We start from the raw sequence: 283263 nt of genomic DNA, 5'->3' as shown, positions 1-283263 counted from the left end.
GTGGGTGTGTGCACAGCCTGAACAAGCACAGGGGGACGGCAGCAGTGTGTCATGAACAAAGGGACCATGGGCAGACCGGGCTTACTGGAGTGCTGATTTCAGCAGGAGAATCCTGACCTAGGGTCAGATCCGATCCCAAAAGGTACTGACTACAAAACCGAGGAGCTCTGCCCCATGCTGCAGGTGCAGGATGTCCCTGAGAGCTCTTTCACCAACATTCAAGCATTTGCAAGGCTGCCGAGTGCTGCAGTGGGCACTTTCATATGCAGGATGCAGTGAACTCCTTACAGCAACCCTACAAACCCTGCATTATTGTTCCCATTTTCTGTCTGGGGAAACCAAAACACAGAAAGGTTGAATAACTTGCCCCAGGCAACCTGTTACGGCAAACGATTTGAACCCAGGCTCTGGTGCCCTGAAATCTACGTGTCTTTTTCATCCTCCAGAAGCCTAGTGCTCATCAAATGTTTGTTGATTGAATGCAAGTTTGCCACAAAGCAACCCTCAACCCCAGGGAGTCTTGTTCACCCCAAATAGTAGCTCCTTCCTCCTTCCCAGAACAGCCTCCAAAACTTCAAGCTGCCAACAGGGCCTTCACACAGGCTTTTGTGGACTTGGACATCAAGGAGAGAGTGCACAGCACTTTGGAAAACACATTTTCTTCTAAAGAAGAATTTTTTGTTTTCATTTCAAACAGCCCTGGCTGGTGACGAGTGGTGAGGAGAGGTGCCCTGTTTTCCATCCTAACACCTATTTCCAGGTGGGGGCAGGGAAGGCTTCAGCTCCAACTGTTATTTCAAAACCTTTCCGGGCCTTGCAGCTCCATTTCCAGGCCACATGCCGCGAAGAAAAGCATCATTTCCCACTACGTCGTGTTGCCCTTTCGGGTCGGAGCGCCTGTCAAAGTGGGAAGACCCAGCCTGCTCCAACATGCCTCCTCCTGCCCCTTAAATGAAGCCTCCCCACCCGATGCGGGCACCCAAAGGCCACGCTTCTGGCAGACGCGTGTGTGCCAAGGGCGGGAACCTCAGGCCGCTCCTCCGAGGCCCTCAGAGATGGAGGACGAGGCTGGTGTGGCACGAATGCTCCCTGCCCTCTCTCTGCCGTCTGAGGCACGTTCCCCAAAGAAGCCAGGCCAGTGAAGTCTTGTCATCGGATGGGGCCGTGAACAGAGACAGATGACGCGCCCCCGGGCAGAGAAGGCCGCGTTCAGACACTCCCCAATAGCCAGCTGCCACTTTATTAACAGCAAATATCCCCACATCTGAACCAGGCTGGGAAAGAAAATATTTATGCTTGCCTGTCAGGAGGACCTTCATTTTTCTTCTGGGGAAGCTGGCCAGGGTGCTGGGCCGGGGCCGAAGGAATGCGACATGTCTGCGGGGCCCCTCTAGGCCCTTCTGCAGCCCAGGGCTGCTGACAGTTCCAGAATGGCCTCAGGACCGCTCAAGACAAGTGCATGGGATTCAGCAGGACTGGACGCGGGAGCCCAGGAGAGGCAGGGCTCCAGCAGTGAGGACAAGCTTGGACCCCATTCAACTGGATCTGAGATGCCCGGGTGAGGGTGGGTGGGCTGCAGTCCGAGATCCAGTCCAAACGCACCATTAAATGACCCACTGTTGATTAGAAACATGGGGCTGCGTTAACCTGAGAAGTGGCTTGGTAAGGAGAGTGACAGAATCTCGGATGGCTGGAAACTGTTACCGCCGAAGCTGAGTCTCTCCTTTCAGCTGGGCACATATTAGAGCCAGTTTGCATCATTGCTCTGATCAGGGTCGTCATTTGGAAGGTCGCAGACAATTCTTTAATGGTTTCAGGGATGTGTCTGTGGATCCGCAGCCTGGGAAGCCCTGTGACGCTCAGGGAGACAGCTGCACCCCGCTGCGTTGACTGAGTTACAGGCGCTGGGCTGAATGAGCCGGTGGCCCTGGGGAGTGGAGGCTTTGACCCTGTGAGCATAGCAGGAGGGTGAGGCTGTCCTCCCCCAGCTCTGGGGGCGACAACACTTATTTCCTACTTATTCCCTACAGAGCATGCATGTTAGAGTCAAGAGACCTGGGTTCAAATCCCAACTTGGCCACTTGGCGGGTATGCACCCAACCGTGCGCCTAATTCAAGATTCCATCTCTCTGATAAAACGGAGCTAATAAATGCCTCCCTTGGGGCTGTCTTGAGACTAAAGTGAGGTTGCTACACTTGTGAAACACTCAGCACAGTGAGAGTTCAGTAAGTAAGTGATGCCAGCTGTAATGTAGGAGGGGCACACACAGGACTCTTTAGAAGTGTGTCAATAATTGTGGCTGACCCATGAATCAGTATTCGCAAGTGTGTGCAGGTGTAATTCCCAGCCCATCCCTGTATCAGTCCGCTTGGGCTTGCATTGCAAAATGCCACTGGCTGGGGGGCTTAACCAACAGGCATGTGTTTTCTCATCATTCTGGAGTCTGAGACATCCAAGATCAAGGCACTGGCAGCTTTGGCTCCTGGGGAAGGCTCTCCTCCCGGCTTGTACTCGGCCACCTTCTGGCTGCATCCTCACAGGGCAAGAGGGCAGCTCTGGTCTTGCTCCCTCTTCTTCCAGGAGCACGAATCCCATCATGGGACCCTGCTCGCATGACTTTATCTAACATAATTACCTCCCCAAAGCTCCACCTCCTGATACCGTCACACTGGGGATTAGGGCTTCAACATAGGAATGGGGGGGGACAGAAATATTCAGTCCATAACGATATTGGTATGTGATACCTGTAAAGTTCATATCTATGTCTGCTTATGAAGCTGCGTGTCATCTTAATGGCTACTTACGTATCTACGTTAGAACACAGCACAGCGATGGGAGGGGCTTGTGGACGTCTGCATATCCCTCCGTGTCCGGATCTGAGTGCACAGGAGAGCCCGTGTGTACGGGTTGTGCCGTCATGGACTCAGGCTGCTGGCGTGAGCGACCCCTGTGCAGCACGTGTACACGTGTGGGTGCAGCCTGGGAAGGGCAGGCCTTGGATTGCTCTTGGCAGCTGCCCTCGGCCCAGCCTGGTAGGGCTCCTGCTCCCACGAGCCCTTAGCTGCTGCTGAAGGAAAGCAGGCAGAGGGGCTCGGAGGCTCTCTGGGACCAGGCATCTGCTGAGCCTGGGCTCCGCGGCTGCCGGTCCTTGAAGATTTGCTCTATGCCGAGGAGGAAGCCCGGCCCCTGAGAGCACAGTGTGCCTGAGGAGGGGACATGGATCCTGTCCCTGATGTCGTGGGGAACTGTCAGCTCATCTTCACCCAGCACGAGACGCAGCTTCATCTATTCAAGTGAATCATGTATCTCATTTAGAGCCTTCCGAGCTTCAGCCCAAATGACATTTGCTTAGCAATTGGCCTGTTTGAAAAGCCGATATATTAGAGCCAAATGCAGCAGCATCTTTCCGAGCTGGGGGCGAAGGGAGACGGGCCCACGGGAGAGGACAGAAGGGAGGTGGGGGGTATTCAGTTGGTCAAGGATCCCACAGATACAGGCAAACACATTATCCACTCCAACACAGGCAATTTTTTTCCCCCAGGGTGGCTAATTAGCTGGCGGCTGCCCGGGCTCTCTACTTGACTCACAGAATTAAAATGCTCAGCACAGAGGTCTGTGTTTATGCACAAAATCATTGTCCCTCTTTCCCGACCAGGGGAGGAGCTCTGACTGCCCGTTCGTTCTGGAGCCTGGAGACCGTGCAGCTGCATTTCAGGGGCCTGGCTGGAGCGTCTTTGCCGTAGAAACTCCTGCCATATTGGAGGCCTCAGCAAACGGCAGGCTCAGCATTGCAGGCACACAGGACACGTCCACACACAGCTACAAAAACCTCCTCACTTACACAGACATGATGCAAAGGCACAGCCCACAAATTCGCCCAGAGGCATCGGCATTCACACTCGGACACATACACACATGTACACACAGGCAGAGGTACAGGCCCTCCAGCAGCGCATTTGCTCAGCTGCCCAGAGACACCCTGAGACCTACGTGCAGACACACACAAAGAAACACATACCTGCCGTGTGCACCCATGCACACCCCTTGCCCTGTGTGTATATAGTACATACACCTTCACAGGCTCCTTGGAACGGATGTGTACAAGAACAGACATGGAGACAGACAATGCTTAAATCTGTAGAAACAAAAATTCTCAGAACCCAGCCCCAGCGATCCGCAATCAATTTCAAATCAGAATCAGACGTGAGATGTGAGATCGTGTGTGAATGACATGCCAGATGAGATATCTGAGAGCAAATTCAGAAATCATAAGCCAATCAGAATTCCACCCTCAGAATCACCAGGGAATTTTGTATAAATACTCATATTGGGCTCCCCCAGTATCCGATAAGCCATTGGGTGAGGCTCGTAATACAGTGGTAGTGTGGTGAATTTTGAAAAGCTCCCTTGCATAATGAACACAGGACAGATTTGTCATTAAAAACCAGATTAAATGGTGCATCGCTGACTCTTAGGAGAAAGAACGATGTGATTGGGTGAGAGCTGTTAGGACTTTTCATTTTGTTGTTTTGAGAACACAGAATAATTTGGAACCGACTTTTTTCCTGCCTGGCTTCCTTATGTCTTTACGAAATAGCCAGGGACCCTGACAACAAAAACAACTTGTCTCGATTTTGATCCAACCACAGATATTTCAGACTCACTGTCTAACCTGGAAGGTCCACCCCTTCTTGCTATAGATAGGGGAACTGAGGCCCAGGTAGGGCAAGCTGTAGCTCAAACTCGTAGAGTTACTGGGGATTTCTGTGAACTAATGCATGGAGCACACACAGTAGGAGCTCAGTAAGTGTTAGCTGCCATAGTATTATGATTATCTGATTACCTCATTGTTAATATCACTGTCATTCTAATTATAAGCCATTAGCATCAGCAGAACAAGGCTCAGAACCCAGATCTTCCTCGCGCCTGGTTTATGATCTCAGGATGTCCTTCCCAGTTGAGAAGACAAGAGGCAGCAAATCTGGGCACCTGGCCCAGTCACCTCTTCTCTACTCATGCCCTGGTTGAGCTACTGCAATCCCTCTGATTGCTAGGGAAAGGGGCAGAGGACCGCTGCTGGGAGTGGGAAGGGTGGCAGGATGAATTCTGGGGTCCCGGGGGCCTCAAAGGACAGCGGCTGACTTCTGCTGCATTAGGAGAGGCAGGCCTTCGGGGACACAACTTCGGATCAACATCCAGCAGGACAGAGAGGTTACAGGCAGCGGGACAGGAGCACCTTTTCAGCGTGTTCCTTTGGGCCAAGGAAAGCTTTGTGCTAAGCACTTCTTCCAGAGCCAGGGCTGCTGGGTGGTCTAGGGGCAGGAGGGCAGAATGGGGGTGGGGCAGGGCAGGCCCGGGGTGGGGAAGGAGTGGAAGGAGCCGGGGATGGAAGACTGGGCGTGGGGGTGAGGGGAGGAGAGGGAGGCATCTTTGCGTGGGGGTGGGGAGGGCTGGAATCTTCACAGGAAGATTTGGAGGCGCGGGTGCAGCAGGAGGGATCGGCAGTTGCCAGAACCAGGGGGCGGGTCCAGGGAATCAGGTGGGGGTCTGCAAGGCTGAGGTCCCAGACGACGTCCCCCTCCCCGGGCCCTGCGGTCCCAGGTGGCTAGCGGGAGGGGTCCGCTGCGAAGCCCTGAGCCCCCTACACGCTGTGTCTGGGACTCCAGAACATGTGGCCCACATGCCCCCCCCCCTCCCACCCCCGCCTAAGGGCTGCCATTTGGAACGCATTTGCAGACACATGGATTGTTTTTAAGTTAATGCTTTTTAATTCACTCTGTTTCCCAGTTGTCGTTTTTTATTGAAAAGGCGGATTCTGCCGGTGTGTGTTCCTTTGCGGGGGCGAGGTGGGGGGTGCTTCACGGACTGGGATCCGAGGAGAGGCAGAGACAAAGGCACTGCAAGACACCCGGAAACGCGCACATGGGGTCAGAGAGAACGCGGGGCTCTGGGGACGGGGCGAATGTGCGGAGGAATCTCGCTGCGGGGGACCCAGGCGGATCCCGCCACCTCCAACTAAGGCTCTTGGGGCTTTTCCTCCCGCTCTTCCACTCCCCTCGGTGTAGATGAGACTGAACTGGCCGCAGGGAGAGGGCTGGAAAAACCGCGGCGCGCAACGAACCGAGGACACAGGACCAGGGTTCCTGAGGGCTTGGGGTCTGAGATCCGACAAAGACAAGGGGACCCAGGAATCGGAAGCGTTTCTTCCCTGGTCCCCGCAGCCCTTGGGTTTCAGAGCCAAGCCGGACTCTGGAGAGGGGCCCCTGGGCCTGCTGCGCCGCCTAGGGCGAGCGCCTCCGCCTCTCTGAGCCCTGACTCTGCCACCTGTGCTCCAAGAGGCGTGCAGGCGGCCAGTCCAAACGGGCAGTGGGTGGCAGAGGGTCTAAATGGCTCGGGGTCGGGAAAGGGAGTTTGATTCAAGACACCGCGGCTGGGCGATGATGGCAGAACTCCTGGCATTTTCGGCCTGGGTCACTGCCCCAGCGAGCTCATGTTTATGCAGGACTGGCCGGGGTGGGAAAGAGCGGGGCCAGGGCCTTCCTTCCTTTGCATCTGAGAACCATTCTGTCCCCCATCACCCCACGCCGCCCCCGCCCTCTCCACAGCTGCGCCAGGTCCTCCCGAACCTTCACCAGCCCTTCACCAGCGGCGTACTCAAACGCACAGGCGGTGTAGACACAGCCGCAGGACACAAAGACACTCACATGCCAGCACGTGGCGGTGGTGGAGGCGCTCAGTGGTGGTGTAGATGCTCAGATAGGCGCCCTAAGGTCCTGAGGACTGAGATAGAGCCAGTGGCCGGGGCGAAGAGGGCGCCCTGGCCGCGTTCATCCCGGCGGCGCTCTCAGGCCCGGAGCCTGTGAACTGAAAAGCCCGGGATAATTAGAGTTAATTACATGTGTGCAAACAGCCGCAGCAGAGGGCGCAGGCGAGGGGACCAGGCGGGCCACCCCTCCCCCAGCCTGACCCTGGCAATTTGGCCCAGCAGGGGGTCTTTGGGACCCAGCTCCGGGCAAGGTGGGGGCAGGGCCGGGGGCGGAGAGGTCCCCCCTCCATCCGTGTCTGGGTGAGCTCAGCCCCCATGACACAGGCCCTCTGGCGCTGAGTCCTGGGAAACCTGGGGACCGCAGTGCGGCAGGGCTAGAAGTTAGCATCAGAATTGTGATTCCTACACTGCGGGCCTTGTGCTGAGCGGGCTGGAGCCGGAGGGCCCGAGTATTTGGATCCTTCCGCTTTGATGGTCTCTACCTCCTTCTGAGCATCCTCATCTCTGCAGAGGGCTCCTACCGGGTCCTCTGAGGTTGGTGCTCCCTGGGGCTACTGGACCGGGAAGGAAGAGTCTGATGCTGGCGTCAGGAGACCAATCGGCTTCTGTCCAAATAAGCCACAGGACCAGCGGCTCCTGCCCCCGCCCCCCAGAAGAGAACGACTTCTCTGAACCTTTGTTTGCACGTCCTTGAAATGGGAATGCGGGAATTCTGCATGCTTGTTCTGGGGGGCTTCCGATGCTGAGTCCAAGGCGAAGGAGAAAGGCGCCAATTCTTCACCTGTGAATGGGGTTTCACAGTTTGCACTGCTGTCCTGAATCTGTCATCTCATTTTGTGGTTTCAGGAGATTCTGGCGGGCCTGGCTGGAGTGGCGGGGTAGGGAAGTATATTTCTGTATTTATACAAGAAGCTCAGAGAGGGCGAAGATCTCACTGGGGATCACACAGCAGGGAAAGGCCTCTGGTTTTCCGGATTTCAGATTTCCAGTTCAGACTCTGCACAATTCTCCTCCAGCTCTCCCGGACACCCCTGGAGCCCACGTACCTCCCAGCGCTCCGCGAAGCCCCAGAGCTTCCAGAGGGAACGCAGAACGCGAAGAGCTGTCGAGGTCTACCGGTCCCTCCGGCGCCCGGGCGCGCTGTGAGCCCATGGCGCCCCCTTGCGCTCGTGGTCAGAGGTGCACTCGGCTCCTGGACCGGCCCCTGCCGTCTTGCATCTGACTCAGCTGACTTCTCCTGGGTTTGCGATTGTGCAGGAGAAGGTTGATTAGCTGCCGAAAGGGTGACATGAGATGACACAGGGATGCACTTTGTATACTGTATACCTCGCAAACTAAAGCACGGTGCGCACTCGGTCCCAGCATTTGGATACCAACTCAGTTTTTCCTCTATTGACTCCAATGAGGTCAGCGAGGCATGAATTATTCCCGTATACAGATGGGGCAGCGGAGACAGGGCACAGCCACTCACTGGTGAGGAGTGGAGCCAGCCCCCCGACCGCGTCTGCTTTCTGCGGGGCAATGCCTCTCCCTCCAGAGGTGGCCTTCTCCGTCTCTCAGAGGAAGATGCTTCGGAGATAGATCTGGGTTGGAATTTCAATCTAGTACTGGCTGATGTCAAGCAACCCACAGAACCTCTCAGGTCAGGGCCTCAGTGCTGAATCTGTAAACTGGGAGAATGGCACCCTTCAGGACTGTTGGGGGAGGGGCGGATGCATGAGCCCCGGCAGGGCTCATAGGGCTTGCAGGGCATGGAGTACAGCAGTGGGTACTTGCACAGTTGGTGCTTTCATCAGGGGAGGTGGCAGCTGCTATGGTGAGTGGCCCTGCTGGGAGGGGGAGAGGAGGAATCGTGCCTCTCCTGGGGTGGACCATGGTCCTGGCACCTCGGGGGTCTGGCAGCAGTGCTGGTTGCAATCCAGTGACCTTATCCAAGGTCTTAGACACGTTCTGGGAGGCGCCCCTCCTCTCACGTGGAGTGAGGGGACACACACACAGGCCCTGAAACAGAAGCCACTTTCCTGGAGCCACTAAGAAAAGGTTTAGGCCCTGCCCCAGAGACACAGAGGGCAAGGAGGCTTGGGCAGGCGGCAGGGGGGTGGGGGGCGGGGGCGGGGGGGGGAGGTCTTGGTGGGGAAATGAAGGCAGAAACCCAGGAGGCTCGAAGAGGGAGGAGTCCCGAGAGCGGCTGGTGGTGGCACAGTAGAAGGTGGCAGGAGGCATTAGAGGCAGGGCCATAGAACTAAGAAGGAACGGGGCTGTGCAGCTGTAGCCCTTCGCCCTCTCAGACGGGGTATCTGGGGCAGGAGCCCTCCTCCGGGTGCAGCAAAACCAATGCGGAGGAGGTGGGGCTTCCTGAGACCCAGTTGGCAGGATAGAAGTCTGCGCGTGGGTGCACGGGGACAGTGCCCTGTGAGCCAGTGCGTCTCAGTCTTCTGAAGCATCGAAGGAGGCCTTGCTAAAACACAGCTTGTTGCCCCTCCCTGTGGGGTGTTGGTACAGGTCTGGTGTTAGAGCTGGCATTGCTAACAAGTTTCTAGGTAATGCTGATGCTGCTGGTCTGAGGACCAGTTCGGAGAGTCACTGATCTGGCCCTTCAGAGAACATCCCCCGAGGCTCCCAGGCTCACCAGTTCCACCTTTGTGGGTAACTTATTCTGATCGGTTTCAGAGAGCGCACCCTGGCATCCTGGTTTCGCCCTGACATCAGAGGTGCAGTGGGGCCAGGCCTCCAAGCTCCTTACCCATTGCCACTCCAATGGCTCAAAGAAGAATAAATTCTCCTTCTGCCAGAGGGGGCAGTCAGTTAGGCTTCCTGGAAGAGGTGGCATGGACTCGAGGGACTGGGAGAGGGGGGGTAGGGCAACAGCTGGCCAGATGCTGAAAGGTGGAGCTTGTGTAGTAAGGCAGGGACTCGGGGGAGGGGCCGATCCTGTTCCATTCTTCCCCTAAACACACAGCCCAGGGCTGAGAACAGGGGCAGCAGGGCTGTAATAAGCACCCAAATGAATGACTCGTTGCCAGCTGGTCTGGCGGGCGGAGGCCTGGGTGGCTGCAGGGTCCCTCCGGAGGGGCCTCCAGCAGGGGCTGGGGAGGAGTGGCTTTGGCGGCAGCCCCCTTCCTGCCTTGGTTTCTCCATCTGAGGAAGGAGCGTCACGTGTTGGCCGTTTCCCTGACCTTCCCAAGCTGCCAGCAGGATAATATATGGAAATTGCTTTGACCTCCTGAGAAAAGAGGGTCTCCAGGAATAGAAAGTTCAGCCACTAATCCTGTCCCCCCAGACTTCCCACTAATTCCTGCTTCCGATGTCAGCCTGGCAGGTTGAGTTTAGCAAAAGAAAGAACAACTTAGAGGGCTGATGGTTTTTCTAATGGCCCCAGTTCTCCAAACACACCCACACACAATACACATGCACACACAGCCTGGTCACAGGCCCACCCGCTCCCCAGCCCTTCCCCTGCTCTCACTCTCACACATACCTCCCGCGGAGCAGTTGTAATTGTGGAGAATAATTAGAACTAACATTTGCACAGTGCCTGGCCGTTGACAGAGTCGTTCCACCCTGCGCTTCCGTTTATCCTCACAACAACCAGAGAGGCTGGGATTATCCCGATTATTAACTGAGGCTCAGAGAGGTTAAGTGACTTGCCCAAGGTCACTCAGCTAGTAAATGATAGGCATGGCTCCACCGTGGCTCTCCTGCCTCCAAATGCGCTCCTCTCCCCGCCGTGCCGTGCTCCCTCCTCCATGCATCCATGCACATTTATTTGATTACTCATGCATGCATTCATCCACTTCACAAATATGTCCTGTGAATCGGCCATGGGCCGGACTCGGCCACGCTAGCTGCTTTCCTGCCTCTTCTCCCCCAATCCCATAACAGACTAGTGAGCTGGGCACTTTCCCGTCCTGATTTTACTGTAGAGGAAATGAGCACAGAGAGACCGAGGAAGGGACAGAGTTGAGATTTGAACCCACACTAGGACTCAAGAGCTTTGGCGCCTGTGCTCTCCTGTGCCCAGGTCCCCTCAGAGCCAGAACCACACACACACACACACACACACACACACACACAAACACACACACCTGCCTGTGCACTGCCTTACAGGCTCTTCCAGCCCCTATTCCCATAGGCAGGGGCTGGGGCAGCAAGCGTCCCGGCCACGTATCAGAGCCCCCAGCCTGTTCCTGTCACCCAGACATTTCAACCGAACAGGCCCAGAAAATTAAGGATGGGATTTTCTCCAAAATGCCATTGGCATCTCTGGGGACAGAGTCACATTTTCCTGCTGATTACACAACACCGTAGCATTTACAATAGTCACTGGGTCCATCAATATCAGTCGGAGGCAGTGAGAAACGTCTCCCACCCCCCACCCTACACTGACCCAGGCTGAGTGCAAAGGCAGGAGGCAGAGAGAAGGGGACATGCCCTGCCCTTCGCAGAGCCTGGGAGGCAGGAGAGATGTACCCCCGAGGGGTGGCCTCGGGGTTACTGTCTCTAGTGCCCTTGGATCTCAGAGTGACACAGACTTTGATTCTGATGCAGGCTTTGCACTCTCTAGTCGGTGACCTTGGAAAGTTCTGCTATCTCCTCTCCCGGAGCCTCAGTTTCTTTGTGTGCAAAATGGGGACAAGAACCCATCCGTTCCAGCGTGGTCTGGGCAAACTGGAGGGGACCCAGTTCTGAGCCCCCGGTGAGCAGGAAGCCTAGCAGGCTGGTGCACCTGAGCTGAGCCCTAGTTGGAAGCCCTCTCCTGACCCCTTTTGGAAGGGCAAGGCCAACCGCCAGATGGGATTGCCTGGTGTCCGTCTGCTCCATATTCCAAAGAGAGTCTAGTGACCTCTTGTCCCTTGACCATGAGACAGTGGGTCAGGAAGTGCATGAATCATTTATTGAGTATGTGGAACACCTACTATGGGCTAGGACTCTTCTAGACGCTGGGGCTGCAACCATGAGCAAGACGGGCAAAACTGCAAACCTCGTGAAGGCTGGAGTCTAGTCAAGGAGACAGACAATGTTCATATAAACACAGAAGCATGAAGCCTAGCTCTGCTGTGTGTCCTTGGGCAGGCTGCGTGGGATCCCTGATCAGGAGGGTCTCCTTCTGGAATATTACATAACGCCTCGTGCCTCGCAGTGCAATTCTGAGAGAAGGTACTGCAAACCAGAAAGCCCCATGCTCCCATGCATGACTCCGAGTGTGTGGAAACGTGTGTGCTTGCCAGCACCTGCTTTCCTTGGTTCTGTGAACACAGCACCTGTGAGATTCTGGAAGTGGCTCCCCAATTCCATAGGACCCACAGTGCCCCCACCAGAAGGGCCAGGCAGAAACAATCTGGCTCTGACATCCTGACTCTGGGTTTGATTTTTCCCCAAGGCAACACGTCCCACAGGCTTCTCTGCTGGAAACTTATTTCTCAAGCCCCTTGCTCTAACCCGTTTCATTTGAAGGCAGGCAGGGGGAGTGGAGCTGAACACCGGCCATGCCCTGAGCCTGGGGATGGGTGGAGGCTTGGGTGAAGCTTGGTCCTGGATGGAGGAGAGGACGCCCAGTGAGGGAGCACGGACAGAGGTGTCACTCTCAGCAATACTGTCATCCTCCCCACTCCTTTCCCAGCTCCCACTGTGCGTAACGCTCCCACACCACTGGACACAAAAATCTTGACACCAGTGTCCAAGCATCAGCCCCACGGTGGCTCCCAGCCCAAATCACCCATCCCAATCCAACCTCTGTCAACACGGACCAGCCCAGTCAAGCTCAGCCGCAGACATCCCAAACCTTCCAATTCAGCCCAGTCCAACCCACCCCAGTGGGGTCAACCTTGCCCATTCCAACTTACCCCGACCACTTTCCACTTAGCTCAGTGGTGGGAGGTGGCGTAGATTATCTCATTCCGTCTCATTTCCTCTCCTTCTGCTGTGCCCTTTTATCCTGCAGAGGCTGAAAAGCAAAACACTGCATTTTCAGACTGCCCTATAGTCAGAGTTTGGGATGTGGTGTAGGTCTCAGCAGGTGCCATGCACTCATATAAGGCAGTTCATTCATAAGTGGATCAATGGACAGAAAGGTAGGGCATGAAATAGACATCCATACTTTCAGAAACATACGCAAAATTAAAGAGACCAGTACGGTGTACCTTTATATCCCCATCACCCAGTTTTAGCAATTATGAATATTACTTCCACTTCCGTGTTATCTAGCCAAAGAATTTCCTCATCACATTTCCCCCCCCTTAAGACATAACCTGTCAAGCTTCCACACTGAGGGGTGCATTGAGCTGGAAGCATACGGAAGCGCTTGTTTCTAGAGCCAGAGCTTGACTGGTGGCTCCCTGATCTGGCAGATGCCTCCCTGACAGTGGCAAAAGGAGCAGCTGCCTCGGTGGTCCAATTGTGCAGCACAAGCTTTTGGCGCTTGTTCTGAAGATGCAACCTAGGATTTGCTTCCTCAGCTCCCCAGCTATTACTATAAGTCATTAAATACCCATTCGTACATTTATTTTGGCTTAAACTATCCAGAGTGTATGCGTCTCTGCAACTGAACACTAACCAGTCCCCAACCTAACCGATCCTCAACTCAGTCCAACTTGCCGCAAACCTATCCATCCCCGAACCATTCCAACCCATCCAAGCCTGTTTCAATCCAGCCTGACCCTCACCAGGGTAGCCCAGCCAAATCCAGCCCCAACCTACCTACCCTCTGCTCACCTCTTTCTACCTCAGTCCATCTAAACTCCATGCAACAACTCCCACCCAGCCTATGCCAATTCTCTCCATCTAAACAAGCCACTTACTTCCAGCTCCACTGGTATAAGCCCATCCAACTCATCCCAATGCAGCTCTAATTCCAGTCCACTCAGTCCAAGCCATTCCACATGAGCTGGGCAGCACAGCCTAGCCCCATCTAGGGACGTGTTTACTGAGTGTCTTGGGAGCCATCACAGGGACAGACCCTACTTGAACTTCTCCATAGATGCAAAGCTATTCTTTGGCTAGCATTTCTCTCTGCCTCCCTCACTCCCCTTCCTTGTCTAGGTCCATGCCCTCTGGCCCCACCTTGGCCCCACGGTGTTCAGGGCCCTCAGGGGAAGCCTCTCTCCACCCTGGCCCGACCATCCTAGAGGGCATCCCTAGAACCTCTGCCCTATAAAGCCCACCCATTGTAGTGGGCAGAATCCCTCAAACAGCTTCCCACAGATGTCCAGTCCTAATCTTGGAACCTGTGACTATGACGAGGCCTTACTCCTGTGATTACACGCAGGTGTATGGTCCAGGCGACTTGAAGGTAGAGACGTTATCCTGGATTAGCTGGGTGGCCCCACTGTAATCACAGGAGCCTTTAAAGGCAGTGAGCTCTCTCCAGCTGGGGGTCGAAGGGGAAGCCAGGGGTATTGGAGGCACAAGCAGGACTCGCCTCACTGTTGCTGGCTTAGGACAAGGGGACCCCACGTGAAAAGGAATGTGTATGACCTTCTGGAGCTGCCAGAACAACACAGAGACCTCGGGCTAGAGTCACGAGGAACTGGATTTTGCCAATAACCTGAAGGAACTTGGAAGGCGTTCTTCCAGAGCCTCCCCCCAAGGCCCTCGTGGGCCACCACCTTGATTTCAGCCTCGTGAGACCCTGAACAGAGATCCCAGATGAGTCCACCCTGGGTTTCTAGTCTATACTAGAAACTGTGAGATAATGAAAGAGGGGTGCATTAAGTTGCCAAGTTTGTCATCATTTTCTACCGAGTGATGGAAAATTAGTGTTCTCGTCCTATGTTCACGCTCAGAATTATCTTGATTTTTTTTCCTAGCCAAGATGAGGAATTAAACATTATCAAATACTGAACACAGACACACCTGGGTTCCAATCCTTGTTCCGTCACCTATGAGCCAACTTATGTCATCCTCCTAAGCAGAACTTTATTCATTCGTTAATATGACGATAATACCTTTTCTGGTCACTTTGCTTGGAAGATGAAATACCATACACATGATTATAGTCCTGACACATAGCAGGGGCTGAACTATTTCTTTTATTTGCTTGGCATAGCATGGAGCCCAGTTTAAGTCATCCTTTCAGAGGCATTAGAGTAAATGAAGCTGTTCTTTTTTGCTACCGTCACTGATGGCGGGACCATTTTAGGAGAAGACCTCCAACTTGAGTCAGAGGAAGAGGCAGTCGTGGGATTTAGGGAGCTCTGATGTGGGGGTGGCCCGCTCTGCCTGTGCTTGAGTCCGCTGGGTGGTGAGAGCACGAGGAGACCAGGCCGTGGCGGGACTCGGGTAGGAGTGGGAACAGGTTGATGAGATCACACCAAACGAGTAAATGCTGAGCTTGTGAAGGGAATCCACCCGTCTCTCTGTCTGGATGGAGGCAGCCTCCGAGCCCGGCAACGTCTGTTAGGAAATACGAAGCCCGCAGAGCTGTGCTGGCCCTGCAGCCTCTGACTGCTCCTCCCAGAGGTTCCCTGCCCCAGTGAGTCTGAACTTCGGTCCCTGGAGAGCACCCAGAATAAGCGGCTTGGGCTCCTGAGAAGGATAGGTAGGCGGATGCCCCAGCCCTGCTGTGCTGGAAAAGACCCATGACTACTCCCTGGTGCGTGGAGAAGAAAGGCCCCATGTGACTCGGAGAGGTCTTGGGGTCTGCGGGTGGTTGTCCCCCTTCCCCTGTCCTTCCTGGGCCCCCAGTCCCCTCCCCCCACCCCTTGTTGGGCTTGGAGCAGGTAAAGGTCTCCAGGCGGGCAGCGCCTGGGCGCTAGCCGGCCACGTGCTGGAGTGGCTTGTAGGTATCTCCATCCCGCTCCCCTCTTTGGCGACCTCACTTTGGTAGCTTGGCATGGGCCATGGGAAGTCTTTACTCCATAGAAACTGACGAAGGCTACAGCCAGGCTTTATCCCCGTCTGGTGGCTCGTGTTAGACCCTGACCAAGGCTGACGCTGCTCGCTTTGGGGGCCCGATGGGAGGCATCCTACTTTTTTCTGGGCTTCCCTTCCCTCCATCGTCAAATGGGGGCTCTTTGGCTACCTCTGAAGGACTTCTTTTCCTCCTCACCTCCTCTTTTTTCCGTTCCTTAGAGACCAAGGAAAAGAGAGCAAAGTCTGATAATAAACATCACTATTTTCCTAGTAAGATCTGAAACAATAAAATTCGCGCTCATAATACTCTTTTTTTTGTTTTGTTTTTTTTTAATGGCTGCACGCATGGCATATGAAAGTTCCCGGGCCAGGGATCGAATCCAAGTCACAGCTGCAGCAACCCCAGATCCTTAACCCACGGCACCACAGCAGGGAACGGCAATACTCCCCTTTAGGAAGAATTTGCGCTGTGCCGAGCCCCGTGCTGTGGACGCCGTCTCGTCCTGTGTCTTATGCAGACCACACACCCCCCTTAGCTGATCATCCGGTGAGCTCCTGGGGGCAGAAGACATTTCCCCTCTTGGCTCTGAAATTTGAGTACCTGGATTCATATCTGGGCTCGACCTCTTTCTAAGTTGCTTTGACTAAGGCATTTAATTTCTCTGTCTCTAGTTCCTGATCTGTGAAATGGGAACAGTAATACAAGTTTCTACTTCTTAGGGTCATTATGTGAAGTGAGACAAGCATGTCAAATGCTTAGGAGGCTGCTGGTCCTGTAATAGCACTAAACAGATGCTAGTATCACCCTTGTATCTGTCCATGGTATTTGCCCAGTAGATATTTGTATAGGAAAAGAAAGCAGGACCATGGATAAAAGATGATAAAAATACTTTATATTAATAACTAAATAAACCCGTCACGTTCGCTTACCTCCATCTTCCTGTTTATTTCTACTTATTTATCTCTCTGTTTGATGTGCTTAAAGTTGGATTTTTTTTTTTTTTTGTCTTTTGTCTTTTTAGGGCCACACCCACGGCATTTGGAGGTTCCCAGGCTAGGGCTCGAATCGGAGCTGTTGCTGCCAGCCTACACAGAGCCACAGCAATGCCAGATCTGAGCCGCATCTGCAACCTACACCACAGCTCACAGCAATGCCGGATCCTTAACCCCCTGAGCAAGGCCAGGGATCGAACCCACAACCTCATGGTTCCTAGTCAGATTCGTTTCCGGTGCACCATGACTGGAACTCCCCAAGTTGGATTTTTTTAAAGAGTTGGGAATTCATTCATTTAGTCACTCAACAAACTTTAGGTGCCAGGCTCTGGTTAGAAGCACAGGAATGAGTTGTGGGTCTGGCTGGTGTGTTACAGCGCCCTCTGGACTTTGAGGAGGCTCAGTGAGCTGCAGGAGCCACCAGAGGCCGCGAGCCTTGCTGGCAGAAGAGATGATGCCAAGTTCAGAAGCGGGGACGCCCAACTCCTGGAACTGGGCTGTGTTCCTGCTGTAACTGCTGCCGTGAACCTAAAGGTCAGACGGGTCAGAGGCGCTACAGCTCATGCACTAGGTCGCTTGTTCTCGGAAAGTTTCTAAGATGTGGTTTTCTCGTAAGTAAAATGGGAGTAAAACCTGACGTGCTGTGCCCGCAGTCTCCGTGCGAGAGGGCTGGGTGGCGAGGGCATCGCGGGCCTCCGGCATGTGGTGTAGATGTTTCCTGCCCTAGGGCACCGTCCGTCCAAGGTAAGGGAAGGCAGGGGTGCTTGGGAAGCACCTTCTACGAGCTATGTCCTCTAATTACGGGAGAAGTTAATGCTCACAGTGGTTTACCTGGCAGCCCCCCGTCTGCAGGAAAAGCGAGGCCCAGAGAGTGGAGAACCTGCCCAAGCTCCCCAGACTCCCCCACTGATGTTGGGGGGGGGGGTGGATTCCAGCCCAGCTCTGGAGTCTGAGCTCTGCCCACAGGGCGGGCCCTGCCCAGGCTGGAAGAGACATCACCAGGGACCTCAGGCTGGAGGAGGCCAGCAGCTCTGCTCTGCCCAAGCAGGCACGGGGCAGGCAGGCCAGGCCTGGGTGGGGCCGGCCTGGGCTCACTGGGGACAGCTCTGTGGCAGGGCTTGGGTTTCACTTTTCGCCAGCTCAGATGGAGAGTGACAGGGCTGGGGCTGCCTGAAGGTCAAAGAGGTTATGTGACTCGAAATTCAGCTGAGACGTGGTCCCCAGCTCCCCATGGCAAGCTCACCCCCTGCCCCTGCCCTGCCATTGCATGGAGGGGGAGGAGCATGTTGGGACCCGAGAGCCTGGCTCCAGCCCTCTTCCTGCAGGAAGTCCTGTCCCCGCCAAGCATCCCTTCACTCTGATGTCAGTATGCCATGCTCTGTGCCAGACTCTATGCCAGGTCCTATGCCAGGCTCCATGCCAAGGCACAGGGAGGCCGAGATGGGTAAAACCCTGTCTGGTAAAGGAGCTCATCAGGAGCAATGGACAAAAAAAGACATCAGTACAACATGCTGAGAGCAAAGAGAGCTGCGGCTTCTATTTATTGAGTCCTATTACCAGTATAGGTTTCATATGCTTTATATCATTTGATCTTGAGGGGAAACAGAATCCCCGCAGAGTCCTGATTCCCTCTGACAGCTGAGGGGACGGAGGCTTTTGGAGGCAGCCTGTCCAGCTCTAAAGCTTTGCTGCCTCCACCACGGGCTCCTGCCCAGGAGGCTTGGGGAAGCCTGAGGACCTCGTCTCCTCAGAGCAGAAGGGTTAAGGATGCTTCCTGGAGGACCCTGGATCCGGCTGTCCTTTGAAAGAGCAGGCACGGGCTGGTTGGATGAAGAAGGATTTTAGGCGTTCCCTTCATGGCTCAGTGGTTAACGAATCTGACTAGGAACCATGAGGTTGAGGGTTCGATCCCTGGCCTTGCTCGGTGGGTTAAGGATCTGGCATTGCTGTGAGCTGTGGTGTAGGTCGAATACGCGGCTTGGATCCCGCATTGCTGTGGCTCTGGTGTAGGCCAGTGGCTACAGCTCTGATGGGAACCTCCACATGCCGTGGGAGCGGCCCAAGAGAGGAGTTTGTGCGAAGGCCTGGAGCGTTAATGTCCGAACCCTCTTTGGGGCTCTGCTCTGTTGTTCCGGCGGCTTTCTCTCGGGCCTTTGGCTCGTCCTCCTCCCCCAGGGCTTTTTCCCTTTATCCTGCTTTTCTTTCTACGCCGTCCTCTTTCCTCGCACCGCCTCACCGTGGCCTTGACGTCTGCTCTCTCTCTGCCACGACACGTCTCTCTCCTCTCAGCTCAGAACCGCACACCCTACCGCCTACTCAGTCTCTTCCCTTCCAGGCCTTAAAACACAAACAGCCTCCCAACAGAACGTGGGGGTCAGGTGTCTGTGCCGGTGACCGCAGCCAGCCAGGGGCCCATCCCCAGGACCGAGTCAGCCTGACCCCTCCTGCTCCCTCTGTCACCTCCCCAGCGGGACCAGCACAGGGGCGTGTGGGTGCTCCTTCCAGCTGCAGGGCCCACATCTCTCTGCCATGTCTGAGCTGTCATCCGCCCCCAGACTGTGCCAGCGGCCTCCTCGCTGGGCTTCTCTCTCTGCTCTCACAGGACACTGTGGCTGATGGGATCTTTTGAAAACACTGCCCGTGCTGCAGTTGCCGTCCAGGGCTGACTGATGCTTTTTGGTTCAGATTCCAATTCCTTCTCGTGCCTCGCAGGCACCTGTGTGATCTCTGGCTGCCAGCTCCTCCGGGTCTGCCTTTCACGGTAGGGCCATCATGCCTCCCACGGGGGATGCTCCTAGTGATTTGAAGGTTCCCAGCTGCCTCCCTCCCAAGAGGCTTCCCCTTCACAGATGCCACTGCTAGGAGTGCCACCCCCGATGGCGGGCCAGCCCCAGTCTGGTGAATTCCTGTTTCTGTGGATGTTAATGCCTCTGGAAGGCTTCCCCAATGCCCAGACCAGATCCCCTGGCCCGTTAGGGGAACTCGCTGTCCCTGAGCTTTCCCTTCCAAGCACTCATCACCTGCACTTAGGCGTGACATTAAAAGGACATTTCTCTACAGGGCAGGACCGTATGTGTTCTGCTTACCGCTGTCTGTCCCTGGTGTACAGCACAATCTTTAGTGGAGTCCCCTTTCCTTTTTGGTCATTTTCTCCCCTCCTCCATGGGGCAGTGAGTCCTCAGGGCCAGGCCTGTGTCTGGCTCCTCCCTGTCTGGCCTGCAGCGCTCAGCCCAGCCCAGGCCCTCAGCCCGCAGGTGCCCAGGATCTGGTACCGTCTGGGGGGTGGTGGCCGTGGGTGCAGGTTGTGGCTGATGTCAGCTGGGAGGTGCCGGAGGCCATCTGAGAACAGCACTGCCTCTGTCACCGACCCTTGGTACCTTAGGGAGTTAGATGAGCTCAGGCCTCAGTCTCGGCTGACTGTGTGACCTCAGGCAAGATCCTGTACCTCTCTGGGCTTTAAATGACCAGGCGATTGGACTCATGACTTTCTCACTCAGTCTGATTCCAAAAACTTCAGTTCCTTGGTTTGGGTGGAAAACACTGGGGGTGTTGAGGCTCATTTGCAGAAGCCTCTGGAGAGAGCAGAGTGATTCAGGGGCTCGGGGTCCAGAAGCTCCTTTTCCTGCTCCCACAACACAGGGGGAGACAACCACGGATAAGCCTCACCTTCCTCCCCCCGCTCCCCCAGGAGTGCTGGCACTCACCTTGGGGGAGCAGCCCAGACATCTCCAAGGTCACTTTAGGACGGAGAATGTCACATCTTTGTTCGTAAAAGGCTTGTGGCAGTGACGGATGGAGACACTGGCCCCCCAGAAGTGAGCACTGCCAGCCAAGTGTCTTTCCTCTTTATGGTTTAGAGTTGATAAACCGAGGCTCAGAGATGGGGCGCGGTTCTTCTCGGCGATGAATGGTGGAGCTGGGCCCAGAACCGGCCCTCTGAGGTCATGCCTGGGAAGCTGCTGGTTGGTAAGTCAGGCCTGGCTGTGTCCAGGGCAGGGAGTAAGGAAGCCTGGGTTCTGAGCCTCTGATTCAGTGTCGTGACCTGGGCGAGCTGTCCTGCTTCTCTGGACCCTGATGCAAAGAGAGCAGAGGCTCAGGTCCAGATGGCACAACACCTGAGGGGCGTTGATAGTGGCCTGTCAGCACCCAGAGCTCCGAGAGGGTGCTGTGGGCCCTCTGTGGGGCATGGCCTTATCAGGAAACCCCCACAGGGCTTGGCACCAAGTCCCTTTCCTCTGTGTCATTCATGTGTCACTCATTTACCAGGGCAGAGGCGGCAGGGGAAGGGGCCTGGGCCTCTTAAATTGAAACTATTCAGGACCATTCAAGATTGCGGCTGCTGGGGAGCTGGGAGGGAGGGGAAGGGAGAGAGGAAGCAGCTCCCCCCCACCTAAGGCCACCCACTTCCCTGGCTCCTCAGAACCTCTGCCCGGGTCCTCCTGGGCACAGCTGGCACTTGGGGCAGACGGCATCCCAGGGCTGCCCACTGTGACTACATGTCCCCCATGAGTTCTCCAGTGGCCCCAGGTCATCTGCTCAGAGCTCATGAGTCCCTCCCCTCAGTATTCTGATTGTGACCTGGGCCACGAGAGGGCCAGGCTCTTATCCTAGGGGAGAGCCTGGCACACATTCCCCAGTGGGGAGACTGAGAGGGCCTCGATCCCCCCTACCCCTCGGCCCACCCCTCACCGTGACCCTGTCACACTCACACTGATGGCTGCCATCCAGAACCAGAGCCCCTCCTGTGGCACCGCACACCACGGGCAGCGAGCAGCACACTGCTGGGCCCCAGCCCATCGGGGGTTCATCCCTGCTCGGATGCTACTTTGCTGAACAAGCTGAGGCAACCGCCTTTGCCTCTCTGAAGCTCAGTGTGCTCAGCTGAACGTGGCAGATGAAGGGGATCTCAGGAGAGCCCAGAGAACACTGCTTAACCACCTGAGTGGATGCTCACAGCACTCTCCTCACCTCCCACCTGCCCAGGATCTGGTGTTTAAAGTCTCCTGCCCCAGGCTTACCACCAGCAGCAGCAGCAGCAGCAGCGGCAGCGGCGTGCAGTGGGAGAGCGCGCTGTGAATCCCAGTTCCTCCACGTACTGACTTCAGTGGTTCCGGGCGAGTTGCTTCCCCTGTGCCTCAGTTTCCTCATTTGTAAAGTGCAGAGAAAAGAAGAGATGTGAAGGAGTTGCCTGGTGGCTCTGGGGTTGACGATCCGGGTTGCCCCTGCTGCAGCTTGGGTCGCTGCTGTGGCGTGGGTTCAATCTCTGGTGGAGAAACTGCTCCAGGCCAAAAAAAAAAAAAAAAAAAAAAAAGAAGTGGGGATTGAATGTGACATCATCGCAGCACTGGGCACTTTGGGGCACTCATTAGCTCTGAGCTATGACAACTGCTCTCTGTGTGGAGGTGGTGTGTTGATAGACCGGACAGCCAGGACGTGCTGGTCTGCCAGGGGGTGGGGCTGCCTGGTCTGCAGACTCCCAGCAAAGAACGATTCATGCGAACCTGATGCCTTAGCACCTGGACCCACATCGCAGTCCTCACGGGGCACAGCCACACCCATGTCCATGCACACAGCCCAGCTGTGTTCCCGCAACTGCGGCAACTGCCCTGTGAACACAGCCCTGCCTTCTGCAAACAGGCTCTCCCCCGTTCCACCTTTTCTGGGATGAGCCTGAAGCTCCTGCACCCTGCCTGGCCGGCTCTGGCGGGATCGGGCTGCAGCCCAAGCCCTCTGGCACCCCCGCCAGTGGGTCATGCCTTCCAGCGGATTCCGGATAAGCCCGCCGCGCCGGGGGCCCAGCAGGGGACAGACGATGGCACCCTGGGGCCCAGGTAGCCAGCCCAGGGTCCCCGGACAGCGCAGATCTGCCCCCCCCCCCCCCCGCCGCGCTCCTCCCCGGCCTGCGGGGCGGCCCCTCGGCCTAGGCGTCACCTGGGCGCGCGGGGCCGGGGGGCCCGGGCCATTATGCGGGCGCATGGCCGGCCGCGCCGGGGCGCAGAGCAAACTTAACCTTCATTTGGGAGCGCCCGGCGGCCGGAGCGCACGGCGCCGCCATCGATCGGCGCTAATGGCCTCGTCTAAATGCGGAGCCGCTGCCTCCGCCCCCCGGGTCAGCGCGCCCCCGCCCCTGGCCCTGCGCTCCGTGCAAAATGGTGTTTACCAAAGTCAATATTGGCCGCCGCCGCCCAGGACACCCGGGAGCCCCCGCTGGCCTCCCCGAGCCCGGGCCGCCTCGCCTCCGGGCTGCCAAGGCCTCATCCTTGCTGTCGCGATAGCCCCCCAGCCCCCAGGAGGAGCCCGCGGGCCAGACCCTGAGGGCCTCCCCCAAGGTCACCCAGGCGGGGAGCGCGTGGACCCACCAGGCAGACCCTGCGGTGGGAAAAGGGCACAGGCAGGTTGGCCTGGGAGGACCTCAGGTTGGCTCCTGGCTGGTATCTCTGCATCCCTTTGGGCAGGTCACTCTCCTCTCTGGGCCCTGGCATTTTTTAACACCTCCCGCCAAAGTTTACTGAAAGCATCACACTAGAGGTAGTGCAGGGCAGGTGCCCAGCACAGAATCTGACAAGTGCAGCAGGGGTGCGGGGATGGGGTCCCTTCCGAGAGTGGCTGCTCGAAGCTCTACCTGTGGTATGAAGATTTGCGCATCCACCTGTGTCCTGTGCCTGGCTCAGCGTGCGGACACAGCACAGTCTGGAAGGGTCTGTCTCTGAATCCTGGCCTCACTATGAAGGAGCCTGAAGCAAACCCCTTGAGTCCTTATATCCTCTGCTTTCTCGCCTGTAAATGCGGTGTTGGTAATTCCTGCTCTCATGGGGCACGGGGCACAGGGGTCCACTTGGCTCCCAGACTGCGGGGCAGGCAGTGAGTAACCTTTGTGAGAAACTCAGAAGGTAAGGCTCCCCAGATCCAGTTATGCCTTTCCAGGCTGCAGTCTTTAAGTGTTTATATGGCGTCATGTTAAGCTCATTCGACAATAAAACCACCTCCCAGCTCGCTCGGGTCCCTTTTCATTCTTGCATTGTTGATCTTTGGATTGATAAGAAAAACTCTGTAATTGCAGTTTCCCGTCCAGCCTCTCAGAGAAAGGAACTTTGAAATGAGAGCCACAGAGAAGACTTACTTGGGGCCTGGAGCCTGGTGAGTTAGGGAGGGACCCATAACTCGAGCCTGCCATCTGGTGGCCCAGGCTATGCTGACAGCCTTGCTACTAGAAGGAAAGGGAGGAGGAATAGTCCCTGGGATTTAGGCTCAAGCGAGTCCAGAGAAAAGCCACAGACTTTTGGAATCACAAAAAAAGGAGGCTCTTAAGATCAGAGAATATTGGATTCTGGAGACATTACTGACACAACGTTAGGGCAGTAACAGTAACTATCAGAGAGCTGTCTCTGTGCCAGGAACTGCAGTAAGTGCTTGGAGGGGCTGTTTCTTTTCATCCTCGCTATAACATCGTCAGCTTTATCTCCATTATGCAGGTGAGGAAACTGAGATCCTTGTTCAGAAATTTGTCCAAAATTGCACTCTGGTAAGCGGTGGGTTGAAATATGAACCCTGGTTCTCAAGATGTGCTGAGACCTACCATATAGTATGGTACCCCTTTAGAATCTGAAGGAAGTACGATCTAAAACTTCGAATTTTGGTATCATAGAATTGTAAGGTGTTAGTATCTTAGAATCGGATAATCTCAAGATGTTTGGAATGACGAACTACTAGGAATTCCTAGACTTGCAAGACTTGGGAACCACATACGCTTAGGGCTGGGAGAGACTTCAGGGGTCCCTGGCTTTGCTCCTGAGGTCAGACAGGGCGGTCCCCTGGCAGGATGGTGTGGGGTAAGGTGGGAAGTCTGAGCTTCCTGTCTCCTGACCCAGCGATCTTTCCACTGTGGGTTTCTCAATCAAGGCTTTTCCAGTCATGCTTTTTTTTTTTATAGCCACTGCCATAAAGCTGTGGACTTTTGCTCCAGAACAGCATATAAAATATCCCATTATTTGCCTCTTAACTTGAGTTTCTGTTTTACATCTTAAGTCTAAAGTGTAAGCCTCATAAAAGGTAATTATCTAAGGCCCTGTTCAAAGCGGAGCCGTAAATTGGCCATTTAGCCCAATCAGTCTTTATGGCGCGCCTTTGGGCACCCAACCAGGACAGGCCTGTGCCCGTGGAGAGGACGGGAGTGTACCCCTCAGTCCCGGACTATGAGCTCCTTAACGCTCCTCTGGGGAGGGGTACAGAGATGCTGAGTCAGTCTGAGACACGTAGGTGACAAGGATGTCTCTCCATTGTTGGACGCAAAGATGAGCGAGGCCAGTGTGGGCTGGGAAAGAGGGACGGCAGAGGAGGGAATTTTGTTTGTTTCGTTTTTTTGTTTGTTTTGCTACTAACTGTTAACTCATTACTATGCACTAGACATTGTGCTAAGTGAGTGATCCATATTCTTACACAGAATCCTCACCATAATTTTATGAGGCTGATATATGGGCACATAGAGGATTGGGGGGTTTGCCCAAAGTCACATAGTTGGGGAATTCTGGCACTAAAATTTGGACCTGGGTCTACCTGATTTCAAAACCTTTGCTTTGAATCACCGGGTCACACCGTGTTGGAGTTGGGCCTTGAATGATCACAGTGCTTATTTTAAGAATGGGGGTCATGGGAATTCCCATTGGAAATGAACCCAACTAGGATCCATGAGGACGCAGGTTCCATCCCTGGCCTCGCTCAGTGGGTTAAGGATCAAGTGTTGCCGCGAGGTGTAGGGTGCAGAGGCGGCTCGGATCTGGCCTGGCTGTGGCTGTGGCGTAGGCCAGTGGCTACAGCTCTGATTCGATCGCCAGCCTGGGAACCTCTGTATGCCACAGGTCTGGCCGTAAAAAGACAAAAAAAAAAAAAAAAAAAAAAAAAGGAAAAAGACAAACAAGAACAGAGGTGACAAGGGGTCTGTGGACATGCAAGGCTGGCTGGCAGGAAGGAGGCTAGCTGTGCCAGAAAACCCCTCCTCCACGCAGGCACTCCCTGCCGGGTGGTCCAGTCTCATTCTCTGCTTCCATGTCTCTGAGTTGGTCAGGAACACAGGTCTTCTCCTGGGTCCGGCAACCCTCCACCCTCAGGTTGGGCCCTCATCAGGACCCTGTCAGTCCCAAATCGCCTCTCTTGCCCCCTCCCCCCACCCAAGGCCCATAAGGAGCGGGGGAGGGCCCAGCTGCCCCTCCACCAGGGGAAAGTGCAAGGGCAAAGGTTTGTCAGCACCTCCCTGACAGCGTCTGCCACGGGCTCTGCCTGTGACTGTGGGGACTCTGGCCCCTGAGGCTGCTCCTTGCTCCACTCTCTCGCTCACACTCCAAGGTCACCAGATCCCCCCACCCCGCCTCCAATCCCCTTCCTCCTCCCCATCCCCCCCAAGTCTCAGCCTGCACGGGCTCCCAATTTCACACGCAGAACAGGGCAAAGTCCGCTGCCTGGTGCCCCGGCCGTGGCCGTCTCCCGCCTGCCCTCTGCCCGCCGGTATGGGCGCCGTGCAGCCGAGTCCTCCTGTCGCCGTCAGGACCCCATCCCGCCCCCTTAGGGCTGAAAGTCTCCTCCTCATCTACATCCGTTGACCTCTCCAGGCTTCCCTCTCTCTGGTGCACAGGGTGCAGCCCCACTCCCGGGGGCAGAATGATCTGGTTCGGTTTCCCCAACCTGTAAATCTATAAATTGGGGATAGTAATAGAACCTTCTTGGACTTCCCTTGTTATACTACTTGGCGTTGCTTCTACAGTGGCTGTAGCTCGAGCCCTGGCTCGGGAACTTCCATGTGCTGCAGGTGCAGCCACTTGAAAAAAAAAAATTATAGAGCCTTCTTCGTAGGGTTGATTTGATAACCCCCAGAATGTCAAGTGCCATTAACATTGTCTCCACATAGTGAGCCCCCAGTAAACACTCGGGGTTAACCATCATCATCGCCATCATCAACCCGCACCCCCATCCTTCTACGACAAACTACGCGTGAGCCTCTGAGAGCGCTCAGCTGCATCACGGTCTCCGGGATATTTAATGAGAGAGGCAGATTCAGCATGGCCACAAGCTCTTCAGTGCTGCTTCTTTAAAGAGATGAAGTTCAGGGAGTTCCCATCAAGGCGCAGTGGAAACAAATCCGACTAGGAACCATAAGGTTGTGGGTTCGATTCCTGGCCTCACTCAGTGGGTTAAGGATACAGCATTGCCATGAGCTGTGGTGTAGGTTGCAGACGTGGCTCGGATCTGGCGTTGCTGTGGCTCTGGCGTAGGCTGTCAGCTACAGCTATGATTAGACCCCTATTAGACCCTAGCCTGGGAACCTCCATATGCCCCGGGTGCACCCTTAAAAGGACAAAAAGACAAAATAAAATAAAATAAAATAAAATAAAAATAAAGAGATGAAGTCTATGTCCCCTTCTCCTTAAATGTGGTGTGGCCTGTGATCAGTGGAGGGTTGCAGAAGTGACACTATTCCAGCACTGGGCTTGCCTTTAAAAGGACAGACAAAAAAATAAATAAATAAAATCAAATAAATACAAGTTAAAAAGATAGGAGTTCCCTGCTGGCCTGGCAGGTAAGGATCTGGCATTGTCACAGCTGTGGCTCAGGTTTGATCCCTGGCCCAGGAACTTCCACATGCTACAGGCACAGCTAGGAAGGAAGGAAAGAAAGAAAGAAAGAAAGAAAGAAAGAAAGAAAGAAAGAAAGAAAGAAAGAAAGAAAGAGAAAGAAAGAAAGGAAGAAAAAAAAGAAAGAAAGAAAGAAAGAAAGAAAGAAAGAAAGGGAAAGAAAGAAAGAAGAAGGAAGAAAGGAAGAAAGTTCTACTTTGGTTTCTAGGTGCCTTGACCTCCACATAGTAAGTCTGACTACCCTGCAGGAAAGATTATGTAGCAAGACCCCAAGACTTCACGGACGGAGCCCAGCTCCGTCCAGCTCTCCAAACCCCCCCTAACCCCAACAAGAGGCATTTCAGTGGCTCCACCTTGGATCCCCCAGGCCAGCCCCGTTGCTAGTGGAAAACCACTGCGTGATCCCAGCTGACAGTCTGTGGAGCAGAGGAGCTGCCCTGCCTAAAATTCTGACCTCTGAAATCAAAAGCGATAATGAAAGGACGGTTGGTTTAAGCTGCTAGGTGTTGGAATAATTCGTACACAGCATTAGGCAACTGAAACAGTGACTGGGGCTGTCTGGGCTTGCAGAGAAAGTCCCACCACTACTGCTATTAAAATTAAAAATATATATTATGAAACACCTAATAGGATGTTGATGTTTTCTTAAATATTTAAACATGTTATCAACGTATACACTTTTTGCATAGTTTAGACAGCAATTAAAAATTTTGTAATAGATTTGGGAATCCTCCAAACTCATGAAACAAAGAGATAAAACATGTAGGACACGGAATTGAACTATTACAACTTATGACTCTGTTGACATTACTCCTTGACCTAAATGCCTGTTTCACGGGTTACCTTGTGTCTTCATGATTCCTGTACTTACATTTATGTCTGCCGGGTTTCTTAGATATTTATTTTGCTGCCTAGCTACGGTTGCAGTAACTTTCTAAATTGAAGCGTCATCCTGACACAGACCAGGATCTGGGTTCCCAACCGTCGTGGTTCTTGACTGGGCATGGAATGGGGTGGCAGCTCCCAAAAGCTTTGAAGAAGAGCTGCTGGTCAACGGAGGGGGCTGGGGTGGGTTTTGTTTTTGGCTTTAACTTCCTCTCCACTTGTTATAACACGAGAATTTGTACCTCCGGGCCTTTCACACAGTCTTCAGTTTTATTGCCACCCGGTGTCCCTCCCCTAAACTTTATACGTTGTAAGTCTCACTTGGTCAGCATTGTTTAACCGAATGTTCCATCACTGTGACATGTGGATCTGATCTGTGAACATTATTTAAGACTTCTAGATGCCTTTTATTATCTTATCCTTAGTGGGGGTATCTAGAGGTTTCTCAGGAGGTAAGGGATCGGGCCTGCATGTTTTCTCTCTGAAACATCAAGCTAATCCATTACCATGGGTGCCTGGCAGAAGGCTCCCTCTGCTCTGTTATCCTGTCCATATGCCCTTGGGGCTGGCTCACCTCTGGGCATCTCCTACCCAGGCGTTAGTGAGGCCAGTTGTTTGGGTTCTCAACAGAGTTCCTACCTCTTCCATGGCTTCTTGACTTCCTCAAGGCCCCCTGTGATTTTTCTTTCCTGTTTATGTAGCTAGAATAGATACAGGACAACGCTTTATAAAGACATGTATTTATTAGAAAAATAAAATATCCATATGAGGCTATTCTCCAACTTATTGAAATAACAAACATGAATAAATCTCCTTACATACACACCTGAAGTGCAGTCACCTTTTGCATACTTTATATTGACTGAAAAAGTGTCATGGATTCACAGCCTTTCATTAACTTAGTTCTAATAAACTATACGTCTTCCTCTTCTCCTCCGTGTCTCCCTTGTTTTTTATGATCAGATGATTTCCGGTTGGCCGGTGGAAAGCTCCTGAAGCTGGCCCCTTCTCTTTTTAATACTGCAGTGACAACCTTAAGGCAGTCCTGTTTTCTGGCCACAGCAGGATGCCCCATATCCATCCCCACTTTTCCTTGTTTCTCCAGGACCTCGAACCACCTGTTCTCTAAAACATAGGGGTTCTTTTTAGTGGCGAGTAGAATTAGAGGCCAGGATGGGCACTAAGTGGACCAACTGCGGTCTTGGTGCTGCTGTGACCCCAGCTCTTCTGCCCGGGTCTTGTGTGGTGCTGCCACACGGGGAGGAGGGGCGATCATGCAGCGTGATGCCCAGATTCTGGGTCATTTAGCCTACGTAGCCTGTGGAGGCCATCCACCCCGTGTTAGTTGGAGCTCTGTCTGAGCCAGGCCGGAGAACTGTCACTGCTGGTCCTGCAAGGATCGCATCTAGACATCTCTGTCTCTAGCTTAGACTTATGGTGAACTATTATTAAATAAGATTATGCACACACAGCGCAATGAAGTCTAACTCACACCAAGCTAAGAAATGGTCATTATTTTTCTCTATCTTTTCATTTTTAAAAAAAGGACCATAGAATCTACAGAAAGACAGCCCTCACCACAACCATAGGTGACAATCGACGTGGCCAAATATCTACTTCAAGCTACCTAGGCAAGTCCCCCAAAAGGAACTGGGGGTATTTGCTTTATAAGATGTGACTAAATGGCCAGTTCCTGTGTTTTCCCAGAATAATTGTATAGTCTGCCCCAGAAGGATCTATAGATTTTAAAAGTGTAATGCATTCCCCTGATGTCAACTTCAGAAGCTGTGAAAGGACCCATAGTGGAAAGCCTCCATCCCTCCCTGCCTGCAGCCACTCAGCCCCTTCACCCCGAGAACCTATTGTCACCCATTTCCTACGCCCCTTTCCAGAAACCTACACCCCTTTCCATCATGCATTTGCAGATGAATACACAGGCATGGTCTTCCTCCATTCCTTTTCAACACACAAAGCTCACCTTTGTCACTTAACTATGTGCCAGGAGGTCATCCTACAGTGTCCCCTGGGGGCATTCTTCTTCTTTTCCATGCCAGAGAATTCTATCGATGAGCATACCTCGGTGTTTTTAACCACCTCCTATCAACTAACGTTTCATCTGTTTCTAATCCTTTGCTGCTACCAAGGATGCTACAATGAAAAGTAGCTGTACACACAGGCCTGTGTATAATTGCAGCTGCAGAACAAACGCTAGAGGTGGAGTTTCTGGGACACAGGGTGCAGGCAGATGGACTTTGGTGCTGCCAAACTGCCAAATAAGGGAGCTGAACCAGTTAACATTCCCCTTCCCCCGGACCCCACCCTCGTTGTGCTGACTCCAGCAATGTGTGCTGTTGGTTTCCATATTTTTGCCACCCCAATATATCATCAAACTTTTTGATAATGACCAGTCTGATAGGTGAAAAAAAAGATCTTAGAGCCTTCTACACTGTTGGTGGGAATGTAAATTGGTGCAACAACTATAGAGGACAGTATGAAGATTCCTTAAAAAATGAAATGTAGAACTACGATATGATCCAGCAATCCCACTCCTGGGCATATATCCAGAGCAAGCTCTAATTCAAAAAGATACATGTACCTCAATGTTCACAGCAGCACTATTCATCACAGCCATGTTCATTGACGGAGGAGTGGATAAAGAAGCTGGGGTACATATATACAATGGAATATTATTCAGTCGTTAAAAGGAATGAAATAATGTTATTTGCAGCAACATGGACGGACCTAGTGATTATCATACTAAGTGAAGTAAGTCAGAGAAAACCAAATACCATGTGATATCACTTATAGGTGGAACCTAATAAAAATGATACAAAAGAACTTATTTAAAAAATGAAAACAAACTTACAGATTTCAAAGCCAATCTTGTGGTTACCATAGGTGAAACTGTTGCGGGGGAGGGAAGATTGCAGAGGGTGGGAATAAAACATGCCACTACTGTGTAAAATAGGTGAATAACAAGAACCTACTATTTAGCACCGTAAACTCTACTTAATAGTTTGTGATAACATCTGTTGGAAAAAGAGAATGGATATATTTATATGCGTGTCCTATTCGCTTCGCTGTACACCTGACAGAATTGTAAATCAACCATACTCGAATAAAATTAAATTTAAAAAAGGAAAATCACAATTTGCATTTATTTAATATAATCATGAATATATTTTCACATGTTTGAAAAAAATCCACATAGTATTTCCTTTTCTATGAACTATTTATTTTGGAGGGAGGGGTGGAGTGTTGAGCTCTAAAATTGATTTTCTGAGCTTGTATTTTAAAGAAAACTTACTTTCACCTGTGATACAAGTTGAAAGTATTTTCCCCGTTTTATTTTTTGCCCTTCCATGTTATATTGTGAGTATTTTGGAATGTTTGCTTTTCCATATGAACTTTAAAGTTTATACAGCTCAAAAAAAATCCTACTGGTATTTCTAGTGAGTGCTTTGCAATGAATAAAGTTCACATTTTCATAAAGTCAAATTTATCAATTTTCTTCATTTGTGGCTTTTCGGTTTTCATCATATTTAGAAAGGCCATCCCTGTTCTGAGACTATAAAATCATTCTCCTCTCCTTCTTAGAGTATTTTCAGGTTTGCATTCAAATCTTCGACCCATTTGGAATTTCTTCTGGGGTAACAACCTCTACGCTATTGTCTCCTGTCTACCCTGGTGCTCAGAGGAGCCAGGTTGGCTGAGGTATGATCCCGTTACTAAGATCCAGTCACATTGCTAAGCACCAGGAGATGCTGGCTGAGCCCATGGCAGTGGCGGACTGACTCATAGTGCTTGACCTTGAAGTCGGTCGACTCCAGAGAACTCGGAAGCCTGTCTGTTGAGAAGAAATAGTTCAGAGACTGCCCAGTCTCTGATGAAGATTTTATGGACAGTTCAGAGCACCATTTTTATCCAGCTTTATGCCCCCCCCCCATTTTTCTTTTCTCTAAAGATTATTCTGGTAATCTAGGTGGGTGTTATTCTAATACTTCATTATAACTAGCAAACCAAGCTCCTTATAAGGATTTTAGGAAATGGAGAAAAGGGAAAGAGGAATCTCCCAATAACCAAAGATATTTTCAGCTTCTCTCAATCTTTCCCCTTGTGTATCTTTATTTTATATTGTTGAGTAGTACTTCCTACATATATGTTGTAATTTTTTTCTACCCCCAAAATATCTTACAACAATGTCCTCACATTATGATAAAGCACCAGTTAGCATCATTTTTAGGAGCTGCATACTATTCACACAAGGGGGTGTACCATGACTTACTTAGCCAGTCGCCTATGGTTGGTGGGGGGCTTAGGGGGGAGGTTGTCTCTGTATATTTGCCATTATACACAATGGTGCACAAAGAATCTTTGTACATAAAGCTCTATACACATGGTGGGATTACTGGAATGCTTTTTTAAAGGACTTGTTCCAAACCTCCGGAAGAAAGCCTGTGTTTTTAGAGAAGGAGAAGTGGCAGCTGAGAATAAGGGAAAGACCTGCTTCCTTCCTTCCTAGCAGCCCTACAGGTTCCCTGGTAAAGGAGACTCGCATGGGTCCCTACAAGTTGTGGATGCTCATGAACCATTTGCTCTATTGTAATAACAATTAAAATTGTAGCTTTCAATTGTTAAAATGTTGAGTAGAGAGGAACAGAGCTGGAGAGGGGAAGGGAAAGACAGAGATATCAAAGGTGTCACTTTGAACCCCATCCACTGCCCTCCCATATGCTGGGATTTTCTGCCTTAAACTCTCCACCAAGCACTTAGAGGGTTGAAGAAATGAAACTGTCTCAAGGCCGGGAAAATGAGGTGTGAGAACCCAGAATGGACCCAGAACACCAGGCAGAGCTGGCTGTGGCCGAGTAGGGCTGGGCTGCCCCAGCCGTCAACGGCTCTGGGGTTGGCCCATTTCACAGGTGGACTCTAGGTGGCGCTGTGGCTGCAAAAGTTTTGGGCTGAGAAATTTTGGGGAAGCTGTGAGGACTCTGGGCAGAAGAAAGGAAGGGAGAAAAGCAAAGAAAGAGCAATAGTGGACTGGAGAGAAGGAGAGTGGGGCAAGGAGAGAGAGGTAGAAAGAGACACAGAGGAAGAGAGACAGAGAGAAGAGAACCAATAGAGAAAAAGGAGACAGAGAGACAAGGGAGAGATGCTCCAGCATGTGCTTGGTCCAGAGAGGAGATGAGCCGAGGGCACATCCATTCACTCATCCATTCACTCCACAAGCATTTGCCAAGGTCCACCCTCTGCCTGCTGCTGTGGGAGATGATGCGGATGAAATGGTGGCTGGGGGGCTTCATCCCTGGGGCCACGTTGCATGTGCAACACGTGACTGACCAACAGTCATCAAGCCGCACATAAGTGACTAGTGGCACAGACCAGAAGGTCCCTGAAGAAAAGGGGGAGGACCCAGGAAGGCCTGTAATTGAGGAGGTGACCCGGCTTTGGAGGAAAGGGGGGAACGTCAGGCGTGATTGCCCAGGGCTCAGCACTTGAGGTGAGACTTGAAAGCAACCGAGAGGGAAGCGGCAGCGGGGGAGAGGCAGAGCAGCATCTGGACGGGGCTGAGGACAGGTGCAGAGCTGGTGGTGAGAGGAGTCAGGTGCATCTGGGGACCCGAAAGGTCTTGGCTGAACCAGGGAGGCAGGTGTGGACAAGAGGCTGCAGGGGGTGGGTCCAGGCCATAGAGCAGCTACCCTGGAGGTCTTTATCCCAAGGGTGTGGAGAGGGCTGAGGGCATCATGCAGGGAAGGTGACATGCTCAGAGCTGGAGATGGAGTGAAGGGGTGACTAGATGCGAGCAGGCCTGTTGGGCGGTGGCGCAGTAACTGAGGGAGTTGCTTCGGCTAAACGGAGACTGTGGAAGAGGGGGGTGGCTGGGTTCAGCATAGCAGGTGGGGGTAGAGTTAACAAAACCTGGCCAGGAAATAGGATGGTCCCTACTGCTGACTCCAGACATGGCACCTGGAGGGGCATCTGCGCCACCGCTGAGACAGCGAATCTTGAAAGATGACTAAGTTTGGGGAAGAAGATCATGCGTTTGCTTTTGGACATACTTGTGGGGACAACCGCTCTCTCTTTTGGGGTTCCTATGTCAGCCCATGGGGTAGACCCCCCACCCTTTCAGAAAAATCAGGAAGAAAACCTTCCTCCTCTTCTGTCTCCATCCTCAGAAGGAAGGATAGGGACTTATCCGTGGGTGAGGGGATGCCAGGCACGACCCTGCCACCTTCTCTTTCTCCTTGGGCTCCACCCGAAGGCTTGCTGTTCTGCTCTGCTCCCCTTTTCAGGGGGCAGGCACATGGGGACATGGTCCCGCCGGCTTCTAGAGGTTCTCTGGAGGTCAGACCATCTTTGCTCCTGTCATTAGGGCTCACTGGGTGTAACGATGTGATTGTGCAAAATTGTGTTTGCTCAGCCGATCCAAATACCCGCGCCCCTGCCCCCCCCCATCTGGCCCTGGGTGGATTACCCCAAGGACTGGACTTGGGATAAGTTTTAGGAAGCAAGATTGTCCAGACGCAACAGTGGTAAAACTGCCTTTTTTTTTTCTTTCTTTTTTAGTCTTTTTAGGGCCGCACCTACGGCATATGGAAGGTCCCAGGCCAGGGTTCAAATAGGAGCTACAGCCACAGCAACTCCAGATCCGGGCTGCATCTGCAACCCACACCACAGTTCCCTGCGATGCCAGATCCTTAACCCACCGAGCGAGGCCAGGGATTGAACCTACATCCTCATAGTTACTCGTTAGATTCGTTTCTGCCGAGTCGTGGAGGGAATTCCCAAAACTGCCATTTGGATCTTCCCCAACGTGACTGCGTGTCTTCCTCTCAGGTTCAGAATGAAAGAGGGGGGTGTCTCTACTGCCTTCGAGACACCCAATGTGAAGATTCAAAGAGGTCTGAAGCTTGGAGAAGAGTGTGAGCCAGAGAGATAAGGGTGAGTCCACCGGCGAAGAGGTCAGGAAGGAGAGAGGACTTTGGACTGAGTCTTGAGCAGCTCCGGCATTTGCAGGTGGGGTTGAGGAAAATGGGCATGTAGACAAAACAGGAGGAGCAGAAGGAAAGTCAGGCGGCACCAATACTTGTCGAGAAGGAAGAAGTGGCCGACAAGGGCCGTGCCTGTTAGATTAAGGGACAGGGAGGCCCCTGGTGGCCTTAGTCATCTGTGTTTGGGAGGGTGATGGGTGCCACGTAAGCCGGATGGCAATGGAAGAAGAGAGTGGAGGTGGAACAGAGGGGGCTGGTGTAGACACTCTTTGGAGAAGTTTGCGTGAACTACAGGCATAGACACCTGCCATTGCTTTCGGTTGCCCAGTAATTGCCTCCACTGGCTTTTGGGAGACCCTTCTACCCATGAGTCTGGCCGAGAAGCAAAGCCTGTCTCCTGCTGGATATGAGGAAGGTGCAGGTTCTTGTTTCCCAGCGGGCCTTGAGCTGCGGTGAGCAAAGAACACGACTTGCCAACCAGAAGCATCGCTTGGAATCAGGCGGTAGTGAAGTGCAAGAGGAAGGACACAGAGGGACATTTTCTGCAAGGAGGGGTGGCCCTGGAAGCATCCCTGGGCTAGCAGACCAGCAGGGCTGGCTGATGATAGTGGTATGAGTGGGGCTTTCTGTAGCACCAAAAGAAAAAGCCGTAGTGTGGGGGGGTGGTTATAAAAGTAGACCCGGAGTTCCCGTCGTGGCGCAGTGGTTAACGAATCCAACTAGGAACCATGAGGTTGCGGGTTCGGTCCCTGCCCTTGCTCAGTGGGTTTAACGATCTGGCGTTGCCGTGAGCTGTGGTGTAGGTTGCAGACGCGGCTCGGATCCCGCGTTGCTGTGGCTCTGGCGTAGGCCAGGGGCTACAGTTCCGATTCAACCCCTAGCCTGGGAACCTCCATATGCCGTGGGAGCGGCCCAAGAAATAGCAACAACAACAACAACAACAACAACAACAACAAAAAGACAAAAGACAAAAGACAAAAAAAAAAAAAAAAAAAGTAGACCCAAGCTGATCTCTCCATCCCCCTGACAATTCTGTAAGCCAAGCAAATATCTGTCTGCCTATCTATCTATCTATCCATCCATCCATCTATGATCTGTCTATCCGAAACTTTAGAAATCAACTTTAGGTATGATGGTCTAGGTATTCAAAATGAACTTGAGGTAGAGTGCAATGCGTTGTCTAAACTCTATATGCCTGTGTAACCACTACTCAAATCTTTCATTCTCCCCCACATTTCCTTGTGCCTCTCTGTGGTCACTTGCTCCCCCAACCCCGGTCCCGGAGAAGCCCTTATTTGTTTCTGTAGCTATAGAATAGTTTTACCTAGTTTTCCGAATTGTACACAAATGCACTCAGTACTTTCTGTCTGGCTTCTTTCCTTCTGCTTGATGTGTTTCATATTCATCCACTTTGGTGTACGTTTATCAGGAGCTTATTCTTTTACGTCACTGAGTATCATTCTACCCTACTCAACATACCACACTCACCTGTTCATGCACTCACCTGTTGGTGACTATTGAAGTTGTGTCCAGCTTTTGACTACTATCAATAAGGCTGCTGTGAACTATAAAAAGTTAACTATAATAAGTTCACAGCATTTGTGTACTAGTCTTTTGGTGAACATGAGTTTCAATATCCACTGAGTCAGTCCTAGTCTTGTTTAAATTGGAAGGAGCTGGCTTCTGTTGCTGGTAGCCAAGAAATCCGATTACAACAGAAGGGGGAGAAGGGAAACAAACTGGCAGCTGGAAGATGTTGGGTCAAAGAGAGGATTTTATTTTTAAGATGCAAAAGACTTAAACCTGCTTAAATATTGATGCTCCTGATCTGGTTGAGAGGCATCTGTTGAGGGAAGGAATTGATCATGTGAATTTCCGTGAAGGGAAGAGGCTCTGAAGTCCACTGTGGGAATGGCTTGGATGGGGGTGGGGCAGAGCCTGGGGTGGAGCCAGGGGTATACCCAGAGGACCAGGGAGGTGGGCATGTAGTTGGAAGTTCAGGGAGCTTTCATCGGAGAGCTTCAACTTTTACCATGAACTAGGAGGCAAGGTTATATACCAAGAGTGAAGGAGAAGACAGGGTGGGAGAGGTCTGGGGAGAGGGAGGAAATACGAGGTGATCATCCTAAGGAGGCTAAGAGGGCAGTAACCAGAGAGATGAAGTGGACACGCTGGACAACACCGAGCGCCCCCTTGAGACCAGGGATGATGACATCAGGGTAATATCTACCAGCCCCACTGATCACTGCGCCCCGTCACCTCTGCGGAGGGGCTCAGAGGCAAGCCTGGGGGAGGCACAGAGTGCATGGAAGGCTTCTTGAGAAGCTGGGAGGCTGTGCTGAAAATCCTTGCTCTACTCCCAGGATCTTACAGCTCTTCCTGCATGAGGCAAGTTAAATATGTTAAATATGAGTAGATGAATGGCTTTCGAGAGCAGGAGAAATCGGAGCTTACCACTGGTCTGGCCCAACTGCCTCACTGTATAGAGGAAAAACCTCAAGTGCAGAGAAAGGAAGGGACTTGGCCAAGGTCATGCAGCAAGCTGGAGAAAGATAGGATTTTTTTTTTTGAGGTCTTTCTGATCTCAAGTCCAGCGGTCTTTCCATCACTTCCTCGGTCATTGTTGATTGACAAGGGTCTGCGTTCAGTTCCTATCTCTGGCAGTGGGCCAGTGTATGATCTTGGTAAGTCACGTAAATTCTGGAAAGCCCTATTTCCTTCATGTTATGGATGTGGGGCTGAGTCTGAGAGAGGTTAAACCAGACGTGTGGAAGCACACAGCCGAGAACAGGTTGAATAAGTACCTCATACATTCTCTCACGTAGTCAATATTAAACTGGGTATTGAGGTAGATTAAATTATTTAACTCAATTCTTCACTCCCTTGTAATAGGGTGCTACATCCATGCTCTTCGCCATGTACTTTTAAGTTTTATTTATTTTTTTGGTCATGGTTAAATATACATCACAGAAAATTTACCGTCTTAACCATTTGTAAGGGTCCAGTTCGGTGACGTGAAGTACATTATTGCATAGCCATTGCTACCCTCAGTTCCAGAACTCTTTGGATCTTGCAAAATGGAAACTCTATACTCATGCAATGACTCACATTCCCCTTCACCCAGCCCTGGCAGCCATCATTCTACATTCTCTCTAAGAACTTGACTGCTCTAGGTAACTTACAAAAATAGAATCGTGTGGTAGTTGTCCTTTCGTGACTGATTTATTTCACTAAACATATTGGCCTCAAGGTTTCTCCCTGATGTTTCGCATGTCAGGATTTCCACCTTTGGGGGCCTAATATTCCACTGAATGCATGTCCCGCATTTGTTTATACATTCATCTGTGGATGAACGTGATGAACCTTTGGGATGCTGCCATCTTTTAGCTATTGTGAGTGATGCGGCTATGAGCGCGGGGGTACCAAGGTCTGTTTGAGTTACTGCTTTCAATTCTTTTGGGTCCATACCTAGAGGTGGAATTGTTAGATCATATGGTAGTTGTTAGTGTTTAGAAATACAAATGGTTTTTGTATATTGATTTTGTATCCTACAACTTTCCTGAATTGATTTGTTTTAACCTTTTTTTTTTTGGTGGTCGTTGTGTCTTTAGGGTTTTCTATATGTTGAGTGTTTTACCACAAAAGGGTGTTGAATTTTATTAAATGTTTTCCTGTATCAATCAAGATGATGTGTTGTTTTTTTCCTTCCTTCTGTTAATGTGGTATCTTACCCTGATTAATTTTCATGTGCTGAGCCATTCTTGCATTCCAGGAATATATCCCACTTGGTCAAGGCATGTAATCCTTTCAATGTGCTGTTGAATTCTGTTTGCTAGTATTTTTTTTTCAGCGGTTTCTGCATCCACATTCATCAAGGATATTTGTTGATAATACTTCTTCTTGCAGTGCCTTTATCTGGCTTTGGTATCAGAATAAAGTTGGCTTCATCGAATGAGTTTGGAAGTGCTCCAAACTCAAATTTTGGGAAGAATTTGAGGGGGATTGGTGTTCATTCTTCTTTATGTCATGTCCTTTTGCAGGGAGAGGGTTATACGTCCTTCTTTCATCGACACCGGACATGGCTATGTGATTTGATTTGGCCAATGGAAAGTTGGCCAATGGGAGGCAGGCAAAAGCTTTAAAAGAGCTTGACTTCTGATGATTGCTGTGAGAAGAGCAGCTGTAGAAAGCCAGTGTACCTTCAGCCGGCCACACGTGGACCAGACCTCAACCCAACCTGCAGCCTGGGGCTCACCTGGATCATCTTCAGCTTGAGCAGATCTACCCACCTGAATCCAGACTAGAGCAGCCCAGCGGAGGCTGACCTGCCGTCTCACGAGCAGAGGCATAAATGCCCATTGTTTTAAACCCCTAAGTTCTGGACAGTTTGTTTGTAGCATTGGTGTGACAATTACTAACCAAGACAGCACCAGACCCCGTGCTAAGTGCAGACTTGGGTTCTAGAGGTGATGCACACACCGTCTCTATGCTCTGGAGCTCACAGTTCAGTGGGGTGCTGAAGGCATAACTCAAGGTAATTTTTAAACTAAATCCTAACGTCTAAAATTCACATCTGAATCAAAGAGGCAAACACAAATTTTCTCAGCACTTCTGTTACGGGAAGCCTTAGAACATACATGGAAGATAAGAATCCACAAGTCAGGAAAACTCTTGTTGAGCGTATGCAGCACGCCACTGCCACTACACTACAAATGGCAGAATCTGTTGTTGTTGTTTTTTTTTTTTTTTTTTTTTTTTTTTTTTTTTTTTTTTTTTTTTTTCATTTTTAGGGCCACACCAGAGGCTTATGGAGGTTCTCGGGCTAGGGGTCAAATCAGAGCTGCAGCTGCCAGCCTACCCCTCAGCCACAGCAATGCAGATCCAAGCCACATCTGTGACCTATACCGCAGCTTGCTGCAAAGCTGGATCCTTAGCACATGGAGCAAGGCCAAGGATTGAACCCATATCCTCACAGCTGCTGAGCCACAACGGAAACTCTGCAGAATCTACTTTGTGATCACAAAAGGCATCCGAGAGGGCAAGGTGCCTTTTTGGCACAACATGCATGTGATGACCCTAAAGCACGTTTAACGAGCCTGAAGACAAACGTCTGGTTTAATGAATCAGGTTAACCTGACTTTTTACCCTTGAGTTGTTTGAAAACATAGATGTTAATGATTTGGCCATTTTTATTTTTTATTGGTTTGGTTTTGTTTGTTTGTTTTTGTTTTGGGTTTGGTGTTGCTCAGTGTGAGATGATGATGCTTCTGAAAACATGGTTTGCACATGGCTTGCCGCAATTTTCAACTGAAAATGAGTTTTGGGTGAAGACTGAATCCCCTGGATGAACGCATGTCTGTGTGGGCAGGAGCAGGTGGGAGGGCGGGCCTGCAGCCAGGCCACTGCATGGGCTCGCTCGCTGAGGACGCCTTGCCTCCGTGGGCCTGCATCCCAGTGTTAACAGCATCTTCCAAAGGCCTATCCATCTCCCGAAACAGAGCTTTCATTAAAATATACAGGTAGTGATTTTAATATTTGTCCCTTTGATTAAATTATAATGAAATCAGAATTAATTCTGAAAGCACAGATGGTCTGGGGGTTCTGAGGAGGGGGACTGCCTTGACCTAATGTACATTTAATTTATTTTATTTTTGGCCACACCCACTGCATGTGGAAACTCCTGGGCCAGGGATCCCACTTGTGCCACAGCAGTGACAAAACTGGAGCCTTAACCCACTGAGCCACTGGAGAACTCTTTTTACTGCTGCACCCACGGCATACGGAAATTCCTGGGCCAGGGATAGAATCGGAGCTGCAGCCGTAGGCCTACACCACAGCCATGGCAACACCAGATCTGAGCCGCATCTTCAAAATACACCACAGCTTATGGCGCTGCTGGATCCTTCGCCCACTGAGCAAGGCCAGGGATAGAACCCACATCCTCGCAGAGACAATGTCGGGTCCTTAACCCGCTGAGCCACAGTGGGAACTCCTCTATTTTACATTTAAAGGGCTCTCGTGACCATGAGGAGTGTGGACCAGGGGGCACAGGGAAGCCACTTGGGAGGCTGAGGAGGTGAGGGTGGCTCAGCTCAGGGGGGTGGGGGAGGGGGGAGGGGCCCATTTCTGTATAATTCTCCTGGTGGAAGTGACAGGCTGGAAGGGTGTGGAAGATGAGGGGCGAGACATGGAGTCAACTCCACAGCGTCTGCTCGGAGGCACCAAGCGAAGGGGGGCGCCATCTACTGAGCTGGGACCCTGGGGGAGAGCAGATTTGGGGGCATGAATCCCAAGCTTGAGTATGGTGACTTGGCGATGCCTTCTGACATCCGGTGTAGAGGTCCAGACAGCAGCTAGACATCAGGGCAGAGGCTGGGCTGCTGTGTGGCTTTGGGACGCATCACAGAATGTTGTTGTTGTTTGTTTTTCAGGGCTGCACGTGCTGGATATGGAAGTTCCCAGGCTAGGGGTTGAATCTGAGCTACAGCTGCTGGTCTATACCACAGCCACAGCGACATGGGATCCGAGCCACATCTATGACCTACACGGCAGCTTGCCGCAATGCTGGATCCTCAACCCGCTGAGTGAGGCCAGGGATTGGACCCGCATCCTCATGTATCCTAGTCTGGTTTGTTGCCACTGAGCCACAATGAGAACTCCCCATCGCAGAGTATTTAAAGCTGTGGGAATGGTTGGCTGAAGTCACCAAGGGAGTGGGTGTGGACGGAGAGGAGGACCTGGTCAGTGGGACCCATTGAATAAATATCCACAGAGTTCCTGTTGTGGCTCAGTGGGTTAAGGACCCGACATGATCTTGGGAGAATGAGGGTTGGATTCCTGGCCTCACTCAGTGGGTTAAGGATCCAGCATTGCTGAAAGCTACAGTGCAGGTTGCAGACATGTCTGGGATCTGGCCTTGCTGTGGCTGTGGGTGCAGGCTGGCAGCTGCAGCTCTGATTTGCCCCCTGGCCTGGGAACTTCCATATACTACAAGAATGGCTGTAAAAAAAAAAATTATATATATATATATATCTCCAGCTACCTCTAAATGGGACTACGTAATTCCCAACTGATGTATGCCGTAGGAGGGCAGGCAGTATTTAGTGGTGGTGGGGGGGTCACAGGACAAGGAGGACCCCCAGCAGTCCTGGAGGGTTCTCTGAAAGATGGAGATTGGCCGGGGGTCAAGAGTGGGTAGAAGCGGGCAGGGCAGATCTGGGCTCCAGAAGTCAGGGGCTCTGGCTGGGCCAAGTCTCTGGCTGGGGGTAGTTTGAAAAACCAGACTAGAGTCTTAAGGGCCTTAACTCTCATTTTTGCAGCCACTTCCTAGCTGTGAAACGTCCTCATCTTCCCAAACCTCAGTGTCCACGGCCGTAGGACAGGGCCGGTGGCGCTGACTCCTCAGGACCGTGGGCGGGTGGGTGAGCGTGTGACGCCAGCCCCCTGCCTGGCAACTCCAGGAGAACGAGGCCCGGAGACAGTGGGTGTCAGCGGGTGGGTGATCGTGGCCTTTTCCGTGTGAGACGTGAGCTCGATTGCAGGTCTGTGAACCAAGACCTCACTTGAAGACAAAGAGAAGCCGTTTTCAAGGGTTTCCTGGGCAGGGTCCTTTGACTCAGGGTTTACCACGTGCTAGATGATGACCTCACTCTCTGGACTCGGACTCTGGACTCTAATGGTCTCCACCTGGTTGAGCTGTAGCCACACAGCACAACCTGCAGTTGTTTTTTTTTTTCCTTAAACTTGGACTTCATCTTGGGAGTATTTGAGCCATACCTTGGAATGAAGGTTATGTAGTGTACTCTGTCGTTCACACAACGTTAAGTGGATTTCTAGGTTCCGAATTCCATGGGTGGGTCTTCCCTGCGCTCTGATGAATGACCTGATAAGAGTAGTTACCAGGGCGGCTGAGGACAGAAGCCAGCTAATGATCTGGTTTGGATTCTTCTTCGCCTTGTCCTGCCTCAGGCTGCTTGTGTGGCCGAGTCCGGGTCTGGTTTCCTAAGGAAACTTCGGATTGATCTGGTGGGGGCCCAGCGGGGGACAAAGAGGAAACGACTTCAATTGTTCCCCCAACCACTCCCTTCCCCGGGCTCTGTGCTGGCTCCTCATCCGTGGGGAACCTCTTTCGTGGCCCCATCCAATAGCTGTCCTCTCACCCTCATGGTTAGAAGTCTCCTTTTCAGGTACTGAAGACACTCATCTGATCAAAATCCACCCACATTTCCCATCAGACTCAAAGCGCTCTTTTCCACTCGGGCACAGAGCAGGCCCTATACCCTTCCCGTTGCTGGAGGCTGTGGTGGCTCCTGCAAGGCTGGGCATGGAGGCAGGATGAAGGGAAGGGAGACGTTCGGGCCCTCTGTGTGGCCGATGTCCCAGGCTGGCTCTTTTTCCGGTTGGGGACATTCATGTGGATTTCTTCAGAGCCACTGGGCTCCTCCCTGCTGTGGGCAGAGCCTTCCCAGGCTGGCATCTTCCAACTGCCCCACGGCTCCCGTCCTGAGAGTCCTGCTCCTTATCGCCCCTCCCCCACCGCACCCCTGGAGCCTCTGGCTTCCATCTCTATCCGTGGGGTGGGGGGCTGGGAGGGTCATATATGGGAGTTGTGCCCGTTGTGCTATCCCTCAGCTAGCCCTGCAGGGGTGGTCTGGCCTTCTTCTTGGTTTTGGGGTCTCAGCTGTGAGGCAGAGATGCCAGGAAGAGTTCCCAGGAACGTTATATCATCCTTTAGTTTCTTGGTCTCGAATCTTCCAGGTGGTTAAGTGTACAGGTTCTGGAGTCTGACGCTGGCCAGGTGACCACAGCAAATCATTTGACTTCTTGGTGCCTCGGTTTCCTCATCAGTAAAGCAGGGACAATGGTCTTTACTCTCCAGGAGGTTGTGAAGACTGAACTCTTCTTTTTTTTTTTTCATTTTAGGGCTGTACTCGCAGCATGTGGAGGTTCCCAGGTTAGGGGTCAAATCAGAGCTATAGCCACTGGCCTAAACCACAGCCACAGCAACTCAGGATCCAAACCACGTCTGTGACCTACACCACAGCTCACAGCAACACAGCTCAGGGCAACGCTGGATCCTTAACCCACTGAGTGAGGCCAGGGATCGAACCCGCAACCTCATGGTTCCCAGTAGGATTGGTTCCCGCTGCACCATGATGGGAACTCCTGAATCGTTCTTTACCTGTCAGGTGGCGCATAGCAAGCCCTCAGTACAAGGAAACTAATATCTGTGCATTTTTGAGAAGTCCTTGCTTCCTCCAACACAGACTCGGTGTCAGTCTTCTTGCTAATCCAGAGGCGGCTCCTCCCACCCAACCTTGCCCGGCCCAAAGGGCTCTTTGATAAAAACACAGCATACCTTGAGCATCCTAATCTTATTTACATCTCATAACCCGCCTTCAGGATAGGTATGCCCATCATTCCCATTTACAGATGATAAAACTGAGGCTCGGAGAGATTGGGTCCCTTGCACAGGGTCAAAGAGCTTGGAAAGAGCAGAGCTGAGATTTTATTCCAAGCCCATCTGATGTCAAAGCCTGCGTGTGCTCTACTGTTTTGCCTCCCAGCCTCCTTGCTCTCTGGTCCTGTCTCGGTTCCCTCTGCCAAAAGCTCTCCTTTGCTCTGCACCTAACAGGGCGTCTGTCTGAGTGAGGAACTCGTCCTGCTTGGAGCACGCCCTGGAAAGGTCCCCTTTCTGCTCAGGGTGATGCCACTTCCCGCGCTGCATATAAGATCCCCGGGGCAGCTGCTTAGGGTAATAATGATGTCATCCATTACCTGTCTACTGCTATGCAAGCTGTGTAACGTTGCGTTTTCACGGAAAGCATCTAGTTAGCATTGATTCAGCATCAACCTCGTGTCCAACTGTGGCTTAATCACGAAGGGGAAGGTGTTTTCCGATAGGAAGCCAGAATCTAGTCTAAGAGATCAGATGTGTAAAAAAGCTGCCAGCTCTGCCAACACATATGTGGTAGACACACCTGGAAGGGCCATGGGGAGGCAGCACCCCAGGAGCCCAAAAAGCAGAGCAGGGTGGTGGCTAGGAGGGTGGGGAGGTGTAAAGTCTGGGAAAGGACGTCACAGAAGGCTGCCTGGGGCCCCTGGGGCTGGTCTGAGCCTTGAGAGCGGGTGGGACTTGGGTGGGTGAAGAGAAGGAGCCAGGCTGGGGCCAAGAGCCAGCAGGGGCCAGGGAGATGGAGCACAGCATGGGTGCCCCGACAGTTCTTCCAAAGGAGCCTCTTTGCTCCCCGCTTGGGAGATTTTATGACCCCATCCATCTCAGGTTTGCTTTGAAATTCAAAGGCTGAAAGGGAAGCCAGAGCAGCAGGCGGGGCAGCTGTCTCTGAGGAGGGGCGGCTCCTGGAGTATAAACCACAGCGGGCACAGCGCCTCTCCGGCTTGGCCTGAGTCCCTGTGCAGCCTGGGACTGGGTGTGCTTGATGGGTGCTGGATGATCTGTCCCCTGGAGGGACTTCTGCCCTGGGTCTGAGCTGCCAACCTGAGTGCCCACCAGCGGCAGCCCGCAAGGGCGCCAGAGCCAAGCATGGCCATTCCAGGGTCTTAGGTGGGGGCTTCGTGCCTGATCCGGACCCGTCGGCCTGTGTTTGTTTCTCTTTGCTGCTCTGGCAGGCGGGCCTGGGCCCGCTGTGAGAGTTGGCTCGGTCCCTGTGCCTCCTGAATTCCCTGGCCCAGCTGCACCCCTGCATTCCTTGGGAGCCCTGGTATCCCAGAGAGACAAGATTTTTTTCCATCTTCTCAAATGAAAGATGTTTAGCGACCATCACCAGATCCAGAATCCACAGCAGCGACTTCCAAGCCGTGTTCCAGACCCCCTTCCTTCCCTCAGGCCCACGTCCCCCAGGACAACCTCCTAGCTCGAATCCTCGGCCTGGGCCCCAGATGCCTCTTCTGGAACGTCTGTGTGTGCCCTCCTTCTCTGACACGTCCCTAGCGGCCAGGGATCATCCGCCGCTCCTGGGGAAAAACGCTCCTGAGGGGCTTGCTCTTACCGGTCCAGCCCACGTTCCACCTGCCCAGGGCGGCCTCCCTGCCTCCTGTTTCAACCCCCCGCCCCCCCAGGCTGTTCTCCACGCCTGCTGCCTGTGCCTTTGGACCTCTGCTGAAAGAGGAGCTCTGTTCGAATGTGGCTGGCTTTCTTCTACCGTGGAGCCAGATCTTCTCCCCAAGCCCTGGAGACGTCCAATATCCCTTTAAAAGCCAGTGAAGGTGCTGGACTGGGAGCTGCTAAAGGGAGCAGCGAGTTGGTGAGCTTTAGCATCTGATGCGAACCAGCTTTGTAGAGGGAGATGATTTCATAAGCCTGGGAGCTGAGCTGAGAGGTTGGAAGATGGAGAAGGATCCTGACATTCCAGCTGTCGAAGCTAGAAGGCGCTCTAGAGCTCGTCTGCGTGACTTCCTGCATTCTTCAAACGGGAAAACTAACCTCAGAAAGGGGATGCCATCGGCCCAGTGTCATTTATGACGTCCACGGCAAGGCAGGACCGGAACCCAGGGTGGGGCTTGAATTAACTATAATCTCCCGCGCCGCTGCCTCAGTGGATCTCCATTCCGAGCTATAAAGTAAGTTATTCCTAGCCCCATTTCCCAGATGAGGCAAGTAAGACTGAGGGTTAAGTCTCATGCCCAAGGAATGATAACCAGGAAGTAGCGGAACAGGCTTCAGCCCAGGTTTTTTGATCTTTGCAATATATCCCAGGACGTCCCTCTTCCTCTAAAGGTGCTAATCTCTTGGAAAATGATGCAGAACATGCTAGGGTAAAAATAGGATAAAAGGCCTTTAGCTCCAGATCCTAGGTTTCGGTCAACATCACCGGACTTTTGTCTTCTCAGGGTCTTTTCACAAGTAGAGCAGAAGGTCTCAACCCTTTCAGGTCAAATGTCCCCTTTTATTACAAGTATTTTATGACTCGACTCCTCTCTACACCGAAATGAAATATATGGATAGTATAACAGACCTACCAAATGATTTTAAACATTCATGTAATGCCCTAACTGTAAGGAAAAAGAGAACTAAAAGGAAACTAGTTGATAATAAAACAGTGTGTAATTTGGTGTGTTATGTCGGGCATGACAACAGCAGCAGACATGAGGCAGTAGTCAGGGGCGTGCAGCTGTCAAATGAAAAAATAAAGCACAAACTGGAAGTGGAGACTATGTTTTATTCGGCAGACCACTGAGGACTTAAGCCCAGAGACAGCCTCTCAGACGCCTCCGAGGGGCAGTTCCCAAGCGGTCGGGAAGGAGCCAGGATATATAGGAGTTTCTGCAACAAAAACCGGGTAGTCGGACCATCAAAAGATTACTGTTGAGGAGGGAAAACCAGATGTCTAAGTCCATGAATCTAGCGCTTTTCCACGGGTGGAAAGATGCAAGAGTCTGGGATCTTTGGAATCATTCCTTTGCTAAGCACCTTAACCATCAAGGGCCAGTGTCCTGTTCTTCTCCACCCTGCATCCCCCTAGGGTGCACAGTCGGGGCCGCAGTGACTGATGGCTTGTTTGATCCTCTGTTTACTGACATGGCAGGAGACATTCGCTGTCACCATGAAGGTGACGGCCAACGTGCAGAGGAGTGCAGGCGTGTTGTTCTGATCCCTCAAACGCATGAGCAGTGTTGTCTGTAAGGGGGCCTTCAGAAGCGGTGAACAGCTCTTGGTCAAGTTTGGAACAAAAAGTACCCTTTTTCCCATGGAGTACAGGCAACTGCCTTCCTGTAAGGTGCAATGTATATTAAAAACTGCAAAAAAAACAAAACAAAACAAAAAAAACAGAAAAAAAAAACAAAACCTTTGTACTTACAGGCAGGGGGTTCTGGCTCAGATAATTATGAAGGGTCTTTTTTTCCTCCCCCGGTGACTGTCTGGCAAGATGTGCAAACATTATACAGGATGAGAAAGAATACCTTTTGTGGGACTCCTCACAGGCTCCCAAACACCCCAGACCCATGATCACAACCCCCGTCCCAACCAAGGTGTGAAAGCCCAAATCCCCCTGCAGGTCTCCAAATCCCCCTGGGGGGGTGATGTCTCCCCCGTGGAAGGACACGCACCTGGAGGATCCCGCTTGGAATCCATGCGTGTAAGAGGGCGGGCTCGGACCCATGCGGCACCCAGAGGTTTGTCTTTCTTCCAGTTTTGCTTGTGATGAACAAAATGCCCTGTTAATCTCAGATGGTGTTTAGTCTCAGATAGAAAGTTAAGGAACTAGAGGTCAGCCACACTGCCTCAGTTTGAAAACGCTGTTCACCCTGAGAATGAAAGGAGGGGTAAGGGGTCTGCCTCACGGGCTTTGCCTCTTTCTTTTCAGGGTGATAAGACCTAAGAAGCCATAATCTAAGGCTGTTTATATACGAAGAAAACGTGTAAAGCCTGAGGCTGGTGGGGACCAGGCCGACTTCTAGGAGGAGGTAGAATTAAACCAGGCCTTGGAGAACATGCAGAAAAATTTTAGGCGAAAATAGAAGGAGTATGGACAATTAGCTGTGGAGGGGATGGGGGGGCTGATAGCTCGAGTCAGGAAACTACGGGTCTGTTCAGGGAACCCTGAGTAGTTCTGTGTGGCTGGAGCATGGGTTTGGGGAGGGAGGGGCTGTGTGGCTGGAGAGACTGGCTGGGTGAACTGGGAGTGGGATTAATGGGGGAAGAGGCGGGGTCGAGGGATGGAGGGAGGGGGCCAAGCTGCTTCCAGATCAACTCCTAGTCCGGGGGCCAGCCCCTGCTCCCAGGGTAGTGGTCCCTTGTCACGCTCCGTGCCTTCCTCCCCCTGGGAGGTGGGCTCTGGGGGAGCAGGGGCCAGTTGTCTGGGTGGGGCCCTGAGGCACAGCACAGTGTAAGAGGCTCCATCACTCTTCCCTGGGTGAAGGAAATGTTTGGAACGAATCTGCACATGTCCGGGTCTGAGCTTAGGGCCTGGCCCCCCGAAGATTCACGTTTTGGGGGGCAGGTTTTGGAAGCTGAGGAGGACTGGACTCTGGTCCAGTGCCCTACATCCAGGTGAGCCACAGTGCAGAGGCCAGAAGGGCAGCGGGAGTCTGGAGCTCGGAGCTCCGACTCCGCCTTGAACACGCCAACGGGACTAGAGCCCTTGGTGGGCCCTTCATCGGTTCCCAAGCCAAAGGGAGTCAGGTCCTTGTCAGCTCCCAAACTGAAGCCTTGCCCCTCCGGGTCACCTGTTCAGAGCCCAAGGTCACAGCTCCTGCAGCACTGCCCCCTGTGGCAGCTGCCGGATGGCCGGAGAGGCTGGGTCACCCAATGCCATCCGAGTCCACTTCTGCTGAGGTTGCCCCTAGGAGGCTCCCGGGTCTGTGCCGTGGGTCTGGCTCAGGTGGGGAAGCAGAGCTTGGTGGGCCGTCACTGTCAGGGCAGTTCCAGGAGAGCTGTCTGTGCCCTCCCACCGTGCCCACCATCACGGAGGGAAGTCTCTGGGACCATGAGCCTTCTGTGTCAGGGTGCCTGGACTTGGCACGGGTGTGGGGGAGGCAGGGCTCAATGAACCCCCTCCTCCTCTGTCATCTCATCATCCTCAGTCGCTCCCGCAAAGGACTCAGAGCCCTGGGTTCTATAAGCTCTGGCACAGACACTTGACTCTATGTCTTCACAGTAACTCTGCGGTGTTGGAGTTTTCTTCTGCCATTTTGCTGGTGGCAGCACTGAGGCTGCGGGGGGGGGGGCGGGGGGGGCGGGGAGGAAGCCGCTGGGCCCATCAGGCTTTTCCATTGCATTGTGACCTTTTGTTCTAACACGGCCCATGGCTCTCTGCTGTCCACAGGGCCAAGTCCCAGGGGCCCGCAGGTTGCATCCCCTCTCACCTGCCCCAAACCCCTAGCAGAGCCCAGCCTCCTGCAGCAACCTTCCCTGCCTCCTCCAGGTTCAAAGACAAGTAGATTTCCTGGGAGAGGGCCCCCCAGGCACAGACGTGACGGTGGGCACGTCTCTCCTGCCCCACATCTGAGAATTTAGGGTCAGGACCGTCTCAGGCACGGACTCCTCGGTGTGAAAATAAACTCCTGAGAACAAGTCTTGTGCCTCCTCCGACCCACCCCCACCCCTTCCAGCCGCATCCAGGGCCCCCATCCCTAAGGCTCCGCCACGGGGCAGCCAGGGGGACTTGACAATCACAGACCCATCAAACACCATGAGGCCAGAACAGAGAACAAAGAAGGGAACCACTTGGGGACAGGGCCACTCCTGTCCCCAGGCCACCTGGTGACCAGCACCTGATCGGGGCTGAGCCTGGGGAGCCTGTGTCAGAGGCGGAGGGGGAAGGCGCTGCTCTGCTGAAGTGGGGGAACCTGGCGGCAATTGTGTTCCCAAGGTTCCCTGGGAGGAGGAGGCTCTTTGCTCCCAGGATTGTCCCTAGAGGCCCACCTGTCTGAGCCCCTGTGCCAGGAGGCAGCCTGGGCAGGGAACCCCCACAGGGGCCTCCTTCCTCTCACTGAGACCCTGCAGGTTCGCAGCTCCAGGCGGCCCTGTCCGTGCTCCTGGGCCCTCTCCCACCTGTCTCCTCTCTCCAGCCCCTCTGTCCATCTGCCTCTCCTTCCTCTGTGTCTCTGTCTCTCTCTCCTCCTCTGGACCTCATTCCATCTTTCTGCAGTTTTCCTCTTTTTTTTTTTTTTTTTTTGCGTTTTAGGGCTGCACCCATGGCATATCAGAGCTACAGCTGCTGGCCTACACCACAGCCACAGCCATGCCATATCTGAGCTGTATCTGCGACCTATACCACAGCTCATGACACCACCAGATCCTTAACCCACTGAGCGCAGCCAGGGATCAAACCTGCATCCTCATGGATGCTAATGGCCATTAGTCGGATTTGTTTGCGCGGAGCCATGACGGGAACTCCCTGTAGCTTTCCTTCTTGTTCGCCTCTCTCCCGCCGCCTGCCTCTCTGCCCTCCCTGCCCTCCCTGCCACCAGCCTGCTCGGCCCCCTCTCTGTGCTCCCTGGGGCTCAGGGAAGAGGAGGCAGGTGGGAACGCGGGAGGGATCGACCTGGAAGCCTGGGAGTCTCCAATCCCTGCCTGGGAACTTGGGTCTTCAGGTTGGAAATTTTATCATTCTTTTTTTGTGACTGATCAGGGAGGAAGGAAAAAAAAATACAAAGAGAGAAAGCATGGGAACTGATTTGCAAGCCCAGAACTGACATAAAACGGGGTTTTATGAATATTTTCTGAAAATAATTTCTTTTTATGATGCCATAACAGTGGCTGGCCCGGCTTGCCTGGCTTCCTGGCTTCCTGGCTGTAGGCAGCAGCAGCTGGAGGCCCCCACTCTCTCGCCTCCCAGCCCAGCTGAGCTGGCATCCGCTGCGCCAGGGTGCTGCTTCTGCTTCGAAGCCCAGCCTCAGAAGGTAATGGCAAGACCAGTGGGGTGGGGTTGCGGCCGGAAGCTCCCCAAATCCTCCGCTCATGGGAGCCCAAGCCTGGCAGGCCTAAGCTTGCTGTCTGTTTGTAACCCAGCCAAGCCAGGGCTTCCCTGCTTCTACCTCCCTGGTTAAGATCTCGGAACACCCGGCTCTCGACGGGAGCCCAAGCGCTCCCAGGGTCGGCGGATTTCCTGGGGTTCCCACTCGCGTGGTCTCCTTGGCCTCCAGCTCCCTGTCTTGACCTTGCCACCTCGCTTCACCCCATGTCCACTTGGCAGTGACAATCAGGGGTCCTCCATCCCGAACCTTCGCAAGCAGTGGAGACCGCACGGAGTTGGGCAGGGCAGATGGAGCAAAGGTTCTCAGTGACTTTTTTTTTTTTTTTTTTTTTGTCTTTTCTGTCTTTTTTTAGAGTTGCACCTGGGGCATATGGAGGTTCCTGGGCTAGGGGTCTAATCGGAGCTACAGCTGCTGGCCTACACCAGAGCCACAGCAACGCCAGATCCGAGCCGCGTCTGCAACCTACACCACAGCTCACGGCCACACCGGATCTTTAACCCACGGAGCAAGGCCAGGGATCGACCCCGCAACCTCTTGGTTCCTCGTCGGATTCGTTTCTGCTGCTCCACGTGGGGACCACCCTCGATGAGTCTTATCTGCAGCCCCCCCCCCCATTTCTCTCTCTTCCCAGCTCCCTCCCTTCCTTCTCTTGATTCCTTCTTTCTCTCGACCTCCCTTTGCAGAAACAATGGGACAGAGCGCCCCGCCTTGGCCATGCGGACAGCCTCCCCCCACCTCTGAGGTGGGACAGGGTGGCGGTCTTCCTTCCTTCCTTAGGAGCCCGGGGAGGCCGACCTCCCGGGAGACGGAGACGAAGCGGGTGCTCTCCCACCACGTGCAGCCCACGTTCTCCTTCGCAGGAGCCAGCAAGGGCTCATCGATCCCGGCCACGGGGTCCCTCTGGGAAGGCTCTGGGGTTCCAGCACGAGAGACCTCGCTGGCTTCAGACCTTGCCGGGACCTGCCCTCCCTCCCCCACCAAGCCCAGGGGCTAACTCTCTTCCCTGGAGGACCTCGCATGGACCCCTGGGCAGACCCCAGCCCGTGAACACGTGTGATGCCGGGGCTGATCTGCAACCTCTGTCTTTTCCCCGAAGCCTCCGCCTCGTTCTTCTTCCTTCCCTTCTCCGTGGACTGTGTCTTTCTTCAATGAGCACCCACGAGATGTCAGCTCCTATGTTTTAACAGCCACGGCCCTGGCTCCAGGAGGCCAAGGGGAAGGACAGGCACAACGCGGGAGCACGGAGAACAGGCTGCTGTGGGGACGGAGGGGAGGAGGGCCTGGCTTGGCTTGAGGAGTGGAGGAAGCCTCATGGAGCCGGTACCACGCGAGCTGGGTCTTGCGGGGTGTGTAGGAGCTCAACAAGCAATGGGGGCAGGGGTGGCGGTGAGAGATCCCGAAACATAGGGGGCGCCAGGGGAACTGTGTGCAGAGGCAGAGGATGCGGAGGGGCCCCTCGTGTGATGTTGACCTTTGCCCTGGGAACAGTGGGGAGATATAGAAGAGTTTCTTTTTTATTTATTATTTTTATTTTTTTTTTTAATGGCCGCACCCACGGCATATGGAAGTTCTTCAGAGCCACAGCCGTCACAGCAGCTGCAGCCACACTGGATCATTTAACCCAGGGCGCCGGTCAGGGAGCAAACCCGTATCTCTGCAGTCGGATTCCCTATTTTTCTTTTTTTTTCTTTTTTTTAGGGCCATACCAATAGCATATGGACGTTTCCAGGCTAGGGGTCAAAGAGGAGCTGCAGCAGCCGGCCTACACCACAGCCGCGGCAACGTGGGATCTGAGCCGCATTGGCGACCCACACCACAGGTCATGGCAATGCTGGATCCTTAACCCACTGAGCAAGGCCAGGAATCGAACCCAAGTTCTCATGGATGTGAGTCAAGTTCATTACTGCTGAGCCATGACAGGAACTCATGCAGTTAGATTCTTAATCTGCATCATGGCGGGAACGCCCTAGGTGAGTTTTAAAAGCCAGGGAGGTTCGTGTCACTTGGGGTTTGCAGAGTTCGCTTTGGCGGCAGAAGGGAGAGAGGGTGGGAGGGGCAGCCGTAGGGGGCAGGCCAAGGAGAAAAGGCTGGGACGAGGGTGGTACAGGGGGCTGGAGAGAGGTGGGGGGATTAATGCATCAGTGGGTGCTGGTGAGTGAGGAGTGGGGGTGTTGGGGAAGGCGAAGCCGGGTTCTAGGCCTGTGGCTCACGTGAACAGCTCTTCCAGGTCTGCAGGGAGCCCATTCTGGCTGGAGAGGGCTCTCTGGGCCCCATGGGGTGTGAGGCCGCTCAAGCCCCTGGAGCCCTGCCCAAACCACCCTCCCCAAGCCTGCCCGCGTTTCTGCATGGGCGCCACTGCCTTTGGTCCTGGCTCTCCCGGGAAAGGCGACTTCCCAACCCGCTCCTGGCAGGGGGAGGGGAGCTGCTGGCACACGGAGACACCATCCCATTGAAATCACCATGTCTTTTATTAATATATTATGCTACAAAAATATTTTCAGCAAAATAACATTAATAGCATCTTTCTTTGTCTTCTATTATATTCTTAAAAGAACTCTTCAGGAGAATTCACAGAGGCGAGGGAAAGAGGCCATTAAAAGAACAACACGAATACCTTTCCAATACATTGGGATCTGAAGCTTGTGTCACACAGGGAGAGGCAGGTGGGATGTCCCGCGGTCTCTCTGAGGCCCAGGGACGGGGCCTGCTCTGGGCTTGAACATCTCTTGGCCAAGAGTCCGCCCTGGCCACCCCAGCCACTGGGGCCCAAGCTGTCTCATGGCCCCGCCAGAAACTTCCTAGACCCGGGCCTTGTTCAAAGGCCACTCTCCCTGCAGTGGGACTTGGGGTGGAGGGCCCGTCAAGGCGTGCCACTCCGATACCTTCCCTGCCTGCCACATGCTCCCAACTGACCCCATGGCAGCCTTGGGTCCTGGGAGGAAAGCCGAGCACTAGCCCTGGGGAGGGGCAGCACCTCATCTTCGTGGGGCCCCCAGGTGCACCCGGCGTTCCCCCCCGGCCCCAGGATAGCCCCAGCAGGGAACAAAGTCTCCATTGACAGAAGAGGAGATGGAGGCTCAGAGAGGGGTAGGGACTCGCCCAAGGTCACCCAGCAAAGTGAAGGAGTACCTAGAACATATCTGCAAAGGAAGAGGCCACACGTTTGGAGCCCGTGGGGAGAGGGGAGTGCGTGCTGCTGCTCCTGCGAAAGTGCCCGGTCTGGCTCAGTCGGTTCTCATAACCCCCTCTTCCTCCTGAAGGGTTGGGCGCAGGGAGGGAACGGCTCTGGGCTGGGACCAGGGGCCCGGGTTCAGGTCCAGCCTGCCCCCACCGCCCAGAAGCGCCCCTGCCCCAGGGCAGCAGGCAAGCCTGCCAATTCACGTCTGGCGGCTGGGCTGTTGAGGAACCGGAGGTGGGGCGGGAGGGGTGAAGCTGGCCTGATTTCTGAAAGTTACGGGTTTAGACAGCCAGCCCGGGTGATTTTTTTGGCTGCTTAGATGAATTTTTGGAAACATAACAATGTTGAAAGAACCTGAGCATTAAAGAGCCAGGAGGGACCCTACCCACACCCTTGCCAAGACTCCAACTCTCCTACCAGTGGGCCTACTGCCCTGCTCACACTGCTCCTGATGGGAGACTCACCAACTGTGGGGGCACCTGGCATCTTTCGACAGCTTTGGCTGTGCAGACTCTCCCACTAATGGAGCTAAGGTCTGCCTCTCCTTTCCTTCCCTCCTTCCTGCCTCTGTCCTCGCCACACATCTGTGTCCTATGAGGGGACAAAGATGAATTCCCATGATCTTGCTGTCAAGAAGCTCACAGTCCGACAGAGAGCAGAAACACGGACGGTCTCAACCCAGAGGGCTTCCTGGAGGAGGTGCCATCTGAGTTGAACCTCAGAGGATGAGCAGTTAGGGGTAAGAGAAGGGCGTTTCCAGGCCTAGGAAGCAGCATGCGTGAAATCTCCTGTCTATTCTGGCCAGGCACAGAATGGGAGAGATGGGAGCCAAAGCTGGCACGGTCTGAGGGGCCCAATCTTGGAGCGGGTAGAATGCCAGGCTGAGGGACACGTCCCCAGGCCTGGTTCTGTTCTCTGCCACACAGGATACCTGCAAAGCTGCAACTGCCAGGCAGAACCTCTCTCCTCCATGGCACTTTCATGGTTTCCTTTAGGAAAACCTTTCTTTGGGAGCCTTGTGACCATGGCCCTGGGCGAGAGACTGGGCAGGTGGGACAAGGGGCCTAAGTCCCTAGGTCCCAAGTCCCTAGTCTTGCCCAAATATAACCGAGGCCAAGCACTGGACGATAGAGCATGCGGCGTGAGGAAAGCCTGCTCAGTCTTTCTGGGCAAAGGTACCCTGGCCAATCAGTACGCGCTCAACCTTGTGGACTCCAAATCTTTTAATCTCAGAGCTGGAAGGGCCATCCGTGGCTCTTCTCAGCTCCCTGCCGCCTGACTCACACACCTCAACAGCCCTGCTTCACCTGGCTGCAGGTGCGACAGCATGGCCGGGAGGGAGGTTGGAAGACACGGCCAGACCTGACCCAGAAAGGGACCCGGGGCCACCACGAACACGCTGGCTCTCAGTCTACTCTGCCTGCCTCAAGGCCAAAGGTCAAAGTCCTAAGACACACACATGATGCCCTCAGAGCAGCAGGGGCATTTTAGGAGGTGAGGCACAAAGAATGTGCTGGAAAAAAAAAATATCAGCTGTGGTGGACAGGTCATTCCAAAGTGCGTGAGGGGCTGCGGATGGAAAGGTGGTACCCTGGCCCAGGAAGAGAGGGTTCAAGGGCCACAGCCATGCAGACTTTCGTATATGAGCCTCCGATCTTCTGGGACCTAGATCGGCAAGTTTAGCTCATCTCACGCCCTGGCCAGTGGGCCCCTGGGGACCCGTGAACTTGAGCTGTAGAAGCCTAGCTGACACTGGCTCTGGCTGTCCCACTGAAGTCTACCTGGGCAGTTGGTCCATCCATCTGCTGCCCAGGTGACTTTCTTTAAACACTTGAGGGCGTGGTAGAGGGAGTCTGGAATTTCCCAGCATGCCCTGAGGAGGGATCTGGGGAATCAGCCCGAGGTCAGGGGCCTGGACAAGATGACCTCTATGGGTCCTTCTAGAAAGCCAGGATGGGGGCTGCTTGTTCCATTTGATGACGAGTTGGTCTGGGCCAAGAAAGGCAGCTAGATCTGGCCCCACCATAGAGCCTGGCACTGCGTGTGCCTGATAATCACACACTGCATTCATTTACCTCTTTGGCCCTGTGCCTGGCACAGGTCTGGGCATGCGGTCAGGTGCCTGGACTGCTTACCAAATGCTTCATCTTTAATTAACCTCAAGCTCCATCTCAATACCTTTCATGCCACACTCTGCCCTGAACGGAGGGAAATCTGGCCTGTGTGTTTCTAATTCTTTCACACTTATCTCATCCAAATAGCACTCTGCATGATCTGTTTGATGTCCAATAGGCCTTCTGAGCCTGCTTTATAAGTCAGCTAAAGCCCTTCCCGCTCCGAAATAGGAAGTCACATTTCTGCCAAGGATAAAGGGACTCCAGCCCTGGCTAGGGTCAAGTTCAGTTTACAGTGTGGTACCCATGGGGCTGGCTGGACCCTCTCTGAAGTAGAGCTCAGGGCTTCTGCCAGGTCTCAAGTTCAAACACATCCATCTGGATCAGAGCTGAAAAGAATTCAGCTTCCTGCCAAGATGGCCGTGGGACTTCTCACCATCGGACCAGCTGCCCAGAATTCTCCTGTCTCAGAGGGAGACAGCTACCGAGCTGGGCATGACGGCACTGGTTCTAATCAGGCCCACCAGGCCTGCCAGGAAGCCCACAGGGCAGTGGCGCCGGGAGCATGGAGTGGGAGTCGGCAGATCGGCCCAGCTGTGCAGCCTTGGGGAGACACCTCTTCTCTCTGGGCCTTGGTTTTACTTTCACTGCTATTATCTGTCCAGTGTAGGGCCCCTTCTGCACTTGGGTCCCGAGACTCTGTAACTGATGAGCTGCCAGCCCAGTAAGGGCTGGCGGCTGGGAGGCAGCCAACCTGGGTCTTCTGCCTTCTTGGCTACCGCCCTGGGGACCGAGGAGCAAGGTCAGTTTCTCCGAGTCTGAGTGGCCTGCCGGCCCCCGTTTGTCTACTCTGGCTCTGCAGGCCTATCATGGCTGTCCCCCCACCCCCCAGCCTCTGAGTGGGCAGGAAAGCCTCTCACTGGCTCCAAGATAAGACAAGTCGGGCAGAGGACATGTGCCAGAGCGACCACGTGGTCTCAGGCTGGAGTAAGAAGCACGGGCTGCCCCTCTGGGTGACTTCTGCCCCCCCATGTGGCTTCCTTGGGCAAAGAGAACATGACAGAATATGGTCCAGGGGACAAGCATAGCTTTTGAATCACACGGATCTAGGGCCACGTCCTGGCTGGGTGACATTGAACAAGTCCCTTTAGCTTTTACGGAGGCTCAGTTTCCTCATCTGTGAAGTGGGGATGATCACATCTCACTGTGACAAAATGAGTGTGCAAAGTGCCTGCCACGCTGCAGGCTTTGGACCAATGGCAGCGTGCGTTGCAAGCAGGGTTACCACGGGACTCCTGGAGGCTCTGTCCCTAAAACTGCCCTCGTGCGCCCACGCCTGTCTCGTGGCTCAACTTACTCCATTTGGCTATGACTTCAACAGCCTCTCCTGGAAGGCAAGCTGGATTCACAATTCCAGAACAGGGAAGTCTGAACTCACACCTCGGACCGCCCACCTGCTCTGTGATCTTGGCCACCTGCCTTCCCGTCTTTGGTGCATTTAACCACCTGTCACTCGGGGCCGGGGACCACCTCCCTCGGCACCAGCATCCCTCCCCACACCGCAGGGCTTTGGTCGGAACACTTACCAAGAGCTCTGGAGGGCCGGTTCACAGACACTCAGGGGTTTCGAAATAGCAGCATTCCCTTTCCGAGAGGCTCTTCCTTCCCCAGGATGTATCCAGGGAGGGAAGGCCCGTCGGCATTCACATCTCTGGCTCCCAAATCCAGCTTCACAAAAGCTAAGCCTGTCTGCCTGCCCCTTCCTCTGAGGCCCCCGCGGTGGGAGAAGCCGAACCCAGACCCGGGAGGCTTCCACTGAGCCAAGCGTAAGCCAGTTCAAAGCCATGGTCTCCACAAGGTCGCAGATGTCCTGGCCACCTGGGTTCGCCTCCTGGGTTGGCGCTGGGGCTGGCTAAGGGGTCATTAACCTTGGCCACATAAAAATAGTTTTATCGGTAGAATAAATACATTTTTCTTTTTTAATATGGACACATATTTTACAAAAGAGCCCCATAGCACTATGGGAAATTAAGATCCTTCTACAAAAAAGAAGATGTAACTCAGGTACAATAAAGCTCTAGTGTTCTAACGGACCCCGTCTGGACTGCCTGCGAGCTGTCAGACACCCCCGCAGGTGGCGGCAGGGGCAGTGGCTGTGGCCGCAGACCCTCCTGGCATTTCTCTGGCCTCTCTGTCTGCACAGGGCGGGTGGGCGGGCAGCCGAGGTCAGGAGGGCCCCAGGGTGTGCAGCAGGAAGGGGGCAGCAATGCTGGCAGCGACGGTGGGGAGGAGGCCCAGGGCGGGCTGTGAGCTGGGCGCAGAGTTGCTGGCCCGCCCTGGCTCTTCCTGCTGCTGCAGCAGGTCGGAGAGCTGGACGGGGGGCTTGGCCGTCCCGGAGCTTTGCGTCGTCTGGAAGGGCAGTGGGGGTGGCGAGGCGGTGGTGCTGGAAGGAGAAAACAATGGAACATGAAGTGACGGCTGCGTAGCCTCGTCCTGGGCTGTGGTCTCAGGCTTCGCATCCAACTTTGTAGTGAATCTATTTTTTTTCCTTATAACATGGAGATGGAAGCAGAGGCTCCTGGAGGGAAAGTGAGCAGCCCAGAGCCACATGGTGGGCCTCAAGGGCGACCCCTCAAGGGCAACCCCTCAAGAGCACTGGGTCCCGGCAGAGGAGATCTAGCTGGGGTCACACCAAGGCAGGGAGCCCATACTTTGTACACAGGGGCCCCGGCCTCCTGCTGCCCTGAGTCCCTCCCCGGGCTGAAGTGGACAGAACACAAACGCCCAAACTGCCGCACCATCGCCCGCCTCATCACGGCTGCCTGTCGCCGAGCATCCGCCGGGAGTCTGCACTTGACAAGCAGCATCCCTGGTATGTTTGAACGGTCTCATTACCCCCTTCGCCAGAGGAGGAGACTGAGGCTCAGGGAGGGTCCCTGGGGCCAGGTCCCAGAGGGAGCAGGTGGCGCCTCTCGGAGCAGGAGCCCTGGCTGGCTCCCCCTGTGCAGAACCATAAGGTGTGTTGATGAACTTATAACAACAGAAGCCAATCTGGGGGGTCATGGGTGAGGCTCTGGAAACCTACTGAAAGAGATAGCAGGGCCGAGGCAGAGAGACAGGAGTGAGACAGAAATGGAAAGCGACGAAGTGCAGAATGAATTGGCAGGCTGAGGCCGCCACGTGGTGGTGGCGTTGGGAAGCAGGGGGAGGGTGGGGACCAAGAGCAGGTCATCAGCTCAGGTCCTGGAGAGGGAGATAAGAAAGGCTGAACAAAGAGGGGGCAGGGGGCAAGACAGAGACTAGAGGAGAGAGGGGACAATGACAGAGGCATAGCGAAGTGGCAGAAGGCTCTGGGGTGAAGGAAAAAGCCTGGGCCCCAGAAGTGATGCGCCCTGTGCAGCCTAGGCAGCGGCGGGGGTGGGGGGTGATGGAGAGGTGGGTGGAGGGTCTGAGAAGAGGCAGATGGGGTGTGGGGGGTGGAGGTGCTGTCACTGCAGGGGGGCAAACACGGGAGGGGAAGGCTAGGGGCAGGGGGCACACAACCCAGTGCACAGCTAGGAGGGCCTCCTGGAAGAGGTGACGCCGCAGCCAGCCGTCCGGCTTGCACATGGCTGAGGGCGGTGCTCCCCGCGGCAAGGAGAGGACTTAGTCAGGGTGCTGCCAGCTCTGTGCCCCGTATGTAGCACACGTTCCCCTCGAATCCTCACGATGATACCACAAGGCGGGGAAGACTCTTATCCCATTTTTCTTGTGAAGAAACTGAGGCACAAGGAGAGTGAGTAACTTGGCAGGAGCAGGGTCTGAAGAGGCACCCAGTGGATGCTCACCAGCAGTTGACGGCTGGGCAGGAAGCTTGCCCCTCTCTGGGCATCTGCAGAGAGCGCGGCAGCCTCCTCCACACGGGACACCGCCTGCTCTCCAGGGCCTGTCCTCCCACCGACAGGCTGCTCACACTCTAGGTCCAGAGTCCCCCCAGCCCTGCCCACCCCTCCACCTGCTGGGCCAAGGCCCTGACAACTGGCCATGTCACGTGGGAGCCCTATAGGCACCACGCAGCCTGGCCCCCTTGCCGTGCTGGCTGGACCCTCACTCAGTCTCTGCGGGGGTGGGGGTGGGGGTGGGCAGGGGAGCCTGGGGGTCACCAGCACACCCCTGCCTGCACGTGGGCCCAGACCTCTGCTGGGTGTCAGCGCACACTCAGAAAAGAGGGCCTCGTCACTCCCTGCCCTGTTCCTGCCTCTCTGCCCTCCTCCTGGGCACGCTGTGGCCCCAGGAATCCGCCACACCCTTGAGGGACATTCTTCTCCCCCCGGACACCGCAGGGTGGTATCTGTACTCTGGGAATTTAGCAATTCCCAGAGGAACTATCAGGAGAGGAGGGACTAAATGCTCGTTACGCATCGCAGACGGCGGGGCGGGACGGCGTCCCTGAGCAGAGGGTGTGGGTGGAACTAGAGGGGCGGCCACGGACCAGGTGGCTTCGAATGTCCCTTATGAGCCGCACCAGCCGGGAGGTGACGCCTCCCACCCTGCGCGGGCCTTCAGGGCCCCTGAGACCTCTCACAGGATCCGGCGTCAGCTGACCTCAGCTTTCTGAGCTCTGGGCTCTCCTAACTAGCACCCCCTGCCCCCCCCCAGTCGCATCTCCTGTCCTGCTGCCATTTTCTGACTCGCCTTTGACGGGCCTGTTTCCAAGCCCCTCGCCCCGAGGCCTCTTTGATCTGTGCTCCTGCCCCCAGTGCCACCTGGGAGAGTCGAGGCGCCCATAAAGCCTCGTGCACTTCTCACCCATCACACTGACAGGGGCGCCTGTCCATGCAACAAGGTTCGAACGCGTTTCGGACCTAAGGTGCTAAGAACAGCCTGGCACACAGGAAGCGCTCTATGGGGTTGGCTGCTCATCCCGCCATTATTAACGATCGGGTCTGTCTTGCTCACTAATGGGGTCCTCTATTTACGGGGCACTTCCCGGGTGCCAGCAGGCCCCGAGCCTGAGGCCACACGCGTGTCGACTTACCATTATTCCCATTTCCAAGATGAGGAAACTGAGCCTGAAGATGGGCCCCAGGCTGCCTGCCTCCCCAGCCTGAGCGGGGCCGAGCTGCCATCCCTAACCGTGCAGACAAGCAAGCGGAGAACGAAGCGCGGCCCTTCCTGCTGAGACCTTGTGCTCCCAGGGGAAGGCTGGCCAGGGCCGGGAGGAGGCCCCCTGTGGCTCGGCCCTGGAGGGGGATCCTGCCCACGCCCAGCAGGGTCACAGCTGCAGCCCCTTCCCTCCCTTCTCTTCTAATGAAAAGTTCCTCCAGCCGCTGCCCCAGCTTTGCAGCCTGAGCGAGCAGCTGGGAGGCCAGGAGGCTGGCCTCAGGAGAGGAGGCTGGGCTGCCACGTAGGGTGCTCAGAGCGGGGGGCGGTCCAGGCTGGGGTCAGGCAGCCCCTGCTGTCAGAATGAAGACCAAGCAGGAATCATGAGAACCTTGTCTCTCTCACCAGGCGCCCAGAGGCATTTGTTTTTGCACTTTGAAAACCAAAGATGCCAAGGCCCCCTTGGAGCCTGAGTGGGGGTTTTATTGCTTGGAAGGAATCCCGGGGAAATGGGGTGAGGCGGGGGGGGGGGCACAGAGAGCCCACTCTGCTCACAAAGCCCACTTCCCTGGTTGAGAACCCCCTCTCCCCCTGCCCCTGGCCCGTGCTGAGGAAAATCGTGTCACAGCAAAGTGGCCTGGAAGCCAAACCAAACACTGAGTGTCCCAGGCTCCGCGGATGGCAGGCCCCGAGAGGCCGGCTGAGTGCATGCTGGGCTGACAGGGCCCCTCCCGTGGGGAAGGGCCCTCTGCCTGCGGGGAAGGCAGATGCCTCCGTCTAGCCCGCCTGACAGTCCCGTTTGCGGTATGACTTTGGGCAAGTCTTGTCCTCTGGGGCTCAGTTTCCCCATGTGTACAATGAAGGAGCGGGGGCAGACCCTGGGACTTTGAACTCTTTTCTAGAAGCAGAAGCCAGATGTGAGATCTTAGGCAGACACCCGAGGTAGAAAGCACAGGACAGCAGGGCCAGGGCCTGAGCCACGTCAGCTGGCTGCCCCAAGGCCCCTCTGCAGGGCCTCGTGGAGAAGCCCCAGTCCTGCAAAGGGGTCTCTGAGAGCCACCAGGGCTGAGTCTGCGGACTCTTGGGCCGCGGCTTTCCCTCAATACAGCAGCAGTGTGCTGTGCCCCAGGCGACCTCCTCAGAGGGTTCCAGGTAGGCGAAGTGGAGATGGGGCTGGGGGCGTGAGGCCCTGGGTGACGGGCGGCCCTGCTGGCTGGGGTGGAGCGTGGATGTGATGGGGCTGGAACCATCGAGGCAGCTGGGTCTGGTGCAGGCAGAGACCTAACGTGGCTGGCTCGCCCCGAGCTCTACATCCTGGCCTCTAAGGCCCACGTCAGCCTCCCTGCTTTGGCCACACGGTCTCTGCCAGGAATGCCTTCGCCCTCCCCTCAGCCTCCCTGAGTCACTCAGACCCTCGGGGACACTGACCCGCTGGCCCTTGCTGGCCAGATCCCTTGCCGGGCACAAGCAGACCGGCCATGGCTCCCTGGAGCTTTCAGCAGAAGCTGTCCCTGCCTGGCCACGAGCCACGACTCCCTGCTCCAGTCCCCACCAGCGCTGGACACAGGCTGGGCGGCGAACACGTGGCCAGTGCACTGCTGTTTGTCTGGGTGGGGCTCGCCTAGGAGCTCGTTTAAGCCTAAGATGCGCTGAAGGCCCAGGAGCAGCTTCCTGCTGGGAGATGGGGTGCGCGGCATCCTGGATTCCTGGAGGGGCCCCCAACCCTGGAGACGGCGTTACTGAGTATCCTGCGATTCGAGGCTGGCTCCCCACTTTACAAGCACCATCTTTTTACTCCGAGTCTCCAAACAAGTACAAAGAGGCCTGGGGATGCTGCCTGAATCCGCTGCATTTTATCCTGAGTGGCTCTGTTCCCGTTTCTCTTGGGGCTTCATCCTCTAGTCAGATGGGGTCCTGGCCCCACGCAGAGATGCTGAGCACTCTGGATGGTCCCAGGAGAAGGCCTGGCCGCGTAGGGGGCGCTGAGCTGGAGAACCTCGGGGCAGGCTGGCAGGTCAGGGGGAGGCATGCAGAGCCTCCTAGGGGCCCGGGGGGAGAAGACACTGCTCGAGCCATCTGCTCACACCTCCAGGGAAATCAAGGCCCAGGAGGGCAATGACCCTGCACATATGTATCCTATACCCCTGTCCCCACACGGTGGCACCCACAGGGCTCCGAGAACCACATCCCAACGCCGGTGCCTGGAGCTTGGGAAACCCTCCTTTGCCTGCACCTGCCGCATCATGAGCGTCCTTCAGTCCTGATGGCCCAGTGCTTTGCTCCTGTGTTTATCCAACCCCCATTCTGCCCCACACACCCCGGCTGTGGACTGGGAGGACACCAGAGCTGGCAGGACCTACAGAGGCCAGTCAAGGCCCTCACCGAAAAAGAAGAAACAGGATTGTCACAGATCCGACCACACTGGGCAGTGCCCTGCCCACAGCCAGGGTAGGAACGGCCTTCACCCTGGCCAGACTCCTGGCCATGCCCCTGCCCTGCTGCCTCTCCTGCTCTCTGATGCAGCGGCTCCCTGAGAACTCTCTGCTGCCGCTGCACAGCCGTCTGCGGACACATGCCTGGCCCTTTCCCCAGGTCCCCATAAATCATCCTGCCACGGGCTGCTGCTTCTCTAAACTTCCTTCGGTGTGTTTACATCTGGGGTAATGAGGGGCGAGGGGAGGCCAGCTTGCTCCAGGCGGTGCCCTGGCCAGGCGCTTCGGCCCCCTCCCCATGCTCTCCCCCTTTCTCTCACTCATGCATGCAGTCAACAAACCCTCAGTGAGCCTCCAGTGACCCAGAGAATCCCAGCCTAGAAACAATCTGGAGTTGCCATCTGTGGGATGGTGCCAGGACAGGGCACCCATGGTGGGGGGCGGGGTGGGATGTGGGGGAGCACAGGGAACACGCTGTGGGGAGGAGGGAGGAACGCTTGCTAGGTGAGGGCGGCAGGGGCATCTGAGTGGTGCTGGACGAACGAGACCCCGGGCATCACACAGACCTGGCTGCAGGTTCTGATTCCATACCCGACTTGCCACAAGGTCTTGGGCATGTTCCCTGACCTTGCTGCATCTCAGCCTTCTCCTTGGTCAAACCAAGCCTGCTTCCAGGACTCGTGGCAGGATGGGGGCATGGGTGGATGTCAGTGCCTGGCACAGAGCAGGAGCTCAGCCGGGTCCACTCACATCTGCCCCCAGCAGAGAGAGAAGCCAGGACAAAGGTGGGGGTGGGGCAGCGCTGGGCTTGCCAGGTCAGGTGGGAATGGGGCATGCCGCAGTGGGAGGGAGGGAGGCCCAGGGCTGCATCCTGCTGGGTGGTGGGAGGTTTACCTGGTGGGGTGGGGGGTGGGGTGGGAGGGGGCGAGGGAAGCTCTGAAGAATCACAGGCTGAGGAGCGCCCTGTGCTGGGGCAGGACGGGGCAGGAGGCATGTCAGGACCCTGCTACAGGGGCACAGGTGGGAGAGGCGCCGCGGAGCGAGGGCAGAAGGCAGGCAACAGATGCAGGGGGATTTGGGGGAGGAAAATGAGAAAACCGAATGGAATTTAAGCTCCAGAGAAAGTGGCTTTGTCAGAAGGGCCACACCTGGGCCCGGTCCCCCTCTGCGAGCTGTCCTCTGCTGCCTCGCAGAGAAATTGGAACTCAGGACTCCAGGAGGGGGAAAGGGGCGAGATGCGAGTGATGAAGCGGCACCCCACACCTCGGCCCCCCGGCTGGCCTCCCCAGCAGGCAGAGAAACTTTCAACAAACGGGCTGCCGGTTGGTGGAAATTTCCTTCTCCAAGCCAACCAGATGGCAGAAAGCTATCCAACCACAATTTACCTACTGGGATGGAGAAGGGGCTCCCACTTGCCAAAGAAAAGCTGTTTTCTTCGCCTGAAACCCGGCTCTGTGTTTCAGAGACGTGTTGTGAAAAGGAAACCGTTTGGAGTCATTTGCTGAAATTTACCTTTCAGACATGGTTGGGGCTGGGGGCCGGTGACTGGAGCTGACAGCAGTCCTGGCCGGGTCTGGTCACCGGGTGGGTTGTTTGGGGCTCTGATGGGCGTGCTTCATGGGCTGCCAGCGCCTCCCTGGCAGCCCGCAAGCCCCCGGGGGCTGGGAAGTGGCTCTTGGTAGCTGTGCCCCTGCTCCCGATTTGAAGGGGCGGCTCATGCCAGGCACGTGAGCCAAATGTGTCAAGGCCAATATGGCCCCAGCAATGGCTCTGCCTTGGGCAGGCTGCGCCGAGGGCCTCACCGCAACACGTGTCCTGATAACCCAACTCAGGCGCCTTGAAGCCAACACAGGCCCTTAAAAAGCAAGACTTGGGACTTGCTTTTTAAGCTTTTTTTTTTGTCTTTTTTGCCATTTTCTTGGGCTGCTCCCGCGGCATATGGAGGTTCCCAGGCTAGGAGTCAATCGGAGATCCAAGCAGGATACGTGCCACATCTGCAACCTACACCACAGCTCATGGCAATGCCAGATCCTTAACCCACTGAGCAAGGCCAGGGATTGAACCCACAGTCTCATGGATCCTAGTCGGATTCATTAACCACTGAGCCTTGATGGGAACTCCTTTTTAAGCTTTTTAAGACAGCTTAAATCTTGCCCTTGAGACAGGAGATGGGACTATATCACCTTCTTCTCGATGACTCAGAGACCTGGCTGAGGGAGGGTTGGGAAGGGATCCCTGCGTCACGCTGGACAAGCCCCCGCCCCGGGCCTCTGGAGACGCAGAGTTGGGTCTGCGTTTCCCAAGGCTGCTCAGAAGACTCCCGGGGCACGTTCAGCACGCGACTTCCCAGGCCCCCTCGCTGCACGTTCTGATACACGAGGTCCAGAGTGGGGCCTGGGATGTTATTTTGCAAGTACCCAGGGTGATTCTTTCCGGGATGCTGAGGGACCTCTCAGAGGATGCTCTTTAGGGTCCAGGTGGAGACGCAGGGTCTCCAAGGGCCCAGTGCTGGGGTGCAGTGTCTGGGGCTGAGCTGCTACTGCAGGCAGGACTCTGACCTTCGCTGATGGTCAGTCACTGGGACAGCCCAGGGACTCTGGTGACATGCGTCCCCAGAAGTGGAGCTTTCCACCCGAGAGTGGGGTCTAGGGAGAGCGCTCTGTGCCGGGGCTGCAGGCAGAAGGTGGAAGGCAGCATCTTGGCCACAGGAGCTTTTGGTGACAGGCCAAGGGCAGGGAGACACACAGGCAGAGGACAGGAAGGTATCGGTGTAGCAGGATGACTTCCGCACCTGCCCGTTTCCAACAAGATTTTCCCATCACCTCCCGCGATGAGCCTGTGGTCATGATCTGCCACCTCCCTCCCGCACGGCAGGTGCCTCCTGCAGCCTCCGCCAGGGCGCTAGCTGCTCAAACCCTCAGGGCGCAGGGAGCTCGCAGGCTTCCGATGCAGCCGGCCCAGTCCACTTGCTCCTACTTTCACCTTCTGGCCCGTGGGATAAATGCAGCCGGCTCTGCACCCCGGGCGCATCCAGGAAAGCGAAGGGCAAAGCAGACTTTTGCCCACCGCACCGGAAGGAAGCATCTATTCCCTCATGTTGAAGTCGGGGAAAATGTTTTTGCTCTCGTTTTGAGAATAAAAATGAAAAGTCAAATGAGAGCGTGTTCTATAAACCCTGAAAGAGGAGTTCCCACTGTGGCTCAGCGGTAACAAACCCAACTAGTATCCGTGAGGATGCGGGTTTGATCCCTGGCCTCGGTCAGTGGGTTAAGGATCCAGCGCTGCTGTGGCTGTGGCGCAGGCCGGCAGCTACAGCTCCAATTCAACCCCTAGCCTGGGAACTCCCATATGCCATGATGCAACCCTGAAAAAAAGCAAAAAAAAAAAAAAAAAAAAAAGCAATAAACACTGAAAGATGAACCAGAGGATCTTGGTGAATGAGGACAAGCCGGTTTCTGGTCCAGGCCCACCTGCCCTGCTCCCTTAGCGCGGGGCCTGGGGGTAACAGAGGGTGCCTGGCCCTGGCTGGTCTGAGGGAGGCAGACAGGAGAGGGGCCGGCCGCCCGCAGCCCCGCCCCTCCCAGCTCACCTGTCCTCGATGCGGACCCAGAGGTCGTTGAACTGCCGAGGCCGCTGGTGTTTGTTCTGCCTCTTGTGCCACTTCTTCTGCCTCCCGAACTCCTCCAGCTGGCTGAGGCTGTCAGGAAGCAGGAGGTGTGGGGAGAGGGCCGGGTCCTCCTCTTCAGGTGCGGCGGTGGGGGTCGGGGAGGGTGCGGGGGGGACGGCGGCAGCTGGGGTCGCTGCGGTGGGGCTCGCCGAGGTCCTTGCCGGTGGAGATGCTGAGCTCTGGGCCACAGGGCTGGAAAGGGACGACAGCACGTGAGACGGGCCTGGTGCAGCGTGTTATTCACAGGTGACAAGGAAGGTGGTCGCGGCAGGAGAAGACACCTGGGTGCCCTGGCTGAGAGCCTCCCACCCCCAGGAAAACCATCGCCTGGTGTTGAGAGCTAGAGCTTTGATTCAATAGCATTCAGGCACTTTCTGGGGGGTGGGCATTAGCAGCGACTGAAGCAGACGGCACCCTGCCCTCTCCGAGCTGACACTCGGAATCGGAGGATGGAGAGGAAGACAGGCAGGATGACAGATGGCGATCAGTGCTAAGGTAAATAGAAAGCTGAGGCAGGAGGGAGGACACAGGCGTGGGGGGTGGGAGGCTGGGCAGCGAGGCGGTCTGGTCCCTACTGGTGACGTCTGAGCCCAGACTCTTAGGAGATGAGGGAGGGAGCCCTGGGCGGGTCTCTGGGGGAGTATCTGGTCTTTGTCAGGGTCCCGTTCATTCAATAAGCTCTGGCTGAGGGACTGGAGGAGAATTCCCCAACGTCACTGTGCTGGGCCTCAGTCTCCTGCTCTGGAAAATGGGGATGGTACAGCGGGCACCTCATGGCTGCATGTGAAGATCTCATGAGTTACCACAGGTAAAGGGCTCAGAACAGTGCCTGGCAAAGGCAGCACTCGAGACATTTTAGAAACCAACATTCTTAAGTGTGCAAAGTGAACGTTGTTGCCTCGTATTCTCAACCATCCACATGCGGGTTCAACACGGGGTCTCCTGAGCAGCCCCTGGGTGCAGAGGGGAGGCAGGGCGGTGCTGAGCAGCTTAGAGCTCAAGCTGGAGTTAGGCAGACACGGTTCACATCCTGGCTTGGCACCTTCCTGGCTGTATGACCAAGGGCAGTGACCCAAGCATCCGAGCAGCAGGTGGCGGTAAATGGGAGTTCATACTACTCGATTCAAAGGGTTGTGTCATGAGGATGCATGAGATGAGGTCTTCGCACAGTGCCTGGCACATACCTAGCCTCGCTTTAACGTCGCCTGGGAGCAGATGGGGCTGGCTGTAGCCGGCCCTGAAGTGAGACTGGGAGTGTGTATGTGGAATCCACATTCTATACAGTGATGCACAGACGCCCCAGCCTGGGAACACCCTCCGCTCCTCTCCCGTCCTTCTGGGGACTTCTGAGCCTGGGGAAATGCTGGCCATAGTTGCAGGAGCTGGAAAAGCGAGGAGGTGCCCGAGGGAGCCTGTCCCCTGACTCCACTCCCCTGGGCACGACGGGGTGAGGGGCCGCTCTCTCCTCAAAGGACAGAAGACCGTCCGCTCAGCCTGTCCTCCCCAGCCCCCATGGCAACCCCAGACTCTCAGTGTCCAGGAGATGCTGCAGCTGCTGGGGAGATAATTCAAAGCAGGCGGACAAAAAGACGGATCCAGGAAGCACCTGTGACCGATGATGGCTTTTATTGTTGGGGGCTCCTCTGCATCCCCCCTGCCCCCGCAGGATTTCAGCCTGCAAACGGAGACTCCGGTTGAGAGCAGAGCCTGGGGGGAGAGTGGGCATGCGGGGGGTGGGGGGGGCGATGTGTGTTCCTCTTCTAAGGTCTGGCTTCTGAGATGGATAAGAGCCCAGGCGGTCTTGCTGGCCTGCCCGTCCCCCACCCTGGCCAGACAGACACAACGAGCTTTGAGGTCCTGGGGACTGAGAGGGAAGCTTGAGGAAGCCCTTGTCCCCACGGCTACTTTGGGTCCTTCACCCCTCAAACACATGCCTACCCCTGGCCCAGGACAAACTGATGTGTGCTGGGCTCGAATGTCCAGGAAGACAGCCCGGTAGGGTGGACTCAGAAGGTCAGAAGGCAGGAGCGTGAGGCGGGCTTGTTTAGAAGTTCCTCCAGCAGGGCCGTGGTGACCGCGAGGGTATTGGCTTGGAGTTGGGAGGTCAGAGGCTCAACGCCCCGGGGGGACCCCAGGCCTGACCTCTGCAGAAGGGGGAGCAAGGCTGCTGTCCTTTCTGAGCCCTTCCACCCTTGAGTCCCGCCCCCAGCTCCCGAGGGTGTGCAAGTTGTGGGGGGACCTTAGTGAGGCCCTAGAGCCAGACGGCCATCGACTTGAGCTGTGAGTCCTTCTGCAAGTGGCTTCGCCTGTCTGGGCCTCAGGTTCCTCCTCCATTTTAAGGTGGTGATAATCATGGTTCCTGTCGCTTGGGGTTGTTGTGGGGATTTAATGAGTTAAGAGCGCTTAGAGCCGAGCACAGTGAGCAATCAACAAACATTAGAGATGACGCTTCGAGTTCCTTTTAGACTCTGAGTTTTACAACAGCAAGGACAGGGGCCGACATCACATCCTGGCAGTGCCTGGGAGGAAGGTTCCTGCACATGGAACCCCCGGCTTGAGGGTTCCGTCATTGTCTTCCAGGGTGGCCCAGCACATGCCCGCCCCACTTCGTGCTGGCAGCGTGGACCACAGGTCGGAGCCAGCTGGCCCCTGACCTTGGGCAGCTTCCAGCCTGTTTTTTTTGGGGGGGCAGGAAACTCCCCTGGAAGAGATGACTGCCACTCTATTGCTCTTTGGGGGGCGTGGGTGTGCCCTTGCAGGAAAATCAGGGGAGAGGGACACGGCCCAGGGGCAGCAGCGGAGGAGGTGTGGTCAGAGAAAGGTGAGGACAGGTGTGGGTGGGGCTGGGGCACAGGGAGGCGGCCTGGCCACTGCTCTTCCTCCCCGTGGCCCCGTCTCTATGCAGGGCCTGGACCCCATCCTGGCTCCTCCGGGAAGCAACCGGGAGTCCTTCAGAGCCCTTGCACCCCACGCTCCATCACAGCCCTGAGATCCTGAATATCTCTCGAGGCTTCCTGCCCCTCCATCCACACCTCCACTGCCCCGGGCGCCCACCCGAGGCTCCTCCCCCACTCTCCCCCGCAGGCCTGGGCAGGAAGGCAGGTGTGGCCTGCCATGGAGGATGTGGTTGGGCATGGTCCCAGACGCGCAGCCTCGGGCCAGTGAGTCCCACACCCCCAGGTGCCCCGGCTGCTCACCTGTGGATGGTCTGCCCCGCGGGTGTGTGCTCCACCTCGAGCCCTGCCTGCCGAAGAACATCAATGACTGTGTTGTTGCCCAGAAAGTGACCTGGAACACAAGACATGAAGTAGGCTCAGCCACATGCCAGCTCACCAGCTTGGAGGAGAGCCTCCGGCCAGCCACCTACACCAACGTCAAGGGCCAGATGCCCCGAAAGGCAGTACAGCTGGGGCATGTGCCAGTGCCACCCTGCCTGGGTCCAAATCCTGGCTCTGCTGCTCATTGGTTGTCCTGCCCTGGGCCTCAGTTTCCCCATCTGTAAAGTGGGAATGATTGTACTAGCAGGCTTGAGAGTTGTTGTGAGGACTCAGGGGACAGTGGCTGTCATGCCGTGCACTGTGCCCCACACCATCAAACCGACCCCAGGCCCTGACCGTCCAGGCAGGGACAGCCTCCGGCCATCACTCAAAGCTCAGCTCTGAGAACACCTCCTCCAGGAGGCCCTCAAGCCTCAACAGGTCTATGGCTCATCTTCATCAGTTCCCCCAGCAACTCTAGGCTCCCTCCCTTCGCACAGGATGCGGTTCTGTGTGTTCACGTCTGTCTCCTCACCAGGCTCCGTGGGTGGAGACTGCATGGCCACTGCCCCACGCATGCTCAGTGCGTGTTGGCTGGATCTGGGACTGAGGATTCATTTGTTCACCATCCATCCAACATTTATGGCCCATGAACGATGACCCAGGCCCTGGACAGCCCCTGAAGACTCACTGAGGTGTAAGCTTCTGGGAAAGGAGAGAGTAACAGAACCGCGCCGGTTTCAGGGGCCAGCAGGCAGTGGCCGCAGCATAGCGGAGGTACAAGCACAGAACTGAGTGCTGCCAGGGTGGCCTTGCTGTGTGTGTGCGGGGAGGGGCGGGTCTCCCACTCACCCTCTACCCATTAACCCTTCCTCCAACAAATATTCATGATGCACTTGCTAGACCTGAGAATACAGCCACGAATCATTCAGTCTACAGCCCCAGCTGAGACCGGGCATGGCCCGCTGGCGGGATGCAGGCTTGAGGCCTGAGAACACAGTGGAGGCTCTCCCCGGCCGCGGTCAGGGAGACCCCGAGGGGCAGACACTGCTGGCAGTCAGCCCCAAGTGAGTCCCTCCTCCTGGCTCGCCGTAGCTCCACTGTTTGTTCAACATGGGCAGAGCGGTGGTGGCCCCTGTGCCCTCCAGCCGCGTGTCTGCCCCACAGCCCCGCTGCCACGGACCGTTCGCTCCCCTCCCGCTCATCATTCAACCCAGAACCTGGCGGGAAATCCCTGTGCTATTATTTTAATTGCCTGTGGCGGGTGGTGACAGGTGGGAAGCCGGAAGGTCAGCATGTTGACAGCCTCAGGGAGGTCTGAGGAGCCCAGAAGGTGGATGAGCTGGTGGGGAGCAGCGAGGCGCTGGCGGCGAGGAAGAGAGGATGTGCTGGCACGGCAGCAGGAGCTGGGGGGTGAAGCCCGCAGCCCTCTGCCAGCCGGCCAGCCCTGCGCACCTCTGTGCTGGTTTTAAGACTCCCCCTGGAGTTCCCTGGCAGCTCAGCCGGTTAAGGACCTGGTGTTTTCCCTGCTGTGGCTCATGTCACCGTTGTAGCATGGGCTCCATCACGGGCCTGGGAACTTCCTTGTGCTGTGGGTGCAGCCAAAAAAAAAAAAAAAAAAAAAAAAACCAAAACCAAAGAAGACTCCCCGGCAAGTCCCCCATCCAACAACCTCTCTCTCGGCGGCCTCCCACAGCCCCTGACATCCCACCTCTGGGTCACTGTGAAAGATCAACAGGTCTGGGAATGTGGAACTTGGACTAGAACCCACCACACCCTCTCTGAGACCCTGGGCAAGCCCGTTAGGCCCAGATGCTCCCCGAATCTCTCTATACAGGGAGGGATTGGGCTGCATTTGTGGCGAAGGTGTTTGTCTGACTCCGGGAACATTTGCGGAACTGTATGCTCCTGCTCCTGCCTCCCTTCCCTCCCCCGTGCATTACATTTATCTGCTGAGTGAGTCTGGACGGAGTAGGGGTCTGTTCCAGGCGCTCGCAGTCTTGAGAATCAGGTCTTTTGATCTGGGGTCCTTATAAGGACTATGCTGAGGGAAGCTCAGGAGGCCTCTCATCCACCCTGGGGGCAGGCAGCCTTCCTGGAGGCGGCCCTGCTGGTTGAGGGATGGGATCAGAGTTCCCGAGGGGAGGATGTGCCGGCGGGGCCACTGAGGGCGTTCCGGCTGGGGAACGGCTCGTGCACAAATGGGTCGGTGACGCTCACCTGGGAAGCCAACTGCAGAAGACACGTGGACAAAGCCCCGCATCTCCGGCCCTGACCCCATGCTGGAGAGGAGGAAGACCCAGGCTTCTGCCAAGGCTGAGTGTCCCGTGTGTGATTCTGAGCAACCCGCTCCCTGCCGCCAGCCTCAGTTTTCCTGTGTCAAATGGGCTTGGGTCCCTGTGGCTGCCTCCTCGGCGGAGGCTGTAAAGTCCTAATGAGGCAGGAGGAGTGACGGTCCCTTGGCAGAGGCTGGCGTGCCCTCTGAGGGATGGGCTAAGCCAGACCCTGGCTGGGGCCACAGAGTCAACCCTTTTCTCGCCTGCCTTTGAGCTTGGTCCAGCTGGAAGGGGGACCGGGCGTGGTGGCCTGGGTGCACAGGCTGCAGGAACTCCCTGCCAGCAGCTCTTGGAATCCACTCCTGGCAGCGAAGGCAATTCCTTTCCTGCCTCCATGGAGACCCGTGTGAACATAAGGGCTTCAGACCCAGCAGTGGCCCACACAGAGGACTTTGAGAGCTGCAAGGAAAATGGGCCACCTCAGGCTGCACTGGAGCAGCACGAATATTTACTGACGGCCGGGTGGCCACTCTAAAGGGAGCATTCCTGGCGTTCCCCGGTGGCTCAGCTGGTTAAGGATCTGGTGTTGCCATGGCTGTGGCGAGGGTTTGATCCCTGGCCCAGGAAGTTTTGCATGCAGAGGGCGTGACCAAAAAAATGCCCTACAATACAATAAACAAATAAATAAAAGGAGCACCCTTGGAGCTGGTGGAGGAGGGGAATTCGGAGGGGCCCAGGCCTTGCAGGATGCCGGCTGGATCCTGAGCACTGCCTGGCAGCGTGTCAGGGTCTGCTCTGCACCCCGTCTGTTCCCTCGGCCTCAGAGGTCTCAGGCCCTCATGGTACATTTTAAGACCCTAAACAGAAGACTTGAGATACTCGGAGAGGAAGAAAGCAAACGGCCGTGATTTTTTTCAAATTCCTGTCCCCTCCTTCTCTAAGCCACAAGGGCCATCACCTCCGTGCCCCCAGAGGCCAGGACTGCACAGGGCAGCCCCTTCCTCCTGAGCCCTGGTCCCAGGGCCACCCCCTCCCCTCCCCTCCCTGCCCTCTTTGGGACTTGATTTCACAAGACCCCAGGGTACCGTCCTGTTCTGATTTCTTGGTGCTTCTCTCACTGCTCCCTGACCAACTGGCCTCCTGTTGGGTTGCTCTATCCCCCGGGAACCCTGTCCAGAACCTTCTTTTCTTTCTTTCTTTCTTTTTTCTTTTTTTTTTTTTTTTGTCTTTTGTCTTTTGTCTCCTTAGAGCCTCACCCGTGGCATATGGAGGTTCCGAGGCTAGGGCTCGAATTGGAGCTGTAACGGCCGGCCTACACCAGAGCCGCAGCAACGCAGGATCCGAGCTGTGTCTGTGACCTACACCACAGCTCATGGCAACGCTGGATCCTTAACCCCCTGAGCCAGGCCAAGGATGGAACCCGCAACCTCATTCGTTTCCACTGTGCCACGACGGGAACTCCCCAGAACCTTCTTCTCTTCTCAGTCTATTCACAGTCCGTGGACAGGTCATCCACTCTCGTGCTTTCAGCTGGCACACAGTGCTGACCGCTCGGGACCTTCTGTCCTGGCTCAGACCCATCTGTGCAGCAGCCTCCTGGGCATCTTTCCTGAACAGCCCCCGGGACCCCCCCACTCCTGGGACATGTCTCAGCCAAGCTCCTCCAGCCAAGTCAGCATGGCCTGTCTTCGCTCTTCCTTCTCTCTCCTCATCCAATCAGTCTCCTGAGTCCTCTTAGACTCAGCACACCCGAGCCTGGCCCAGGTCACTGTCGCCTTCTGCCTGAATGGCTGCCGACAGCATCCTCCTTCTGTCTCCTGTTCACCCTCCTCACTTGGTTGGAATGAGCTCCCAAACCCTAGAGCTGCCTCTTCAGAACGTGTTCCCAACAAGCCACTTGAAGGGCAACTGAGAGCTTTTTGAGGGCAGGGGCCACCCCTAGTTCATCCTTGTCCTCAGGGCTAAGTCCAAATCTGGCACACGGTGGTGGCTTCGTGAATGTTTGTCGAGTGAATGAATGACAGAATCTGCTTCTCTATAGCCTTTCCATGATCTCATCTTATCCCCAGGAGACCTGAGATCATGGACCACCCCCCCCGGCCCCCATAGCCCCGGCTCAGCCCCTTGGTGATGCTCCTACAGATTCCACCAATCCCAGGAGCTTGGCCCTCACAGCAGCCCCGGAATCAGGGCCCAGTGCACGCTGTCCCCAGGGGCTGGCAGACAGGGCTCGGGCTTGCCTCCAAGGTCACAAATCCTGAAACAGGCACCACACCCATCCTGGAACCTGCAGGGAAGGTGTGGAAAGTTTCCAAAGGGGCCCCTCGGTGCTGGGGCTTAGCCTACGTGGCTTGCCCAGGCTCCTGGGGTCTCCTGGAGACCACTCAGCAGCTCCTTCCAGCACCGACAGCTGCTCCCTGGCCAGCTCTCTGCAGGAAGGTGTGTCCCATTTCATCTGCTGAGACTGCGTGGACACAGAGAGGAGGCAAGGGGGGGCTGTGGGGGCGGGGCGCACAGAGCCACAGAGACAACGAGCGGGAGAAGGACCAAGGGAGAGGCAGGGAGGAGAGACACCCAGAGACAGACAGGGAGGGGAGAGCTCCAGATCCTGAGGACACAGAGAGAGGCGCAGAGGCGAGAGTGGCCGGGAGACCGGCTCTAACAGACACAGAGGCAGCAGTAGGGGGAGAGGGAAAAGGAGAGGCCACCAGGGCAGAAAGAATGAGCTAGAAAAAGACCAGGGCAGGGCAGAGGGACACAGAGAGGGAGATCCAGAAGGGAGGTGAGAGAGGGGAAAGAGAACACAGACTCGGAGACAAAGGGCCCAGTGGCGGAGGGGCTGCTACGCTGTGGACATCAGGGAAGGCTTCCTGGAGAAGGGCCCACGGAGGCAGCACTCCCAGCATGGGTGGATTCAAACAGAGCTACAGGGAGGACAGGCAAGGGGAGGGGCAGGGCCTGGGTGAGGATGAGAGGGTTAACAAATAGGGGGTGGGTTTGGCGGCTGTGTCCCCTGACCCCCCAGGCAGAGTGCCACTTGAAGGGTACCACATGCAGGCGGGAAGGTGTCCTGCTCGGAGTGGGCACAGCTCCATGATGCTTGAGTGCGGAGACCAAGGCGTCCCTTCTTCAGGCCCCGGCAGGCCTGTGGCAGAGCGTGAGGCTCAGTGAGCAGAGCAGAGGCTGGGGCGAGTCCCTACCTGTCAGCCGGGCCCCCACTTCCCCCCCGACATTTGTCCTCCAAAGGCAGGGCAGGACAGGGCTAAGAATTCTGTCCCAAGGTTGGGACAGAAAACCTGGCTCAACGGCCAGCCGGCTGTGTGACCTCAGGCAGTGTCCTTCCCCTCTCTGAGTCTCAGTTTTCCCACAAGTACCCATGGGGCCTGCTGCCTCTGGGAGTCCATCATTTGATAAACTCAACACACACTTCTTCTTGGTGAGTGTCCCGGGAGCACGATATTTTTCAAAGGCTTTTTCATGGCATTGTCGCCGCAGCCTTTCCAGGACCTACAGGTCTGCAGATGAGGGAGCCGAGGGCAGTGAGGGGCTGAGACTCGCTCAAGGTCACGCAGACGGTAAAAGGCGAAGCAAAGGGCTCCCATCCAGAGGCGTCCCAGTTCTCCACGTGGCCCGAACCCCCGCTCTGAAGGGCTGGCGGCTGCAGGGGGTCCCGAGTCCATGTTTTGGGAGCAGGGAAGTGTCCGAAACACGCGTCCCTTCCAGGACTCACTGGATTGGAAAGGAAGGCGTGAGCATTCAGCATGAAGAATACACCAATTAAGAGGATAATTTCAAGACAGAGTTGGGGGGCCCGGCGGAGGGGAGGAGGGGAGAACCAGATGTTCCCACGAAGGCTGCAAAGCAACCCGGGCCCCCTCGGCCAGCACACATGTTTTCTCTCCAGTGAGTCCGATGGGTTTCCAGGTTTCTCTTCCTGGAAGAAGAGTCCAAGCCCGTATTTATGTTCCGTCTGAAATTAATGCAAGGGAAACTTTCAAGTGCTAATCTAGCTGCCAGGATCAGCCGCCCGATGTCAAGCAACAGCGGTGTTTGTTTTCCCGAGGAAGTGCGGCAGGAGGGCTGGACGGATGGACCGGGGGATGGATGGACAACTGGGGGTCCCTTGGGGCTTCAAAGAGCCCAAGGAGGGTCTGCCTGGGAAGCCGGCTGAGCTGAGCTTCTCTCTCCCGCTCTTCCGGCCACGCGAGGTGGACTGGGGCCTTTTCGGCTCAGCAAGGGCTGAGGCGGCGTCTCCCCTGTACCCAGCTTTGTACCCTGGAGGACACCACAGTGTGAAAGGGAGACAGGCACGCCAACAATTACAGGGCAGCCCGAGCCATGCAGTGAGGGAGGGGCTGCGGGGCTGACGGGGAAGGGACAGGACACAGCCGGGGGGACTCAGTCTCGGGGGAGTCGGGAGAAGGGAGAGGACCTTCCGAGAGGGCGTAGCAAGTGGCGGGCACAGAGGGGAGAGGTGTGGGGTATGCGGGCCACCGCTGGTTCCAGGGTGGGATACACTGTGCGGGGGGGCGGTGGGGGGGGCGATGATGAGGGCCGGGCGAGGGGAAAGCCCTGGGATTCTGGATCCAGGCAGGACAAGACCCAGGTTTCAGCTGGGCTCAGACAACACTCTTCCAGGCAACCGACCAGCTCTGTAAGGAGTGAGTGCCCCATCCCCAGAGGTGTGTAAGCAGAGGATCCCCGCGTGCTTGTCAGGCCTGCGCAGGGGGGACCCTGTCGCCCTCCGATGAGCAGAGCATGCCTGGGAGGAGCCCAGCTCTGCTCCCTGTACTGTCTGCTTCTCTCTGGGGGCTTCTAGAACTCAGAATATCACAAGTGAAAGAGCCCTGAGACTTCAGCTGGCCAGCTCAGCTCTGCTGTTTACGATGCCAGGACGGGTACAAAGACCAAGAAAAGCAACCCGCCATCTGTCCGACATTTAGATGGTACCCACCAGTTTGATTTTCTCACTTGACCTCACAGTAATCCTGTGAAGGGCAGCAGAACGTGCCAGGGCCACGCAGGCAGAAAGGGGGCAGAGCTGGGCTTTCCTGAAGCCCACACACGGCTCAGAGTGTGTCTGCACGAAGAGGCTGAAGCTGAGGCCGCACTCCCTGGGCGCAGGGCAAGCTCCCTCCAGGACCAGAGCTGCTTCTGGGCCTCTGACACCTGCCTGACAGTTGCTCACTTTGGGGAGCCCCTCAGACATCCCCAGGTTGTGTACCTCCTCTTAGGCCTATGCCTCCCCCAACCCCTTACCAGGCCTGTCCCGCTGAGCAGCCCCCTCGGCTCTTCTGAAATCCACAGGGTCTGTTTTCCTTTTCCTTGGACTGGATCCTCTATCATTTCTCCATCACTGTCTTGTCCCAAGGTCAGGGAGCCTCCTCCTTGGGCCCCACCCTGGCCCCACGGGCAGACGTAAGCCCTGGGGGTTTTGTCGAACTTGCACCCTAAGGACCTGAAGCCCCAGTGTTTCCTCTGTGAGCCTTCACTGGGGTCCAACATGTCAGGCTTGTGCCAGGCCTGGGGGACCCTGACACAGGGCAGACAGGGTGCCTCTCCCTCCTGGGGTCCGACACCACCCCAGACCCAGGCAATGACTGTGTGGGGTGGCTGGATGTCCGCACGAGGCGCGGGGGAGAGGCCCAGAGACGGAGCCTGCGGCGGCTTCGGTGAACGGCAGGGGGCGGGGCCCAGCGGTCATGGTCACCGCTCTTCACAACATCCAGAGGCGCCTTTCCTGGAAGGCCAGCACCCAGCATCCCAGGAGCGCGTCCTGCTGGACAAACACACAGGCAGGGGCCTGCCACTCCTGAGCCTCGCTGTCTCTTGGAGCTGAGACTGGCCTTGGGGGTCTACCTGCAAGGTCCCAGCTGGGTCCTCAGAGGCCACGGAGCACTTCTGCCCTGTCCCCTGGGTGGGAGTCCTGTTCTTGGAGGACTGTGGGCTCTGAAATCACGCCGACGACGTGAGAGCTCATGCTTATCAGGTGATGGCGCTGCACCAGGCCTGAGCGGCACACATGCCCCCAATGACGCCAGGCTCCTGGTAGAGAGACTCTGAGGGTTGGGACAAGCCCAGTACCTGGTCTGTGGGGCTCTGTCCTTTGGAGAGGTGCTGGCTTCCTCCCAGGGGCAGCCTGGCTCCAAGCCCCTGCTCTCATGGAGGACACGCTCTCCCCCCCGCTCCCCCCCCACTGCCCAGCTCTGTCCGTGGCTGCTGTGCCGGACCCCCGGGCTCATGGACAGAGGCCAGCCAGGGATGTGGATCCCCTGCTTGTCTCGATTCGCCCCCGTCCCAGAGGGCAGGGATGGCTGCAGTTAGGGACAAACGAGCAGATGGGACATTCCTCTGGCTGGCTGGCTGTTCGGGGCTAAAACAGGAAGGGTGACTCCGGCCAAGGATCGCAGCCCAGAGTGGGCGTGCCAGCTGCCAGATGTGTACATGCAGGGTGGCGGAGCCCTTTGAAACACATTGGAAACTCTGAAACACTTCCGGATGCTATGGCCTCGTGTTCCAACATGGGGAGCCTAGCAGGCTCTGGGCATTTGCTGGGCAAGCGGGGGAGGGGAGAGAAAGTAACTGGGCGTGTGCTGTTTGCTGGGTCCCTTGTGTCTGAGGTCACTGGGGCCCTGCGTGGGCCAGAGCTGCTCTTCTGTGCTCAGCGCTAGGCTCTGAGGGGCTTCTACTCCTGAGGCCCCTGAGCAGAGAACCAGGTGGGGAAGTAGTGGGTATGGGTCTTGCCCGGAGGAAGGTGGGGATGAGGAGAGGAAGGGGAAGGCAGCTGGACACGCATCAGATTTCAACTGGTTGTCACCTCCTCTAGGAAGCCTTCTCTGACTTACCCTCCCTCCTAGACCAGGAGATGATAAATGTTCACAGCATGAGCAGGGCTGTGATCGGGAAATCCTGCAGGCCTATGGGATGCCAGGAGGTCATGGAAGGCCCAGGCAGGAGAGGGGTCGGGCATTCTCAGGGGACAGAGGGCCCAAGTGGCAGCTGGGTGGCTTTTTAGGGAGATAGGCCATCGGGAAGGATAGCCTAGTCGGTGTTGCCCATTGTTTCACCGCAGTTCTAAGATCCTCTCACTTCCCATCTGCACCTCGACTGACCCATCTGCCAAATGGAATAACAAACACTGTCCTGTCTCCCCGCCAGAGGCATTGAGGATGTCAAAGTTGAAGGAGCTGATGGACGCGGGTGTTTTTCAAGCAGGATGGTGCCCACGCTCCAAGGCAGTTGCTGCTAGTACACATTTGTAAACGTTAACTGGTGTTTGCTGTGTCGGGCTTCTACTCCCTCTCTCAAGCCTGGTCTTGACCTCGAATTGCCATCTGTGTCCCAGCCCCGCAGGTGTGTTTCTGATTGTGAGTCTGTGGCACTTCCGCTGGGGCACGAGAGAGGCTGGCATGGCCTGAAGGCTGGATGTACGGGCGCTTGGGCTAACAGCTATAGGACCTCTGTCCCCGGTGCTCACACAGCCTGGCTTTTCATTCTTTGAATCCTGCTTTCTGCCTGGGCCTCTGCTTCCTGTCTGGGGGCAGGTGGCAGCAGGCCCAGGCGGAGGGATTTCCAGGCCCTGGAGGGCTCTTAGCTCCATGCTCTTCCCAAGGAATCCGAGAGTGATTGAAGCAAACGCTGCTGGAGGGTAGGAAGCGGTGATGATGGGATGTCAGGACCGCCCAGGTTGCAAATAGCATGAGCCCGGATGTTTGTCATCATAGCTCCAGAGCAACAGCTGACAAAGGAGGTGAATGCAGTATCTTGGTCCCAAGACGAAGAGCCCTGTCATCCGCAGAGACAGTCATGGAGAAAGGAAGAAAGAACGAGGCAGAAGAAGCAGGAAAGAGAGCGGCGAGGAGCAGGGAGAGAGATGCTGCGCAAGCCCCGCAGCTGCGCACCTGGACGTCCCAGAGTCCCAGAAGGAGCATCAAGTTCATGGGCTACATGGCGCTGATAAGACTTGTACTAACGGTCACCACGGTGATGACGCTGGTAACTGTGGCTGCCACTGTGAGTTCCCTACGTGGCACTCAACTCTGCAACTATTCTACCCGGTAGGTCTTTTCAAGTCATCCCAGAGGTGTCGCTATCACTGCGCATTCACAGAAGAGGGACTTGAGCCAAGGCCATGAAGCCTGGAAAGGGCTGGGCTGGGGTCTGGAGCCCAGGCTGTGAAGGGCAGGGCCGCCTTCTCCCCTCTGGGCCAGGCGGCCCTCACTGTCTTGGCCTTGGCTCTGGGGGGTGGGCCCAAGGCTGAGCTGGACCACGGAGCTGGCTTCAGTCCTGGGCTCTCAACAAGGCCTCCTGGGACAGGAAGGGGCCACAGCAGTCAGCCTGGTTGCGGCCATGGTCACTGCCCTCGCCCAGGGGGCTGTTCCAAAAGAACCCCTGACCGAGAGCAGATCAAGGCTTTGGATCTGCTGTGGATCCCAGCCGTGCTGGACGTCACATGGTCTTCCCTGCTCACTCTGGGCCTCAACGTTTCCCTCTACTTCATAGAGGGCAGGAGAGGGTCCAGGAAATGCCCCAGCCCTGAAGGATTCTGCAAATAAGCCCCCCACCCCCCACCCCGCCGCCCCTGCGGCCCAAACCTGCTCCGAAGGCAAAGAAGCAGCTCTTGTCTTCGTTCTCCTGCAGCAGCGTCATGACCCTCTTCCCCATCCGCTCATTCCTCTTGTAGATGAGCTCCTGGCGGAAGTAGCTGTCAATCTCCTGGGCCGTCACCTGCTCGTGCGGCGGGAGGGTGGTGTTGATAAAGTTGGGCAGCTGCAAAGGCAAGACAGAGGCTGCCTTCAGTTCCTTCTGGAGCGAGGTGGGCTTCCAGTGAAGACCCACAGTCCAGTGGGGGGACGGGCACCTGACCTTTCTTAGGTCCTCACAGTGGGCTGTGTGTTTTGCATGTTTTTCGTCTACTCCAAAAAACGCTTTGAGATGCCTGTAGTTATCCCAATTTGACAAATAAAGAAAGAAGCGCCAAAGAGTTAAGGACAAGTGCAGAGTCACAGAGCTAACGGGATGGCAGAGCCAGGCCAAGAGCCATGGACACTGCACCCTCCTGTGTCTCTGCCTGGTCGAACCTCAGCTTCCGGACACTGAGGTCCCGGAAGGTTGGCACTGTAGCAACCACGCCCGGCACGTACAGGGAATTGGGTCCAGCAGGCAGGAGTGGAGGGTCAGCGGAGCTGCCCGGGGGTGGCAGAAAGGCTGACCCGGGCTTCAAGCCCTGTTCTGATGCTGTGTGACTTTGGCCAGGTTACTTAATGTTTCCGAGTCCTGGTTTCCTCATTTGGAAGAGGGGGCTGACGGTGTCGCAGGGGATTGCATGAGATGATGGGTGCTGCCATGGATGACGTTCAGCCCACCCCACCCTACAGACGTGAGGGGAGGGGTCATGACCTTTGGTCTTGCCAATAGACTACCACCCCTGCTTGGCCACCTCCTATCTCCCCATCCCCAGGACGTAACCCAAACCCTCCATCCCTTCTTAAAAACTCTAAATATAGGACCAAGGCTTCCTCCCATAATGATGGCTTGTTCAAGAGCCTAGCTTGAAACTATCCGTATTTCCCAGCTCTCAGCCCCATGTCCACACCCGGCCTCGTGGCCTGGGCCAGCCTCTCTGACAAGTTCTTCAGGGTCGCAGGGGCAGCATATGGAAGTTCCAGGCTAGGGGTCTAATCGGAGCTGCAGCCACTGGCCTCCACTACAGCCACAGCCACATCGGTTCCGAGCCACGTCTACGACCTACACCACAGCTCACGGCAATGCCGGATCCCCAACCCGCTGAGCGAGGCCAGGGATCCAACCCGCCTTCTCACGGATACTAGTTGGGTTTGTTTCCACTGCACCACAACAGGAACTCCTCTGACGTGTTCTTGAACCAGGCAGAGAGCACCTCGAGTTTAGACACCATGCCTTTGTCATTCCTGGGCCCCCAACGCCTGGCACAAAGTAGGTGCCCAGGACAGGTTTCTGGAGGCTTGAACATAAAGATGCGTCATCCTTCCTGGCTACCCTGCCCCCTTCTGTGTTCTTCCATTCCCAGGGGTTTGCCTCTATTCCCAGGTGTCACCTTCCTAACCTGGATGGCAGGTCCAGGTGTCCAGCGCTGTGGCGAGGAAACTGAGGCTGTGAGTCAGAAAGTACCCCCTCTTTCCCCACAACCACCAGTGTCACTGTAAGCGCCAAGCTTGTGCTCCCAGGATGTCTTTCACCTGGGTTCCCCCCTTCCATCTCCTCTTCACCAACCCAGGCCCCAAGCCCTGGACACAGTCCGAGCTGACTGGTGGACGAACTGAATGGAGCGTCTAGCATGGGGAGGCTAATCTCCCGCAGGTTTTAGCCCAGTCACATGGCTTCTAGAGCCACTTCTTTCTAAAGAAAATGGAAGTCTCCACAGAGGCTGAACCTAGAGGGACCCAGGGAGGCTGGGACATCTGCCTGTACTATCAACTGGTCGAGGATCAGTGCATTCTCTGGAGTGAGAGACAAAGGGCTTGTACACTGTTATGGGATGAACAAGAGAATGATAGGACTGTTGTATCCTAAACTTGAACAGTGCACAACCTGTGCAACTGTATGCAACACCTCTGCCAGTGTACAATCAAGCTTGGCACCAAGTGGGTGCTTGGCGACCATTTGGCAAATGGATACAGGAAGGAATAGAATTCTGACTCCCTCCTCCAACCGTGGAACTGATTGATGCTTGGCAGCCCTAACAAAATAGGCCACACTTGGACTCGATACCACTATAGGAAACACTGCAGTCTTCCAAGTGGAGGGAGAGCACAAGAGGGGCTGTGTCTCAGAAAGTTTATTTCTGGAAACATGGCTCTCACAGGCTTGTCTCCACTTCTTGAGTATAGACGAGACTGCAGGATGATGTCGTATCAACAAATAAATATTCCTTCAATGGAGAAGTGCATGGATGCATGGAAGGGCTCGTAGGCAGGAGCTCTAGAGGTTGTGAGTGGGAGCCATAAAGTCAGACAGCTGGGTCAACTAGGGTTGGAAGCCGTCATTTGCCACTGATGAGCTTGGCCTCTCTGAGACTCAGTTTCCAAATTGGTCATATGGGGGTTCTAAGTGTTGTGACAGGAATTAAACAAGGTCGGTTTGGAAAGTGCTTAGCCCAGCACATGGCGCAGAGAATGCCTTGACTACACATGGGTTTTATACCGCTAGCCTGGAGGACAGCGCTGGCCCCATCCTCTTCCCTATGACGGCAGGGGCTACAGTAAAGGGTGGCCTTGGACAGGGGACAGCGATGGTGGTGACAGAGAGATGGACTTCAGAACTGTCAGAGAGCTGTGAAGAAAGCGTTCTGCTCCCTCTCCCCTCCTGAGAGTCCAGGCCGAGGCCTCCTCCCTGGGCCTGTGATGTGTCTGGCCCTCCCTCCTCGGCTCCCTGACCATAAGTGTGCATGTGTGGAAGGAGAAACTCCTGTCATTCCTTAGGGAGCTTAAAAAAATGAACAAGCACAAGAACCAGAAAGTTCAATGTCAAAGCCACAAAGAAGCTGCGTGAGCCACTTGGTTTCCTGGGCTGCCCGGCAGCTGGCTGACATTTTCTGCATATTTCATGCTGATAGGCCCTGGCTTCAGGCCAAAGATGAGGCCGGCTGCATGGAAGCAAATTAATGGTATCATTAGACTTGTTGGGCGTCTTAAATCTCCTGCGGCAAGTTCAAGTGCAGGACGCACGATAACATTTTAGAGGACACAGCGGTTCCCCAGGGCCCTAGAGGGACAGAGCCAAGAGGGAGTGATGAGAAGATAGGCCAGGCAGAGCTGGAGTGGGGCTGGGGGCGCTCCCTGGACCCCGGCAGGGCTGTGTCAGGTCTAGTGGTCAAAGGCCTGCTGATGTCACAGCCTCCATGTCCTCAGCCTGTCTCTTTACCTTGTCCATCCTACAGACCCCTTCTGAGAGTTTCTGTGGGTCCAGCCCTGGGTCTGGCTAAGAGGCCACTGAGTTCCCTCGCCTGGGCCCTGGATGAGGCTCACGGCCAGTGGGGCCAGACTGCTGCGGGATGTGTGCTTGCAGAGGAAGGTGAGGGATGCGGGAGCCTGGAGGTGCAGCGAATACGGTAACCATGCATTTTGGTTTGTCCAGGACTGTCCAGGTTGCTGGCTAGGGTAGACGGCTGCAGGCCAGGGAGGTACTCTGACTCAATTAGACTTGACCTTTCACTCTCAAAACCGTCTGAGTCTGGACGATAAATATATGTGGTTATACTACACCTAGTCCAGGCTGAGCACTCAGAGAAGGTTCCCAGGGAGGGGCCTTTGGGTTACCCTGCTGACTGGGGGACAGTGACCATGCTAGTGGCCAGAGAGCGGGGGAGGCCACGGCCTCGGCCACTTCTGAAGGCGGGATGGTGGGGCGGGATGAGATAAAGCGGACCAAAGCTGAGGTGTCCCTGGCTCCTCTCCCGCTGTGTCATCATCCCGGGCCCTGCATCTGGCCAGCCTCAGCCTCCAGAGGACACTCCAGCCGCCTCTGCACGTTGGCCAGAGGCATCTTTCCGACCACAGCCCTCTCTGGCTTCGGCTTCAATACCCCGGGGCGTCAGCCCCTCACTCCCACTGGTCTGGTCTCTGCTTTGCACATCATTCCTCGCTGTCTCCCTTTCCCGCGCCCCCTGGGGCAGCTTGCTCAGCCCTCCAGCCCTGACTTTGTCCACACCTGACAGACTCTACATCAAACCTGGACTAACGCCACCTTCTCCCAGAAGCACCCCTAGCCCAGCTGCAGGCAGTGACTGCCCCCCTCCAGCCCCTGTGTCCTTCGAGGCCTCCAGCCACAGACCTGTTCTCTGTTAGCACATGGGCACTGGATTTAGCCTTGCTACCCTGACACGAGGCTCATCTGTGTCTGGGGCAGGGCTGCCCAGCTTCTCCCTTGAGGGCTAGACTCTTCCCGTGCACCCCTGGGTGCAGCCTGGGTTGCTGTTCTAATCTGGGTGGGCTGATCTACCTGTGCTCTCTTACCCATTTCCAACATAGGCACTGCCAGGAGTCCCCTGATGCAGTTCACCTGTCGGGGACCTATCAGTGTTTCTGGACACAGGCTCAAAGAAAGTCTGAGCCTGTCATCACCCAAGGCCACCTTGCTCTTCCCTTTCAGCTTGATGTCCTGCCCTCCATGGCCAGGACCCTGTCCTGCACACCCCTTGCTCCAGCCTGGCCAGGTTATGGCCAGACCATCCCCAGCAGTGACCCTGTCCCCCTTGGCCACATAGCTTCCTGGCTGCTCAGGGCTCAGCAGCCTCCACCTGTGAGCCTTGTGCTGCCAGGCTTCTTCCTTTGTCTTCTACCACCTAGAGCCAGAACACCCGCAATCCCAGCCTCCGAGCCTGCCTCCATCCCCCTCTGAGCTGCGCCGGGCACGGCACACACCTCCGTTTGCCTGTGCGGCCTCGCTGACTGACACTCGCTCTGTACCACACCCCGAGCTGGACCCGGGACCAGAGGGGGCTCTTGAGGAGCTCAGGGTTGGGGGGCGCCCTGGCTATGCTTCTCACCCCTCTTTCTGCAGTCTCTCGCTTCCAGCTCCTTCACACGGTTTCCTCTGCTAGAACATTCTTTTGCCTTCTGTCTGTGGCCAATGCAGGTTCTTCTCTTACCTTATGGGAATCTTTCCTTCTCTCCCCACCCTCGCCCAGCCCTACTCCCAAGCCCACCCAAATTCCTGCTCCGGCCACAGGCTTCAAAAGCATCCTCCCCTCTCCCTCGTAGCAAGGACCACACTTGGGAGCGATTGCTTGTTGAATGTCCTCTTTCCTCTGAGACCATCAGCCCCACAAGGGCAGCTCCCTGGCTGCCCGCTGTACCCGCCTCCATTGCACGGTGCTGGGCATTTACAAGCCACTCCCTTCATTCACCCAGTACTGACTGAGTCCTGCTCCATGCCCGGCACTGCTCTAGCCAATAAGCAATGAATCAAACGGATGCAAATCCCTGCCCTTGGGGCGTTTATGATGCAGTGGGGAAGGACAGTCAATAAATAATCACTGATCAGTAAATCAAGATCAGCAAATCACAGCATAAAGGCTGTGGGGGAATGTGAGCAGAATAAAAGGCAGGGGTGCGGAGGGCTCGGACTGCAACTTAGATGGGGAAGGTGGGGCCCCCCTGTCCCTGAGACGGTCTTTGAGTTCCGTCTTGAAGTCAGCGAGGGGTGAGCCATGGTAAGACCTGTGGAGAGGCCTTCCTGGCGGAGGGAACAGCCAGTGCAAAGGCCACGTGTGCGGTGCGGGTGGCTCAGGGGTCAGCAGGGCGGCCCGTGCAGCTGGAGTGGCGCGTGCGAGGGGAGGCGGCGGACGGGTGGCTGAGGGTGGGGAAAGGCCTCCGCAGAGACTCTGGCTTTACCCTGAGGAAATGGGGAGCCAGTGCAGTGTCCGGAGCAGGGAAGAGGCTCCTAATTCTGCTGTCCCTTGAATGGATGGATAATCAAACACCAGGCATAGAAAGCAGAGGGGGACCTCGAGGTGCCTGCCCTCCACCCAGGGCGTGGGGGTGGTTTCTCAGGGGAGGTGACCTTGACCATGGCCGGCTGGGAGGAAACCGGGAGGGAGGAGCCTGACGAAGGCAGAGTAGTGGGAGAGGCAGCGCGTGGTGGAAGTGCTCTCAGCGGCAGAGGTCGGCAGAGGGAGGTCTGTGGGGCGGGGACCTGCGTGGGGGACGGGATCCGGGCCTCGACGGCCAGCGAAGCTCTTGGGATTTACCCCCCGGGCTAAGGGAGGCCTGGCGGAGCCGTGCTCAGCTCCCAGGCTCCCACCCATCTGGCCAGCCTGGGGTGATCTCCCCGCCAGGACCCTGATCCAGGCAGAGCGCCCTGGGCCGCATGCAAGGCCACTCTGAGGCACTCTGGGCTGTCATCTCCCCAAAGGCTGAACGGAGCCCCGCCGAGGCCTCCCTCTTCTTACAGGCCAAGCTTCCAGGTCTGGGCCGAAGAGCTGCGGACACCAAGCTCAAGGGCTGCACTCCCTTCGCGCAGCCTCAGTTTCCCCATCTGCAGAGCAGAGGTACCAACCGCTCCTGCTTACCGTGGCTGGAGAGAAGAGCACCTGTGCCTGGCACACAGTGGGCGTCTAATAAATACCTTCCTCTGGGCCTGGCTGTGGAACGGGTGCCCTGGAGGTGCCAGGGCCAGGGGAGGGGAGCCTACCTGGGACGTGTCATGGTTGAAGATGACGGCATTGAGGTCCCCGCAGTTGTAGTGCTTGATGAGGTCCTCGGTGGTGTAGGGCGCCTGCAGGCTCCCGGCCCGCACGCTCTCATGCTGCAGCAGCGTCTGGTTCAGAGCAAACAGCACCTGCGCGGAGGGACGAGAGGAGTCAGGGCTGTGCTCCCGGACCCTGGCTGAGGATCCCTGACCCTCCAGGACGGCCCTCCTTCTGCTCGACTTTGGGGCACTGGGCCCTGAAACAGGGTGTGGGGGCCCCAGCCACCGCTGGCACTGCCCGAATGTCCACGTCCCCGGGTCCTCACTCGCTGGCCTCTCAGCACGCTGGGCTGGCTTCCCCTCAGCCCTTTGCCTTCATGGGTCCCCGCTGCATCTAATAACGTGGCAAAGTGAAAACCCTCGCTGTGCCTGGGGTTTGGAGTGATGGGTGAGAGTTTCTTTTGGTTCTTTCTCCTGGGCCTAGAAAAGTTCTAGAAGGAGCACAGATTCATTTTGGAATCCAAAGTACCCTCAAACAAAGCAAAGCAAACAAGGGAACAAAAAACCCAGAAAGCCCACTTAGATGTCAAGGTCCAAGCTGCATGCCGTCTTCTCCAGAAGCCACCCTCACCCGGCAAAGGCCTTGGGAGCTGGGCCCCCGACTCGGGTCTGTGCTGCCACTCAGCACGAGTTTCCTCCATCCCCTCTGGGTTCTGGGCCACTGCGGCAGGCCCTGGGGACACACCTGTGTCCAGCCAGAGCTACCAAGGCATCAGGATCATTTGGAGGGCTGGACAGAAATATCAGAGATTCTGAAATTGGAACCTCTGAGGCGAAGCCCAGGACATTCATTTTTAACATGCTCCCTGGGGGTTTCTTTAGCAGTCCGACTGTTTCTGGCATTTGAGGACCACAGCTCTAATGGAACACGGCCAGCCCAAGGCACGAGGCCCTGAGACATGATCTCAAATGTCCTATTTTAACGTGACTGACAAGGGGTTAATTTCCAAAATATACACATATCTCACACAGCTCAATATTAAAAAAAAAAAAATCAAAAAATGGTCACAAGACCTAAATAGACATTTCTCCAAGGAAGACATACAGATGGCCAACAAGCATCTCTAACTATTAGAGATGTTGAGCAAATCAAAACCACAAAGAGGTACCATCGTACACCAGTCGGAATGGCCATCATCATACAGCCTACGAACAGGAAATGCTGGAGAGGGTGTGGCGAAAAGGGAACCCTCCTGCACTGTTTGCGGGAATATAAATTGATGCAGCCACTATGGAAAACAGTATGGAGGTTCCTTAAAAAGCTGAAAATAGAGGTACCATGTGATCCAGGAATCCTAGGCCTGGGCATCTATCCAGAATGAAAATTCTAAGTCAAAATGATACATATAGCTTAATGTTCAGGGGGTACTATTTATAAACAGCCAAGACACAGAAGCAACCTAAAGGTCAATCAATGGATGAATGGATAAAGAAGATGTGGTTCATTTAAATGAGGGACTATTACTCAGCCATAAAAAATAATGACATAATGCCATTTTCGGCAACATGGATACAACTAGACATTATTGTACTAAGTGAGGTAAATCAGAAAGAGAAATACACATATTATATGATATCGCCTCTATGTGGAATCCAAAAAATGCAAATTAATTTATATACGAAATAGAAATAGACTCGTAGACACAGAAAACAAACTTAAGGGGAAAGGGAGCAAAGGAGGAATAAATTAGTAGAATGGGGCTAACAGATACCCATTACTATTATAAAAGAGATACGCAGCAAGGGTTCACTGTATAACACAGGGAACAATATTCAATATCGCGTAATAACCTATAAGGGAAAACAATCTGCAAAGACAAAACTAAATCAGTTTGCTGTGCACCTGAAACTAACACAATATTGTAAATCAACTACATTTCAATTGAAAAAAAATAAAATGTCCCCTCTTGGAGGGGGAAACTGAGGCCCAGGAGAGGAAGGGCTGTGTCCAGTCGTGCATGGCTGGGACTGGCGCCAGCGTCACAAAACTGTGCATCCCAGACTCTACTGGCCAAGAGGAAGGGAGCAACGTGACCATTAAGTGGGTTATTTAGCACATGTAGAGGGAAAAACAATTGCATTTCCTGTGCCAAATATCAGGAAGTGGTCTCAGGCCACCAGTCCTTGCTGCGTCCCCAGCGCCAGCCTGCCCAGCAGTGCCGAGGCCCCGCTCACCCAGTCTGCAGAGTCTGGGACGACAGCCCCCCAGCCTCTTGGTCTACACCAATTCAGACCCCAGCATCTCTGGCTGGGTCCACTGCAGCCCATCCCCTTCCCTGCAGACCCCCTCCCTCCCCGCCAGCCCCTATTTTTCTGCCAGTCATCTCGTCAAAGCACAAATCCGATGGTCTTTCTCCTTTTTTGCTCAAAACTTTCATGGGTGCCTCCTACGCTGAGGATAAAGGCCCAGCTCCACGAAGCCTCTCTGACCACCTGGGGGCTGGGCGAGGCCCCTCCCTCGAGCTCCCAGGGGACCCGGTGGCAGCCTGATACAGTAATGCCCTCAACCTTGACACTTTCCTGTATCATGCCCTTGGCCGTGGAACTCAGGCTCCCTCACGTTCTGGCTCTGGACTTGCTGCGTGACAGCTGGAGGCCAGCATCACCAGCCTCCAGAGGCAGCGGAGGAAGCATCGCAGGTGTGCTGCTACCTCTCACACGTCCACGTGGCCTCGAGAGCAGCCCAGGTTGGCCTGTTGGAGGGTAAGCGCCCAAGTGCTTCCAGTGTCCCCCCAAGGCCACCTGAGGCCAGCCGACAGCCAGCCAGCTCCTGCACAAGCAAGGGAGCCCAGGTGAGCCCAGCTGAGCCTCCATGCCTGCCGCCGGGGTCTGGCCTCGGAGCAGGCGCCTCCCAGCACAGCTGTGGGGAGAGGTGGGTGACCCACTGTGCTTCCCTCCAGCAGGACGCGGACATTGGATGGTCCCTGCCGTTTGGCTACCTGTCTCCTTGCTTGGGCTCTGAGCTGCTTAAAAGCAGGAATTGCATCCCATTCGTTTCTGTATTGGTGGCACTCAGCATGGTGCTTGGTAGAGAGAGGGTGTCACCCATCCGTTCTTTGACACTTTGACACAAGCTGTGGTCAATTCACAGCTCAAGGCTGCTCTGTCAGTCCTTCAGTCTCGGCCCTGGAACTCGGGCATTCTGTCTGCACTGGGGGCACGCTGCCACCACGTGGCAGAAGCTTCTACCAAGTGGCATTCGCCATGTGGTTCCAGGACACATACCCTGAACAGAAAAGCTCAGGCAGCAGGTACACAGAGTCTGCCTAAAATACTGTCCCGGGAAACTGGCCAGGCTTGTGTTCATGAGCTCACCTCCACCCATGCCCTCCCATTTGTGATTCTGGCCGGGCAGGCCGGCCGGAGAGCACTGAGCTGTGGCAGCCCAGGCTGCTCCCCTAAGGAGCTGACTGGTGATGAGGTCACACGCCACCACCCCTGGACCTTCTCCAGGTCCCCAGGCTCTGGCCACCACCCCTGAATCCGATCTGCAGCCACCTGGCACGGGGTGTCAGTGGCAGCAGGACGGGTGGGGATGGATCGCAGGAGGCAGCAGCCCTGTTGCCATGGATACCGTTGAGGCCAGTGGCACCTCCTCCCACCCAGGACGGGCAGGGATGAAAGCGTCTGCGTTGGGCCAGAGCGCTGCGGCACATGCAAACGCCCTGTGACCACACCCTGTGCCACACACCCCTGCCCTGCTGCTTCTCAGAGCTGGCACCACCTGGCCTGCAGTGACATCAGGTGCCCAGAAGATCGGGCAGGAGGAGAAATGGCCCCCTGGACCCTCTTAGACACAGGGCATCACTTCCGTAGTCATGTGGCCCCTGCAGAATTCGGGGAGGGGGGTGCTCTAGTGAATGAAGCGTGTTACCGTCTGCGGGGCCCTGAGAACCGTCCTGGCATGGAGTAAGTGCAGAATAAATGCATGTTAAATAAATGTTGGAAGGAAATAGTTGGGCCTCAAGCTTTCTGGATGGAAGCTGAAGCGCCCCTAGGGTCCAGTGGTTTTTCAAACCTGATGTAGCCATGGAATCCTTTCTTGTTTTTATTGCTTTCCAAAGGAAGCTTACTTGGAACACAAAATGTGCAGTAGATAGAAATAGAAACTTCCTCGATGTTTGTTTTTGGCTACGGCCACAGCAGTGGAAGTTGCCAGGCTGGGGATCAAACCCTTGCCATAGCAGGGACCACACCTGATCCTTAACCCACTGCGCCACAAGGGAACTCCTGAAATTTCCCTGAGTGATCTGAAGGAGGCAGGCCAGTGCTTCAGCTCAATGTCCCTGTGCTACAGGCTCCCGAGGCTTCTCTGTGGAACCACAGGTGCCCCGGAGCCTAGTGTGAGAACCACTGAGCTCCTCCTGTGCCTTCTTCACACAGAAGAGGAGAAAAGAGAGGGGTCCAGAGCAGGCAGGATGAAGCTTGCTCAAGGCCACACAGTGAGCTGGGGTCACCCTGGGCTCCCTGTTTCCTGACCCCCTCTGCGGTGCCCTGGACTGTGTATGGGGCTGGATTTCCAAATGCCCACTGGCACCGTCCGCTTTTATCCCACAGACCTTGCCATACTCACTTTTATCATTTTCAGGAGCCTTGTGAAATAGCCAGAAACAGCCAGGGAGTATTTATTACTAAAATTTCAGAGACGGAAAACTGGAACCAGATCATTTAAGAAGCATCCCTCGTGTGGCACAGCGGGTGTGTGTGTTGGGGGGCAGGGCTGAAACCCAAACCTGTCATTCTGGACTCCCTGTGACACCCAGCACAAACCAGCCCCCACCCGAGCTGCCCTTGGTCCTGGCACTCATGCCATTGGAGTGTCCATTGTCCACGTCAGGCAATTCCCTGCTCGCTGCCTTGTAGACGGAGAGCTTGTGAGGGCAGGGAGCCTGCCCCTCTGGTTACTGCTTAACAGAAGACATTCTAGAACCACTTCGGAGGGATAAACAATAAGATGTACTGCACAGCACAGACAACTGGACGCCCCTTTGGCTCACGACATAACTCCTGCACAGCACAGAGCACTGTAGGCAAAGTCCTGTGATGAGCCGCAGTGGAAAAGAGTATTTTTTAAAAGCATATATATACACATGTATATATAAAATGGAATATATACTGTGGAAATTAACACAACATTGTAAATCAAATATATTTCAATGGAAAAAAAGAACTACTTCCTCTTAAGAGAAGGATGCTGACCGTGAATCACGTGACCTTCCCCCTCTGCCTCTTCCTGCCTCGAATCCCTCCTTTGTAATTGGTTAAGCGGTCCTCAGCCATTCATTATCAGGATAACTGTGTTTATTAACACTTACTCTGTGTCAGGAGCCCTCTAGGCATATAGATATCTAGCCTTTACAGTTGGTGCGTGTCAGCTCCATTGAATAGACTGGAAAACAGAAAGCAGCTGCAGTGGAGATAAGTCACCCAGCCGGAGTGGGTGGGACATGCATTCGAGCCTGGATCGTAGAGCCCTGGAACCCATGCTCTCCGTTCACCACTGCCCTCAGGGCTTCCCTCTGCTCTTGATGGGACATGTCCCCACTCACAGCTGGGAAACCAAAGAAGCAGAGGGGAGGGGACCCAAGGCCTGCACATGGCTGGCAAAGGGCAGGGCTGGGCTCTGAAATTATGTTTGTCAGGTTCCTGTGGCCAGGACTTCAAAGTAATATGTGCTCCTTCGTGGGCACTTTCAACACTTCCAAAAGACTCGGGAGCTACATTCGTTCATTCAGTCATTCAACAAACACTTTCTGTTGATCCTCTGCAAGCATCTGGGGTTGTTAGATTTACTGGACTTGGTTTCTACTCACGTAGACCTCCTTTTAGAGGCAGATATGCCAACTGGCCATTACCCTAGAGGATGTTTGATACCTGGGGCTGATGAGGCCCAGCACGTAAGCATCAGGCAGTGCCTTGCCTTGATTCCTGCTTCCGTCATTCGCCCTGCATCCCAAGCCTGGCCCTGCTCAGACTCCTGGGCCTTGGCGTCTTCTGCTCCCGGCCACTTTAGAATAACAAACCCTCCCTGCCCATAGCCTCGGTGGCCCATTCTGGGTTAATGTTTATGACATGACTTTGACATGCAATAACAAACATGGGTGAAGGCGAGAGCTGCCTTGCTCCCCGCAGATGGTCATGTGTGGAGGCCTGGCCACCAGGAGCCCCTGAGCATCCCGGCGGCCCCCTCCCTCACTGGTGCTTGCAGGCCAGGAGCTGGCCTGCGGCGTCTGCTGAGCATAGGCCTGGAATTTAAACACATCTTCCCAACACAGCCCTTGGATGGAGGGAGACAGACGCCAGGAGGTGGGACAGGTTTATCGCTCCAGATTAGTCTGGTAAACAGTCCTGGACGGGCTGGGAGGGCCAACACTGAGCCTGTGCTCACTCGTCAGCCCAGCAGCATCATCAGAAGGCAGGACCCGCGTTGTCGGGAAGGACATTGGAGACAGGCCTGGCTCTCAGGCGGGGGCTGTCCCCTCTCACCCACCCCAAAGCACAGGGAACTCACAGTGAAGGCACTGACCCACCTGGCAGTGCTCACCGAGGGCTTGGCACAGGCTAGGCACTGTGCTGGGTCGAGGGGTATAGTCAGAACAGAGCAGATCTGAATCCTGCACTCATCAAGCTTATCGACTGGGGAGGAAACGGAAGAAATAAAGTAATTCCTAAACTGTTACTATTTAGTGCGTAGGAGACGCAACCATGGTTCCACTGAACCGGAAGATCAGACTGCTCCCCATCACTTTGGGCTCCTCCCGTCTCTAAACCAACAGGCAAAGAAGGCCATTACCCTAGAGGATGTTTGATACCTGGGGCTGATGAGGCCCAGCACGTAAGCATCAGGCAGTGCCTTGCCTTGATTCCTGCTTCCGTCATTCGCCCTGCATTCCGTCATTCGTCTCTGTGCTGGCTGGGAGACGGGTCCCAGTGACCAAGGGGACACTGGCCTGCTGTCCACGTGGAGGTGAGGCAGGGCATCTGCAGGACAGTGGATCCCAAGGGTGCCTCTGAGGATTATCTCCCTGTGTGACCCACTGTCATTGGGGACCTCCTGGGACCCAAGGCAGGCAGGACATCCAACGGCCCAGACCCTTCAGGAGTGAAGGTTTGGGTCATCCCACCAGCTAAAGCGCCACGGGCAGCGGAGGAGCTGGCAGAAGGCGAGGGACTAGGAAGTGGTGGTGGGAAGAGGAGAAGCCGGTCGAAATACCGGCTCTGCCCACGTGACCAGTTACAGAAACAAGGACTCTCCTTGTCAGGAGTGTTTCTTCCTTATTTTGTTAAGAATATGTGTGTGGGTGTGTGTATAAAACCTTTGCTTTCTTCTCTCTCTTCTTTTTTTTTCCTTCTCTCCCATCGTGGACCATACGACATATTGAGTTTATGTTGTGATGCTTAAGTATTGTTAACTCAGATGCTTTAAGTGCTGTATTCGAGTTATGGTACATGAAGGAGAAGAGTGAATACCATCAAAAGGCTGTATCTTCTTCCGGGGAAGGCGTGAGCGTATTTTGGTTGCAGGAAGAATTGCCATATCATGCCAGGCATAAACGTGGCCTCGTTATTACTTATTCAGAGATCAGGTGTGGTTTAAGGAGGTACTGTATGGGTGGCGAGTTGTCAAGGGGTGGACCTGTGATGGTTAATTTTGCCAGCTTGGGCTAGGTCATGGCCCTGGACACTGGGTCAAGTTGTGGCTGATTCTGACGTCTTTGTTTAGGTGGGATTTGCATTTCATCAGGAGACTTTGAGACAAGCACGTTACACTGCACACTAATCAGATGAAGGTGGGCTTAGGCAATAAGTTGAAGGCCTTAACAGATAAGCCCAACCTCCTCGATGAAGGGGATTCTGCCAGCAGGCGGCCTTTGGACTGGAACCAGAGCATCAACTCTTTTCCTCCAGGTTTCCAGCCTGCCAGCCCACTCTGCAGGTTTGAGACTTGCCAGCCTCCACAATGGGTGATCCAATTCCTTCAAATAAGTCAGTCTGTATGTATATATGTATGTATGTGTGTATGTATGTATCTACACATGCTTTTTGTTCTGTTTCTCTGGAGAACCCTGAAACATACAGTGTGTTACAGAGAGAAAATGAAGCAGCAAAAGAGGGCAGGAAGGGATGAGAGAGGAGGGAACAGCAGGTGCAAAGGCCCCGTGCATATGGAAGGAGGAGCAGAAGCCAGAGTGGCTGGAGCTGAGTGAACACGGAGGAGAGGGATGGGAGATGAGGGCAGAGTTGATTGGCCCGCCAGGTTCCACGGGCCACGGTAAGGATATTAAAAAACCATCCCATACCAGAGGTCTTCCAGGCAATGGACTGCTGTTCCCACATGACACACGAGGAAACTGAAGCCTTAAGGGTGGCGAAGGCACCTGCACGAGGCCTCGTATTGAAGAACTGGAGCTGGATTCAAACTCAGGTCCAGCTGGGTTCTCTCTGCGACCCCTGGCCTTGGGCCACCGAGCTGCCTCCAGCCAGTCGTTGGTAGGAGGAACAGACAGACCAGTAGGGGCTGGTGTGAGAGGCCCCAGTGCTGAGCAGCCAGCTGGGATGGAGGAGGTAGGATTTAGCTGTGGGGCTTGCTTGGAGTGGAGCTGACATACGGGAGAGGAATTGGCGACATGGCCAAGGTACCCCACCTGGAACGAGGCCGCCTGTGCTGTTTTTCCTCTTTGTCCTCCCCTGTGCTGAACTCACGTTCCCAACCTAAGGACCTCCCCTCTCGTCCCGCCTCTGCCTGGAACCCTCTCCCACCCCCAGCTCCCACTCTGCTTCTCAGAGGCTCTCTTCTCAGCCATTCCCCTGCTTAGTGCTCGCTTCCTGGACCACTGTACTCTCTCCGCTTCCTCACTATGTAAGGCTCATTCTTCCTGCTCAAAGCTGAACACTCCAAGGGCCGGCAAAGTACCTTTCTTGGTTGTGGCTCTTCCTCCAGCCAAGAGCACAGGGCCTGATACTTCCACAGTAGATGCTTGAGAAATACGTGCACAATGAATGACTGGATGGATGAAAAGCTGGACCACCCATCCCAGACTCCCATCCTGTGCAGCTCCCTGGTAGGACCCAGTGCCCCCAGGGCCCCTTAGACCCTGGGCCACGGATGTTGGCTGGGGTGAAGGACAGCTCTGCCTTGCGGGAAGGTTTCTCCAGCCTGGAGATTTCATTACAGGTTAGAGCCTGTCGGGCTCTGGCTCAGGTTTATTTATTTATTCTCCTGGCCCCATTGACGGCACCAGGGCAGTGCCGACTACTTCCCTGCTTCCTGCTCGGCGTGCCGTGACCCCCCAGCCCCCAGCCCAGAGCCCTGTCCCTGGACACTGGGCACTGAACAGCAGCCTCCAAATAAACACAAGATTTCCTGGAGCCAGGACTGGCTCTGGGCCAGCAGGTAGGACCAGCTCCCTTCTCCATCTGAATCTCTACCATAAAGCCCTGGGCAAGCCATTTTCCTCCCCTGAGCCTTGGTTTACCCACCTGCAAAAGGGGCCAACTCACACATTCACTGAATACATTTTTATTGAGCACTTACGATCTAGATACTGTTCCATACCCTGGACGGACAGCAGTAAACAGAAAACAAAGATCTCTGTCGTACTGGAGTTTCACTCAGGAGGAGAAAGCTGGCCATGAACATAAACAACCATAAAATATCTATGTTAGAGAGGGACGACAGTGGCTGGGAGAAAATAAGGCAAGGGACGTAGGAAGTGTGTGTGTGTGTGCGTGCGTGTGTGCGTGTGTTGGGGGTTGACATTTTAGATGAGATGCCCAGGAAAGCTGCAGTGAGAAGTGACACTGAGAAGAGACCTGCAGGAGACGAGAGAAGCGGTCACATGGATATCCAAGAGAAGGACAGCGAGAGCAGCAAGTGCAAAGGCCCTGAGGTAGAAGCAAGCCTGATGGGTGTGAAGAGGCAGAAGGAGGCCAGCATGGCCGGAGGGGAGTGAATGAGGGGGATCCAGTCCATGAGATCTGCTGCAGGCAGAGACCCAGCAGAAAACACGTGGTGCGCTGCCAGGGGAGTGCGCTCGGCTGAAGTTCAGCTGAAAGGGTAACTGAGCCCCCTGGTGACGGGATACTCAGAGAGGTGTGGACAGGAGACGGTGGAGCACTGAGGAGCAGCAGCAGTGGGAAGCTTTCCTGCTCCTAAGCCTTAAAGGGAAAGGGAGGTCAGGGAGCTGAACCTGGCCAGAGCCACAGCCACTGCGGGAGACCACAGCGACCACTCCAGGACTGGACCGCAGGGGCCAGCAGGGAGAAGGGGCCCAACGTCCCTGGTTCATCCCCTGCCAGGGCTTCCCACTGAAACCAGGACAAGGGAGGCCAGGTGACTTGTGTCAGCTCAGGGCTCAGAGCGGGGAGAGCAGAGGCTCAAGCTGGAGAGGCAAGGATGCTTTCCAGGACGTGGTCGGAGAGGTGGGGTGGGGTTGGTGGGGAGCCCGTCCCCCCAGCGAGATGGAAAGTCCCAGTGGCTGAGCAGAGGTGGTGGCGGTGGCTGACATGGAATCTGGGGAGGCAGGCGCGAAGCAAGGAGATGAGTCCAAAGCGGAGGCAGCCGTCTTCCTCCTAGAGAGAAAGCTCTGAGCACACTCCTCCCTCCTGGGCCTGAACCCTGTCCCAAACCCCAGCCGCAACCCAGGGACTTGGACTGCGCTTCGAGCACAGATGCTCCCCGCTCCGAGGACGCCCACCGCTGGACCCCGGCGGTGCCGCCACTTCCTGCATCTGCCCTGCAGTGTGGGCTGGCCGAGCCTCCGGCAGCGGAGGCTGACTCACCCTAGCTTTCTTCCCTTCTTTTTTCTGAATGCCTAGTTTCTCCACCCAAAGACCACCCTTAAAGATCCCGGCATTCCTCTTCTGTCCTTCAAGTCATGCCAGGAAATGCTCATAAATCCGGAGCCACCCACAGGAGGAGATTAGCATTCTGCTGGGTAGGGAGGCTGACAGCCGGGCTGGGGCTGGGGCTGGGGCTGGGTGGTGGTGGGGGAATGCGGGCAGACCCAGAGGCTTGGGGTCTCCAGGAAGGGAGTTTGCATGGGGTCTGCCCTGTGGGATGACAAACGGGTCCCTTGGTTTTTTAGTTTTAGATACAGATAAGCTGGAGCGAGGCTGGAAACCTAGATTCCAGTGCTGCAGATCTGCCCAGACCCGCTGGGGGCCTGCTTTCTGGTCACAGGGTCCCCTGCTGAAACATGAGGATGCGGGAACACCTCTCAGCTGTGCTTATCATGCTCTAGGAGCCTAGCATTTTAGGAGGGTGACGCCCCACCGTCTCAGGATTTAAATAGCCTATGGGTCCAGGCACTTGGCATAGGGAAACTCACTGATCCTTTCTTTTTTTTTTTTTTTTTTTTTTTTTTGTCTTTTCTAGGGCCACGCCCGCGGCATATAGAGGTTCCCGGGCCAGGGGTCAAATCGGAGCTGTAGCCTCTGGCCTACGCCAGAGCCACGGCAACGCGGGATCCGAGCCACCTCTGCGACCTACACCACAGCTCGCGGCAACGTCGGATCTTTAACCCACTGAGCAAGGCCAGGGATTGAACCCGCAACCTCGTGGTTCCTAGTTGGATTGGCCAACCACTGAGCCATGACAGGAACTCCTCGTTGATTCCTTATAACAGCCCAGTGAGGCCAACGTTTTGTCTCTACTTTATGGACAGGGAAACCAAGGCTCAGGGAAGCAAGTGACGTCCCATGGTCCCCCATCGTTAGGGCTCCGTGGCCCCAGCCTCAGCTCTGCCCAGGCTTCAACATCCATGCCCTCCCTGACCTTGGGGTCAACTACCTGCCATTAATTTTTTTTCTTTCTTTTTTTTTTTTTTTTTTTTGCTGCCTATTAACCACCTCTGAGCTCTTAAATTGAATACACACTGCGCAGAGAGCAAAAAGAACCAAATGTATCAGCAAGTCCCAAGAATCATCTGGACCTGCCTTAAAGCTTTGAGGACCTTTGAGATAGTGGAGCAGCTGGACAGGTAAACAGATGATTATAAAACCCAGTAATCCATTAAAGATAAAAGGGAAAAAAGCGACTTTGGTGTCTCCAAGGGGGTTATGACATGGCCTAGGAGTTGGCGAAGGAATCAGGCTCCTGGGCTGTGCAGGATGAGTGCGACTGAGAGAAAAGCGTGTTCAAGGTACGGCGCTCGGAAGTTCATGTGACAGGAGTCAGGCCAGGAGGGGATCCAGTGGCGAAGGATCCTCACCCACCCAGCCCCGCTCCGCTTAAGGTTCAGACAGAAACGGATGGGGAATTGCAGGTGAGCAGATTGAGACCCTCGAAGGGACAAGCGTCTACACTCTACACGGCAGGCCATCAGTTAGTGGTTGCCATGGTTACCATCATCCTCATTATTATTACAAAGCAGCTGCATCCATTGCTTGGACGTACGCAGTTTTTATTTTTCCTGCTGTCTCAGACGTGCCTGCTGACACAGCTGCCTAGACTTCAAAAGGCAAGTCTCCATTTTCATTTGCAAAATCAGTATGAAATTCCTAGAGGGCTTGTCTAATTCCTTCTGGTCTGACCACACAGCAATTACCAATTTGCAAGGCGGGGCGGGGGCGGCTCATGGGCCCCCCCAGCAGGGTGGGGACCTCTGCGCTGCCTTGGTCCTGGGCAGCGGCCAGGGAGGATGGGTTTGATGAGGGCAATTCCAGGTGGCCGGGCCCGGGGGGCGGGGGCAGGGGCTGGCTTCCTGAGCAATCGAGGCTGATGACTGAAATCCTGTCTCCGCTAAGTCACAGGCTGTACGTGCTTCAGAGACGCACCCTGCAGAGCTGCAGAAGGGGTGGGGCTCTGACCCTGGCTCAAATCTGCGTCCTGCTGCAGACAGGCTGTGTGAACTTCCCATTCTGCCTCTCTGGGTGAGGTGATGCCACGAATGTGGGCCAGGCCCTTCTCCTCTCCAGGCCTCAGTTCACCCATCTGCCAAGTGGAGAGAATGATACTTGTCCTCCCTGCCAGGGCAGCCAGCCTTCTAAAAACCTTGGAAAGCATCACTGGCCCTCCTGAGGGCATTTGAAGAAATTCTGTTCCCTAAGCAGCAGGGTTTGTGTGTGTGTGTGTGTGTGTGTGTGTGTGTGTGCGCGCGCGCGCGTGCTCCGAGGAGGAGCCAGAGCCAGCAAATGCGGATAGATTCCTATTCATGCGTCAGTGATCCATATGGATTAGTGCCAGGCCCTCTTGGTGGCGAGTGCTGGGGCCATGGAACCAAATCAGCACCATTTTTATCCACAAGGATCTCGAGGTCAGGGGCGGAGCGAGGCAGGAGGCAGTTGAGGAGGCTTGGCAACCAGAGACTAGTGGCACTTGTGAAGGCAGGGCACAGGATGGACATGGAGCTGTGGCGAGCAGAGGGGGCTCAGCCAGCACGGGCACTCATGGAGGAGACGTCTCCGCAGCGATACCTTGTTGGGGGCACACGTCTGCCAGGCAGAGAGACAGGAATTCCAACAGTGTCCACGCCCAGGCAAAGGCTGGCGGGGGCGGGGGCGGGGGCTGAAGGTCAGGGAGGAGCCGACCGGCCATCCTGGGCTGAGCGCCGTCTGTGTGGCCGGTGTCGGGTGTGAGCTGGGATGGGAGTGGGGAGCCGGGGTGAGATCTGGAGTTTGAACTTTATCTGAGGGACCCCCGGAAGCCACAGAAGTTACATACGAGCCGTCAGAACTTGGATTTAGAGCTGCCCGCTGGCTGCGTCACAGAGGAAGGATCAGAGGAGCACAGGCCACTGCAGGCAGGAGGCAGTCAACCCTCTTGGGCCAGGAGAGGCGAGGACCCACTTGGGCGAGGGCTTTGGGGATGCCTGGAGAAAGCGAAGGCAGGCTGGAATTCCAACTCCTTCCTGAATGTTCTAGAAGCTCAGGGCTCAGAGTCTCTCCCCGTACCCACCACTGGCCCCTCTCCTCTGCCCAGAATTTCAGGGCTGGGTCCTCCCGCGCTTCTCTTCCACAGTAGGGGGAGGAGCTGGAAGAAGGAGAGCAGGCCCAGGATGGCAGGGAGGAAAGAAGACAGCTGGGGGGGCTGGCAGGGAACCTGTGGCCTTGACAACCCAGGGGTGGACACGCTTGCTAGAGCACATCAAAAGCGACAGCAGCATAGAACTTGGCCTCACAGACAAAACGAAAATGCAGTCCCAACCTCTCCCGCTTTTCACCTGTTGGGTCACAGGAGACACTTCTTGGCAGCAGGACGGGAGGGTTGGAGACTTTGGCTCTGCCAAGGGAGGTGGGGTCCTTAGATCCTGCGTGGGATCTCGTTGTCTAGAGAGGACGCTGAGGCCCAGAGAGGGCAGGAAGGTGCCCAAGGCCACACAGCAAGCTGGTGGATCCAGACTAAGGCAGGGAGAGGATTTCCTTGGGCAGCTCGGGTCTCCTATGCCCCCTCATCCCTTCCTTCCCCCCACCACAGAAAAGGAAAATGTTTTTAGACCCGACGCAAAAGAATGCGAAGCTGAAATCTGAGCCTCGGGTCTTGGGAAAAGGATACGGAGAAGGCAGACGGATTCTGGATGAGCAGAGATGGGCAGTCCTTGCAGATGGGAAGTGCTCAGGGCTGTGCAAGGCCTCCTTCTGCGGGTCTGACCTCGGAGGGCAGGCGGAGGGTGAAGAGGGGAGCAGAGAAGGACCCCCAAAGCGCTGGTTGACGTGCCAACCCACCGTGGGAGGGCACTGGGAGAAGCGCTCCAGCCTCTTCGATCCCCGCCGACAACCTTCTCTTGGGACCTCCGGCCATGCTGGCATATTCCACGGCTTGGCCTGGACCTGCCACCGGGGCCCCAGATCAGGCCCCCCCACCCACATCCTTCCTGCCCCACCTGGAAGCTCACCTCCTCTCAGAAAGTCTCCCTTCAGCTCTAGTCTTCGTCTGTCTTCTCCTTTTGTGAGTTTCTGAAACTGAGAAGGGCAGCAATAGCCCTGAGTCTCTTTCTGCCTTGCGGTGTCGGGGCTCTCAGAACTGAGGGTTGTGTAGGGATGTGTGTGTGTGCGTGTGTGTGTGTGTGTGTGTGTCTGTGGAAGAGAGGGCTCAGATGGAGACAGAGCTAGAGATGACAGATTCGGGACCGGGACACAGACTGCCCTGTACACCCTCCATGCCACGAAGGGTCCTAACCACAGACTTACATTCACCCATGCAGCAAACATCCGCCCTGGGCCAGGCACTGTGCAGGAGTCCCAGGAGGACTCGAGATGAATGTAACTTGGTCCCACCACTTCCTGACACCAAGTGGCCCCATCGGGCACTTTCCATGGTTCAGTCTGAGGCTGGCACACCAAGCTCTCTGTGATCTAGCTCCCGCTGCATTTGGGCCTGCACCCTCCTTCTCCCCCCTTTTACTTCTACCTCCACCTGCTGTTGGCGGCCATTGCACTGGACGATCTCAGAACTTGAGGCCAGGGTCTGAGCTGCACCTGGTACCCTGAGCATCCCTGACCTGATGCATGCTCACTGGGTTCCGGGCCTAACAAGGAAAGAGGATGCTGTGTGTGGGCGTGATCTTTGAAAAACACAAATGAGGCCACGACACTCCTGGGCTTAAATCCTTCCTGGCTCTGCTCTGCTCTAGGAACAACCATGGACTCCTTCAGCATGCTTCTCAGCTCTACTTGGTGGGCCCTGCCTGCCTCCTCAGATTCACCTCACTTCCTGCCCTCCTCGCTCTGTGCTGGCCACATGCTGCCTTGACAGGTTTTATCTGAATTGTGTTCTCTTGTTCCCACTTCAGGGCCTTTGCACATGCCGGTCCATCTGCCAGGTGTGCCATTCCCATCAGCCCTCTTTTTTTGCCCTATCAATTCCTACTTATATTACAGATGGTGACTCAAGGATCGCCTCCTGAAATTGTCTCCCTTGATGTCTAGATCAGTGCAGAGGCCCCCCTTCAAGCCTCTGCTACACCCTGTACTCTTTCTTCAGCAAGCTCATAACAGACTGTCTGCATATACCAATGGATGCAATCACTGCTTAGTGTCTGCTTATCCTAATAATAATATTACCTACCATTGATAACCATTTGTTCAATGCCAGACGCTGTACAAAACTCTTTACAAATGTTCTTTCTTTCTTTCTTTCTCACTTTCCCTCTTTCTTTCCTTCCTTCCTTCCTTCTTTCTTTTCTTTCTTCTTTCGCCACATCCATGGCATATGGAAGTTGGAAGTTCCTGGGCCAGGCTTTGACTATGAGTTGCAGCTGTGACCTATGCTGCAGCGGCAGCAACACCAGATCTTTTAACCCACTGTGTTGCGCTAAACCCAACCCAATCTGCTGCAGTCAGATTCTTAACCCACTGAACCACAGTGGGAACGCCTACAAATATTATTTTATTTAAGCCCCTAACAACCCTGTGAAGTAGTTACCATTTTTATCACATTTTACGGATGGGGCAAAGGAGGCACAAAGTTGCTAAGTGACTTGCCTAAGGTCACACAGCCAGTAAGCAGTGGATGGACCAAGGTAGTTTGGCCATTTTAGCCATGTGCCAAACGGTCTTGTGCCCACTGTCATGGGGACAAGAGGAGGGTGGGGACCGTGTCTGCTGTGCGATCCTCCCATGCTCAGTACCAGCCTGGGACCCGCCACTCTCAGCCCCACACTAAAGCAAAGGCAGGAAGAAGAGGCTGGGGAGCCAACTGTGGGCAAGACACCCAGGAGCAGCCTCCCGGCTCCTGAATCGGAGAGACCGAGTGTTCCAAACCAGTAAATGGCCCTTCTCAAAAGAGAACCCAGATGTGGGGCGCATGCAGGGAACACAGACGTAGAGCCAGAGCTGAGCAAAAGCCCAAACGTGGACCAGAGCCTCAGGATTCGGGGCTGCGGACACCCCTTCTCAGCTGCAGGGCTTCTTTTCCAAGCACACTCAGTCCAGGCGCCTGCTACATGTCCCCGGGGTTCACACTGCAGCTTCAGCAGAGGCCCTTGGGGGTCGTAGCCGTGGCCCACCTGCTGCCTGCAGGCCAGGCCATCGCAGGTCCTGGCTGTGGACCTGGAGGGTCTGAGGTCTGATCCTACGGTCCTGACCTCTGCCTCCTGGAAGCTCTGCCTCCCGCCAGAGGAGCCGACCTGCTTCTGAGACCGGTGTCTGCCCTGGAGATGAGGCAGGGGGCCCCTCGCTGCACCCAGGCCCGGCCGGGCCCAGGAGCAGGGCTGGGAGGTCAGGAAGCCTGGGAGGCTTCCCCCCAGCTCCCCGGCCCCCCTTTGAAGGGGATCAGGTTCCCCCACAAACATAATTGAACAAAAATATGAGAGAGAAAAGGTCTTTGTTCTCCCATTTACAGCGTCAGAAAACATGTAACAAATTAGCCGTTTATGAGGTAAGAGAACGGGGCTGTGCCCTGCGGCCAGGAGGCCCGGCCGCCGCACAAGGGGCCTCTCAGTGCCCAGTGCAGGGGGCAGCTCACCGGGCCCGCCTGCCGCGAGTGTGGCCTGGCACCGTGGGCAGAGGGAGGCCCCGCCTGACCCCTGGCTCGGCTTGGGCGAAGCCTGGCCAGCGGGCTCTCGGTCCCAACCAGTCAATGATGAATGCAGCTCTCGGAAGGGCCTGGCAGCCGGCGAGGGGGAGCGGGGACCTCAGGATGCCCCGCCTCCCAACCAGCCTGTCACCAGCCCCCTCCTCCCCAAGGGACCTTGACGCTGCCCTCCCCGCTGGGGACCTGCTTCTCTACCCCTGACAGGAGGGTCGCTGATGCTCCCGGGCACACGTCCACCTGCAGAAAGGCCTGAGGGTGGCTGCCCTGCCCCTTCCTCAGAACCGGGCAGTGGAGGGGCCTCTGGGCATGGCACAGGAATTTTCTCCCAGATATCTTTAAATTGTTTTCTAGGATTTGATCAAAAATTCCAGCTGAAGCACCAAACGGAGGATGTTGTTGAGGCCAAGGGGGACCGGGGGGCTGGCTGGCTGAGTAGGAAGCAGCCCCTATGAGGAGGGGGGGAGACTTTCTGTCTTGAGCCTGGTCCGGCCCATTACCTGCCTCACCAGTGGGTCCAGAATGGGGAGGCAGCGCTGAGGCATGGAAAGCGCTCCCTGGGCGACCCTGCTTGGTGATTCTAGGAGCTGGGATGTCACAGGCCCTACTGGTCCCACTGTGGTTCTGAGGCCCCATGACCTTGACAGCTCACTTTTGTTCACACGCCTCCCTCACTGGCATTCGATGGCTTTGGCATCTCACAGCTTGGTATTTCTCTCTTTCTTTTTTCTGTCTTTTTAGGGCTGCACCCACGGCTTATGGATGTTCCCAGGCTAGGGGTCGAATCAGAGCTGCACCACAGCCAGGCAACAGGGGATCCAACCCGTGTCCGTGACCTACACCGAAGCTCACCGCAACGCCGGGATCCCCAACCCCCGGAGGAGGCTAGGGATCAAACCTGTGTGTTCATGGGGCCTCTGTCCCCATGTCCCCCCCACTACCCTGCTGCAGGGCTGGGCACACGGCAGGCCAGTAACTGTCCCAGGCACATGGCAGGCCAGTAACAGTCCCGAGGGCATGCAGGGCTGGAGTGTCCCCTGCTGCAGGCCAGGCCTGGGACTCTCGGTCACACGGTCTGTGCTCCCGCTGGCCTGCACTTTCTTCTCCACTCACACAGGGCAGGAGGCTTACGATGGCCCCACGCCGCTGGGAGCACAGGCTGGTGAGACCATGGGTCCCTGCCAGTCTGGGGTAAGGAATCCTCGGGCAAAGCAAAGCGCGGCGCTGGGCTTCGGCATGAATATCCCGAGTGTTTCGTCTGCAGTCACAAACACTTCGCTTTCCTGAATCTGATTTTATTTATTTTGATTGGATCTTAACAGTTCTTTACAAGGCTGAAACCGAAGCTGCCCGGGGTCCCTGGGAGACTTGCTAAAACTTCAACTGCACCCAGTTTACCAGAGCAACTTGAAAGTCAATCAGCAGTGAGGCACAATTTGCCTCATTATTTCCAGCCCTGGAATTTGGCAGCAGATGGAATTCTGGGCCTGGTGTGGACGCGGCGCTGGGCGGTGAACACAGCAGGGTCTGTCGCCCCCGGCTATGTCTGTGCGGGGTCTGGGGCTGGCCCGGCTGATATTCCCTCTGAGGGTGAGTGGTGCCAGGAAGGGGTTCACACTTGGGGAGGCAAGGACCACAAACCCCCCCCCCCCCCCGAGACCCCAGGTTCAAGGCTGCAGCTCCAGACCCGTGTGGATCAATCCTGTAGACACAGGATTCTGATCACCTCCGGGGACTGAGGCCTGGCTGGGTTCTGAGGAAGCAGAGATGGCATTGGACATGGTTGCTGTCGCAGCCTGGAGACGTTGGGCCAAGTTCTTCCGGGAGGGAGCCAGGTGCCAGGATGGAAGCCGGGCGCTCACGCCTTCTCCCTGCTCACCAGGATACAGGGAAGAGTCCGGGCAGGAGGGGAGGACTGAGAGCACTTGGCCAGGCTGGCAGCAGTGGGTGCCCCTTGCTCACTGCCTGTCCTACCCTGCGGGTCTCACTTCCTACCCCCTGCCCCCCAGCCCGGCACAGGAGTAAAACCAAGTCCAACGGATCCCTTTTATTACATGCCGAGAACTTCGTATGTACACACACAAAATCTCAATTAATTCCCCCCCCAGTCCTGCCATGATGAAAAATAACAAAACCAAGGCTCAGGAAGGTTGACCAACTTGCCAAGGCCACGTGAGAGTGGGGAAGTTTTGACCTGAGTGTCTTTCTTTGCACACACCCCTGCCCCTGCCCGCCCAGGGTCGGGGGGTGTCCCGCCTGGCATCCTTCCCCTCTTCCCCTCCCCCACGCTCCCCCTGCAGGAAGTCCTCCCAGGAGCACCGGGTCCCCCCACCACGTGAGAGGGTCCAGGGCATCGGTTGCACATGCCGTGCCAGTCACAGGGAGTAAGGGAGCCAAGGCTGCCCAGCGAGTGCTGTTTGGGGGGAGGCTCTGCCCTGCGGAGCCTTGAGAGGTGGACAGATGGTCACACGAGCCACCAGAGGCGCCGGGTTCAAGTGATGGCAAATCACTTCACCTCTGCGCCGTCCACACCCTCCTCTGGGAAACGGGTGGAAGAAAGCCCAGAGCTGCCGGAGGCATCGTGGGGGACCCGTGGGAGCCTGACTCACTCACAGGCCTCGGCTTTGGGGGCAGGACCACGGCTCCAGCTCTCGGGACAGAAAGGAGCCTGGAGGTCCTGGCAATCCCTTCCGGGCGGCCACTGGGGGCTGGACCACACTCGTGCACAAGAGCCAGCGCTCCTGAGCAGCTGCACCGCACCCTGGACCACTCCGACTTCTAGGAAGTGCTTTCCACACTCAGCTGAACCCTGCCCATCCATCTCGGTCCAGGCTACCAGCCCCCAGAACGGGTCTTGCTCTGTGACCTTGGAAAGACTGCGGAGGTTTGGGGCAGCATCCGCCCCCTGTGCGGTCAGCCCTCCCCAGATGGACTTCACGCCCTGAGAGGCAGGCCCCTCTGAGCCAGCACGGCTGCAGACCCCCGACCCCAGGCGCCTTCTCTGCACACCCTCCGGGCTGTCAGCCTCCCTCTCCAGACGCAGATGCAGACATCGGAGGAAGGACACGCTCACAGGCGCTGCAACAATGAGGCGCTGCTGGTTAACCCTCAGCCAACCAGGAAATATAATTAAGCTCACTGCCCACCCCAAGCGCTGGGCACCGTGCTCTTTCTCAGACCTTTGCACAGAGACACACACACGTACGCACGCACATCTGTACGCCAAAGCACACCACGAGATCCTGTGCAAAATTTCACATAGATGCACACCTAGATGGACACACACCGACGCAATCACAGTCATACCCACACTCTCAGAGTCACACAGTCACACACATACACTTAACATAGGTTCACGGTCATACACTCGCATCCACGGTCTCTCACAGCCACACACAGAGTCACACACACACGCTCAGGGTCACACTCTCACAGTCACACGTGCAATCATCCCCATACACTTACACACAGTCACACACAGAGTCACGCACATGGTTACAAACACACACACACACACACACTCACACACACACACTCCTCCGAGGCAGAGCCTGTGGACCCCAGGCCTGACCGTGCCCTGGGTGCGCGCTGGCTCTTCCTCCGCCTGCCCGTCTGCGGGCCGGCCCCGGGCAGAAGCCTGTCCCTCTCCGCCCTGCGCGGCTGTGACCCCAGAAACGAGGCCGCCACGGAGGCGTCAGGGTCGAGGTGTGAAGCGCTGGTGCCCTCAGCTCCCCTGGGCTCCAACCGACCCTCCGGGGCGCCCTCCTCCCTGAGCGTCCAGCACAGCCAGCCCCGCGGGGAGGGGACGCGCAGAGACTCGGGATGCGGAACCGAGTCCTGCCCACTCGGGGACCTCGGGCCGGGCCCTTGGCCCCTCTGCGGGGTCGCTGTGAAAGGCAGGGAGAACGTAAACACTAAGCTTTTCATTTTAGACAACGTGATGCGACGGTGTCACCATCATCACCGACTTACGATGAGGAAACGGAGGCACGCGGGCCTTCAAGAGCGGACAGGCTTGTGCTCTTTGTCGCAGAATTACTGTCCCCAGGACGGCTTTAGTTTCGTTCTGGCGCCGGGCGTCAGGATGATAAGAACACACTTGTGGGCCCTGATGACTCCTGATCCGGGTGGTCTCAAAGGAGGCGGCTGTGACTCCATGGAACGCGTCGCACTGAGACAGTGCCACCCTGGTCCACGTCCTTCCGTCCTGGGGTCCATCCCCAGGGCCCCTGGTTTCCCTGTGTGGGTTCCTCGTCCTGCTGTTAGGGCCATGGGAGGGACCGGGACTGGGTCTGGTGGTGGACAAGCCGCCCTGATGAGATCACCGGGGGCTGTGCTGGGGCGTGGGGCCTGGACGCCCCTGTGACTTCGGAGCCTGTGGCCGGGACACTTGGCCCTCCCTGAGTATCTCTGGGGTGTCATCTGCTCCGAAGGCACCCGCTCCAGGCACGGAGTCCTCCGTCCCGAAGGAGCACTGACTGAGGGGACACTGTGCTGGCGAGGCCATCGCTGTGATGGGGCTTATACTGTCCTGACACCCCCGGGCACTGGGCTTCTCCCTGGCCCAGCTCTCTGCAGACCCGGGGCCGGCCGGCAGCGTCATGCTCGGGTCACTGCCTGGGCCAAAGGCTTTGAGGGGAGAGGCCTTGGAGGCTGCGCCTGACCTCTGACTGGGAGCACCAGCCTCTGCTTGTACTCCCCCTGTGACGGGGAGCTCACTAAGGCTCAGGACTTCAGGGAGGATGGCTCTCTGGTGGGCCTGTGTGGTTCCTGAGAACAAAAGCGTGTGTTTGCTGGTGCAGAGTGGGTGGGGGCGCTGCTGGTCGGGGAGGGGATGGGGGGTCTTGCCACAGCCTGAGCACGGGGTGGTGGGACAAGCCCTCAGCGGCACTGGATAGGAGAGCAGAGACTCTGCCAGAAAGGGCAGCGTCAAAGCTGCCAAGACCTGTGAAGACCTTCCTTCTCGTGGGAACCTCTGGGTTCTCACAAAAGCTGGGACGAGAATCCAGAGCCGAGGCTGGGGAGTTTCTGCGCAGAACCCCTGCTGCTGAGATGGGGGCGCTCCAGGAATCACCTCCACCCCCAGGAGGCTCCCCAGAGCCTGACACAACGGCTCGGTGCTCCTTCTCAGGGAGGGGTGGGTGTCGGCTCGTGTCCTGGGGGCCTGGCCCCTGCCGCTGGCCCGAGGGCGACGTTGGCCGCTCTCGTCCTTCCTGGGCTTGGGTTTCCTCCTCTGTGAAGTGGAGGCTGTTCATATTACCCCCAGGGTGACGGTGAGGGCCAGCGACACAGGAAATCAGCCAGCACAGAGCCTGATGTGCTCGGGACTTAGGCTCGGACCCGGCTGGGTGTGGGGTCAAGGGCTGGGAGGAAGGGGGCACCCCAGCGGGCTCACTGAAACTGGGAGATGACGGGCTCCAGGCCTGGTCAGCCGGTGGCCTGGTGTCACCCCTGTCCTCTTCCCTGGCTCCTCCATCCACCTGCCCCAGGCAGGTGACCTCCTCGGGCAACACGGATCTGTTAAGTCCAATTCCCACCAACACCATGGGGGTCCCTCAGCAGAGAGGGGTGCCGGCCCCCCTCAATGTTCCGCAAATTCAGCCCTGGCCTCTGGTGACCCCCCACTGACCTGCACTTTGCGGGGTGTATGCTCTCCAGCCCGTGGTCTCCCTGGTCATCCCTGGGTCCTGGGGGTGGCCAGGACTGTCTCCCCACTTCACAGATGAGGACACCGAGGAGCAAAGTGCAGCCACCCATCTGGGCGAACAGCTCACCTCATGGGGGAGGAAGCGGCGCTTAAACGCGTGTCCAAAGTCCGGGCCCTATTCACTCCCTTTGCAAACCTGCTCCAAGCAGAGGAAGTGGGCAGAAGGTCGTGTGGCAGGGAGGACCCTGCAGCCAAGAGGGACAGCACGGGTGCAAGGGACAGCATGAACTCCCGAGGGCAGTGGTTGAGGCTCCCAGAGCTGCCACTCTGACCCACCGTTCCCAGGCCTGCGAGGTGGCGAATCATGGGCCGTTACCGCAATGGCACATCATAAACAGTCTGTAAAACCTGGGAGCTCAACTCACACCACACAGAGCCAGAGAGCCCTACACACACACACATACACGGCTGCCCACGGGAGGAGGTCAGCTGGCCAACACAAGCCCTGCACTTGCTGTGTCGTCACCCCGTACAAGGCCGCGTGATGGAGACACACAACCAATCCAATTTGTCCCCTGGGGGCTCTTGGGCTCAGAGAGAGGGGGTGACTTTCCCAAGGTCACAGAGTGGGTAGAGCAGGACTAAAGGCTGACCCACGGGTCGCCTCCGGGTCTGAGTGCTCGTGAATTCACACAAAGCTGTTCTGGAAACGCAGAAAGTGAGGCTCAGGGAAGGAAAGCCTGGTCCATCCCCAGCAGTCCCCAGAAGGACGTCCCCACAGCACAGGTCTGACCACACTGCCTCGCTCCAAAGCCCACCCTGGCCCCCACTGCTCCCTGCTCACCTCCCGATAGCTCCTTCTTCTGTCACCTCCCGCTTTCCCACATGGGGGTTCCAGCTAACCGCTCATGAGTCCCCAGGACACTGTCCGCTCTCCCACCTCCACACTCTGGCTTAAGCTACGCCCTTTGCCTGAAAGGTCCTCCTGCGGCTCCTGCAGCTCCTCCGGCTGGGGGACCCCCACCCAGATTGAGGTTCTGTTCTTTACGGGTTTCCACTGAAGAATTCTTGGATCTCTGGGGTCCGGTGCGGGGCTCTGCGGCGGCAGGAACACAGGGTTGTGGTCACAGCTCCACGCCCAGCCTCGGGCAGAGCAGGTGCGCACAAAGCCTCTCCTTTCTGGGGGAGCCGTCTACCCTCCCGGACGCATCCAGCCCCTCAGCCCCGACGAGGGGCACCCCTCTGGGCTCAGGGGAACCTCCAGGGGCACCAAGTGGGAGAAGCTGCTGAGGTCCTGGCATCCAGCTCCACCCCTTCAAGGGAAGCTGACTGAGGCTGCAGTGCTGGGCGGGGCCCTGGGCTGGGAGCAGGAGCCTGGTTCAAGTTCTGCCCCCAGTACTGATTTGCTGTATGGCCCTGCCTCTTGGATGTCTCCTCTGTTCCAAGGAGAGAGACCTGAGGTTCCCCGAGAACAGAGGGTCTGTGTGCCCCTTGGTGTCTGCTCAGTGCCCAGGAGGTGGCAGACCTCAGCAACCACCTCAGTGGGGTGTGAGGGGTGTCAGACTCTTGCTGGGGGGTAGGTGAAAGGTCACGTGTACTCAGAGAATCAAATGCTCTCTGGCGGGTTCCATCCACCACACAGAGGGCAGAAGGGCAACTGGCGATGAACCCATAGACTTAACTGTCATTAATGGAGAAATACCTTTTTTCTCAAGGTGAAAAGCCATTCTTAATTTTCATCATTGCTTTTGGTTGTGGTTTAACTCCTGACATATAATTTAAGATAAAATTATTTAACTCATAATATAGGGAGTTCCCGTCGTGTCGCAGCGGAAATGAATCTGACTGGGAACCATGAGGTCGCGGGTTCGATCCCTGGCCTAGCTCAGTGGGTTAAGGATCCGGCATTGCCATGAGCTGTGGTGTAGGTCGCAGACGCGGCTCGGATCCCGTGTTGCTGTGGCTCTGGCGTAGGCCGGTGGCTACAGCTCAGATTAAAACCCCTGGCCTGGGAACCTCCATGTGCTGTGGGTGCGGCCCTATAAAGACAAAAGACAAAAAAATATATATATATTAAACTCATAGAGTATATTTTACATGTGTCAGTTAATTCACAATACGTATTTATTTTGAATAAATAAAAGAGGGTCTGAGATGTTCACGTTGCGTTGGAAGGAGCCATGGTGTTCAGGTCACAAAGGGGTGGGAGACGCATCCTGAGTAAAGGGTTGATTCTAGGAGGACATTCTAGCAGCAGGTGTTCAGGAAGCCACCAGGAGGGAGGGTCCCTGAGTTCCACCTCTGGAGTGACTTCACATGCTGAGTCTCTGGGCAAAGCTGGGAAAGCCTTGGGGCCTTGCTGTCCTGCTCAGCTGTTAAGTCCAAGGTCCAGGTAAGACCCAGTGGAATGGGCTGTGACTGCAGGGTGGGGAGAGGGAGATGGGGCTGCCCACCTGGGCTTCTTTTTCATCTTTTTTTTTTTTTGCTTTTTAGGGCCACACCCGTGGCATATGGAGGTTCCCAGGCTAGGGGTTGAATCGGAGCTGTAGCTGGTGGCCTACACCACAGCCATAGCCAGGCGGGATCCGAGGCTGCATCTGCAACCACACCACAGCTCCTTAACCCCCTGAGCAAGGCTAGGGATCGAACCTGTGTCCTCATGGATGCCAGTCAGATTTGTTAACTGCTGAGCCATGACGGGACTCCCTACCTGGCCTTCTTTCCCCAGTTAACACTGTCCATCCCAGCAGGCTCCCCAGAGTCACCTCTGACCTCTGAGAACTGAGATGCATGTGATGGCGGAGGCAGCCAGGGAATCCCTCCACCCACTAGCCTGGGACTCGGGAAACGGGACCTGATCCGGGCCGTCAGGTGGCTTAGTTTCTCGAACTGGCAGCCATGGTTTAGAGCATCTCACTGTGCTCTGCGGACAGACTCCTGGGTTCGGACGCCCACGTCACCTCCTATGTCTGTGTGTCCCGTGGCAAGGTCCCTTGGCCTCTCTGCTCTGCATGCATGGCCCTAAAATGGGCCAGACAAGAAGTACTGGGGTGGAGATGGCTGAGGGCACCCCAGAGGGTCTGGAAGCTGAAAGAAGCATCTCCTGATCCTCAGATTCCTGAGGTGCCCGGCTTGCCTGTGGAGGTGAGGTCAAGGCCTCCAACAGCCCAGAGGACTCAAGGCGCAGATGGGCAAGGGGGCTATTCGGGAAAAATCATCCCATCAGCCACTCATCGTGGCTTTAGAACAGGGGCTGAGGCCCAGCAGGGGACAAACATGGGCACTCTGGCCCACAGAGCGGCCTCCTCCTTTATGTCACTTTGCCTGCCCCTGCGGCACATGGACGTTCCTGGACCAGGGGTCGAACCCAAGCCACAGCAGTGACGCCACCAGATCCTTAACCTGCTGCACCACCAGCGAATTCCCCCGCCTTTACTTTTAGTAGCAGGGATTTAAGTAAGTGATTTTCTCAAGCTGGGGCCATCGCTACCTCAGGACTGCCACTGCAAAGGTGCTACCTCAAGGTGTCACCAGGAGAGCTGGGATGCAGGTGCCATCCCAGCAGGGTCAGACAGGCTGGGACCTCCGGCCTGGGACCCCAGGCTGGTAGGAGACAGTTAACTGGGGACCGTGAGTCCTTGCTCACAGGCTTGCGTTTCACAGCAGGTGCCCCAAGGCGTGGGTGCTCCCCCCACTGGTTGGGGCTCCCAGGCCCAACTCCGCCCCTGGGTCCCCACCCTGGTGGGGCAGCACTTTCTCCCTGCTGGCTGGTCGCCCAGAATTCTGAAATCTCCTGAACTTGATTTTCCAAACAGGCCCCTGAAGTGAAAATGCCGCGCCAAGGCTGGATGGGTGTCTCTCAGTCTCTAATCTGGCTCCACAGCAAAGGGGGGACAGTGCACACAGGAGGGTGGGGCCACGGAATCGCATCCTCTCGACCCCCCTCTGCCGGAGAGAGGGTCACTGTGAGCAGGAGGTGCACTCAGGTCCCTGGGCCAGCAGCTGCGGCAGCCTCTGAGGGGACACAAGGGCTCAGGTCACAGAAAAGATAATAAAGAGAGGACAGTCGGGAACAGTTCCCTTTAGTGGCTGAGCTGAGGCCAGAGGTGCCCGCCCTTCCCGGGGGTCTCTGTCTGAGCGGCTCCTCGTCTGGGTGGGCCCCCAGGGGACCGCTCTGTGCTCAGGCCTCTCCCAGAAGCTGCCTATGAGCCTTCCTGTTCTAGACAGACTTGAACCTGATGACACAGTGAGACCCAACACCAAGAACCTGCATCATGGGACAGGGGCCGCCAAGAGGGGCTTGCAGCAAGGAGGCAGCAGAGGTACGGCCAGAACTCAGCTCCCTTCTGCCCTGCGCCCTGCACCTGCCTGTTGGGGTCTTGCCAGGCAACCTGCTATGGGTGTAGCAGCAGTGCTGGTGGGACTGTGGTTGGGAGATGGAGCCCACATCCAACCTGATGCCCCCTGAGCCCGGGACGTGGGCAGGGCAGGGAGGGCCATGTCAGCTGAGGAACCCGGGCCTGCAAAGAGAAGGGCCTGCCCCAGGGGACCCAGAGAGGCCCTGAGCTGGCCTGGTCCCTGCTCAGACATCAGGGCTGGCCTGGCCTTGACTTTTCAAATTCTTATAAGAAGCTATATATATATATATATATATATATATATATTTTTTCCTTTCTAGGGCCATATCCCTGGCATATGGAAGTTCTCAGGCGAGGGGTTGAATAAGAGCTGCAGCTGCCAGCCTACACCACAGCCACAGCCACACTAGATCTAAGCCACATCTGCGACCTACACCGCAACGCATGGCAACGCTGGATCCCCATCCCACTGAGTTAAGCCAGGGCTAAAACCCATGTCCTCATGGATACTAGCCAAGTTCTTAACTGCTGAGCCACAGTGGGAACTCTATAAGAAGCTAATTTTAAATATCCCAGGAGGGGCGAGACACAAGGAATGTGCTGGCTTCTCAGACCTCGAGGCAGCCTGCAGAGCCCGATTTGGCCTCCAGGAGACGTGTCCAGCTCCTGGGGGCGCTCTGGCGTCACTCACTCCATCCCTCGGAGGTCGGCCCGGTTTGGGAGGACGCGAGGGAGCAGGAGGAACCCCAGGGACTGGGAGGTCCAGCTCAGCTCCCGCCGAGACTCGCAGGGGTGCTGGCATATCACTCCTCTGTGCTCCGTGTCCTCAGCTGTCACACAGGGCTCATCATCCAAATCTGCCTGCAGGAGCAGATGCCCTGGTCCGGGGCTCAGCCTGGTCACCCCCCACCCCCTACTGGATCCTCCAGCCACCTGCCAACTCTTCAACCCACCACTACTCTCGGCCCCCGCTCCTCTGTCCTGGCCCCCACTCGGGTCCTCTCTTGTCCCTTCACTTTATTCTCCATTGGTTCCGAGATCCAAATCAGAACACAAACTCCCGCGGTCCGGTCAATGAATATTCCACGAGTGAAATCATACGTGTCACTTCACGATGTTTCTGTAACCCATTGACAACAAAGAGTCATTTGCTGACCCCACCCTTCTTAAGACAAGGTCAAGGTGTTACCCTTCTCACCTGTCATCACTGTTCACCCCATGGGTGTGTTCAGCTGCTCTTTTAAAACATCAGGCCCTCTCTGGCCTCTGGCTCGATGCTCTCTGCTTAACTTCTGTCCATTCTTAGAAATCCCAGCTGAGCCTCACTCCTAAGGCCCTCTCCCCTTGGCCGGAAGTCCCCCGTGGGCTCACACTCTGACGGGTCTTTCTGGGGCCTCACCAACCTGACCCAGGCTGGCCCTCTCCCTGAGGGCAGCAGCATGATCTTCAGCCCAGACGATGCCCTCAGTGTGTCTTAGGTGAACAAACAAAAGCTCTCTTGCCACGACATCGATGGGACCCCCTGGGAGACCCGCCAGACAAGGGGTCTCTGGGGTTCCCCCACACCAGGCACCTGCATTGCTGCCGCCAAATGAAGTGGCTTGATACACTCTTGGATGGGACACCTTCCCCGACCCCCGGCTGGGGATCAGAGGAGCTGGGTTCTAGTCCCAGATCTGCCTCAAAGCCAAATCACCTGCCTTCTCCGAGAGCTCCCTTTCCCTCCGAACAAAAAGGACGTGACCCCACTTTGCACTTTTTTTGCGGATGAGACAAGATAATGGTGGTGAAAGGGGCTTTGACAGGCACGAAGCTCTAGCTAGACGTATAGGGTGACCGGGGCTATTCAGGCACAAAGAGAGGTTTCTCCAAGGCCTGTTATCTCTTCTTTATTTTCTTTCAAGGAAATCAGACCAGCTCGCCTGCATTATTGTTGGCACCGTGCGCCAGGGGGAGAGGGAGGCTGAGAAGGAGAAGGAATCTTTAAGAGAGACTCTCTGGGGGACACTAATATTTTTAATAGTTTGTGGGTTATGAAGCAAATCTCTGTTCTCCGTATTATATATCTCGGCCGAGCCTGAAGAATGTTTCCAGCGTCTTTAATGAAACTGAAGCAGTTACCCAGCAGAGAGAGAGAAAGGAAGAAAGAGGAGATTTATTTGCAGAGATGTTTGCTCCGAGAGAGGAGAAACCCGAGGAGGCAGGGGGCCCGACTCAGCCACACCGCCCCGGCCCTCAAGTGCCCTGGTTCCTGGCCCTGGTCGCCGCCACCAGACCACCTGTCCTCCCCTTCGAAGAGCGTAGGCGGCCCCGCGCGGCCTCCTCTCCCCGCAGCCGAGGCGGGGGTGGGAGGTGGGGGGCTGTGCTTTCCCTTCTCAGGGTCTGGAGAGGAGGGAACTTGCCAGCAGTGGGGGGACCGGCTTTTACTGCGTGTAAGAGAGCCGGCTGCAGCCCAGGGCCTCGGTGGGAGAGCAGAATTATTAATAGGTCCTACCGAGGCCCCGGGAAAAATGCAGGACTGAGTGGAGTTTAAAAGGTCAGCGTGAATAACAAAAACAGACTTTCTGGGCAGTCAGAATGGATTTAAAATGCACTCAGAGGAGCCCGGGGCGCCTTTGCCACGTCGGGCGCAGCAGGACCGGCTTTGTGTGTCTGCGGGCGAGTGTGCACACCTCTGGCTTCTGGAGACATCTGTTGGCTCCCAAGGAGCCTGTGCAAGATTTCAGGCTCACAGGGTGTGTGCTCTGGGCAACTTCAGAGGGCCAAGAAGGACAGCCGGGCGGCTGAGCTGCTGAGTGCTGTGTCGATCATGCACCTTTCACCATACAAAGCGAGGAGAGTGGATTTGCTGGTCCTAAGAACATTCCCCGCGTGGGCAGTCAAAGCCATGGATGGCCTGGCCCCAGCACGGCATGGACCTGGGCTCCCCCCTAACTGGTGAGGGGACTCCGGGCAGGTCGGTTCCTTCCCTTCAGCCTCTGTGTGTCCTTCCCACCCGCAGGGCAGGGAATGACGTGCTGTAGGGATGGAGGGAGCAGATCGTGGGACGTGCCTGGCCTGGCAGGCTGGAGTGTTCCAGACACGTGGTTCTGTGGTTCTTTCTCCTCATGCCAGGCCTCTCCTTTACAGTCTGTCATCACTTGTCCTCTGCTTGCATTTTAGAAGGTTCCTTCCTTCAATTAGGCTGGAATTTATTGAATACCTACTATGTGCCAGGTGCTGCCTGAGACCCTGGGATGCAGTCAAAACCTCCTGTCCTCCGGAGCTCATGTTTTATGGTCATCAGCATCTTCCTGGCCTGGGCTGGGGGGAGTCAGACTCTTATAGAAGGAGCTGGAGGTGGGAGCAGACACTGGGAGCCCCCGGGCGTGGGTCAAGTCAGATTTACCTCATCATGATCCCAGGTCGGCAGAGAAAAGGAACATCACAGATGAGAAGATGGAGCTAAGTTTTAAGATAAAGTTTCGGGTCCTACATGGCTGAGCTAGTCAAAAGGTACAGCCTAGAAGAGAGACCAAAATTTTAAAATAGAAAAAATGACTTCCCACCTGGAGTAGCATATCTGGTTGAGTTTGGATAACCACGACACCAGCCAAAGGTCTGGCCAGTGAATGAGCAGTGGCGGAAGAGGTTGTCAGGTGACAGAAGATGCTGGGATGGGTGAAGACACCTTCCTTCTTGGCAGACACAGCAATCTAGGAGCTCAGCTCTTCTAGGAATATTTACTTGTAATTCCGTCATATTTTTCTGAGGACTCCTATGACCCCAATTATAACCATGCTTTTGGCACCTGGTAAACCTTCATGATATTGCCTTCTATACCTAATTTCCCCCTTCATGCCCATGGATCCTGCCTCTGGGCAAATGTGCAAGCAATCAGACATTAGTGAACCATTTGGTGGAGTAAGGACCTCTCAAAATTCTCTCTTCCACAAAAGCAACAAGAATATTGGGGAAAAAATTGGAATAAATTTTATAGAACTCTGGAAATCAACCAATGGCTTGCAGCAATCCAGGGAGATTTATTCAAGAAAAACAGCTTAATGTAGGTAAGAATAGCAAATTTTCTGGCACTTTAATTTTCCCTATTCTGCTCCCCTACACTCCCTCAGTGGTAACCTTGAAAACCAACACCTGCAATCGTAGTGAAAAGTAGTAGCTTGGCAGGTACTGGAGGGTACAAAAGAGTGTCATGTGAGCTCTTCTATAAACCACATTGCTAGAGAACTGTCACTCTATGACTGGCCTGGTAATTCCTTGGAAGGCACTACTCTCAAGGCTGTGTGTATTCGACCTGACTTGGAACTCCCCTAGGGCTAACAGCCTTTTCCCCAGGGATGTTTGTTGACAACAATCTGAGGCAATTATTTAGCATCAAAGCTGCCCGAGGCAGTGGATAACAGTTGTGGCAAGCAAGAGCTTATTAGCTGACCATTAACGCTAACTTGAGCAAAGACTTCAGTTGACCACACATGACAAAGAATACACATTTTTCATAGCTGGCTCAGAAAATCCACCAGGGAAACAGTAGTAACAACGAACAACAAAAACACATCCTGAGGAGGAGGAGAATTTGATTTCCAGAGTCATCATCTTAATTAGATTAAATGCCGGATTTTCAACAAAAAGTTACAAGACAGATTTACAAACAAAATTTACAAATTATAGTAATTTACAAACAAAATCATAGAAATAAGAATTTATGGCCCATAAATATAGAAGAAAGTGGTCAACAGAAAGTGTTCCTGAAAAAATGCAATAGTTGTACTTAGTAGAAAAAGACTTTGTCAGCTATCTATTTTAAATATGACTAAAGAATTAAAGAAATCACATTTAAAGAATTAAAGGAAAGTATGGGAATGATGTCTCATCAAATTTAAACTATCAATAAAGAGAAAAAAATTATTCTTAAAAAAGAAACAAATAGATATTCACATGTTATACAGCTGAAAAGCACAATAAACGAAATAAGAAATTCACTAGAGGGACTCAACAGTGAATTTCAGCAGGCAGAATAAAGTATCTGCAACCCTGAAGATACGTCCATTGAGCCAAGATGGCTGTTCTGCTCTCTGCACCTCCCCTGCTGAACCAGTCCTTGCTTCACCTGCACTCTAGGCACATGACTGACCTTCCCTCTTCATCACAGAGCTTAACCAGTAAACGCCTACATACTTGCCCCAGGCCCCAGCTAGTGATTGTTCTAATGTTTAGATCAGAACTATCTCCACTACGGTGATTTATCAAAGGGGTGGTGAGAGGTGTGCCCTTCTGCTGGTCTCCCTGGTAACCCGTGAGCCAACCTGACATCACTTCCCTCTATAACGGGTAACCTCCCTCTCTCCCACAACCCCTTCCACCAGTAGCACACATTGCGCGTCCTGCCTGTAGTCCTGCGTGTGGGACCTGCTTCAGCTGTGTAAGATCCTGTCTTTTAACTACGGATGTCTCTGTCATGGACTCCAGGCTCTTTCTTTGGTCTTGAGGCTGGGCACGTACAGGGCTTGCAGGTCTGTAGGGTACAACCCATTATGGGCTCAGATGACAGGGCTGTCATTTCATCTCTAGATGACTTTGGGCAAGCTACTCCCCATGTTTGAGACTTAGTTTCCTCAAGGACTGTAATGAATCCACAGGTTTCTCCATCCCCTAATAAGGCAATGAATGTGCTGTGCATAGGGAAGAGGCTGACCCCGTCCGTGAATCGTGGGGGCACAGTGGTGGCCTGGTTGTGAACTTGCTCCTCGGGCTTCTTAGTTCTATGACTTTGGGCAAGTTATTCAACTTCTCAGAGACTCGGTTTCTTCTTCTGTACTCTGGGGACACAGCAGTCTATGGAATTAAAGGCGGCCACATGCACTGTCCTTCTTTGCTAGAGTGTCTGGCATGGAGAAGATATCAATAAAGGTTCGTAATTATTCTGAACTGTGAGCACCTAAGGGCAGGGGTTTTCCTTACTCATCTCTGGGTCCACTGGGCATAGAGCAGCTGGAGGGCTAGAGCAGTGGGGCGTTTATTAAACGGAACCGAAATCTGCTGCCCCTTTTGTCATCCAGACAGAAGCCTAAGATCCTGTAAAAATTCACACCATAGGGGAGAGGCCTGGGGCTCATCGGGCCAGGATTGGACTCAGGAGAGGAAAGTCCCTGTGGGATCCACCTCTGTCCTCTGCTGGGCTCTGGGAGTCCAGAGCCAGGCCCAGCAGGACTTTAGCAGGAAATGTCATAACCTTGGCACCAAGAGGGGGTGGATTTGCGTTTTTCCCACATGAGGACATCTTGCTAAGAATGAGTTCCTGGCCTTGAAAGATATTTGGGATCCAAGGGTGACCAGGCCGGTTTAAAGTTTCTTAAAGGGCCCACATACTCCTGAGGCCCTGCACCACCCCCTCCCTCCCAGCCGCCCCACCTGACAGTCCGCACTCGTCACCTCCCCTCTCCTGACCACGCTGCTCCATCTTCCTCCCCACCACTGCTCTTGCCCAGGCCTCCGAAGTCCTCCTCTAGGCTAACTCCACACCCAGTGCCTCGGCCTCAGCCCCTGGCCTCCTGTGTCCCTGCGCCATCAGGGCTGGCAGGGCTGCAGGGAAGCTACCCAGAGGGAACTTGCCTCCTGTGGCTCAAGAATCTGCCTGGCAGCTCTAAAAGTGGTGGGTTGAAAACCAGCCCCAGGGCAACACAGCCCAAGTCTCACACGGTGGGCAAAGGAGGGGGAGCAGGACCACAGTGCTTGCTGTGAGCCCCTTCTCGGCTTTTCCCATGGGTTTCCTCGCTTAGTCCTCAGCGCCTTACAAGGCCACTACTGACCCCTTCCCCAGCTCACCCCGGGAGAAAACTGAAGCCCGGACGGTCCAAAACCATGCTCAAGTCCCAGAGTGAGGGAGTGAATCCGGGACTGGCATTCACACAGTCTACGGGCAAAGACTCAGCACAAACTTCTCAAGGTGGGACATCTGCCGGGCAGGCCAGGGAAGGCCGCAGGGCCCCTGCCTGTGCTTAATTTAGGGCCAATTCACAACTTGGGGTTGAGTTTCAGGAAAACAATCAACTTCAATGAAAGCAACAGCAGGAGAAGCAGAATGAAAGGAGGAGAGGGTGCAGTTTGTTCGCAATCAGACCTGGCCTTGTCCTCCCTTCTCACTCTGCCTGGGGTGCTGGCTTCCCCTGTGAGACACCCAGGCTGGGTCCTGAGCCAGGCTGACCTTTCTAGAAGGCATTCGCCCACGGTCTGGAGACATCTGAGCAAGAAAGAACATACAGGTCCTGCTCGGACAATGGGGCGCGTGTCGGGAGGGTTCAAGGCTTTGAGGGAACCTGCCAGCATCGGCATGGCTCTCCACAGAGGGAGTGAGCACCCCATTTCTGAGGGGGGTCAGCAGAGTCTGCACCCCTGAGCAGTGAGGCCATAAGTCATCTCTGGGGTTCCTGCTGGGTCTCTGAGGCTCTGAGTGCCTGCAGCTTGCTGGGTGTCCCTGGGCACTTCATTCACCTGCTCTGCAACATGAGAGTGCTGAGTGATGCTTTCAGGGTTGCATACAGCTCTTCACCCCAGGTCATCCCCCGGAGAAAGCTAAATCCCTTGGTAGCACTTTAAAAGAGATGCAGTGTAAACCACAAACCACCAGCATCGGGAGGGGACTTGACAGTCAGCTGGTGCAACCTCTTAACCAACAACCCAGAACAGGCCCGGAAGGACACGGGACTAACAGAGGGCCACACAGCAGATTCTGCACCGAGGGGTCCCGACCGAGGGTGGGGGAGGGAGATGGAGGAATGAGCGGCTCAGAGTCAAGACCGACTTTCAAGTGCTCCCAAAAGAGGGCAGGGAAGAGAGCAAACTGGGGGCTCCAGAGGAACGTGCACACAGCCTGCTGCCTGGGGGTTTCTGTAGGCCCCTAACACCCTCAGGGGGTCTCCTGCTGCCCAGAGTGGGCCACTCCCAGGGTTCAGGCCCTGGGGACAGGCCGGTGCAAGATCACAGCTGTGAAATGCTCCAATGACAGGACGCGCCACCCAACAGAGTGGGTGTCACCCGAGAGGCCTCAGCCCCACCAGTCTGTTCTCAAAGAAGGACCCACTGTGTCAAGGAGCAGACCAGGATGAAGGGCAGGGGCGGAAGGGATCGCGGGGCCCCTACTCGAACCATCCCCCACTCCGGGTGCCAGGAGGCTGGCCTCTCCTATAATCCTACCCCCGCCTCCCCCCTCCACCACACACACCACTCACACTCAGGCATTTACACGTGCACACACACTCACTCATCTAAGCAGTCTCCTAGGCAGGCTGAGCTCTCTCCATAAATGTCTCTGGAGGCCAAAGGTGGCACCATCAGCAGCCAGACCTCCTGGTCCTTCTCCTGGACTGGCCATCGGCCTCCTCACTGGGTCCTGCCACCCAGGCTCCACCCAGCCTGCAGCCAGAAGGACTTGAGGAAGGCACACTTCTGAGGGGAAGGGAGGAAAGAAAGAACTGAGAAGGTCCAAACCCAGTAAGCCCGGGAACAGGCCCAGCTTCTGCGTGAAGTGCTGGGTGACTGTGACGCTGGCAGTGTTCCCCACCCCCATGACTCCAGCTACCAGCAACTGGACCACTCGCTGAGCACAGCCGAAGGGCCATGTGCTGGGCATCTGCCACATGCCGCATCTCTCCGAGACTCCAAGCAACTGTAAAGCAGAGACCTGTCTACCTGGGAGAAGAGAGGTAGGGTGATGAGCCGCCAGGTGGGCAGTGTGGAGTCCACGGCCCGCCCTCCATGGCCGAGCTTGTGGCTGTCACTGCCTTCACTCTTCCTGTACATCTTGGTTGGTGGGGGCTTCCTTGCTGTGGACCATGAGTTCCTGGAGGGGGTTCACACCCCCAGATTCAGTTCCGGGCCCTGGGCTGCAGCTCCAGCCTGGCCAGAGATTAAGTTTGCTGGATGAGTGAGTCTCTGTCAGCTCCTCGGAGCTCTAAGGGGCACAAGAGACCAGAGGGAGGGGTTGGCAAGTCCGTTTTGCCGATGAGCCAGGGGAGGCTCAGAGGCACTTTCGGACGGTGTGTGGTTGCCCTGGGCGGTTATCCTAGTGGGGGAGGATGCTGCTTTCTCTTTTCACATGTGGGCGCTATTGTGCTGGGAATGAGGAGGTAGGCCAGCCTATTCTGGGGCTGTCCCTTTATTCGCTGTGGGCATCCCCGGCGGGCTGCTCTCTTTCTCGACTTTACCTCTGTTAGTCCTTCACGTATCCTCTCCATTTTCAGAAGCAGAGACGGAGGGGCTCTGAGAGTTTCAGTAATGTGTTCAAGGTCACATCAGTCAGGCTGGAAGCACGAAGAGCCACGATTCAAACCCACATCCCCCTGAAGCTAACATTCTTTTCTTTGCTCCTACAGACCCTATGGCTCAGCTCCCTGGCCCTCCTTGAGACAAGACGGTCTAAAGCTGGCCCGGGACTTGGTCCCCAGCATCCCCCAGAGCACTCATGTTTGAAACAGAATTTGGCAGACCCACTGGGATTAATTAATTACAGGCCTATCTCCAGGGTGGCCCTGTCGGCTATGGCGGCTGCTGCATACCTGTTGATTGCATAATCCATAAATACATTTGACATCTTTAATTGAAATCAGGCCCCCCAGGCCCTGCCCACAGTTGAGTTATGAGCTCCGAACTCCCTGTTGGCAGCCTTGAGCTTCTGCCTGAATCAGGGCCCTGGCAGGAGGAATCAACTTGGGGCTGGATGATATTTCTCCAGGAATAGGAAGCAGAGAAAAAAAAAAAAAAAAAAAGCATTGCTCCAGTGTAAGGAAGGGGATCTTCCTCAAGTTCCATGGCTATAGATCACCTCCCAATCCCATCTCCCCATTTCCAGAAAGCTCTTCTGGGCCTTCTGAGCCCTGGGCTGCAGGATCCACCTGACAGCAGAACGACCATATTGGGTTTGACATGTGGGCTTTGGGGGCTTTCTTGCTGGAATCCCACAGCCATCCACCTTACCCATCTCATCTCCCAAGGTAGGCCCAGCAGTTCCCAGTCCAACACACACAGATCAGATGCTGCAGCTACGACGTCAGGGGTCCTGCCTGCCTGGACACTGCAGGGGCACCCAAGTCGGTCTGATCCTGGAACTGTCACCCACCTGGTGACACAACCCACTGTGGCTTTGAGCACTCATTCATTCCTTCCCTCAGCTCAGTGTCGCTGAATGCCTACTGCCTGCCAGGCAGTCTGAGGGGGTGACACAAGAGTAGTGGAGGAGTAGTAGTAGTAGGAGTTGCTGAGCCCGGTCTAGAGTGTCCATAGCCAAGAGGGCAGAGTCTGAGCAGAGCAGCCAGGTGCGGCAAGGCCAGGACAACGACCTCAGTGGGGGAGGGCTGGGCGAAGGGATGAGAGGGACCCCCTAGCGAGGGACCAGGGCTAAGCTGGTCTTCCTGGACAGAGCCCCAGGGCCTTCCCCATCCCCCTCCTCTGTTTTGCTATCTCGATAAAAAAAGTGGTTGTGAAAATTTAAATACCAAGCATGTGGGAAGTTCATGGTACAACACAACTGAACGGATGCTGGGTTCTAAGCTTTTTTCCATCTAGATTCACATGGAAAATGACAATACTGGGCACACTGGGATAAGAGGTGGGTGGCTCTGGTCACCCCAGACTTTGCTCGCCTGTTGGCAAGCTCTACCTTGGGGCACAAGACTGACTCCCCCCTCCTTCCCACTCCCCCCACCCCCACTACCTATAAAAGTTGATTTTCCTCCCCAAGCATCTCCCCACCTCTTGTCTTGCACCAGCCACTGTGGGAAGCTTCCAGGTGACATGTTGTGGGGTGAGGGGGAGACAGACTCCATGAAAGAGACGGCGTGTTCCATGAAGGGGCACGTGGGCAGCCAGGGCTGGATTTAATTCCTACTGTGGCTGTGTGCTGGCTGTTTGAATTCAGGCAGGTGGTTTACTTCTCCGAGCTTCATTTTCTCCTCTACAACCCTTACTAAATGGTTAACTGGGTGATTCATTCATAGGAATGTGTCTACTCCATTCAGAAATTGTTTTAGATTCTGGGGATACGGCAGTGAACAAAACAAACTCCCCAACATGTTGAAATTACGTTCTAGTGGAAGAGGCAGGAATTAACAAAGAAGTAAACATTTTGCACGCTGGGTGGTGGTGATGCTGGAAGAGCATACGGCAGGGTTAGGGAGATCGGAGGGGTGGGTGGGGGCTTATTAGTGTGGTCAGGGAGGGGGCGTGTGAACAGAGATATGAAGGGGGTGTGAGATCGGCCACGGGAGCTGTCTGAAGAACATGCTAGACAGACAGAGTCTCTGGCACGAGGATGGGCATGGCTGGCATGTCTGAGGAGCAGCCAGGAGGCCAGTGTGGCTGAAGCACAGTGAAAGGAGTGGTGGGAGGAGAGGTGTTGAGTATGGTAAGCGTGGGAACATGAGGTGATGATAAGTAGGACCTTAGGCTCTTCCTCAGAGTGAGGAGGGGGGCATTGGAGGGTTGCAAGTCGAGGCAGTGAGTCCTGACTTGCCATTTCCCAGCTGGCTGACCAGTGCGTGGAAAACAAAATGCAAGAACAAGGGCAGAAGCAGGGAGCCCGGGAGGGAGGCTGTCTCTCGATGAGGGTGGTGATGGGGTGGGTTCGGGGCCAGGGAGAGAGAGGAAAGATGGCAAGCAGGGCTGCTCTGGACCCATAATGGAAGGTGAGCCAATAAGATGCGGGGACCACCTGGACGTAGGATGTGGGAGAAAAGGGGAGTAGAGAATGAGGCCAGTTGTTTGGGCCTGAACACCTGTCGGAACAGGCTCCATTTCCTGAGATGGAAAAGAATGTGGGGGAGAAGTGGGGGGGGGAGGACTCAGAGTTTGGCGTTGGGAATGCTAATTTTGGGGCATCTGCCAGGCAACCAGATGGAGCTGTCAGGACACAACTGAACGTGCAGCTCTGGGGTTCAGAAGGGAAGTCCAGGCTGGAGGTAGACATTCAGAAGATGATTTTAAAAATGAGTGGAGATGATCCAAGGCAATCCATAGATTCAGTGCAATCCCTACCAAACTACCACTAGCATTTTTCAGGTGACTAGAACAAAACATTTTTAAATTTATATGGAAACACAAAAGACCCTGAATAGCCAAAACAATCCTGAGACAGAAAAACAAAGCTGGAGGAATCAGGCTCCCCAGGTTCAGACTATACTACAAAGTTACAGTCATCAAAACAGTATGGTACTGGCACAAAAATAGAAATACAAATCAGTGGAACAGGATAGAAAGCCTAGAAATAAATCCACCCACATATGGTCAATTAATCTATGACACAGGAAACAAAAATACACAATAGAGAAAGGACAGGTTCTTCAATGAGCCGTTCTAGGGAAACTAGACAGCTCCACGCAAAGGAGTAAAATTACAACAGTCTCTTATGCCATGCACCAAAATAAAATCAAAATGGACTAAAGACCTACATGTAAGGCCAGATACTGTAAAACTCTTAGAGGAAAATATAGGCAGAACACTCTTTGACATAAATTGCAGCAACATCTTTTTGGGTCCATCTCCCAAAGGAGTGAAAATTAAAAAAAAAATAAATAAACAAATGGGACCTAATAAAACTTAAAAGCTTTGGCACAGCAAAGGAAATCATTAACATGCAAAAAGGCAACCCACAGAATGAAAGAAAATCTTTGCAACAAAGCAACTGACAAGGGATTAATCTCCAAAATATACAAACATCTCATACGGCTTTATATCCAAACCAAACAGCCCCATCAAAAAATGGTCAGAAGATCTACATAGACAATTCTCCAAAGAAGACAAACGGGTGGCCAAAAAACACATGAGAAGATGCTCTACATCACGAATTATCAGAGAAATGCAAATCAAAACTACGATGAGATATCACTTCACACCAGTCAGAATGGCCATCATCAAAACGTCTACAAACAATAAAATGCTGGAGAGGATGTGGAGAAAAGGGGAGCCTCCACTGCTGGTGGGAATGTAGGCTGATGCAACCACTGTGGAGTGCAGTGTAGAGATTCCTTAAAAAGCTAAATGTCGAACAAACATACAGCTCAGCCATCTTACTCCTTGGCATATACCCAGAGAAAACCATAATCCAAAAGGATGCCTGCACTCCAGTGTTCACCACAGCACTATTTCCAACGGCCCAGATATGGAAGCAGCCCAAATGGCTATCAACAGAGGAGTGGGTAAAGCAGATGCGGTGCATGCATACAGTGGAATATTACTCGGCCGTCAAAAGCATGAAATAAGGCCATTTGCAGCAACAGAGGTGGACCTAGAGATGATCATCCTAAGTGAAATAAGTCAGACAGAGAAAGACAAATATCATATGAGAGCATTTGTATGTGGAATCTAATAAAAATGACACAAAATGAACTTATTCACAAAACCGAAAGAGGCTCAAAGATTTTGAAACCACATTTATGGTTACCAAAGAGGAAACGGTGAGGTTGGGGACAGATGGGGAGGTTGGGAATGGCAGAGGCACACTGTTATATATAAAATCAATCAGTGACAAGGACCTGCCATATAGCTCAGGGAAATCTATTCAATACTCTGTGACAGCCTATATAGGAAAGGAATCTGAAAAGGAATGGATAGCAGAAAAGAAAACCATGGACTTGGAGAATAGACTTGTGGCCGCCCAGGGGGAGAGGGAGGGAGTGGGAGGGATCGGGAGCTTGGGGTTATCGGATACAACCTGGAATGGATTTACAATGAGATCCTGCTGAGTAGCATTGAGAACTATGTCTAGATACTCATATTGCAACAGAACAAAGGGTGGAAAAAAATGTATACATGTAAGTGTATCTTGGCCCCCATGCTGTACAGAGGAAAAATAAATAAAGAAATAAATAAAAAAGAAAAGGAATGGATATATATGCATACGTATGGCCGATTCACTCTGTTGCATACTTGAAACTAACACAACATTGTAAGTCACCTATACTCCAATACGATTTATCAAAAAACCCCACAACAACCAGGAGTTCCCGTCATGGCTCAGTGGTTAATGAATCGACTAGGAACCATGAGGTTGTGGGTTCGATCCCTGGCCTGGCTCAGTGGGTTAGGGATCCGGTGTTGCCGGGAGCTGTGGCGTAGGTCGCAGACGCTGCTCGGATCCCGTGTTGTTGTGGCTCTGGTGTAGGCCGGCGGCTACAGCCCTGATTAGAGCCCAAGCCTGGGAACCTCCATGTGCCACGGGAGTGACCCTAGAAAAGACAAAAAGACAAAAAAATAAACAAACAACAACAAAAAAACAAACCCAGAGGAGATGGAGAGGGGGTTTGAAGATGAGTCCCAGGGCCCTTGATATGAGAGCTCAGAGCCCTGAGGAGAAGCCAGCCAGGCCCTGGAAGGAGTGCCAGTCAGTCAGGAGGTGAAGACAGCGGCGGCCCCAAATTCAAGTAGAAATTGCTTCAGAAAGAAGTGACCAACGGAGTCAAGGCTGCTGACAATCAGAAGCCCTTCCAGGAGAAGACAGAGTAGGCAGGTGCAGAGCCCGAGAAGCAGAGGGCACCAGACCCCAGCGCATTCACCTCCCTCTCCCAAGACACAGGCTCCGTGTGGGTCTTCCTGGCAGTGGAACTGCAGGGCTCCGGGGCCCGGGCCCACGGCTGTGGAAGAAAGCCCCAACAGAGGCCAGCCTGAGCCCTACCTCTTGGAATGTCTTTGAACCCCACAAGGAAAAGCGGGAGCTTGGAAGCAGGTAATTTTAGCCAAGTGCATGGTGTTTGCTTAGAGTTTAGGTGCAGCAAGCGGTTAATTACGCAAGTAAATCATGTCACGTCCCCTGCAGCCGCAGTGCAATAACACTGTGCTGACCACACTTGTAAGGGTGACAGAAGCATCTGAGTGCATGCTAAGAGGTTTTATAGGCCACCCTTGAATGGGCTTCTTTCTCCCAGAGCCCACAGGATTGGTGTGTGCCCGCGCCTGCTCTGCGGTGGGGCCGGAGGGTGGCTCTAGGGGCTACCTTCTCAGGCAAGATCATCTGATGTGGCACCAGTCCAGGGCTGACTGGTAGCACAGCCAGGAGGTGAAGCCCACCTTTTGTGTCACTGGACATGTTTCTCCCACTGCCCAGACGCGGCCCAACCCTGCAACTCAAATCGTGTTAGGTCAGCAAACGGATGGAGCCTGGCCCCATGCTGAGCACCTAGAGCCCAGCAGCCGAGCGAGGTATGTCCGCACCTCCAGGTAAGCGTAAGAGACCCTCTGCTGCTCGGGGACAGCAGAGCGGAGTAAGTGCTTCAGAAGAGGCAAAGCATAATGTGACGTGAGCTCCTAGGAGGGCACAATGGATTCTGGAACATCTGTTCCTACAAGGCCCACAAGGATAAGACTTTCAACAGACAGGATTCGGAGGTAAAGGATTGCAGGCAGGGAAGCAGCGTGAGCAAAGGCCTGGGGACACGCTTAGCACCCTTGACTCAGACACTCAAAGATGCTCAGGTTCACTCCTCTGTGGATGGGCATTTGGTGGTTTCCATGTCTTGGCTATTGTGTGTAGCGCTACAAGGAACAACGGACGAATACGGAGCCATTAAAAGGAAAGAAAGAATGGCATTTGCAGCAACATGGATGGACCTCGAAATTATCATGCTAAGTTAAGAAAGTCAGTGAGACCCAAGCTCATGTGCTATCACTGACATGTGGAATCTTAAAAAAGGACATAATGAGCTTCTTTGCAGAACAGACACTGACTCACAGACTTGGAAAAACCTAAGGTTTCCAAAGGAGACAGGTTGGGGGCGGGGTGGAAATGCTATAAAATTGGGTTGTGATGATCACAGTACCACTATAAATGGAATAAAATTCATTGAATTAAAAAAAAAAGAAAAAAAAATACTCCCGGGTTGCCAAGTCATAGACGGACGGGGCCCTAGAACGCAGGACTTCCAGCTCTTTGAGAAAGACGGAGTGGCGTCTGGTCACTCCTCTCCCCCAGGGCGGGAGATCCCTCCCCCAGTCACCAGCTGTCGCTTGACATCTCCCAAGATGGGTGGACACACGGGTCAGGATTCTATCTAGCACGGCATCCTCTCAGCGGCTTTGTCCCCATCCTCCAGCCTCCAGACCCTGCGCGACTGTAACCTGCTTTGTCCCATGGTGTCCCACCATCTCTGCTCCGACCCTTCCTCCTGAATGCGAAGCCCCCCTTCCCAGCAGGGCTGGTGTGTCTGCTGCGGGTCAGAGAAAGGACTGTGTCTGTGCGCGTCCTAGTGATGGAGGACAGTCCAGAACCACGGTGACCAGCTTGGTCTCCGGTCTAATCTGTACCTTGACATATCTGACCTCCTCTTCCTTAATGTTAGGATAAGAGTAGATACGTTACTTTGCTCTTGCACTTTGCACAGCAGCTGTTAAAGTAGTGCCATGCCTGGCACTGGGCTAAGAGCTTTACAGGCATGGTCTCTGCTAAGCAATCTGTGCAATGAGCACTGTTTTTCTCTTCTCTCATATTGAGAGACTGAGACACAGAGAGGTGAAGCGCTCTGCCCATGTCACCCAGCTAGCGGAGCTGGGATATGGACCAAACTTGACTCCAAAGCTTGCTATTAATGACAATGAGAACAACAATAATACTCTCCTTTCCCAGGAGTACATGCAGCACATTTAGTGTACTGGTGATCCTTGGAGTTCCCGCTGTGGCACAGTGGGTTAAGAACCTGGTGTTGCTGCAGCTGTGGCCCGGGAACTTCCATATGTCACAGATGTGGCCAAAAAAAGAAAAACGTCTGTCTTTAGGGGCTTTGGATATAAAGTCTATGAGAATATGGCTTGAGGCAGGATGACAGCTGAGAAATTATTTTTTGTAATGAGAAATACATTTTTGCAATCTGATTAATTTCCTTCTAATGTGTTTAGTCCTCATTAAACACGCTGTAGTCAACGTGGAGTGCTGAGAACAATGCCTGGCACACAGTAGGTGCTTCATGGATGCTCGCCAAAGAACTGAGCCTCCTACCAGACTCTCCAGGGCTGACTGCATGCCGGGAGTGCATGGGTCCTTACGCATTTGCACCAGGGGTCTGGGTCCGGGGCCAGGCATGGGACCCTCCCATGTCTGGCTTTATGGCAATACTTTAACAGCTGCTGTGCAAAGACTCCTAAGCCTCTCAATGCAGGAGTTACAAAAAAGACCCAATATATAGCTAAGATGTGGTTAATACATTCAGCATGCTTCCCCCTCCAGTTAATTAGAAAACTTTTATTACAGGAAAGTTGAAGTGGCTTTTCTTTCCAAGGGAAACTTCCCAACTCCTGCGAGGCAGGAGGGGGGCAGCCAAGAGCCGCTCCACCATCACTGCCCACTGCCCTCCTGCGCTCCTCCCCCCCGCCCCCGCCCCAACGCTCACCCAGCCAACCGTCCAGTTCAGCTCGCCTGTGACAGGGGCTCCCTGGGCACCAGGGCCATGGGATGGAGCAACCTGCTTAATAACGAGGTGTGCCCTCCAGGAGTCAGAGCTCCTGGGCTCTGCTCCTGTTTCTCTAGTTTGCTGCATGGCCACAGCCGAGGAGGCAACTGTTCTGGGCTTGGTTTCCTCACGCGGTGAAGGGACTGACGGCCCCTGCCTCCGAGGTGCCGGGAGGTTGAGTAAGACGGTGAGTGAGGTGCCTGAAATACAGAGGCAGGGTCTCAGGGACTCCAGCACATCTGGTCACCTCGGGGAACCAAAGAAGAAAACTTCCCGCAGGGGCTCATCAGCGCCTCTAGACTAAGCATCGGAGGCACTCACTGGGTTTTCTGCAGTTCAACCCACCGCTGAACTGGGACACGGACAATCAGTGACCACAGGGGCGGCCACGCCGGCCTAGACTGCTTCCTGCTTAACGTCATGCAGGCTAGCTGAGGTTCAAGTGTGCACTCCAGAATGAGGGCTGGGCGCCCTCTGACCTTGGTGCGATAGCTGCCTCCCGGGCAATGATCCTCGGCGATGGGAGCCTCCACATCAAAGGATGGAGGGCAGATTTACAGGTGTGCGGAGCCTTCGCCCAGGCGTTTCTGCTCCAAACCTCCCTCCCCCCACTGGAGCATCTGCAGAGGGGGCGTTGGCCTTGGGACAGAAAACAGAAAAGGGCTTTTTTTCAGAACCATCGCCTTCTCTGGAGGGTCACGGGGGATCTTGGAGGTGGTTCTGCCCTCAGGGAAGCTGGGCCCACTGCCCAGGCCCCAGCTGGCGTTAAAGAGGACATCCCCTCAACCCTCGGAGCCTGAAAGAGGTCCTTCCTGGCCAGACAAAATGCTTCCACTTCAGGCTGCTCTTTGAAAGCACCTCCCCCGTGAAGCCTTCCCTGATTCCCACAGAAAAGACCCGTCACCTCTGTGTTCTCCAAAGATACAACGCCTTTCCTGAGCTCCTCTGGGAGGGAGGGCCATATGTATGTAATTGATATGTAATTGATATGTAATTCATCCTTAGCCTTTAGTGCCCAGCACAGCACCTGACACAGGACTGTTCTGCACAAAATAAGTGTGGGGCTGCATGAATGCAACTGTTCTTGACGTTGCTAGGGAAACTGATCTAAGCAGTGCTTTCTCCCTGGGAAGATGGGGAAACTAAGGCCCAGGGGGGGATGTCATTTGCCCAAGGTGGCTGCCGGGAGTCAGTGGCCAACACGAGGCAGAACTCAGGCTTCCTCATGCTGCTGCGGCTCCTGCACTGATCTGAGTTTCAGGAGAGACTTCTGCTGCCTCGCCCTGCCGTACTACTCACCTCGGCTATGCAGGGCCCAGGAGGAGGGGGAAATGTCCACGTTACAAAAATCATACGAAAGAAATTATGGATGGAAAAATCATTACCTTATAAATCGGCCGAGCTATTCAGAACTTGTAGGAAACAGGGCATATAAAATTCATATGGCACGTTGGGGCTTTGATAGTGCCTCATTACAGCCCTCGGACTCTAGTGAAATATGTCCTCACCCAGAGAAGGCTAATTTTCCTTTATTAATGACACGGGGTGGGGCTGACGCCATAAATTCCAGCTACCCGAGGGCCCTGGAGCTTGGGACAAACTCTTTTGAGTGGCATGCCTCTCAAGGCTGAACTGCTCCCACCACACCTCAGTGGCTCTGCTGCACCCACAGGAAGCAAGACAGGACGTCGGCCTCCCCACCCCCCCCTGCCCCCCCGCCCCAGGTCCCCAGCCTGAGGACACAAAATACAGCAGTGAGAGAGGGAGGTTGGGGCTATCTTCTCTCTGATGACGGCTCCGCCTGCGAGGTTCAACAAATCAGCCTCTGAGTGGGAGATGGAGTGCTGAGAAGGGGAGCCATGTGTTGTCCCTCAATTTTAGGTGGGATTCCTAGAACGGGAGCGCCACGCGCTCGGCCCTCCAGGCTCCTCGTGGCCAGAGTGTGACCAGGGTCAGGGCTCAGGCAATTCCAAGTGGGCAGAACTGAACCCTGGGCACTCCATGGGGGATCCCAGGAGTCCTAGTTATACTATTAGGGAACCATCAGCCAAGCCTGGTCCCTGGAAGTAAGCCGGGCCCCTAGTCTGTGGTTTTGCCTTTGTTACAGCTGGGGTCAAGCACCCAGGATTACACAACTGAGAAATCTCTGTTAAATTCTCTCCTAGCTCATGATACAAATGAGGAGCCTGAAGGCCCACAAACATCCCTGAATGCAAGCACAGGGGCTGGAGCACCAGCAAGAGTGAGGCCAGTCCCCGCCATCCCCACCCAGCTTGGTTCCCCGCTGCCCACACTCCGCTGCAGCAGAGTTCACTGGAAACGTGTAGTCACAGCCTGGCCTACGGGCCTGGCCCCTGGCTCGCCTTGACCTTGTGTCCCTGGGAAAGGAGGAAAGGTAGAGCCTGTCGGTCTTCCCAGGTCATCCATTGCACGTCTCAGAACATCTCCCCACGGAGGTCCCGTCGTGGCGCAGCGGAAACGGATCCGACTGGGAGCCATGAGGTCGCGGGTTCGATCCCTGGCCTTGCTCAGTGGGATAGGTCACAGACGCCGCTCAGATTCTGTGTTGCTGTGGCTGTGGTGTAGACCAGCAGCTGTGGCTCCAATTGGAGCCCTAGCCTGGGAACCTCCATATGCCACGGTGTGGCCCTAAAAAGCAAAACAAAACAAAACAAAAGTCTCCCCCTGTGGCCGCAGCTTCCTGCAACACCTCAGCTGCCTTTGTCCTGGGGACCTGCGGTTGGCAACCTGCACACCTGCGGTGGTGAGGTGGGGGTGGGTTGCCTAGTCTGAGCTCTTTGGCTGTCTCAGGCCTGGGCTGCAGGTCTGAGTGAAATACGTGCTCACCCAGAGAAGGCTCATTTTCCTTTATTAATGATACGGGGCGGGGCCGATGCCATAAAGTTCGAGGAGCAGAGCAGTTAGGTGGCTGTTAGGGGTTGGATTGTGTCGCCGCCAATTTGGTGTTGAACCTCGGACCCTCGCACCTCAGCAGGTGACTGGATTTGCAGCTGGGGCCTTGAAAGGAGCAGGGAGGTTAAAATGAGGCCTTCGGTGAGGGTCTTAGTTCAGCCCAACTGGTGTCCTAAGAAGAAGAGGAGACGAGGACACGCAGGGGGGCAGCAACTCATGCAACCCAGGACCTTGGACCCCGGGGGGAGACATGTCTGTGATATTCGTTACAGCGGCCAGAACTGACAGACGGTGATGTACCAAGACGAGACCTGAACTCGAGTCTCCTGAGTCCCAGGCCTGACCCCTCTCTACGAGCAACAGGCCCCTCTCAAGGCCCCGTGTGGCCAGAGCGTGAGGGCTGAGATGACAGCCGTTGCATCTCTGCCTCCATATCCCCAGCCCCTGGCCGCTGGCCTGGCAGGCAGCCGGGCATTGGGAGTCTTTGCTGTTTTGTTGAACCATGTGTGAGTTGCGAGGCGGGTCTGTAGGAGAGGGGATGAGAGGCTACTCTGGGAAGCGGGGGGGAGGGTGCAGGGAAGGATGGGGCAGGCCGGGCCCCTGAGGGCACACTTGGCTCCCACCCGCGGCTTCGCCTTTGTCACAGTTGTGGTCAGTACCCGGCTTACACAACCGCCCTCTCGCTCCGTTCCCACCTCCCACAGCCGAAAGAGGACTCCCCTGATGGGACTTTTGGCACAACACGGGGTTTCACGGGCCTGTTCCTTCCAGAAGGAGCTGCCGACCCGGCCAGCGCTGGCCCACAGACTCACAGGAGAGTTGCAAAACCAAGGCGTTCACCCCAGATCACATTCCCTGGCCTTGGGTCTCTGAGCTACTTGTTTATATAGAAGAAAATCCATTCCCCATTCTCAGCAGAGAGGCAGCTGGACACAGTTGTGTCATTTGGCCATGGCAGAGGGGCTGTGGCTTCTCAGGGAACCTTTGGCTCCTGCAGGTCCTCGGAGGAGGATACGGCTCACTTCTCCCCAGAGCTGGCCAGGCTGCGGCTGGGGACAAAGGCCCGGGCACAGTCGGGGAACACAGATGGCAGTGATGAAGGATTTCCTCGCAGCCCGAGCTGTCTCCTGATGGAGCGGGCTGCCCCTGGCAGTGCTGAGTTCCCCAGGAAGGGTGGTATGAAAGCTGCTGCTGTGCTGGAGGTTGAGGAATGGATCAAACATCATACGCCAGGTGGGCCAAAGGCCTCACGCTGCCTTGACAGAGCAAGAGTCTAATAATCTAGGTTCATCCATTCAATGAACATTCATCCAGTACCCAAGCTCTCTGCTGTGACAAATGAGACTCTGCCCGAGGGAGCTGGCCGGAGGAAAGACGACAATGATTATAGCCCAAAATCGCATGTGCAGTGACAGACATCCAGGACGCTTCCGGGGCAGACACCGCCCCCGGCCCACACTGTCCCCTCACCCTCAAACACTCCTGGCCAACTCGCAACCTCCAGCCCCTGCAGTTCTTTGCCCGAGGCCTTTTCTGACCTCCAGACCCCTCGGCCGGCCCCAGCAGGCCAGCGCTGGGGCATGAATGCCGCCCTCTGGACAATGTCAGGTAAGAATCGGGGTAGCAAGACCTCAGCTTCTTGCCTGGTGGGTGGATATCGGGGGGTGTCCGTCCTATGCCATTCCCGGGGTACCCCAGCAGATAGGGCTCCCTTTGCCTAGCTCACCTCCCCAACCGCCCGGGTCCAAGTCTAGAAAAGCATGACTTGTACTCAGGTCCTTCACTCAGGGTCTGCTCAGAGTTTGGAGTCACAGGTTGGGGCGGGGGCGGGGGGCACAGGAAGGGAAGGGAAGAGAGAGAGGGAGAGGCTGCTTGTTGACATTATGCCCAATAAGATATTTGGTCTTTTTTGAGAGACAAACATCAGATAGTTTTTTCTAGAGAAAGAGGCTTCTGGTCAAGTCCTCCTCTGTCACTTGCCAGGTAAGTGACCATAGGCAATGATACTCAGTATCCCCAACCATAAGAGGAGTGAAAAGCCAACTACAGAGGACACGGAGAGAATGAAATGAGAGGAGTGTGTGTGTGTGTGTGTGTGTGTGTGTGTGTATCTCCCAGATGCTGACTTACCACATGTGAGCAAATTACTCCACAAGCATTGCTTTCCACTGACCCAACGAGGCAGGAACTATTATTATCCCCATTTAATGGATGAGGAGGCTGAGGATCTGAGAAATCAAGCAAGTATCCTAAGAAAACTCAGCTAATAGGTGCAGCAGATGAGAAGCCAGGCCGGTGGCTCCAGAATCTGTCTCTTAATCAGCGTGATTAACACAATAGGTCCTTGAAATGACAAAGGAGCAGCCGGAACCAGCCCAAGCCACAGCAGGCGATGCTGTCAAGAGCTGTTTCAGAGCCCTGTGCTGAGGGCTAAGCCGAGAACGCTGAACAGAAAGACAGAAACTGTCCCCACAACAGCCCCCAATGAAAACACCCACAAGTCACAGTGGTGGCCCCTGGCACGGCTGGGCTCCCAAGAAATCTTGGGGGCTCTGGGCCTAGAGTTGGGTCCCACAGAGTCAGATGAAGGGTTGTGGGGGGGACTCGTGGAGCGCCCCTCTCAGAAGGGCTTGAAGGCTGCCTGCTGTTGGAAACCAGGAATCCAGGCCAAGGCAGCCCCCCCAACCATGAACAGACGTGAGCTTCCCTCTCCCCCCACCTCCCCCCAACCAAGGAATTCATTTCCCCGGTCCCCGTGGAACGGTGGGAGCTGCAGAGCTGGAAATGGGCCCCCTGGGGCCAGGCTGCTCTAAGATTCTGAACTGTCCTGCAGCCCACCAGGGCCACCGAGGCCGGCAGGCCTGCCCAGACTCTCCGAGAACCTGAGCTCTTGGCGGAAGCAGCACACCCTCCAAGCACGCTGTGACTGCCCTTAGCCCCAGCGACGCCATCCATTTCTGCTTATCAAGCACCAGCTACGTTCTAGACACTGATTATATTTCACTTAAGCCCAGAGGGGGAGGCAGGGCTGTTATCGCCACTCTGCAGAAGAGGAGATGGGGTGGGAGCGGATGGTGTTAGAGGTAAGTCATTTGTCCAACTTCGCTTTCCCGAGTGGCTGCCTCAAAGGCTCTCAACAAGCAAAAGCCCCGCCCCCAAGCTGAGGGATTCAAAGCGTATTTTTCTTGGTCATCTCTGAAACAGGGATGATGGGACTGATACCTCTCCAAGGGCCAGGCTGAGTTCTCACATTCTCTTTGATGTTGAAGAGTTTCACGTCCAGGGCTTTGCAAAGGCAGCCAGAACAGGGTGGGGCAGGTAAAGGAGGGGGGGTGGGGGGAAGCCCCCCCCGACCCCTGCACACCCCGGAGACTCGCCAAACACAGAAAAGCCTTCTCTAATGAATCCAGGCTAAGCGGAGCGGGCCTGTGCAAATACCCCACATGGGAGCCTGCTTGGTGCTGGGGCCGAGCGCGGCTCATCGGGGGTGGTGAGCTGGGGATGTCAAGCTCCGGGGAATGAGCAAACAGATTCCTGCAGAGTCCGCATTCCTCGCCTGCAGCCTAGGGCCCAGACCTACCAAGGCGTCCTGGCATTGTCTGGCCATGGGCTGGTTTGGGCAGAGGGGCAGGATCAATATTTGCTGGTACATATTGGGTCCTACCTTCAGCGGCGTCTGTGTTTGGACAGCCCCGCCTCTCATTGCCCAGCATCTCTTTCTTCAAGCAGTCTGAGCCCAGGAGGTCCCCACGGGAGGGCAGTCCTTAGACCCGGAGCCTGGGGGTGCGGAACCCTCAGGTGGGATGCTTTCCTAGCGTGTCTGACCTCTAACATTTCACACCCTTCAGAACTAGAAAGTCTCGCAAGGAAGGGTCTAAAGGGATCTTGGGGAGCCCAGCTCAGGCCCTGCTTGCAGACAGACCACGTTATTCAACATGGGTCATTCCGCTTCTCTTCTTCCAGACCCCACCGTCCGCCATCCATCCACCCACCCATCTATCTGTTCATCCAGCCACCCACCCACCCATCCATCCATCCATCCATCCATCCATCCATCCATCCATCCACCCACCCATCCATCCATCCATCCATCCATCCACCCACCCATCCATCCATCCATCCACCCACCCACCCACCCATCCAGCCAGCCATCCACCCATCCATCCACCCACCCATCCATCCATCCATCCATCCATCCATCCATCCATCCATCCACCCACCCATCCATCCACCCACCCATCTATCCGTCCATCCATCCATCCATCCATCCATCCATCCACCCACCCACCCACCCATCCAGCCAGCCATCCACCCATCCATCCACCCACCCACCCATCCACCCATCCATCCATCCACCCACCCACCCATCCAGCCAGCCATCCACCCATCCATCCACCCACCCACCCATCCACCCATCCATCCATCCACCCACCCACCCATCCAGCCAGCCATCCACCCATCCATCCACCCATCCACCCATCCACCCATCCATCCATCCACCCACCCACCCATCCAGCCAGCCATCCACCCATCCATCCACCCACCCACCCATCCAGCCATCCATCCACCCACCCACCCATCCATCCATCCACCCACCCACCCACCCACCCATCCATCCATCCACCCACCCACACATCCACCCACCCATCCACCCATCCATCCATCCACCCACCCATCCATTCATCCATCCATCCATCCATCCACCCACCCACCCATCCAGCCATCCAGCCATCCATCCATCCTTTCCATATTTATTAGTAAGTTCTAAAAGCTTTGAAAAGTCCCTTTCTTCTGTCACTAGCCCTGCCCAGGTCCAAGCCCTGTTGCCTGGATAACTGTGACAGCTTCCTACCTAGACTCCTCGCTTTCTGCCTCCCACCCCTCAATTTCTTCTCCAGGCTGTGCCCAGAGTGGACTTCTAAATGACAGGATGATCCTACCTCTCTTTGCCGAAACCCTGCCGCGGCTCCCAGGCCTGCAGAGCCAAGCCCAGCCCTCCATTTGGCTCACAGAGACCCCTCCTGCTTTCATTACTACTTTCTTCTCCCTCTGGCCTCATTCTGGCCTCCCGTCCCCTATAATATGATGTCATGGTTATGAGTGGGGCTTTAGAATCAGAAAGATACAGCTTTCAACACTGCCACTTAGCAGCCATCTCCTTCAGGGCAAGCCACTTAAATTTCTGAGCCCCTATAAAATGGTGACGGGCTCTTGGGTATGAAACTAGGAAAAGGTATTTCAAGTTCTTAACTCAAGGCCTACCGCCTACAGAGCTGGCTGCAAGCCAGAGGACCGCCAGGGGCCACACGACGGCTTTCGGTTTTGATCAGGGAAGGAAAGTATTAGGAGTGACGCTGGCCATCTGAACTAAGAGCTCCTTCTTCTGAGGTTGTATAATCAGTATACAATGAGCAGAAATGTTGCAGCCAGCCAATGAAACGGAATCCTTTCGCTGATTGTCTAGAATAAGTCAACGTCCTCCACCGACTGGCAGTGACCCAGCACTTCAACAAGCCTGAACGACTCAGACAAGGGTGCTCTCCATCCTGCTTGGGAAGCCTTGGCCTAATTTGCACTTTGCCCTGGGGGGCAAATGCAGCTCAGAGAGGGAGAGTAGTTTGTCCAAGGTCACAGCCAGGTGATAACAGAGGCAAGATGCAAGGTCAGGTTCTGAGCTAGGTTTCCTTTCGTTTGGTATGTGTTTGTTTGAGTTGACTATATTTTATTAAGACAGGCAGCTTGTGTAGGTGGTGAGAGGTGGGGAGAGGGCATGGCTTTGGGGTCACATCACCAGAGTCTGAAGCTCAGATCTTCCACCCAATAGCTGTGTGAGGTGGGGTAAGTTACTTGCCCCTTCTGTTCCCTTGTTTGTGAAATGAGGATAATAAGCCTCCTTCTTGGAATAATGGGAAGATAAAATGTAAAAAGATTCAGTGGAGCACCCTGCACTGACAGGGCTGGCACATCTGAGGCCTTTAGCCTGGTTCCTGTGGGTTTTCAGGTCAGACTTCTAGGTTTTGTTGAAACATCTTTACTTAAAATGAAGTATCTCAAACCAGCAGAAACGTACAGAGAACATAACCAATACCCATGTATTTCCCACTGAGTTTTAACATACACTGATCTTCTATCGTCCTTGCTTCAGGTGTTTTAAAATAAAGAAAATGATAACATCACAGGTCCCCTTGTCCCCTCCCTGATGGCATTCACCTCTCTTCCCCGCTAGAAGCAATCACTTCTGAGGCTGTGGTGCATCCTTCTTGGCTGCATGTTTAGTCTTACAAGCATACGCATGCATAAACAACATGAAATACTTTTCCAGTTTTAGCTTTGCATTAAGTGATAGAAGACTGCACATAATACTCTCTGATTTGCTTTTTTAACCCAATGTTATGGAAGTGAGGTTTTTTTTTTTTTTTTTTTTTTTTGGTCTTTTGTCTTTTTAGGGCCGCACCCTTGGCATATGGAGGTTCCCAGGCTAGGAGTCTAATCGGAGCTGTGGCTGCTGGCCTATGCCAGAGCCATAGCAATGCCAGATCCAAGCTGTGTCTGTGACCTACACCACAGCTCACGGCAACACCAGATCCTCAACCCCCTGAGCGAGGCCAGAGATCAAACCCGCAACCTCATGGTTCCGAGTCGGATTCGTTTCCGCTGTGCCATGACGGGATCTCTGGAAGTGAGATTTAACCCACATTGACATGTGTGGGTCATTCATTCTAAGTGCCATGCAGTGTCCCATCGACGGGCTAGAGTCTGCTTTACTTACACATCGGACGGAACAGCTGCCCACCCCCGCCCACGCTGTTCTCCCCCAACTGTGATGAGGAAGAGAGATGGGGGGAGAGAAGGCGCTTGCTGAGTATGCGTCTGGACGAAAACAAAGTCCCCTTAAGAGCGGATCAGCCTGGGTGCCAGGTGCCCAGGCAGCCCAACTTCGCCTGGCCCTGTGAGCACAGGCTGCGGTATTCTCTCCTGGAGGAGAGAAGAGAATAGGTAGGACCCCTACCCTTCCACACACTGTGGAGCCCCCCGCCCCTGCCCTGCGACCTTTCCCGTGCTCCCGGTGGACTCAGGCTCTGTGCTTGGCACACAGCAGGCACACAGGAAGTATTGGTGATGGATGCAGGAGAGACAACAGTCAAGATGGATGTGCAAATGATGAAAGGGCTAAGGGGATGAGGCAGTTAGCTGTGGACGGAGGGAGCTGTCTCCCTTGACCTTGGGAAGGCATCTCAGCCTTGGTTCTAGGCCCAGCCTTGCCGCTGATGGCCTGTGTCCCCCACGCAGGGCGGCGCCCAGCTGTGATGTCCAGGGCTCTGAACCTCAGTCCTGCTCCCGCACAACGACCCCTATGCCCGGCTCGCAGAGAACTGGAGGCACAGCATCTGTTTTCACGAGCACAGTCTGGGATGGACTCCTTGCTCACCACGGATGGTAAAGGAGATTTATTACCCCACGAACTCTTTATGCTCCTCCTTCCCAAAGACCTTGATGGATTTTATCTTGATAAATGGTGAGAGGCCTGGGCCCTGTGGGCAGAGAGAGAGGTGGGTGGGAGCTGTGAGCCTGGAAAGAAGAGGGAGAAGGAAACAGTGCCGCAGCCCTCAGCTATGGATGCGCAGGACCCATCATCACTCAGAGCACCTCCAGGGCTGGGACAGGCGCCCGAAGAGGTTTTTGGACAATGTTGATGAGGTTCCGGCAGCGGCATGCTCGCCACCGCAGTGGTACTGCCTTCCTCATGCGCATCCTGTCTCTGAACGTGGACATCATAAGGCACCTTTTGCATCTAAGTGGTCACCTTAGTGCAAGGCAAGGGTTCTCCTCAAGGAGCCCCCTTTGGGCTCATCTTCTCTGCCTGCATAGTTTGCAGGTGCCCAGCTCAGGTCCTGTGAGCTGGGAGCCAGACCGCACTTGTGGCTTCAGCCGTGTGTGTACCTGCCTGCAGCTCCAACTCATCCTTCCAGGTGCAGGGCCATGGACCCCTCGTTGGGGAAGCTTAAGGGCCCTTCTCAGTACCTACCCGCGCATCCCTCCAAGTCCCTCCTGACCTCTCTGCCCGGGGCCTGACTCTCCATCTGTCTGCCTCTGCAGGGGCCCTCCTGGGGCATCAGGGCTGATCCACGTCAGTCTTCCAGGGCCTGGCGCAGGCTGTGCAGAGAGAGGGCCTCCAAAAATGAAAAAAGGAGGTGGGGATGGAGAGAACTCCCCCCAGAATCCTGCTTCCATCTCTAGGGAGTGGCTCCCTGGACATGGGGACGGTCCTTTACTTCTCCTAGCATCATTTTTGCCACTTAGTTGATACTCAGTAAATGGTAATTACTGCCGACAGTGTCTGTGTGCTGGGCCCCGCACCCGGCACTTGTTTCTCATTTCACACCTTAATAGCCTGCAGATTCCTCAGGGTCAATGGGAATGAGCCTGCACAGAGCGAAGTCACTGGCAAAATTCACACCGCTGATAAGTTCAAGGTCAGACTCAAACGTGACCACCCTGGCCCTGAAGCCCCTGGTATCCCCACGCTGCCTCATCCTGAACTGATGCAGTCCTTCCAGAAGCCTGCCAGGAACAAAGAGCTTGCCTTTGCTCTCTTGGAGGGTCTGAGCCTGCAGACGCCCTGGAGAAGGGCCTCAGGCTAGTGGCCTGGGGGGCTGACTGGCGGGTGACTGAGCACAGTGGAAGCTCTTGATGGCACAGGACCCAGTGGGCTTGGTCAGGGGTTTGGCCCTGTGTGCTCCCTACACCAAATGCAGCCACAACTACCCCAAACCCCTCACCACATACATACACTGTCCTCCTACCCCCAACACACACAGCTCCATGAGCCTGTTGGGGGGTGGTCTTTGCAGCTGAGCAAGCTCCGTGCGGAGCTACGGGGCTCCTCAGACACGAGGCTGATGGTCCCTTTGTCCTGGCAGATCCAGCTTGGTGGGCCCCATCCTTTTGCTTTGCACCTCCCTTTCTTTCTCCCCCTCCTGCCCGTCCTTCCCCACCTGGCCTGCCCTCCCACCTCTGGATGCCCTCCCGCTGCCAACCTGCGGTCCTGGTGGCGACCCAGAGCCAGCCACACTGGGCCCGGAAATGGATGCGGCGACCATGCGGGCTCTGGTCAGGCCCCAGGCCCTGCAATCAGAATCAGCCCCACATCAGGGCTGTCCCCACCTTCATTTATCACACCTCCTCCCAACATCTGCATCTGAGAACAGGCTCATGCCCCCGGGCACTACCTGCTGGGTTTTGGCCTGTAAAGCTCTGCCCATGGAATTCAGAAGCCTTTCTGCAGTGGCTCCTTCCTGGCCTGGCCCCAGGTCATGGGTCACAGAGGCTTCTGCCGGCACTGGCAGGCAGGCGGACAGAGCCCAGGGGGGTAGGAGAGCGGTTCGGTTCGAGGGGTAGGAGAGACAGGGCTCGCTGCCCACAGCAGCTTCCAGTCCCGGCCCCCTGCCTTGGTGCTGACCCCTGCAGCACAGTAACATCATTGCCCATGTGGGCACCGGCCATAGACAGACTGCCTGAGGGTTAATCAAATCCTGGGTGAGGTCCAGGTCCCCCAGCAGCCTCCAGGCCTCCCCCTTCCTGTCCAACAACCACGCCTGAACTCACCCTGTGCCCCGCACATGCTGCCTTGAGCTAGCACCCGGCCTGGGCCTCACTGCTCTCTGATGGTGGTGGGCAGTCTGGGTCGGCAGGAAGGCCTGGGAGAGGAGGCTGCAGGGGGGCCTGGGCACAAGGCCTAGCACCCTGCTCTGTTCCCAGGAAGCACCTCTCTCGAGCAACACTCCTTCTGTGAGGTCCCAGCCTGCCCTCAGCCTCACACTCCATCCCAGGCTCCTCCCAGGCGTCATGGCCTCAGCCCAGGGCAGGGACCAGGAAGCCAGGTGTGGGAACTGGGGCCTGGCTTCCTCCTTGCTGGCGGTCTTCCCACCACCAGGCCTCCTTTGCTCACTACCTCTCTTTCTGTGAACTGACCTAAGGGCCTCTGCCTCTGAAGCTCAGGTTTACAGGGACTGAAGTCCATCCAATCACTGGCACCCAGGGCCTGCTGGTGGAATCTTTATTTACCAACGCTCGCGACAAAGTTTCACCCAGGTTGAACAATTAAGTGGAATTTTGTTAGACATTTGATGGTCCACCTTTACGGAAAAGAATAAAATTTTACAGCATGGGCAGCATCCCAGCATCCAGGACACATGATTTTGGAAATTCAGAAGAGACCTCAGGATGCTGGTTCTGCATGGAGCTCGGTTCCCACCCCCTCTCTGAGCCTCATCTTCTCACTCGTGAAGGAACGTGTTTGGACCAGTTGGTTTCTAATGGTTCTTCATTATCCTGGACCCCTGTCAGTTCCTTCAAATGGCAGTGATCCTTCTGGCCAGATCCCTGGTCTGTGATAAACATGCAAACTAGTGAGAGGCAGATGCTTCTGGGAGGTGAAAGGCCGTTACTGTGCACAGAGCAGACTAGGAATCTATCAGGCCTAAGGCTCAAATCGAGACAGTCCGCGCACTTTTTTTTTTTTGGCGGGGGGGGGGTCATTTTTTAGGGTTGTACATGCGGCATATGGAGTTTCCCAGGTTAGGGGTCCAATCAGAGCTGTAGCTGCCGGCCTATGCCAGAGCCACAGCAACGCAGGATGTGAGCTGAGCCTACCACAGCAACACCGGATCCTTAACCCACTGAGCAAGGCCAGGGATCGAACCTGGGTCCTCATGGATGCTATTCAGATTCATTTCCGCTGTGCCACGACGGGAACTCCTGTCCACTTATGGACAGCTACCTGTGCAGGTCTCTTCACTCCTTCGGTCTCCTCGTCGGTAAGGGCAGGTGCTCAGGACTGCAAGCAGAGCGAGGTCTGAACATGAAGGGCCATAAGCCCTGGTACAGTGCACGTATTATAATCACTACGCTGACTGTTAACCATGACCACAGGGCAGGGACCTCGTTTGTATCGGCCCTGGGCTGGGCCCCAGTGCAAGCAGGCAGGCGAGCCCTACCATGTGTTGGGGGCTTCCAGTCCCATGGGAGATTAGCCTTGACATAGGAAACGTCGGGGAATAGGCAGAGTTCTAGCTTCAGCGCCTGAGTGCCCTGGCCCTCTAAAGTCATGTGTGAGGAAGGCAGACAGGGGCTGGGCTGGCCGTCTCCGTTCAGGGCTGCCTAAGCCTGTCCTGAGCAAAGACAGTGCATCTCTGTGTAAGTTCCCAAAGGGAGCTTTCATTCCTAGGAGGTCAGAGAAAGCCCAAGAGACAGACTTTGACTCTGGGAACCTTGACCGTTTCTCCAGCCTTGACCTCTTGCATCCTGCCTGCTTCCCCAAGGTGATGCTTCCTGAGGGCTCTGCCCTGGGAGAGAGCTGCTGCTGATTCCGTGAGACTCTGATGCAGTGAGTGGTCCAGCCAGGACAGCCTTCCCTGCTGGCCAATCTCACGATCACAGCCCAGATCTCCAAACCCTCCCTAGTCCAGGAGAGCCCTGGAAAATTCCCAAGGCACGTGCTGGGATGAGGGTGAAGGATAAGCCAGAGGAGGCCCCTTGGCTGGGTTCCTCCTATGCTTTAGAACTTGGCTGCGCCTGTGATGCAATTCAATGGACCCCTCTTCGCCCCACCTTTCCCGTCCAAGCCTGTTATTCCCCGACTTTGTAACAAGTGCCCAAATGAAGGCAGGCTGAAAGGCCCCGGGGGCCTTGACGTCCAGGAATGGGCTATTAGTGGATTTCAAAGGCCCAGATCTGACTGCTGTGCTGCAGCCAGCTAGCCCCTCACTCTCAGGCCCTGTCATAGCCAATCGGCCCCTCACCAGCCAGTAAGAGGTTTCCCTACACTCAGCTCTATGGTCAGACTTCAGAGCCACCTGCCTGTCTCCTGCAAGGAAATAAAATGCATAATGACACAAGCATTTACAGAGCTGCTCTGGATCATGGACCCAGATGCTCTGAAATCATTCTTGGCTGTAACGTTTGCAGTGGCACATCCGCTTACAAATGAGAAAACGTGGTCTTTAGCCGAGAGGGAAGCAGAAAATGTCATTCCCTGTCTGGCTCACACCAACATCCTTTTCTACAAAATGAAAAAAAAAAAAAAAAAAAAGGTGTGGCATCAGGACATAAAACTAGGAGTCACTGGCGGTAGCACAGGAGCAACGTGATAAAGATGCAAGAAGAAGGCTGCCTCTGGCACTACCGAGCTGGGCAAACTGAGTCAAGTGCATCAGCTTGTCGGAGCTTCAGAAGGGACTGATGGGAAAATTACATAAGATAATGTTTGTAAAGCTCTTGGCATTACACACACTGGCTTCCTTCCATTTTTCTGGAAGGAAGAGGATAGGACGGAGGGAGTGAAGAAAGGTAGGCCCTTCCAAGGACAGACAAATAGGCCCAGTGGACCTCAGAAGTGTAAAACTGTGTTTCTGCAGGCTCCAGAATAACTTTCCTGTGACATTTTGGGTTTTAATGGATTCCAGAAACCTGAAAATTTCTCTGCAGTCAGAACAGGATGTTTAACTTTCGTCCTTCATGAAAAAAATACACACACACACACACACACACACACACACACACACACACGAAACGATGTGCTCTCTTCATTCACTGGAAGTATGTGGGCAACAACAAGAAATGAGCTAAAAAAAAAAAAAAGCCAATGTGAACTGTTCTGTTTTTAAATACTAGCAAACAAGAGTGTTGCAAGATGAGGCTGGAATCAATACGAAAACTTTTGGAGATGAACTATTGCAAGCGATGCTTTATCAGGGGCAACGTGCTTGGGAGCCTCCAATGCTGAGACCTTCAACAGAGTTAGGCTGCCTTTAGTACCTCAAGGGCGGAGAGAGGAAATGTGTTTAGAGGAAGGGGGCTGGAGGTGAACGGGCTAACCAAAAATACACCATCTCCTTGCTCCTCTCTCTTGGATTCCTTCCTAAGGTGAAATGGGGAAAAGGGAAACTATTTCACGCAACACATCAAAGTGGAGAAACTCAGCCGTCCCCAAGCACCACTGGCATTTGGTACCTAGAGGGATAGTATCATTCTTTAGTTTAAAATAACACGAATTGGAATTCCTGCCATGGCGCAGTGGGTTAAGGTTGCCACAGCTATGGTGTAGGGTGAAGCTGTTGCAGGGGTTCGATCCCTGGCCCGGGAACTTCCATATGCCATGACTGTGGAGACATATATGTATACATATATATATATATATATATATATATATGTATATATATATGACATGAATTCCTGGCCCAGATGCTTTACGAAGCTGAGACCTGTTAGCCTGGCCCATCACCATTCCCAGAGTCTAATGGTACCAGGCACAGGTGCTAAGGAAACACTTTCAAACGAAGCGAGGAGGTTCAGAGAGAAGAGGGACTGGCTGAGATGACAGGTGGGACATGCTCTGTAAACTCAAAAGCAGGCTCTGAACACCGACTGTGGGACATGACTCTACCCAGCTGCCTTCAGCCTGGACTTAAGTGAGACCTCATCTTCCCCGGCTCGGCAGAGGTGCTCGGTCAATTTTGCAAAAATCAAAGTGTCCAGTCTCGTTTGTTGGTAACCAGGTGACTCTTGGCCCCAGTCCCTCCTCGTCCCTGGGGGCGTCCTCTGGACGCTGCCCATGAGCGTCCCGCGGTGGTCAGGGAACATTCCGTGCCTCTGGAAGGTTCTTTATTGCCCCCACCTTCCTCTTCTTTCCTTCTCTCCTTCTCCTGTGTGAGCTGGGTCCATTCTCTCTCTGTGCCGCCCCGAAGAACTCCGCGTCATGGAACTGTCTCTTGAAGCACCGCTTCTCCCACCTCGAGGAGAGGAGCTGCATTCCACACCCTCACATCCCCACTGGCCAGAATGTAGTTGGTGCTCCATAAAAGTTTACTAAATGCATGGACAGATATTGCTGTGAGAAGCAGGAGAAAGAAAAGGAGGCCTCTCAAGACCTGTCAAACATAAAACACATCCACACACGTTTGATTCTGAGCTACGGACCCACTGTGCTCTGGGGAGCGAACTTGTCACCACCACCAGGACAGTCAGCCAGGACGGGCGTGCTCACTCTTGTCCCCAAGAGAAAGCGATGCTGCCGGGGCGTGCACCCTGGTCTCTGTCCTCCTGTCCACAGCCTCCTAGGCTCAGAGACCCAGCCGGGGGCAGCAGGGACCATTTTGCCAAGGGTTGGGGCTGTGGAGGTGACCAGTTCTTGGCCAAGGCTGCTTCCTCCTTGTCAAGGGAGAAGGCAGGGAGGGGGCAGGAAAAGGAGGCTTGAAGAACATATTTCTGAGGCTCACAGGCCATCAGATACGGCTCCAGTCACACCGCCTTTGAGCTCAGGGCTGCTGAATCAGAAACACATGGCACATGCTGCCTCCCTTCACACACGGTTTGAGACATCAAGGCGGACCAGAGCCCCTGGAGGCCGCGGAGGTGAGCAGAGCTGGGTCCCAGTGGCCGTTCTAGGGAAGGAGGGCAGGGGTGTGGAGGAGGATAAGCCCTTTAGACCTGACCCATCAGACCAACAACAGAGTGGGGGCCCCAGCGTATGAGTTAGGATCCAATCTGGAGACGGATGCTGGAGACCCTCCCCCAAATTCCTGTTAAGCCCTAACCCCCAGTGAGATGGTACTTGGAGGTGGGGCCTTAGGAGGAGATTAGATCATTAGGCAGAGCCCTTAGGAATGGCATGGGTGCCCACAGAGCTCCCTCACCCCAGGGGGGCACAGGGGGATGACAGCCGTCTACGAACCGGGAAGTAGCCTCACTCACCAGACTCTGAATCTGCAGGCGTCTTGATCTTGGACTTCCAGCTTCCACAACTGTGAGAAATGAATTTCTATTGCTTATAAGGCCCCCAAGTCTCTGGCAGTCTGTGGTAGCACCCCAAACCAATGAAGACAGAAAGCACAACCAAATCTGAGCAGGTGTAACTGCCACGCAGATGGGAATTCTGCACTGTATCTGCAGAACAATTTACACGTTAAAGCACTTTCATGAATAGCTGAGTGCCAGCGACCTCATCTCATCTTCCCCAAGGTCCTACTGCCGCCTCCCCTCCCCAGCCTCAGTCTGTCTGTCCCCCACCGTGCGTTGTCACCACGCGTTAGAATCGCTCTGCACAGGTCTGCTCCCGTCTCCCAGCACACACTTGAAAGGAACATCACTCGCATCCCTTGCCCTAGGCCTTGTGCTTAGGTTAGAGATGCAGCGGAAGGCGAATCACTATGGAGACGCGCATGTCAGGAGCCAGAGGACCAGCCAGTTAGCGTACACCCAGTGTGGTCCTGGGACACGGGGCAGCACAGTCGGGATGCGGTGGGATGCGGTCTGCTCCGCCACTCAGTGGTCACGGGGGACGGACCCGCTTGAACTGAATCTTGCAGTTTTCTAGGCAGATCCGACCAGGAAGGGCATTAAGGCGGAGGGAACAGCATACAGAAGAGGTGGAGGCACTGAGTTTTGCCAAGTATCAGGACAGCAGGGGTTGTTCTTAAGGATTAGGGCACACAGCACAGGATCATCTGAATCATAACAATGACAGCTGCTCTCAGATACTCTGCAGATTGTTTGCCATGAGCCACATGGGATTCTACGCGCCTTACAGGGGTTAAGTCTTTTAACCCTCATGAACAAGTGTATGAGGCTGGTATTATTTCCATGTTACAGGTGAGGAAACCGAGGCACAGCTGCTTGCCTGAGGACTCACCAGTAGTAGGGGCTGAAGTCGCCAGGGCCGAAGCTGGAGAGGTGGGCAGGAGCAGGGGGGCAGGGGGGATGAAACTTGAAAGACCCACGAAGCCCTAGTACACCTGCCAATCAGCGGCCCTTCCAGCCCCTCCTCCGCCCACTCTCCCTGCCCTGACCTGGACCAGACCTGGACCAGGTTTAAAATCTGAAAAGAGGCAAGATGGCTTGGAGTCAGCAAGGAACTGCATGCTCTGCCAAGAAAATTCCATTGCCGTTGAAAAGAAAAAGGAAGAAGAGGACCTCAAAGACACACACTGATGTGGCTGGAGAGAGTGACTGGGCCCCTGGAATGAGCGTGATGGCTGGTTCCCAGGGGAGACCCTTTTGCCCGAGGCAGGCACATCCTGGGAGCCTCGCACAGGCTGCTCGGACCCTGCGAGGGGAAGTGGGCAGGGCAGGTGGGAAAATGTGTTAGCGGAGCTGGTCCTGCCCCCGTTGCCCTCCTTGCTGCTTCACAGATAGGCAAAGCGAGGCCCAGAGAAGGCGGTGGAAGTGCAGTCCCGAGCGGGTTCGAGGCAAAGGCTGCTCGAAAGGCTTGGTCCTCGGACCTGCACTCCAGGCTCTTTCTCTACCTCACCCATCATTCCCTCCCGGCTCCTGGAAGTTGGCTCAGCACCAGCAAGCCCAGATCTTAGTACAAACAGAGGCAGTGGTCAGGGCTTCTCTGAGGGCGGGGAGGGCCCGAGGGGGCCGACAGGTGCCTTGTGCACTGCTGTGCCCTCAGGACGTCCTGGAGATGAGTGGTCCATGTTGGCCCCTGAGGAACCAGTGTCTCCTGGGGACCTGCCGGGCTGTGGGCTCCTGGGAGGCCAGGCGGTTCCGTGTACTGGGTATGTTAGACCTGTGATGTGCCAGGTATGCGGCCCGATGCTATGGCCAGCACAGAGAGGAGAGCAGTGCACAGGGGTCACAGCGTGCTGTTCCTGTCCTTTCTGGGGACACTCTCTCCATCGGCTGCTTGGTACTTTGCCTGCTAGGCCTGCATCTCCTGGGACGATGCATGCTGTTGTCCTTTCAGATGACCTTGGCTAGGCTGCCGCACCCCTGGTCCTCTTAGACCACACGGGCTACCATCCTCCCTGTCCCCTCAGGGAGATTTGGAAAGAACAAGGATGGAGGGATGAATGGACGGACAAAGAGATCAGTAGCAGGTCCAAGGCCCCACTAGGAGCAGGGCAGGCAGCCAAGAGTCCAGGGTCCCAGCTCCCAGCCCAGGCACTTGCGTCTGCTTCCCATGTCCCCATGCCATGGGGACAGCAGAGTGGAAGAGGTAAGTGGTCAGTGTGGCTGGGATGAGATAACGGAGGGGGCACTGAAGAAGGGGTTAGGCTGCAGAACAAGCTAGAAGACTGCCAGAGAAAGGCTGAGGTGTCTGCTAAGAATCCTTTTTTTTTTCTGCACCTGTGGCATGTGGAAGTTCCCACACCAGGGATCGAACCCATGCCACAGCAGCAACCCGAGCCACTGCACTGACAACACTGGATCGTTAATCCACTGATCCACAAGGGAAATCCAGCCTCTAAGAATATTACCATAAAGCATTTGGCCTGGTGTCACTCTTGTCCTCAGCAGCTGGGCGGTCCAGGTGCACGGACTAGCTGGTGGTTAGCAAATTATTTGACCTCTCGGGGTCTCCATTTCCTCATTTGCGAATTGGAGATCATATCACTGCCTACCCTATGGGGGTGTTTTGAGATTAAATACGTTGATGTATCTTAAAGCACTGTGCCAGCCCTATGAGCACGCACCCGTGAGTCATGAAGCATGAGTGCCGTGTCTCCGGGAGGCGCCAGAGGTGAGTACGAGGCTCTCCGCCCACATCTGCTACCCCTACCTGCAGAGCAGGTCCCACTGCCGCCCCAGCCCTGCCTTTCTGAGGGACTGCTCTCAGAAGGCCACACTGGCTCTGGCACCATCCCCCGTGTGCCTCCCGGGGCCAGGGTGGGCCCTGGGGATGCCAGGCCACCCGCCCCACCTGCTCTCCGACATCACCTGTAACCGCAGGTGCTCACATTCGCCCCTCCCCTGGCTTCCCAGTGTGTCCGTGAGGCAGGCAGGACAGAACCACTTACACAAGAAAGTGAGGCTCCCGGGAGGCCAGACAGCTCATCCCAGGACAGCAGAGCCTAAAAGCCAGGGGAGAGGGAGGAGTTTCGGTGCGAGTGTAAAGGACCCAGGAAGGTGCTGCAGAAGAGGTCTCATACGAACCGATCCTTATAAGTTATTTTCCTTATCGCCGGGGTGAATCTGGCTTCCTCCGGGACAGGAACCCTTGAGCAGCCCAAAGACGCGCGGAAGGAGGGCCGGGAGGGCAGGGAGGGCGGGACCTCCGGGTCCTGTGCCTGCTAGACCACGATGCTGCTCATGCTCGAGCCCGGACCCCGAGGCGGGGAAGGAGCACCTGCGGGGTGCCCAAACTCCACAATGGAGCCTTTGCCAAGCGTCTGCGATGCTGGCGCCAGGCTCCCCGTCTGTGTGCGCCACTCTTCCCTGATTCATTGGGTGGACGCATCCATTTCTGACTCACTATCGGAAGGGCTCCAAACACACCTTTTATAACCAAAAGGAGCAAGAACACCAGCCGGCGCGTGGCCAGAGAGGGGGGGCTGAGCTGTAGGAACAAGTACACGGGGCTGGGACCATGAGGGCGGCGGGAGGTCAGCTGTGATTCCAAACACAGCTTCATCTTCCGCAAGTGTCTATACCGCCAGATTTTCCCGTCTAGACTCCCAGGGGCAAACCATGGAGAAGGTTGGTCAAGGGCTCTGTGGCCTGTGGCTCCCCTACTGTTTGCCAGGCCCTGGGACCTGCATGTGGTTTCACTGGGTCAGTCCCTGCAGGAACGGACGCGCAGGGCAGGACCCTGGCGCCACGCTCGAGAGCCATTTTGACACGCACTACAGTTTGCCTTTGCGTTTTTGTCCCCTTCTTAAGAGAAAATCCTGGATTTCTGCATAAGAACATGGGCTATGAGAGAATGCTGATGCTGGGCCAGGTGTGATGGGAGAACGTGTTGTCACATGTCTCAGAGTAAACCGTGGCCAGGCTGTGACCTGGTCTTAGAGAAAGAAGCCTGCTGCCCGGCAGAGGTCAGAACAGAGTTCACCACTCGTGAAGTTGGAAACTTGCCGAGACAGAGCCCTTGTCTGGGGGCGGGGTGGGGGGGGTGAATTCCCAACGGGCAAAGTGGATAATGAGTGAGCAACTCAGCAACTCATTGGGCAAGAGGTCAGAGGAAGTGGACCTGTGAGCTGGACTTGACAAGACAGAGGAATTTACCAGCAGATAATGAGATGGAAGGGGGACCGGGCCATCTGCAAATCTCAGCGTGCACTTGAACAAGAACCCTGGCAGGCTTAACGCTTGGCTGCATTGAGACAAAACCACGGATTCTCTCAGCTGGTGCCTGCCTTCTGGATGCTTCAGATGGGTACTCAGGTAGCCTGGCAGAGTGGGGAGGGCAGGGATGATCAGGCAGCCTGGCGCCAAGCCGAGGTGTCCTGCAAGAGGCTGTGAGGTCTAGTGCAGAACCTCAGTTTTCCCAACCACAAAACGGAATACAACACAAGTTCTGACCCCAATGTCTCACACTCCCCCCCCAAGATAAACAGCTCAATAGGGTCTTCTGCAGAAAAAATGAAGGACAGACACATAAACACTACCGCAGGAGAAGATCACAACGCTTACCCTGGCTTTCCAGTCTAGTGAGACACGGAGACGTTGAAAGCCAGAGCTGGGAGGGGGCTCAGAGATGAAATAGGTCCATCCTCCTTGCCCTTCCATTTCAGAGATGAGAAGACTGAGATCCAGAAAGGAAAGGGGTTATTCTTGTCTTCTCACTCGCTGCTTCTGAGCCTAGAAGCTCCTCAAACCAGGACTTCCTCCCACAGCTGCTCAAGTGACTTTCCGTGCACGGAGGGGAGGTCAAGGCGGAGGGCTCGGGGCGGGATGGAGGGGGTTGGAATGTGTCCCTTAGGTGTTAAAAGGAGATCAGCTCCTCCCAGATAGGAAAGAGTCTCTGTTCCAAGCTGTTAAAAGCCTGTTAGCACTCCATCCAGACCTCCTCCTGAGTCCAGGGACGCCTGAAGCTTTCCTGCCCTGATGAGGGCAGCCAGTGTTCTTTATTGTTCTCTCTCTTTCACACACACGCGCGCGCGCACACACACACACACACACACACACACACACAGAGAGAGAGAGAGAGAGAGAGAGAGAGAGAGAGAGCACATAAAGCCTAAAGCTTACAACTTCGATGCCACCACGCTTCCTCTCCAGCCAGGAGAACAGTGGAACTGCGTCTGTGCCTGGGGCGGTCACCCTCCTTCCTCAATGTTCCAGCCCCGGAAAGCTCTGACCCTGAGCCCCCCGCTGAGGTGTGCACCCCAGTCACACACCAGCAGCGATTCTGGCCACCGTCTTGGCCTCCATATATGTTCACATTTACTCACATGTGTGTGTCCCGCGGAACCTTCTACCCTGCTTTGCACCGCATGGTATTTACAAAATAACGTGATGGAAGGATAACGTCACACATCAAAGCCAAGACAAATGGACAGGCTCAATGGAACAGCCGGAGGAAGCGGTGTTCCCTCCAGTCCAAGACAGCTCAGGACCTGCGTTCATCCACCTCGCCGCCTCTACAGTGACAGTCGTGAAGACAAGAGTTTGCATTGGGCAAGCCCCCTTCTGTCACTTCATCGCCGTGTAACCCTGAATAAGCCGGCCACCCTCTCTGACCCTCAAGTAGGGAGAAGAGCCCTGAGATCTCAGGGCTGCTGGAAAACTTCAAATAAAATGGCCCACGGGGAGCCGTTCGAATCCTCACTTGGAGCAATGAGAAGTCTTACTGCCATGAGTGTGAGCACAAAGCAGAGATCCGGCAAGGGGTCCCAGCCTAGGTGACCTCGGAACCACAACTCTTCCTGATTCCCGGCCCAGGGTACAGACTCTCGTTTGGCCAGCGGGTCTTGTCTCCAAGGCACTCCGTCATTAGGCCAGGGACAGCTTGTGCATGGAGGCCGTGTGCGGACTGGGCAGGAGGGCACAAAGTGCCTGGTCTTTGGAGTTCCCGTTGTGGCCCAGAGGAAAAGAATCTGACTAGGAACCATGAGGTTGAGGGTTCGATCCCTGGCCTTGCTCAGTGGGTTAAGGATCCGGCGTTGCCATGAGCTGTGGTGTAGGTCGCAGACGCGGCTCGGATCCTGAGTTGCTGTGGCTCTGGTATAGGCCGGTGGCTACAGCTCCGATTACAGCCCTAGCCTGGGAACCTCCCTATGCCACGGGTGCAGCCCTAAAGGACAAAAAAAAAAAAAAAAAAAACCTTGGTCTCTAGGAGTCAGACCACCCCGGAGCAGGAGCCACGGGGACAGGAAGCTGTAGCCCTATTCGCCAGAAACACCCCTGACCCAGCACCAGCCCATCAGGGTGGAGAGGGTCGTGGGGGGTCAGCAAGTGCTGCTTCCCCTCAGAGGGGGCTGCAGGGGGCACGCGGGCATTTTTCTGCCCATCCTCTATGTAGACACATATGAGGCATCAGCTTCATGCGGGGCACTGGGCTACATGCTCGGCCATCATTCGGCCACTCTTCCATCTATTGTCCTTCAATGACAAGTGTCTGCTGAGTCCCGACTGCATCCCAGGCACCAAGCCAGGGACTGGGATCTGTGAGACAATCGGGCAAGAAACAGACCCTAAGACCTGAAACGCGAGGTAAGACGTGCAAGGAGGGTTTAAGCTACAGCGGGGGCACCTCCCTGAGGCTCTGCACCCACTTTTTCCACCCCTCAGCTTCGAAAGAGGAGGCTCCCGTAAGATGTGAATAAAGAATAGATCTACTGTGTTGCTGTGGCTGTGGCTGTGGCTGTGGCCCGATTGGACCCCTGGCCTGGGACCCTCCACGTGCTGCGGCTGTGGCCCTGAAAAGACAAAAGACAAAGAGAAAAGAAAAGAAAAGAAAAGAAAAGAAAAGAAAAGAAAAGAAAAGAAAAGAAAAGAAAAGAAAAGAAAAAGATTTACCAGCCCATCAATCAATCAGGGAATTTCTTTTGGGTGAAAGTATCTATTTTTGAATTGGGAAATAATGTAGCCATACTCATTTTATTGCAGGTCACTTGATGTGTTTTGCAGCTTTGGCTTTTTTTTTTTTTAACAAATTGAAGGTTTGTGGCAACCCGACAACGAGCAAATCCACCGGCACCGTTTCCCAACCCCTTTGCTCGCCTCGTGTCGGTGTGTAACGCCGTGGTAACTCCTGCAGACACGCAGGTTACGGGGATCAGTGATCTTTGGTGTCACTATTGCAATTGTGTGGGGGCATCACCAGCCAAACCATACATGGTGGTCAACTTCATCCAGACACGTGTTTGGACTTGTTCTGCTGCCTGGCTGGCTGTTCCCCGGTCTCTCTTCCTCTCCTCGGGCCTTCTTATCCCCTGAGACACCATAATATTGAAACTAGGCCCCTGAGCAACCCTACAATGGCCTCCAAGTGTCCAAGCGACAAGAAGACGCGCACGTCTTTCACTTTAAATCCAAAGCTAGGAGTGACCAAGCTTAGCAAGGAAGGTATTTGGGAAGCCAAGACAGGCCCGGATCGAGGCCTCTTGTGCCAAACGGTTAGCCAAGTCGCGGATGCAAAGGAACAGTTCTGGAAGGAGATTAAAAGGGCTCCTTCAGTGAACACGCCCATGGTCGGAAAGCAAACCTGCCTTATTGCTGAGATGGAGAGAGTTTCAGCGCTCTGGAGAGATGACCCAACCACTCACGACATCCCCTTAAGCCAGAGCCTGACCCAGAGCACGGCCCCAGCTCTTCAATTCGATGAAGGCTGAGAGAGGGGAGGAAAGTCTGACGTTATCCGAGGTTGCTTCATCAGGTTTAAGGCACGAAGGCATCTCCCCGACATCGAAGTGCGAAGGGGGAGCAACAAGGGCTGAGGTCGAGGCTGCAGCAGGTTATCTGGAAGACCCAGCTGAGATGATTAATGACAGTGGCCGCACCAAACAGCAGGTGCTCAGTATAGACGAAACAGCCCCGTGGGGGAAGATGATGCCACTGAGGATTTTCATAGCGAGAGAGGACAAGTCAATGCCTGGCTGCGAAGCTTCAAAAGACAGACTGAGCCTCTCGTTAGGGGCTAAGGCAGCTGTAAATGGAAGCCAATGCTCACGGACCGTTCCGAAAATCTTGGAGCCCTTACAAATTAAGAATTAAATCTGCTCTGCCTGGGCTCTATAAAAGGAACCACAAAGCCTGGATGACAGCACATCTGCTTACAACATGGTTTGCTGAATATTTTAAGCCCACTGTTGAGACCTACTGCTCAGAAAAAAGATTCTTTTCAAAATATTACTGCTCACTGACAAGGCACCTGGTCAACGAGATTAATGTTGTTTTCATGACTGCTAATAACACAATATCCATTCTGCAGGCATGGATCAAGGAGTCCTTTTGACTTTCAAGTCTTATTTTTTCAAGAAATACATTTCCTAAGGCTGTTATGAAGCCATAGACAGTGAGTCCTCTGATGGATCTGGACAAAGTAAATTCAAAACCTTCTGGAAAGGATTCACTCTTCTAGATGCCATTAAGAACAGTCATGATTCATGGGAAGAGGTCAAAATATCAACATTAACAGGTTGGGAAGAAGGTGACTCTAATCCTCATGAAAGACTTTGAGGGGTTGAAGATTTTAGTGGAGGAAGGAGCCGCACATGTGATGGAAACTGCGAGAGAACTAGAAGGAGAAGTGGAGCCTGACGATGTGACTGGTTGCAATCCCACGATAAACCTTTAACAGATGAGGAGCTGCTTCTCACGGATGAGCAAAGAAAGCGGTTTCTGGAGACGGAATCTACTCCTGGTGAAGAGCCCGAGAAGATGATTAAAAAGTCAACAAAGGGTTATATTTAGACCATTACATAAACTTAGTCAATAAAGGAGCAGCAGGTTCTGAGAGGAGCGACTCCTATTTTGAGAGAAGTTCTACTGTGGGTAAAATGCTACCAAGCAGCATTGCACATCACAGAGAAATCATTTGCAAAAGGAAGAGTCAATTGATGCAGCAAACGTCATAACTGTCTTATTTTAGGAAAATGCCACAGCCTCTCCCACTTCTGCAACCACCAACCTGACCTGCCAGGGACCATCATTATCGAGCCAAAAGGATTACAACTTGCCGAAGGCTCAGAGGATGGTTAGCATTTTTTAGCAATAAAATACTTACATGTTAATTAAGGTATGTACACGGTTTTTTCAGACACAATGCTTTTGCATATGTAATAGACCAGAGCATAGAGTAAACTGAATAGGCAATGGGCAACCAAAAAATTTAGGTGACTTGCTTTATCGCCACAGGTGTTCTGGACTCGAACACACAATATCTCTAAGGTGCGCCTAGACTCACACAGACACTGCAAGAAGCAGTGTGCGACCTGCCGCGAAGGTGTGGTGTATTGTTACATGGCCCGGGTCAGCTGCAAGGTCGGAAACGGGGCCGTGGAAGGACAGCACAGGGGCAGTTCCTGGGGAATGGATAAGGAAGAAGCACGTGCAAAGGTTTTCTGCCCCTCCGTGTCCTCCGCATGGGATGCCTGTCCCCCCCACCCCCGTCCCCCCAGCACTGCCTGGAACTGTGTGGACCCCTGCTGGGACCCAGTTAGGAGGCCTCTGCCTCTCACAATACATTGAAAGCTTCACCTTGAACTTTCTCAGCAATAAAGATTCTACTTGGTCCCCATGTGCCATCATTTCCTTTCGTTTCCCAGGTGTTTAGTAGAACTTGAGCAGCCTGTTTATTGGGAGCCCCCTTGGAGCAGTGTTGAGGGGGGCGGTGGGGGGCGAGGGAGGCAAGGGCAGAGCATGGAAGTCCCTGAGTTTCAGGCTCAGGAGATTGGATCTTGGCCTGAAGGTCATGGGGAGCCACAGAAGCGTCTGTGTATTTTAGCGGCTAGAAGCCACGCCCAAAGCATGTGGGTCCTGGGCCCAGAAGGCCTTTGCTTGGCCTCCGCCTTGCACGGCTTGGTCACGTGCCTGCCATCCACGTGGGCTGGGCTGATGCTGGTGGAGAAGGGAGCGGGTGTGGGCACCAGTCTCCACGTGTCAGGTCCAGGCAGTTTGATGCGGAGCCCCAGGGGATGCATCTGGGGTCTCTCTGTGGTCCCATGTGTCACTTGGTCCATCTGTGTCTTTGTCTAAACATATATGGGCCCATGTTGCCAGGTGGGCCCAGGACCGAGAGGGTGTTGAGAATCACTTCACTAAGGTTTGCAGCGGGCTTTGTGAGCACCAGGAGCTCTGCCGGGAGCTCATGTTCAGCTTCTCATTCTCAGCTTCATAACGACACCACGAGGTTGGTACTGATGTTATCCCACGAGACAGTTTAAGCAACAGAGGCTCAGAACCTCAGGTCACACTTCTAGCGAAAGAGAGACTCAGGAGAAGACTGAGGCTTTTGGATTCAGAAGCTACGTCCAAGGCGTGTCCCTGTGAGTCTGGATGTGCGATCATGAGCCATGACCCAGCCATGAGCCATGGGTCCTGAGTGGCTCATGTGGGCAGGTCGATGTGGGCGTACATGCCAGGCTATGCTTGTTCACCGGGCACCCAGGCGCACCCACGTGTCCATGTGTGTTTAACTGCCTGCGGCTCGGGGGGCCGAGGCTTCCTTTTGTGAATCAGCGTGTGTTTCCCTGTGCTTCTGGCTGGCTGTGCGTGCCCTCTCGTCTGCACACATCTGGCTCTGACACGCTGCCTGTGGGGAGAGTGGCAGCCGCACTCATCCTGCCCTGTGAGCCCGTGGGCCTCTGGCCCTGCGAAGCCAGGAGAAATCCGACAGACATCTGACAGACGCGGCCAGGCGGCGCTGCTGGGGGCCTGGCTGTGTTTATTTTCAGCCACTGAGGAGGCCCTGAGGCATTTAATTAATTCCACTCCCTGTGTAAACACCAGCAAACAGACGGTTCCAAAGGCAGAAGCTTGTTGTGCCTCGCACCCCCTGCGGCTGCCACTGCTCGGGGACGTCCCTGTGGGGACCGCACGTGTGTGCCTGAGAGCCTCTGCCAGGATGCTCTTGGCGGTTCTGCTGTTGCATCTCCCGGGGAGCTGTGCCCAGAGTCTGTCTCCCCACCCGGTCCTCCCGCTCTCGCTCGACCTCACAGCTCTGGCCTGGACGCCTGCAAAATCTGGGAGGGGGTGGTCTCCGTTCTCAGCTCCCTCCGGGGGTCTGCCCTCCTCACAGGAGCCACGGCAAAGGGACCAAGCTTTTCAAATGCACATCTGGCAGATGTGTGGTTCAGATGGAACAGTCTGTTGACCTTGACATGCACGTAGGGTGTCTGCACGCGTGCTGGTGGCCTTGTGTGTCACACAGAGCACTTGCCCGGGGAGAAGCCCCCGGGCGCAGGTCCCCGTGCCAGCTGCACCAGGTCGAGATACTTCGCAGTACAGGAGAGCCGGGCTGCACGGATCTCTCCAGGCCGTGAGGACACAGTCGTCCGTGGGTGTTTGTGGGGACGGGGACATTTTTCTTTGGAGGAGTGACTTTCCTATGTCTCTACTAGCAGAGATGGGTATCAGGAGGGAGGCCGGTCAGAGGTCCCTCGAAGGAGCTGGGACCCAGGGATGGAGAGGGACACCCGGCAGGTCCGGCTCCACCGAGCCAACCATGCGGCCTTGGACAGGTTGCTTAGTAACCAGCATCTTCCCCTAGGATGCGTGCACCTTACAAATGTCTGGATGACGACAGATGCTGATGGCCACTCGAGCAGCGCATCCTTCCTGAGACCCAGAGCCGGTGTCTTCTCTGTCTCCCCTCTCTCGCTCTTCGCAGCATCCCTGTCAGCTCTCCGCCTCCACCGGTTGTGGACAAGGACATGGAGGCTCGAGAATGTCAACTCTCTTAGCCAAGGCCACCCCCCGGTGAGGCAGCAGATTTCACTCCTAGCCAGGCTTCTCCCAGAACTCTGATACTACCCAGTTCTCTAGCTCAAAATATGAATATTCTAGACTTACTGTTCCTGTTCAGGCACCTTGAGAACATTAATTCCAGGGAAACCCAGATCTACAGGCAACAAGCTAGAGACAGAACCAGGGGCTTGGGTGGAGAACAGGACGGCTGAGAGGCGATGGAGTGGGGACTCTGGTGGGGGTCAGCCTGGGTCTGGATCTGGGAGCCCAGAGAGGGGCGTCTTGGGGCTACTCCTCTGAGAATCTGGAAGGACCAGGAGCCTGCAGCCCTTGGCTGTGTCACAGAATTAGGACATCTGGTTGGTCAGCCAGACTGAGAATAAATAAAAGCTCCCTAGGGCATAGGTAGTATCTGCCTCAAAGCCAGAAACGTGAACAATCATTTTGTTCCAACTCCAGGGAGGCGAACGCTCAAAGGGCTCTGCCAGAGGGGTGCAAATGAAAGCCCACTGTTCAGCCTCCACAAGGCCTCACTCCGATGTGCAATGCCCTCAACTTGCTCTTGATTCAGCAAGTGGCTTCAGTTTCTACTCTACTCTATTTCTATCTTCTATTCTATTTCTATTCTATTTCCATCTTCTATGAAAGTAAAAACTACGTACTAAGTACCTGGGAGGTCCACACCCACCCCAGCGGTTCCCGAACCACTGGTTGTCTCTCCATGGGAATTTGAGGAAGCTGAGCCTGGTGGCTTGGAAGGGATGAGGGTGCCTGCCTCCCGGGATTGTTGGGAACATGAAATGTGATCAGCTCCATGGAAATAAATTCTAGAAGCAGCAGACCAACATTTGTGGCGCTTGGACAGTGGGAAAGCGCGGAGCCACCAGCATCCTGGTGCTGGTCGTCAGGGCCACCCATAAATTGCCTGGGTCTCCAGTGTTCCCGGAGTCAGGCGGCACTTGCCTACCTCCTTTGCAAACAGAAGTGGGCATTGCTTTGGCCAGTGAAATGTGAGTGGAACTGGGGTGTGTCGTGTGTGGGCGGCAGCATGAAAACCAGCGAGAAATCTGCCTGTTCTCATTCTCTCTGCACAGGGGCTGCTCCGAGGCGGCCGACTGATTTGTGACAGCCTCGTAGTATGGCGAGGAACGAGCCTTTGCTGTTTAAAACCACTTTGTTGACTTGTAGGTTGCCTGTTGCAGCAGCAGATCCTTGCCATCCTAACTCTGACCTCCTGCAGCCACACACTTGCTGGTGGTCCCCAGGCGCGGTGTGGGAGGCATCTTATCCACGCCGGTTCCCTGAGGGGTCCTTTCTCAGCCCTACTGCCCATCACCCACCCAGCAGACAGGGTCGCCCCTACTCTCCAGGCCACTCAGAATCCATCCCCAAGCAGGGTCAGGTTCAAGGACTTCATGGTACTAGCCCAGCTCACCTCTCCAGCCTTAGCTCCTGCCGCCTCTTGCTTCACTCTAAGCCCCTTTTAGATCACACTTGCTCTGCCCTCCAGACTTTGCACAGGCTGTTCCCTGTACCTAAGACACTTTTATCTGTCCTCACTTCACCAATTCCTTTGCGCCTCCGCTTAGCTCTCACCTCCTCCGGGAAGCCCTCCCTGACTGGCAGGCCAGGCTAGGCGCCTCTACTCTTACAATCTGGGTCACTGTGTATTGCGGACTCACTTGCGGTCCCCCACGTGGGGTTGTGGGTTCATTAAAGGTAAGGGCTATGTCTGTTTTGTTTCCCACAGTATCCCCAGGGCCCATTACAGGTCAGCCGACTGTGGGGGAGCAGCCGCCCAATGATGCAGGGGAGGCGGCCTGTGCGCCCTGCCCCTGCTGGCTTGGACAGGAAGGCGAGGAGTCGTGTGACAAATGGAGACTTTCCAAGTGGTTTGGTGGCTGGGACACTTGACGGGCAGCAGCCTGGGGCCTCCCGGGAGCTAACAGTTTTCAGGAGCAGTTTAGAAACGAGTCCCACAAACAGCCCAAACCAAACACAGCCTCTCTAGGGCCCTCTGTCCCGAGTGCTCAAAGGGGCTTAATGAATTATGTCCACATTTCTTGCTGATAAATGACAGGCTCATGCTCCATTACCAATTGCTGGTTGTAATATTTAATCAAAGTCTCGTTTCATGCATCAGTTGGTTTCAGAAATAATATTTATGGGTCTGGACTGCCTTCAACCTTCAGGCATAAGGGCGAAAAGAATCATTGTTTTGCAGCTACTGGTCAAGAACACAAGACGCAAGATAAAGAAACTTCCAAAGATCACTGTCGCCTGCTCGATGCCAGGTCCTCGACTGAATGTCAGAGATGCCAGGAGGGGGACAGACTAGTTCCTTCAGATCCAGGACCACTCTCAGATCCAAGCCTTTGCCCTTAGGTGCTTCCGTCCTTCCCCAAACCCGACCCATCATCCAACCCATCAGTTTAAGTCCTGACTCCTCCACAGGTCCCTCCACGACCAGCCCAGCTCTGTCTGGGCTCTGCTGGCCACAAAGGCACATGCACAGTTTATCCCTGGATGAAGCTTATCCCTGGAAGTCCTGGCCTTCCCACTGACCTGCGGGGTCCCCCGGGGCAGGCAGGTCTGCTTCCTGGACCCCTCCACTGCTCCTCACGCTGGACACCTACTGGTACTAGCGACAGTCCACTCGATTGGACCCACTGAATTTACAGCCTCTGGACTTTGCACACAGAGGAAACTTAAAAGTTATCTGATTCCATTATAAATCACTCTCCGAATTTTGCTCTTTTCCCATGTTCCCTGTTTGAGCGACTACGCCAAGCCAGACCCCTGGAGGTTATCTGTGAGTCCGCCCTCTGCTGCTTTTAATCCTTCCTTCCTTCCTTCCTTCACACATTCTTCCATTCCTTCAACCATCACAAAAGAAAACACGTAATATCTGCTTACTCGCCGTCAGGCCCTGTGCTGGGGGCCGAGGACAAACCATAGTGAATTAGCCAGCAAATGGTCTGGGGGGCTTTCACCTTTTAAAGAGCTATCAAATTATTTTTCTCCTCTCCATCCCCAAGGGCACTGACCTGGTTTAGTTCTCCTTCTCCCTAGTAGGCTTCTAAGGGGTCCCCTGCCTCCAGCCTGCTCCACCCCGACCCCATCTTCGTCACACCTGTTCAGAGTTGTGCAAACTCGGAGGCAGGAGGGTAGCAGAAGCACTGAGAGGTCGCTCCACAGGGCTGGCTCCCAGCTGCCTCTGTGAACTTGGCTAAGCCTTTTGCTCTTTCTAAGCTTCAGTGTCTCCAAATGCAAATGGACTAATAATCCACCCCTTAGTGTGGATCTACCTCGGAGGCAGATCTGGAAGGAATCAGAGGAGCGCTTTACTGAACCGGCCCGGCACGCTGCACATATTAACTCCATCCTTCCAGCCATCAGGGGCGGACAGCAGTTCCTCTTACTGCTCTTGTCATTTCGCTGCACAGAAACCGAGCTCAGAGAGGTGAAGAGGCTTGTCCAAGACCACACAGGTCTAAGGGCTAGAACAGAGATGCCACACACAGGACTGAGCTGGAGCCCCAGACCGTAACCTGGACATTCCCGTCTGTAAGGTGGAGGCGGGTATCCACAGGTGTGAGTGGAATGGGGTCCGAGCGTCACCAGTGGGTTTCCCCTAAAAAGAGGACCAGAGGAGTCCTGTCTTGGGAGGCGATCACACTTACATCTATGACTTGTGGCAATAGTTTCAGATTCTTCACCGGCAGTGAAAGGTAGGAAAGCCCCAGGAGATGATCAGGTGATAAAGCCAATGAAACAGCCTTAACCTGAGCAGAATATGTGGGCCAAACGGGACCACTGCAGGCAGAGGCTGCTGAGCGGTGCAGAAAGGGTCTCACTGCAGGGGGAGAGGCCAGGCTCCCCTCTCCCAGAATCGCCTCTAGGCTCCTCCCCCGCAAAGCAGTCCAGGGTGCGCCCCGCCAGCCCATCCCGGCAGCTTCCTCTCTCGTTAGGGTTTCTCTGACAACCCCCAGGATTTACAACGTGAAATGTTTCCATCTCCCTGACATGCTGTCTCCGCTTCAAAGCACCCGCGCCCGCCCTCCAGAGCCCGGGGTGGAGGCGATTTTGAGAGGGAGACAAATGAATCAAGGGGCTGACACCCATCCCTTTCTTTCCCCCATAATACATCTGCTTATTATTGAACGGGGGCTGGTACGGCCCGTGATGAATCGCCTTCTCCTCCGTAGCCGTGTCCCCAGACGGCTGGGCCAGCTGAGGTGTCTCCCAGGAGCATCTGCTTTTGATCTCTGGTCCTTTTAAATCTCAGGTTAAAATCTTTAGCCTGACGGGTCTGAAAGGCAGCTTCTAGCAGCAAAGGAGCCTTTAAACCCTCAGAGAGCATCATCTGGGCCCTCTGCAGAGACAGCCCCAATGGGCTGGAAACCGAGGCCTTTCTGCGGAGGGAAGCTGCTGCCTGGTGCGGAAGGTGCAGCTTCAGTCTGCAGGCGCCGCGCCCCTTGGGACCCAGAAGGAGGGGGACTCGGTCCCCCGTGCTGCCTGGCAGAGGCTGACCCTGGTCCTCTAGATGCCTCTGAAATGCCACTTTTTTAGGGGAAAATGCCACTTCTTTGGGAAATTGCTCTCGACCGCCTCCACGCTGGGCCACCTGCCCACCAAACCATGCCCTCTCTGCCTGCCACCAGCTAGACGGCCATTCCAGCCTCCCCATATGGCTGTCACTGGCCTGTGGAACAGGGGCCACTTGCGGGCCTGGCTCTAAAGCCTCCCTTGTGTCATCCCGTCCTCCCCTCCCCCAGATGTTGCTCGGGTCCCACCTAGGCTAGAGCCTCTGCCCACCTGGGTCCCCTGAGTTTTCCCTCGGCCCACAAATGCCCACATGGGGGCTGTGAGGCCACTGAAATCCATCGTCACCGTGGTTAGCGTCAGCCCAGGTTTGGTCCCTCTGGTGACCCTCGTGCAGGCCCTGCTTCCTGCTTGTGCTCAGTGCACTTGACACCCTGGAGGAGTCTGTGTGACTCTGTCTTGGCCACTAGACAATGTCCTCTCCCAGGTGGGGACCGTGTCCTCCGTCACCACTGCAGATGCGGGCCTGACCAAAGCACCTGGCACACAGGGAGCACCCAGGTGCCCGTGGAGGATGACGACGGACTGGGTGATGCGGATCCTGCTGAGACCCAGGATGCTCCCTGCCGTTGGAGCGGAGGTATGGGTGGAAGCTGCCCGCAGTGAAGCCAGGAGCCCTGACGTAGACCCCAGCCCCGTCCCCACAGGAGCTGAAGAGCCTTGCTCATTTCACATCACTTCCCGAAGCCTCAGTTTTCCTCATCTGTGTAGTGGGAACGGGCGATGCTCTCCCCTCCCGAGGCTGAGAGAGAATAAAGGATAGGGAGTGTGTAGACTTGCCAAGCGCAACTTGCTGCTCCTGAATCTTACGTGCCAGGAGCAGACGGGACCTTGGAGGTGAGCCGGCCTGGTGTTCGTTCTCCCACAACAAACTGTGCAGGAAGTAAGAAAGATGTTAGCAGGAGATGCTTAAAACGAGACCCAGAGAGGCTGAGCTACCAGGTCAAAGGTGCACAGCTGCTGAGAATCGGTGATCAAGAATGACTGCTGTCAAGGTGGCCCGAATCCTGGACCTGGGCAATTCTAGGTCAGCACTTCCTCCTGGAGCCCAGACGCCTGCCACTGACCAGCTGGGCAACCTCAGGCATGACTTTTACACGCTCTGAGCCTCCGCCTCCCCGTGCTAGAAATGGGGGAGGTGATAGTCGTGCCTTAAAGCCTTCAGGTGCATTGGGTGGGTTAAGATGTGTGAAAGCGCCTGGCCCAGGAGCTGACCTGGAGGAAGCCCCCCGCCCTCTGTAAATGCACTTCTTCGCTCGCTCGCTTGGATCCTTGGGTTTTTTATGACCCAGATGTTATTGTCTGAGTTGCTCAGTCTCTGCCTGAGCCTCCTCTTCCTTATCAGTACAAGATGCCCTGCTACCTCGCCAACCTGCTGTGGCTGTCACAGCAAGCATGATCTCACTCTATTTATAAGCCTCATGGCATCCTACGTGCGTTAGCTGCTAAGAAGAGCAGGAACGACAGGTAGTGGCAGTGAGTGTATCAGGAGCTGGGGCTGAGAATGGTAGAAGCACACGCACCAGAGCAGGGTGACAGTGTCAGAAGCTGGGGTAGTTATGATGGAGGGAACCTCACAGGGGGATGAAACAAAAGCCCTGGAGGGAAGGGGCAGGTCTCGGAGGCGTGGCAGCAGAGATGGGCTGGTGGCAGAGGCAGTCATTGTGCTCAAGCCACAGTGGCCTCCTTTCTGTTTCTGGGCCCCTGGCAGCCTGGGAGATGCTCGTGCCCCTGTGACCCCTCCCCACAGGGTGTGGCTGGATAGGGAGAGAGTGTTCCTTCAGGCTCCCATTGCCAGGGAGTCCACAGGTGGCTGAGCCCCGACAGGTGAGCCCCAGAGGCCAAGCCTGACGCTCCAGGCCTCTGCTCAACCAAATGCCTCCTCAAATGCTCAGCCACAGGAACCTCCTCTAGGAAGCTTCGAGAATCCGCCAAGCAAATTCACACGTTCTTTCCTCCAATTTCCAGGAATGCTCATGGACTTATTCAGTAATTGTTCATGGGGCCCTACCATGGGCCCTGGAGAAGAACAAAGGATGGCAGCTGGCTTTATTTATTTTTTATGTTTTACTTTTATTTGCATTTATTTTTGTGAAATTTATTTCCAGGCCATAAGTTTTTGTTTCTTCCTTTTCTTCTGGGATATCTTTTTTTTTTTTTTTTTTTTTTTTCCATCCAACCTCCTCTGCTGGCTCAGGAACAATCTGCTCTTTTTCAGTAAGGACCATCTCGACGTGGCAGGGAGAATTCACTCAAGGTTGATTTGACCACATCTTGGGGGCTTTGTCACCTGGATGCGCTCAATGAACCGGAGAATCTACATCTAAGCTCTGAAGTTCAGCATGACTCTCCGCATTTTTGAGCACGTGCAATAAAAATTCAGCACCCTTCCTGAGCCACCGACCTGGGTCCAGCCCCACGGCTTGGCCTGGGCACACCCACCAACTCCACCTGTGTTAGGACAGAGCGGTACACACTGCTTCTGCCAGTGTCTGACATCCTTCAGATACTGGGAGCTTTTCCAATCGGCATACCCTTAACGGCCTGAGCGGTTTCACAAGTGTTCTTAAAGCGAACGGGAAGATTTGAACCTCTTGATTTGCGTGATTTTGTGGCGTTTTCTAGGTCAGGGGAATAGCAAACCATTTTTAGAGGTTACTTCAGGCCGCTTCCCGGAAAAGCTGCAGCCGGCGTTAAACAGGCTACCGTCCAGTGAGTAGGCCCAGCGGCACCTTCGATTCAGGAAGGCACTGGTTATGGAGCAACGAGCAAATCCAAGTCCCAGGTTATAGAGCAAGGAGCAAATCCAAGTCCCAGGTCTCATGGAGTTTACATTTAAATGGGGAAACAGATCACATACACACACACACACGTATACATTGTATATATAAAGTGGTCAAGTGGTGCTACCCAGCAATAAAGCTGGGTCTAGAGACGGGGGAGACAGGGGCTGCCATGTAAGGTGGGAGGGCTTCTCTGAGGATGTGACACTTGAGCAGACGCTTGGGTAAAATGAAAATGAGCCGCGTGGCTACCTTGGAAGAAAGGGCTCAGGGCAGAGGGCATGACAAGTGCAAAGGTCCTGAGGCAGGAAGATGCTTTGCGTGTTCAAGGAAGAGCAGGAACCAGTGTGGTTGGAGTGAGAAAAATAAGGTGGGGGCGGTGGGAAGGCAGTGGGGCAGCTGCAGTCGGATTAGGCAGAAGCTTTCAGGCCACTAAGGATTTGGATTTTGCCAGTAATAAAACTGAGTGCTGATGGAGAATTTGGAACAAATAAGTTTGACAGGATCAGACTTAATTTTTCAAAGGATTGCTCCAGCTGCTGTGTGAAGTACAGCCTCTGGAGTGGGAGAAGGACAACCAAAGGGGACCAGTTAGGAGGCTACTAACTGGGCTTGGTGGCATGGGCGGTGGTTCTAGGAGGGAGAGGCACGAGAGGCAGTGGGATCCCAGACACATTCAGAATGGGGAGGAGACAGAATCTCCTGATGGACTGGATGAAAAGTGTGAAAGAAAGGGAGTATTCAAGGATGATTCTAAGGAGTTCCCTGGTGGCTCAGTGGGTTAAGGACCTGGCATTGTCACTGCTGTGGTTCTGCTTACTGCTGTGCTCTGGGTTTGATCTCTGGCCGGGGAACTTCCATATGCTGTGGACATGGCCAAAAAAAAAAAAAAAAAGATTCTAAGACTTTCAGCTGGAACACCTGGCAGAATGGAGCTGCCACCTGCTGAGTCGAGACGCTTGGGTGAGAATCAGGACTAGAGGAATACACTGTTTGGTTTTAAAGACAAACACACATTTTAAAGATGCGTGTCTGCCAGCTGAATGGAGGGTCTATCAGATAGTGGGGTATGTGAATCCAGGCAGTGCAGATGCAGGGAGAATTCAGGCTGAATGCATAAAGGCAGACCTCCGAGGAACACGAAAAAGAATGGGGATGTGCAGATAAGGATGAGGAGAGGGCGGAGGACTGAGCCCTGGGACCCTGCAAAGTTGATAGAGGTCAGGGAGAGAAGCAACCAGCAGAGGAGACGAGGCGTGCCCAGAAGGAGGAGGGGAGCCCAGACAGGGCGATGCTCTGGAAGGTAAGAGAGGGAAATACTTCAGGAAGGAAGGCGTGCTGATAGGTTAAAATAAAGACTGAAAAATGACCACTGGATTTATCCATGTGAATGAGTGGCCCGGAGGTGATAACAGCTGGAGGAAGCATCTGTAATGGGCAGAAAATAGAAGCTGTTATGGGAAAGCAGGTCAGCTCGGTGGCGCGTGGAGAGCCGGTGAATGAAAGCGCAGGTATGAGCCCTGTCTCCAGCTTTAGGGCCCTGGGAAGCGCAGCCTGACATGCAAAGCTTTTAAAAGTTTATGAGGGCATCCCGGGGACGAGGGAGGAGGGGAAGGTAAGCTGGCGGGGGCTTGATTTACGCTTGCTGTAGAACCACATAAAAGGTGCTGGAGCCTCTGGGCACCCTGCACAAGTTGCTGCCTGGACAGCGGCAGATTGGTCCCACGCAGCCCAAGAGGCACGGCGGAGCGGTCCCACACAGCCCACGTGGCAGGGCGTTGGGCCAGACGGCTCCTCGGCCAGAGGACATGTCTCATGTCCCCAGGGTTACCAGGAGGAGGGGACAAAGTTACTGACTTCTTTAGTATTTTCTGTTTCACAGTTTGATTCAGTTGATGCAGTATACAGTTTTCAAATGCCCGAGAATCCAGTGGTTTTCTAGAACTCCCCCTCCTTGTCCCAGCTCCTGGCTTTATGTAGGACCAGCGTGTTCCCATGGACCAGGCCAGAGGGAGCGGCCAGTGTGCAGAAGCCAGACTTGAGGTACCATCCTCATGCCATCACGAGCCCACGGGGTGATGCTGGTGAATAACTTGGGCTCTCTGAACTTGAGTCTGCTGGTTATCATCTTATCAGGAAAGCCTGACTCACACCCATCCTTCCCCCAGGCTGGCTTGGGTACCCTTTACAGCCCTGCTCCTACCACACTTTGCCTTGCGTTATAATCTCATGGTAGCTTGTTGGCAGCTCAGCTGTCAGCTCCTTGTAGGGGATTCCTGTGTTGAATCTGTCACCAAGAGCACCGTGCAAAGAAGACACTGCATGCGTAGCTTCTGAATAGGACAGTGGCTGCCTTTCCAGGGTTGTGCCATGGACTAGGGGAGAGAGGAGAGAAAGTCCCCTAGCCACAGCTCGCCACGGGGTAGGGAGGCGCTCAGCAATATGTGTAAACTGCCAGATCCATCAGAAGCAGGGACTCCTGGATTCCACGAGGGCCAACTGTCCTGCCCCAGGATCCTGGCTTTGGGGATGGGTCCCTAAAAGTGACGTTGGGGAGACAACAGTCTTCCAGGCCTGGCACTACCTTCGCAGTTGAAAACAGGTCCCTCACACCCCAACCTTCCCAAATAACCTGCTGCGGATTCACCCTCTGAGAATCACCTGTGCTCCTTCTCGAACTTGCTTGTATTCTCAGCCTGTGGGCATGCATGCTTTCATTCATATTCTTTCTTTTCTTCAGTAATTCCAAGAATGTTACTGAGTGCTTGGTATGTGTGGGGACTGTTCTGTGTGCAGGCGATGTGGCGACAAGCAGCCTGGGTGGGTGCGGCGTACACACACTGCGGGAATACTCGAGACCCTCTAAACTGCCCGGGGTCCGATCCTGTCTCGGGCACTTGGTAGTGTCACCCTGGGCAAGTTACTTAACTTCTCTGTGCCTCAACTTCCACATCTGTGTCATGGAGACATCACGGCGCTTATCGTGCCCACTGGGTTTGGAAGGATTATGTGAGGCAACCACAGAAAGCGCTTTGAACAGCACCTGACACGCAGCACGTGCTCAGGAGGCACCAGCCATTCTCACAGCAGAGACCTGACAAAATCCTGGCCCCCATGAGCTTACATCCAGGGGCGGGGGAGGGGGGGGGCAGACCACAGACACATCAGTACAGAGCTAGAGGCTCCCTGGGAAGAACAACGGGCAGGACCAGGGCACCGAGCAGGGCAAGCGTGAGCTGCTGGAGACGGTCCTGAGAGCTGCTGGGAACGGGGTGGCCGGCACAGGGGAAGTGTGCCTGTGTCTCATTTCCTCTCCGTCCCCTTGGTCCAGCCCTGCGGCGCCCTAGTGCAGATGCGGTGGGGCTGGGGGATGTTCGGAGACACCTGCTGCCGCCTTGTGCGCCTTGTCTCTGTTCTCCAGCTCCCGCTCCCGCCTCCACCCTTCCCGGGGCCTGGAAGGCGTCATCCTGGCCGGGCAGACGAACCAATCCGAAAAGCCCTATTCTTCCCACCCACGAGGCCACGAGGCGAGGGGCTCCTGGTCTGGATCTCTGCGTGGTCCTGGAAGCAGTGTGGGATAAAGCTCGGGCAGCTAGTGGCTTCCGTGAAGGTGTGTTGGCTGTGACTGCCCTTCCACGCAGCCCCGGGATAGGACGAGGCCTCGGGGGAGGCACGGCACATCACGTGGCTGACATCACACAGAGGGAAAGGCTCAGACGCGGCACCAGGGAGAGCCTCCAGGTCCAGAAGCTTAGGGGATGGGCGGGCGGGCTGGTTTTCACCCTTACGCTCCAGCTATTTTCTAAGTACCTGACTCATGGCTGAGAGTGCCGAGCTGCTGGGGCCTCAGAGCAGCGGGACAACAGGGTCTTTATCGAATCCCCCGCAGAGACGGCAGGGCCCCAGGCTCTTGAGTGTGACTCCCAGCTCTACCATTCACTCAGCGTGAGCCACTTCAAGCCACACTTCCCTTCTTTGGCCCCAGTGTTCCCATCTGGAAAATGGGAGCCAGGATAATTCCTGCTTCAAGGAACGAAGGGCTGACCCACACTGATGATAAGAGTGACGCGGTCTGTGCACATCTGTCCCAAGTGTGACAGCCTTGGGTAAACTTCACAGGCTGTCTAGACCAGATGTGTATTCCTGTGTAAAACAACTCTGGGGTCAGAGACCTCAGTTCCAGATCCAGCCCTACCATCTACTCGCTGCTTGTTCTTGGGCTGGTCACATCTTACCTCTGAGTCTGAATTTTAGCATTGTTAGTGCAAACGCTTGGGGCTGCTGGAAAGACTGAAAAACCTGTGGGAAGTGCCTCCTCGTGAGCAGTGAAGAGCCTCCTGCGTGGTGTTGGGGCCACTGTTGTTGCAGCAGATCACTTGACGCAGCTGACCACAGCAGCTAAAGGGGCCGCTCCCTTCCTCGGGGATGGATGCTGGAACACCTAGGTTCCACCAACACAGCACGCGCCTGTGAGCTGTAGGAACTCCTTTCCTTTAGGAATTAGGCTTCACGGGGCACCTGGCTCTAGGAATATTTGAAGTTCTGTGTCATGCTGGCTTTGCAGGAGATACCTGACCCATTCTGCCCCTGCAGACAAGAAGCACCATGGGCATGCTCTTGCAGGGCGGGAAGGGAGGATGGAGAGAATCAGAAAAAGAAACACGCCTTTCTAGTTGCTCAGCAGATATTTCTCAGTACCTGCTAAGAGGCGACAATGCGAAAAGCGTAGGTGGTCTAGTCTGCCTGACTTCGGGCCCCTCCCAAACAGACCCTGAGACTCAAGGAGCTAATTTGGGACTTGAGTCCAGGAATGCTGGGAGAAAAGCAAAGAACTGAGGCAGAGAAAGGGAAGAGCCAATAGAGGGTCCCTTGCGGAGCAAGTTACCCATATGGGGAGAACTTCAGTCCCACTGGGAACCTGGGGGCGGGAGGGCTGTGGACAAACTGAGCCTTGGGGTACTCCCTTGTCAATCCCCCCCATCCCTGGTCACTGCGTTCCCAGGGCCTAGTCCCCTGGCAGCCCAGCCTGCAGGAGCATTTAGCAAAGTAGAATCCAGTGGCAGCAAAAGCTCTCATGCAAAGGAAAGCAGATGGGGTGGGTGGACATGAGGTCAGAACACACGGACAGGTGAGGACAGGGCTGCACCACTGTCTTCAAGGCACGTGCAGTTTACACAGCAGGTCACCGAATACAGTGACAGAAAGCCCCGAGGGAAGACGGCTGGCAGTGACCCTGGAAATCAACCGTCCCTCAGCTTAGTTTCAGGGTGAGAGCAAACAGATGCCATGTATTTTCGTTTCATGGTTTCTCTCTTAACTTCATCCCTTTTAAAACACTGTATTGACATAGAAGACACACAAGAAATGAGCACAAATCATAAGTTACAGCTGGATAATGACACTGAACCGGTACCAAGATCAAGAAACAAAACATGACTGGTCCCCCGGCAGTAAGTTTCCCATGTGTACCCACTCTCCTAACTTTGAAAACCTGTGAGTAATGCGTTCTGATTTTAAACTCTACATGAATGGAACAGTGGAGTGTATATTCTTTTTGTATTTAGTTGACAAAAAAAAAAAAAAAAAAGCCCTCAATATTCTGTTTGTGAGTCATTCATATTAAGGCATGTTAACTGCGGTTCAATGGACCCCAGCCACTGTGAGACTCCCCTGTATTGCTGATGGGCGTTTGGCTGGTTTCCGAGCTTTAGCTGTGAGCAGCAGAGATGTTAAGGACATTCTCGTATGATCTTTGGGTGAACATGTGTTAGTATTTTCACACCGAGCAGTGGAGATCCCGAGTCGAAGGGTACCCCTACGCTTGCCCCAGCCACAGAATGGGGAGCTCCGCTTGGGAAGGGGGACCCTGCCAGGCGGAGGAAGCACAAAACAGGAAGAAAGTCTGTGGCTGTGGAGCTGAGCACTGCACGTTCAGCGAAGAATGTGGGGCATGGCCTTGATGCACGTGGTAAGGGCACAGACACGGTTCAGGTGAGACTCTTGAGCTCAGGGTGATGGCCAGACATGACCACAAAGAAGCAGGACATCAAAGAGGCGGCCCTCAGGGGAAAGGGCTGGGTCAAGGGAAGGACAGGAACACGGCTCCTGGCTTCTTATCTGCCAGCCCAGACTAGTTCAGGAGCTTCCTGTCTTAGGAGGCACCTAAAATCCCACTCCTGGGCATGTATCTGGAGAAAACCGTAATTCAAAAAGATACGGGTACCCCAGTGTTCATTGCAGCACTCTTCGCAAGAACCAAGACATGGAAGCAACTAAATGCCCATGGACAGAGGAGTGGATAAAGATGCGGTGTGGCATGTGTGTGTGTATATATATGTTCATTTACATATAATGGAATATTACTCAGCCATAAAAAAGAGTGGCATAACGCCATATGCGCCAACATGGATGAGCCTAGAGATTATCATACTAAGTGAAGTAAGGCTGACAGAGAAAGACAAATAGTATATGATAACGTCTGTATATGGAATCTTAAAAAAATATACAAGTGACCTTATTTACAAAACAGAAATAGATACACAGGCAAAGAAAACACACTTGTGGTTATCAAAGGGGAAAGAGGGGAAGGGATAAGGTGGGAGTTTGGGATTAGCAGATTCACCCCAATGCATGTAAAATAGATAGCAACAAGGACAAACTGTACAGCACAGGGAACTATACGCAATATTCTGTAATAACTTAAAAGGGAAAAGAATCTAAAAAATTATATATATAACTAAATCAATTCGCTGTCATCTTGAAACTAACACAACACAGTAAGTAAACTATACTTCACTTAAAAAACACAAAAACTACATCTTGAAAAGGGTGGCAGATACTCAAAGAGCCCTCAGGACAACGTCGGCTCCTGCAGCCCCTGGTCCCTCCCAGGGCTGGAGATTTCGCAGGGAATTCCCAGGGCAGGGAGACTTGTGTTTCAACGGAGAATCCTCATCAGAGTTTGAGCCCCGAGCCTGGACACAGAAGACGAGCCCGGGGAGAGGAATGGCCTCAGGTAACCCACTCACCATCTCCCGGCTTGCAGCCCAGCCCAATCCCTGCTTCTCACTGAAGTGACCGCAGGGCCCAGCCTGTGTCCCGTCACTCCATGTGAGCGTTGCAGGGAGCTGTGGGCCGCTCTGCTGAGCAGAGGGAGGCACGCACATTTCCAAGTTCAACAACCTTGCTGCCGGGCAGTGGGTGCCCTGGGACTGCCCAGCCTGGACCCCACGGGCCCCTCCCGCCACAGCTAGAGAAAGGCTCCTTGTTGAGGAGGGGAGCTGCCTCCATGTCTCGTTCCCCCGGCGACCAGGTGTTTTGCTCGGCAGCCAACCAGACCTGTCCTGGAACCGACCTTGTCCAGACTTTGTCACCCCGTCCATCACCCCGGCTTGGCTGCAGGGCTCAAGGTGGCAGGAGACAGCGTTCTCGCCTCATTTATTTTCAGAATTCCCCACTGGGGAGGCTGGACTAAGAGTCTCTTAGAATGGCAGCGCCAGAAAGCCCTTGGGGGATCCTCTCAGCTTTTGGGGACCCAGAGGCTTCCACAGGTCCCAGGGCTGGGGAGGGGCAGGGATGGAGCTGGAGAAGAACCCATGCTCCCCACCTGGCAGCCCCCTGCCCCCCTGTGCCCATGTGGGCCTTTCTGCAGGGCCTGCCCGCATTCCCCACCACTGAGCTTTGCCACGCCAGGGGAGGGAAGAAAGCTACCTGGTGCCTCGGCCCTGGGTGGCAGGACTCACTCTAGCAACGGCGCTTGGGGCAGAGTGCCCGGCACTGGGCTGCAGAGATGCACATCTCCAGCCCCAAACCGCAGGCATCCCTGTGTCTGTCAAGTGTGATCTCCCACGGACGGCTGCCGGCCCCTGCAAACAAGCTATCTTTATGCAATGAAACGACTGCCCTTCATATATTAAAATAACACCTCCCCAGCAAGGACCTCGCGTCAGGGCTGCGCACAAAGGGACATTCACAGGCTGGTGGAGGGAAGCCTGTGGAGGCTTGGCCCAGGGCCCAGAGGGCAGAAGGATGGGGAGCTTGGGGCTCTGAGGTGACAGACGGGAGGGGAGGCTAAGGGGAGGCCGGCTTGAGGACTGTGGAGACTCAAGGCTAAGAAAGAAACTCCGGGTTCAGGAGGCCCAAGGGGCAGACCGAGCTCCTTCCGATTGAGACCCTGGGCCCGGCTCCTTCCAGACTGGTCCCCAACGCCACGGTCTGCACCGCCCACACTGACCCCAGAAACGCAAGCAGGGGCCCTGGCACAGAGGTGGGGGTGCATGAGGTCTCAGATGCCAGGACTTGCTTCCCAAAGATGCTGTAGCAGGAGGGGGCACTGAGGCCAGCCTGCGGGGCCACAGAAATCAGGCAGCTTGTCTGCGTTTTGCCCACAGGCTGAGTTTGCCCTCACCGAGGTGCCTCTGCTTCTCAGCCTGGGAATGCACAGCTCCAGATTCGGCTCGATCTGGGTCTGGGTTCGGGCACTGCCTCTTCTGGGGCAAGAGATTCCACCTTCCCTGGCATCAGTTTCCTCATCTGAAAAATAGGGACCACGGCAATGGATTCAAAAGAATCATCATGAAGGTGCCAGTTAAAGTACTGAATGTGGTGGGCACTCAAGGCTGCTTTTCCCCCTACACTTCCCCATCTATTAGGATTTTTAAATCAGTCGAGGTATTTAATTCAGCTCCCAGAGCTCTCAGCCTGGAGCTGGTTAACAGGGCTACAAAGAAAATTAACACACACACACACACACACACACACACACACACAGAGCACTAAAAACACAGAGGGAGGCACTCCGTAAAGTTTCTGAGACATCAGAGGAGGTACCATCTATTAATTCAACAAATATTTACTGAGTCCCTACTGAGCCCTGTTTCAGGTATTGGGATATTCCACGTACAACCGACCCAAACCTCTGCTCTCCTGGGCTGTACGGTCTACGGCATGTCAGGGGGTGAGTCATTAAACAAAAGACATAAGGACACGACACAACACGTTAGAAGGGGGAGTCCTGCAGAGAAAGGGGAAAGTGGAGGAGAAACAGGGGGAGCAGAGGAAGGGTTGCAGCTTTCAACAGCGTGGTGGTACAGAGGGGGTATTTGGATAAAGGCAGGTAGCACATGTCAACTGGCTGTGCCACTTTCTAGGTTCAGCATGTTTGAGCTAAGGTCCCAAGGCAAGACCCTGCCCGGCATAGCCAAGAAATAGCCAGGAAGCCCAGACAGCTGGGGCAGAGCCAGCAGGGGCCAGAGGAGACCATGGGGGGAGAAAGGAGAGCTGAGGGCAGCTGAGCACTTGGGTCCCAGTAGGCCCTTGCACAGCTAATTCTTACATCCCCATAGAATGGCCTTTGACGGATGAAGAGGAGTTCACTGAGCCAGGAAGCAGGAAAGCTCAGAGGAAGAAGTCACAAGAGGGAGCTGCCGAGATGGAAGGTTTAGGTTAGTTTGCTGTTGTGGTTGTTGTTTTAAGGGCCATACCTGCGCATATGGAGGTTCCCAGGCTAGGGGTCCAATCAGAGCTACAGCTGCCAGCCTACACCACAGCCACAGCCACACAGGATCCAAGCCACGTCTGTGACCTCCACCACAGCTCATGGCAATGCTGGATCCTTAACCCACTGAGTGAGGCCAGAGATCAAACGCGAGTCCTCATGGATACTAGTTGGGTTCATAACCCGCTTAGCCACAGCGGGAACTCTGAGATGGAAGTTTTTTTGATGGAAGTGTTCATATGTGTCAATTTGCATCTGAGGAAGAAAGAGCTCTTTTTTAGGTCGGGTGGGCCCACGGCATCTCAGGTACCACACACCCTCAGTGCCTTTTCTTCCCAAGCCCGGCCATCACCTCCTCCAAAGGCTCTCTGGGAGGACTACAGTAACACCTGCAAGCCACAGCATCCTGTACAAGCAACAGCGTTAGATGTTGACCTGATTGATACAAGGAAAACAACAAACAAACAAATCCTTCGACTTACTTTTCCCCTAAAAGGGTTTTTCTTCAGTACCTACTCTGCCCCAATTCACTGAAGAATCACAACAATACCCAGCTGTGTGTCCACACAGTACATGCACAGGCATTTTTGTTGAATAAATGAATAAGTAAATAAAGGAGAGAATCCATGTATAAAATCACACAGTCTAGGAAGTTCCCCTTAAGAACCCGACTAACATCCATAAGGATGCAGGTTCGATCCCTGGCCTTGCTCAGTGGGTTAAAGATCTGGTGTCGCCATGAGCCGTGGTGTAGGTTGCAGGTGTGGCTCAGACCCTGGTTTGCTGTGACTGTGGTGTAGGCCGGCAGCAGTAGCTCTGATTCTACCCCTAGCCTGGGACTTTCCAAATGCCTCAGGTGTGGCCTTAAAAAGCAAAAATATATATAAATAAATAAATAAAAAAATAAGATAGAATAAAATTATGCCGTCTCCTACGCTGGGCATGTAAACTGGTGAGGGATGTGGAGAAGCAATTTGTCAGTAGGGGGCTTGTGACAGTGCCCAAGCCCTGAGCCCTGAAGATGGCTGAAAAAACAGGTGCAGTCGCCCCAACCCCTGAACCCCAGCAGCTCCTGCCCTTCCCTCAGATCAAAGCCACTGCCCTCTCACTTAGCAGGTGTCACTAGAATGCTAATAGTATGATTAGACCTGGTCTGAGACTCCCGTTTCACTGGCCTCAGGCAGAGAAGGGGAAACGCTCACAAAGAGGAAAGACACAAGGAAGTGGGGCCCAGCTCAGGGTCGAAGAAGCCGGGAAGGACGGGGACAGGGCCATCGGGGCAAGGCGGGTGCTCTGCGTCTCCAAGGGGGCTTTTCTGAAGTCTGGAAGAACCTTGCTGGTTATGCAGCCCCCGCTCCCTCATTGGCAGGTTCTGGAATCCAAGAAGCTCTCAAGAACCACAGGTCTTTGGCACCCTGGCCTGAACCTGCATAAGGTTATATTGAGTCTTGCTCTATTCCAGTTTTCATGACTATTCAGGTTTTTTTGCACAATGATTAATATGTTTAATCATGTGTGCTCTTCCAGGCTCCAATGGGGTGTTAAATGATAGGTGGATATGCACCTTAGTTTGCCCCCTAAAATCCCAAAACTACTGACTTCTGAAACAAATGTGGCTTCTAGGATTTTGGATGAGGGGCTGGGAATTTCCTCAGTTACAAAGTCTGGAATTGCTTGATCATTCATTCACTTGCTCATTTATTCACTCATCAGCAAGTCTTCACTTCTCCCCCTTCCCCCCCTTTTTTTGGCCGTACCCCGTGGCACATGGAAGATCCTGGGCCAGACCCCTAACCTGCTGAGCCACCAGGGAATTCCAACTTCACCACCCACATTCATCCCTTTCCTGTTGGGGTCCACTCACTCCAGCACCTGCCGCACCAGCTGGGGGTGAACAGATGGGCCCCAAGGGGCTCACCTTCCCCTTCTCTCTGTTGCTGAACTTGCCCCACTGAGCCAGTCCTGTTTCCACCTGACCTCCACTCCAGGCCAGAGTTCCTATGCCCACAGGGCTGAATCTCCTTCTGCTTTGCCCACCAGAGCATGGCATGCACCTGGATCTCAGCAAATCCAGTGCCCACAGGACCCACCCACAGAAACAGAGAAGGCCCAGGGCCTGCAGGAAGGTTCCTGCACCCCTGGAGAAGCAGGTGACCCAGAGGAGGACCTGGAGGGATCCCAGACCAGCGGGGCAGGGAGGACCTGCCAGCGCTTTTGATTCAAGCCCTTTAGAGCTTTGGTCCCTCAGCCAAGGTCACCCGGACTCCGCTGAGGCCCACTCACACGGGGCCAGTTACTACATGCTCTACTATCTGGTAGAAGGAAACCCACCTTCCTGGCATTCTCCCCATGGGCCTCAGGAGCAGTGAGAGAGGCAATTGGTTCTAATGGGGTTGGGGAGACACCAAGGAAGGCTTTCTGGAAGAGGTGATATTAGGGCATTTTGAAGAAAGAAAGGATTTTGGTGAGCCTAGTATGTATGTGTGTGTGTCCGCGTGTGTTGGGTAGATACAGCATTCTAAGGGAGGCACTTGGAGATAATCATGAGTCCTGGATGTGGAAGACAAGGGTTATGCAGCCCCAGATCCCACTTCAGGGAAGGACCTGGTGCATAGCTGCTGGCAGTGCTGCGGGGACGGAGCTTCAACTGTCAGCCTCTCCAGGACTCGCTCAGCCGCAGAGCCTCCTGGCTCAAGGTCCTGCCTTTCTAGGAGCAGCCGCTTTCAAAGATGGATCCAGGCAGGGGTACCAAGACCCAGCCAGCTATTTCAGATGCGAGCTTCCCCACGGAAAGGCGTTTGGACCTGCATCTCCTCTACCCAATCCGGTTCCTCCCCCAACCCCTCTCCCAGTCAAAAGCACTAATCTCAAGGGCCTCTCAGTGAACACTGGGCACACGAAGCCATCCCAGAGTCTGCTTCCTAGCAACCTCAACCCATGACACTGGGGAGCTCAAAAGACAGTACGTGAGGGCCTGTCAGAATCTGAGGCTGGCAAGGCTGGCAAAGGGCACCCTGCCCTCCCAATTATAGGAGCCAGCCAGCCCACATGCTCCCATCCTCCAAGCGGGCACAGGGTTCTTCGCAGAGGGCCAGCCTGCTCTCTTGGGAATTCAAAGGGCGAGCGCGTGCTCGCTGCCAGGCCCTGCACACCTGTTATCTCATAGGCTCTTCACAGCGCCTCTGCTACGAGCCATCATAGCTTCTTATTCTTAATAGACGAAGAACCTGAACACTGGAGAGGTTCCCGCAGCTAGAACGTGACAGAGCCTGGGCTTGAACACAAGCTTGTGTATTTCCTTCCCCAAACGGGGCCCCCACCCCTCTGCAGAGCAAAAGCACTGGGACCTCGAAGGTCCAAACCTGTTCTGTCTGCGTTCTCTAAAAGGATGGGGTGAGCACCTGGTTTCCGTCTCCTGGTTCTAAGAGCACAGACCACAGCCAGGGTCAAGGGCGTGGGGCCGGGGCCGCTGGGGGAGGGGCGGGGTTCAGGTTCAGTCTGAGACCTCACGATAACATTTTTGTCTCTGTAAAATTAACGAACCGTGACTCTACTGGAGCCGTCCTGCTCTCTCATCCCAAACCCCATCTTTTCAGAGTTAAAGAAAGCAGAAAGGGATGGGAGTGGGCACGGAAGAGTCAGGAGACAGACTTGAAGGGGCTCGAGTCAACCTTTTATCCATCATCAAAACCCTCCGTCGGCAGGGTGGCTGTGCCCGTCTGTCCCGTGACATTTACAGACAATCAGAAAAGGGAGGGTAATGACGGCAATTACAACTGAAGGGCTGGTTTAATGAATATTAAACAGCTTTGAACATCAAAGTATTGACTCAAGTGGAAACCTAATACCTCCCCTCCCAGCCCCTCCACCCCGAGAGAGGGCGAGGCAGATGGCCCGGCCTTTTGCGGGGCTGTCAGGAACGATTTGCGAGAGTCACCAAGTGGCACTTTGAACAAGCCTTTCTACCTAGAAGCTGCCCCCAGAAATAAAGGGACTGGCCATTATCTCCTGGCAGCAGTCAGGCAGCAGGGGGGAGGGGGCCGGCTCACGGAGGAAACCGGGGCAGTGGAAGGAAGGGGCGGCCCCCCCACCCCCCATCCCCGCTGCCACCGCAGGGGTTTGGGGGTGGGGGGGTGGAAGATCTGCTCAACCAGCAGCAGGGAGCGAGCTGGGCTCCTGGGCAGCCTCCTCTCACCTCCCGGGCCTGCTGGGGCCGCTTCCTGGTTCTGTCTGCCCACCAGTCCTCAGCCTCACGCAGGGCTGCCCAGAGGCCCCCCCACCCTCCGACCTTCACCTGTTCATCCAGGCATCTAGGGAGCCGAACGGGTCAGCCCCAGCACTCACGGAGCTCAAGTCTAACGGTGGACACAGAGGTACAAACAGGTAATTCTGATGCAGAGGAATAGCAGTTGGGGGCAGGTTCACGGGGAAGAGGGGGAAGCGGGGCCCAGGGAGGAGCACCGTTAAGGTAGGTCTGGGCCCTCAAAGCACCCAAAGTTGAGTTAAGAAAAAGGACATGTCAGCAGTTTGTGGGACAAGCGCAGAGTGAAAATCCAGGAGGAGGAGGGACCACTGGGGCTCTTGGGCCAACCAGGGAAGGCTTCCTGGAGGAGGTGACCCTGGGCCGTAGACAGGCGAGAGGGAGAAACTGATCTGCGGGGGCAAGGACGCACAGGGCAGCCCAGGCACGGGCAGCCCCTGCCCATCCTCCTCCTGATCACTCTTCTACCTGCCCCCCTTTCCAGCACACCCTGCCCTTGGCCGGCTCCCCACGGCTGCCTTGGGAACTGCCAGGAATGCCGACTAAGCCTCTCATGAGCCACATCTTCTGGTGTCGGCCTTGAGTTTCTGTGTCGACCGAGCCTTTCTTGGCAGGGGTGGCGTGACGGACAGGCATGGTGCTTGCTGCTTTCTCGTAGACCCCCGCAATCTCAGAGCCTTGACTTCACTGAGGAAGCCTCTGGTCCTTCTCTGGAGGCCAGGTTCCCAGGGGTACCCCTCTCCTGTAAACTGGGGACTTGCAGAGCAGAATAAGACTCCATAAAAGGCCGTGGGCTGAAGGAGCGGCCTCTGTGTCCCAGCAAGCCTCTGGGGAAGAGCTGCCACACTCCCTCGCCCAGGAAAGAGCCCAGAATCCTTTGCAGGTCACTCAAGGCTCCTCCAGGTCAGACCCAGTGACCCTGCAGGCTTTTCACTGTGGATCCCTGGCTACTCTACACTCTAGGGCCAGGGCTGGACAATCCAGCTTCCTCCAATGATGGAAATCCTTTAATACAACTGCACCACTAGCCACGCTGGGCTGTTGAGCACTTGAAATGCCGCTGATGTGACTTAACGATTAAATTTTGTTTTGGTTTAATTTTAATGGATTTAAATCTGTATTTTGTTACAAGGTGATACATTTATTTTTATTAATGTAGGTTAGCAGCTCCATCATTTTTGGTCAAGTTCAAAAGCAATAAAATTAAAACAGTATACGGTAGAGTATTTAAAAAATCAATAAACTGGATTTCATCAAAACTAGAAAAAGAAAATAAAATTTAAATAGCCACACACTGGATATCACCAGTCTAGCCATCAATTCATCATGGTTTTGCTCCATGTGCTAGATTTTTTCTGTGCCTCTGGGACTTAGTCTATATCATTCCCTCTGCCTAAAATGTCACTTTCCTCTTCTCTGCTGGTTTCACAAGGCGGCTCAAGCTCACCTTCTCGGATAAGCCTTCTTAGATGCCCCTTCTATTTCCCCTGGGCCCCCTCTGGTCACAGCACCCACTTCCTGAGTGTGTAGCATGCCCTATTTGTCCACCTCAGCTTCTAGCCCTGCGTTGTCTGTGGAAGGGTGCCCTCTGGGGGTGTGCATCAAATTACCTGGAGGCTTCTGTGCACCTGCACCTGGGGTTTCTGAGCATCCCTGTGCCCCGCCCTGCGCTCTGCCTCTCCTCCTCCCCAGCTGAGCCCCAAGGCCTTGGTGACGAGCTGTGAAGAGCTGGGCAAGAAAAAGGGCTGGGAATCATTTCTCAGGGCACAAATGAAAAACGAGGGGACTCCCTAGAGGAAAGGCAACACGTCTATTCCATGTCCATCCCTGGAACCAGCACAGAGGCAGGCACAGTGATGGAGTGAGGATTCTGTGAGGAGGGCAGGAGGGAGGGAGGGACCGAGGGAGGGATGGGAGCTGCCTGGGGTAGAGTCAGTCCTTGACAGCCCACGAAAATAACTAGAAGCCAAAGCTCCATCTCCTGGAGGTTTCTGGGGCTTCCTGGTGGGGCTTCCAGTCGGTAGGGGGCAGGGCTCTGAAAGTCTTCCAAAGGCAGGTGGAAGGAGTTTCCCCCAAACCCCCCAGGGTAGCACATGCCTCCCATAAAGGAGAATGGCTGCTAAATCCTGCATTAGGCTAAAAACTTAACACCCAGTAAATATTTATTGGTCACCCAGACCCCTGATTAACCCCTGCTGCACCAGAGGCTGCAGCAGGCCAGGCTCCAGGGTCGGCCCCCCTCCTCCTGCCTCCTCGGGTTGCTCTGCTGCTCCCCCTCACCCACATTCACTGTGCACACCCTCTGTGCCAGGCATGCTGTGATGAGCCCACGACGACTCAGAGCTCCCTCGAGGAGCTCCCTCTGGGAAAGGAGAGAGATGAATTCAATCCCCCCAAACCTAACTTAAGCATAAAACAGCATGAAACTTGCAGAAGAAGCTGCAACAGGGCACTGAAGGGAGCTGGCTCTCTGCCGTGGAGAAATGAGGGCAGGCTTCCTGGAGGAGGAGGTATCTGAGTCTGACTTTGAAGGATGGGGAGGAAGGGTAGGGTAACGGGTCACGGTCAGGGAGGCCATTGAAAAAGGTGGGAGCGGGGTACCCCAAGGCTGGGGTGAGGGGCCCGAGAGGAGTATATGAAGCATAGGGCGCAAGGAAACAAGGGTGCAGTGGCCGGCAGGGTCCACGTCTTGGGACACTTTATTCTGTAGGTGAAGACACCCCCGTGACCAGTCCCTTCCCCTTCCGGGCAAACGGGGGCAAATCCCCACCCCCTGCAGGCAGGACACCCCGTTCCTATGGTCACAGCAGTGGAGCAGGAAACCACAAAGTCCCCCAACTCCGTGCTTAGGATGTGCCACCACCTCTCTCTCCGCCGGGACAGCCTGACGTGGAGGGAGGAGGGTCCAAAGCCATGCCCACCCACATGCCGGTGGTGACTCCCCCAGCACGCACCCCTGCCCTTCCCGCCACCAGAATGCCCCCCACCGCATCTCCCCGTCCCACCTGCCTCGTGCCAGAAATCCTCCTTCGGCGCTGCTCTCCCACCTGCGTCAGCACCGCCCTCCGTATATCACACACCCGATTTCAAAATATACTTCCCTCTCTCTCCTCTCCTCCTAGAGCGGACTCTTCACACTGCAAATCGCATAAATTCAGTGAGCCTCCCTTCAGATTAATCAGATTGAACTCAACATAATTGAATTCACAGAAACCAGCCAACATGCTGGAGCCAGGGGCTCGGAGGGACCAAGTGGGACCAAGGGCTGAACCTGCCCTCAAGGGGCTTACAGTCAGCAGGGAGGGGAGGGAACGGGCTCCAACAACCATGGACCTCGGGAGAAACTGCGAGTGCCAGTGGGGATCAGGGCGCCAGGGAGCTCGAAAGATCAAATGAAAGGAGACAAAGCCAGCTCACGCCTGGAGACCACAAGGCTCCCACTAAACGGTCGCTAGGTTTAACCTCCACGCTTTCCCTTCTCTAAGGGTCCAAGTCTTGGGAAAATAGAGTGGGAGGAGCAGTGAGAACCAGCTTCCCAGAGGAGCGTGCCCGGCCAGGGCCTTGGCAGCTGGGGACGGGGAGGTGGCACTACTTAGCTGTCTGAACAGGACGCTGTCTGAAGATTCCCCCAACTCAGCCTGCTTTCTGGGCCTTTGTGGTTGGAGTTCTCCGGGGGGGGGAGGGTAAGTGCCACCACCTCCCCATCCTGGGCAGCAGGACCAAATGTGGACCCTGCACCTGCATCTTCCCTCAGCCTCCTGTGGCTACACTTCCATCCCACACCCTTTAGGGTTGACTCCACCTGTCTCCAGCTCTGCTGGCCCGTGTCAGCTCTCGTCTTTCTCTTTTTCTCTCTCTACATGTGTATCTCTCCATCTCCTTCTACCCCTTCCCTCTCTTCTTTCCCCCACTCTGTCTCCTTCTCCTCCTTCCTCCCACTCATGGGCTCTCTGCCGTGTGTGTGTGTGTGTGTGTGTGTGTGTATGTGTGTGTGGGCTCTCTGCCGTGTGTGTGTGTGTGTGTGTGTGTGTGTGTGTGTGTGTGTGTTTGCATCAGACAGCCATATTTGGGAGGCGCACCTCACATGTCTCCAACACTGAGCCAGTTTCAGGGGTTAAGAGATGACTGCAAGGAAAGGCTTTCGTTCTGGGGGAGGCCCACCTACCGGCTGGCCAATCCTACCTGGAATCCTGCACCTCCACCCACAACCCCCCTCCCCTGCACCTGCCATTCTTAGACCCAAGACCTCGGAGTTACTTCTGAGCTTAGGGGTCTTCAGGGCACTACTGCCATCTCTCAATTTTCAGTGGCCAGAAAAGAGTTAAGTATGGCTCAGAGCATGGCCCAGACTTGCCTGAGGTCATACCATGGACCGTGGCAGAGGCGGGGTCAGAAGCCAGGGGTTTGACTCCCGGCCTCCGGCTGCACTAAGGCCCCGTAAAAGAAGCACAGAACTGCTCCTCTGGTGGTGCTTGCCACCCACCAGGCACTGGGCTCAGTGCTTTGCATCTAAGAAACTCATAACCTCACTTCATCTTGAAAATGACCCTAAGAGGTGGAAACTAGTAGTTCTCCCATTTCACAGATGAGGACACCTAGGCTCAGGGAGGGAAGGAATGACAGCAAGGTTGACAGCACGTCCGTGGTGGGGCCGGACTCAGCGCGGGCCGCGGGGTGCTCACACCTTTCTGATGGAAGCCTTGGCCCGCCCTCCTTCCTCAGCTCCCAGCTCTTCTCCCCTGATGGGGTCGAGGGCGACAGGGCTCCAGCAAACCTCCCCACGGGGCCAGGACCCATCCTCCCCGTCTGGACTTGCTTTGCTGCAACCCCGCTTAGGAGCAGCCTGGCTGGGGTCTGCCAGCCGGCCGTCAACCATCCTGCAGGGAAAGCGGGATTTCTCCACAGCTGCCCCTGCAGTTCAAAAGAACAGGGGCCCAGAAGCTTGGCTAGGAGAGCCTGTGTTATGACAGGTTCTGGAAACTTAAAAGCCAAAGATAGCTTAATAACGCAGCAAAGAAAACCGATCTCTTGGCCTGGCTCTCGAGGACAGCCAGGAGCTGAGTAGGGGGGACCTGCCAGTGCCAATCCATTGCGCTGCGAACCCCTCTGACCACAGGCACCACTGCCCTGGGAACACAACACACAGTGCCTGCCTGGTTTCAGCCTTTTCTGTGGGCAATGAGGGCCTGTGCCCTGTTGGAGGCTTAGATGTCCCGGGCTCGCAAGGGACAGGTAGCCCATGAGCGCTACCATGAGTCAGCGCGGGTGTGGGGAGGCGGGGGAGTCTGGCTCCAATAACACGCCTGTTCCAGGCGTGGAAACGCAGCTTTCCGGCGGGGATGCCATAACCCCCAGCAGCTGAGGCTGCAGGCCCCACGCTGACTTGGAAAATACAGCTTCATGCTTATTGGAAACACTTTCTTTGATGACGGCGGATTTGTTCATTCGTTGGAGGGGGCCACTAACACAGCTCTTTAGAAGGGAACCTCCGGTCATCTGATTCTGATTTCTAAGCTATCCTCAACCACCGAATCAAGGGGAAACTCAACCAAGGACAGGTGGGCCCACTTCTCTTGGAGAAAATTCTACGTGTTTCTAAACATGTATGTAATTTCAAAAGCTACCTGCTGAGCATCATTCTATTTGGTGCCACCTCCCACCAACCACCCCTCCCACTCCCTGCATCCCTCCCACTTAAGAGATGAGAGAACGGAGGCTTAGGCATGGATCAGGGCGGGAAGATGCCCTATAAATACGGAGGGAAGGGATCTGGATGGGGTTCATCTGACTTTGGGGCCATGACTTGTCAGGGAAGGAGTAATTAGGGCCCCGGGGCATTTGCGTTCCTTCTCACTCTTTATCCACCTGAAGGAGGAGGATTCCAGGGCCCCAGAGACCATGAGAAGAGCAGAGGAAGCAGTCCTTATCCCAGAAAGCGGGTCAGTAGGAAACAACCCACCACGTTTCATTTGACCTGTTTCCCTCTGGGTAATAACGGATGGAAAGAAATGAGCTTTCAGGGTCCTTCCAGCAATAAAGGGAAATACTTGCAGGATTCACCGGAGACAGGATGCCTCAGAACACAGCTCTTAGGTCAGGTCGGGGTGGAAGGTAGCTGGGTCTGTGCCGGATGAGGAAAGAGGGGCTGGTTAGAGTTTTGGCTCACTCGCTCCAAATGTACTCACTCTAAATTTTCTGGATTTCTTTTCCTTTCTCATGAACAAGTCACCTTGATGAGTGTTCTCTCCTGGGTGACTGTGGAAACTCGGGAATGATCTAAATGTGTCCAGTGGCCACTAAAATGATGCCGTGAATGTTCTGATGGGAGGAGAAAGATGGTCACGGTAGACAAACTGAGGAAAGACGGTTTCGAAACCGTCTGTATAGTGATGGTCCTATTTTTATCAATCCGAATTCCCCCCACACACACTCAGAGACGTGGATCAGCAAGGGGGAAAGTCTAGAAAGATACTCGTCCAATGAAACAACAGCCGTTATCCCACCAGATGGTAGAATTTTATCATTTCTGTTTAGGCCTTTTATAAAGACTACATACTCTGTAATAATATAGACTAGTATAATTTTTTTTTTTTTGTCTTTTTTTGCCATTTTCTAGGGCCGCTCCCATGGCATATGGAGGTTCCCAGGCTAGGGGTCGAATCGGAGCTGTAGCCACCGGCCTACACCACAGTCACGGCGACTCGGGATCCGAGCCGCGTCTGCGACCTACACCACAGCTCATAGCAACACCGGATCCTTAACCTGCTGAGCAAGGCCAGGGATTGATCCCGCAACCTCATGGTTCCTAGTCGGATTCGTTAACCACTGAGCCACGACGGGAACTCCTAATTTTTTTTTTTAAGAGCAGAAAAAGCAGAAAAAACCTTTGGCATCAGATCACTATAGGGTGAACTTTCGCAAAAGTCTTCTGGGCCTCCGCTTCCTCATCTGGGGGGGAGCCATGGGGAGGCGGCCTTCTGGAACCTTCCCCTTGATGCCCTTCTCCGTGCCGGCTCTGTCCTGAGCTGCAGCTTCCGGACAGAAGGGCACAGAGCTGCAGGGCCCCAGCTGCGGCCGCAGGCAGAGGGGGGCTGGCTGTGAGGGGGCCTTCCTCACCCCTCTGCCTCCTGTCCTGCTGCCCCCCGCACCCCAGCCTCCAGTCTCAGCACGCTGCCTTCGCTCCCGCCGCTCCTTCTGCCGCTGTGCTCGGCGTCCTGTTTGACATCTGTGAGTTCCTCATGGACACTTGTTGGAGTCCTCGCCTTAAAGTGTGAGGCGGATGCTCCCACCGGCCCCATTGTACAGATGAGGAAGCTGAGGTTAAGTTAAAGGGCTAGGAAACACCTCCAGCGCATCCTCCGAGACCGACTTCCCCACAGCCTGACCTTCTCGGAAGGAAGGCCTCTCCTGACTCCCCGGCCAGGATCAGGGACTCCCCCTTTCGGCACCCACAGCTCTGCCCATGACTGTCTGGCCAGTATTTGCAGACCCATGGTAGTAATTAAGAACAGCAATGTTCCAGAATGGCCAAGGAACTAGAGTGTGCCCTGTCGCTCAGAGAGTACCAGGATGAATTAGTCACCCTCGGTCATGGAGCCTTGCGTGCAGTCATGTGGGGGGACGGTCCCCCCTCCTTGGAGGCCAGGAGCCTGTTTCCTGCAGCCCAAATCCCAAGAGCAGTAAAGCAGTGTGGCTCCCAGAAACCACCCAGGCCCGCCGGCTGCGTGACCCGGGCCGAGTCACTTCTCTCTCTGAGCCTGTCGTCATCCATAGAATCAAGAGAAAAAGAACCATCTCATGTGGCACAGACTGCCCTTTCGCCCAATACCTATTCTTTCATTTTTTTCAATAGTAACACAAGGCCTAATTTTTAGCTGGGTACACGGCAGCTCATTTCCCAGGATCCCTTGCAGCGAGGTGTGGCCAGGGTCCCAGGTTGAGGCCAATGGGATGTGACAGCCCTGACAGGGTGCTAATTCCACGCCCTGGCCTTCTTCTTGCTGGGAGGGTCTGGAAGGCTGACGGCAGGAGTGTTAAGCCACCTGGTGGAATGCGTGCCTCATGCTGGCGGCGGAGGAGGCCGGGCCCTCGGCAGCTCCCTGGGTGGAGCACCTACCGGCTGGGACTCTGCTCGAGGGAAGATGCAGCCGTCTAACACACAGCCGCGACCCTTAGGTTAGAGCCTCGCAGCTTCTAATGGCCTTGTGAACTCGTCACAACTCGGTGAGACACCTTATGGGTGTTACATGTGGGTGGCGCTCTGATGGTGAAAATGAATTTTCTCCACCGGAGTCACCCTTGGAGACCCCCTCTGGACAGGCCTGGGAGGGACGTCCACCGAGATGAGTCGCCTCAGAAATGACCATGCCTGCTACCATTTATATCCCTGGTCCATTTTAGGACAGAAAGATACAGGCATGGGGGTGGGGGCGGGCACGTGTCTAATTCTTAGGTGAAAAAAAGGCCAAAGAACCCCTCGGACCCACAGAGGCCAATGCACCATCACTTCTCTATGGCCAAACATCCACGTGACAGACCCCAGGTACATTGGGGGCAAGGCCCTGGACTTGGGTCCAGCACGGTCCCTGCCCCACGAAAGGATGGGGAGTTCTTGCAAGAGCTGTGTGTCCCCTGCAAGGCCACACGCCCCCCCCTCCCAGAGGGCAGGCCCTTGCCTCCTCCATCCCTAGTCTCTCCTTCAGGACCGGCTGCCCAATTTGCAGGGCCCCGCGCAGCATGAACACGTGGGGCCCCCCGTTCACAAATTAGGAAGAATTTCAAAGCGGTGACAGCAGAGCTTCTAACCAAGCACGGGACGGGGGGCGTCTCATGCCTGTGGGGCTGGACTGCCGGCCCTACTGCGGGCCAGCCCCAATAGCCAAGCACGGGCGCATGGAGGGGAATGGAGTCTGCGTGGCTCGTGCAGGCCCAGGGGACTGTGGCCTCCTCATCAAGGCAGCTTGGCTGGGGTGGTTTGGATTTTCTATTTCCCAGACTGAATCCTTTACATGTCTTGGGGGAGGGGCTGAGGGAGACACCGGGTTCGAGGGCTACAGGTCACAGCAAACACGCTTCCCTGGATGAGCCAGTGGGCAGGGGCGAGCGAGGCATTTCTGAGCCGCGCCCCTTCTTGTTTCTTGCCACAAGATATAAACTAATCTATTTAGTTAGAAAAACATGGTTTATTGCAATCTAAGTAATTTGTATTTCTTTTTCTACCACAAGATGTAAACTAATCTAGTTAGCTTGAGCGAGTTGGTTTAACTGAATTCAGAGTAATTACACTCCAAAGTAAAGCGATGTGTGTGTTTTTTTGGTTTGCTGGGCTTCCCCTCCCCTTTCCAGAATTCAAAGGTTGAGACGTCTGTGCACTCGTGATTAAATAAAACCCAGCCGTCTCCTGGCTTGCCGGGGCCTTGGCCCTTCTGGAGGGTCTCAGCCCCCATCCCCACCACCTGGGGTTTCCCGAAAATGTGCTGGAGGTGGCATGGAAAATCTAGTATGTGCTCTGGTGGAAAAACAATTTGTAACAACATTTCCTGGCGCAGTCAAGTTCCAAGTCATTGAGGGGGTATTTACCATATACTCTGGGAGGGCGGACAGGGCAGCTCCAGGCTGCGGAGAAGGGACCCTGAGCTTCGTCCTGGTCGCATGGGGCCAAGGGCCCTCCAAGGTGGCCCCTCTGTGTGCTGGGCCCTGACTCCCTCTTCCCAGGCCTACCTCGTCCTGGGGCTGGCCAGGGCAGACGTCACGGTCCCAAGCCATGACCCTTCCACGGGGCAGGGGAGGGGAAGGGGGCTCACGGCCAGGAAAGGACCCACCCTGGGCCATGAAGCTCGGAAGGGCACAGGCTGACCAGGTGGCATTGCTAATCCCGGAGCCCCAGGCCCACCCCCACCTGCCTTCCCAACAGAAGTCGGGCCTTCAACGCCACCGCCACATCCCGCCCTCTGCACTAGCAGCCTGAGTGGGAGAAAGTTCTCACTTGGGTTCTGTGGCCGCCTCAGCTCCTGCTTCTGTGAGTCGGGCTTTCCCCTCTGCCGCCGGACGGCCCTGCAGACATCTGGGGCAAGCGACTTCATTCCTCCTGAGCCGCTCCTCCATGCAGGGGGTGGGGGCCCAGCCTTTCCTCCAAACTGCCCTGGGGGCTGGAAACAGGGTTTGGCTTGGATAAGCCAATAAGGTTTCCAGTGGTTATCCCTGGGGAAGAGGGACACTCAGGAGTGACCTCAGTGACACTGTCAATGGTAGAGAGATGCCCAGTCAGATCCCTTTGGTCCTGGCAGATCCAACTGGCAGCTAACCTGGCATTACGATGCTCTTCACCCTTAGACCAGGCATCCTCCTTCCTCGCCTGATTCTAACAGATGAAATTCTAAGTGGCTGCTTTTTGTCCCTTGAGGTCCCAGTACAGACCCAGGTGGGAACTCCCAGAGTGGCCAGCACCCATGGATGGGAACCCCTGTCAAAGCACGTGGTGTAGCCCAAGGCTCCCATGTCCCTCTCCCTCCTCTCCTCCCGGTCAAGCCACCCCATCTCCTGGCTCTAGGAGTGGGGCCGACATTTCCCTTCTGGTTGAAAACATCAAGAAGATGATAAAGAAGATGTGGCACATACACCCAGTGGAATATTACGCAGCCATTAAAAGGAAAGAAATAACGGCATTTGCGGCAACATGGATGGACCTAGAAATTACCATGCTAAGTGAAGTCGGTCAGATAGTGAGACACCAACATCATATGCTGTCACTTACATGTGGCATCTGAAAAAAGGACACAGTGAACTTCTTTGCAGAACAGATACGGACTCACAGACTTTGAAAAACCTGTGGTTTCTGAATGAGACAGGTTGGGGGGCAGAGGGATACACTGGAGGTTTGGGATGGAAAGGCTATAAAATTGGGTTTGATGATCCCTATATAACTGTAAGTGTAATAAAATTCATTGAGTAGTACAAGGTAATAATAAAAAAAAAGAAGAGCAGTAACAAGCTAATACAAGAACTCAGGGAGAGGAAGGGAAAGAGCCCACTGTGTGCTTGCACACGCAAATGTTATCTCTTAATCATCACATCAGGCTAACGAAGGGCACTATAGCCGCCGTTTTATAGATGAGGAGACGAGGCATGGTTCAGCAATTTGCCAAGTTCAGCAAGTGAGTGAAGGGGAGGGCCATATCCTGTGTCACCTCCACAGCCCCACAAGGCCTCCTGCCTCGGGAAAGTGCTAGAACGCCTATTTCAAGGCTTCTAGATTCTCTGTATGTTTCCGGTGTTCCCGGATAACTGGGGATGGGGGAAGGGGAGAGTCACCCTTCTTTGGAAAAACTGCTGGCACCAGGCAGGTGAGGCTATGAGCCCCGATCCCTGCCCGCATCCCAGAAGGCTGGCCGGTGATCACAAATGCCTTCCTCTGCAGTCACCTTGGCGACATGCCTCCCGGCCCAGGCCCCAGAAGGCCAGAACTAGCCCCAAGAACGCAGGAGCAAGGCAGAACCAGCATGTCAGGAAGCGGGGTGACCTGAGACCTCTCACGACCACGAGGGCTCTTTGGAGGGCATTTCCTGCCCTCAGCTGCTTCTCGGGTTCTGTCCTGGTGACCTGGACAGGCCCTGCTGAGCCGGCCATGGGCGGAGAGCTGTCTCCTCTGGGATGGCGAGGGCGCTGGGCGCTGCATGATGGACGGTTGGAATTAATGACAGAAGGGGCCCAGAGCCAGCTCGTTTGCCCGTGGGCAATTTTAGCAGCAGTGTGCAATTGGATAATTGAAATCAGGGATGAGGGCTGGTATGCGAGGCGCTGGCTTCCAGTACAAATATCAGCACCCCTACAGCAGCCACCGGCCCCTCCCCCTCCACCGCCAGCCCTCCCGGGGGTCTGGCTGGCCCCTCCGTGGAGAGAAAGCTCCAGTCGGCCCTGAGGACGCTGGGTCGGAGGAACCTGGAAGTGGCCTCAGAGGAGTGTGGCGATGGAGCGACCACTCCAGCAAGGGCCGGCGTGGAGCTGAGCCCGCCCAGAGCCCATGGGCTGGGTGCTGGGGGTCCGTGGTCAACCAGACAGACATGCCCTCTGTGCCCAGTGCTGAGGGCACGGACCTGCTTGGATGTGGTCCCTGGCCCCCAGGAGCTCAGTCACGGGGAGGACAGACTCGCAAGCAGCCCCCCAACCCAGCACAGCGAGATAGACCTGGAGGCAGAGGCAGCAGCAGCAGGGGTGCCTGGGGCAGACAGAGCCTGTTCCCCAGGACTCAGAACGCTGCCCGGTGCACAGGAGGTGCCCCGTGGGCGCATTTTGTGAGACACAGGGGAGGGTGTTCCAGACAGAGGAGCGTCACGAGCAAAGACGAGGGGGGACAGGACCTGGTGACCTGTGCTAGAGACAAGGAGTGACTCCCTACACCTGGGCGGGTGGAGGCGCTTCTTAGAGGCCCCGGAAAATTATAAATGCCCCCTGCCCAGGTTCAGACCATCCCTCAGCCAGAGGCACAGGGCTTACTTTTAATCAACAAGTATCACTCCCCAGGGGATTCTGCATGGGTCACTTGCACACGTGCACATACAAGCTGCCCCCACCCCGTCCCATCCCACGACCCGCCGAGAGAACCTTCACTGACCCATTTTACAGAGGCGTCAAGTAAGACTCCAAGAGGAAACGCGAGCCTCCTGGGCTCACACAGCTTGACAGAGGCCAAGCGGGGATTGAGGCCCGGTGATTAGGCCTTCGTCCCTGCCCAGCTGTCCTCCCAGCGCTGGCCCAGGTGGAACCAGAGCTCCCTGGCTCTGCTGGCTCGGGAGGGGGCAGTCTCAGCAGTCACAGTGTCCCGGGATAAAGGCATGAGCAGCCCCTGTGCCCCAGGCCCGGCACAGGAGCCACACACCGGGGGGAGCCCTGCAGTGCCCCCACCCCGCCCCTGGCCCTGACGCGGTGACCCCAAGCTGCCACCCAGCCACGGCTGACAGGTCTCTGGGAGACACCTGTTTTTCATTGCACGTCCCTGTGGCTCTCTGGCAATGAGTGTGTTTGTTTTGGGGGTGGAGGGAGGGTACAGGGTGGGAGGGGAGGGCTGTTTCTGCAGGTCTGCAAGACCCTGGGGCTGCCGGGAGGCCACAGATGGCCCCGAGGAAGCCAAGCGTGGGGAAGGCATCGCTGGAGCAGCACAGACACTGGCCTGGCTCCCGCCTTCGCTGGCAGAGGGGCCGCAGACCCTGGGAAGCAGCCTTGAGCAACCGCGGGGCCTGATGGAGACCAGAACGCGGAGGCCAGGCCTTAATGCGGCCTCCCCTGCTTCCCTGCCTCCCCTCACGGTCAGCTGCTCATGCAGCACGGGCGCATTCACCCAGCTTCCCAAGGAGCCCACTCCTGCTCGGAGCCCCGCATCACAAGACGAATGACACAGGCCCCTGGCCCCATCGGGCTCACAATCTCCGGTCAGGGCTCAGTCACAAGATGAGTGTGCTGAGAGAGGCACACAGGGGCTCAGGGACAGAGTCAGTCAGGGAGGGCTTTCCGGAGGAGGGGGCACTGTACAGAATCTGCAAGGTCAGAGTACAGGGGCAATGACATCTCACGCAGGGTGACAGGCAATGGCCGGGGGAACAGGAGCGGAAGAAAACTTTGCCTGTGGCTGGAGAAGCGCCAGGACTCGGCTGGAAGGAGAAGAGGGGCAGGTTGGGGGCTTCGATCTCCTCCTTTGAGGCCCTCCCACCCGCCCCCTTCTCCTCCCCCAGTCAAGACCGCGTCCCCTTTTCCTTCTCTTTTGTCTTTTCAGTCCTCTCCTCTGCCCTCCCCGTGGGGATCAGGAGTCGCATCTTGCGAGTCCCTATTGTGCCTCAGGCCTGGCAGGAGCCCTTCACACAGTTCAATGTTTGCACTAAAACTGTTTTACAGATGGTGACACAGCCTCTAAAGACGCTAAGTCACTGGACCAAGATCACTCTGCAGCTTCTGCAGAGCGGACCCAGGGTCGCGCCCAGAAGCCACGGCGCAGACATCACAGACGGGGTCCAGCCCACGGAGGACCAACACCCAAATTCTCCTGGAAGGTCACTGGCCGGGATGGTGAGGAGAGGGCATCCCACAGGCCCTGGGCTGATCCCAGGACGAGCACAGGTGCCACACAGCAGACCCTGCCAAAGCTCCCAAGCAGCCCACTCGCAGGAAAGGAGCAGGGTCCCAAGGCAGAGCCTGGCCAGGGCGAGGCAGCCTGGACGAGCCAGGCTGGAGCCCGAGCCTTCACGCAGGATCTCAGAGAAGGGCCTAGGGGAGGTCAGGGAGGGCTCCCAGGAGGCGGAGGCCCTGGTGCCGGACTGGGTGGGGCCTAGATGGTGAGCCTGAGAGGCTAGATGCTTGTGTCCAAGACTCTTCTCTGAGAGTCTAGCCTATCCGTCCTGCCAGGGCAATCCGCTTCCTCACTCTGCAAGGGGCGGGGGGAGGTGTGCAGCAGGAGAGAAGCCACCGCCTCTGTCGCTCACGGAGCATCTTTCCCAGACTCCAGTGGGTGAGGAGCCAGTGCTACTGCCAGGCAAATCCTGACTTCCCGTCATGACCTGGGACACGTGCGTCTGTGCCTCGAGGAACAGCATTAGAGTTAGGAGACCTGCGTCTAGATGAGTTCGTGAAGGTAGCTCTTGCCCAGAGTTCCCTGGTGGCTCAGGGGGTGAAGGATCTGGCATTGTCATGGCTGTGGCTCAGGTTGCTGCTCTGGTGCAGGTTCGATCCCTGGCCCAGGAACTTCCGCATGCCATAGCATGGCAAAAAAAAAAAAAAAAAAAAAAAAAAAAAAAAAAAAAGAGTGGCCCTTTCCAGTTACAAAGCCTGTTAACGTGGATCATCCTGCCTTTTTCTCACGACAGTTATTCCCATTTTGCCATCGGAAGAACTGAGAGTCAGAATCGAGGAACCAAGTAATCAGAGGTGCTGCTTGGACTCAGGAAAAAAACCCACCTACTTCCTCAGCTTTCAAGGCCCAGTTAGAATGTCCCCTGTGGGCTCTCACCCTGCGTGGAAAGTTCAGGTTCGGGAACTCTCTCCCGACGCCTGGGCTGTGACTTCTTTACTTATCTGGAGCCCCAGCAACTTTCAGGCAGACTAACACACAGCAAAGGCTCAGCAACTGTGCAGCAAGCGGATGCATAATAAGACATTAGCCACGATGCTGTGAGAAGCCACAGTGAGTGAGAAGGGGCCGTCCATCCTGCAAGTCACATGCCAGAACGTTCTCCAGAGAGGGAAACGGCCTCAGAGGAACCCATCCAAGGTTGCACAACTCGTAGGTGGTAGAGCAGACTCTGAGTCCAGGCCTGTCTGATCCCAAACACAGTGGCCTTGACGGCTCTCCTCCCAGATGAAGGCGTCGCTGTCGACATCACGGACCTCTCCCGGCCTTCTTCCCTGCCTCCCAGCAGAGAGCAGCAGCCGAGGAAGTCACGTGGACGTAGGCGCCCCAGCCAGTCACCGGCAAAACGGGGCTGGAAAGATCAAGCTCTTCACACCCCCCAGACCCACTGCCCCCTGCATGCCCACGGCCGGGGCAAGACCAGTAACCACGGCCACAGAGTCAGGGCCAAAGGCGAGCAGATCCAAGAACTCAGTTCCTTGAGCCCAGGCTGACCAGGACAGGGGGTGTGGGCAGTTCGAGATCCAAGTGGCTCCTCATCAGGAGCTAAGGGGCAGTCCTTCCCCCCTCTCTCCTGCAGATCTGCTCATCCTCGGGAGCCGCTTGGATGCCCTCCGCTGGGGGGCCTCCTCGGAACGCACTCTCCCTGAGCCAGTCCCCCTCCAGGCTGCCCGCCTTCTAAAGCGATCATTTTGTGCTGGTTACAGTTTTGATATCGGTTTGGTCAGCAGCCTCCCCCGCAGGCACAGGCTTAGGGCTCTGTGTTTGCTTGTGAAAGGAATGAGAGGCCAGGAAGCAGATAAGGGAGCCTGTGAATGAGTAAAAAGATCGAATGAACAGGAATTCCCGTCGTAGCGCAGTGGTTAACGAATCCGACTAGGAACCATGAGGTTGCGGGTTCGGTCCCTGCCCTTGCTCAGTGGGTTAATGATCCGGCGTTGCCGTGAGCTGTGGTGTAGGTTGCAGACGCGGCTTGGATCCCGCGTTGCTGTGGCTCTGGCGTAGGCCGGTGGCTACAGCTCCGATTCAACCCCTAGCCTGGGAACCTCCATATGCCGCGGGAGCGGCCCAAGAAATAGCAAAAAGACAAAAAAAAAAAAAAAAAAAAAAAAGATTGAATGAACGAGGGGGCACTGGAGTAAGAGAGGGAAGGATGAGTAGAGCAGCAAGTATGAGTAGGGCAGTGAGTGAACGCTCTGCCAGAGGGAAGGTCTGTCGAGCCACACAGCCAAGTCTTTCTGAGGCTGCCTGAGGCTGCAGTCCTGTCCCAGGAGGTAGCAGGAGGTGGAGAGGCGCTCCCTACAAGCCCTTCCAGGAAGCTGGGGAAAGCAGCTCGGCTCGGGGGCCACGTGCCCAGCGACCTCGGGGGAATCAATGCCTCTCGATGGGCTTCACACTCTCCACCTGCACGATAAGAGGACAGGACCCGACGGTTCCTAAGGGCCTTCTAGTGGAACAAGGGACGGGGCAACGGCTGTAGGGAAGATGCCACCGAAAAGAACTCACATCCCCGTGCCAGCCCCTGCGCCCAAGCTGCGTCACTCCTCATGTCAGCCCACTGCCTGAGCCGGCCTGCTCCTCCCTCGCAGACCCTGTGTCCTGGGTCACTTCCCCAACTGGCTCGTATAATCAGTCCTTCCCACCCGGCACATCCATTGCACAGCACGGGTCACCCTATGCGAGTGACTCTCAAGAACGAGAGGAGCTCGGAAGGTGGGATATCAAGGAGGGCTTCCTGGAAGAACGGGTACCAGCACTAGGCCAGGAAGGTTGGGATAAACGAAGAGACAGGCCTCGGCTTCCCAGACAGCCCTTTCACAGCAAGTTCAAATACTTTTGAGACCCTGGTCTGCTACTTTCTAGCTGGGTGTGAGACCTTGGTTTTTTTGTTTGTTTGTTTTTGTTTTGTTTTGTTTTGTTTTAACAGTAAAATGGGAATAATCATGGCACCTCTATTTATAAGGTTTTCCCAAGGACTAGGTGAGGTAACGCATACCCCTCGGTGGCAGGGACAGCAGGTGTTTCTCCTTCTTGTACAGTGAAGTCGGTGAGGTTCGGAGGGCAAGCAATGTGCCTCAGTCGCCACAGCAAAAGCTACCCTAGGTCTCTGGACTTCCTGCCCTCAGACCTGATCCCCAGAAAAACCAAAGGTCGAAGGTCCCATAGCTTTAAGACACTAGTTTCCCCTGTGCTCAAAAGGATGCATGACCTAGAGTCTGTGTCTCTGAATCCAAGCATTTTCCTCTAAAAAGAGAACTGCCCATTCAAGGTGGCCCCTGGGGAAGCAAGGTGATTCCCTAGGAGCTGCCACCCTGGCCTTCTGAGTCTGGTGTCTGGAAGTAACCAAGACGCTTGCAGGCAAAGCTTGGAAGGAAACAGGACTTAGCCACACTGTGCCCTGCAGCGTTCCCTGGCACCTGTCCCCATCCTGGGCTGCCATTCTCTGGAGGACAGGACCTGTGCTCTGCAGTGCTGAGTGCGGGGCTGTGCTTGACAGGTGCTTTGGAATAAAAGAGCACAAGAACAACTGTCACTGGGGGGACCTGGGGGCCTCACAGACCTCTCTCGGCTTCTCTCTCTTATACGGAGGGCCCAGTGGGGGAAGGGCTCTCCCAAGGTCATGCACAGAGTCAGGGTGCCGCCCTCTTGGACTCCAAGTGCAGTGCCTTGGAGGGGAGAGACTAGGGGAGACTCCTCATTTTATTACAGGAATCAGCAGCGCCACTGAGGTCCGCATCCCCAGCATGTTACAGGACATGCGCCAGCCCCTCGCTCGCGGAGCGCTGGTGGAACCGGACCTCAGCATTTCATCTGTGCTCGGACCTCGTGAGATCTCTCCCTTGTGGTGTCTCTCCCTGGCTCCAAACTCCCCACGTGTGACCAGTCAGGGAGGACAGAAAGCTGGGTCGGGCTGACCTGTGACTCTCTAGAAGTGGAGGCATTTCTGGGCTGGAGAGGATGGCCTCGAAAATGCCAAAACACGAGTTCCCTCTTCCTCCAGGGCTGCCAGTCTTGGAAGACAAACCCAGGGTAGGGCTGGAGGGCCAAGCAGAAGCCTGCCGCTCTTCCCAGACTCTCCCGGGCAGGCCCAGACTGACGCACACAGCAGTCAGCTCAAGAGCAAAGCTCAGAGGCACTGTCTCCCTCCTGGGGTCCCAGACCGAGTCTCTGGGATGGGGGCGTCTTCCCCCAACCCAGCCATGTGGCGGCGTGTCCCCTCCATCCTACAGCTGACTAGCTGTTGTACGGTGGATGCGTCCACTTGATGTTCAGACTGGTTGGATGTCGGACATTGCAAAGATGCTTCTGAGAACCTGACAACGGGGGGCTCAGTGAAGCCAACTGTCTCTGAAACCGTTTTTTGGCTCCAGGACCTTTATGTGCAAAGCATCTCCTCTGTAGAAGGGCGCATGCCAGGAATTCTGATGCAAAGCCAGGAGACACTGGCTGTCACCTCTGTATCCCTAGCACCTAGTAAAGGATATCATATCTATATACACGGTACTTGCTCAGGAAATGACTGTAGGAGTTCCTGTCATGGCGCAGTGGAAACAAATCCGACTAGGAACCATGAGGTTGCAGGGTCGATCCCCGGCCTCACTCAGTGGGTTAAGGATCTGGCGTTGCCGTGAGCTGTGGTGTAGGTCGCAGACACGGCTCAGATCCCAAGTTGCTATGGCTGTGGCTGTGCTGTAGACCGGCAGCTGTGGCTCCGATTAGACTCCTAGCCTGGGAACCTCCCTATGCCACAGGTGAAGATCTAAAAAGACAAAAGAAAAAAAAATGGCTGTAAAGGACAATAAATGAGCTGTAATTTACTGGTCACTTAATATAGGAGTGATTCTGTATAAACAGTACCTCTACTCCATACCTCAACTAGAAAAGTAGGGCCTGGGATCCCTAGTTGACAGTGAGGAAACATGTCCAGAGAGGCAGGGTAAGCTGCCCATGGCCACACAGCTAAGAGGCGGTAGAGCTGGGTTCAGACCCGGGGCAAAGCCATGCCCTGTCTACTGTCTGAGCTGCTGCGGCTTATAGCCAGTGGGATGATTAGCATCTAGACTCTCTTCTGGCTCCCAGAAGCAGCAGCAGGGTGAGCTGGCCGCAGAGCTGGGGCTCAGGGTCCAGGTTGCAGGTGGCATGTGCCTGGCTTAGAGCCAGGCACAGAGCAGCTGCTCACTATCCGTATGGAGGCAACAGAATCAAGGGGCTTAGGGTGTACCAGAGGCCAAGAGCAGGACTGAAATGGGTGGCCAGGGTCAGGGCCTGGTCTGGGGCCAGGTGGGATTTGCTCCGTCCCTGACTGGGGTCAGGGCTTAATCCTAGGGTTGGGGCTGAAGCCTGGGGTCAAGGACTCAGAATGGACGCGATGGATCACAAAGTGAAACGTAAGTCTTGGCTTTATCAGCACCAGAGAGAACCCAGCCGCGTGGAAGAAAACCAGCCAGAAATGTGCCTGCGGGAGCACCATAGGCCCGGGCTCACCGCTCTGCACGGTACTGAGTGGGAAGCTGGTCCCTGGTCTCTGAGCCTCAGGCCCCACTTCTGAAATGCGGATAACGGCGTGCATCTTTGATCGCGCCCTTCCTTCCGCTCCCAGGTGCGCATAAACATGATGTTCTGGGGAGCCTACATCCTAGATGCTTCTCCAGCTGTTCTCCTGTCCCTCTGCATGGTACCTCTTTGGCTTAAGTCGCTACAGCCTCCTCACTGGAAGTCTAGAAGCAGCTCCGAGGGTCTCCCCACAGACACTCTGACCTCCCTCCAGTCTCTTCGGCAGTCCACTGATGCTCACTTTTTCAAAAGGACCCACCTGCTCGTGTGACTTCCTTACTTCCAACCTTTCAGGGTCTCCCTCATGCCCTCCGGCGAAAGCCGGTGACCCCGAAAGGGCCTCGAAAGCTCGGGGCCAGCCTCCAGTGCACAGGGCACAGCCCGTGGACACCGCCAGCCTCCCTCGGAGTCCCAAACACTCTGAACCCTTTCCTTTCACGCACGTGGCTCCTTGGCCTGAAACCCTCTCCGCCACCACAGTCCCTGCCCCGCTTCCTCATCCTTCAGGTCTCAGCTTGAACCTCGAACGCCCCCTCCTCGGAGGAGCCTCCTCCAACTCTGACCCTGGGCCAGGTCCTGTGCCAGTGGTCCCCACACTCTCTATGCTTCTCTATGGGACCCACCACCGGGAAACTAAGTAATGATGGGTCTGGGTAACTCCTCATTCAGTGTCTGCCTTCGCCACTGGATGCTCTGGGGGGGAAGGATTAGAAGCGACTTGCTGGACCTAACCAGTGCCCAGTGCAAAGCCAGAGTCCAGTGCTGTGGGTTGATGGGATGCATCAGCGAATCCCGGCCATTCCTGACCATTCCATGAGGCTGTCGGAGGATCGTGGGGACAGGATGACTGAGAAAGGGGTTTTGCATCATCGCTGGCTCTTTGGATGTGAAATGGTGCGATGGTTAATTTTATGTGTTAATTTTGGCTGGATACCCAGATGCTTGGTCAAACATTATTTTAGATAGTTCTGTGAAGATTATTTTTTTTTAGATGAGGTTAACAGATTTCAATCAGTGGACTTTGAATAAAGGAGGTGACACTCCATAACGAGGGTGGGGACTCGTGCAATCAGCTGGAGGCTTTAATAGAGAAAACTCTGCCCTCCCTGGAAGAAGGAATTCCACCCGCAGACCAGTCACCTTTGGACTCAACCTGCAGACCTTCCCTGGGTCTGCAGCCTCACTGGCCCACCTGCAGACTCTGGACTTGCACCTGAAATTCCTTCAGATAAATCTCTCTCTTTCCGTCTACCGACATACATGTGTATATGTTTCTCCAGAGAAAAAGAACCCTACTCTGCTGGTTCTATTTCTCTGGAGAACCCTGACTAATGCCAGTGGTGCCTGGGATCTATGGTCTAGAATGTTCCTGAACTTGATTCGGTCCTCGGACTCCCCTTCAGAAGGGCAGCTGCACCTTAGAAATCTATACATAGAACTTCCCTATGACCCTGCAATCCCACTCTTGGGCATCTATCCGGACAAAGCTCTACTTAAAAGAGACACATGCACCCGCATGTTCATTGCAGCACTATTCACAATAGCCAGGACATGGAAACAACCCAAATGTCCATCGACAGATGATTGGATTCGGAAGATGTGGTATATATACACAATGGAATACTACTCAGCCATAAAAAAGGATGACATAATGCCTTTTGCAGCAACATGGATGGAACTAGAGACTCTCATACTGAGTGAAATGAGCCAGAAAGACAAAGACAAATACCATATGATATCACTTATAACTGGAATCTAATATCCAGCACAAATGAACATCTCCACAGAAAAGAAAATCATGGACTTGGAGAATAGACATGTGGCTGCCTGATGGGAGGGGGAGGGAGTGGGAGGGATCGGGAGCTTGGGCTTATCAGACACAACTTAGAATAGATTTACAAGGAGATCCCGCTGAATAGCATTGAGAACTATGTCTAGATACTCATGCTGCAACAGAAGAAATAGTGGGGGAAAAACTGTAATTGTAATGTATACATGTAAGGATGACCTGACCCCCTTGCTGTACAGTGGGAAAATAAAAAAAAAAAAAAAAGAAGGGCAGCTGCACGGACTGGGCTCGAGGGCTTGAGGTGAAGTTATTACTGTGCCCCTGCACACGTGGGTGGCCTCGCCTGCACCAGAGCCCTGTCTAGGGTCCCCCAGGTGAGAGAGGTCCCGGCGACACCTGCCCTCCTACTCATTCCCCTGGGACCCGGCAGCAAAGCAGAAGATGACACATCAGTGCTTTGTGAGCTGAGCGCTTCTCCATCCCAGCTGGCACCCCACGTTCAGATGGCAGACGCTGCCCTGGAACACGACCTGCTCCAGAACGCCCGCCAAGAGGCTCTCTCAGAGCCCAAGAGGGGCAGAGATCGGGTACCGCCCAACGATAAAGGTGATCCCATCCACCGGGACAAGTGCCCCCCCCATCCCCTATGCAGTCCCTCCCTCTCCTCCCCAGCCCCGAGCTGCGGGAGGTGCTGCTGGACCCCGAGGTAGACTGCTGGACAGCTGGTGCCTTCGAAGCAGTCGTTCTGCCTGCACTTTGCCAGAGAGAACAGAAGCAACCAAGGACAGAACTCACAGAGTCAAGACCTCCTCCCGCTGTGCTGCTTGCACAGCTGCTTCTTTCAATGAAAGAAGGTTCTTTGGGGCCGTTGCAGAGGACTGGTGCCCCCCTGCCTGGCAGGGGGAAGGGGTAGGGGGCCATTCCCCACCCCCTGTTAGTCATGGTCCTTTAGTGACTAGGAACCTGCGGTGGTGAAGGGGGCAAGGCTCAGCCTGTGACCAGAGACGGGACGCCAGCTCCGTTTGGGGCCAGGGTCAAGTGTCAGGTTGTGACCCCGGACGGTGTTGATTCCTGAGAAGTCATTCAGCCCAGGAAGTAACTGAATCATTCTCCTAATATTTCCAGCCAACTGACCTAGCCTTTTTGAGACCCAGTCCAGAAATTTCAGCCCCTTTACATCATAAAACAGGATAGAAATCTCTCTTGATTCCAGTTTTTATTAGTCCCACCTCTAATTCCTTCTCCAAACATCCCTGTCCCATCCTCTGCTGACCTCACACATCCCATGAGGATGGTATTGAAACAGACTTTGGGAGTTCCCGTCGTGGCTCAGAGAGTAACAGACCTGACTAGTATCCATAAGGATGCGTGTTCGATCCCTGGCCTTGCTCAGTGGGTTAAAGATCTGGCACTGCCATGAGCTGTGGTGTAGGTCGCAGATGTGGCTCAGATGTGGTGTCGGCCAGCAGCTATAGCTTCTATTTGACCCCTAGCCTGGGAAATTCCATGTGCTGCAGGTACGGCCCTAAAAAGACAAAAAAAAAAAAAAAAAAAGAAAGAAAGAAAAGAAAAGAAACAGACTTTAAGGACATATTAGCACTTCACAAAACCTTTTTTCCTCTTTAAACTAAGAAGAATTGAAAAGGCTCTGGGGGATTAAGTTGGAAAAGGAATGAGAGAGAACAGGGGTTTGAAAGAAGAATTTTTTGTATTTTATATTGAGAATAACCCTGGTTAACATTTCACCTCATGAAGCCCCGATCCCTGAGGGAATGGGGGAAACGCCCGCAGTCACAGCAGCGGCCCCCAGCAGTCACTGAGCTGATGGCTTCCTAAGTTCTGTCCTAGAAGAGTCCTTCCCTTTCGTCCCCACTGAGCACAGCCCAGAGGTACCACGTTACCTCCGCTGTCTGCAGTGCAGAGGGGCTGGAGCCTCACGGCCTGGTTTGGTTTAGACTGGATCTCCGAGGGCACAGGAATTCTTGGGGCCCCTCCTTAGTTCTATGGAGTCAAGTCATTTGGGGGGGGGGTAGGGTGCAAGAGGTGGCCTCGATGGATCTTCGAGCATTGACTACATGCCCACCACATGCCGAACCGCTGGCATCATTTTGTCAAACTGTAAGGCAAGTATGGCTCTTTCTCAAAGCGGGTACCTGAGGTTCCTGCTGAGATGCAGACTGAAAAAGAGCATGGGTCACCTCACCTGTCACAGAGGAAGAGGCCCCACGGCCCTGGAGAAGTAGCACTGGACGCCACGCAGCAGCTTGGCGCCAAGAGCTCCCCCCCTGCGATCCTGCCCTGGCCGAGGCTCGGCGCCTGGGCTGCAGGCACCAGGAAGAGGTGTGCCCGCCTCTGCAGAGGCGCCAAGCCTTCCCAGGGGCCCTGGCTCCCCAAAAAGAGTGCCTGTGCCCAGACCCTGCTCCATCTGCCAGGGCGTTCCCACTCGGCAGGACTGCTGGTCCCGACAGCCTGGGCCAGCCTGTCCTTCCATAACCTCTCCCCTGGCACCCCCCCAGCACCACCTGGGATCCCACCACTGTACCACGCAGCTATTGGCTGTGCTTAGAGCTGGGCGGCAGGTCCCCTTCTGGTTGAGAGGCGTAGCACGGCTACCCAATGGCCATATAGACAGAGGGACTGGGAGGGTGGGAGGGCAGAGGCTGGGGCCCAGCTTCCAGATATCTGTACAAAGGAAAGAGGCCCAGGTGACTCCCCTGGGGTACACAGTGCCCCAGGCCGCTGGTACCGACCTCTCTGCCCCACCCCACCCCCTCCATCCACCATGCTTCAGAGAGCCCACCCTACCAGGCTTCGTTACATGTTCGCAGCTGAGAGCTGCAGAAGCCATACAGATACTGGCTCCTGGGTTCAGGAAATGCATGGAGACCGAGACCCACCCACAAGCCAGTCCACGCGCCCACGAGGTACAAAGGCAGACTGAGCAGGCTGAACACAGAAAGGGAAACGGGGGAAGCCCCCTGGGAGGGCCCGGAAGGACTAAGCTTGGGCTCAGGTGGGGGCTGAGCGGACGTGGCCTTTGCGGAGGCCTAGAACGTGTGAACAGGGGAGCCGAGGGCTGGGTGGGCCTGGACACCAGAGGTGCCGGGCGCAGCCTCCCTGCTCTGGGTGAATCAGTCCTGCAGCCCCGTTTCCCTGACAACATGCGTAAATACGAGGCCTGTAAATCTGTTCACAAACATCCCCTCTCCCGGCGCCTTCTCCTTCTAAGTCAGCCAGCCCAGCGCCAACGGTGGGGAGCGTGAGCATGACAGTGCCCAGCCGCTGGCATGAGAACCCGCTTCCCTGGACGAAGGCGACTCCTCCTTGTGAGCCCGTGTCCTTCTCAAACCCAGCAGGCGCCAGGGAGGAGCAGGCTGAAGGCCCAGCAGGCACTTAGGCTGCCGCTTCTTTTATCAGGAGGGTTCTCCCCATTTAGGGAAATGCAGGGCCATCCAGGATGGGCGGTACCCAGGAGAAAGAGCCCTTTGAAAGGGATTCAGGGAGTAGAAAGAAGAGCACAGGCCAGGCATCACCAGCAATGGGCAAGGCCCATGCCCTCTCTGAGCCTCTGGTTCTTCTTCTACAGCAAAGGAGACATTCTCCATGCCCTGACCTCTGCCCAGAAGCTGAAGCAATGGAAAGGAATTGCAAGAATGATCTTGGGTTGAAGTGCCTCCACTCCTCAGTCTTTGTGGAATGGTGGGCCCTTGGCCATGGTCCAGCACGTGCTACTCCAAAGGTGGCAAATGGACCAGAAGCATCAGCAATGCCTAGGAGCTTGTCAGAAAGGCTTCCTCTTGGGCCTCACCTCGGACCCTCTGAATTAAAATCTGCATTTAAGCAGATCCCCAGGGATTCACAGGCACAGTCAAATCTGAGAACTGTTGTTCTAGTCTGTCGAGTCCAGCCCCTTCACATTCCTGGGGAAGAAACTGAGGCTCGGTGGGAATAAGTCACTTGCAGGAGTCACACAGCGACCCAGTGTGCCGGTGGGCCCCAGCAGCAGGGTAGTGCAAAGGAAGGCTTGCAACCGGAAATCAGGGTCATCTGGGTTCAGATCCTGCCTCTGCCATAATATGCTCTGTGACCCGGGAGAAAGCTGGTGCTTCAGTTTTGCCATCTGTAAAATGAGCATAATAATGGCTACCTTTAACAGAATACAGTGCGGATTAAAATGAGATCAGGTGCTGGGTATTTTATGCTTGGCTTTCACCGTTTTGCATTTTCTACCCTCCACTGCCTTTAAACCCCACATCCATGACCACCAGGCCCACGAGTCTATGACAAGCCTGCTGGATCATAAGAGACTACCACGTTCAACTATATGCCAATAAAACGGACAACCTAGAAGAAATGGACAAATGCTTAGAAAAGTACAATCTTCCAAGACTAAACCAAGACATAATAGAAAAGGTGAATGGACCAATCACAAGGACTGAAATTGAACTGTGATTTAAAAACTTCCAACAAACAAAAGTCCTGGACCAGATGGCTTCACAGGTCAATTCTATCACACATTTAGAGAAGAGCTAACACCTAGCCTTCTGAAACTATTCTAAAAAATTGCAGAGGAAGGAACGCTCTCAAACTCATTCTATGAGGCCACCATCACCCTGGTGCCAAAACCAGACAAAGATACCATAAAAAAAAAAGAAAGAAAGAAAGAAAGAAAAGAAAATTACAGGCCAATTTCACTGATGAACATAGATGCAAAAATTCCCAACAAAATACTAGCAAACTGAATCCAACAATACATTAAAAGGATTGTACATCATGATCAAGTGGGATTTATCGCAGGGATACAAGGATTCTTCAATATCTGCAAATCTATCAGTGTGATACACCACATTAACAAACAGAAGAATAAAAACCACATGATCCTCTCAATAGATGCAGAAAAAGCCTTTGACAAAATCCAACAACCATTTCTGATGAAAACCCTTTAGAAAGTGGGCATAGAGGGAACCCACCTCAACGTAATAAAGGCCACATATGACAAACCCAGAGCTAACATCATTCTCAGTGGTGAAAAGCTGAAAGAATTCCTGCTGAGATCAGGAACGAGACAAGCATATTGGTTCTCACCACTACCATTCAACATAGTCTTGGAAGTCCTAGCCATGGTAATCAGAGAAGAAAAAGAAATAAAAGGAATCCAAATTGGAAAGGAACTAGGAAAACTATCACTATTTGCAGATAACATGATACTGTACCTTGAAAATCCTAAAGATGCTATCAGAAAACTGTTATTGCCATCAATGAATTTGGCAAAGTCACAGGATACAAAATTAATACACAGAAATTGACTGCATTTCTATATACTAACAATGAAAGATTAGGAATAGAAATTAGGGAAACAATCCCATTTACCATTGCATCAAAAAGAATAAAATACTTAGGAATAAACCTACCTAAAGAGACAAAAAAACTATAAGACACTGATGAAAGAAAGCAAAGATGACACAAACAGATGGAAAGACATACCATGCTCTTGGGTTGGAAGAATCAATATTGTCAAAATGACTCACTTCAAGGCAATCTAACGATTCAATGCAATCCCTATCAAATTACCAAGGACACTTTTCACAGAACTAGAACAAAATATCTTAAAGTTTGTTTGGAAGCGAAGAAGACCCAGAATACCCAAAGCTATCCTGAGAAAGAAAAATGGAGCTGGAGGAATCAGGCTCCCTGACTTCAGTCTATTTTACAGAGCTACAGTCATCAAAACCATATGGTACTGGTACAAAGACAGAAATACAGATCAGTGGAAAAGGATAGAAAACCCTGATTTAAACCCACACACCTACAGTCAATTAATCTATGACAAAGGAGGCAAGAATATATAATGGAGAACAGAAAGCCCCTTCAATAAGTGGTGCTGGGAAAACTGGACAGCCACATGGAAAAGAATGAAATTAGAACACTCCCTAACACCATACTCAAAAATCAACTCAAAATGGATTAAAGACCTGAATATAAGACCAGATACTATAAAACTCTTAGAGGAAAACATAGGCCAAACACTCTCCAACATAAATAACAGCAACATCTTCTCAGATCCACCTCCTAGAGTAATGATGATAAAAACAAAAATAAACAAATGGGACTTCATTAAACTGAAAAGTTTCTGCACAGCAAAGGAAACCCTAAACAAAACAAAAAGACAACCCACAGAATGGGAGAAAATATTTGCAAATGAAGTGACTGATAAGGAATTAATCTCCAGAATTTATAAACACCTCCTGCAGCTCAATACCAAAAAAACAAACAATCCCATCAAAAAATGGGCAGAAGATCTAAACAGACAATTCTCCAAAGAAGACATATGGATGGAGAAAAAAACACATGAAAAGATGTTCAACATCACTCTTATTAGAGAAATGCAAATCAAAACCACTCTGAGGTACCTCCTTACACTGGCCAGAATGGCCATCGTCAAAAAGTCTACAAACAGTTAAGTGCTGGAGAGGGTGTGGAGAAAAGGGAACCCTATTATACTGTTGGTGGGAATGTAAACTGGTGCAACCACTGTGGAAAACAGTATGGAGATTCCTCAGAAAACTAAAAATAAAATTACCATTTGATATAGTTTTTCAAAGTCTGTGAGTCCGTATCTGTTCTGTAAAGAAGTTCTTTGTGTCCTTTTTTCAGATTCCACTTGTGATAGCATTTAATGTCAGTGGTTCATTGTCTGACTGACTTCACTTTGCATGATAATTTCTAGGTCCATCCATGGTGCTGCAAATGCCGGTATTTCGTTCCTTTTAATGACTGAGTAATATTCCATCGTGTATAGGTACCACATCTTTTTGATCCACGCCTCCGTAGATGGGTATTAGGTTCCATGTCTTGGCTATCGCAAATAGTGCTGCAATGAACACTGGAGTACATGTGTCTTTTCGAGTCATAGTTTTCTCTGGATAGATGCCCAGGAGTGGGACTGCTGGATCAAATTATAAAACCTATTCTTTATCGAATTCCTACTCAACCTGCATGTCCCAGCCTATATGTTAGTTTAGACACAAATGTTCCCTGTTGGACCAGGACTAGAGTGGAGCAAACAAGGCACCAAAAGCATAAACTTTCCAGAGGCCCTGGTTCTCAGGTGCCAACCCTGGGAGACTGGATCTCCTTCCACTGAGTCCCAGGTGCCTCCCTCTAGCCCCGCCCTGTCTCCCCGACTCGCCAGCTATTTCCACACCCCTGTGCTGTGCTATCCCCTCTCATACCCTTTCCTGAGGACTGCCATCCTTGCCTGGGTGTTTGCCAGCACCCCCCTGAACTGTAACCTCCAGAGCCAGGACCCCTTCGGCTTGCCCATGGACATAAAAGCTTGGTCTCCCTCCTGTCCTCTGGAAACTCACTGAAGCACCACGTGACCATCCCTGCCTCCTCTCCAAAACGCTGCCCTGGTCTTGCTGGAGGCACGCCCGGGGCCCAGCGTCAGGCCCCGCCACAGAGGGGCTGCTCCCACAGGTGGGCTGGCCAGGGTTATGTCACTGTCACGATGCTCTAGTGCCAGCACTCGGGGCCCTGTGAGCAGCTGGGGCTGGACTCAGTCTGGGCGACACCAACGTTGTCACCCTCTTCTCACCTCCGGTCTCTCCTTGCTCAGCTCCTCGCCAGCCGCCAGCCGCCAGCCGGAGCCCCGCTGGAGACATACGGAGCCACTACCATCTGCAGCTCCCTGGGGCTTAAAACCGTGCAGCAAACTTCCAGGCGTGTGAATCCAAGCTTTTCAAGTCGTCCAGGCCCCCCATGCTCACCTCTGCCGCTTCCTGCTGGCTGCCTTCCCCACTGGCTGGCCAACCTCAAACTGCTGGCCCTTTCTGCTCCTTGTCCCCTCACTGCCCCCCACCCTTGCACACAGCTGTGGCATGTCACACACCTGTGCCCTTGCCCACTGCAGTCCTTCTGGCTGGAATGCCCTCTTCCCAGGCGCCCTTTCAGACCCCCGAGTGGGTAACCTCTCTCCAGGGAGCCTTCCCTGACACTCGCTTTTGGCTCTGGGCTTCAGCATATGCTCTTCCCTCCACCTGCACACTCTTCCTGCGGCTTTTCATCTAATTGCTTCTCGTCCTTCAGCCTCCTCGAGCTGAAAGGCCTCTCCCAGGATCTCCCTGACCTGACTCCAGTGTGAAAAACAGCAGGTTGCTGTGCAGCTCTCACTCCCCGCTCCCCGCTGCCCCCTCCACTGAGTCACCGCCTCTGTGACACCGCCTGGCTCAGGGGGACCCATTCCCCCACCTGTGACTCCCCAACCCCCAGAGAGGTGGGACTCGGGTGCACAGTGGAGGCGGGGGGAACTGAAGACCCTCTCGGGGCCCTGGAACTCACACCACGACCTTCCCTCCTCCCTTCTGGAAGGTGTCTGACAGAAGACGACGCCGAGGAGAAAGACCAGGAGGCTGGTGATTGATGGGGGAAGTGCTGGCGCTGACAAAGTTTGAGCCCTGAGATTAGGACTGGCGGGAGCAAGGCGCGCCCCTTCCTGAGGGCCCAGGGTCTCTGGGCATCTGCACCGTGATCCCTCTGGATGGGACTGAGCTCCTCGCTGGCTCCGGCACCGCCCAGGCTCCACAGGCTGAGACGGAACACAGGCCCCGGCCCTTTGTGAGGTCGGAGAGAAGGGAGCTCTGTCCTGGGTGCTTAACCAGGCCTGCTCTGTCCCACCCTCTGCCCACTCTGCCCTCAGAGGCAGCTGGTGTTCAGAGGAGACTGTGTGAGGAGAGAAGCACAGAAATCTCTGCTTGGAAGTTCAGCGTACAGTGGAGGCTAACGTCCCTTTGTCCCCCGGCTTCCCCTCCCAACATCCCCTATCCCCCCCTCCCAAAAAAATCTTGAGGCTGCAGGTCATCCAGTCCTTCTCCCTCCTGGCAGCCTCGCCGCCAGGGCCCTAGGCGATCAGCACGTGACCGACGGCCAAGCCCCTCTCTTTACAGACAGGAGCACTGAGGCCCAGAGAGGGAAAGGAACCGACCCAGGGCCCCACAGCAACCTGGGAGCAGAGCTGGGGCCGGATCCCACATCTGATGATTCAGGTCACACGGATCACACCTCGAGGGTCTTCTCAGCACACCTGTCCAGGTGGAGGACAGGAGGGGAGGGGAGAGAAAGGTCTGGCCTTCGAAAGGGCTAAGTTGGGGGCCCTCTAAAGTTCCACCTGCTCCAGAGCACTCAAGGACTCCAAATAAGAAAACAAGGCAAGAAAAACCATCTCCACTTTGTTCAAATACGCGATCAAAACCTACACAAGATAAGTGGCTTGTCCTGCACGGAACCATTCAGCCATCCATTCACTCAGCCACTGTTCTGATCCCACCTATGTGCCAGGCACTGTTTTAAGTGCTGGGGATAAAGCGGTGAAAAAAAAAGGTCTCAGGGCTCACGAAGCCTGCCTTCTGGTGACTGACACAGGACATGTAAGAGTAACAGCTGGTACCCACTGTGACGTCACTGCAGCCCATCCAGGGGGGGCCCAAGTCTAAAGCATCCCTCCCCTCATAAGTGGGTCTGCGACTGCTCCAACACACAACGTGGCAGTGGTGCTACCATCCCTCTCCTGCTGCACCCAGAAGGTCACCCTCCACCCTCCGCCCTTTACCCATCAGCTCAGGTGTATTTCCGTGGCGCAGTGGTTGTCATGGTCCCCTCACCTGCATCAGCCCAGGCGTTCTCCAGAGAACCTTCTCTGACTCCCTTGAGGTGTGTTTCGGTGCCCTTCCTCTGGGCATTTCTCACACTGCCTGCCCACCTGTGCTGGTAGACCGGCGCTCCTTGAGGGCCGAGACAGAGCCTCCATCATCTTTGTGTGGCCCGGGGCCTGGTCCAGGGAGTGACTGTGGACCCTCTCCTCCCAGGGAGCAGGTGAACTGGGCGCAACACCATCCAACAGGACTTTGCAGTGATGGCCACGTCTGTACCTGTGCCGCCCACTGCCGTGACTGCTCAGCCCACATCGGAGGATGGAGCACTTGAAATGAGCTAGTACAATTGAGAAACTAAATGTTTAATTCAACGGAGACGAAATTAAACTCAAGCAGTCACAGACGGCTGAAGACTGCACTATGGGCTGGCACAGCCAGAGGTGGAAGGGAGGACTGGGGGGAGGCTGACGTCACGAAGCACTCGGTATGTGCCAGGCTTCCCACTGTTTGCCACATTCATTTGGCAATTCTCCTTTGAGATGGGGAATTCCATGACGCCCATTTTACAGGTAAGGAAACTGAGTCTCAGAGAGAAGGAGGGACTCGCCATGGTCCCTCAGCAGGTCTGAGTCCTAAGTTCCTGGTCCTTCCCACCACCTAGGCTGACCCCACACCTCCCCCAGGCCTGCCCTGGAGGTGTTTAGTGGAAGACCCCTCCCGCTCTGCTGCCCCCTTCCACAGTCCCCGTGGTGCCCATGCATCAGGCAGCCTGCTCTCCGATGTCCGGGGACCCAACTTGAGCGTGGTGGGGTAGGCGGGTCCCAGGCCTGCCAGCATTCTGCTCCCCGGATTCCCACTTGCAGGAGCAGCTCTGGGGAGTTCTCTCAGTGCTGGTGTAATTTATTGTTTCTGCTCTAACGATTGCTCCATGTCTGATTATAAATGCCTTCTGGCTGAGGGCCCAGATTCAGAAAATTCCCATGATCTGCTTCCAAAGTTGATGGAGCCACAAACGGGACTCATATCTCCGTTTCGTCATCAGCCACATTTCCAAGGTGGGTGGAGGTGGGGGGAGCTCAGGGCCAGATCCCGGGCTCCACGTGGAGCTGCACGAGAGGGAATCTGGCCTGGAATTCCAGTAAGATCCCGACGAGGCAGGCCCTGCCTCCTGAAGAACCTTCGAGGTGGCACTCAGACAAGCCCGCTTCCCTCTCAAAATAGAAGGTGGCACTCAGACAAGCCTGCTTCCCTCTCAAAATAGAAGGCAGGGTCTGAGACAAAAGCAGCAGACAACTCAGCTCATGGGCCACTGCCACCACCTCCTCCTTAGCCAGCCGGCAAATTCCCACCCATCCTTCAGGAGGCAGCTCTGGTGCCAACTGCTGCAAGAGGGCTCCTCAGACACCCTGTGCCCCGCAGGCGGTCACTCTCCGTTCCCAGCGCAGCACGCAGTGATCCTCGCCGCACCTGCTACTTACTGAGGTCTTCTCTTCGCCCGAGGCTGTGCCAAGTGCAGTATGTACCTTATCTCCTCTAACCCCCAGCCCATCCCTGTGGGGAGACACTAGCTTTATGCATATTTTATAGGCGAGGGAACAAAAGCTCAGAGAGGTGAAGTGACTTGCCTACCATCAAACAGCTGTCAAAGGACGGAGTTGGTCGGAAGATTGCAACTTAATACTTTAAAACTCACAGTGGCTGCTGTCAGACCTGGCAACACTACAAGCAATGAGCTGTTCCATTTCTCACTTTGCTGGACTAGAGCCACTGCGGCGGGGCGGGGGCTGAAGAGTCCTGCTCTACGCAGTAGGTAATAAAATTGGGGCAGGGCTCCTGTGGCTGGAGGGACATTTAGATGGACTCCAAAAGCAGCTGACAGGTGCTTGTTGAGGATGCAGGACACGGCTGCAGAGACAGATGCTACATCCCGACGGGGACTGAACGACCCGAGTTTTCTGGGTTCGTCCTCATTTTAAATTCTTATCCCATGAGCCCCTTATGTTGCTGGAATGGCCTAGAAATCCCAGTATGTAAGGATCTGAACTATGTCTCCTAAACAATTTCTCTCGTCCAGAAGAGGCGTCCCCAAGGTCCCACCACGCCTGGCCATTTCCAATTTGGGAAATAAAGCCATAGAAAGAAAGACCCTGACTTTCGACGCGGCAGACCCTCACTCGAAATCCACTGCTGCCACGTACGAGCTATGCAGTCTCGGGCAAGTGACTTCCCTCCTCTGAACCTCAAACATAAAAATGGGGGTGCAGAGCTGCTGCCATGGGGCCCGGTAGGAGAAGGAACAGGAGAGCCTTTGGGAAAGCACCCAGCAGGGGCTCGGGCACCCCGAGGCCTCCCCATCTCAGATGAGTCAGGGAAGAGTCATTCTCAGCACCAGACGTGGCTGAAGGCAGAGGGCGCGACGCTGCCGCAGTTCAAGGGGCAGAGAGAGAAGACCGGCTTACCTAGGCCTGGGACGGTGAAGCGGACACTTCATCACGGACAGATGCCCAGAAAGTGTGGGCCAAACAGCAGTCCACCCTCACAGCAGCCCTCAGCAGGGAGACGGAGAGGGAGACGGGCCGGATCCGGCCTCCCTCCCAGCTACAGGCTCACACGCGCTGCAGCAGGAGGGAGCACGGGATCTGGCAGGTGTGAGGGTGAAGGACAGACGGGCCATGTGGGACCCAGAGGCTGATGAGACCCAGAGGCTCTTCCAGGCCTGGAGACGTCAGGGGAGGCTCATGGAACGGCTGAGCTTTAAAGAGTGGGTAGAACTGGTACAAAAGGGTGTCTCCAGTTACAGAGGAGCATCACAGAGACGAAGGAGAAGGCATGAAAAACGATAAGAGATTTTAAAAATTAGATCATTTTACTCATTTTGTATTTATTGATTGGCCATGCCTGTGGCCTACAGAAGTCCCGGACCAGGGACTGAACTAGAGCCACAGCAGTGACAATGCAGATCCTTAACCACTAAGGCCCCCAGGGAACTCCCACCTAGATTACTTTCCACTTGGAAAGAAGCTTTAAAAATTGCAGCGCGCTACCCTTGTCAGAGGTATTCGCTGCTCCCATCTATGAGCTCAGCGATCTTGTCAAGTCAACCATTCAACGCCTACTGGGATGTTTGAAGAATGTGGACGTGAAAACTGTCTACAAAATACTGATCGATAAACAAGGACCACCAGCACCACTGCCACCCTCACTGTCACCATCATTGTCATCACCGAGCAGGAGACTGAGAGGCCGAGAGGGAAGAGATTTACCCTGCACGACTCAGAGGACCCTTGGAGGACTCGGCCCCCCAACACTGATCTTTCTAACAAGAGCAGGAATTTTTAAAACAAGCTTCCCATAGCAAGTGGAAGCCCAGAGGTCCCCAGCCAGGGAGACTGGGCCAGCGTTTACGCAAAGGCATCTTCGCTGCCTCGTGCCCTGCTGGTGCCGACGGCCCTGCAGCCAGGCTCCCGCCGCCCAGCTGACAGCAGAGGGCAACACCACAACCAGAGGCCAGGGAGAGGAAGCAAGCATCCCAGACCCGGCGTAGGGCTGTCGGGGTGGAGGGCACACATCTGCCCTGACTTCCTCGCTCCAAGAGGAAATGGGAAAACCCCCCAGCTCCCACCCTAATCCCACAGCGGTCTCCAACGATATCATCATTCTCCGGTTCTACCGCTCATCATATGTTTTGCCAGCCGCAAATGGGGCCTAAATTACATAGCGTAGCCACCAAACCTCGGGCGTAGACCCGCAGAGCAAGGCTGGAGGGAAATGAGGTGAGGCCAAAGGGAACTCGGGCCTGGAAGAGACCAGAGGCCAACAGAAAGGCACGTAGGGTCCCCTCGGAGGGTCCTTCTCTCTTCGGGTGTGCGGCATATGATGGGGTTCTGGCTACAGGTGTGGAGAGGGCAGGGCAGGTAAGGGAGAGAGCAGAGGGGACAACGAGAGAGAAAGAGGACTTAGGATGACAAAGTCACCAAACCCCTGGGCCGTTCTAGTCCCAGCTTGCCCCTCCCTCGAGTAGGGGACTTCCACACACTTCTCCCCCTTCCCATTGTGCACCTGAGAGCGGTGGTCTCTGTCCGGAATCCTGGGTAAACAGGAATGGCAGGGGGCAGGGGCGGGGGATGGGGTGGCATGCGTGAAGACATGCCATCCCGTCTGCCTTCCTTCTGGAACCACTGGGACTGGGGCAAGGACGTGGCGGGGTCTCCCCACTTCCTTTCAGTGGAACCCTGTGTCCCCATCTGTAAGACAGTGGAGTTGGGCCCGATTCAGTTTAACTCAAGCCTGAAGCACACAGCGCCTGGGACGTGCTGGATGGAGGCGACGCCCACAGCTGCAGAAGGTCCTGTCTTTGGTAGAAATGCTGTCGCACTTACGACGGACAAAGAGTGCCCTTGAGTGTGCCAAGAGTGAGAATCACTAATGGAAGCAGAGATCTGAGCCGGCGTCTTGGAGGAAGGATAAGAGGTTGACATGAGGGAGTCAGGACCCACAGACAGCAGCGTGAGTGCGTGTGCCTTTGTGCGTGGGAAAGAGCGCAGACAGACACAGGACGTCAGGAGAAAGAAACCCCTGGGAAAGACTGGGAGGCAGCAAAGGGCTTCCGAGCCTTGGGGCCCAGGGTGCCAGCACTGAGGAAGCGAAGGACAAGGACTAAGACCCCTGAGAGTGCACTGTGGGAGCCTTGAATTCCTAGTACCTACCCCCGCCAAGACTCGAATGACTGTTAATTAATCAGCTCCACTTTCAACGGGGTTTGGCTTGGGAAGATGGGAAGGAAAGAGCAGGCAGAGAGACTTTTCAAGGTTTTGCAAGTTCATAAAAGCCAGTGTGACAACAGAGAGCCGTCACTCCACGAACGGTCCCGGACACAGTGGACCAGGACGCAAGGATGGATTTGAGACCTAACTCAGGGAAGTTCTATTGAAACACGTTGCTGTCAAGGAATGGTAGGAAAAGAGTCTCACTTCTAAAAATAGTAATGAATAAGTTAGCCATAAACGACAGCGATGATGAGAGATGACATTTATGTGGGTTTGCGCTCTGCCAGGCACAGAGCCGTGTTCTGTCTGGATGCTCCCTTTCAATCTGCTCAAAGAGCCATTGAGCCAGGTAAGACTGGGGACCCCTGTGGTGGGTAAAACATCACCGTGGCTTTGCGAGGTGAAGCAGCTCACCCAGTGAGAAGCCGGGCTGGGAGCCTAACTCTGATATTAATCACGAGACTACTTCAGCGTCCTTCCAGATGAAAACCCTGCAGCCCCCGCAGGACGGGTGACTTTACCCAAAGTCACAGAGAGTCCGCCTCCTCCTCTCTGAGTCACTGGTTCAAACTTCTCTTCAGGGTATTAAGGCCTGCCTGGCTCAGGCCTTCAGGACCCCTCTTCTGAACTAGTCGGCAGCCTCCTCCCTAGCCTCCCTGCCTCCAGCCTCTCCTTTGGGCTCCATCTTCTACCCTGCACCCAGAGTGGTCCTTCTAAGATCCCAGCAAAGATAAAATACTTGCAGGCTTCGATGTCCCGGGAAAAACTGTCACTGGAGGCCCAGAAAAATCTGGTCCTAACCTCATTTTCCAGCCTGTCGTCCCCGGCCATCCCGGGTGGTCCCTTTAACCCAGCCACATCAGCCCCGCCCCCACTCCCAGTGCCATGCCCTCCACTCCTCTGCTTAGGACGCCGCAGCCTCTCCTCTGCTTCAGGCCTGTCAACTCCGAGTCTCCAAGGGGCAGCCTTGGAAAAGCACCCCCCTGGCTTCCAGGAGGAATGAGCGATGCTTGCCAGCCCCTGGCGCCCATCAGGACTCTGGCGCAGGGGGATCCCACATGCCTGGGCACCCAGGTAGCAGGACGCTCCCTGCTCCACTGTCAGGCTGGGAGCATCTCAAAAACAACAAGAGAGCTGATGGGGTATCTTGGGGGTTACTGTTATTAATGGGATAGTAAGGGGGTACTCCCCTCTCATTAATATCCCACTGCGGCTGTCATTATGATTTTCCTTCTGGTGGGATCTCATTTATTATCTCGCTGCTCTTTCATAAGAAAATGGAGGTGCAGAGCACCTGCCTAGGTCTGCACACCTGGAAAGAACTGAGCTGGGGCTGGCGGTGTCTATCCGAAGCGGAGGCCACACGCCAACCACTGTGTCACTGCTGTCTCCCGGGGTGACAGTCACCACATGTTTCCTCCAGTGAACCAGAGAGCAGCAGCGCCAGCCCTGGAAGCCTCCTACGTCCTGTTTCTGTGCCCTGTGCCTGTCTGCCAAGGCTAGCTTCCTAGGCTGCCGCCCAGCCGTGAACTGAGTCACATCGCCCCAGTCACCTGTCCCCCCAGACAGCGACAGACAACAACGAGACCCAAGCTGGCGCTTCCGTGTGCAGTTGAGGGACGGAGGCGGCGCTCGGGAACAAAAATAGATAGGCTTCGTCAGAGAGAAATAAAGTGAGCAGTGTGGGAGGGGAGCTGGGGGGGGGGGCATGGCGGTCCAGGAATTTGGAGGAGAAAAATGCCCATAATGGCATATTTTCCAGCAGTGAAAAACGTTAAGACCCACTTTAAAAACGTCGTTCTCACCACAGCTATTCCTGGACTCCAGCCCGGGAGCGCAGGCGGGTGTATGAATGACCCTCCCTGCCCGCACTTCCCCACTCGGGCTGTCTGTCTGGGTCCCAACATCTTGTTCTTGGGGCACCTCCTGGGTGCAGCCTCCCCAGGATCACCCCCTCCCTGCTCCCTGCGGGCCTCTCACTGCAGGGAGTGCAGAGGAGGGCAGAACAGGAGACCCTCCCCGCCTATCCCTCACCCTAACCCAGAGCCTGGGGAGAGGGCACCCCGGGGGGCTTGGTCCCAGGTCCTCGGAGGTAGAGGCGGGTCACATAGCCAGGTCTTTAGGTGAGAAACCTTCAAAGCTTCCACCAGCCACCACCCCCCAGCACATATGCACCTGTGCACACACACATGCACGCAGAGAAACACGTGCAAGCACACGCAGACACCCAGGTACCCACCTGCAGACACCTGTGCTTACACACAAGCACCCAGGTACACACAGGCAGCCGGGTGCAGGAGAAACTAAACCACATTAAGAGCCGAGAAACCTGAGCGCCAACTGAATTTGGCCACAGACTAGATGAGTGAACGTGACACTGGTCCTTCCACCTACAAACGAGGCCCCTCGGCCTTGCCTGCCTCTCAGGGCTGCCCTGAGGCTGAAAGAAGCACCAAACAGTGCTGATGAACGGTGCTGGCCTCCTTCCGTCTCCTGAGAGGCCGATGGAGCCGCAGCTCTGAAGCCCAGCCACCTGGGAGGGGGCTCTTCTTTGCCACGCACCGTCTGTGTGACCCTGGGTAAGTTATCTGCCCTCTCTGTTTGCTCTCTACAAAACAGAGCTAATCCCAGAATTTACCCACTGGGTTTTAGTGTGAAAAGGAAGTGAATTCACAATTAGGACGTTCTTAGAAAGCACCTGGAATATTCTAAGTGTGCAATGTTCATCAATAGGACACCGTGGTCAAAGTCACACTTCTTAACTTCCTGCGGCCTGGTGCAACACAGGAGCTCAAGAAATGGTCCTCCGTGAATGAACAGACATTAACCAGGGGGCGGGTGATGCGACCAGACTGAATCTCGCCTGTGCTGGAGGACCGGTCTGCATGACTTCTTGGTCCTTTTGTCCTCGGATTCCCCGGGGCTGCCAAGGGCTCCTGCTGTGGCGTTCACGTGTCATGCTCTCCACCTCCAAGCGAGAGCCAGCGAGCCAGCAAAGCCCCTCGCTCTCCTGGAGAATAAGCAGGGCACGCCCCGGGCTCATCAGCCCAGAGCACTTAAGCACTTAAGACAGAGCAGGGCCCGGGCTGGGAGGCGGGTGGGCTGGGGTGAAGGGGCCGGAGCAGGGGAAGCAGTGTCTCCACAGCTGGGGTGTTTATACGTTTTCAGGGTCCTGCTCCAGCAACCGTCAAGCCTTACGCCAGCAAACTGTCGTCTCTCAGGCCAAGCAGGGCGCAGGCGGTGCATCGCTCCTCTCCGGAGTCAGGCAGGCTGGATGGCGGCCTCGCGGCTGCGATGACACACTCCAGAAGGACGTCCTTTGCCACCCACCTAGTGCCCTCCAGAGCAGAAGGGCCAGCAGAAATCGGCCGGCTCCCGGGCTTGGATTGCAATAACGCTGACAACGATGATAACCATGCGAATGACACTATTTCTCTCCTGCTTACTGCCTATTTATTAGGTGCCAGGCAGGCACCACTCTAAGTTCTCTACGCTTAACTTGCTTAATACTTGTAACAGCCTAGGAGGTAATCACTACTATTGTATCCATTTCACAGATGAAGAGATAGAAGCCCAAGGAACTTGCCCAAGACAGGAAGGCTGCTCAGGAGCACCGGTGGGATTTAAACGAGGCGGGCTGCTCGAGAGCACGGGATTCTTACCTGATGTGCCCAAGCATTCGCTGACTTGTCCTGTCTACGTTTTTCAAATTGGGTTTTCGTTTTCTTTTTTGAAATCCTGACTTGACTTCAAAAGAAGAGCACCAGCTTTGGAGCCAGGGAGAAGTGGGTTCAAAATTCCAATCGTTTAGTTGTTTAGAGCCTTTGGGAAAATCTCTTCCTCTCTCTGAGTCTTGGTTCCCCGTCAAAAACATGAGGATAAGACGGGCTACCCCTGAATGGGATTCCGAAGGTTCAATGCGGACACACACACACAAATCACACCGGGACACCGACACACAGGCAACGGTGCATACATGCTGGTTCTCCTCCCCCACTTTTGGCAGGAAATTTCAAAGGTGGGTGAAAGGTACCTATGTTCCCCCAAGGGGAAACTGTAAAAAGTAATTAATATCAAGTTAGGAGGTATTCATTGAGCACTGCTTTCTGTTATTACAAGTCAATCTGATGAACTCTCAGCTTTCATGGAGAAAGGAGGTTGGAAGCAGAAAAAGCATAAGTAATCTCAAAATCAAAAGCAAATCCAGGTTCATCTGTACTGGTTCTGAATCTCACCACAGAATCTCGGTTCCGTAAGAGTTATGGAAATCAGAGTAGGAGTCCTTGCTACAGATGGTGAAACTGAGGCGGCCCAGAGACAAACAGGATCACATATCAAGCTGTTGGCAGAGCCCCCAGCTGGCACTTCGGTCTCCTGACTCTAGACCCGTGTGTCCCCACCCCGCGAGGCCTGCGCATCGGCGTTCTGTGTCTCAGGAAAAACATCCCACAGCACAGGTCACACCATCTCTCTCTTTCCCAACTCTACGTGAGATTCAGCAAGGGTAAAAAACCCTCGCAGTATACAATAGTAGGAAACATCAGCTCCAATTTGTGAAATACGCCATCAAGTGGAATTTCCTAGAAATCAACCATGCACATTTGCCATGTACCTCCTGCTTGCCAGGCCGCATGCTTATTGCCTTGCACATATTACCTCTTCTAACCAATCCTGACAAGTCACGTGGCAGGCACGCAGCCATTCAACTCCATTTTGGCACCCTAACATGCCCTACGCACTGTGGTGAACGGATGCCAGGACAAGTGCCATCACCTGAGACTTGCAGAGGCCTGAATGGAAGAAGCTACCCAGGGAATAAGAGAGGACGGTGCAGGACCCAGGAATGCATGTGCCAAGGACGGAGGGGCCACGGGGCATGAAGCTGTGGTGTGTGGTTGTGGGGATTGTGAGGCAAAGGCAGGTAAGTAAGATGCGGCTGGGTGAGTGGCAAGAAAGCGGCTGGGGCGCTGAGCTGTGGATGGGGGCGCCCTGTGGATGACGGGGCTTCGAGAAACATCTGTGGGATGAATGAATAAATGCATGGATTAAGAGCCAGCGGAGGAAGAAGGAAGGACCAACAGGAGAAAAAGGAACATCCAAGGAGAAGTCCTTTGGGAAACAGAAGCCAAGACAGAAGTAGATGCTCTGTCCTGGCACAATCGCTGGGCTCTGCTGGCTGGGGCTCCCTGGGAAGAGCGCAGACTCAGGCAGATCCCCCAGGTGCCACTGTGGAAGGCCTGTGGCCCCCCACAGTCAGCAATGTGACAGATAAGTGGACTGACCACCGGGAACACTGGGGAGGTTTCATGTGCAGCTTGCCCTGGGGGCGGGGGGGGGGGGGGAGCACTTCTCAGGAGGAGGGTCTCAGAGTCTCAGAGGTGGAGGAGATAGAAAAAAGGGGGCTAGAATTCCTGGAAGAGGGAACAGCCCCCACACCCGAGGCACCGAGATGGGACGGAGGCTGAGGGGCAGCAAACACGAAGTCACTGAGTGTTTCCAGGGCTTGGGGCTTAGGAAGGGGAGGGGGAGCTGATCTCAATGCGACCTCAGAGCCCTGGCAGGGGGGAGCCTCTAAAGGACGGCTGTGCGTGCAATTCCATTCTACATCCCGGGCTGCACATGTGGGGGCAAGAGGGTGGGGGTGGAAGGCGGGGAGGGCCACCAGGAGGCTGTCGCCGTGTTCCAAGGAGATGACGAACGTCCAGAGCAAATCCTGGATTGGACAGGGATGGGGCTGAGGGGAAGAGGGATGGTTTGGAAAAGACCTGGGAAAGGCGGGATCTGCCGGGCCCAACAAATACTTGCAAGCCGCCTGCCTCCTCTAGAGACCTGAAAGCTTTACCGATCCGCTCCCGGAGCTTTAGCCTTTTTCGTGATGATTAAGACGCAGTTTACATACAATGCAAGATGCACTCTTTTAAGTGTACAAACTTACATTTGTGTAAGTGTTTTGACAAACACATAGCATTCACATAACCCCCCAAGTTGAGATTAAAAAAAATAGTTCTAGCACCCCCAAAGAATCCTCCTGTGTCCTTTGTAGTAAACCCACCCCGCCCCCACCTCCTGACAGCTGCTGCTGCTTTCTGTCCCCCTGGTTTGTCCTTTTCCAGGATGTCATGTACGTGCAGCCTCCGTGCAGCCTTTTGAGTCTGACGTCTCTCACTCCCCATAATGCGGTCCAGCTCATCTGAGGTGTCGGCCTCAGGAGGTCTCTCCTTTGCATGGCTGAGCAGTATCCTGGCGTATGGATGCACCAGAGTCTGTGCGTCAATTCCCCAGTTTGGGGACATTTGGCTTGTTTCCCCCTTGGGGTTATTATAGATAAAGCCACTACAAACACCGGTGCAATTCCTATGTGACCACAGGTTTTGATTTCATTTGGGTAAATTTCTAATAGTGGGATTTCCAGGTGTGGCAAGGGTTTGTTCGACTTAATAATAAACTGTTTCACAGGGTGGTTGGACCACTTAGCATTCCCAGCAGCAAAGTAAGAGAGCTGCAGTTGCTCCATGAACTCGCCAACCCTGGCTATTTTCCAGTTTAATCGGAGTCGTTCTAATCAGCATGTAGTTGTAATCAGCATTTTTCTAAGGACTGAAGCTATTAAGTATTTTCATGTGCTTATTTGCCACCTATATGTCTTGTAGGTATTCAAATATTCTGCTCATTATTAAATTGCATGTGGTTTTTTTCTTTTTATGGCCCCACCTGCAGCATATGGAGGTTGCTAGGCGAGGAGCTGAATCAGAGCTACAGCTTCAGGCCTGCGCCACAGCCACAGTAACACGGGATCTGAGCTGCATCTGTGACCTACACAGCTTGTGGCAACGCCAGATCCTTAACCCACTGAGCAAGGCCGGGGACGCGAACTCGCATCCTCACAGAGACAATGTTGGGTCCTTGACCTGCTGAGTCACAACAGGAACTCGGCATGTGTTTTCTTGCTATGGAGTTTTGAGAGTTCTTTATAGGTTCTGGAAGCAAGTCCTTTATCAGATATGTGATTCGCCTAGTTCCTGATCTTAGGGAAAAGTATGCAAATTTTATCATTATGTTTGATATTAGTTGTAGGTGTTTTCAATAGACACCCTTTATCAGATCAAGAAAATTCCCTTCTATCCCAGTTTGCTGAGAGTTTTTAACCGTGAACAGTGTTGATTTTGACAAGGGCTTTTTCTGAATCTATTGAGATGATCGATCATACCAGGGTTTCTTCTTTAGTCTGCTGAGGTGGTAAATTACATTGACTTCTGAATATCAAACCAGCCTTGTAATCCCAGGATAACACCCACTTCATCGTGAGACATTATCCTTCTTATCTATGCTGGATCTGGTCAGCTGGTGTTATACTGAGAATTTCTGCATCCATCTGCATTCACGACGCAAGAGGGATTGCTCTATAGGTTTCTTTCCTCGTATGTCTTTGTCTGGTGTTGGTATCAGCATAACGCTGGCCTCAAGGAGGCTGGAAGGTTAGGAAGAAAGTTGGGACGTGTTCCCTCCTCCGTCCTCTCAGAGTTTTATAATGTCCCTTTCATTCCTCGTTGTCATCTCTTCCATCTGAGTTATCAGTGTTGCTAACTGGATTCCTCTGCGACACACGACAGCCCAAGGGGGTGCAAAAAGAAAATAAGACGAGGCTCCTTCCCTAGGGGCAAAGAGAAGCAGGAAGAACAGGTGCCATGTAGCGAGTGTCCGCCCTCTTCTGGGCATTGTACTACTATCAGCACAAGATGTGGCTGCCATCCTGTTACACCAGTTTTAACGATTTTAAGGATGAGAAAGTTGAAGCTTGCGAGCGTTCAACAGCCTGCCTCAAGTCCCACAACACTGATGGGGCACTGCTGTGGTTTGAACCCAGATGCAGAGTGTCTGTTCTTTCCCACCTTATTGTGTCATCTCTCCTAATATGTATGAGCACCTACTAAGCGCCCGTTACTTTAAATGCGTTAAGACTGAGACTTTGTGGGGTATGGGTTCTCTTCCCCACGTTAATAGTGAGGAAGTAAGATTCAGGCAGGCCCGCAGCCTGGTGGGAGGTCCGTCAATGCTGTCAGGCACCAAAGCCCCCGGAGTGATGGATCGGGGGGAAGCAGCATGAGAACGTAGTTAACGCAGACAGGTACAACTCATGTACACAGCAGCTGTGTGGAGCACTAAGACAGAGGCAAGCAGGGTGGACAGAAAGCAGGGAGGGACTCACCAGGATGCGGGCACTCCTGGAAAATGCACAGGAAAGCTGGGAAACCGTGAGCCCAGACGAGAGGGCTGGAGGAGCCGGAGAGTGGATTGAGTTAAAAATCTGGGTAAACAGCAAGGGAGGACCGGGCCTGCGGAGCCCGTGAAAGCCAAGACAAGCAGGGCACATAGCCGGATTTTCCAGTGTCACGATGCTGATGCTGAGCAGGGCGGACAGGCTCGGAAACAGGAAGAGCGAAGCACTTTCCTTTCCAGCATGTTCCCGTCTCGGTCCTCACAGGCACCCTTGTGAGGTTGCTTGTTAGCGAATTTTATAGGCGAGGAAACCAAGCCTCAGCCAGTGACGGCTTATTGGCAGTTCAACCCAGCCTACCAGAAGCCCGGGAACCAGACCTGATTCCCGGTCCAGGATTCTGCCGGCGGCAGGAAGGCAGGGACAGGGCAGACCAGGAGGTGAAGGCACCTGAACGGCTCTGGGGCTTTGGGCTCTAAACACCAAGGCCATCAAAAATCTGCAATTGGAGGGCCATGGGCTTTGGAATCTTGAGGCCAAATGTTCTGAAAGCCCAAATGTTCTGAAAGCCCAATGACAAGACTCTACAGTCTTAGGATCGAAGACAGTGGATAGTGGGGGTGGGCTCCGTGATAGGGGGGACAAGGACTCAGGTGCCTGGGGTATCCACCCTAAAACCCTCCTGTGGGTGATGGCCTGTCAGGGACGTTTAGGGGGAGCAGACAGGCAACATGTCAAAGGTAAAAGGGGGTTGAGTCCAACATTCAATTTCCAAATCTGTCACCGAGGCTGCCTGCGGTCCCTGGAGGAGCAGGTGGGTGGATACACCTTGCCCGGGCCGTCACCCTTTCACCTCCTGATGCCCCTGACCCCAGGTCCAGAGGACAACCCACTATGAAGACCTCCCTGCCTCTCTCAACTCCTCGGATTTGAAAAGCAGACCCATATTTGGACTTTAGGAGGGTGACAGAGAGGAAGCCCAGCCCAAAGACCTCACCCCGCACTTGCAGCACTTGGTTTACTGGGAAGAGGGACATCAAATTCTGCAAGGTTCCAAAGGCACAAAGCTACAGCATAAGACAGCCTCTCTCCTTTCCCTCTTTTTTTTTTGGCACCTTAACCTCTCACCTCTGCCCTTGAAATTCCAAGACGTTTGGTTATTACCCTCCTGCCTCTGAATCACCTCTTCTCCTTGGCCCGCCCACCTCCATCCAAGCCTCCTCACCTCTCTCTCTGGCCCTCGACTTTCCCTCCCTCTGGCCTTTCAGTTCCCGGCTCCCGCGACTCTACTGAGCACCTGCTGTGCATTTTTCATTACCTCCTCGTGACGTATCTGTGAGGCCACGACACCGTCATTAGCCTGGTTTTATGAGTGAGAACAGGGAGGCTTAGGGAGTCTGGATGACTAATATAAGGATACATGGGCTATAAATGTCAGAGCTGAGTTCAAATAGGAGCTGAACTACTGCTACCAACTGTAACTACTGCTGCTAACAGTAAAATAGCTAAGAAACAATAATAACATCAATGGTAATAGTTGATAGTACTGACATCATGCTTTTTCGGGGCCAGGCATTACTCTGGTTTTTTTTTTTTCCCCAATGTTTCATTGATCACTTACTTCTCAAAACCGTTCTTGAGGGCAGTACTATTATTGGTCCCATTTCACAGATGATGAAACTGAGGCACAGAGAGCTAAGTAAATTGCTTTTGTTTGACTCCGAAGCCTGCTCACCTAACCTCTCTGCCCAGCTCTGCTGCCTCTCCCCAGCATTCTCCCTTTGACTGTAGCTTTCTAAGCCGCAGTTGTGGCTCTGTGTCCCCATGGTCCCAGAAAGGTACCAGAGGAAACAGTAATATATTCTGAGAAAAGGTCCTTGAAAATCAAACATTTTGGGTTTCATGCATTCATTCAAAAAATGCATATATTACCAAGCTCCCAGAGTGGGCTGGGTGGGCACGGACTTGGCATCAACAACAAGCAAGTTCCTAAGTGCTGTGATTTCAGGAAGCGACAAGATACAAAGAACAGGAGGGGGAGGTAAGGAGTTAGGGAGTGTGGGTGGGGGGAGGCCATTTAAAAGAGCGGCCCCCTTACACGTCGAGGGCCAGCCAACATCAGAGGAGAGAGCCGCAGGCAGATGAGCTGCAAGAGCAAAGGCCCCGAGACAGACTTGAGCTTGGAGAGCTGAACAAACAGCAAATGCGGAGTGAGACCAGGGAGGGAGGCAAAGGAGAAGCCGTGGGTGAAGCTGGAGAGGCAGACAGGGAACAGACTTGGGTCCTCTCCTGTGTGTGATGAGAGGCTTCGGCTGGGTTACTGCACAAGTGAGCAGAGGAGGCTGCAGGCAAGCAGGCAGAGAACCCTGAGGTCACCTGCAGAGGCTGGTCACCCTCGGCCTTTGCTGACCCACCCAAAGTATCAACCCCTCCCTCCCCCAAATCTCAGCCAGCAACACGTCGATGTGTGAACCTGGCAAGTCGCCCACCCCTTAGAGCCTCCTTCTCTCCGTCTGCAAGATGGCAATAAAAACTCGGCTGGCAGCGGCACAAGGGGCGCTGGGGCTCACCTAAGACCTGATTCCCGTTCCAGGAGGGAGGAAGGCTTCCGTGAAGTGGGCACAATGCCTGGCACAGAGCATGCCCTCAACATATACTATGCACGAGGCCTCCAAAGAGACGGGGGCGCAGGAGCGTGGCAGCCCCAGAGGCCTGCAGGGCCCAGTGCACTGGCCGGACGGCTCAGCCAAGGCAGCCGGCGTCTCCTTCCTTCCTTCCCGGCAGCCAAGTCCAGCGGGCAGCGGCAGGCCCAGTGGACCAAGGACAGACGGGCTGGCGGGCGGGCGGGGGCGAGCCGGCGGGCACAGGGAGAAAGGAAGGCATTGTCTGCCGAAACCCAACCAAGGGCCAGGGCCACAATGCGAGGGATTCTTTCGGGAAAAACAGACATGCCTTTCTTTCCACCAACTGCTGCTACAACAGCTCCGTGGATTTGACTCTCTCCCATTTCACCCCAAACAAATGATAAATAAATAAACCTCGGTGAGCTCAGAGCGCCAGAGCCAGGACCCTGGGCCCAGAGCAGACAGGCCGCCGTCCTCCCAGGCAGCGCAGCTCCTGTGCCAGGTGGGCCCGCCCGCGTTCCCACTGCCAGGCGTGGGGACCGGTCTGCTCCGGGCAGTGGCGGTGCAGCTGGCGGCCTAGGCTGTCCTCGGACCCCGGGGATCAGAGGCTCAGAGTGGGGGGGGGGGAGGCACATCAGCCGGGAGGCGGGGCCTGGCTGCAGGAAAGCTGAGAGCGGTCCCGCTGGGGCTGAGTCAGACGGGTCTCAGGGTCTCCTGACCCTCCGTGGGGGCAGCTTTGCTTGGAGCGATTTCACCAGTGCCATCTGCATGGTCCTCCTAGAGGCTCAGCGAGGTGACACGGCAATGGTGCTCCACTCTCCCAATGTGGCGAACCAGGGAGCTGAGTCCCAGAAGCCACGTGCCTTGCTCAAGGTCACGAGGCAAGGTCATCATGGGATGCCAGAGGTTCCCCCCCCCCCCCACCGCCGCCTTGCCGCATCCTTGTTTTCCAGATGGTCAAACTGCAGTGTGGAGCGGTCACCCTGACTCAGATACTCATGGCCCTTGGTGACCTGACTGAGGAGTGGCCCCTCCCAGGGCAGGAGCCTCCTCTTAACCGCAGGGGCCCTCCTCAGTACTCACAGCCCCTCGGGGAAGGGAGTTAACGCCTCATCTGAGGATACCGCCATTGTGCCACATGCCACCACTGGCCCCCCTCAGTCTGGGCACCTCCCGCCCGACACTGTGTTCCCATCTGGCCCAGGTTCTCTGCGCCTCTCTGGGGCTGGCCCTGCTTTCCTTCCTGCTTGTCCAAACCCTGGCTCTCACTGAGGCCCCGGGGAAGTCTTCCTCCACGAAGCCTCCCAGCTCACTCCTGCCTCCAGGAAGCTAGCCCTCCTCATGGCCTCTGCTGCCCGTCCTAAAGCTGGGCCCTGCTGAGAGCCAGGCAAAGACACCTGGCGACCCATAGGGGACATGCAGAGGGCAGCCACGCCTACACTCACCCCACACCAGAGAACATCAGGCAGCTTCAGGCCTCCGGTCCGGCCCATTGGCTCTTGTTCCTTGAACCTAGGACACGTCCTCCTCTTCTCTTTAAGTCACCTTCCTCCTCTGGGTCTCCTTCTTGATGCCCAAGGAGCCTGGGCACCTGCTCTATCTCCACATCCGTCACCCACACTGGCCGTGCCTGTGTGTACATGCCTGTTCCTCCCACCACACGGTGAGCCCTCGGGGGCTGGAGGCAAGGGGCAGGGGGCAGAGGCACCTGGGGGCCCTGCAATCCCAGCCGTCTCCGCTCACTCAGGGTTTGCTGAGCCCCTAAGGGTAAGAGAATGACCCAACTCACATTCCTCCAGCGGTTCTCCCACACAGCCTGTCTCCTGCCAGGGGACACCGTGACCTCCCCAAGGGCAGGTCCCGCCCTCGTCTCCTGGGCCTTCTCCTCTTCCTTTCTGCCTCCCAGGGGGAGGCCTGGGTGTCCTCCCCTTCCGCTATGACAGCAAAGGGACTCTTCCCGGCCCTCACGCCCTACCCTAGGTCCCAGCTCAACCCGCAGGCAGATCAGCAAGGCCCTGCCGTCTCTCAAGGTCAGAGCAGCGATTGCTTTGTTCTAAGGTTCTTAGCGCCTGACCACGTGGGATTGAAAAATGCCAGAGAGGACGGCCCGAACAGCCAGAAAACACATGGCACAAGAGGAGCCGGGCACGCAGGACCCGTCCCCGGGCAGTGGAGGCACAGAGGGGCCTGGCCCCACTCCAGGGAAGAACCAGCGGCTCTTTGAGAGAAATCAGGACAGCTGAAAATTGAATACATACGTACGTGCAAAAGCCTAATTCCTCCTCGGAGTTTTGGAGAGACGCTTTCATAGCTTTTCATGACATCATGTCAAATGTTTCCAGGCCTCCAAGACAGAGTTTGGCCCCACATACCGGGCACTCAAGTCGCAGGACCCTTTGCTCTCAGAATCCTGGGTCTCAACAGGACACAGGGCCCCTGCCCTGTCCCTTCCCGAAGGCTGGCTCTTGCCTCTTCAGACAAAAGAAAACCTCCTCTAGTGCCAGGGGCCTCTGGGGCGGTGGGATGGCCAGTTTCTACCGCTGCTCTGCGCAGAGCAGAGAGCCAGTCTCGGTGACAAACGAGAAACACAGAGTCAGGCAAACCCATAACCTCCCAGCGTGAGCTAGCGACTTGCCCTCGGGAGGCTGCCCGGCAGTATCAGAGTAAATGAAGCTGATGAATCAGCATGCGAGTCAGTATCCCAAGGCTGCTCCGTGGATTAATGAAAGAAAATCCTGTTGGTGAAAGTGCCAAGCTTTACGCGTGGCTAAAGAAGACACTTAGAAAACTGAGTTTCTTCTCCCCTTACGCAGCCTGGGGTTGGCGGCTGGAGAGACTACACCTCTGTCTCCCGGGCTCTCTCCAGAGGGCACAGGCTCCCTTCAGGTGCTCAGAGGACGTCGGAGGCTGGGACGATAGGAGTTCCCCTGGAAGGAGCTCTGCGCAGCCGTCAGCTCTCCGTTTTCACCAGTCCTCACTTTGCGGATAGCTACCACCTGCTCAAAGCAGCATTTCCCGAGGAGCTGCTGTCCACGTGGACCTAATGATGGGGAGATTCAGGTCACGGCTTCAACCGGTGCAGCAACCAGGTGAGAAGGAAAGTGGGGCGAAGGCTGCAGCCCGGGGGACAGGTGGACAGGAGGGATGACAACTCGGAGACGTAGGGTGGTTCCCGCAGCCGGAATCCTTGGGGGGGGGGGTGCCCGCCATCACCCTGCTCTCCTGCCACCATCCACACAGGCTGCAGCCTCGAATGAAGGGCTGTTGACCCCAAGTCCCTCTCGGGAACCCTCCTCAGGGGGCTCGCGTCCTGTGCGCCTCCCTGAGAAGCAGGCCTGCAAAGCTCACTTCCCGTGGGGAGACCCACCAGAAAACAGGTTATTGCTCGATGCTCTGGTACGTGTGGGGTTGGGGGGCTGTAGGGGTGCAGAGGAGGGAGTAATGGAAATGGGTGCATGGGGCAGGGAGCTGCCAAGGCTTTTCCGGAGGAAGGTCCCGGGGTGGAGCTGCAGGGTGCGAGCGCACACACGAGTGTGTTGCGAGACAAGGTGGCAGCAGAGGGCCGGCCCCGGCTGGGCTGCAGACGCCCCCCTCCTGGGCACAGGGGGAGGCTACACGCTCTTGTTTGCCTCTGGGGACATCTCAGGCCACCTTGACCTCACCCTCTGAAGCTGCTTCTTCTCCTCTTGGCCCCGGGGATGGCTGTTGTCCCCGCTCTGTCACTAGCCTCTCTCTCTCTGTGCTCCAACGCTTCCCCACCTGTGCCTTCGGCTCTGCCCAAGGCCTCCTGGAGCCTCCTCTCCAGCCCAGGCCCCTGCCTGTCCCCTGGGGCCTGTCGCGGTCACCTAGACCCCTGAGAGGTGGAAATGGAGTTCATTTCTGCCGGCAGCTGCCCCCCCAAATGGGGCCGCACCCCCAGACACGCGTCTTCTGTATCTCACCAGCCACTGGCCCAGGGCTGTTTGTTCCACGGCATATTCCTCCTATTCCTCCTTTCCCCGCCGCTCCCACCCCTCCACCCAGGATTCTGCACCGTCCAGGCTCTTGATCACAATGGTTGTTAAGAAATCACCTCCCTTCATCGCCTGCTTCTTCCACAGCGCCTCCAGAGCTTCTCGTTATGATGCCCTTGTCTACAGTAGGGACATGCACAGACGCCTCCAGCCGCATCAGGTTCGCTGCGACAGTGCTCCCGAAAGGGCCAGCGCTCTTCATCACCAGCTCGGTGCCAAGGCTCCCTGGCCCTGGCCCCGTCTCCTGAGTCTCACGCCAGGCTTCTCCCCTCCAGCACGGCCTTCCCTCTGTTCCAGGCCCACAAGAGTACTCAGGTGCCCGGATCACATCACGCACAAGCCCACCTGCAACCTCACTCCGTTCTCCCATTCGGCCTGGACCACCTCAGTCGGATCCCCCAAGTCCTGGCCATCCTCCCAGCCCCCATCTCAACTCAAGGCCTCCATCAGGCCTCTCCCACCCACCTCCCAAGCCTCTGAGGTCTCCAGAACCCTCCTCACCTCCCTCCTCTGCAGGATGTGAGTCACTGCTGACTGCTTCCATGGCCCTCAGACCAAACCCCACCAGGCCAGGAGTCCAATGATCAGCAATGCCAAGAGCCAGGGCTTATGGTCTGGCCGCCCGGGATCTGATTTCAGGTGCGCCTGCCAAGAGCTTGGGGCAGCTGGGACCTACTAGGCTTCTGCCTCAATTTCCCTAATAGGCATTCAGACAAATTCCTAAACCCTGGCCTACCTCACTGGCTCTGGACCTTCCTATCTGATCTTGCCTGTCTCCTAGATGCTATTTGCTAAACTCCCATCCATTCAGTGTGTGTGTGTGTGTGTGTGTGTTGGGAGGGTAGGTATTTGGTGCCTAGAACCAGAAGCAGGAGGTGGCTGCGGGCCATCCGATTCCACTTATGACCTCCTGCCTCTACCACCGTGGAAACCCACCTAGCAGATAAGACCCGAGGGCTACTGAGAGGCCCACCCTCCTCTCTAGAAACTGAGCTGTCCTATCATTTCCCTCAACACTCAGGTCCTGACACCTCCTCTGCTCCCCAAAATAATAACAACATGATAAAGGGCTGATATTTAATGAGAACTTACTCTGGGCCAGGCCCAGTTCTCAACACTTTACACATACAGATTCATTTAGGTCTCAGAGCGACCCTTTGAAGTAGGTATGAGTCTTCCTCCACTTTCTAGATGAGATGAAGAGGTGACATTAGGTCAGCAACCTAAGCCCTCCAGCTTCAACCAAAAGCCTTCTCCCCTCTGTTTCTCCTCATACCCCATCCCACCCAGCAGGGCCACCCCACACACCGATGCAGTCTGATTGTTGCCCAAGAGCTCCCGGCCACGGCCCCACACACGGAGAAGCGGGAGTCTGCTTCTGCCACACAGACACCACGCAGGTGGGCCTGCTGGGCTGTGCAACTGGGGAAGCCTGGCTGCTGCTTTACCTCTCAGATGAAACTGCATTTCTGTAACTTGGCATCCATTCATTCATCCATTGAATAAATACTAAAACACCTGCCATTGCTGGGTACCGGCTGTGTCCATCCCAGGGCAGTGAGCAGAGACGGACCACAAGCCCTGTTTGCATTTACCTGAGTGACCCTCTGCACACAGGGATTAACAGGCTCCTGAGAGCAGGGTCCACCGCACAGACAGGTGCCTGGCAATATGCATTCACTGAGTGTTCAAGACCTGCTGGGGACACCGACCGCAGGCGGCATGTGGATGAGGCCTGGATGGCCTTTACTGCCTCTGCCCCAGGTGACAGGTGGTAAACAAGAGACCGGAAGGTTGGGGACCGGAACTCATCCTTCCTGACGCCCCACCGCCTTGAGCTGCCCTTTGGGGAAAGGAAAAGGTATCGCCCCACCAAAGCATTTCAGAGAAAAAGAGCAGACTGTTCCTTTAACCAAGGTCACGAAGAGCCGTGAGAGCAGCGTCAATTATTCCTGAATGTGGGAAGAATTCTGAAGGTCAGAGGAATGGAAAAGGTACACGGAGAAACAAAAAGTTGGCATTTAGCCGTGGCGACACACTGAGCTGATAAACAGCCTTTGAACACTTAGCTTATTTATTTATTTGTTTTCAGTTCTTACGCGGTTGTTAATTCCAGCTAAAATCCCCGCCCCCCCGTGCCCTGCTCACACGTGTGGTACACTGTGTACCCATCCAGCAGCAAAGCCGACACCTCCCCTGGCAAGAGCGCTCTGACACTTCAAACACACTTCCACGTCTGTGTCACGGCAACAACACGGAGAAGAACACCCTGGAGGTGGCTGCACTGGCTTCCTGGCAGGGCTGCTAGTTAACAGTGTCTCGTCTCCAGTAGGAGTCCAACAAACTGGAAGCAAACTGGGGCCGGGCCCAAAGCCAGGCTAATGGCGATACACTGTGTGGGATGAAAGGGACAGGGGAGTCAGGGAGAGACACGGCCAGAGTAACATAAGGCTGGCGAGGCTGATGAGGCTGGCGGGGCTGGTGGGGCTGGTGAGGCTGCCATCTGAGGTCCCCTTTGCAAGATGAAGGTAATTTGTTCTGGAGGTTTTTTGGTTGATGTTTGGTTGTTATTTTTGTTTTGTTTTGTTTTCCACATTCCCTCTGCTTGAACCAACCCTGCTGAAAAGAACTCCTGCTCTGCTTGTCCATGGAAAGGGTCCCTGGAATGTTGGATCAAGTCTCTGGAATGTATGGATTTAACGAGCCAATTTGGAAATTAACAGAGATGGAAAGGGAGCGTTCTGGTTCCGTTACACACAGAATTACTACCTGAGTGAGTGCGGGGCGGGGGGCCGAAGGTACCTCGGAGCTTCCCGTGAGCGGGCTTAGCACTTTCCAAACCTGAAGCTTGGCCACTCTGCAGGCTTAGGGTTGGAAACGTCAGCAAAGACCATCCACAGTCTTGCTGAGGGAAGGATACAAACGTCATGAGGAATTCTGAAATGCTGGAAACATGCGTTCCAAACGTTTTACTGAGCAAAGACCGCCCCCCTTCCCACCCATAGCCGGTTGAGCTTCCTCATTTGAAATATTTCCTCCGCCAAAACAAACGACACCCCTGTCCCCCAATATCCTGTCAAAACGGTGGTCCAGTCTTGTGATCAGGACAGAGATAACTGAGGGTAAGCCGAGGATACTGACATATCGGGGGTTAAAACTTGACATCTAAGTTATCTTCGCAGTTTTGCTTCCAATAAATATAATATTCCCTCGGTTATTTGTTTAATATTCGACAGCCTTGGGGTTTCACCCGGCACCTTCTACGCAGCTGGGGAGCTTGGGGCCAGGCTGGGATTGGTCACTTTATCTGGCATCTCTCGTGGTGCAGATGAGGCTGTGGATGTGCCGGGAAGGGAGACTACACACCCGCCAGGTACGGCATGGGGGGCCGCTTAGAAGCCTTGCCTGGGGGGTGGGGGGGGTGGGCTGTGCTGCCCCGCACCCCCACCCCAGCAGACGGCGCCTCTCCTCATCCCAGCTTCTTTTTTTTATATATATATATAATTTTTTTTATTTTCCCACTGTACAGCAAGGGGGTCAGGTTATCCTTACACGTATACATTATAATTACAGTTTTCCCCACCCTTTCTTCTGTTGCAACATGAGTATCTAGACAAAGTTCTCAACGCTATTCAGCAGGATCTCCTTGCACATCTATTCTAAGTTGTGTCTGATAAGCCCAAGCTCCCGATCCCTCCCACTCCCTCCCCTTCCCATCAGGCAGCCACAAGTCTCTTCTCCAAGTCCATGATTTTCTTTTCTGTGGAGATGTTCATTTGTGCTGGATATCAGATTCCAGTTATAAGTGATGTCATGTGGTATTTGTCTTTGTCTTTCTGACTCATTTCACTCAGTATGAGAGTCTCTAGTTCCATCCATGTTGCTGCAAAAGGCATTATGTCATTCTTTTTTATGGCTGAGTAGTATTCCATTGTGTATATATACCACATCTTCCGAATCCAATCCTCTGTCGATGGACATTTGGGTTGTTTCCATGTCCTGGCTATTGTGAATAGTGCTGCAATGAACATGCGGGTGCATGTGTCTCTTTTAAGTAGAGTTTTGTCCAGACATATGCCCAAGAGTCTCATCCCAGCTTCTTATACTTAACTCCTTAGAGCGCTTCCCTCCATGCAGGGCACGAGCCTTCTGACTCAGGCTTCAAGTCTCTTTGCGCAGAGATGTATTCAGGGCTATAAGCACCACATCTGATTCTTCCTTGATGGTCTTTGATTTTTCTTCCAGGACTTGATCAAGTGGACCCAGCTCAAGCATCAAGGCCAGGGTGTGGTTTCAACTCAAAGTCCCTGGGAGAGGGGATGGCCTGTCACACGGGGTGATCGGGGGTGGCAGGGGCTCCAAGGAGGGTGTAAGTCTGACTCGCCTGGGAACCTGGGGGCTGTGCCTCTACGTTCCAAAGCGATGGGACTATATCTGGCGGGGCTCACAAGCAGGTTACGGATCCAGACTTGTAATTAAGTGCAAGATTAATTCGATCTTGAGTTCAAGATCAAAAAGTTGAGACCAGAGGGTCTAGTGGACACCTGTGGGGGACACTGGTGCAGAGGGAGGGCCAGCCTTGGTGACATCTGACTGCACCCTCCCTCCCATGCCTTGAGGACGGCCAGCCTACCTGGTCCTGTGCTCTCCCCAACCCAGATCCAGACTTCTGGGTGGAGGCGCCTGTTTCAGCAGGGCCTCTGACCAGGCACCTGGTGCCTAAGTGGGACATCACAGCCCCTTCCTACTTCAACACGTGGGAGAATGGGGTCTCATCTTCTTTCCTGACACGAAGTGCTCTGGGGTTGGCTTGAGTCAGCCTGCGTCCCGCCCACCTCTCACTGCTCAGGACCCGAGGTCACTGAGAGCTCAGGTACGCAAAAATGGTTTCTGGAAACATGTGGCCCCTGAGCCACAAAAGCCAGAGCAGGGGAGGAAGAATTCCTCTCTCTCCCCTTCCCGTTCTGCCAAGAAGACAATTTTGCAGGCAGACGCTCCTCTCTGTTTATAAAGGTGGGGGGAGAACCCAAACAAATAAAAAGCAAGCTGCAGTCAGCATCACAGCCACGCAGAGCTCTGTGTGTCACTTGAACAAGTGTTCAGTGCTGTTTACAAAGAGGCCTATTAAGCCCCTTTGAACGCCAGCACGGGGCCTAGGGTCTGAGTCTCACACTGTGACTTGGCCATAAACAGCAGGGAGGTGGCAGGGCTGCACATGTGACATCTGGAAGCATCGTCCAGGCCATGGGAACACAGGCGGCTGCTCCCCACAGCAGACACATGCAGCCCAGAGCCTTCTGCAGCCTTCTGGAAGGCAGGGGCCCCGCTTGTCTGGACTGAAGGCCTTACTGCTGGGCTCCTGACTTCCCAGGAAGTCATCTGATACCAAAGGAAATGTCATCCATTTCTAGCAGTTTAAGAGGAGGCTCTCACCTTGGGAGCCAGGGAGGGGTGCCTAGGCCCTCGGCTGTCAAGGTGAATGACAAAGGGAGGTGCTTCTCAGACTGTCTGATACTCGTGGTTGAACCCTCATAATGCAGGGTGGCTTTCTTAGCTTGAGCTGCCAAAACAATACACCACAGAGCAGGTGGTTCAAACAACATAAATATATTCCCTTACAGCTCAGAGGTTGGAGGTCTGAGGTCAGGGGCCAGCATGGCTGAGTTCTGGTGAGGCCCCTCCACCTGCCTTGCAGGCAGCCACCTTCCGGCCGTGTCCTCACGCGGCGGGAAAAGGAGCCCACTCTAGTGTTTCTTCTCATAAGGACACTAATCTCATCACAAGGGCCCTAGATCATGACCTCAGCTAAACCCGACTGCCCCCCAAACGCCCCACTGCCAAATACCATCACACTGGGGATTTAGGATTCAACCTACCAACTGTGGGATGACACAAACACAGAGAGTCCGCAGCAGTCACAGCCTGAATTGCAGAATACAGCGGATGCATGTACGCAAAGCTGGATGACACAGCTTTGTCCAATTTTAGAGATGTTAAAAATCAGTCAGGTCCACCCTCCAAATATATACCGTTCAGGATCCATCAATTTTACTTTAATAAAACAGAAAAGAACTTTTCCATTAAAAACCAAGTCCATCACGTGATAGACATTTACCTTCCCTCCAGCCTGTCCTTAGAGGCGTTGTTACCCGGCCTTCGCTAGAACGGTTCCTGCCCCCAAGGCGGGTGTCCGAAGACTGAACTTCTCTAGCCAATTCTTCCTTTCCTGAGCTGAAATCAGCCCCTCCTAAAAGCTTTTATGCACGAATCAGGGCCCTAAAAACCACACTGGAGTCGTGTGTCGAAAGAGAGCCCTTCGAACCTGAATGAACTAGATTATCAAATCCCTCCCACACCGCCATGGCTCATGAGTACAGGTGAATAAACACACACACACACACACACACACACAGAGAGAGAAAGAGAGAGGGAGTAATACTTCGTGTATCCACACGTCCCATAGCTGGTAACCTCCCGTGTTCAGAACACATGATCAAACAACAAACTGGCACCACACTGCAGTCGTGCACTTGACTCCTAGAAGCGTGCTTCAGCATCTCCATCTGAAATGATTTAGTTTAGCTTTGGACTCACTTTTCATAAGCCTGGTTCTCTGGCTTCCTAGTCCATGAAAGATTAAAAGCAGCCACAAAGCTGCAAAGGAGGCCAGCTCCAATGAACGAGTAAAAATGTTCAGCTTGACTCCAATGGGAGGGAGAGGGAGAAACGGTCAGCGAGCCTTCCAGAAAGCAGAGCGTGGCAGCAGCCGAGGGTCATCCAGAGGGAAGGCCACCACCCCTACATGCCTCAGCATGTGCTGCCCAGGCCACTGGGATGACCCCGAGTCCCCAAGCCAAAGGAGGACCCACGGGAGAGTCTGCTCTTGTGTGTGACAAACAACTTGAAGAGCTTCCCACCCAGTGGGTGTGTCCGCCAACATCATGCTACCTAAGGGTTAGGATTTTACTAGCGAGCCAATTACCTAGCTGCACTTATTGTCTAGATAATTCCTTTCTGGTGAAAGAGCTCACCACACGGATGTTGCCTACCTGAGGTGTCACTGCGTGCTCTCTCGCCGGGCAGACTGCGGTTTTCAAGGGCACACGTTACTGATGATTACAATGCAGGGTGCGGTGAAGGGCACGCGGGGAGCCCTGCCCGGCTGACTGAGTCCCATGGTAACTGGAACGAAGCAAGACCGTGTTGCCTAATAGAGATGCTACCTGCTTTCACAGAGATAGGAACTGTTGAAATTAGCATAGTAACGTTTGATCCCAAACAAACAACATCCCTGGCTTGTGATAATTGCATCTTCATGACCCATATGCCTATTTCCTCATGAATATTTATATCCAATTCTAATTTGCACTAATCCTTTGCCTAGACAGCCTGACAATACTTGTGGTTTCACTCGCTCCACCACCGCAGTCTCCAAGCCCCCAAGCCAGCTGCCAAGAAGGCCAGGACCTTGGGCACAAGTGGCCCGGAAGGGACAATAACTCCTAGTTGTCTGGGCAGGTGCAGGAAGTACAGTCAATGCCAAAGAACGGTGCATCCAAGGTCATTCATCGTGGGGTCAGGAACACAGGATCACACCCAGGTGTGCACGTGCACATGCGCACACACACACACTTTCCAAAACAACACCCCTTGGAATCGCCTCCACCACTCAGCGTGTGTGAGCCCCAGGGGCAGAAGCACCAGCAAGAGTTAGGGGTCATTTGCTGCTCTGAGTGTATTACACAAGACTGTCTCTGGAGGATGGGGTGGCGGACACATCGGCGCCTCTTGGCCTGGTCTCATTCCTATTTTTTCAGCACATGTTACCTTCTGGCCTACTGTTTTAGTTACCGCTCACATTTATTATTTGCTGTCTGCCTGTTCCCTAGAATGGGACATGCACGGGGGCCCTGCACTTGCTGTTTTGGATCTGCTGTCTCAGCACCCAGGGCACGCCCCGACACAGAGCAGGGGCTCAGTGACAATTAGTGCAGTGAGTGATAAATGACTGGGTGGCCGATCCTGCAGCATGAAAGAGCGATGGATGGCAGCCCTGGCAAGCTCTTGGTGCACGTGCCACCTGCAGTTTCTCCTGGGACCATCATGCATTCATCACAGCCCTGCATCCCAGGAAGTCCAACACAGCCTCGGAATCATTCTCAACCCAAGATTTCAGGAAGCCACGACCATAAACTCCTCTTTAACACAGAGCATGGGTTCTGGTCCCATTTCTGGTCTCAGCTATTCTCATTGAAGGCTGCGGGTTCTGTCTGCTTGTGTTTTCGTCCCTAGTGGATCCACGGGTGAGGGGTGATATCTTCTGACCTGGGGCAGGTACAGATAAATGGATGCATCCCTGGATCGGGGGCTTAGCTTCATCTCAACCAGCTTGGGCACTTTTTGAAAAGCCGCTGCGCTCCCAGCGCTCCCTCCAGCCTCTCTCTCCCGTGCCATCCCCCGGGATCTCCCCATCTTGCAGGAAAGGAACGACACCTCCTTTCAGAGTCTCAGTCAAGCAGTGACTCGCTCAAGGCCACCCACTCAGCAAGATGCAGACTTGAGATCCGAATGCAGGCCTCTCGGTGGCTGTGATTTACAGATAAGGAAACAGACAAAAAGAGCCAAGATTTGCCAAAAGTCACACTTTAGAGCTTTATGAACCACTGAACTACGCATTCCTCTAAGCGAGGGGCAGCCCCTGAGTCTTCAGCGCCTCCCCACCAGCCAGCCCTAGGCTGGACAGGAGCAGGTGAGTGAAAGAAAGTGAGGACCCAAAGCCTAAAGTGACTGGACAGCCTGACCCGAAAGGGAAAGTCGAATATAATCAAAGTTCCCAAACCGAGTGACCCTGAGAAATCAGCCACGGGTTTCAGCAGGAGGACAAGCCATGCTTGCCCCGGTCCCAGGTGAAGCCAACACCCCGTGTCCTCCTGACCAGGAAAGGGGCATAAGCCCCCACTGGAGACCACCGCTCCCCCAACCCAGCTGTCACTACACGGCCCTCCTGCTCCCGCTCTACTTCCTGGTTGGTTTGACCCCTTTTGCAAAAGAGATGGGAGGTTCCCTCCTCGGGCTCTGTCCAGTCCTGCCCCAGATTCAAGTACTATCTGTTCTAGGAGCTCAGCAAACGTGGAGGAACAAGTAAGTGGGTAAATAAGTGAATCATCGGGGACTTCGATGGTCTGAGTCCACATTTTCAAACCCCTGGACAATTTTGTTATACACATATTCACTCATCAAACACTTATTAAGCACCTACTGTACAAGGGGCACAGCACCAGGCTCAGCGCCAGGCTCTGCGATTAGTGGGGAGCAAATAATTGCAGTTTTCCAACAGGACCTGGACCTTCGGCTCCTCTTCTCTCTATTTTAACCATTTTGCACTTTCTCACATGGAAGCTCCCAGGCTAGGAGGGGTCGAATTGGAGCTGCAGCTGCCGGCCTACACCACAGCCACAGCCACGCCAGATCTAAACCACGTCTGTGACTTACACCACAGCTCACGGGAACACTGGATCCTTAACCCACTGAACGAGGCCAGGGATCGAACCCACGTCCTTATGGACACTAGTCGGATTCTTCACCGGATGAGCTACAACGTGAATGTCGGTCCATTCTGCACTTATTTCCAAGTTTACGCTCTGTAGCTGGTTTGGATCTCAACCCTCTAAACTCAAACCTCCAGCGTCTCCCACTGCCTATTGCAAAAGGATCAAATTCCTGACGCTGACATTCAAGACTTTCTGAGATTCAGCTGGAACCTCTGCTCCCAGCCTCTTCTGCTCCTCAGGCCTGCTTTTCCTCCATGACACACGAGCCAGAGAGGTCCTTCTCATCTGCACCTGTCAGCGATGCTGTGTGACAAATGCCCACAAGGCTCTGTGGCTGAAAGCAACAATGTCCTTTTCACTATGGGTCAGCTGGGGCGAGGGGGTGGCTGATCTGGGTTGAAGTCAAGCCGTGTGTCCAGCTGGGTGTGGCTCTTCGTTGCAGGCTAGGTTCGGGTCCTCTGTGTGCATTCTGGGATGCAGGCCGAGGGGCTGGCAGCCACACGGGAGAATCTCTTCTCAGGGTGGAGGCGGGCACATGGAGAGCCAGCCGCCTAAACAAGCGCCCAAGGCGCTTTCTGTAAGGCTTCAGGTCTGCTAGCGTCTCCTTGGTCAGGTCACATGACAGAGCCCAAAGTCAAGAGCCAGGAAGTACACTCCGCCCATCGTGAAGCCAAGGCAAGGCCCGTGGCCAAACCCTGCAGCCCTGGAGGCTGGGGGTGACTACTTTGAACAATGATCTGAGCTCACACACCATCTCTGCCTCATGAAATTGGGACGTGTGGTAAAAGAAATCAGGCTTCGGAAACAGGAGGCCTGCGTTTGTATCGTGGCTACGCTGCCTACGTCCTGAAACCGCCCCCTGCCATGTGCCCCCAGGAGACCTCACTCATCAAGGCACACGCCCTGAGTCCCTACGCTGTGCAAGCGTTTCACCCAGACCCTGGGCCAGACTGGGGGGAGAGAGGTCCGCCCCTGCTCTCCCGGTGGTAGGAAGTGGAGAGAAACAACCTTGAAATACATGGGAAAACTGCTGGAAGCTGGCCGGCCTTGGGGGCAGTTACCAGGGGGGAAAGCCCTGCCTCAAACACCACGTCTTCTGCGATGCCCAGGCTGGGAAGCCTCTAGCGGACGTGCTCGCCCATCAGTCTGAATCCCTGAAGCAACGAACCACCGTGGGGCTGGAGACTCATCCAATCCAAAGAAGGCGCTGAGGTCCGCCGTGTGCCAGGTAGGCCAGCGCAGCCCCAGCTCCCTGCCCCCAACACAGACACCACCTCCTCGGTGGGAAACAGGTGCCTTCTTAAGTCCCCACAGCACCAGCGCAGGACCAGGCCCACGATCGGGTGCTGCCGACCCAGACTCCAGAACCTCCTCAATCGCGTTTCTCACGCTTTCCTAGAAACGGCCTCCAAGAGGGAGATTTCCACCAAAGCCTTCCCACTCACCCAGAAAGAAAAATGCAGTTAATCAAAGCAATCTGGACCTCTCTTTCCATTCCCGCCACCCCTCCACCCCACCCCACAGCCAAACTCCCGAAGCGATTAAATGTTATAATAAGGATTTGGCATATTTACCTTGTCAAAGATTGCGCTTTTGTGGTATCTCATGGAAGACAAACAGATTAAAGAGCCAACGGTGAGATGGACTCTGAGCAGAGACCAGCGAGGAAAGAAAACACCAAAACCTCAAGATAAAAAAGCCCCTCTTGGTCTCAGTCAATAACCTTTAATCACACACAGACGGGGCCAAGCATGTAACGAGCGCTGCCTTTCCGGCAAAAATAACACTAATTAAGTTGTTATAAAAAGTGTTGCTATTATTAGCAGTATCATTATTATTGTAAAAAATGAGATACTGGCTAGAAAGTTGAAGGTCTTTCTTCAGGATCTGGCTCCTTCCAGTTTTCTAGATCACGGGTCCCCATGGCCTGTAGGACACAGTGGACGTGTCCACCCTCGCGGGAGACGTCCTTCAGGCAGTGGCATCAACCTGCTTGCCCATCACACATCCATCCAGCAAAGAGTTTTTATTTAGCACCTCTTCTGACCCCGTGCTGGTAGGTGGGCCATGATTTTACCTCTCCAACCCTTTTTAAATCCAATTCCCTAAAAGGAACCTGGCCCAATCTCCTCCATGCCCTTCCAATGTACCGCTGATGCCACCTCCTCCAGGGAGCCCTCCCTGATACCCCCAGGCATCCCTGGAGACTTGGGCTTTCTCCCCTAGACATGGACGGCAGGGCACTTTTGGCCGGATATGCCACCTACACTCAATCCCTTTGCTGAGTTCACATCTTCTGCTCCCACGGAGGCAGGGACCACGGCTCATGCCTAAGACCACACCAGAGAGTAACTGGTGTTGAATCAACACTTGTTGACTGATTTGACAGCGAACATAATTCAATACAAACCAACACATGCTGACTTAGTGGTGGCTGGGATGGGAAAACATAACTTCCTCTGGGCTGGGCACAGGGAGAGGCAGGAAGGCGTCCGGCTCAGTGCCTGGCCCTTGCCCAGCAGGGCGCGGCGGGCCCCTCAGTAACCGATCCGCCCTTCCCATCCGATTGCCTGCCCTTTGTCCTCACACCTCAATAGCGTGGACTGCCGAGGAGCCAGGCAGCGACCGAATCAGCAAACAGGACACTGTCCTGATCCCTCCAGGTGGGTGGTGTGAGCCTAGGGTGCCGCTAACAGCAGTGCCAACCAGAGGGAGTCTGGGAGAGCTGCTCTGGGCACCCAAGTGTTTATACGTTTACCTCCTTAGCGTGCTCCTCCCCAGCCTCCCCTCATTTCAGCTACTGGCACCAGCAGGGACCCGAACATGCAGGCGTGCGCCAGCCTCCTGGTCTCTGCTCAAGCGGCTCAGTAGATCACTGTCAGCGCCACCTCCACCTCCGAAACGGAGCCAAGCCCCCCTCCACCTGCTCCCCCAGGTCCAAGCCACTGCCTCCCCAGCTGGATTATTCCAACTGCATCCGCGCTCCTCCACCCTCACCCCCCGGAGAGCTCATTCTGCACACCACGCCCGAAGCCATCCTTCATATATAAAAGCAAATCAGACCTCCCCTGCTTCGAGCCAATGGCCTCCACGGTTGGAATAAAATCCAAAGGCCTTCCTATGACCTGTAGGCCTCGCTGGATCTCACCCCACCTCCTCTCTGCTCCATCTCCTGACACCGTCAGGGACACGCAGGCCTCTGGTCACGACCGCCTTTCTGCTCCTTGAACAGGCCTCAGGGCCTTGGCATCTGCTGCGTCTTCTGCCCAGAGCCCGCTTTCCCAGGCACTCATGGCTGCCTCCTCCTCACCCCTCTCGACGCAGCTCAAAAGATGCCTTCTCCCGAAAACCCAAGGACTCGAGCAGCTGTTCCTCCTCCCGGCTACCCCCTAGCTCCCAGGGCCTTCTCTGCCCACTGGATTTTTTCCTTTATACCCCTTATTATGCTCTAAAATCATTTATTTATTCACTGGTAAACCCTCACTCAAATGAAAGTTCCATGTAGGAAAAGAATCCTTTCCGTCTTGAAGTTCACGGCTATACTGCCAGCATCTGTACCAGTGCCCAGCTCCGAGCAAGCAGTCCAAACACACGGGTGGAAGGGGAGCCACGCTCCCCACGCCTTAGGTCTGGGCTGCTCACGGGGACGTCTCTCCAAAGGGTATATGGTACAGAAACACGGCAGAAAGGAGAAATTTTTGGTGGCGAAACCTGGCAAACGGTGCCTCAGCCAAGTGGCCAAGGTGACGGGCACCTGTGACAGGTCAGGACTAGTAAATGCCCCGATAAGAGATGAGAAATGTGGCCCTTCTCCCCGGCCTTCCTCCCCCAAACGCTTAACCCCAGTCTAATCATAAGAAAAACACCAAAACGAATCCCAACTGGGGGACAAGCATCTGAGGAGGACTCAAGGCCAAGCTCAAAAAGAAGGACAATCTGAGAAACTGTCACAGCCAAAAGGAATGAAAGGAGAGATGACAAGCAAATGCCACTGGGAACCTGGGAGGGAAAAAGGACATCAGGGGGCAACCGAAAATCCAAACAAAGGATGGACTTCAGCTAATGGCGTGTTGATACTGGTGTGTTCACGGTGCGAAAGGTACTGGACTTAGGAGACAGGTCAACAGCAGGGACCCAGGGAAGGCTCTGTACGAGTGTCTCAATAATGCCGCAAAGCAGAAACGGCCCACGAAGTTAAACACTTCTTTTAAAGCCACATCTGTGAGGTGAGTGACTGTACAGCAGGAGATGCCGCACGGATACCCTGGTGTCTTTCTGTAAGAATTCGCTGAGGGAGTTCCCGTCGTGGCGCAGTGGTTAACGAATCCGACTAGGAACCGTGAGGTTGCGGGTTCGGTCCCTGCCCTTGCTCAGTGGGTTAATGATCTGGCGTTGCCGTGAGCTGTGGTGTAGGTTGCAGACTCGGCTCCGATCCCGAGTTGCTGTGGCTCTGGCGTAGGCTGGTGGCCACAGCTCCGATTCAACCCCTAGCCTGGGAACCTCCATATGCCGCGGGAGCGGCCCAAGAAATAGCAACAACAACAACAACAACAAAAGACAAAAAGACAAAAGACAAAAAAAAAAAAAAAAAGAATTCGCTGAGCCGGGGCTCCGGTACGATGCCGGGGAAGAGAACAAGTTCGGAGTCTGTTAAGCTGCTCTGTTTGCAGCATCGGTGTGCTAACAGCATCCGTGCAAACACTGCAAAGGCAGACTCGGCCCCTCTCCTAACGGGACTTCTCGTGGTTCAAAATGAGGAGAGTCTGGGTCAGTGACAAAATGCACGAATCCTGCCCTCTTTGAAGATGCATCACATCTTTCCAGGGCTCTCCAGTCTCCCGTAGCCACAAGCACTGTTTAGGTCCTACTGGGCACTCAAGCCCAAGTTCAGCTTAAGAGCCAGATCCTGTCCTAGATATGAGTTCAAGTCCCAACACAGTGAAGCTGGACCCCTCTCTTCCAAGGGGTCAAACGGGACACACAGACTACAAATGGCACCGCTGTTCAGAGAAGACAGATCTTCGGAACTAAGGCAACCAAGGAAGCCTTCCTGCAGGAAGGGCCAGGCTGGAACTGGAAGAGGAACCAAGATTCAGAGAGATGAAGAGAAGGCAAGGCTCACAGAACAAGCAGAGTCAGGGTGTCTGGACCCAGGTGCAGAGAGCTGTCTGAATAGTTTCGGGGTCCCGGGGCAAGGGGAGCAGAAAAGAGGAAGTTGGTATGCTGAGCTGAGGCTGGACCAGGAGCAGCCTGGACACCCTCCCAGACTTCTAAGGCTCGGCATCAGCATCTCCTCCATGAAGCCTCCCCCTCGCACCCTGGCCACAAGTGAGAGCTCCCTCCTCAGCACTTCACCGCCCCCGCCCCCCTGTCTGGCTCACACCAGCCTTATTTTTCCTTGCCACTTGCTGCCTGGGTTCCTGCCCCATCTCTCCTACCCACCTGCAGGCCTCCCGGGGGGCAAGATCCTTCTCTGCCTCCTCTCAGCCTGCTCTAGAGGCCCTGCACACAGGAATGGCTTAAAGAAGCATCTAGAAAATGAATAAAAGGGAGGGAATGAATGAGTGGATCACAGACTAGGAAGCCAGGACTTTACCCCTCACACATTAGGGAGGCTACAAGGTTTGCAGAAAAATATACAATCAAAACGATATTTTCCTGGAGTTCCCGTCATGGCTCACTGGTTAACGAATCCGACTAGGAACCATGAGGTTGCAGGTTTGATCCCTGGCCTCGCTCAGCGGGTTAAGGGCTCAGTGGGTTGAGGATCCGGCGTTGCCGTGAGCTGTGGTGTAGGTCGCAGACGCGGCTCGGATCCTGCGTTGCTGTGGCTCTGGCGTAGGCTGGCGGCTACAGCTCCGATTCGACCCCTAGCCTGGGAACCTCCATAGGCCGCAGAAGCGGCCCTAGAAATGGCAAAAAGGCAAAAAACCCAAAACCAAACAAACAAAAGGCATTTCCTCTACCATCTCACCACCCCTTCCTCTGCCTTCTTTCCCTCTACGCTTCCCGTCCTGACTTGTTTCTCGTCTGTCACCTCTCAGTCACTCCATAAACATGAGCTGGGTGCTGAGGACAGGCCAGGCACGTTGTAGGTGCTGGGGATACAGATACCACAGACGTGGAGCTGACACTCCAGTGAGTCAGTCAAGGACAACAAACAAAACAAGTCAAACAGACTATATGCCAACGGGTGAGGCGGGGAAGAAAGACAGGAAGTTCAAGGGGGCCATCTGCCATCTTCAACAGTGTCACAGGGAGACCACCTCTGAGCAAAGACCTGGGGGAGGGAGGGCTTTTTCTTTCGTGTCCAGGAGCGCGGGCCGGGGCCCCCTTGCAGTACCGAGTTCGGAGTCGGCGCAGAAGGATGAGCACGTTGGGAAGGTTAAGTCATTGTTTTCATTAAACTGCTTATTGTGAGATAATTGCAGATGTTCATGCAGTTGTAAGAAAGAGTACCCTTCACCCAGCTTTCCCAATGGTGACATCTCACGTAAGGAGAGTTTCAATGTCAAAACCAGGAAAGTGAAATCGACACAAGCCACTGATGTGGCTCGGACGCAGCCACTTTTGCATGTCCCCGCCTGTGTGTGTGTCTGCATGGTATACGCAGTATATTTAGCTGTGTGCCATTTTCAGGCTCAATCGCTTTCCAACACACTAATTCGGAGGCCACGTGAAGAGTGCAGAGTTGAAGGAAAGCGGGGTGGAGCAGGCTGGACAGTTCCACACCCAGCAGCTCCATTTAATCCTCGCAGCCCTGTAAGCGGGTGGGTGCTCTTATCCCCATTTAAGCGAAGCCGGAAACTGAGGCTCAGAAAAGGAACTCGTCGCGCAGGAAGCCCCAACCCATGGCTGTCTGGTTCCTTCCCTCAGACACTTTCCTAAACACAAGAATGGCCTGAATTAAAAAAATAATAATTAAAATTAAAATAAGAAAAAAAAGAAAAAACAGAGGAAGCAGAGACCCAGAGGAAGGCCAGGCTCCAGGAGGCAATGGGAGGTAGAGGACACGAGGAGACACAGGAGGGTCCACGAGGACGTCCCTGGGCTTCCAAGCGAGGGAGGACAGAAGGACCATTCACGACAAAGGGAGGAGAGCAGGGTGTCCCGGCTCAGCCGGACCTGACGCGCCACCTTGGCCAAGTCGACATATGTCTCTGGGTTTCGTGTCCCTCAACGGGACAAGGGTGAGAACCGCCACCCGACCCCTTTGCTCGAAGGCCAAAGAGAGATGAAAAGGGAGCCCTTTGCAAAGCCAGACTGCCACACCGACTGCCAAAGCCAGGACGAGGGCGACCCACCCCACCGGCCCCCACCGCCTGCGGTCTCCCCGCCAGAAGGACCGGCTGGCTTTCCCAAAGATGAAAATGCCGAGAATTTAGGTCAGCTCGCGGAGAGAGTCTCACTGTGTTTGCAAGAGACAGAGAGCGTGTGTTCCTATTAAATGCCTCTGAATCCGGGCGACGAGGAGAGACCCGGGCTGTTTGCGACTTGGGAGACTCGCTTTGCTCACACGCAAGTCAGCTCGGGTGCCCTCAGAGCTGACGCCACCTCACCCCGCCACCCCTGATGACCCCTCGCTTCCCCAGTGCCCACACATGGTTTGAATTTATATCCGTGTTAGCAGCTTTCATTTATATCGTGTGAGGATCAGGGAATGACCAGCAAACAGAAGCTCCGATCCGCATCCTGGAAAAAAGACAGAAGCGTGAGGAAGGGGGCTGGGGAGAGGGCTGGGAAGATGCCTCCATCCCCGGAAAAGAAAGGCTCAGCGGGAAAGCATGGCCCGCCTGGGGCGGCCGGAGTCCAGGGCTGAGAAGGGGCTCAGGCGGAGCAAAGCCACCAAAGCCGAACACCTGGGTGCCACCGCGGGACACGGGGGTGGCTGTCTGGATGTTTGACCTCCCGGAAGCAAACATCTGGGAATCTGGGAACAAAGCAGGAGCGGTCGGGGACCCTCCGTTTTCCACCCGGACAATCAGGCAATGATGCGTAGACAGAGCCGGTCCTCTTCCGGCGACCCACAGCGCTCGTGGGTGTGTGTGCCTGCAGCCAGGCCCGAGGCCAGCCCGGCCAGCTCATCAGATGAGGTCCCTGCCCTCAAAGAGCTTCCTTCTATGGAGGAGACACACGTACACGCACGAAAGACAGACCACACATTAAAAAACGGCCTTTTCCAGGGACGTCGGAGCAGCTTAGGAAGCCGCCTGTGGGTTGCCAAGCACTCTTACAACCGTCACGGGGGCTCCTTTCACCAGACGCCTCACCCAGGGCGCTCCGATTTATGGACCATTTACAAACCACGGATCCTGCCACCCCGATTCCTCTTGGGAAGCACTCGGGAGCCACTTGCCTCAGCCCACTTCCACATTCAGGTGGGAGCCTCCCACATCTGCCATCAAACAGGGCACGCGGAAAGCAGGGCCATGTTATCCTACAGTCGCTATTTCAGAAATCATGACCAGGCCTCAGGCTCACTCACCAAAGGCTGATCTTTAACTCGGAGCCGCATTCAGACGCGCGATGATTTTTATGATCCAGTTTCTAGGAGAAAACGCCCCCATGTTCCTGTGTCAGAAGCTGAGAGTCCTTCTCCCCTGGCCCAGCAGTGACAGCATCCTGGGTCTCCCCAGGGGAAAGACCCTCCCAGGCAGCTCCTTCCTCAAGCCAAGGCGCTGGAGAATTTCCCAGCAAGCCTGCGTGAGATGCTCCAGCTTTGCCAAATGAACGAGTTGCAGGACACAGGAGGGGGGGCAGTGGTCCCTCAGCGCACCCAGGATCATGCCCAAACTTCTGCACATGGCTTACGAGCCCCCCGCCACGTGGCCGTGAGCCTCTGTGGCCAGTGCCCTGGTCTCTTCTTCCAGCAAGCACTGTCCATGCGTAAGCAGGGTTCGGAGAAAGGACGGCCCCTCAGCCTGAACCAGTCCCATCATCAGCCCCCACCACATACCTCGTGCATCCTCCCAAATCCACGGAACACCCATTTGCCCTTCAGTCTTGAGCTCAGGTGGCGTTACAGTGCCGAGTACAGCATGAGAATGGGTATGAGTACCTGGCCCAGCCAGATACTTATAAGGAGAGGAGGTCTGTCTATTGCATAGAACAAGCATCCTCACCAGCAAAGAGGATGCCAGGATCAGCAAGGATGCCGTCTTCTGCATCTCGGTAGCATCTGTCTGGCCTCCCGAGGACCTGACTGAGTGCCTGCAAAGCCCCAACGGCTTTGAGGTGGGTCTCAGGGTCAGTGCTCAACCCCAGCTGGCAGGTACAAGAGGCTGCTCCGTCCAGCAGGGGCTCCTCAGGCCTCGGGGGTGGGGCGGGCCCTCCGTCACACTTTCCCACCCCTGGCACCTGCCTCGGAGAACTACGCCAAGAAGCGATGCAGCCGTGTAGACTGATGCGGCTGCAAATTCATTGCCTCTGCTTCCATTGGGCCCTCGGCCTGCCCTGCCATTCCTCCGCCTGCCAAGGGGAGCTTCTGCTCGCGATCCCTCCCTCGCACCCCTCCTCAGCCTAGGTCGTTCACTCCTTCCTGAAGGGGCAGCCGTCCTCAGGAGGGAACATCAGAAGTCTACGAAGAAGAGCCCGAGCCCATCCCATGGGCCCCCAATCCCCCGTCAGATCTCAGCCCCTTTTCATAGACAGAGCACAGGCTCTGCAGCCAGACGTCCTGGGTGTGAAGTCTAGCTCCTCGCCTCCCCGGCTATGTGACCTCAGGTAAGCGAAATAACCTCTCTGTGCCTCGGTTTCCCCACCTGTAAAACGGGGTTGAATAATAACGTGTACCCGAGCGACTGTGGTGAGGATTCAGCGGGGCAATACATGGAAGTGACCCAAGCCCATTCCTGTCACTCTGCCTTGAAGCGCCTCTCTGGGGGGGGGGGTCTCCCCCACCCCTCCCTTCCTCACCAGCCCCAGGTTCATGACCTGGAACTAACCGGGGGCAGTCAGGTCCCAGGAGTGCTTGGCAAACAAATGAAGGAAGGAAGGGGGAACAGTTTCATAACAACTAATCCAATTCACTGAGTGCATACCCGGGATTTCTCTTTGGGAAAAAGAGAAGAGGGGAAAAACACTGGCCTCCCGAGTACCACGAAGAACAGCGCACTGAAGGGCTAATAAAGTCCTTCGCAGGCTTCGCCCCCGACCCTCCCCATCGCTCTGAGTCACTGCCATTAACACCCACCCGTGCCGCAGAGGAAAAGGACTCTCAGAGAGGGCATCGCCCCAGGTCCCGCACGGGTCTAACCCGTGGCAGGGCCGGGCGTCAAGGCGGGGTCTCCAGCCCAAACTTTTCTCTCCCTCCTTTTGCTGTGTCCCCACTGCAGGCAGCAGTGGGAGATCACAGAGAAGCCGAGCTACAATGAGGGTGGCCAGATGGTCAGAAAAAAATGACCACGCTCCGGCGTGTCAAGCCACCCGGTTTCAATCAGGCTGAGCACCCGCCCCGCTCTGTGCGACGCTCAGCGCGTGAGGGACTAAAGGATCCAGAACCATCTTCTCTCTGGAACAGGCTTCACCTCAAGACACAGAGAGTGTGAAAATGGGCCAATAACAACAATTAAAATGACCGTGACTTAAACCACCACAATTAACATTCATTACCTCTGAGCGTGTGCCAGGCACTCAGCAACGCGGTTTGCGGGCATGACCGCGTTTCCTCCTCGCGACACGCCAGGAGGCAGGCATCCTTGCGAGCCCCAGTTTCTCAGACGTGGAAACAGACCCTCGATCAGCCAGCCAAAGTGGTGGAGCTGGAATTCCACCTCCAATCCCGTCGTTCTCTTAAGGTACCAAAGATCTAAGTAGAAATCCTGGCTTCATCCTTTTGCACAACGTACTTAGCCTCAATTTCCTTAAAATGGGGGCAATAATGCTTACCTATCAGGGTTGCTTTAGGCATTTGGTGTGATAAGCCCAAGGCCTAGCACAGAACAGGCACTAAACAACAACAGCTGTCTTGGGAGCGGGCGAGGAGAAGGAGCGAGAATAGTCAGCGGAGGGAAGGTGGAAAGACTCCTCTCTGCAAACCGCCTGCATTTCCCGTCCCGCACTTCTGCCTAAGAGTCTCCTTCGCTCCTGGCCCAGTCTCGTCTCCAGGGGCTCTGGTCCTGTTCAGCCTGCAAGGTCTCCACCAAGAATCCTGCCTTCCTTTCCCACTACCCTCTACACAAAACTACACCACCAATGGAAGCAGAGTAATATAAAATCACCTGCAAGACCACCAGCGGGCCTTGGTGTGGGGGCGCTGCAGTGCTGGCCCAACTAAACACTCAGTCAAGGTCAAGCACGGCGATGTCATTATCACCCCTGAGGTCCTAGAGTGATTCAGTTCACCCATCCGCAGCCAATCCACAGCTCTTCAAGCTGCATCTCAGCCCCGAGAGAGGGAGCTCAAAAAGATCCAGGCATCCAATACACACCAGGGCCACCTAGCTGGAGTCCCAACAGGGAACAAGGCCTGGGAGGGCAGGAAATGGGTCTGGCCCCCTTCTAGGTGTCCTCCTGGGGGGTGGGGCTGGGAGGAAAAGGCTGTAGACACTGCAAACCGTGATGCAAATGGTTGGAATCCTCACCCACCGTCAATTAGGCTTTTGTCTCTCCTCAAACTCAAGGCCTGGCATTGAAAGGGAAACCGCGTGGATCTGGGCTAAAGAGGAGCAGATTTCCCAAAGGCCGTCTCTGCCCGCATCTTCCCTTCTAAAACGGGTGTTCCAGTGGGAGTTGAAGGACGGATGGCCTAGAAGGCACACTAAAGTCGCAGGAGATAAAAGCGGTCAGGAGACTTTACGGATAACCGGATAACCATCGCAGGGAGAAAGCAGGTAAGCCTTCAAACAGAAGAAAAGGAAACGGGAAAGGCCTGGCCTTTTATCTTTGCACTTTGGCCTCCTTGGGCAGGGCCGCGGGACAGGGGTGTGGCTCGCCCGGAGGCGCCAGCCCGCTCCTCCTGTCGCTCTGGTGGCTCCTGTCGCCTGGGCAGTCCCTGCCCCCGCCTGGCCAGGAGTGGGCGGGGCTGCTCTTCTCCGACACGTGCACTTTCGCTCACAGAATACCCTCCTGAGAGGCGGCTGCAGGGCCAAGCAGCCCCAGCAAAGCCAGCTGGAGGTGGGCAGGGCTGGGAAGTGAGTGCTCCCACAACACACGCCGCCCCTGCCCTGGCCACCCCTCTCCCGGCCCTTGAAGGCATAGCTCCTTCCCCTCTCCATCCCGGAGGCAAGCCCCCTGGGCGCCGTTCTTGCTCACTTTTCTATCTCCAGCACAGACCCCAGTGCCCAGCACACAGTGGGAACTAAGAAACATTTCTTCAAAAATTATCCGCTGATGCTGTTGTGATAAGTATGGGTGGTGTGTTTGTCTGGCACTTTACACTGATCAGTGAAGCCTCACGATAATCAGATGAACTGGACAGATAGGAACCTGAGGCAGCAGGAAGGTTAGGGAACTAGCCCCAGGCGACCAGCCCTCCCAAGGAGCAATGATGCTGGGCCCTGGAGGAACTCTGGCCTGACCTGGGCCCTGCTGCTGGGAGGTGTTCTGGGGGGGCTTCTGAGCCGAGTCTGCGCTGTGCTATGTGAATAAAGACTAAGTCTTGGTTCTGAAGGTTGAATCAGACCAGGGTGTTCCTTTGAATGGGGGGGGGGGGCTTTATGCAGAGAACACAGGTGCACAAGGGAAGAGCCAATGAGAACTAAGCTCAAATGCCTTCCCTGCTCTTGCCAACCCGATGGGGAGAAGCGGGAGAACCCAAGACGAAAGGATGACGGGACTCGGCACTGCGGCGGAGGCGGGGCTGGTACCGGCCCGAAAGCCCGCAGGTTCCCCCAAGGAAACTGAAGCCGCCTTGCCTAGTCAGGGGAGGAGCACAGGCTGGCACGGGTGCCCCCGGAGCGACTACACGGGGCCCAGAGCTCCGGGACATCACCCAGAGATGGTCCAGGGCTCTGACTCGTCTGGGCCCAGTCTGATGACCTTCTGGCTTCGCTCACGGGTCCCCGAGCACTCAGGGTGGCCCCCAACAACCCACCCACTGTTACGGTCTGAATGTGCCGCTCCATCCACGTGTTGAAGCCCTCGCCTCCGCTAGGAGAGCGTTTGGAAATGGAAACTTTATGAGGTAGTTAGGTTTAGAGGAGGTAGGAAGGCGGGGTCCTCATGACGGGAGTAGTGCCGCGTCACCGCCACCGCCACCGCCACCGCCACCGCATGGCCAGCTCTTCTCTCAATCTCTATATCATGTTATGTCAATTAAGCCTCCATAAAAAAAAAAATTGAAAAAGAAAAGAAAGCTCAAAGCCAATCACGTCATGCCACCTAAACTCAAACTGCCCGATCAGTTCTGATCACGTGGTATCAGCCCAGAGGGGACATTCCAGTCTGGTGACCATGGACGAAAGTCTGGTTATAAAGGGTCATTGGCTTGAAGAGTCCAGGCTTGTGAAATGACGGCGCTCAGGAACCTTGACCGCCTCAGGGGAGTAAGAGGTGGGCAGACAGTGAAAACTGGGAAGGGCTTCCGGGTAGAGGGAACAGTATAAGCAAAGGCGTGGAGGCCTGACCGAGGGCCGAGGACCCTGTGTGAGAGGGAAGAGAAAACTCGAAGCGCTCAGCCGTATTGGCGCCCCAAACACAGTGGCGAATAATGGGTACAATTAAGCATTTTAAAATGAAAATAAGGTGGGAGGGTGGGTGGGGTGACTCCGGAGAGGCTCCCATGAACTCTGGGTAGAAAAAGAGGAGGAAAGAAAGAGGCTTTTGCAAGGAACAGATGAAGAAGAAAACCAACAAAGTGTTTCAGGACAGAGAGAGAGAGAGAGACCCAGCGGTGACGCGGAGATGTCACAATATCCTCAGCCCACGGGCCAGAGACAGCACTGAACGGCCTCCGTGTCTCAGGTGGGAACTGGGGGGCTTTCTGTGAATACAGAGGCCAAGAGGCAGCCCCCTGTTAGCATCCAGAGCCCCCAACACCCCAACCGCGGGGTACACCACAAAGCCCCAGCTTCGGAACTCAGACACACCCAGTCCCATTTTTATAATCAACTGTGAGCGTATTCGGAGTTAGGTTTAAAGCCGGGTCAATTAGGAAAGAAAAGACGGCCGCGGTAATAATTATACCAGAAAGGAAAAGAAACCAAGTGGAAAGCATATCACATAAAACGCCACACAAAATTCCACAGAGGGGGGGAAGAACAGACGTGGCGGGGTCATCAAGGAAAGCCTTGCACCAAGTCTTCCCAAGCAGGGTCGAGGTAGGCGCATTCTGGGAAGACTTCCTGGTGGAGGTAGGCTCGCACGGAGGTGAGCCTTAGATGTCTCACAGGTCTCAGGAGGAGAAGGAAAAGGGAGGAAATTCCTGCAGAGGGAGGGGGCCCGGTGCAGGCCACGGCATTTCCAAGTTTGGGGCCACGTTTTGTGCTCCAGCGGATACTCTGCGCGGACTGAAAAGCCTGCGCATCCTGGAGAAGCTGCTCGGCCAGACGGCTTGGCAGTCGCTGAGCAAAGCTGAAGCCTGGGCCACCGGCTGCCTGCGGATGAAGTGGGTGGACAGAGAGCCAGGGATGGGAGATAAAAGGGAGGGAAGTGGATCATACGTAGAAGCAAACGCGAGGGGGAAAGCACGCGGCAGCCCGGCTGGCAGGCTGCAGGCTCGTCCCATTCTTCAGTTTCCTCCCCTGGAAAGCTGCATTACCAGGCGACCTCTTGCTGGCTTTGAGAGATGTCCAAATGGGAACTATTAACAAAGGCACGCTCCCCTTTTTATCTTCGTCACAAAGTGCTTTGCCGTGCAGGCTTTTCTCTCTCTTGGCCTGGGATCCGATCAGCTGCCGGGGAGCTGCGGGGAGGAGACCACTGCGATTGCGGATGGGACTTCCTGGAATTCCTGAGTACTGGTCCCTTCCAGCGCTAATATGCTAGAAATCTGTGTGTATGAGCTGAAAAGTCTTCAAAGCTAAGGGGCTAGGATTTCACGACGTGAAGATTCTTCAAGTCCAAAAATGCCTCTGAGCCTACTATTCTAAGAATTCACCATTCTTAGATTCCCTGAGCCTCTGAGTCCCAGAGATTCTGTAAATCAGGCAGACTTCATGGTGTGATCTTCTGATTCTGAGACAGGAGTATTTCATGACATCTTGGTCCCCTCCAGCTTTACGGCCTCGCTCTCCTCTGATGGAGGTACCGAGGCCATCCCGTCACCTGCTTCTGCGTTTGTCCCCCGCAACTGCCACGTTGGGATAATATGTTAAACACTAAAATCTGTGTTAACCAAGTCAGGAAAAAAAAATGGACAGAGCTTGCTGTGCTGGCAGGGGCTCTTCGCAAATAGCTCTCTGGGCACATGAAGAATCTGAGTGCACGTGCCTGGGGGTCGACGCTGGGGGGTCCCCCAAGTGACCTCCACACTGTGCTGAACAGCTCCCAACCACAGTGCAGGACTGTGTCCACAGGGCTGGGCGGCAGGCTGCAGAAGCACAGTGTGGAGGTGGGGCCAGAAGCAGCCTGCTCCCAGGCCTGGATCTGGAGTTAAAGGCACAGGTGAGGCCAGCCTGTGCTTGGAGCCGATGCTGACCAAGGGGCCCTCACTCTGGAGGTGACTTCTTGGGGGAAGGAGGACTCAGCACGGTCATAGGTCCTTAGCAGTGCCCCGTGGTCCTGGGGGTGTGGTCTGACCCCGTCACTCTGGGGAGGGCACAGAGATCTGATGGAAAGCCCCAAGTAGGGACAAGGGCTGGGGACTTGAGGACCAAAGGTTGGTGCTGCTGTGGCTGTGGGGGTAGGTGGGTAGGGGCACAGGGGTCTCGGGAATGGTCATTCTCAGAGGGTGGGAGGCGAGAGGTGTATGTTCTGCAAGAGAAAAGAAGACGAGGCTGTCCGTGCCAAGTACAGAGACAGGACACGGGAGACGAACACACAGGTGCCCCGTGACTCCACTTCCACAGCTGTAAGAAGGGTCTAATAACACCCACTCTTGCTGGCTTGGCAATGAACTCTCCGGGGGACAAAATCGAGGCCGTTCCCAGGTCTCCACTGCCAGCACTAACTGACTAAGGGGTCCTGAGGACAGGAAGACTCTGAGGCTGGGCGGCTGTCGGGCCGACTGGACCACGTCGGGCTGGGGCCCAGTCTGCTCAGCAGAAGGGTGGTGAGAGGCGGCGGGATTCCCCGCCAAAACCACAGGCAAGCCTGCCAGCCCGCCCTCTCGACTGCGGAGAACTCAGGCTCAAAGTGTCAGGGCGGCCCAGGGCCTCCAAGACACGGAGACTGACGACGAGCCGCACAGAAGTCAGAACCAGCCCTCCGGGCAAGTGCTGGGAAAGAGGGGGCAACCGAAAGGGCCAGGACCAGCCCGAAGTCACGGGCAAGGTAGCGCTCGGGTAGGGCTAGAGCCTGCTTTGTATTCAATCGGGCTCGTGATTCCACATCTGGTGTCCTTGCAGGAAGGCCTGCACTGTTCAAGTTCAGGGAGGGCTCTTCACTGGGGCTGCTGCCGTGTTTCTTCATATACAGACATTCATTCCTTCAACAGTGCCGGGTGGCGGCAGGAAGGGAAGCAGGGATGATGGTATCATGGCTTCTGACCACTCATTCATTCATTCATTCTCTCTCCACACACCTGCTGAGCACTCAGGAACATACATTGTCCCTGCAGGTGCACATACAGGATCTCTGACTGTGAGCTAAGCAGACCCTTTATCCAGCAGCGACCGTGGCTGAGCCTGAATCAGGGGTGCCCTCTTCACAAGCATCCTTGGAAAGCTGGGCCCGCGCTTGGGAACTCCTATTTCAGAATCACCTTCAGAATGGATTAATCAGCCAAGGAGAAGATCCGTTTCAGCACTTTGCAATGATCGCTTTCTGTGTATCTTTTTATCTCTTATTATATTCTTTTTAGCAGGACACCAACGCACACACATCACCAGATGACGCCATCTGACTATTAAAAACAAAATTACATCATCTCTCAGAATCTTGAAAAACATGAACTTTGACATTAGACACACTGGAGTTTGAATCCTGAGACTGTCTGACCTGGCTTCGTAATCACAACCAAATGACTTAACCTCTTGAAGCCTTCATCTACTGTCTGTAAAAGAAGAATGGAAGTGTGCCTTGTCCCGTCTCTGTGATGTGCTTCCTACACACAGCGCCCTAGACAGAGACATAGCTCAGTAAGTGACTGGGTTTTCTAACTCCCTAGAGAGGGGGCTGGAGAATTTTACAAGCATTTTGGACACACTTGGTAGCCACTCCCAAGTGCTCAGATGGGTAATGTGGGCGTGTTAGTGAAATCACAGCCAAGTACAGAATGGCAGGGGTCCTTGTTTTCTTCTTTTGCCACGGAACCTGGAGGGGTTCTCATCAAGACCCTCCACTGTATGGAATGCGGGGGGGGGGAACTGGGCCCCCTAGAAGGAAAAGGAGGTCCCCTAATCAGTTCAGTGTGCTTGTGGTGGCTGGTACCAGTCCCCCGAGGCAGCTGGCAGAGCCGACTGAAAGCTGCAGGTCCCAAGATTGTCACAAGACCTGGACTCAAGGCTCAGGCATCCCCAGGCCCCTGAGGGCAGGACTGCCACCGCCCCCATTTCTCCAGCTTTGCTTTGTTCAGTAAAGCACCAGCGGCGGCGAGGCTGTGGGAGAAGAAGCCAGCAGGGCCGAGATGCTGCTACCCAGGCAGTCTTTCTCTTCCCTGTCCTAAAGCCACCCAGACTCATTTCCAGGCACAGGCCTTGCCTCTGGGTGATCATTTTACCCTCTCAACAATCTCCCACGGGAGTGTCTTCTCATGACCTCACCAAACCAGCTCAGTTGTGAAAGGCTGGTCACAACTGCCCCACTGGATAGACTGGAACACCAGAGTCCTATGCAAAGTCATTGGCTTCAGAGCCAGAGCTGGGACTGGCACCTAGAAGCAAGTCTCTCATCTCTCAGCCCCCTCTGCTGAGCTGTCTGTAAGGCATCAGGCAAATCTTTAGAGGCCCTGCCTGTCTCACCCCTGCCCCAACCACACAGCCAAAGGAAATAATTTCTCTAGAAGTATACATTCTCCAAGAAATAAAGCGGTAAACTCATTAGCCCTGAAAGGAAGCAAGGAAACAGAAGAAAGGAGCGAAGGAAGAATTGCGGGAATGGCTACCTGGATGGAGGAAGCGCATCCTTCCTGCAGAGCTGGGCAGACTGGCTCTGTGCCTTATGAGACACGTGATCTTGGGCCTGCCTTAGAAAGTCAGAGGGTTGTCAGATCCCAACAGGATGGAAAAGTGTGCGGGGTGCCTGACACGGGGAGTTGATCATAATCATCCCATGAAATGTCAGGGCTGGAGTGGCTTGAAGAGTGACCTTAATCAGATGCCTCACTTCACAGATGGGAAAAACGAGGCCCAGAGAGGGGAAGTGACTTGCTCAAGGTCACACAGCAAACTCATGGGGATGTGGAGACTCGTACCCTCAGTTCATATTGAGATCAGAGACGAGGGCCAAGATGCTTCATCTTTCAAGCGGGGCCAAGATGGAAGACACTTTTTCAGTGGTTCTTCCAGCCCATGGAGGTTCCTTTCTCCACTTAGCAAGGGACAATGTGGTATTTCTGACCATGTGACCAGAAGAAAATATAAACTTTTGAGAAATATGAAAATTAAAACCAATTAAAATCCCAGGCCTTCACAAAAAGGCGCCCTCTGTTAAGGCTTCTTTTTCCCACCTTCCTCTCTCATTGCTTCCCCCCCTCCAAAAAAAAAAAACTATTTTGCAATAACAGCAATGCTGGGAGGAAAGAAAAAAAAAATCTGATGCACTTAACAGATATTTCGGTACAATAATGCATCACAGATGTTCATATCAAACTGTGCACGCGTGCATACAATTTTGCCGAGAAGGCTGTTGCATTTCTGACTTTGGCATTGGGGACCCCTAACCACCCCATCTGCCCAGGCTCTGGAATCTCTCCCTTCCCGGCTAGCCCACGGCTGCCCACGGGGGTGGAGGACAGATTTCATCACCTCACTCTGAAATGATAACAGGACAAATTGGCAGGGTCAGGCACTCTGGCAGGTGGTGAAGGGTGTGCAGCTCGGGGAGCCCAGAGGCGCCCTGTTTTCTTTTGTTCGGGACTCGCTTCCTGCAGCCTCTCCAGGAGCTGGACCCGAGAACAGCTTTAAGAGCCGGCCCGGGCTGGTGATGGGGTGGGTGCAGTTTTGAAACCAGAGATTTGAGTCTCTTTGATCTTCAAACGTGGGCTTTGGAGACTGTCAGCGGGCTGCTGGCTGGCCGACGAGGGGCTCTCAGGAACTTTTCCTAAAGCCTAACCTCACGCGCGTCTCCTGCAAATGTTTTCAACCTACCGAAGCTGTCCTTTGGGGGAACAGCAGTGTTCCCGGACCTCAGAGAAAGATAGTTTTGTGGTCTTAAGAGAGGCAGATTAAAGGCGGGGGCTGTTTTAACCAGAGGGTCTGTGAGCTCCCTTCAGCTCTGGTCGGACACCTCTGGGTACCAAGAGGGTGTTGAGAGTGATAGGGGATCCCCCAGCCTCCCCAGGCCTAAGAAAGATATCGGGGCCAGACGTGAGGCCTCCTGCAAACCTGCCCCCCAAATGAGATGGGTGGTGAGCGCTGGGGAGTCGGAGGCCGGCAAGCGAAGAGTCACTTCGGGGGAGATGCCGCCACGTTCAGAGGAATCCGCACTGGGCCAGAGAATGCACAGGATTTTTCCCCGTGGAGAAGGAGTCAGGCGTCGTCAGAACCCCGCGGGGCGTGACTAACTGCCCCAATATTCCTGCCACCAGGGCCCTCTGGGGAAGGACTCCACAATTATGGGAGAGCCAGCAGGAGAACCGACAAACCCGCCTTTCATTTGGCCGGCAAATCAATCTGGCTTCTTACCTCCCCAGGGACAAGATTGCATTTCCCCTGGAAAAACAAAAGCCAGAGGTCTCCAAAGGGGGATCAGTTTCTGCCCCTGTTTCCCTGGTGAGGCGCTTGCGACATCCCCGGAGCAGCAAGCAGGTCCGGTTCCAGTGTCAGAGTTTCTAGTCTGGCCAACTTATGGGGCACTCTCCTTACTGGAGGAGCACATCTTGGGGCCCACGCCTCACTCGGGGCCTCCTCGAAGGAGCCACCAGCCCCGGACGCCAAGCCCTCATTCCAGGATTGACAGCCCGGTCTCAAGGCGCAGATGGGAACTCATTGTTCCCAGGGTCTCAGTTGAGTTTGGGGCCAGTGAGTTGTGAGTGACCTCTGCCCATGGAGACAGGGCTTTTAATGACATTTTGCTGGATCAGGTCTCTGGCAACCAGAGACTTTAAACCTCCTAAGCTCCTCCCTTCTCCCTGCCCCCACGCCTGAGGTTCAAACATCAGAACTGTCAACCTTTAAGTGAACACTTGTCTCTGGAATTATTAACCCCCAAACCATCCCTGCTGCCTTTCCCCCAGCCGAGGCAGGCAGTCCAAGGGTCACTCGGAGCTTCGCAGAGGCCGGGGGAAATCCGGCCGCATTTACCCTCAGCACAGGAAGTGGGGGCCACCGGCACCTCTCCGGCCGCCCAGCCCCAGAAAGCACGGATCCCTCTCTGAGTCCTCTGTCCATGCACACGGCCGCCTGCCGGTGCCCACACAACAGCCTCGGAATGGCCACCAGCTCTCAAGACCCCAGGGCCTCGGGAAAAGCTGGGCGCAAACTGGCAACGCTTCGATTTTCATCCCTCAGATGCTCCAGCGAGCAAAGCAGGTGGGACGCATCCATCCCCAACAGGTAGCTCCTCCACCCAGAAGCAAAACCCCAATGCTAGCACAGGCCGCTCTGCCCTCAGACCCCCACAAAGGCGTCCCCCTAAACCTTTCCTTTTCGGGGAAGGACAGCCTCTGGCGGCGGAGAAGGAGCATCGGGGGCGAGGCCGCGGGCGCGGCGGCGGCGGCGGCGGCTGGGCCCCAGGGCAGGGCGCCGCGGGCCTACCTGCGAGAAGTTGAGCCCGTTGAGCGGATGGCACTGCTCCTCCACGCGCTCCACGGCCCCGGTGCTCTTCTTCATCTTCTCCGCCTGCTGCGCCAGGTAGAGGTCGAGCACGGGCACGCCCCGGGAGCGCACGTCCGTCTCGGTGAGCGAGTTCACCATGAGCATCACCCACACCGGCCTCTTGCGCTCCCAGTTGCCGGCGATGGCGTTGAACAGGTAGTCGGCGTAGAGCCCCTTGCCGCGCTGCGCCGGCGTCATCCACGACGGCATCATCAGCTTCACGTAGTCCAGGTGGCGCTTCAGGCGCCAGTAGAGCTCGCGGGGCAGAACGTCCTGCAGGTTCTCGCCGTGCGGCAGCAGCTGGCAGCTGGCCAGCGCCGAGATGGTGTAGGGGTCCGTCAGGTCGAGCTCAAAGTAGACGCGGGCGCTGGCCTGGAAGGCCGCCTTGGAGTTGTCCGGGATGAAGTCCCAGACGCGGGTGTAGGGCACGTGGATGGTACCGAACAGGTAGGCCGGGGGGTCGCGCCGAATCGTCCACAGGAAGGAGTTCAGGTCCCTCTGCTGCAGGGGGAGAGGCCAAGGAGGGCCGTGAGGCTGGAGGCAGCTGCACTGAGCCAGGCTTAGAACAGGGTGGGCGGGGAGGTCTAGCTGTGGCTCAGCCCAAACGAATCTGACTCGTAGACTCATATCCATGAGGATGCAGGTTCGATCCCTGGCCTTGCTCAGCGGGTTAAGGATCCAGCGTTGCAGTGGCTGTGGCGCGGGCCGGCGGCTACAGCTCCGATTTGACCCCTGGCCTGGGAACCTCCATGTGCCGTGGGTGCGGCCCTAAAGGAAAAAAAAAAAAAAAAAAAAAGGACACATCGGGCAGGTGTATGGGGTTCTGACATCAGAGACCTACCCGGGCCGTGGCAAAGATCAAGGGCTCTGGAAACGGAAAGACCCGCTGAAAGACCTGCATCCACACCCTGGCTTTGCCCTGTCTTAGCTGTATGACCTTAAGTATACTGTTTCACTTCCACAGACTCAGTTTCCCCACCTGTCAAATGGGAGCTGAGAGCAGCTACCTCAGGGGTTGCTGGGAGAATGAAAAACACAATCCATGTAAATTTAGGCCTAAGAGCAGGCCGTGAAGGAAGCTCTCGTTATGATTGGCTCTCACCGTGAGTGCCAGGGACTGCCACGGCACCTGAGAATATTCATGCCTGGCCAAGTCAAACCTTCACCAGTGGTGTTTCGTGTGGAGGGTGGGGAGAGGGAGACCCAGAGTCCTGCTCTGGCAAGAAGGGAGGAAGTCATATAACTTTAAAATCCAACCATTAGGAGATACATGCCAAGAGCACTTTGAAAGCAGAACACCTATTAAAAATAGCACACCTATTTAAACAGCTACTTCCCATTCGGCAGGGCGGATACAGTTTTCTTTTTGGAGGGCAGGGCTGGGGTGTCAGCTATTCTGCTCCATCAGCTGAAACCACAGATGAGAAAGTGGTTTAAAACCTGCAGGCTAAGTAAAGTCTCAAGGCCCTGGCTTGGGAGGGAAAGATTCCACGGAATTAGTCCTAAGAAATGTACATGCTTTCCAGGAGGCTCCTCCCCTACAAAGATGTACCTGGTCTCCAACCCTGATTCTCTGCCATCACCTAAGCTCTCATGGGGGTCGGGGGGAAGGAGGTGCATGAGGATGGGTCCTTTCCCTAGATCCAGCTTAGGTCCAGGGGTTACAAAGCATGAGAAAGGACCATCATTTTGGGCGAAGTCATTTTCCATCCAGAACACCCCCTGGACTGCCCACTGCCACCCACCAGCTGCAAGCTCTAAGTCACCTCATCAAATCGTTCTGCTTGATACTGAAAAGTGCCTGTCGGGGGTGGGGAAAGGGGACAGTACCTTCCTTTATGAACCACTGAAACTTGTAAAGCCCAGCCCACTGGAGCTAGACCAGCTCTGAACACCCTGTCCGCCACGGGAGCTCCCCATCACGGAGCTCCCGGCTTCTGCACCAGTCAGGACACCGGAGGCACACCTTGCCCAAGGTCAACTAACTGGGCAGCCTAGTGAGGACCCTACAGAACCTTCTCCGGCTCCCTGGCCTCCAATTCAGGGTTAGTTTCAAGGCATGCATTTACACTTTGAGAGGGAGACTGAGGGAAATCAGGGATTCTTTAGTTTGGAAGGAAAATTAGAACTAGTAATTACTCTGCCCCCAAGGAAATATTAGGCCAGCATGTTCTGGCACTTTCTTTTCGTCTCCTCTGGAATCTTCCTCATTTTGTGAACGGGGGAGGGGGCACTTGGGCCAGGAGGTTGCGGGGCCTGGGTTGGAGAGGGTGAGAGGAGCGGGAGCCAGCAGTCCCCAAGGAGAAAATTTGCCTTAGGTCCCCGGGGTGGGGGCAGGGGAGAGAGGGGAGCCTGCGAGGGGCCGGTCGTGTGGGAGAGGGAGGAAGGGGCAGAGGAGAGGAGGGCAGGGGATGGTAGAACCACGGAGAAGCGGGCAGAGAGGAACCGGAGGATAAGAACAGGAAAAAAGTAAGAAAGAGGAGTGTCCGAAAGGGCACAGAGAGGAAAGATCCAAGCAGGACCGAAAGCTGGGGAGAGCCCGAAAGGTCAGCGTGTGGACCCGGAGCTGAAGAGGGCGCGCCCCACCTCGGCTCCGAGCTGGAGCCCCGGGCGGCAGAAGCCTGGGAGGAAGGACGCCCGAGAGAGAGGCAGTGCCCGGCGAGCAGAGGTGGAGCGGCTCGGGCCGAGGTGGGCGCGGAGAGCGGGACCCCCTCCAAACCATCGCCCCCACGGGGCCGGGGTGGCCGGGGGGCCCGGAGAGTGGCCGGGCGGGCGCTCGCTCACCGATCCGGGCGGCCGGCACTGTCCTCCGTCCGGGGGCTGCGGGCGGGCGCGGGCGGTGGCGAGGAGGGCGGCGAGCAGCGGCCCCGCCAGCGCGGCGTGCATCCTGCCGGGGCCCGCGGGGCGCGGGGGACCCTCCTGGGCGGCGCCCCCTCAGCGGGGCAGGCAGCCCCCGGAGGCTGGGCACCGAGGTTCCTCTGGAGCGCGGGGCTCCGGACGCGGGATGCCGGGAGCCCTCTGGGGCGTGGCTGGATGTCCCTGCCGGACCTGGGGGTCCCTCTGGGGCGGGGCTCCGTCGGTGGCAACAGGGGGACCCTCTGGGGCGGGGCCCCCTCACCGGGGCGCGCAGCCCGGTTGGCCGGGCCCGGGGGCTGGGAGAGCGCGCAGAGGTCCCGGAGCAGCGTCGCGGGCCAGGCGCGCGCGGGGTTCCCGAGGCAGTACCAGCGCCGCGGGTGCGCAGGGTCCCGGGGTTACGCTGGGGACCCGGGGCGCGCAAGGCTCCCAGGGGTGCGCGGCGCTCCAGGGGGCGCGCGGCGGGACAAGTGCGGCGGCGGGCGCGGCGGGGGCGGGGGTCGGGGCCGGGGCGCCGGGGGGCCCCCCGAGCCGGGCTCAGAGGGGCGGCGGGCGGCCGCGCGGCCGCTGCCCGGGCTCCGCCATGCTGCTCCGCGGCCGGGAGGGAGGGAGGGAGGAGGGCGGGAGAGCGGCGCGGAGCCGGGCCGGGCGGGGGGCTGGGGCCGCCGGGGCGGGGGGAGGGGAGGACCCGGCGCGGGGGGCGGGGGGCCGGGGCCGCGCCGGGCCGCGCCGGGCCGGGCCGGACCGCAGGGAGTCGGGGCGAGCTCCGCGCCCGGGCGCGGCGAGGCGGGGTCTGATGGGCATGGCAGGCGCTCGCTCGCTCCTCTCCTGCTCCCTCGCTCGCTCCCTCACACACACACACACACACACGCGCGCGCGCGCGCGCGGAGGGAGGCGAAGCCCGCAGCAGCCACTTCCCAACTTTCCAAACTTCCCAGCGCAACTTTTTCCTCTCCTCCCCTGCCCGCGCCTCCTCCTCGCCCGCCCTCCCCCTTTCCCTCGGCAGCTCCCGCCGGGCCGCAGCTTCCGCGCGCGGCCGCCAGAGGGCGCCCGGGCCGAGGCCCCGCAGGGCGGACCTCGGTCCGCTCGCTGCTCCTTGGAGGAGGTGGACGAGGGCTGGTCCGGACCTGGGGAGCCGGCTGGGCAGGTCCAGGAGAAGGGAACGGCGAGAGAGGAGAGGGGCAGGAGCGCGCAAGCATTCCCAGGCCGGCTGGCAAAGCCAGGGAAGCTGGGGTTCACGACTTTGTATCACACCGCTCTTCCAAACACCGGCGTGCGCGCAGTAGGTGTTCTGCAAACCCTGCTTGCGTTAAAACAAAATAACGAAATGCTCTTCCTCAAAATTCCTTGGGACTTACCACTGAATCAAGTCTCTCCCCTCTGTTTCCAGGGACCCCGGAAAGGGAAGGATTCGGATCCCAGTTCCTGAGACTGTACGAATCGGAAGAGATCGCACAACCAGCCTCTTTCCGCTCTGGAGAGTGCAGTGACACTTAGAAAAGGCCAAGAGGCAAGCCCCAAGCTTCGGGAGCATTTCTGGCAAGTGGGAAACGGGCCTGGAGTCCTGGGCACCACTGCCTCGTCCTGTTGAGGAGCGTTCACTGACTTTCCCTGTCCTGACAACAGGGACTGAAGGATGAATTAGGTAGATGTCGGGAGACCACAGCCTGGAGACAGGGACACAGGGGGACCGACATGCAAAAGCCGATTAAAATAGGGATGACAAGTGCCAGGAGACAGGAAGTGGGAACACAGAGGAAGGGCTCCTCACACATCCCCGGGGCTCAGGGGAGGCCCCTGGGAGAGGTCCGGAAGGTTAAGCCCAGGGTAGCCGAGGGAAGGAGCAGGTGCTGAGGCGGAGGGGAAAAGTGTGGGTGCCTGCAAGGGACTGCTGGCTCTTAGGCCCGCCTGGAGCGCAGAGCCAGTGGCAGGAGCTGAAGTTGCGTCTTCCGGCCACACCAGCGGTTTGTACTTTGTATATACGAGGTGGTGGGGAATCTTTGCCAGATGTGAAGTAGGGTGGCTGGAGCCCATCTGAGCTTTGGGGAGGCCTGGACTGGAGGGGGCAAGCTGGAGGCAGAGATCAGTGGGGAGCCGGGCAGTGAGGGGAGAGGTCCCCGGAGACCCAGCTCAGGGCTTTCTCGCTCCTCCCAGATGCAGGGTGCAGACGGAGCCGCTGGAGAAAGGCCACTCTAGAAGCTGGGCAAGGAAGACCAGCTGGGCTGGAGGGGCCAAAGGGCTTCAGGAGCCCAGACTCTGGGCCTTCGGGAGAAACACGGAAGGAAAGGCGGTGACCCACGGGAGATGGCCGTTCCTGCAGGTCAGAGATCATGAACGTTGGCAATTTCATCTTGTTGCACCTGCCGGGTGTCAGAGCCACCTGGACCCTTTGCTATGCACACATCTGGTGACAGATACAGATCAGGCCACAGGGCCCGGATGGTGTGAGAGAACAGTGCGGCTCCATGCCAGCCACCCCCGGAGCTCTGAGAACTGCAGCAGTGACAAAAGAGGAGCGCTTTAAAGAGCCTCGACTCCTCGGGGTTCCCAAAGTCCCTACAGAGCCGCCACTCCCTGGGGTGAGGATGAGGTGAACCCCTGGGAGGTAGGGGAGAATTTCATTCCACCAAGAGGGGGGTGTGATGCCTTCCTGGGGAGCTAGAGGGCACAGGCAGAGAGTGGGCAGGAAAGGACCTGATCAAACTAAAAACTGATCCGTGTAATTAAAGCGATGGTGCACATGACCATGGGAGTGATTTTTTAAATGTTCCAGGGCTTGTTTTCCTGAAAGTGTAAGTGTTTTGTTGCTGATGAGTCACGAGCACCAGCCGTGACTTCCTTCTCTAGGGTCCTTTCCTACAGCTGTGTGACCAGGGTGGGAACAACTAGCCTCTCTGTGCCTCTCTCGCTTCATCCAGCTTCCTGTCCTCACTATTGTTCCGTGTCAGTGTGTGCGGCGATGCTTTAGGATCTCCACCGGTGTGATTCCTGGTGTGGTTAACGACACGCGCGAGCAAATGTGTTTTTCCACTCCGAGGCGCGTGTCCCAGAGAACTCATCTGTCCACCCAAAAAGCTGTGCACGACTAGGGATAGAACCATTATTCAGAATGGCTAAATGGGAGAACCAACCCACATGTCCATCAGCCGACGAGTGGATACATACAGTGTGGTGTATTCCTCCGATGGAATACTATCCACCTATAAAAAAGACTGAGACTGGGAGTTCCTGTTGTGCCTCAGTGGAAACGACCCCGACTGGTATCCCTGAGGATTTGGGTTTGATCTCTGGCCTCGTGCAGTAGATTAAGGATCCCGCGTTGCCCGGAGCTGTGGTGTAGGTTGCAGACACAGCTCGGATCTGGCGTTGCCGTGGCTGTGGCCGGCAGCTGCAGCCCTGATTGGCCCTCTAGCCTGGCAACTTCCATATGCCATGGGTGCGGCCCTAGAAAGAAAAAAAAAAAAAAAGAATGATATATGCCACCGTATGGCTCAGTCTAAGAAGCCGGTCACAAAAAGGACATATATAATATGATTCCATTTATAGGAAATGTGCAGAATAAGCAAATTCTAAGAGGCAGATTGTTGCTCAATGGTCTCTTAGGGCCAGGAGGAATAGTGAGACTGGGGGACCATGGTTGAAAGGGCTGCGTCTTTTTGGGGAATAATGAAAATATTGTAGTATTGATTGTGGTGGTGCTTGCACAGTCCCCCAAACCATTGAATTGTATAGTTTAAATAGGTGAATTGTATGGTATATGAATTATATTTCCATAAAGTTGCCCCCCGCCGCTAAAAAAAGTTTGAAGCCCCCCAGGAGAGGGTGCTGCCCCAGGCGCAAGGGTTTCTGTGTTTTCGAATTGTCTTCCTCCCACCAGGTGTACAGAAAGCAGCCCCTGATGAGCAGTTTTCAAGTCCTAGAGATTCCACGGGCTTCGGCTACCATCTCCCTGAGCGCCTTCCAGTAGGTCTGCTGTCCTGGCTGGACTTCAGTGGCCCTGTCGTCAGGGTGAACAGCTCACGGAGCAGATGCCTCTAAGGGTCTTCTGAGCCCATCACTGGAGACCAGCGTTGCATGGCCGGCACCTGCCCAGCGCCCTGGAGGCGGGACAGGAAGAGACACAGGGCTCAGGAGGCAGGCGGTGGACTCAGACGCCTGCTGCTCTGCCCGGCCACATCCGGCGCCCTTGCCTTTTACTGCATTTTAATTAAGTTGTTGAATCAGATGGGCACCAGGAATCTGTAGGCTGTAACAGCCGGGGCAGGAACAGAAGCCTTGGAGCGGAACTAAACCAACAAAGTCTGCCTCTTGAGCAGATCCAGGAGCCCCAGTCTTGCCGAAGGGCGTCTCTCAGGCGGGGAGATGGGGGGCCCCCCTGCTCGGCCGGACCGAAGGAGAAGCTTGGCTCTGGGCCTGAGAGCCATGGCCTGGGTCGTGAGCCACACTGGCGTTTTCTGGTGGCCTTGGCCTGGCCTGACTCCCAGCTCCAGCCCTATCCCAGAGGTTCTGAGCGCTCCGCCACCCCCGGGCTCTGTCTTCCCATCCTTGTCTTGTGGGTTGGAAATTAATCCTCGGTGGCGAAGGTCATAATGTCCTTGAAGCTGGGAGAGAAGGCGAGAGGGTCCTAGGACCACGCAGAGGTCAGCAGTGCCCAACAGAGTCTAGAATGGTGGAAAGAACCAGAAAAAAGAAGTTCCTGCTGTGGCTCAGTGGTAACGAATCTGACCAGTATCCATGAGGATGAGGGTTCAGTCCCTCGCCCCGCTCAGTAGGTTAAGGATCTGGAGTTGCTATGAGCTGTAGCGTCGATCGCAGACGTGGCTTGGATCTGGTGTTGCTATGGCTGTGGCATAAGCTGGCAGCTGTAGCTCTGATTCGACCCCTAGCCTGGGAACCTCCATCTGCTGTGAGTGCAGCCCTAAAAAGACAAAAACAGGAGTTCCTGTCGTGGCTCAGTGGTTAATGAATCTGACGAGGAACCATGAGGTTTCGGGTTAGATCCCTGGCCTCGCTCAGTGAGTTAAGGATCCGCTGTTGCTGTGAGCTGTGGTGTGGGGGTCACAGACGCAGCTCGGATCCCGCATTGCTGTGGCTCTGGTGTAGGCTGGCAGCTGTAGCTCAGATGGGACCCCTAGCCTAGGAACCTCCATATGCCATGGGTGCAGCCCTAGAAAAGACAAAAGTAAATAAATAAATATTAAAAAATAAAGACAAAAACAAAACAAACAAAAAAGAACTGGGAAAAAAAATGTTGACGCTGAGATGATTCCAAAAAGGATATTTGCTCACAGGAGTGGGGAAATACACGCGGCATCACAGACGTGCAACAGGATTAGACTTGCTGGACTAGATGGCATCGCTGAAAACAGTTCTACTAGGTCCAGTCCAGTGGGGGATGAGGGCACAGAGAAGTCAGCCCAGAGTTCTGCCCTTGCAGAGCTTGGTACCCAGGGAGAGAGACAGAGGAACCCGCAAAGAGGGTGCTTTGGGAAACAGATGGGGGCGGACGGAGCAGCAGCCTTAGGGAGAGAGGAGGTCTGCCAAGGTCTTTGCCAAGAACGTGATGCTTGAGTTGGTCTCTAAGGATGAGCAGGATGCAGACAGGGAGTGAGAGGAAAGGAAGCTCATTTCAGACAGTGGGAACAGCATGTGCAAAGGCAGGGAAGTGTAAGTGCTCGGCCCCCTGGGAGCCCTGTAAACAATGACGGGGCAGCTAGAACAGAACGTGAGAATTATTAGAGAAGGTCAGAATTAGGGCTGCACCAGGAAGGACCATGCATGACCTTGGAAAGCCCTTCATCTTGCCATTCAGAGGATGTAATCAACTTAGCTTAAGTCCGTAAGTCGGGCTGGTCGAGGTGGCTAGCAAGTCAGGCTCCGGACAGATGTGTTCACAGCCTGATGCGTGCAGCCATCAGTGACCTTACAACGCTATGCACCAACTGTGTTAACTCACAGATGCTTCCTGGGCCGCCATGGGTACTGTGGTGTGTGTGCATGAAGGGATACAGTCCTGAGCTCGGGCTGCTTGCTTGTTGAACAAGGCAAAAAAAAAAAAAAAATGTTCAAGTGACTAATTAAAATGCATTTCCCTGCCAGGTGAGTAACGCAGGATTGTAAGCATCCAGGAAAAGTCAGTGAGAGCTGGAAGGTCAAGGGCATTAATCTGGAGGAGTGGGATTGGAATTAGGCTGTGAACAAAAGCAGGATTGAAAGAGTCGGGGAGAGGAATCTCCTTTTGGCCATCCGGTTCAGGATCCGGCCTTGTCACTGCAGAGTCTCAGGCTGCTGCTGTGGTGACATTTCCATCCCTGGCTGGGGAACTTCTGCAGGCTGCAGGGGACACCAAAAAAAAGAAGAAGAAGAAAATAAAATGTAAGTTTGTATCTATGTCCGAGCAAAGCAAACAAACAAAATAAAGAGATGGAGAGCTTTGCTTGCATTGGAGGGAATGATGAAAGCAAAGGGGTGGGGATGGGGCAGCGGCTCAGACGGTCTAGCTGAAGCAGTGGGGTGATGTTGAGAATAGACGGTAGGGGTTGGGGGGCACCGTCCAGGCATTGGCAAGGGAGGAGCAATAGGAACAAGGCATTGCCAATTCTGTGCCAAACCCTTTATCTCAAGGATCTCAGCAGCACTATGGGACAGATACTTTTACCCCCATTTTAAAGATGACGAAACTGAGTCTCTGAAGGGAGGCACGACATACTCAAGCCACACATCTGATGATTAGAAGGCCTGGACTGTCTAGTTCTTTCTACAACACCGCTTGCTTCCTATAAGACACCAGTGGGAGGTAGCACAGGTTATATGGGCCAGACTGGGTGCGCGTCCTGGGAAGACACACACACACACACACACACACACACACACACACACACACACACACACACACACAGTCCCTGGGGACACGTTCATACTGCATGTGGCACATCCTGGGACATGCCGCCCCGTCGAATTAGGACAGTGAGACGCTTGTCATTTAGGAGACTTTTGCCTTTCTCTTTAGCCCAAGCCGTGTGAGGCTCTATTCCTCTATTTAGGCTTCGATAGAAGTACGGAGAGGGGAAAAAAGGAAATGTGATGCTTAAACAAAATAGGCCATCGAGCTGACCACTAAACAGCACTTAGACCCCAAGTATACACACAGCTGCTTTGTGTAATGAAGGCTGTGGACCATGTTCCTGGATATAAAATAACAAACCACATATAACGTTTTACATCGCTGGGTAATTAGCAGGGATCTGCGAGTGTGTGAGCCGACCGGGGTCAGGGGAGGGGGCTGGGTGTCTAGCACAGCGAGCTGCAGGGAAGAGCAGTGCTGTTGGGCTGGGAAGACGGGACTTTGAATCCCTGCTGCCCCCTGTGTCGCCCTGAGAGCTTAGGCAACTGATTTAAACTCTGTGAACTTCCAATTTCATTTCTGTCTATGGGGATAAAGTCTATGCCTCCTGGCAAACAGTTTTGCCCTTCCTGCTCCTGCAGGAACTCTTGGCAATATCTGAAGACATTTGGGGGTATCACAATCAGGGAGGGGCTCCTGGCCTCGAGGGGGCAGAGACCGGATGCTGTTAAACACGTTACAATGCGCAGGACGGGTGGTCAAACATCTTAGCAATGCATAGGACAGGTCCTACAACGAAGAATTACCCTACCCGCAATACCGGTCCTGCTGAGACTGGGACGTCCTGCCCTGCAGAGCGGCTGCCTCAAGGAAATAATCGAGACTGCCCTTCACTGAGCATCTACGGTGCTTGGCAGTACTCTCACTTTATTTCAGTGTGTGGCCTCTTGCCTGTTCAGAGTACGTCGAAAAGGCAGGTACTGTTATTATTCCCGATTTACAGATGAGGAAACGGAGGCCCCAGACGTATCCCAGCCCCCCAGCCAAGTCAGTGGAGGAGCCAGGTTTGAACCAAGGCAGGATGGCTCTGGAGGCTGCCACATGGCTGAATGGAACTCATGCACCTGCTCCGGTGCCTGGCACGCGGCAGTGATGGTGACGGTGATGCCTGTAAAGAGGACGAGAGGACTCACCCTTTCGTTGATGGGACATCTGTATCGAGTGTCCAACCAGGACTTGGTGCTAAAGGATTGGTAGCCAGGATAGGCAGGGATCTCTCGCGTGGGCTTTATTTTCTAGTTCATTTGCTTCTAGTTCTAGTTCCTCTAGAAGGACAAGAATGAAGATGTAGCCCAGAGCAGTGAGATGATGGAAGGGATTGTGTGTGGTGGATGCTGAGCGCTCTGCCAGGAGAGGGTCTGGGCAGAGGGACCAGCCTGGGCACAGCCCAGAGGGAGGGAAGCACCTTGGTGTGTCTAGAAAGAAGAGAACATTCCAGAAACGCCTGACACGGGAGGGCATACGTCCATCATGGCGCAAAAATTTTTACAAATACATAAAAGCCGGTTCAGACTTTGTGATGGAGGGTGGCGCCGTGGCAAGTGAAGATTTCCAGGAGCCCAGTGAGGGCACGCGGGCAGTTGTCGAAGGGGCGAGGGTGGTGGTGGCTGCGTCCAGCGTGGGTGTGGTCCAGCTGGAGGAAAGTGGACAGATTTGGTTCGTACAGAGGGGAGCATTTCGTGGCGCCTGTGATGTGCAGAGGGGAGGGCGATCAAGGGTAACGGAGGATTTTGTCTGGAGAACGGGCTCCACCGGCTGAGACGGGGCGGCCCGGGAGCAGAGTTTCGAGGGAGTGGAGGCGCGGCATCAGGAGTCCATCTCTAGGTCAGGTTAGGGATGACCTGCCGACGGGCGTCCGAGGGGAGGAGTTGAGCACAGGGCATGTGAATGATCGAGGGGCTTTGGGGCTGGAAGCCTGCATTTCAGCTCCGCTCCATAGAGACGTTGCTTCAAGCCAGGGGCCTGTCTGAGAGAGAGAGACCTGGGGGCATCCTCGGTCGAAGCCCGGGGGTCCTAATCCTTTCAGGGTTGAGAGAAGCATCCATGAAAAGTGACCGAAGTAGAGAAACGGAGATAGAGAAAGCCTCTAAAACAAAATAAACCGGGGGAGGGACCGCTACGTTGGACCACAGGGGGCTGACAGGCACCCTTTCAGAGGACTGCTGGGGGTGGAAGCTCAGTGAAAGGAGTTGAGAACAGAGAGGGGAGGACAAGATGTGGGCACGGCTGGTTCAGGCAACTCTTGCCAACTTTTGCGGGAAAGAAGGGGAGCAGAGTAAGGATGCAGGGTCAATGGAGAGCCTGGAAATCACAGTTACACGGTGTGTGTGATCCGGCAGAGAGGAAGGGACTCATGACCCCAGAGCAAGAGGGGTTCCGTGGAGGAGGCCCCGAGAAGTACTAGAAAGCCAGGGACACAGGACCCAGAGACAAAGGAGGGACTCAGCCTTGTTGGGACAGTTCATCTCTTATTTCAGGGCGGGCAGCAAGGACAGGAATGTTGTAGGTGATTGAGAAAGCTGTTTGGAAATCATTCCTTCTCCTTTCTCCGAGAGGAGCATCAGCACCCTGACCTGGGCCGCCGGTCAGCCCCTCGCCCTGACCACAGTCCGGACTGAGCTCTGGCCCCTAGACTGGATCTGGGATCCCATCCACCCATCTCTCCCCCGTTGTTTTAAGGGATGACCGTGGAAGGCTCGATGAAACCCGTCTCTGCAGCTAAAAAGACAGCTGGAAGCAACGTGAGGTTCAACAGGATTGATCAGGGGACCAGGCGGGATCAAGAGATGAGGGCTGCCTTCAGGACAGTGTCAGGAAAGAGGAGTCCCCGCACCTGGAGCCAAGAGGGTTCCTAAGAGCAGAGCCATTTGTGCAAAGTGTCTTAATAGGAGGAAGCCAAGAACTGAGACCATCAAAATGGGTCAAAATTTGGGATTCATCAGAATAAGGACGGAGTAATTACAAACACTGTCAACAGAGATGCCAGCAGAGTGAAGAGCGAGTGGCTTAAGTGGAGTTGTTGGGAGTTCAACTAAATCTAGCTGAGTGCTTTGCAGCTTCTCCCTTTTTTATGGGCCCTTGCAGGACCAGTGTCGTTTGTGCAATTAGATTTATGTATTGATAAGGTGATTAAGAGTTTGTAACCTTAGGAGTTCCCATCGTGGCTCAGCGGAAACGAATCTGACTAGTATCCATGAGTCTCGCTCAGGAGCTTAAGGATTCGGCATTGCCGTGAGCTGTGGTGTAGGTCACAGATGCAGCTCGGATCTGGTGTGGCTGTGGTGTAGGCCAGCCCAGGTTATCATACTAAGAGAAGTAAGCCAGACAGAGAAAGGCAAATATCATGTGATATCACTGATATGTGCAATCCAAAAAAAAAAAAAAAAAGATACAAAACAGAAATAGGTCCACAGACACAGAAAGCAAACTTCGGATTACCAAAGGGGAAGGGGGGAGGAATACGTTAGGAGGTTGAGATGAACTTAAACACACTACTTTATATAAAGTGTGGGAGTTCCTGTCGTGGTGCAGTGATTAACAAATCTGACTAGGAACCATGAGGCTGCAGGTTCGATCCCTGGCCTTGCTCAGTGGGTTAAGGATCCAGCGTTGCCATGAGCTGTGGTGTAGGTTGCAGACACAGCTCGGATCCTGTGTTGCTGTGGCTGTGGTATAGGCCAGTGGCTACAGCTCCAATTAGACCCCTAGCCTGGGAACCTCCATATGCTGTGGGAGCGGCCCTAGAAAAGGCAAAAAGACAATATATATATAGATATATATGTATATATCTATATATATATGGAACCAACAAGGACCTACTGTATAGCACAGGGAACTATACTTAATATTTTGTGATAACCTATAAGGGACAAGAATCTGAAAAGGAGCGTGTGTGTGTGTGTGTGTGTGTGTGTGTAACTGAATCACTTTGCTGTACGCCTGAAATGAACTTGACATTGCAAATCAGCTACACATCAATTTAAAAAGATTCCTTGAGTCTAATTTGTGGTACAAACATTCTGCAGTTTTTGCATGTGTTGATTTACTAACTCATTCATCCAGCATTTATGGGCCCAAGGATCAGAGTCTTAAAGAGATGAAATGATGCGTCCAGGATCTCACAGCCACTAACCTTGTCTCGTCGCTAGACCGAGTTCTTCCACTGTAACCACAGCTGCCTCTGCCGAGGCCCAGTGGCCTTGGAATTTAGTTAACATCTAAAGTGGCAGAAACACCTCCACTTTCTCAAACTTTTTGCCCTGGAGCTTTTTCTTAACGTGTCCAGAACATTTGGCAGTTTGTGCTTCAATCTTGAAAACCTCCAAAGATCGCTACCAATCTCTTTGTTCCCCTCTCACCTGAGCAGCTCGTGCTCAGGGTCTGGCCCATTCCGTGTCAGCCATTGCCTCACCGTTCCAGATCCTTCTTCCTCACGGGCTGCCGCTGGGCTAATCATCACCTTTTCTAGCTGTAACATAAAGCGTTAGCTCAGGACTAGAAGAGGTAAGTTCTTAAGAGTAACGTCAAAGGAATGTCACACATACAGGGAAAGACTCTGGTTGGACAGAAGCTTCGTGAGGGCGGGGACCTTGGCGGTGGTTTTCATTAATATTGTGCATCATTCGTGTTTACCAGAGCTGCTCCCACTCACTGCGGTGACGGAGTGATAGCGTGGGCTCCCTTTCTCTGTCTGCATGGGGCCTTTAGCCATCGTGTAGAGTTAGGAGAGTTCCAGTCCTAAACTCCTCACCAGCCCTTGGTCTTGTCCATTGTGGTAATTACAGTTGTGCTAGAGGGTGTGGAGTGGAATCTCTTTGTGGTTCCCATTTGCCTCTCTCTAATGACTGATGAGGTCGGGCATCTTTCCCCGTGCTTATTTCACAGGCTTCTGTCGTTTTTAGTGCATCATTTGTTGAAATGTTTGGCTCGTTTACGTCAGGCTGTTTGGCTTCTTCCTGAGATGCGTGTGTTCTTTAAATGTTCTGTTTACAAGTCTTTTGCCAAACATCGTTTTGCAAATATTTTTCTCCCGGTACATGGCTTAAATTTTCATTTTCTTAACAGGGTCTTTTGAAGAGCAAATGTTGAAGAAATCCATTTCATCCAAAAAAAAAAAAATTGTTTGTTTTATCATTTGTGCTTTTGATGGCTTATTTCAGAAATCTTGGCCTAACCTTTGGTCATGAAGATTTTCTCTTGTTCCCTTCTAGACGTTGTACGGTTTGGGGTTAACGTTTGGGTCGGTGACTCATTTTTAGGTGAATTTGTATCAAGTGTGAGGTGGGATCAAGGGCTTCTTTTTCTTCTTCTTTTTTTTTTCCCCTTTCTTTTTGGAAATGGTTATCCATTGTCCTAGCACTGTTTGTTCAAAGGATTGCCCGCTGTATATTGAATTGCTTTGGCCCTTTGATCAAAAAATCATTGGTTATTTATGCATGGGCCCATATATGGATTCTGTTCTGTTCCGTTGATAGAATTATCTATATTTACAGGAATACCACCTTACTGTTGTTACCATAGCTTTATAACTAGCCATGCAACTGGGCAATATAAGCCTTCCTGCCTCCTTCTTCATTTTAATATTTGTTTGCCTCCCTTAAATCATTCGCATTTTCCACAAATTTTAGAACTGGTTTGTCAGTTTTTGCCCAAAGGACTTGAGATTTTTATTGATTTTGCGGGGAACCTCTAGATCACTTAGGGGAGAATTTACACCTCGATAGTATTGTCTCGCCGTCCATAAGCATAGCTACTCTCTCTTTGGATTTTGTTAAAACGTCCCCCGGCCAAACAGGATTCTTTTGAGGTTTTCAGTGTATATAACCTGCACATCTTTCGTAAAACTTTTTCCTAGGTCCTTCATAAGTTTTGACGCTCTCATAACTAGCCTTTCAACATCTCGGTTGGTGACTGTACTTCCCAAGGGTATAAAAATACCAGTGTATTTTGTCCGCTGCTCTTGTTTCCATTCGCACCACATTTTCGGTATCTTCTGACCTGATCGTGCGGATCTGTGCTGATGTCCTCTCTCCGTGACCACCCTCATCTGGGAGTCACAGGGCAGGGACGAGTGGTGAATACGGTGCAGGGAGGCCCGTCTCTCAGAGCAAGAGTGAGCAGAGAAGCGGGGCGAAGGACCTGACACAGCAAACCGAATATCCAGCAGAACAGCACGTGTGGGTGTGAGGGGGTGTGTTTCTGAGCTCTCTATTCCATATCGATGGCGTATTTGTCATCTGTTCTTGTGTCAATACTATGCTGTGTTTATACCAAGGTTGTGTGCCATGTTAATATCTGGAAAGGTGAATTCTTCTCTCTTCATTTTTCTTTTTTTTTTTTTTAATGTTTACAGCTTTTAGGTTAAATGTATTTGTCTTCCCCTACGTACATTTTAGAGTAAGTAAATTGAGTTCTCAAAAAAAAAAAAAAAAACTGGAATTGCGATCGGCCTTATATTAAATGTGTATATTGATTTCAGAGAAGAGACGTATTTTTCCTATGAAGTTAGCCTGTCCAAGAGCAGAATGAGTCTATGCTTATTTGGATCTTCTATGCCCTACTCTTTTTACATAGCAGTGGGTTATATTCTTGTCACATTAATTCCTGGATATTTCCTATGCTGTCGCTACAAGAATGGTGCAATAGGGAGCGAGTGCCTTCTGTGCGAGGCCCTGTGTTGGATGCTAGGGCTACAGCAGTGAGCATGACCCGGTACCTGGCCTCATGAAGCTGACGCTGCGAAGACAGACATCCTGCGTGTAAACGGGCAAATAAATAACCACTTGTTTGTTCACAAGATGTGGGAGCAAGGAACTCATTGCTCATGGCCTCAGTTTCCTTATCTCTAAAATGGGTGTAATAAGTCTTATTTGCTGAGGCTTTTCACCCTGGCCCTCTGCCTTCCCAGTGTCATGTCTCTGTGTCACCGCTCTTCCAAAGATCCCAGCCAGATGTCAGGAAAGGCTTTCCAGTTCTGGGTCTGATTCGATCCAGCCAGTTTGTTCATCTTTAGAATGAGGAGCTGGACTGGGCAGCCATTTAGGGCTCTTCCAGCACCACCTACCTTCTTTTGTTTCTTTCCTTCGCTCCTCTTTTTCTTTCTCTTTCTCTTTTTCCCTCCCCTACTTCCTCCTTCCAGCTTTCCTTCTTTCTTCCAGGACTGAGTGTGAAGGAAAGAATAGTATTACTTGGAGAAGGGAAACTGCCTGGCATTCCTAAAACTGCCCAATTTTAAGTGCTGCTGAGATACTCAGACCGAATGGCCGCAGCAGCACATTCAGGTGTGTGTCTTAGGGGTAGAATCCATGCAAGAGATGGACCGTCGAGAGTCAATAAGACCACATAGAAAGAGTGTATACAATAAAGAAAGGGGGAAATAAGAATAGAAACCAAGGATTGAGCCATCTAAGATAAAATGAGAGAGAGGAAAGTTTCTTTCAGAGGAAAATTGCAGTAGGTTTAGTTTCATAACGCAGAGGTGGTTAACATTCTATGAAGAGGGAGTTCCCGCTGTGGCGCAGTGGGTTAAGCATCGACTGCAGTGGCTCCGGTGGCTGTGGAGGTGCACATTCAATCCCTTGCCAAGTGCAATGGATTAAAGTATATGGCGTTGCTGTGGCTTGGATTCAGTCCCTGGCTTGGGAACTTCCATATGCAATGAGCATGACCATTAAAAAAAAATCTTTGGTGAAGATATTTTGGAAGGAAGTTTAATTAATGATTCATAATCAAGCTTTCAGAATCTTTTTACATTATCCTCGCTCTGGAATAAAACTGGTCAAACTGATGGCCACTGTGATTCAAAAGCGCAGCACTGACGTCTAACTGTTTTGTTGAACAAGATGT

General features: G+C 54.8%; 2 protein-coding genes and 3 long non-coding RNA genes across 5 annotated transcripts; 1 reads left to right on the top strand and 4 right to left on the bottom strand.

Moving 5' to 3' along the window:
- Window positions 1-18123: 18123 nt before the first annotated feature.
- Window positions 18124-22439, bottom strand: LOC106507664 (uncharacterized). The gene is made up of 3 exons (XR_014808665.1): window positions 22112-22439; window positions 21629-21885; window positions 18124-20681 (listed from the first exon to the last, which is right to left on the bottom strand). It is a non-coding gene; the product is annotated as an uncharacterized LOC106507664 (long non-coding RNA).
- A 31559-nt stretch (window positions 22440-53998) lies between these two features.
- TRABD2B (TraB domain containing 2B) lies at window positions 53999-268681 on the bottom strand. Its single transcript, XM_021096678.2, has 7 exons — window positions 268446-268681; window positions 265602-266162; window positions 88727-88873; window positions 82150-82324; window positions 71220-71310; window positions 67945-68214; window positions 53999-59284 (listed from the first exon to the last, which is right to left on the bottom strand). The coding sequence occupies exons 1-7, from the start codon at window positions 268545-268547 to the stop codon at window positions 59068-59070; spliced, it is 1563 nt and encodes a 520-aa protein (XP_020952337.1). The 5' UTR covers window positions 268548-268681; the 3' UTR covers window positions 53999-59067.
- On the bottom strand, window positions 101170-106022 carry LOC146402984 (uncharacterized). Its single transcript, XR_014805177.1, has 4 exons — window positions 105730-106022; window positions 103618-103684; window positions 102447-102594; window positions 101170-102217 (listed from the first exon to the last, which is right to left on the bottom strand). It is a non-coding gene; the product is annotated as an uncharacterized LOC146402984 (long non-coding RNA).
- On the bottom strand, window positions 226625-231251 carry LOC106508570 (uncharacterized). Its single transcript, XR_002345212.2, has 2 exons — window positions 231030-231251; window positions 226625-227895 (listed from the first exon to the last, which is right to left on the bottom strand). It is a non-coding gene; the product is annotated as an uncharacterized LOC106508570 (long non-coding RNA).
- A 13-nt stretch (window positions 268682-268694) lies between the features above and the next one.
- LOC146402983 (uncharacterized) lies at window positions 268695-271819 on the top strand. The gene is made up of 3 exons (XM_084965725.1): window positions 268695-269796; window positions 269905-270053; window positions 270669-271819. Exons 1-2 carry the CDS (start codon window positions 268695-268697, stop codon window positions 270009-270011), a joined length of 1209 nt encoding a protein of 402 aa, XP_084821851.1. The 3' UTR covers window positions 270012-270053; window positions 270669-271819.
- The last annotated feature ends 11444 nt before the right edge of the window (window positions 271820-283263 follow it).

The sequence above is a fragment of the Sus scrofa genome, chromosome 6 (assembly GCF_054392235.1).
Source record: "Sus scrofa isolate SSC_HxYL_T2T_F1_AM1 chromosome 6, Sscrofa_HxYL_maternal_Yorkshire_Landrace_v2.0, whole genome shotgun sequence".
NCBI classification, from domain to species: Eukaryota; Metazoa; Chordata; class Mammalia; order Artiodactyla; family Suidae; genus Sus; species Sus scrofa.
Note: the sequence above shows the minus strand (reverse complement) of the source record. Positions and strands in the feature narration are given on the sequence as shown.

Bases quoted from the DNA above. Each gene is read 5' to 3' on its own strand.
- TRABD2B (XM_021096678.2), bottom strand. From the start codon at position 268,547: ATGCACGCCGCGCTGGCGGGGCCGCTGCTCGCCGCCCTCCTCGCCACC. The intron at 88,874-265,601 runs GTAGGCCCGCGG...CCCTCCGCGCAG, and splicing joins ACGGGCTCAACTTCTCGCAG to GTGCTGTTTGCTCTGAACCA. The intron at 82,325-88,726 runs GTAGGCTCCCCT...TTGCCTTTGCAG, and splicing joins TCAACCATGACACGTCCCAG to CTGCCCAACTTTATCAACAC.
- LOC146402983 (XM_084965725.1), top strand. From the start codon at position 268,695: ATGTCCCTGCCGGACCTGGGGGTCCCTCTGGGGCGGGGCTCCGTCGGT. The intron at 269,797-269,904 runs GTAGGTGTTCTG...CTCTGTTTCCAG, and splicing joins CAAACACCGGCGTGCGCGCA to GGACCCCGGAAAGGGAAGGA.